The sequence below is a fragment of the Cinclus cinclus genome, chromosome 23 (assembly GCF_963662255.1).
Source record: "Cinclus cinclus chromosome 23, bCinCin1.1, whole genome shotgun sequence".
NCBI classification, from domain to species: domain Eukaryota; kingdom Metazoa; phylum Chordata; class Aves; order Passeriformes; family Cinclidae; genus Cinclus; species Cinclus cinclus.
In genome coordinates, this window is record NC_085068.1 from 5,703,212 (window position 1) to 5,991,569 (window position 288,358).

A 288,358-nucleotide genomic window follows, 5' to 3' on the forward strand; every position below is an offset into this window, starting at 1 on the left:
TGTGGGAATAATTTAAAGGCCAAGCGCCTTGGGCAGGGCTGTGCTGCAGCCTCTGGAGTGGGGATGGGATGGGATGGGATGGGATGGGATGGGATGGGATGGGATGGGATGGGATGGGATGGGATGGGAGGGGACAGGGCTGTCCCTGTCCTCTGGCAGGGTCAGCTCTTAGGCTCTACCTGCCCAGGAGCTCTGTGCAAATACATGAAGCAGCTCAGTCACACCACCTGGTGCTCTCAGAGCCTTGGGCACTTTCACAGGATGTTGTGGAAAACCAAAAAGGGGAGGGTAAATTTTATTAAGAAACACACTGGTGCTGCTAATTTACCTCTTGTTCCATCTGTACCCCTGGATGCTTTCCTCTGGGGGCACATTGAGGCTCCCCAAAATCAGCCTCAGGTGTGCTCTTGGGTGTGAAGCTGAATTGCAAAGGTGTCACACCCAGCTCTGACTGCTCTTCTCAGGGAGCTGTTTCCATTGTTTTGGCCTGCTGGAATAAGGCTTCCCATAGTGGACTGGCTTAGATCCCTTCATCTGCCCTTTTCCATGGCTTTCCTAACCATTCCATAAAGGAACGTCATCTCCAAATTGCCTGCTCCAACAGCACAAAGCCCACAGGATTTGTGGAGGCTGCTGTATATCAGTAGAGAAGATGAGGTTTTGAAGGACTGGGAATCACTCATAAAATCTCTGTGAGAAATTTTAGAGTCAGAGAGACAACAGGATTCTTATGTCTGTGCTCTGCACCCCTCAGGCTGCTGGAGCGTGGAAATGTTCATCTTTCTAGTTAAATTACATGCCAAGCAGCAGCAGCCGGTGCAGAGGGAAAACCAGGCCAAAACAAGGGTGTGAATCAGAGATCTGTGCCACAGATACCATCAGCATGGGCTGATGTCACCCTGAAACCCCCAAGAGGTGACACACAGGGAGGTGACACACGAGCAGATGTGTCTGAGCTCCTTGGTGAGGTGAGACTTGCCCAGCACACATAAGTTTCCTTATGCACAACCAGGCAAGGCTTTACCCCATGACCTCTCTGCTTGGGGAAATCCAAGCATTTCCAGGAGCTCCACCAGCCTGGCTCCATCCCAGGCACTCCCAGCCCATGCTGGGCTCACAGTACCAGGAGGGACAGGGAGCTCTCCCAGCCTCTCTCAGGGCACAGCCGACCCATCTGTGTCCATGTGACACACGTGTCACCCCAACCTCAGCACTGTTCTGGGCTGGAGAGGTCTCAGCTGGGAGCTGCACGTGGCTCGTGATGACTGCAGGCAACACGGCCTCGCCTTGCAGGAGCTTTGCACTGTGCCGGTGTTTTGCTGGGAGCAAAGGTCAGGATGGTGTTTCTGTGGGAGCGCAGAATTCCGAATTCTTCTGGGGGGTTCAGTTAAGTGGGTTGAATTTGTCTTTCCCTGGCATAACTCCAGTGGCTGGATTGCAGAATTGCACCAGGGACAGGTCACACCTGGCTCTTTTCCCTTGGTGCTTCCCCATTCAGCTGGATGGGAAGGAAATGCTGCCGTGTGGTTCCAAGCTGTCATTCCTGCTCAGGCTGTGCTGGCTCAGTGACACTGATTTGGAAGGTTGGAGGGGCCAATTTTTGATTGCACTGTTGCAATTTGTGTCTTGCTCACGCTACTCCTACAGGCTGTGAAATCCTGGGGCTGCTTCAGGGCTATCCAGTTTGGGAGAGGTTCATTCTGATAAATTAGAAAGGAGAACTCTGGAGAGATAAAAATGCAGGACGTGTAGGTCGGATGCGACAGGTTTCCTTCTCAGCCCAAAGCCCAGACGACTCCCTGAGGCCCTCTCATCCATCTTCTGCTGGCTGGGATTTTGCTGGGATGGCTGCAGCACCACCACCACCTCGCCTGGGCTCCGGCCAGTGCCTTGTGGACCTCTCAGAGGTGGTTGATGGGGTTAAAGGTCCCCGACTCTGAAGCTGCTCCTGCCATGTCCAGCCAAGCCCCCAGAGAGTTCTGGGAGGACGTGTGGAGGGGAGCGTTCTCAGACAGGGACAGCATCATTGCATAAGCCTGGGGGAGAGAGGGACGCAAGGACACGAGTGAGAACGCAGGATGGAGGAGCACTGTGTAAAACACAGCACCCCCTAACCCTGCCCACCTGGGCCAGCAGCATCCTCTGTGCTGGGCTAAACTCACATCCACGCTCTGAGGTGGCACCCACACTCAAAATACCAGATTCATCATGGCTTATAGGGACATGAGGGAAGATCATCATTCCCACCGGTTTTCACAGGACTGAACCCATCCTGCACTGCCTGAGCTCGGTCACACACCTCCACATGATCACAGGCTCTGCTCCCAGAGGAAAGCAGCTGTTACTGGGGCTTGTTCTTAAAAAAAGCCCATCCACAGACAAGGCAGTGGCTCAGCGAGGCTGGGCTGGGGCAGCAGTGCCCTGGGACTGGGAAGAGGTGAGCAGCTGCTCATCCTGACTCGACGTTGGCATGGGCCCACTGGTGCTGCCAGTGTGGATATTTAGGGATGTGTATTTCTCATTGGCATGGTTGGCATGGATCTCATTGTCAGGGTGGGTTTATTGCTGCAGTGAAGCCCTTAAAAGTGTCTGCTGAGAGAAATGCAGGAAGACTTGTTTGTCCCCTAACAAACTGCTGCTCTCCCTCCACCAGGACACAAATTTGTCTCACACACCTCTCCGTGCCCTTTCTCAGCCCACATGAGTGATGTGAGGGCTTAGGCAGATGATAACCTCATACAGCAGAGGGGAAAACCAATGTCATTGTCACCCATGGGCTGAAAAAGAGGAGGACGTGGTCCCCACCCTCCCCATCCCCCTGGCCCAGGGAAGAGGTGCAGTTTCATGGTTTTGTGGAGACACACACTGCTAAAATTTCTTAAAACTAAGTCGAAGGAGAGCTGTGCTGCTCACACAAGGGTTTTATATTACCTGCCAAAAGATGGGTCAAATTAGTAAGTTGCTTCTTGCGATTCAAGTGTAAAGCAGAGTCAAAAACCAAAAACACCTTCCCCCATCCAAGCACAGGCTGCACCAGGGTGGTACATTGGAAAAGAGCAAGCTGCTCCCAAAGAGTTAGTGCATTTGGGATGTTAGTGACAGGACACAGGGAAGAGACAGGCAAGTGGCTTGTGTTTAAATGCGTGTCACCCCAAAAAACTGCTGTGCTCTCTCTTCCAGAAGCCCCTTCACTACTGGCACCCACTATGAAGGAGGACAAAAATGTCCCAAGTTTTGGATGATGCTAATTCAAAAATCACGTTCTGCATGGTGGCTGCACTAAACTACTGCTCTGCTGGACATTTGAAATAGATTTTGGGATAAATTCTGTTGCTTGGGGATCAGAAAGGGTGTCTGAGGTGAGAGCTGTGCTCAACCCCCACCAGGGGCTGAGTCTCTCTCTCCAGCCCAGGCTGCTGAAGTAACTTCACAGAACAGTTCTTTTGTGAGAATCCTTGTAGAGGAATCAAGAAATCAATTCCATAAACCCAGACTGGGTATTTTGGCTAATTAAAAAGCAGAAAGCACACACAGGCCAGCCCCAAACCTCCAGATTTCTCTCAGAATTCCAGTAATTCTGAGATGCCATTTTGTTGGTTTCTGGTGGGTCTAAACTGGTCTGGTTCACAGGATTAGGGTTTTCCTTTTCCATTTTCTGGTTTACTTTTAGAACTCAAGGAGATAAACAAGGATACCCTCTAGACATGCTGGGTTGCAAGTCCTGGGTATATTATTGTCTTCCACACGTGTTTTAATCAAACCCAAGGGCACTTTGTTGCTGTTTCTGCAGACCAAACTTCAGTGGTTACCGACAGAAGAGCCACCCCGAAGGATAAATAAATAAGGAGTTATAAAAACATTTATACAGACAGATAAAAACACACAGATGCCTCTCTCTTTCTGTATGGCCCCATTCTCACTGCACAGGCTGAGATAAATCCATCTTGAGCTGATGCCTGCTCCCTTCCTCCTCTATTTCAATTTAGTTGCAACAAGACACATCTGTGTGTGTTAGAATTCCTGCTGGAAAGGGGGAATAACCTTCTGGAAGGGGAAAGTAACCCACTGGAAGGGGAAAATAACCTTTGGCTGGAGGAGGCCAGCAGGTCCCTAATCCTGCTGTACACACTGGTGGCAAGCTAGGAAAAGGTTCTGGATATACCCACCTGGTTTTTAGCCTGCCTGTACAGAGTCTGTTTTATTGCCTCAGAGTCTAAGGTGGAATTAAACACATCTTTAACTTCAAATGCTTCCTCGGCTGCTTTGCGGAGATCCAGCCCCTTCCCAAAATTCGGCATCTGCTCCAAATCTAACAGGCCGGCTTCGTCCTCCTCAATACACCTGTACCAATGACCAGGGGAAGGGGTGACCTGTGTTAGCTCGTCTGGCCCAGAGCCTGCATGCACCACCCACGGGGGCTCAGCAGCCACATGCGTGAAGGGATGGACAGACGGACACGGACACGACACGGGATGGGAGGAGCGAGGGAGAAGTGGAAAGCAACAAGCAGCAGGTTCTGTCTGAGGTTCTGCACCAAAACCAGTGGTGCTTTTGAGCTGGGTAAGGCATCGCTCAGCGTTGTGCGACTTGTTCTGTGAATACCCCCAGAAACTGGGGCAAACTGCAGCAAAAAGAGAGCTGAGCCTGTGCTGTGTGCAGCAGTCTTTCGTTTGGAAGGTGTTCAGACATGGCTTGACCTTGGGGGAAAAACATTTTACTCTTTATACAATAATGGAATCTGGTTTGGGTTGGGAGGGACCTTAAAGATCATTTTATTTCACTCTCTGCCATGGGCAGGGACACCTTCCACTATCCCAGGGTGCTCCAAACCCCATCCAGCCTGACCTTGGACACTGCCAGGGATCCAGGGGCAGCCACAGCTTCTCTGGGCACCCTGTGCCAGGGTCTCACCACCACACAGGGAAGGATTTTCTCTGCAGATCAAACCTATATCTCTCTTCTTTCAGTTTATATCCACTCCCCCTTGTCCTGTCACTCCAGGCTCTTGGAAAGAGTGTCCCTTCAAATTTCCTGTAGCATCCTTCAGGAAGGTCTGACTGGAAGGTCACCTTGGAGCCTTCTCTCTTTCATGCTGAACAATCCCAGCTCCCTCAGCCTTTCCTCCCAGCAGAGCTGCTCCATCCCTCTGCTCATCCTGGGGCCTCCTCTTGGCTCTCTCCAGCAGCTCCACATCCTTCCTGTGCTGTGTTCACATCACCCTGCTGAGCTGCAGGCAGCTCTGCAGGTGGGTCTCACCTGGGCAGGGCACAGGGGCAGAATCCCCTTTTTGCCAGAGCTCTTAGAACTCCACTTGAAGCCAAGAATATTTTGCTACAATTCAAGGGGCCATAGCAGCACCAAAGGCATTGCACAGATGCCTCTTCCCTTGCCCTGACCAGAGTTCTGGACAGAAAAACAACATCTGCTGAGTTGTGGTACCCTGAAAACCCTGGGTTTTGTGTCTGTTCTCCTGCTCCAGACTCCTCAAGCCTTGGATATCATTCCAGACTCCTTGCAGTCCACTTGTCTCTTGTCCCCCACCACGGTGAAATGGAATCTGGAGTGAATGTTTGAATCAAACCAGAGGCATGGCATGGCTTGGACGACAAACCCACAGCACTCACGATGCACCATGGACACGGGCAGGGGGCTGAGCCCCCTGGGAATGGCCCCCTCACCTCCGGGTGTGGTCAAAGCTCATGGTGAGAGACGTGGGCTCCTCATCCTCCTCATCCTCGAATGCTCCCCGGGGCTCTGCCGTGGGCGACGCCGTCTCGTCCTGGGACTTCCCAGTCAGGCTGTCATCATCTTCCTCTTCCAGTTCTTCGTCCTCATCGTCCACATCTTCTGTCTTCTCGTTTGCCAATCCGTGGCACTGGGAATTGCCATCAATATCCTGGATTTCTGGCCTGAAATGTTTGATTGAAGGGCAGGTAGGAGAAGGAGAAGAAGAAAGAAAAAAGAAAAAAAAGATGGCAAATGTTTAAGTCATGTATTCCCACTGGAATGCAAGACTTTGATAACGTTATACACAGATATGAACACAGAGACACATTTATATGCACATATATATTATTTAAACTGTAACAAAGTAGACAACCAATGTGCTTCAGGCATGTAAAAATCACCCTTCACTGTTCCTAAGGACCAATGAACATGCTGAGAATACACCAGCCCCAAGGCTTTTTGAACTACAAATTCGTGTAGTCTGATTTAAATGATGGTTTTTCATCTCTTAAAATTAACATCTGTGGGACAAGCAGCCTTCTTCCTTCTCTGGGCTCTGTCCTCCAACAATTTCCCTTGGAGCAATCAGCAGAAGGAGGCTTCTACCAGCCAGCCTGAATTCCCTCTTACATTACTCTGCTGTTCATGCCTGTCCTGCCAGCAGATAATTTTATTTCCTTGCCTACCTTTTATCTGCTAAAGCCGACGCTTGGTTCATCTCGCTATTTGCAATAAAATTTCTGATTTCCGAGAAGTAGGAATCCTCTTTTTCATCTAAAAGTGCATGGTTGTCTGATTCCGAGTTGGGGGAGGAGGCGCTGGTCCCGAGGTGGTTGGTGATGACTCCGGAGTGCTGGCTCACTGCAGGGCAGCAGCAAGGAGGGACAGCAGGAGAGACAACAGGACACTCCATCAGGTGCTGGCAAGGCCACTGAGAATGTTCTCAACAGCCCTCTCATTTTATATAATGATTTAATACTCTAGAGGAAAGTCATGGAGCAAAGATCCCAAAGGGAGATTGTGCTTTCCAGACCAAAATACAGGTGATATTTGGCATTTATGGACAATACACACAATTTAAGAACCATTGCAGAGCTGTTTGCCTATAACTTTTCCGTAATACAATTTTTTACCCATGCTGGGAAATCACTTACTTGGCTTCATCACAGGAATACCTTCCTTTCATTTTTTTTATGTTAAAACAAAGCCTCTTTATCTTCTTGAACTTCCAAAAATCCCTACAAACTCATCCTTAGGGGACAGTGCATTCCAGCAAGGCTTTCCAGGGGCCAGACCATGGAGTGTCCTCTTTCCAGTGATCCCCAGCAGATCCACAGAGTCTTTCCCTGTTGGAGCCCTGGTCACTGAGAATTTTAGACTTTCTGTGCTGACAGGCACTGACCCCAAGGAGAACACTGCTGTTGACCTGAGGCCACGGAGAAGGCTTCCAAAATTGAGTGTTAGAACTGGGATTATGGGTGTGTAGTTTGAATAGAAGTGTGTAATATCACTTGGATGGAAAACTTGGAATTTGGGGTTTTAGAATATAATAATGGGCATAAAGCAAGATGGAAGAATTAGGGTGGAGGTTTGCCCTTCTTCTTCCCTTTCTTCTTCATGGTCTGGGTGATTTTGTGTAATTTGAATTAAAAAGTCTGCATTGTGGGGCACGGGTGTTTGGTTAAAAGTACAAATAATTCAGGTGTCATTTCTTAAGTGGGCAGTTTGCCTTTAAAAAGCCTTGTAGAGAGAGAGATACAGCTCCATTTTTAACTTTTTACCTAGAAGTGCTCTACAACTCACTGTAATATAGATAAGAACTAATAAACATCTGAGTCCAAACAGGAAATACCATCTCACACCTTTAATCCCGACCCTGGCAAAAAGAAGATAAAACACAATATTTGCTTACCTGGAACGTTCTCGTGCTCGTGCTTCTTCAGGTGCCTGTCGAGGTTGGTCTGCTGCCCAAAGCACCTGTTGCACAGGTGACACTTGAATGGCTTCTCCTTGTTGTGGATGTTCCGCACGTGCCGCTGCAGGTTGGAGGAAATGCTGAATGACCTGTCACAGTATTTACACCTGGAAAACAACAGCAAATGCCAAAGAGTGAAGTGTGAGGGGGGGGGGGAATAAATAACCCCCAAAAAAACTAAACAGAGACATGATAATAAAAAAAACAAAACAAAAAACAACCTCCCCACCAAAAAAAAAACACAAAAAAACCCAAAAAACCCCCAAAAACCAAAAAAGGGGAAAAAAAACCCCTCAGGAAAACAAAAACAAAAAACCCAAAAAACAAAAAAAACAAGAAAACAAACAAACAAACAACAAAAAAACCCAAAAATCAAAAAAAAACCCAAAATCAAAAAAAGCCAAAAAACAAAAAACCCAAGAAAACAAATAAACAAAAAAACCCCAAAACAACCCCAAAAAACAAAAAAGAAAAAAAACAAAAACCCCAAAAAACAAAAAAAACAAAACCAAAAATAAAAAAAACCCCAAAAATAAAAAAAAATTAAAAAACCCAAAAAAGCCAAAAAAGCCAAAAAAGCCAAAAAAGCCAAAAAAGCCAAAAAGCAAACGAAAAAACCCCAAAAAACCCCACCAAAACCAACCAAAACTCAAAACCCAAAACAAAACACAAACAAAAAAAAAAACCCACAAAAAGCAAAAAGCCACCAAAAACCAACCAAAAAAATAACCAAAAAAACCCCCAACCAACCAACCAACCAACGAAAGAAAACCCCAAAACTCACCTTCCCCCCCAAAAAAACAAACAAAAAAAAAACCACCAAAAAAAGGACAAAAATCTGAGTATTAAAACCCCAAGAAATGTTGGTGTGTTTATCTTTACTCAGCTGAAGGAAGCACAAAGCATTAATCATCCCAGACAAATCTGATACTAATGTTACTCAAGGAGCACAAAGAAAAGATTAGGATTAATTAGGAAGTAAGTCGTCCAAACAAATATGAGTTTGAAGCAAAATAATTACTTTTCCATGCATGGATGTAGGAACGAGAGAGGTGGATTTATTCCTTCTACGTTTTTTTGAGGGGAATCAGGTGAAATATGGCTGTGGAGGGAGGACGAGGAAGATAGAAGAAGAAAGAAGGGAGGTGAAATGTCTAAAATAGTTATTAACTGGCAAATTCCCCCTCATGACAGCTGGATACAGAAAATTCTGTCTTTATTTGTGAAATTCCTTGTAGTACTGGACTTGCAGGGACTACAGCACGGCTTTAAAGGTAATTATAACCATTCTTATAACAAAACAGCTCCCAAGAAAGCCAGCATCCTTTCCAAGCAGGGTAAGATTTAGTCCCAGGAGTGAATATCTGGTTTGCGATGGAAAGCTGGAATGCCAAGAGCCAAGGCAGGATGCTCAGGGGAGCTGCTGAGTGAAGAAATGTTCCCTCTCCGAGCTCAGTCTCTGCAGGACCCACGGCAGAGGGGCTGGGGGCTTGCTCAAAGCCATCACACACCCCCCCCCCCCCTTTTTTTTTTTTTTTTCCTGGGTTTAGATTCCCTCTAAATAAATTTGGAATAGCTCAGGGTGATGTTGAGAGGGCTCAGCCCGCAGTGCGGGAGCCGCTGATGGACTGAAGGTGGCAGCTCCGAGCTGTGAGAGAGTTTGGGACTAAAACTCCTGAAAAAAGCCTCATTTCTGTCCGAATCCCCCTAATGCCTGTTACATCTCCCTTTAAACACGTCACTTGTACCTCACCAAAGCTGCTCCCCCGCCCCCCGGCTCTGCTTCCAGAATCTCTCTGCTGCAGAGCTCCGCTAATCCTGCACGCCTCCAAAATCCAAACTCTTCCCAAGTCCTTGGAACTCCGGGACAAATCCGCTCCAGCAGGGCTGCTCTGAGCTCCTCTAACCCACAGCAGAGTGTGCCCCACGGAGCTGAGCCACTCCTCGATGGGGATCCTGGAATTCCAGAATGGTTTTGGGACTCTCAACCCCATCCAGAGCCATTCCCCGCTGCGGGCAGGGACACCTTCACTATCCCAGGGTGCTCCAAGCCCTGTCCAACCCGGCCTTGGACACTTCCAGGGATGGGGTTAACCCGTGCCAGGGCCTTCCCAGCACTCCAAAACACAGAGGTGGAGATTTTGGGAATATCAGGAGCTCCTGATGTGCACAGATTCACTCCATGCCTGTCTCACTCAAGGATGGAGGTGGATTTCCCTGGACACAGAGGACATGGGATTCTTCCCTACAGACACAACAGGTTCAACTGCGAGTGGGAAAGGTCCCTGCTGTGAAACACACACACCCCATTTCCAGATGTGCTCCAGCTGTGATTTTTATTCGGTCTCTAAAAACAAATCGATATTATTTTTGGAAAAAGTGGGGATACATTTATGAAACACTCTCTCTTGCTGAATGCTTATGGATTCCATGTCCACCTCCGAATTTCCTACTGCTAAATCTCCAACAAGAATAAAGGTATTTCAAATAATGGGCCTTTATTAGGATTAACCAAGGGAGAGAGAGAGCAAAGTCCCTTTTTAAACCACAGCATTTCCAGACTTCTAAAATCTCTCATTTTCCCTTTTTCCCACAAAAAAACCCCCAAATTACTCTAGAAAACAAGAAGTTATTTGAACATCAGCAAGAGCAATCGCAGTTTCTATACGGAGAGTTAAACACAAATTTCCAGCACCAAGGAATTTGCTCTCAGATACCTGTTCAAGCACTCCAGCAAACTGCAATATCCAAACCTGCCAATATCCCAAAATTCCTGCTATTCCTTGGGATTTTCATGAGTGGTTTTGTCCAGCTTAGACCAGGATCCCCCTGTCTCATCCTTGCTGACACCAGGAGTTTTCTCTCCCTGCCTGTCCTCACCAGCTCCTAATTTATTTTTTTTTTCTATGTGTTCCAGTGCCTGGCACAGGGAATACGTGGCACAGGGAATACCTGGCACAGTGGGCACCAGGATAAGCCACGTTCCCAGCCTGGCTGTCCCTGCCACCACCCCCAGGAGCAGCTCCAGACATTTAAAAGCAGCTCTCACACATCCAAGGCAGGAACGACCCAGCCTCCTCCACATCCATTTATTTAGATGTTCAGGAAGCCTTTGAAAAGTTCTCTGTGACAGGTCCTCACCCTAACCATGAGCTATGTGGATCCAGGGTCGGGAATGGGGAGGGATAAAGAGCTTGTTAAAAAAAAAAAAATAGGAGCCAGAGGGGCACTGGGAAGGAGCAGGGAATGCCTGGGAGCAAAGGGATGAGGGAGATGTCTGGTGTTATTTGTGGTCCCAGAGGGGTTGGTGCTGGGAGCTCTGCTGGTTTTAATCTAAATAAATGGCCCAGGCAGAGGAACCAGTTTAAATTCAGGGAAAGGGGTGAGCAGTGAGGGAGGAGAAGAATAAAACTTAAAGGCAGGGGGTGTTTGTTTTGCTTTAAGCTTCTCCCTTATCAGCTTTAAGGGCTGAAAACATCCAAAGTGGGAGGGAGGGACAACAAGGAAGGAGCCAGGGCTGGAGCTGGGGAGCTGTGACAGGAAATCCTGGGAGCTGGAGGAGCTCTGGTACCTGGGACAACAGGGGAGAAAGCAGGGGGGAAACCCTGGGAATGTGGGGAGGAGTTCCTGAGTCCCTCTCACAAAGTTTTGCATTGATCAGTGTGAGATGGAGTGGCAGAATTGCAGGAAAAAAAACAAAAAACACACGGACAGCAACTCGCCCTCCGAGTGACTCCTGAGCCTCAAGTGCATTTATAGCAGGGGTGAGCTCAGGCTGCATTTTGAAAACCAGAAAATGAGAAATATCTTGAATATTTATTGAACTACGTGCAATTTAAATGACATGGTAGATGTCAGCTGTCACTGTGAGTTCCAGCTCAATGCAGATAACAGGACACAAGGTCTCCAAGAGACTTTTTTGTCACTGAATTCTGAACTACATAATCCTGAATTTCAGGTTTGGTGCAGAAAAATAAAGAAAGAATGAAAAGAAATGGGTTGAATTTCACTGTAGGGCACAGGGGCTCAGAGTGTTTTCAAATAATTTGATTTTTAGGAAGTGCATCACCAGGTGTTTTTTCTCACTCTTTAAAAATCATGTTGCATTTTCTCTTTATAAAAAGAATCTGCCTCCTTATTGCTCACGTGCTGTTAATTCCTACTTTATATATAATTAGATAATTAAGAAGTTTGAGTAACTTCATAGTCCCCCTCAAAAAACTCCAAAAATCCTATCACTTAAACAGTGATCAGCAATCAAACCCAAAATACCTTATTTTCTAGCCTGTTGTCTTTAAGAAGATGGTAATTAAAATTTGGGTTAATATTTAAATTATTATATGTAAAATATTTTGTATAGGGACAGGGTAAAAAAAAATTAAACAAACAAAAGCAAAGTTGCAAAGGAGACAACAGTAAAACACTGAGAAGTCAGCAACCTCCTTTTACCTGCCTTAAGTCAGCACTTAAAAAACAAGCTTTCAAAACAAGTCTGGCTGCCAAAGCTGCAAATCTCAGTTCTCTGAGAGGAAAAGCAAATCAATGATAATTAAAGCTCGTCTGTAAACGCAGCCCCAGCTCTCCGGAGTGCTGTTAGAATGCAACATTGTCCAGGAGTCAGACCTCTAAAAAACCCACACAGGCTATTTTCTGGGAGAAGACCAGATCAAATAAATCTTTATTTTCCTAACCTTTGTTAAGTTGCAAGTCTCCTTTTTTGGAAGAAAAGTGAACTAACGATCTCGGAATAATCGCGAGCGAGCGTGGCAGTGGACAGGGCACACACAGGGATATCAAATAACACAACCCCAAACATCACAGCAGGGAACGGGTCCAAAATATATGTCTGCTTGGGGGGGGGGTGGTGCATGGTGTATTTTTAATTTACCTAATGTCTACACTAAAAATGCTGGATGGAAAATCAACGTGATTCTCAGTGTAGCAGGGACTACAATGTGGGAGAGTAAATTCTTAGGTTAAACTGAGCATAAAAATGTGATGGATTTGACCACATGGCCTTTTGCTGCTCATAAATTTGTGTTTCTCTTTATTTAATAACTGCTCCATTTGCTTTGTTGTGAACTTACGGCTGCGTATGAAACGCTGCAATATCAGCTACCCAAAACGAAATGGAATTGTTACCATTGTTTGACAACCTGCAAAACACTCCCTCACATCATGGCAAACACAAGGCTTGATTTGCAGCAAGCTCTCGATTCATCATTCCTTCAGGTTTGCTCTTTTTGGACCTCATTCTAACAAAAAAAGGGCAATTTTTTCCCCCAAGTTTTTTTGAAACTGCTTGTAGAGCACTGGGAGAAATTGCTGGGGAAAAAGATTTCCATGAGAAATAGTTGTTTATACACCTAGGCACATAGATTGCATATATTTTCTTGTGAGTTTTATTCAGATTTGAAGCCCTGCCTTGGGCAGGAGCCACAGAGCCCACTGGGCTGGGACACTGTCCCTGTGCACACTAAAGCATCAAAATCACATCACCTTATCCCCAGCTAAGAGAAAATAGCTCACCCTTCTACCTTGAACACTCACAAAGGTGTGAGACTCTTTGTGACTCCCCCCTCCCAGCTGTCCTTTTAAACTCTGTGATTTAAGCTCCAAAATTCAGATTTAAGGCAGATAAATCGACAGGGTTTTTCTTGCCTTTGTTTTTTTTGATCCCCTACTCAAGGCACCTCTGATGTGCATTAAGGAAGAAAAAAAACCACCCAGCTAGCCCCAGCAGTGAAGGTCCTGGCAAGCCTTTCAAACCAGCCTGAATTTCAGAGCCATTCAGCACCTTCAGCTGTCCTTGAGATGAATGGTTAACGTGAGTGTGAAACAACACTGCAAATCAGAGCCCTCATTTGCCAGCATACATCTAAATATAAGTTAAGTGTCTATCTTCGAGCTGCCAAGCCTGATTATTTTTGGCTGGTACACATAATATACAACCCTATGAATCACTCCGTGTAATGCTCCAGGCCTGTGGTATTCTGCTGGCACAGCTTTACAGAGAGGGGGGAGGTTGGAAATACCAGAGTGGTGAGTGAGGAGTGTTTGGGAAAGGGTTTTTATGGGGGACAACATCACCTGTAAGGCTGCTCCCCAGTGTGCGTCCGCAGATGCCTCGTCAGGTTGGCTGAGCGTGGGAAGATCTTGCCACAGTACCTGGACAGGGAGAGCCAAAGGAAAAGCATCAGGAGAGCCCACGGATGGCACAGCACGTCCTGCACCCCTCATTCTGACACTGCACCCCAAAATCCCTTCGTGTGCTGAGGGGGACGATGGGGAGAACAACCCCACCCCAGGGTTACAGGGCTCACCGTGCTGAGCAGCTGAGGGAGCTGGGGGGGCTCAGCCTGCAGAAAAAGAAGCTCGGGAAGAACGTTCTCACTCCTACAAGTCCCTGAAGGAGGGTGCAGCCAGGTGGGGTCGGGCTCTGCTCCCATGGAACCGGGGACAGAACAACAGGAAACAGCCTCAAGTTGCAGCAGAGGAGGTTTAGATTGGATATTTGGAAATTTTTTTTCACAGAAAGGCTCGTCAGACGTTGGAATGGGATGCCCAGGGAGGTGGTGGAGTCACTACCCCTGCAAGTGCTCAAAGGAAGTGTGGACATGGCACTTGAAGACATGGTTTAACTACAGCATTCCTGCATCAGAGAACAGAGGGTTTAATCACTGCCCGGGCAGATGGGCACTTGAGATGTTTCTGCATCTCCTTTATAGCCCTGTTGATGTGCTCATCGTATGGAATCTGCTCTTTCATTCTTGGAATTCACAGAATTTTCTCTGGATAAAGACTGCAGCACCGTTCTATGGGCTGGGAGGCTGACAGGCTGCTTAGAGCAAGGAAATGCAGCCATAGGAAATTAATAAAGGAAGGAATTGTGTGCCCCAATAAATTCAGTTCACAGTATCATCAAAAAGGTATAAGTAAAAATCCTAATTGAGAAATAAAGACTTAAAGATGAGGGGCTGTACTTTGTGACTATGAAACCTATTGTATTGTAGGTGGAAGCTATGACACAGTTTCAGAGACCTTCAGCTGTCCTGAAGATGAACAGTTAATGTGAGTGTTCCCCAGCGATAGAAATCCAAATGTTAACTTGTGAGTGTGCATTTAAAATTTCAGTTTAGTCCCTTTTGTAAGCAGAAACCTCAAATTTCTAAATGCTCAACTGAAATCTGAGCCCGCAAAGTTGAACATAAGGGACACATCAGCCAAAGTTTGTACCCACTTTCTGCAACCAAAAAAATCCCCTCAGCAGGAACCACCAGGAGAAGCTTGAGATGAAACTGCGACAGCAGGCAGAGGTTTATTATTAAATACCCTTGATCTGCTCCAATCTGGAGCTGGATGGGTACATGAGGAGTTTTGTGGATAGAACTGTTTGAAAAAGTTGTTTCCTGCATGCCATTTTTTAAAATTCGATTATTTTTCCATAGCTGAGGTTGGACACAGCCGGGACTGGCACTGGGAACGGCGGCGCTCGCCAGAGCCTTGGCCTGGGGAGTTGGGTTTGCTTGAGAATCTCCAGATCCGCTCCCAAGGTTATTAAAAATTACAAAGCAAACAGAAGATGCTGATTTCCTACCAGACAAAACAAGCTATTTCAGAGGGAATTAGTCATCCCAGCTCTGCTCTGATTCCACCACTCCTAGTTTTCCCTCCTGGCAGTGGGGAGCTGCTCCGCTCCGTGCTGGTGCCCGGTGCGGCTGCCCAGCTGGGATGGCACATCCTGGGCTATTTGCACAGGGATGGTATTTCCATCCTGGGAGGTTCCCAGGGCCCGGGGCTCGGTGTGGATGCCGCGGGATGCCCGGCTCACCTGCAGGTGTAGCGCTCCTTGCCCTTGCGCAGGATGGGGTCGGAGAGCGTGGGCGGCGGCGATCGGAAGTTGAAGGGGTGGTGGGGAAGGGGCTGCAGGGATGAGCCAGAGTCGGCCTTCATGGCTGCAAAGCTCTCCAGTTTCTCTGTCATCGTCTCGATGGCCGACATCTGCAAGGACAAGGAGATAGCTCCTGTCAGGAAAATCCCTGTCAGGAAAATCCCACAGCCTGTCCTGTTTCCTTCATCCCTGCATTGCCAGGGACTTCCTGGGACAAGGGAGCTCTGCTGTGGCTATGGAGGGAGGTGCAAGTGCCACCAGTGCAGTGGGAACCACAATTCAACCACATCATCATCGTGTCCTTTGGGGCTCAGGAACTGCTGAGACTCAGAGGCACATAAAGTTTCTCTTTGTGGCCAACAGAAAAAACGTAACAATGACATAATTTAATAAACATCAAAATTCTTCCCTCAGCTCTGTGCAATGTCAAAGCAGTGTCTGATGCGTCCACCGTGCACAAGGGATTTCCATGCAGGGACAGTTTTTAGACAAAGATGATGCATGAAACACCAGTTTTGGTTGGGCAAAGCCTCCTGCCGGTGTTGGCTCTCTTGAAAGCTGGAGGCACAGTGGGAAATGGAGCCACTGAATCCAGCCAGGAAAGACAGGAGTAGTGTATTGGTCATGGAGAAAGCAGGAAAAGGCACAAGTGGCAAAGCCAGGCATTTAGGTCTCATTCAGAAATGAGCACTGGTTCACTTCCTGCAGTGTGCATGTGATCACTTTCAGTACTTTGGATCAAAAATAATCTCAGAATACACCCAAGACATCCATTTTTACTGGGATGACACTGAAACTAAGCACCATGGTCAGATGCCTGAGGTAGAATTCAGTACCCAAATCCAAGCCAAAATCTTGGGAAGAGGGAATCTGACATCTCCTACAGCATCGTGGGGCTTGGAGGGACAGGACAGTGAGTGGCAGGTGGGCAGGCAGGGACACAACCCCAGGAGAGGGGGAACAGGGAAGTTTTGGGCTCAAAGCAGGAGAATCCTGACCAAAGTGGAGTGGGAGGGATGTGTGATGGCTGCTCAGGGAGCTGAGAGAAGAGAGGCTGAGGCTGAAGGGGTGAAGAGGGAGTAGCTGGGAAGAGGAGGAGTTGGGATCAGGCACAGGATGGAGTAGGTCCACAGAGAGCTTGCCTGGTGAAGAGGCCAACACTTAAATTATGGGTAGGAAAGGTTCAGCAGCTCCTAAAGGTGATGGAAAGATGGGTGGGAGATGGCTGAGTTTCCTGGAGTGAAAGGGAGCTCCAGGCAAACCCCTGGATGTGAGCAGTGGCTGGGTGAGTTATGGTCAGGAGGGGCAACACCTACAAATCCCCACATGCCTTTGGGATGGGAACAGCTGGCATGCAGGCCTGGAGCTGGGACATCAAGCAGAATGTCCCTGGATGCTTTATCAGATTTTGTTTGTATGACTTGGCCACGTTCTCATGGACACAAGATTAAACACCTCAGAAACAGGGAGAAAGGGAGAGCCCAGGAGAACGGGAAAGGAGAAAAGGAAAGAATGAAGCCGGACTATGTGCAAAAAAAAAAAAAAAAAAAAAAAAAGGAAAAATATATCTGCATAAAAATCCTGCCTAAAGAACAGCACTTTTACTTTCATTACAGCACAACAGGAAATCCAAGACCAAGAGAGCAACGCAGCTCAGAGGACGATGCCGACTTCTGCGACATCCAGCTTCGTGCACTCCTGAGACCACTTTGGAGATACTAGGGGCAGAAAAGAGGGATAAAACAAACAAGGCAGCAATAAAGCTGCCTCCTGGCTGCGCTGACATCACCGGGACAGGAGGGAGCTGCGGAGGCAGCCGGGGCGGCAGCGAGGAGCGGAAGGCAGTAGGAAGCCATACATCACCCCGAGATGCTCAATTGTACAGGAAGGGCTGACCTTTTGCACGTTTACACTTTATTAAACTGGGCTTTAGAAGCGGGGGCAGAGGGGGAAGAGAGCCAAGATATTGTTTAAAAATATACAGCTATGAAAAAGAAAAGTTGTCTTAATCACCCCCGAAGACATTGTGGAGGGCTGACAAGCATTCATAAGCTGTAAAAAAGAGGAGCAGTAACCCCCATTTCCCGATAATAGATCCACAGCCCCTTAGCTGGAGGCTCCCAGCCCATGATAAATAGTAAGTAATACTTAGCACCAGCCACTTGAAAAGGTTACTTGATCATTTACAGCAACAGCTCTGCCCCAGCTGCCAGTCATGCAACAAAACCATCACGTTAAAAAGCTCTCCGGACCTTTCAGAGCCGAGCTCTCAGCCCTTCGCCGAGGTACCTGGAGCTCTCCTTTGTTATGCCCTGTTCTTTAGGCACTTAGTCAGAGATATTTGCTGGCTTGAGAGCCGTAGGCAGGTTTTAAAATTCTAAACACTGGCCATAGCCTCTCCAGTGGCAAAGGCACTTTGCTATTTAGGGAACAACTGCCTGGTTATAATAAAACAGAAAGGGGGAAGAAAAGAAACTTAATAGGTGAGGAAAGGCTTTCTATTAAGTTATCAAAAAGTTACACTGTTATTTATGTTGTCCAGAGCTTCATTTGGAATAGACAATGTAGGAAAACTCCCAGAGCACAAAGGAACTTCTGCCAACGACTGGCTAAGAAATAAGAGCTGCCTGAAATTCATTTTGGGAGAGGAAACATCTCCTGAACGCTTTTATCACATCTTCTGGCTTCATCATATCCCAGTGAGGGCACTCTGAGAGAGCTGGAGATTAGTCACAGAGTAAAAGGCTGAGACCAGACTCGTGTTTGGAGTGAGAAAAGCCTGGGCAGAGCGTGACTCTGACTGACCAGGCACAGGAACATTGGTCCTAATGAAGAAACCAGAAGTGGGAACCCTGAAAATGTGATTTCTTAGGAAAAGATCCAGGATCCAGAATTCTTAGCAATGCTGGATCTGGGGAATGGTCATGGCCCCAAGGCTGCCAGAGCTCTCAGACACCGGGTGGGATTGTTGGGGTGTCCTGTGCAGTCACAGGTTGGACTGAATGATCCATCCAGCTCAGGATATTCCATGATTCTATGATAATACTGGAAAGGGATCTGATGGTACAAATCTCCCATATTCTGGGACAAATGCCCCTTGTTCCTTTGCTGTGTCTGATTGACTCCAGCATGGGAACGGCGCCTCTCCAGATCAAGTGATCTGAGCACAGAGCCTGCCTTATTAAAAATCAGTTATCAGGAAGCTTTGGGCTGGAGTGATTGTAAATTTGAGGCTATTCTGTGTGATAAGCTGTTAGAGATAACCAGACCTTCCAGATCTTTTCACTGCCATGGGAAGAGGACGTGGTCAGGATTTGGGGAACAATGTTAACAGCCTTCCACCCAGAGCATGCTCCTGCTTGGGGTCTGAATGTTTCTCATCGTCTCCTTGGGTTGCTTTGCCACGCTGGCTCCTCCCTGCTATCAGATTCTTTACAGGCAGATATCCCCACTATTCTAACTCACACAAACACAGGATGTTCCTGGCCAGCCTGTCACCATTATCCAGCCTGGATGAAGGAAAAATCAGGGGAAGTTATTAACCAAACTCTGAGGCTGGTGTGAAACAATGCAGGAACTAAGTTTAGCTGTGAAAGCAACCAGGACCCAGATTTCACAAACCTGCGAGTTATTTATCTAAGGTGGGAAACATTGTCAGGGGAGAACAATGCTTGTGAGTATAAAGGAGAGCATAATGAGGACCACGGAGCTGGGATCCCAGCCTGGGCACAGCAGGAGGGATGGGGATAGATGGGGACTGTCACACGCCTTGGGAGCAGCACAGCTGAACCCACTGCCCAGCATTTCCACAATTCCTCATGAGGTGGGAAATTCAGGAAGGTAGAAACTGCTGCTGCCTTGGGGCTGGGCAGTCCTTCTCCACTTTGTACCACTGCAAATGACCCCCCCTAGGTGTTCCCAAAGAAAAAACCACTCAGGCATTCTGTGCTGTGGGAGCTCAGCAGAGCCTATGAGCTGCCCAGACTTCATCCCTGTTTTTCTGGTGATGCAAAGGAAACAGCAAGGCACAACTGGCATCAACTTCAGACCGTGAATTAAATGTGTCTGGAAGGAGCTGGAGGAATATAGTGGAGTTTCTAGTCAGGCCCTTGGATGAGGAGAAGCCTGACCCCAGTGATCCCAGTGTGTACCAGCTCCACCTCAGCATTCCACCAGCAGTGGAATTCCACTGACAGTGGCACTGCTTTTACCTGGGGGTGAAAAAGCAGCGGGGAGGGTCGCAGGTACTTCTCCTTGAGGGCACCCACGGGGTCTGTCACCTTCCGCTTCTCCACCCTGCTGGACAACAACACAGAGGGTTACATACCTCGCAGGGAACCCCACAGCCACACAGTGCTTAAATTACACACAGGGTTATTCTCTAACTCACACAAACATCTCCCACCCCCTTCTCCTAGACACTACAGATTCTGATGCAGAATTGCCCTGCAGAAAGCACTGGAAACAACATGAACACAAATCCCCTCCTTTGGGCAGTGGTTATTTTAGGCTTCTTGTGCTCTGCTGCAGTGGTTTATAAACCTCTGCTGTTGTGAAGTGTCACGGAAAACCCTGTGATTAGAGCAAAACTGTCTGAGCAGGAGAAGCTCTAGGGTCCACAGCAGGCAGCCCCCGCATGGAAAAAAATTGTCTTAGAGAGTTTGCATTTAGCTGAAGAGTTAACACTGGGCCAGACTCTGCAGCCCCAAGTGTGCTGAAATCATTAGGTGTTTCATATTTGTTTCCTCCCTCGCAGCTGAGACATAATTTGCATTGAGTTTCTTTGGCAAGCCCATGTAGACTACAATTTAAAAAGTGAGGGACTGGTGGGAGAATTCTGAAGTGGCTCAGAAACCCGGGTTCTTCTGATATCACCTTGGCCCATTCAAATATTTCATGTTGAAGCATCTGAGATGCAGAAATGACCCTAAAGTGAGGCCCCTATTTTTGAAAATATTGGCTTTGCTTCCACAAAACATTCTACTTGCAGGGAAACGGAGGCGTGGAATCACCAAAAAGAAAAACTGAGATGTTCTCTAAGGGAAAAAAGTGTTGAGGAAGTAACTCCAACCAACACAGCTGCATCTTTAAATGGCTGGAATTGAGTCCATCCAACTAAACCAGCAGAAATCCAAGAGTAAGAGTAATTTTAACGACATTAGTCCAGCATAAACTGAGAGCAAATTATTTTAGCTGCATTTCAGCTGATTGTTGTGCAGATCAAATTACCAAAGAGTTTAAAGAAGAGCCCTGCCGAGTGCAGTCAGCAAAGTGTGCTTAATCTGCATTTAATTCTTCTTGGGAATGAGAAGAGCTGGATTGGAAAGGCAGTCAGAATTAGGGGCTTTGGAAGGTACGTGCTTTTATGGGTCTGAGTTGCCAGAAAAACCAAAGAATGAGTAAAAAATTGCTGCCTGAGCCCCTCTGACCAGAGCAGCTTTGCTCTCCATGAGGTGCTGAAATGCCCAAGGGAACATCCCTGATCCCAGCAGAGCCGTCTGGGGAGAGCCCTGCCTGCTCCACATGCGTAAAATCTGGTGATCTGACAGCATTTCCCCAGCTCTGCCATCTCCCAGCAATGGGAATGCGAACACAATGTCCAAAAGTCTCCATCAGAGCAGAATTCCGCAGTGCCTGGAGGATTAAGCTGATGGTTTCAGCCCAGTGCCTGAGAACGTCACCCCCACGGGCTGAGCTAAAAACTGCCCCCATTTCAGACTGTCTGGCCGCATTAAATTATATCACCAGGAGAAAATGTCAAGGATTTAAGTGGCCTTTGGGAGAAAAAAATGAAGGAGCCAAATGATGTGAGAGAGTCTGATAAAGGGAAGTTTAGAAACAAAATATTTCCATATTTTTCAAGCTGGGACTTGGAAGCTGGTCTGTTTCGCTCATTACATCAGAAGTCTGATTCGCAAGCAACGCCACTGCTGACTTTCTATTTTAGCACATGACTAAAACTATGTGCATCCCATGGAATGCAACAAACGATGCCCCCATCCTTCACTTCCATCTGTCTTCTGGGCCTTTACGGTTTTCCCGAGGCCGCTGTTTTAATTGGCAGTGGCTTTCCCAAGCTGTGTTATTTCAGCATTCCTGCTGAGAATGCCCAGAGGTGGCAGAACCCTACATGGATTCTTTTGCCTTTCTATCCCATTTATTGTTTTTTTTTTTTTTTCCCTGGGAGTACTTTTTATGAACACCATGCCTGATTTCTCCAGGAGGGAATGGCCATGGTGGGTGCCAGGCAGGACATGGCACCCCCTGATCTTGGAGGTGTCCCCATCCTTTGGTGTGGGCACAGAGTGGCACGTCACCCCTGCGTTCAGCCAGCACTGAGGGCTCACTAATCCTCATCCCAGCCGACAGCTCCTTGGCCTGACCAGACACTGACATCACTTTTTCCCACAGTTATCAGCCCCGTGACAGCAGCCAGCGGTGACATCTGGGCTGTCGTGGTGCTCGCAGCCCTCTGAATGCCCATCCCACCATCACACCACAGTGGCTCTGAGGCTTTCCAGCGCCAGGGACATGGCAGATCCTGCAGGGGAACAGCCATTAACCTTCCAGCAGGCTGGGCACAGCAAGGATCACCATGCATTCAGCACAAGGAATGCAAGGACAAAGCATTCACCTCTAAGAACTGAATCCAGGAGCGCTCCAGGCCAAGCATAGTATCCAGATGGATGCTGTGGAGCATTTAGACATGGTAATGGCTGATTTAGATGTGTTAATGTCTAAATCAAACCAGTTCAGGACACGCCTTTTCACTGGACTTTGCTAAAACCAAACGTGCCTTGTCTACCTCATCCAAAGGCAATGCCCGGATGGGTAACACACAAATTTACTGTTACCCTCACCACAAAGTTATAATAGTTTTCCTCTGGGAACAGATTTTATAAAAAGCTCTCAGGCAACAAAAGGCCAAAGTCTTCCCTTTTCACTTCCTCCTGAACTGATTCCTTCTGGAAGTTTAGCTGACATTTGGATAACTTCACCCAGCCTGCTCTGCACACGCCTTCCATGTTCAGCTCATTCTGACGTAACGCATCAGGCCCTCCTCAGAACCATCTGTTCAAGTGACACCAGAAAGGCCTTGTTATCTCCCAAGAAAGATAAATCTGTGAGAAATCTATCCGGGACAGATCTGGGTAGTAACACGCTACCATGTGTTTACACAGTACTTGTTACTCCAAGAGTAACATGTTTCCGCAGGTTGGGTCTGTACCAGGAGCTCCTCCGAATGGAAAAACCCCAAGAAAAGGCATTAGAAAGGAAAAGGGAGGCAGGGAGAAAGAAAGGTGAAGTGGCTCACAAAAGGCCCTCAAGTCAGTCAGTGGGAGAGCTGCATTTCCAGGCTCCCAGGGCTCCTGACTCATTCCCAAGCCATGAGAGCCCAGGGCTCCAAGGCAATCTGAACTCTGCATTCTTATCGAATCAAACCTCTGGAATTTCTCCAGCAGAAGTGCCATCCTAGTGATGGCTCGTGGGAGAGTCCTTAAATAGGTCAAGATTCTTCTTTATCAAAACAAGAATGTGTTCTTTACACACTGATTATGAGGGCTCCTTGCAATTACTCAGCCCTTTCCATTCAGGAAATTCAATGTGTGGAGAAGTACAAACAACAACAGGAGATGTTCACTGTTCTGCCCAACCAACTTGCATCCTCCCCTGCCTCAGGGTGTGGTGTCAGTTGGAAAAGGAGCTGGTTAGGGAAAGGCTTAAGGCAGGGTATGTTAATACCTGTAGATGGGGTCCATGAAAAAGGGCGATGGCTTAGCGTAGTGCAGGGAAGGCTGCTGAGGCAGCTGGGACTGGGAAATCTTAGGTAAGACCTCACTTGCCATCAGCTTCCTCTCCCCATAAATGTGGTTTTTCCGTGGCTCTCTCCCTCCGTTCTGGCTGGCTCGGATGCGGTTGCCAATGCTCAGATCCAGTGGCTGCTCCTCCCCTGAGGACGGGGCTGGGAGGACCTTGGGGGGCGGCAGGATTGGCTTAATCTCTTTTGGCTTCGTGGTGAGATCGAAGGGGGACTCCGAGCTGGTGCCGCCGACTTTGTGGAGGTCCCTGGGTGACTTTGGTTCTGCCTTGACCAGCAAGTTGTGATTGAGGGTCCGCTCCGTGAAAGGGTAGAGGGAGTGGGGGAAATTGGGGAGGAACTGGAAAGGGAACATGGAATGATACGGGAGCGAACCCATCTTTTTCTCCTGCATCCCCATAAAGCCAGGCCCAAAATACTTCTCTGCAATGGAGGCGATAGCTTTAATAGAGTCATTGGCTGCCCCCGTGGTGGGCAGCAGGTGCTCCTCGGGGGGAGGAAAGAAGGAATGCTGAGAATAGAATAGAGGGATCTCGCTCGGGGTGTTGGTGGAACTCGCAGACACCGAGCTGCTGACGAAATCCGGCTTGGTCTCCATTTGTTTGCTCTTGTCTTTCGTTTTGTCCCTGTCACTCTCCGCGTCGCTGTCCAGGTCAGAGCCGGTGCCAGTCGTGGTGTCCAGATCTGTGCCTGTGGTTGTATTGACATCCTCAAAGTCACTGCCATCAGACATGTCACTGTTCCTGGCTTTTAGCTTCTCCAGGTAGGAGTTTTCCAGGCTGCTTTCACATTTCTCCTCTCCTGAAGGCTGCTGGTTGCTGTTGCTCACCGCGGAGATCAGCGGCAGTGCCGGGTTCCCGAGGGGGCTGGGGAGCTTCGCGTCCGGAGTGTGGTTGAGGGGACTTTTGAGCAGTTGCGTGGGCGGTAACAAGGGGGGCCTGGGGTACAGAGAAGGCGGAAAAATCCCCGGGAATCCCGGGCTGAGGGCGGGAAAGGCTGGGGGGGCCGGCGAGAAGGGGAGCCCGCCGGGGTGCGGGCGGGATGGGAAATACTCGTTAAAGCCCAGGCTGGCGTGGTTGAGGTTGGGAGAGGGTTTGGATTTGTCCATCATGGAGGTGGGCGTGAGGGGGAGGCCGGGGGCGAAGATGCCGGCGGGGCTGTAATGGTTCTTGCCCTCGCAGAAGCGTCGGTGTTTGTTGAGGGAGGAGGTAGTGCTGAACATCTGCCCGCAGTCCTTGCACTTGATCTGGGTGCGGCAGTCCGCGTGCATCCGCTTGTGGCGGCACAGGTTGGAGAACTGCGTGTAGGATTTGTGACAGACCTCACCTAAAGCGTCAACAGGAACCAACAACAAAAAAGCGATATGAAATTAACAGGAAAATAGCAGGGATTCGCCATGGGATCCACCGGCGCACCTCCCACACCGCCCCGTCCCTGTCCCTGGGATCTCCCTTCCCCGAAGGCAGAAGAGGCAGAGCAGTGAACATCACCGCCTTTCCCTTTGGGTGAAGCCCATCCATGCTTCAAGAAGCTCAATGGAAGAAGCCCATCCGAGCTCAAGAAGCAGCTCCACAGAAATCTGAGGGGATGTGCTGCTATCTCTGCTCAAAGTTGGGGGAATTTTCAGGAAAGATAACCTTGGAATCACAGAATGGTTTGGTTGGGAGGGACATAAAGCCCTTCTCATCCCACCCCCTGCCATGAGCACCTTCCACCATCCCAGGCTGTTCCAAGCCCTGTCCAGCCTGGCCTTGGGCACTTCCAGGGATTCAAGGGCAGCCACAGCTGCTCTGGGCACCCTGTGCCAGGGTCTCACCGCCCTCACAGGGAAAAGTTCTGTATATCCAACTTAAATTCCCCTTTTTTTCAGTTTGAATGCGTTCCCCCTTGTCCTGCTCTAGCTTTCCTGTAGACCTTCAGATCCTGCAAGGTGCTGTGAGATCTCCAGGCTGAACAGCCCCAAATCTCAGCTCAGATCCACAGGGAAGATGCCCCAGTCCCCTCAGAACGTCTCTGCCCTAATCACACATTTTTAATGATAACATCTATTTATCCCAGCTCATCTGCTTCCCATTAGTCCTAGCATGGCAGGAAGCACTGAGGGAGGAGATTTTTGTCTCATTTAATCAAACCTGCTCTTCCTTCATGCCCTCAGTGGTACATAACCCCTCCAGGGGGATGCTCGATAAATCCCCCTTCAGCCTGGCTTCTGCCAGGGCTGGGATCTCTTTTTTTAATCAGTTAAATCAGTCCAACAACCCTGCCCTGCTAACTGAAGCCATATCAGTGTTTTCTTTAATGACCTGCAAATACCAGGTTTTCAAAACGTGGATTTTTATGACCCTTTTTCACCTCCAGATTTTGCTGCTGTGGAAGAAACAGGGCAAAGCTAGACAGAAATCCCACCCAAACTTTTCTGCACATCAAAACACTGTGACTTCTTATTGTCTGGTGCCTCTTTCAACATGGGAATAAATGTGGTGGTGAATTAACACGCTCCTTCCCTCGGGGAACTGCTGTTATCACCCTTTTGTGAGCAGGGAAACCGAGACAAAGCAGGGGAAGGACATTGTTTGGGTTTGGACAGGCAAGGACACGAATCCAGGTTCTGACACTCCAGCTCAGGGACTGCTCCTTCCTGCCTCCCAGCATTACTGAAAGGTGCATGTGAGCATGATTTTGTCTGTATTTTCTCTTAAATATTTCCTAAATCTTTAGGATTTACTTCAGTGCTTGAATACTGTATGACTGGTGGGAGAGTATTTCACTAGCAGCTCTGAGAATATAATAATATAATAAATTCCCATTGAAATTCAAAGCAGACATGGATAAAATTTAATGAATTTGACATTTCAGATGACCACCCCAAAATCCAAAGGAGTGTCTGAAGGCTCTGGTTTCTGACTGCACTGTAAATTTAGGCTGCACTGTCTGTCCCCAGAATATTTAATTGCTGAACCCTAACACAATCCAGAGCTGCAGGGAAAACACAAACAGGACAAAAAAGTCATCACAAGAGTCTGAATGTTTGAGCCAATCCTACTTTTTTGGCAATCACACTTTAAAATCTCGGATCACATCTCCTGAACTGCTCTTAGTGCACACACAGAGTTTTAGAGCTGTTGTAAGTATTATTTCAGCTACCTTAGGCTTGCAAAGAAAGGGTTTGTTTGTTTTTCTTTTTTCCTAGATTTGAAAGTGGTTTTTTTTTACACAATGTCCAAACAGAATTCTTAAAGGAAGCATGACTGAATTTATTTTCCATGGAAATTTAGCACTACTGAATTTTATTTCCACGATAGCCTCTTAAATACAGCAATCTCTGGGGGGTTTTTTTTGTTTTGTTTTGTTTTTCCGAGGGAATCAGTAGTCACTATCATCCCTGGAATTGCTCAAAAAACCTGTGGATGTGGCACTTAGGAAGGTGGTTTAGTGGTGAACACAGCAGTTGAGGGTTGGACTTGATGATCTCAGAGGGCTTTTCCAACTGTAACCATTCTATCATTCCAGGGTTCTTCCATTTGTCACCCCAGGAATTTTTTTGTTGGGACATTAATAAATATAAATGACATATTTATAAATATAAACATAGCGACATATAGACATATAAAGACATAGACATATATAGACATATAAATACTGCACAGAATTCCCTAAAGAGAAGTGCTAGAGCCCTGAGAGCTCCCACCATCCTTCTACAGTAAGAAAAACTGGAAATAAGGAAGATTTCTGTTCAGTAATCTCCAGTTACCCAATGATTCAGTAATTCTATGTGGAACATAGAGTTCCCTCTTGCCCTCCTGCTTTCTGCAGTTATAAAGTTACAGGTCTTTTGAAAGCCAAATATATTATTGTTGTGTAAAAAATTAAACACATACACACAGAGACACTTTTCTTCCACTGAACAGGAAAAAAAGAAAAAGAAAGAGCCATCTTCCTGGTGAATCCTGCCATGTGGATTTGAAGTTGTTAATGGATTCCACACTGATGGACAAAACAACCTGACACGTGTGACCAGGCAGATCCCTCTGCAGTTGTTCCACACACTGATTTGCTCTGACAACTCCCTAATTCTGATGAGGTGAGAGTGAGGAGATTATGAGGAGAAATCCCTCACCTCCCTTTCATGTGCCCAGTGAAAGATTGCAGCAAAATGAGTGAGAGGAGCATTTCTTCTTCCTCTGCTGACACCCAGCTGATTATTTCAGAACACTGATTATCTTGGGACATTAAAGAAATGAGTCTCCCAGGATATTCCTGCATGCTGTTCCCATTATTCCAGCAGTGAAAAAAAGGCAGGGGTGGGTTCAGTGGCTTCCCTACCATAACATCAAAGCCTGGAATCAAACCCAGATCCCGGCCCGTGCCTGAGCAACATGTTCTGAAGTGTCAGGAAGTGATCCCTAAGGTTCCTGGAGCTTTGTTGTAACAGCATCCACCTCTCTACACAGTTATCCAAACCCAATGGGTGCTGTGTCAATTAAAAAAATATACAGCCCTGGGAATGACAAGGACTGAGATGGGTGGGTCTCCAGGGAAAATGCCCTTCTAGAAATATCCCACCAAAAAGAGCACTGAGGACACAGTTCATCTGCTGTTTATTTGGCTCCCAGCATTATCTAGATGAAACATGCAGTAAATAAAGAAGAAAAAACTTTCATTTTAGAAAACACCTTCTCATCTCTCTGATTATTCCAAGTTCTTTACAACGGCTCCAGGTTTTGAGGCACCCCTGTAAAACATTTCGATCAGGCTGTGCCAGCTATTTATTTATGTCACCAACATGAACGTTCAAAAGCGATTAAAGCAAAAAAAGACGAGAGAAAGAAAAGATATGAGAAAATGGCATCGCTGTGACTGCTGAGAGACTCAGCTTTTAACTTGTCAAGAAAGTCAAAAACTGCCATGAATGTTTACTGAGAAAACAGGGAGCATGCAAAAAAAAAAAAAAAAAAAAAAAAAAAGAATTCATCTTGTGCTCTGAGCTATAAAATTACAGCGGCCGGGGATGGGAGGGCTGGGGGGCCCCTGCAGGATCTCTGCAATTACAGCCAGCGCAGGGCTGGTGATGGCCGTGACAACTTACATATGAAAGGTTTGACAGTGCTGTGGATGTGCTTGTGCTGCTTGAGGCCCGAGGAGGTGGCGAAGGTCTTGCCACAGTCGGGGCAGGCGTGGGCCCGTGCCCCCACGTGCTGGGAGCGGATGTGCCGCTGCAGGTTGCTGGGGTCCGTAAACACCTGCGGGGCAAAAACACCTTCAGGAGGAGGGGGACAGCACGAGGAGAAGAGCCTATGTGTGAAAACCTTATTTTGTTAGGTTTTTTCCCAGTGCTGCTGGAGGAGCATGGTGAGAAAAGGTCATGAAAGAGCTCTGTTTGTGACCTGCCTGTCTGTGTCACCTCCTCGAGTGGGTGGTGCTCATGCTGTGACATGAGCATCTCCCTGAGTGTGTGGTGTCCATGGTTTGACAGGTGTGTGTCACCTCCCTGAGTGTGTGGTGTCCATGGTTTGACAGGTGTGTGTCACCTCCCTGACTGTGTGGTGTCCATGGTTTGACAGGTGTGTGTCACCTCCCTGAGTGTGTGGTGTCCATGGTTTGATAGGTCTGTGTCACCTCCCTGACTGTGTGGTGTCCATGGTTTGAACAGGTGTGTGTCACCTCCCTGAGTGTGTGGTGTCCATGGTTTGACAGGTCTGTGTCACCTCCCTGTGTGTGTGGTGTCCATGGTTTGACAGGTCTGTGTCACCTCCCTGTGTGTGTGGTGTCCATGGTTTGAACAGGTGTGTGTCACCTCCCTGTGTGTGTGGTGTCCATGGTTTGACAGGTCTGTGTCACCTCCCTGTGTGTGTGGTGTCCATGGTTTGACAGGTCTGTGTCACCTCCCTGACTGTGTGGTGTCCATGGTTTGAACAGGTGTGTGTCACCTCCCTGTGTGTGTGGTGTCCATGGTTTGACAGGTCTGTGTCACCTCCCTGTGTGTGTGGTGTCCATGGTTTGAACAGGTGTGTGTCACCTCCCTGTGTGTGTGGTGTCCATGGTATGAACAGGTGTGTGTCACCTCCCTGACTGTGTGGTGTCCATGGTTTGAACAGGTGTGTGTCACCTCCCTGAGTGTGTGGTGTCCATGGTTTGAACAGGTGTGTGTCACCTCCCTGTGTGTGTGGTGTCCATGGTTTGACAGGTCTGTGTCACCTCCCTGTGTGTGTGGTGTCCATGGTTTGAACAGGTGTGTGTCACCTCCCTGTGTGTGTGGTGTCCATGGTATGAACAGGTGTGTGTCACCTCCCTGAGTGTGTGGTGTCCATGGTATGAACAGGTGTGTGTCACCTCCCTGAGTGTGTGGTGTCCATGGTTTGAACAGGTGTGTGTCACCTCCCTGTGTGTGTGGTGTCCATGGTTTGACAGGTCTGTGTCACCTCCCTGTGTGTGTGGTGTCCATGGTATGAACAGGTGTGTGTCACCTCCCTGAGTGTGTGGTGTCCATGGTTTGACAGGTGTGTGTCACCTCCCTGACTGTGTGGTGTCCATGGTTTGACAGGTGTGTGTCACCTCCCTGAGTGTGTGGTGTCCATGGTTTGACAGGTCTGTGTCACCTCCCTGACTGTGTGGTGTCCATGGTTTGACAGGTGTGTGTCACCTCCCTGAGTGTGTGGTGTCCATGGTTTGAACAGGTGTGTGTCACCTCCCTGAGTGTGTGGTGTCCATGGTTTGACAGGTCTTTGCTCACCCACATCTGCCCAGCACAGCCCTCACCACCACCCTGGTACCCAGCTGGGAATGGCCAAAGGGGAGTGGGTTGGGAGAGGGGTGAGCTCCACATCCCCAGTGGAATGCCCAGGGCAGCGAGGACACTTCTTTTCACTGGGACAGGGACACTGGGGCCACCTCTCCCTGTATCACCCTGCCCTGGGCCAGCATGGGCCACCCATCCCCTGCAGCCCTTGCCCAGGTCCCATTGTCCTCTCCCAGGTAAAGCCTCCCATGGAAACTGTCCTGCATCCCTTTCCCAGCTTCCAGCACCCTCCCCCAGGTGAATCCCCCCGTGGACATTGTGCCCTGCACCCCCAAATCCCAGCACCCTCCCCCAGGTGAATCCCCCCGTGGACACTGTTTCCTCACTGTACCTTAACACAGTTTTCACATTCAAACCGTTTCCCACTGTCGTGAGACATTTGGTGACGAATCAGGTTGGATTTCCAGTTGAAAGCCTTGGGACACTGGTCACACTTGTACTCCCTCTCCTCCGTGTGGATCACCATGTGCTGCTCCAGGCTGGGAAAGAGAGATGGGCTGACCTTCAGACCACCCAAAACAGGCACTGAGGCAGGTGTGAGACCCAGAGAGGTGGCAGGGATGGTGACAGAGCCAGCTGTGGGGCCTGGGGGGGTTCCAGTTACCTGCTGCCTCAGAGCAGCAAGGGACCAGCTCATCACTTGTGAGAAGGGCAGTGACACCCAAACACCATTTGAGGTTTTTGACATTTATTCACTGATGGAAGATGCCCTGTTCTGCCAAAAAAATGATGCTGTGTTTTATGCTATTTCTTATTAATACCCAAGTTCCACCCTCAAGGGCAAAAAGAAAAGTAAACTCAGCCCTGACCCTACAGGTTCTTGAGGAGAAAAAATAGGCACTTTGTGACCAAAACTTCTGCGGCATCCCCCTGGGGAAAGAAAAGATATTTGCTGCTGCTGAGACTCTCACGTGTCCACTTTCACGGGCACCTGGCCCATGGCTTCCCAGAACACAGGGACTCACCGTTCAGAAGAAACCTGATAAGGTGCAAACATGTTTCACTTCTAAATGTCAGGCATCTTTGATTACTTCTCTCAGCAATTTCACCTTCTGCCAACTGGCAGTGTCTCCAGACTGGGGGATGATGATGGCAATCCCGAGTGGCTGCTGGCACAGGGCCACAGCAGGGATGGCACATGGTGCTCCTGTGCCATGGGAAACCTGCACCTCCCTCCCTGCCCAAGAATCCTGCACCTCTCAGACCTTAAATCCTGCATCTCTCAGGCCAAAAATCCTGCAACCTTCTGCATATCTCAGGCTGGGAATCCTGCTCCTCCCTGACTGAAATCCTGCGCCTCTCAGCTCTTAAATTCTGCATATCTGATGCCATGAATTCTGCATCTCTCAGGCCTTAAATATTGTATCTCTGAGATCAAAAATCCTGCACATCCCAGGCCAGGAATCCTGATCCTCCTAGGCTGGGAATCCTGCTCCTATCAGCCCTCAAATCCTGCACCTCTCAGCCAGAAATCCTGCATGTCTCAGTCTGGGAATCCTGCATCTCTTTGGCCAGAAATTCTGCACATCTCAGGCTGAGAAGTCTACACATCTCAGGCCAGGAATCCTGCACATCTCGAGCCAAGAATCCTGTTCCTCTCAGGCTGGGAATCCTGCACCTCTCAGCCAGAAAACCTGCACATTTCAGGCCTTAAATCCTGCATTTCTCATGCTGGGAATCCTGCACCTCTCAGGCCAGGAATGCTGCATCTCTGTGGCCAGCAATCCTGCACATGTCAGGCTAGCCCTGAGAAACAAGGGAAGGAAATGTGCATCCTTTGCTTCCTTTGGGGCAGGTTAACAGGAGTTACAAACACTACTCTTACTGTGAGTTCTAAAAAAAAAAAAAAAACAAAAACAAAAACCAGCTCACACGGAATCTGCTCCTGCCTGGATTTAATATACTACACATGGATATTAAACCATTCCTAGAGAACTGCAAAGCATGGCTGTATTTTTACAGAAACATTAAAGCTGAGGACTCCTGCAAAATCCTGCCAGTCTTCATTAAATGCCACAGGGAAGACATTCCTTGGGCATTTCCAGAGAGCTGAGGGGTTCAGGATCCCAGGAATTATGTCAGCTTTGGTCACTCAACACTTAAAACTCCTCCCTCGGAGCACCAGCCCTGATCCCAACCAAATAATTCATATTCATGGGCATGCCCCTCGTAAACTGCCAAGCCACTCGTTTGAAAGCAGCAATATTCATTTTGCTCAAGAAATGGTGCTCTTAAAACGACCAGATTTTTAACACACACAAAGTAACACAAGCCTTTCATATGCACATCCAAAAATACGCTCCTGTTAACTGTGATTTATGAGTTTATTTCGAGCAAATATGGACAAGCTAATATGCTGTTTAGAGGCAAGTACCTACTGGGATTAGCAAAACATTTATTTATTTAGTCAGCTGCTAAATGCTCAATTTCAGGTCCCCAGTGGCATCCTTGATTTCATCTGTATTAACTTTGAAAAATTCTAAGACCATCCAGGCACTCTGAGCGGGTTTATTTTGTGTTTTAGAGACTTTAAATTTGGCAGATTGATGGGGGAGAGACTGATGTGGACATTTCCTCCCCACCCCACCAATCCACCAGCATGTAAAAGGCTGAACAGGGATGCTGCTGACTCTCTTTTCCCTTGTCCAAAAAAAAAAAAAAATCAACTTTATATTACTTGTCCCAAAATATGGGTCAAAAAGGCAAAAAGCCCAAGGCCACACTGCCAGTTCAGACCCCTAGGGAGCCAGGAATACACAAAGGGTACAAATAGGATACAACAACACATTTCAAAAGGTTATTTCCTAGTTAACATAAAAGTTAGAGACCGCTGGAAGCTAAAGAGAACAGAGCTCCTGAACTGGAATTTTTACTAAAATCCATAATACTGGAAACATTTGAAGGAAGTTCTCCTTGTCTTGTCAGGTAAACAAATGAAGAAAATTGCAGCCTCTTATTTCTAACGAGAGTACCCAATGTAGAGACACGAGGTGAGGATCCCACAGAAGAATCCCAGGATCCAGCCCAGATTCTACAACTCCCAAGCACATACAGGCAATGCTCTGCAGGCTTCACCTTTCTCTGCATTTTTTGAAATAGATTTTTTCCCCCCTCACTTCCTCACCCAGATCAAAAAGCTGAAAGTATCAATGTAATTAAGTTCAGAGTGATAAATGCAGGTTTTTAATGTTGAACTGAAATGAAACAGCCCTTACACAGCTTTAAACTCGAGGTTTTTGCTCTGCTCAGGCACAGCGTGACAGGGGATTGCCAGTTCTCACAGTTTTATAACAAATCTTGTGCTGCACGGGGTTTGTTCACCCAAGAAGACAAAATAAATGAGTATGTGAGAACTTCAGCCTCTGGTAAACACAGAAAACTCTGCTTTTATACAGTTTTATAAAGGCTTTTATCAAGGCTTAGGATGCAAATAACACAATCTTAACGTGATTTAAAAAAACCCTCAACTTTTGAAGCTGGCTCCTAATATTTAACTATTTGAGTCTCACTTTGCCAAAGAATTAGAGAGCTCAAAGATGTCTGTGTTAAAACTGCATTTCATTACTACCACATTCTGCTTAAAACATTCAGATTTTCAGTTAAAACCTGAGTTAAAATATTTTCCCTTTTAAAGAGATGTTTAATTCTTGTTTAGAGTTGCTGTATAATCATAATAATAACTGAATAATTGTTGCAAATTTAAAAATGAGCAGGAGAATATCCAATCTTCCTTTTTTCCTTTTCACATTACTGTCACAAGAACGTTTGATGGACCCAAAGAAAGTTAAAATTTGATTGGAATAAAACTTTTAAATTGTTCTGCCAGATCAAATAGGAGCTTCTGGCCATATTATGAGATTTTAGGGCATTGACAGTCCTTTAAATCCACTCATCTCAAATGACCAAGAACTCAATTTAAAAGAAGCTTTAATTCACATTTTGACTGAACTAATATTGGGGTTTTTTTTCCCTTCAGAACCAGAGCACAAAAAAGCAGATGGTGGAAAGATCCCACCCAGGTCTCTCAGAAAAGAACCCTTAAACTTCCCACCAACAGCCCTTGGATGCTTCTACCAGCAGGTAGTGAAAAGCACCAGTGTACAAAATCAAGGTGGAGTAGCACACTGCTCAACAGCTACAGAGGGTCCCAAAGTGAACACTCCTAAACCTTGTAGGGAAAGGACACATTTCTATGGAAAAAGGAAAAGTTTATCCCAAAAGAACATTCCTAAAGCCTATGGAGGAAGGAAAGGTTTATCCCAAAAGGAGCATTCTGAAGTGCTATGATGGGGAAAGGAAAGGTTTCTCCCAAAAAAAGGATATTCCTAAAGCCTATGGAGGAAGGAAAGGTGTCTGTGAAGGAAGAAAAGGTTTGTCCCAAAAGGAGCATTCTGCAGGGCTATGGAGAAAGGAAAGTTTTATTCCAGAAAGAACATGCTGAAATGCTATGGAGAAAGGGAACGTGTCTACGGGGAAAGGAAAGGTTTATTCCAAAAAAGGATATTCCTAAAGCCTATGGAGGAAGGAAAGGTTTGTCCCAAAAGGAGCATTCTGAAGGGCTATGGATGAAGGAAAGGTTTCTATGGATGAAGGAAAGGTTTCTATGGATTAAGGAAAGGTTTCTGTGGATCAAGGAAAGGTTTCTGTGGATAAAGGAAAGGTTTCTATGGAAGAAGGAAAGGTTTCTATGGAATAAGGAAAGGTTTCTGTGGAAGAAGGAAAGGTTTCTGTGGATAAAGGAAAGGTTTCTATGGAAGAAGGAAAGGTTTCTGTGGAAGAAGGAAAGGTTTCTGTGGATCAAGGAAAGGTTTCTGTGGATAAAGGAAAGGTTTCTGTGGATAAAGGAAAGGTTTCTGTGGATGAAGGAAAGGTTTCTATGGAAAAAGGAAAGGTTTCTGTGGATAAAGGAAAGGTTTCTATGGAATAAGGAAAGGTTTCTGTGGAAGAAGGAAAGGTTTCTGTGGAAGAAGGAAAGGTTTCTGTGGATAAAGGAAAGGTTTCTATGGAAGAAGGAAAGGTTTCTGTGGAAGAAGGAAAGGTTTCTGTGGATCAAGGAAAGGTTTCTGTGGATAAAGGAAAGGTTTCTGTGGATAAAGGAAAGGTTTCTGTGGATGAAGGAAAGGTTTCTATGGAAAAAGGAAAGGTTTCTGTGGATAAAGGAAAGGTTTCTATGGAATAAGGAAAGGTTTCTATGGATGAAGGAAAGGTTTCTGTGGATAAAGGAAAGGTTTCTGTGGAAGAAGGAAAGGTTTCTATGGATGAAGGAAAGGTTTCTATGGATTAAGGAAAGGTTTCTGTGGATAAAGGAAAGGTTTCTGTGGATAAAGGAAAGGTTTCTGTGGAAGAAGGAAAGGTTTCTATGGAATAAGGAAAGGTTTCTGTGGAAGAAGGAAAGGTTTCTGTGGATCAAGGAAAGGTTTCTGTGGATAAAGGAAAGGTTTCTATGGATGAAGGAAAGGTTTCTGTGGAAGAAGGAAAGGTTTCTGTGGAAGAAGGAAAGGTTTCTATGGAATAAGGAAAGGTTTCTGTGGATAAAGGAAAGGTTTCTGTGGATCAAGGAAAGGTTTCTATGGAATAAGGAAAGGTTTCTGTGGAAGAAGGAAAGGTTTCTGTGGAAGAAGGAAAGGTTTCTGTGGATCAAGGAAAGGTTTCTATGGAATAAGGAAAGGTTTCTGTGGAAGAAGGAAAGGTTTCTGTGGATAAAGGAAAGGTTGACCATTTCATTCCTCCCCAGCAGCCCATCAGCCGCCTTTGCCCAGGCCAGAGCAGGGTCTGGCTCTGTGTGGGTACCTGTATTTATTGGGGAACATCCTCTCACAGTCCTTGCACTCGTAGACCTGTCCATCTCCCAGGCCCTCCTGCTTGATGTCGTCTCCGAGGCTCTCGTACAGGGCCCCCACGGCGCTGCAGCCGTACTTCTTGTGGCGCCGCAGCTCCAGCTTGGACTGGAACAGCTCATCGCAGTCCTCGCAGCGGAACGAGGGCTCCTCTGCAACACACACACCAGCCCCTGGTCAGCCCTGCCCCAGGAAACACAACCAGCCTGGGCTGCTGGACCCAGAGAGGAGGCAAAGCTCCCCGAGCCCAGCAAACAAACAAACTATGAGAGAATTTGCAAGTGCGAGGGGAGAGAACCCAAGGGAGGCTGTGCCAGCAGCTGCTTTCACTTTAAGTATTAAGAGAGAGAAAAAAAAAATTAGATCACACAACCAGAGGAGATCTTGTTTTCTTTGTGTCTTGGCCTGTGCTGAGATGGAGAGACCTACAGGGATTGGGAGACACAAAATTCTGGGCTCATCCCGGAGTGCTGCGCTTGTTTGCTAGGAGGGGGTTTGAAATTGTGAATGAGTTTTCCTCAGAAGGAGATGCCAGGGAAAAAGGAACAATCCAGACTCGTTTAAACTCTCCTCAGAAGGAGATGCCAAGGAAAAAGGAACAATCCAGACTCGTTTAAACACAGATAGTGAGAAAAGCGAACTGCCACAGCACAAACCTGGAGAAGCTTCTTTCTAAGAAACTGTCTGTCATATGTTCTCCTCTCAATTTTCCACTGCAGGAGCTCAGGGCTCCATCAGCCCGAGGAGTTCCAGCCCAGAGCACCATGGAAGGAAGAGCAGGGAGCCAAAGGCTTTGTTGCTGTGCTTTTTTTAATTTTTTTTTTTAATTTTCTTTATATATATATATTTTTAAAGTTCTAATGCACATAATAAATTACTGTAGTCAAGGTCAAACAAATTAAAAAGAGGGCAGCTATTATTAAGTTTACAAGGCAGCATCCTGACCATGGTGCCAAGTCAAACAATCAGCTCGGAGCTGTAAATTTTCCAGGAGAACAAGCTCTGTGAGGGAGTCGGGATAGCTCTGGGTTTCTCCACCCTGGAACAGAAGCTTTCCAGCCCCCTCTGAGTCACTGGAGCCGCGTTTCCCTGTCCTCCCCTACCCTCTTCCTCCACGCTCCGCTGTTCTGCCTGCTTCTCTTTTTGTGATAACTCCCCTCCCAGAAGGAACAGCCTTTGGGGAGGGCATTATCTCCGAGGGAGGAGTGGGAATGTTCTGAGAGCTGCAGCCAAAGGCGATGCTGTGCTGGAGCTGATCCATTCCCTGCTCCGGGGAGAAGGGATGCTGGCGTGGGATGTGGCCACGCTCACGCTCTCGGGGTAAAATCTTCAACCCCTAAGCAAACCTCTGCTTTAAAGTCCCCCCCTCGCACTTGTTTACGCCTAATTTTGCACAACTGCAAACGCTTAGGCTGAGCTTTTAGGCCTGGAATGGTTTTTTATATAAATCAGGGTTAATTTTGTTATGAGTGTGGCAGGAGTGGAAGCACGGGCAGTGTCACACCCAGAGACCTCCGTGCTCCCACCTGGGCACTCGCATCCCACCTCCCTTCCTCTGCTTAAACCCGAGTTTAAACTGAGCAAGGCGAGGTCCCAGAGGCTGCAGCAGCAGCAATGTGGGCAGAGGAAACCCTCTGCACACTCTGCACACCTACACGGAAAGAATTGACATGGGAAAAGTCAGACCCAGCTGAAAAAGAAAGTATCACCAAAACTCAGCCATCCCAGCAGCCAGCCCAGGGCTCACAGAGCCACCCACACCAGGCATGGATGATCCCACAGGGCTGCAGCAGCATCTCCTCAGCTGCACAACGCAGGGGTGCAAAAAGAAATAAAGTCCAGCAGGTCAACAAAGGGATTTTTACTTAAAAAAAAAAAAAAAAAACAAACCTGAGGGGGAAAAAAAAACCCCAATCTTTCTCATTTCAGCTCATTTTGAGAATTGATACACTCTGAAATTGCTGGCAGCAGCTTCACCATGAGGTGGGACAGGTCCTGCTCTGCTCCTCAGAGAAGTTCAGCATTTTGTAGAACAGGACCAATGTGTACCTCATGTATTTTGTGTCCCTGGGGAGGGAAACCTGGAAATCAGGACACCAATAACAGCAGTATGGAGGGACTCTGCATCACCTACCATTAAAATAATCAAAATTACTTTTAATGAGTGAAAAGAAGGAAAAAAAAAAAAAGTGTAGCATCAAACTCCAGAGACATGGAACTGCTCTGGTGAGGTGTTTCTCTACCTCAGAACAACATTTCCTCTCTTCGCTCTTCTGTAAGTGCAGCAGCAGCTTAACTAGGCAGGAATTTTTGGAGGAGTGACTGAAATCCTCCAGGCTGGGAAGCCCCAGGTCCCTTCACCTCTTCACAAGCTCCTTACCAAACTCCCAGTATCCTTCAAGCTCCACCTGGCAAATCCCCAGACCTGAAAACACTTGGAATGGAGGAAAGAGATTTTTTATTTTTCTCTCCTTCTTTTGACTTCAGAGAAAATGCAACAAAATCCCTTCCACAAATCCAGGTGGAATTCTTCCTGCTTCAGTCTGAGATTTACATGATTAATTTCAGGTTGTTTCACCCAAACTCTCCTCTAGGAAGCAGAAATCCTCTCTGGGTTTGGAAAAGCAGCCATGAAAAGTCAATTCCTCCACACCTGGCTGAAGCTGGGTAACCGACCCCTCCCAGAGCACACCTGACACTGCCCTGCCTGCTCCTACCAGTGACAATGACACATTTTTTGTCCTTTCTGTGAGCTTACAGAGCAGGGAAGTGGGTGAAATACATTAATAGCTTCAAGAATATTCTAGAGAAGAGATTTTGCTTCTAATTCACCCCATCCTTTGCCAGATCTCACCCAAATCACACATGATACAAGAGGACATCGAACACAGCAGCTTTTCCACAGCTGGAAAGGTGGAGGATAGGGAAAGCAATTCCTGTGCTTCAGAGTATGTGGGTTTGGACAAAGAAATTTGTATAGAAAGGAGACTTAGAGACCTGACAAAAAATATGATTATAAACCTTGTAACCATGTGTTACTCATGTTGCCACTGGTTGTAAATCCTGTTTTGATGCTCAGACAGGCTAAAGAGAAGGGAAACTGCTCAGGTGGAAGAGCAGCTGTGGCTGGCCCTGGATCCCTGGAAGTGTCCAAGGCCAGGCTGGAGGGGGATTGGAGCAGCCTGGGACAGTGGGAGGTTTCCCTGCCCAGAGCAGGGGGTGGGATAAAAATCATCCTTCAGGTGCCTTCCATCCCAAATCATTCCATGATAACTTATCCATATCCAGCCCCCATTCCTCTGGCATCCTCCGTTCTGAGCTCCAGCAGATCCCAGAGCAGACTCTCCAACAAATCCCCTGCAGGGGAAGGACCTGAGCCTGGCTTAGGACCAGACCATCCCCTACAAAACCCAAACCCAAACCAGCACGGAGGCTCAGGGCTGAACTGAGACCTGGTACTGGCTTTGTGTCTGTGGCAGACATCCACTTTGTAGACTCCAGGTTTGTTCAACTGTTCCTTTTTTTAACGCCTGTAAGTACCAAAAATAAAAAGGTCGCCTTTCAAAACAAGTTCTCATTAAAGTTTTCCCCTTTCTTTAAGCATCACAAATGAAAATACTGCCCTTCACTAAGGTAACAGCCTCGGTGTGTGACAGGGGGAAGGGGCTGCGAAGAAAAGAACGACCCCAGTTACACCGAAATTGCTGCCTGTTCTCTGTGTCGTGTTTGTCAAATCTATGGTTATGTGTGCCTATCTGAAGTTCCATCAGTAACACTCAGGACAAAGCAGGAATGTAACAGAAAAATAAATCAGTGCCTAATAGCTTTCAGAGAAACCAAGGGGAACACAATTATGTGGCATCTACATGCTAATCTACCAGACTCGAATCTCAAAGGAGTTCAAGTGCCCTACTCAAAATTCCTGCAGTGATAAGGGGTCTGCTGTGTTTGGCTGGGGTTGAGAGGAAAGATTTTTATGATAATTATCTTTGTGTGGAACAATTTTGCATTTTCTCTCCTGTTAATTCCGAAGTGAGCTGGGGGTGCGAGGCAGCAGGAAGATAGCCCTGCTGAAAGTAAAAAGTATTAAGGAGTCAAATATTTAATGTTGGCCTGGCATAATTTGACAGCAATTATGCAGCAAAAGCACTAGACGTTACCAGGAAGATCCAGATAAATGTTCCATAATGACAGAGATGGAAAACAAGGAGCACTTTTTGCTTGTTCACATAAAAGCCTGTTAGAAACTGAACAGCAGTGAGTTTTCATTCAGATTTCTCCTTGACATTAAAAAAAAAAATCAAAAGGTTCAGAAATTATTCATCTCTGTGTGTTGGTCTTGAAAAAATAATTAACTTTTCTTGAGGTGGGTGAGCAGTGAAAAAATAGTCCCAAAGTTGATATGAGTGAGGCAGCAAATACCACCACCCCCAGCCCTTCAGCAAATGAACTTCCAGCAGCACAAATCCTCAAACTATCCGATTTTCCAGAAATACTGGGAACTAATTGTGCAGAATTTAACTACAAACTTGCATCAGAAATTATACATATGTACAGGTAAAAGAAACGAAATGTAATGTGGGAGAGAGAACTCCAATTTCATAAATGAATTTTACAGAGCATTATTTCCAACTACTAGTTTAAAAACACCTGGTAAATGAGAAGGTATTTACAGAAATAAATAATTGAATAATGATGTTGGGCACATCCTTCTCAGCTTTCCTCAGAGATTACTTCCTTGCACAGGGTCTGTAGTGTCAGTCTTGGATGAACGTGAGAAAAAGCATCCTAAGAGAGGAAAATCAGTGCTGGCAGCACTTTTAGATTTCCAGAACACTCCGTGTTTGTGTCCTGCTACCTGCTCACAGCTGTTGCAGAGAAAGATGAGGTGTCTTTATTCCAGCAATAATAATTTTAATGATGACTCTTCCACCCCCTGCCTGGACCCTCCTTTTCCAGATTCCCTAAATCTCTACAGGCTGGTGTTTTCCAAGCCTTGGGAGTGTTTGGCCATTTTTATTACACCTAAAAGAACCTGATGGCCCTGGGGATGGAAAAGGCACCTCTGATCATATCTGATAAAAGCTCTGTATTGTGAACTGAGCCTCTCTCACCAGGGAAAGGGGGAAAATGAGCACAAAATCCAGACAGTGACAGAAGGGGCAGGTCCTGGCTCAGGTTTTGTCCCAGTCCTGCCTTGGCTGAGGGTCCCAGCAGTGCCAGAGAGGAGCAGAAGCTTCTGGGGAGGCCTTACCTTCCATGCTGGGTGCCATGTTCCCGAGGGAATAACCTCCTTCCTTCAGACACACCAGGAGCTCTTCTCCTGGTTCAATCTCTTTAATAACTTTATAATAGACCTGGGAATCACAAACAGAACAGACATGTTAAATATGCAAAGGCTTGTGTTTTATATTTTAACCAATAGCTCAAATTACTCCAGCTAATAGGGGAGGCTGGCCCTTGATTTGAGATAATTGCTGCTCAGAGCTCATTTTCCTGCCTTTATTTGACTCTTTGGGTGTCAGAGTTTCACAGGGTTTGGACAATAAAAAAAATATTTTGGGCAACAGCCTCTCTCCCTCAAATTACAACAAATCTTCCCATTTTTTTTTTCCTGTCCTCCTGTGAGCACAGTGTTTGTCACAGTGAAGGGAAGATTAAAATGATGGAATTGTCACATTTAAGGCTCTGATGTCTGAGCCAAAATTGGCCTCATGATTAGAGCCAAATTATCACATCTCCACAGAATTATTCTGCTGATTATTCTCCCCAACAGCCTAGACCTGGGCCCTAAACACAGCCATGAACCATTCCAGGTGAGCAGTTTTCCCACATTCTGAGCTCCTGTCTGAGCACAGACCCTGGACCTTCCAAAATATCCTGAGCACAGCTCTGTTCACCTCCTGGACCTTTGTCATTGCACCAGGAGAAAACCCCAAAACAGAAACAGGGTTCAGAAAGGACAGAGCCCATGCACCTCATCTTCACTGTTCTCCCCCCAAAGCCCCCACAAACCAGGGCAGTGGCTCCAGGGACAGCTGGGTCACACCTGAGCAGATCCATGTGGCCTCATTCTCTCCCCTGCTCCTCTGCTCCAGGAGCTCCATGTCTTTTGTCTTGAGGAGATTCAGTGTCCCCCACATGTTTTCCAAACTTTTGGAATACAATGGACCCTGTCCTGACACAATACCATGAGAATTTACCTGATAACAGTTATTAATTTCCAGGTTTTCTTAGCACTGCATTTAACAGCAATCCAAGGAATTATTTTTCAGGGTAAAAACCACATTTGACCCAGAACAATTCCCTAAATTTTCTGCCACTCCACTTCTGCCAGCTTGCGTTTATGCGGAAGGAGCACACACAACTCCCGAATTCCTGCCTGGGTTGCATTAATTGTGTCACCACGATGCATTTCTCTTCCCGGAGTCCCTTTCCCTCCCTCCCTGGCACGGAGCACGAGGCTTTGGCAGTTGGGTGGCCCCAGGCCCAGCGGGAGCAGCAGCTGCCCGGGATGCTCCCAAAATTGTCCTCCCCGTCCCGGAGCTGCGGCTGCGGGGAGATCTGATCGCAGGGAGAGGGATGCGATTCCAGGGACGGGCGGGAGCAGGGACACGGGACATCCCTCCAGGAGCTTCGGGGACATGGGACATCGCCCCCAGAGCTTCAGGGACCGGTGACATCCCTCCCAGAGCTGCAGGGACCGGTGACATCCCTCCAGAGCTGCAGGGACATGGGACATCCCTCCAGAGCTGCAGGGACATGGGACATCTTCCCCAGAGCTGCAGGGACCGGTGACATCCCTCCAGGAGCTTCGGGGACATGGGACATCGCCCCCAGAGCTTCAGGGACATGGGACATCCCTCCCAGAGCTGCAAGGACCGGTGACATCCCTCCAGAGCTTCAGGGACATGGGACATCCCTCCCAGAGCTGCAGGGACCGGTGACATCCCTCCCAGAGCATCACGCGGTGCGACGGGGACCGTGACGCGATTGCCACTCAGAACTTTCCCTCCACACCGAGGTGAGGAGAAGCTCCCGACCGATCACCTGGCGTTACACCGAGCACCAGGACAGCCCGCCATCCGCCCCAGTCACCGCACTGGTTCCCAGTCACGGCACTGGTTCCCAGTCACAGCACTGGTTCCCAGTCACCGCACTGGTTCCCAGTCACCGCACTGGTTCCCAGTCACAGCACTGGTTCCCAGTCACCGCACTGGTTCCCAGTCACCGCACTGGTTCCCAGTCACGGCACTGGTTCCCGGTCACCGCACTGGTTCCCAGTCACGGCACTGGTTCCCAGTTACCGCACTGGTTCCGCCAGGAGCGCTCGCAGGTCCACGATCGGAGCCGTTCCCCATCCCTCGGGATAATTAACGCGCTCCTCCGCCCCTGCCCGGCGCCTCCCGATCCCGCTCCGGCGGGGAAGGGCGAGAGCTCTCAGCAGCCGAACCGGGGCTCCCCCCTCTCCCCGGGACACACCGAGGAGAAGTTGCCGGTACCGGGATGGGAACCGGGGCCGGGAGCGAGGCCCTGCCCGCCCCAGCAGGTGGCAGACGCCTCCCGCCGCCGGCCCCACCGCTCCCTCGGAGCCGGTCCCGGGCAAGGCGAACGGAGCGGGCCGGAGCGGGCCGGGCCGGGCCGGGCCGGGCCGGGCTGGGCTCCCCTGACCTGCTCGCTCCTGTCCCGCGGCCGCTGCGCTGCTCCGGTGGCGGCGGCCGGGCCGGTCGGGGAGAGGGCAGGGAAGGGAAGAGGAGGGAGCGGGAGGGGAGGGGAGGGGAGGGAAGGGAAGAAGGGCAGCCGAGCTGTGTCTGTGCTGCAGCTCCAAGGCCGGGACAGACGGAGTCACAGCCGCTCCCATGAACGGGGTTGGTGCGGGGCGGCCCTTACCGGGAGCTGCGGTACCGAGTGATGTGACACGGCTCTTAGCGGGGGTACAGCCCTTACCGGGGGTACAGCCCTCACCGGGGTACAGCCCTTACCGGGGTACAGCCCTCACCGGGGTACAGCCCTCACCGGGGGTACAGCCCTCACCGGGGTACAGCCCTCACGGGGGTACAGCCCTTACCGGGGTACAGCCCTCACCGGGGTACAGCCCTCGCCGGGGTACAGCCCTCACCGGGGTACAGCCCTTACCGGGGTACAGCCCTCACCGGGGTACAGCCCTCACGGGGGTACAGCCCTTACCGGGGTACAGCCCTCACGGGGGTACAGCCCTCACCGGGGGTACAGCCCTCACCGGGGTACAGCCCTTACCGGGGTACAGCCCTCACGGGGGTACAGCCCTCACCGGGGTACAGCCCTCACCGGGGTACAGCCCTCACGGGGGTACAGCCCTTACCGGGGTACAGCCCTCACCGGGGTACAGCCCTTACCGGGGGTACAGCCCTTACCGGGGTACAGCCCTCACCGGGGGTACAGCCCTTACGGGGGTACAGCCCTCACCTGGGGTACAGCCCTCACGGGGGTACAGCCCTTACCGGGGTACAGCCCTCACGGGGGTACAGCCCTCACCGGGGTACAGCCCTCACGGGGGTACAGCCCTCACCGGGGGTACAGCCCTCACCGGGGTACAGCCCTTACCGGGGTACAGCCCTCACGGGGGTACAGCCCTTACCGGGGTACAGCCCTCACCGGGGTACAGCCCTTACCGGGGGTACAGCCCTCACCGGGGGTACAGCCCTCACCGGGGTACAGCCCTCACCGGGGTACAGCCCTCACGGGGGTACAGCCCTTACCGGGGTACAGCCCTCACCGGGGTACAGCCCTTACCGGGGGTACAGCCCTTACCGGGGTACAGCCCTTACCGGGGGTACAGCCCTCACCGGGGTACAGCCCTTACCGGGGTACAGCCCTCACGGGGGTACAGCCCTTACCGGGGGTACAGCCCTTACCGGGGGTACAGCCCTTACCGGGGTACAGCCCTCACCGGGGGTACAGCCCTTACCGGGGGTACAGCCCTCACCGGGGGTACAGCCCTTACGGGGGTACAGCCCTCACCGGGGGTACAGCCCTCACCGGGGTACAGCCCTTACCGGGGGTACAGCCCTCACCGGGGTACAGCCCTCACCGGGGGTACAGCCCTCACGGGGGTACAGCCCTCACCGGGGTACAGCCCTCACGGGGGTACAGCCCTTACCGGGGTACAGCCCTCACCGGGGTACAGCCCTTACCGGGGGTACAGCCCTTACCGGGGTACAGCCCTCACGGGGGTACAGCCCTCACCGGGGTACAGCCCTCACCGGGGTACAGCCCTTACCGCGGTACAGCCCTCACCGGGGTACAGCCCTTACCGGGGTACAGCCCTCACCGGGGGTACAGCCCTCACCTGGGGTACAGCCCTCACGGGGGTACAGCCCTTACCGGGGGTACAGCCCTCACCGGGGTACAGCCCTTACCGGGGTACAGCCCTCACGGGGGTACAGCCCTTACCGGGGGTACAGCCCTTACCGGGGGTACAGCCCTTACCGCGGTACAGCCCTCACCGGGGTACAGCCCTTACCGGGGTACAGCCCTCACGGGGGTACAGCCCTTACCGGGGGTACAGCCCTCACCGGGGTACAGCCCTCACGGGGGTACAGCCCTCACGGGGGTACAGCCCTTACCGGGGTACAGCCCTCACCGAACACCCCGTCCAGCCCTTCTCAGGAGCTCCGGTGCATCCCGGTCCTCACCGGCTGTTTGCCCTCCCTCGCTCCCTCCCGGCCTCAGCACAGCTCTCCCGTATCCTCGCTCCCAGTTCAAACATCGGTGCCTGAGCTGCGGTACCCAGCACTGCCCGGGCATCTCTCACTGGGAGTTTCACAGCAGGGCTGGTCACAAACACAGAGGTTTGGGATGTGAAATGAAATCTCGCTGCTGGCCGTTGACAAAATGTCTCAAACTGCCCAGACACCCATCCCTGTGCCTGCCAGAATCCTTGCTGTAATTCCATCACAGTTTTTCACTGGTCTGCAAACAGTTCTCCCAGTGCAGACACACCTGTTCTCATCCAGCTGAGAATCCAAAAATGGGACTGGTGCTGTGGGCAGGATCTGAGCATCTCCCTGGACCTGGACAGCTCCAGAACCTCCCATGGAAACCCTGGGCAGCACCAGGGTTACACAGGACACACCTGTACACAGGTGAGAACAGTTCTGAGAGACCCCTGCTCCACCCAACCCGGGGAGTTCTACTGCAAAATAAGAAGTCATCTAAAATTTTCCTTTTTCCCACTATCTTTTTCATTTGCACTTCAGTGCTCCTCCCTGCTTGTTCTGCAATAAAACAGCTTTTCCCAGGACCAAACCACACAGAGCTTAACAGGAAAAGTGCTTGAAAAAAACCCCAAAATGCAGCCTAGGAGTGAGCTCAGAGCTCAGGACTGACTCAGAAAAACAGAACTCAGGATGGGCCAAGATAAGAGAAAAAAAAAATTAAATTGCTATTAACAGACTTTCTCCTGCAGCTGGTAACCCAAACCAGCATTAAAGCACCAGCCTTGGTCTAAAAGGTCCATCAAGTTCAGAGAGAGAGTCACAAATTTTATAGGGGAAAAATCCTTCAGAATTCCCCTGCCAAGGGCTGACACTGCCCCGGTCTCACCCTTTAGCTCCTTTTCCTCTCCTGTTTGTTCTCAGAACAAAGTAGCTCCTTGTATTTCAAAATGTCTCCTGCAGTCCTTCCAGAAATATAGGACAGGCTCCTTTAATGATTAGGGAAATGCTGGATTCTGCTGGAGTCACATTAATTTCATCAAACATTTCATTATGGTAATTAACTTCATCTTTCAGTCGTGCTACTGATGGTCTGGGCTCATCAAAGCCTTTTTTATTTGTCGTGCACTGAAAAAGCTCAGATTTACTAATCCAGCAGAAGATTTACATTCACAAATCAATTCTGTTTGTTTATAGAAAAGTTCCACACTTGATCATTTCGTGTTTCCCATCACAGCACGGGCAGCTCTCCAAATGACCAGCTTTGTTTTACACCAAATAGTTAACAGGATAAGTAGGGTTTGGTGGTACTGAGAATACTCCTTTTCTCGATTTTTATGAGAATTATTCTGGGCACGAGATGTTGAAGAAAGAAAAAAGGGAAGCAAAAAAAAAAAAAAAAAGAGAAAACACCCCCAAACCCCCAATACGCCCAAAAACCAAACAAACAAAGAAACAAAAAAAAAAAAAAAAAAAAGTAGAAGTAACCCAGAGGAATCCTGTTCCAGCCTGGGTTGATACAGGGATCTGCTGTGGATGTGAACCCAGGGCAGCAGAAATCATGCTCTGGCAGTCTGGTTTTGCTGCTAAAACAGAACAATTTGGTACAGTCACTGAAATATCGACCCTGGAGAGCCACAACAACCACATTCTGGGGCTTGTCTCACTCAGAGCCCAGCACCACCTCATCCTTCCACTGAGAAAAAAAGTGCTGGAGCAGACACACGCTGGGAATGAGGTTTAACCACTGCCAGGGTCATGGCAAGGGATGGAGATGGAACACAGTGAGTGGGAAAAGTCCATCCCAGAATTGCCTCATTAATTAGGGTCCTTCCTAAGAGCCAGCCCCGTTTCCCTGCTGCAGGGATTTATCTGAGCTGCCACACATTTGTACTTCAGGTGGAAAAGAGGCTGCAGTGTCCACCTAAAATCAAAACCCCACCCCAAACACATCAGCTGCAGCAGAGGAGCCCAAAAACTCAAAACCAGCCTAAAAAAGGTTCTTCGTGTCCTTGTCTCACCAATAATTCACTCCACGGGCAGCCCAGTAAGATTTGTCCCTGCTGCTTGCTCAGACCTGTCTGTGTGTCCAGCCATGGAAATTTTGGCCTCCTGAATGTCCAGCCAGGACAGGGCTGCACATTTTGTTTTTGTTCCTGTGTTTTCCTCCTGTGGAATTGCCTCCCCTTTGTTTCTGCTCTGCCACACTGCTTCTGATTTCCTCTTTTTAAGGCTCTTTGTGAGGTACTTGGGAATCCTGACCAGAGTTACCAAACCTCTGTAAAATACACCCAAAATCTCTGCATTGCACACACACACACCTCACACTGGCTGATTAAACACAGGCCTGATTTTTTTTCTGTCTCCTGTTACTCATTCTTTTTTTCCCCCAATATCTGCACCCCAACTAAAAGCAGCAGCTGTCACCCTGATTATTACTCATATATAATAATGATACTAATGGCCAAGTAATGGCCATTAATAATATATTATAAATATATTATTACATGGATTCTGTTTAGTATTTCAGTCTCTTGAACTTCTCAAGTATTTTCCTTTTTAAGGCAGGAGTAACAGCAAAAAACCCCAAACATTTCCCTTTTAGTAAATGATATAATTTATCTAACATTTTTCCAGTCCTCCTTCAGAATCACAATTATCTCCAGCAATCAAGGATCTTCTTTTCAAATACCTCTCCAGCATGAATGAATATCAAAAAAACCTGGCTAATGTTATTCTACATGTGAAAATTGGCTTAATAAATGAAAATAGTGAATGAAATGTCTCAATCTCTTTCTAAACAGAGAAATAAATACATTTTGTATATATTATAATGTGTTAATGGTGGGGAGAAATAATTGAGTTGTCAAGGTTTTGCCCACTAAAATGCAGGAAAATTCTCTGTGCAGTCCTGGGATTGTTCCTGGGTCACAGGACTAAAGAACAGAAGGGGACACACACACACAGACACACTCTCAAAGACCATCCACCCCATGCAAAAAAGAAGCTGTTTTCCCCTGAAAATAAAATTATTTTGGTGAAAATCTTGTCCTGGCCCTTATCACCACAGTGCTGCTTGGTTATTTACAGGGCAATAATTTATTGCAAAAATTTTTATTTTATGACGATGCTTGCAAACAACCCCAAAGCTTTTCCTGCTGCCTAAAGGGCAAAGATCAAACTTTTGTCCTGCTTTGGGGTAGGGAAAAATGGTGAAATAAATGAAGTTGAAGCCAGCAGCACCAGGAGACAGCACGAGGTAGGAATCAGCACAGCTTGGCCACTCTGAAAATGCCTTTGGGATTTACTCTTGGGAGGGTTTGAGGTGTTTCCTGATCCCCTTTGGGGATCTCTCCCTTCTTGGATCCCTCTGCTCTGACCTGCAGGGTTGCCCCAGCACCAGCCCCCAGCAGAATCTCCCCTAAAATGAGCAGCCTGTAGGGTTTGGTGCACAGGAAACAAAGTTGGATGTCAGCACAAATTTTCTAAATTTGTCCCAGTGGGAAAATGAGGAGATTGATTTTTAAAGCCCAGGGTGGCCCTGGCCCTGGGTGTGAGAGTCCAGCTCAGGCTCAGGAGGAACCTGCAACATCCCTCTTTTATTGGCACAACCCAGTGACACCAGCTAAATCAAAACTAACAGTCTGAAAGCATTTTGTACCGTCTAACTCTTCTGACTTCAGTGTTTCTGACACTGTGTGACACTCTTGCTGTGGCATTTGGCAGTCCAGTGTTTCCAAGGACAGTTTTCCTAGGACCAGGATGAAAAACTTCAATTTGCAGCCTAGAAATTTTATTTTGAGTCTCCAAGAGTTCAAATGCTCTTCTATTCCAGGGGTTTGTATCCAAAAGGCACCTTGGCCACTTGGGAATTATGAATTCACTGGGTTTGGTGAAAGTCCAGAGCAGCTGGAAACATCCCAAAAAGCCCTTCACAGCCCCAAATCTGCATCCTGCCTGCTAAGATAATATTTCTCATTTAGGTTAGGTCTGAACAGTAACTTCTATTTGAGTTGTATTCGACTGCAGGTTTGTGAAGCTCACAATGTGAATTGCTCATCTCCAATCCATTTCTGAGGCTAAGCCTCAAGGAACTTGGCAAACATCATCAAAATCCTATTTACTCCATATAAACCTCCACCCAGGGACTGCTTTACAACCTTGCTGTATCCTGCTTAGGAGATTCCAACTTTCTCCTCAGCAGACCCCAAACCATCTCCCACTCCCATCTCCTCTTAAAAACAGATGACAATTGAATTTCCACCCCAGGATTCCCTCCCCACCCTCCCTGGCCACAATTTCCGTGGTTCCCATTTCCAGTGCTGGTTTCCCAGAGGGGTTTGGTGCCATAACCTGGGATTCACAGGATTTACTCCACCACCATCAGAGTCAGGGGCTGGATCATGGACCAGGGACTGGATCCTGGGTCAGGACTGGGTCATGAATCAGGGACAGGATCCTGAGTCAGGGACAGGATCCTGAGTCAGGGACTGGATCATGAATCAGGGACAGGATCCTGAGTCAGGGACTGGATCATGAATCAGGGACTGGATCATGAATCAGAGACAGGATCATGAATCAGGGACAGGATCATGGACCAGGGACTGGATCATGAATCAAGGACAGGATCCTGAATCAGGGATTTGATCATGAATCAGAGACAGGATCATGAATCAGGGACAGGATCATGAATCAGGGACAGGATTCTGAATCAGGGACTGGATCCTGAATCAGGGACAGGATCATGGATCAGGGACAGGATCCTGAATCAGGGATTTGATCATGAATCAGGGACAGGATCCTGAATCAGGGATTTGATCATGAATCAGGGACTGGATCATGAATCAGGGACAGGATCCTGAATCAGAGACAGGATCATGAATCAGGGACAGGATCATGGACCAGGGACTGGATCATGAATCAAGGACAGGATCCTGAATCAGGGATTTGATCATGAATCAGAGACAGGATCATGAATCAGGACAGGATCATGGACCAGGGACTGGATCATGAATCAGGGACAGGATCCTGAATCAGGGACAGGATTCTGAATCAGGGACTGGATCCTGAATCAGGGACAGGATCATGGATCAGGGACAGGATCCTGAATCAGGGATTTGATCATGAATCAGGGACAGGATCCTGAATCAGGGATTTGATCATGAATCAGGACAGGATCGTGGAGCAGGGACAGGATCCTGAATCAGGGACTGGATCATGAAGCAGGGACTGGATCCTAAATCTGGAGGTTTTAGCTTATCCCAGGGCTGATCCATCCCTTGGCCACCTCCCCTGGATGCTGCCACTGCCCAGCACCCCCTGGCCAAGCGCCGCAGCCCGTGCTGGGTGCCAGGGGAGCCCGGCAGCCCTGCAGGCAGGTTACCTGCTCGTTGATGTGGCACACAGCCAGGTTCTGCTCGTCGCAGGAGCAGGACACTCGGATGTACTTCAGCCAGTTCCCAGCCCCACCCTGGCCAGCATCACTGCAGAACTTCTCACTGCCCAGGGCATCGGGAATCTGCGGGAAAATGGAACAGGAAAGGGGTCAGCTGGGGCCAAATGGCAGCTCCAGAGGGGAGAGAGGCAGGAAAAGGGTCTGCAGGGCACAATTCCAAACAAGAAATAGAAAGGAGAAAGATCATAGATATAGTTGATAAGGAGACTTATGACAAGAATGAAATCAGTTCTCAGCCATTTTCTGAAGGTCCTGGCTGGCAGAACTCCAAGGACACACCTCAGAGTGGTCCACGAGTAAAAGGTTCAGGACTATAAATATTCTGGAAAACACACCTCTGGTAGCACAGCTCAAGTAACCAAAGTAGGGAACTCCTCTAAACTGCACTGATTTTAATGACGAGGTCCTTAAATGCTCCATCTTCACATTATCTATTTCATCTTTTCATGCAGGATAATTTTAAATTACAAACCTTTCAATAAACTCTAAAACCAGGTCACTTCCCACAGAGCTGTGAGGTTCTATTAAAAAAACTGCTTTACCCACTGCACTACTTTCATTTATCTGAGTAGAGCCTGAGAAATTCACCGGCCACATCTGTGTGGCTAAAGGTGAGATGCAGTTTGGTTGGTGTGAAAAAGAGGAATCCTTCAAAATAAAACCCCTCAGATATTTAAAGTCCAGGTGTGAGGGGATAAAGAAAAAGAGTTAATTAAGGGGTTGCAGTTCAAGAAACGTTGCTGGTTTGCCAGGAAGAGACTTGCCCTCTCTTAAGGCAGTGGAGTTTGGTGACAGAACCAGAGGAGATTCTCAGAATTCCAGAACAACTTTGGGATGATCCAACTTGTAGTTCACTCAAAAATGCACATTTTAAAAATGACACAGAACACTCTGAAAACAAGGAGAAACTCTTTGAGCTCCAGCATAGCAAGGCTCTGCTCTGCTCCTAAGTGGGCCTCCCTGCTCCAGAAACTCTTTTTTTCCCTGAGATTCAGATTTCCCTCTGCCCCGACCAGCCCCTGTGTCAGTGCAAATTACTTCAGTCATCAAAAGCTCTTAACATGCTTTTACTAGCAATTAATTCTCTCAGAATCTCGTGGGATGCGATTATATTTTCCCATCTATTTCAAGACACAGAAAAAAAGAAAAAGGTGGGAAAACAAAAGAGAGGAAAAATTAAATCTCAGCCATGACAGCAACAAGTCAAGCCTAAGGCTGGGCTGAGAAACCTCAGGGGGACTGGTCCAGTTCAGACTCCAGCACCGAGCTCTGAACTCCTGGGAGGAACCAGGACCTGCCAGAACCACCAGGACAGATCCCAGCTCCCTGCACTGGTCCCAGCAGACATTTCCTGGTCTCATCCCCACCACTACCCCTTCCTTTTCCAGCTCCCTGGCTGGAGAGGAATGAGGGGAAACCCCACCATTAGCACTGGGCTTCTTCCTTCCTAATCAGAACATGGCACTGGGAGTCACCAAAATGCTGCATTTTCTCCCAGAAGGTGTTTGGGACAGAACTGGTGTGAGAAAAAACCTGGCTGTGCTCAGTTTCTTCATCCCCTGCCTGGGAACACTCAGGGTCATTCACTCATCCCTAACTAGACCCCGGAACTTTCTAGACACCCTTGGTCATCTACTGGAAGCACCAAAGCTCTGAGGTGGGCACTGATGTCACAGGAAGCCAATTCTGTGTTGTTTGGAGGTTTAAAAAAAAAAATCAAAAAACCCAACAATAAAACCTGTTCTTAATGTGGCTGAAACACTACTGAGTTTGCTCAAGATAAAATATCAATAACTTCTCTTTTATCTCAGGGAGCTCCAGGGACACCAAGGCTGCCTAAAGCTGGTGACATAAAGAGCATCTCTTGGCTTTTTTGACCCCAAATTGAGTGGCCCAGCCAAGTCAGCCCCTTGAGTGGGGACACACCCAGACACCAAGTGACAGCAGCTTCCAGAGAAAATGTTTGGAAAAAACAAATGAGATGAATCATTGATGCTCAGCTGGTCTGAAGCCACTGGAGAGTTTGGGCAGAGTTTGCAGTGCTTTGAGGAACCAGCAGTGTTCCAAAAACAAACCTGCCAGTGCCAGCAGTCGGTGACATTCAGTGGCCCTGAGAGCACAAGATGGTAAATCCAGGACACACAAATGAATTTTTTAATTTCACAGCTGTATCTTGCAGTTGGTCTCTTTCATCTTCTAGGATGGTTTGAGGGGACACTTCAGGCCACTGAGTAGTTTAGGATGGAATTAACCTTAAGGATCATTTAGTTCCAACCCCCTAACCTGGGCAGAGTGCTGGGGGAAGCCCAGAATTCAGGTCAAATTCATTTTGCAGGGTCCTGCTCACCAGCTGTGCCTCAGGAGGAGGTTGTGCCATAGCTTGAAATCACCTGAAACTCTGTGGTTTGATCTGCGTGGGGCATTAAAACCCAAGCTGGGGGTGTGAAATCTGACAGATCAAAACGAGAGAAAAAGAGGTGCTGTGAGAGCCTGAGAACCTGAGCTGCTGCTCTCACACACACTCACTGCCCTCCACAAATAGAACCTGGCACCACGGCCCAAAGCCCAGGCACAGGGACTGCACCCAGCCACCCCTCATCCCTCTGCTGGCATCCCCCAGGAGCCTCGGAACATGGAATAAACTGGGAGATCAGCTGCTCTCAGAGTGCTGCAGGACCAGTTCCAGAGCCAGGGCAGCCCCCCGTGGCCAACACCTCTAATTAAAGATCAGGTTCACACGCTCGCACTCTTTGCTGATGGTCTCTATCAAAGTTATTTCACAGCTTAAAAGCACCGAGGAGCACAGCAGCAGTCCCCCAGCACTATCTGCAGTATCTGTTCCTCTGTCAAACGTTCACACACAGAACAATATTTTAAGTCTCTCTTCCCCACCTCCCCCACCTGAGAAAACTCCGGAAAAACAACTGAAACCTTTTACCACATCTTCTTCCAGTTCAAACCAGAAGGAAATCAGAAATTTCCTCTGGCGAAATTCTGCAAACCAACTGTTTACAAGCCTTTGTCAGTAAGTGAAAAAAAATAAAACAACCAAACAGATTCCAGTTTGAAAATGTTCCTGGGGTCCTCAGGGAGCATTGGTTTTGCTGTGCTCTTTTGAAGAACCAACCTGTGCTCTAGGACAGGTGGAGAAGAAAAATGGAGGCAACAAGTTTTGGGATGGGCAAATTAAAGATCCCAGATGGAAGCACAGATGGATTCACCCCACTCCTGGATGGCTCAGCTCCCCATAGCCACCCACTCAGGGATGCTCTTACCACAACAGGCATTTCCAGCTCTATTAAATCTGTTTGTTCACAATTAAAACCAGAACTAAGTCCCTCTCTATCCTGGACTCAGCAGCAGCTTTAATCACAAAACCATCTCTCCTGTTTTCCTGGGGAGGTAAAGACTGATATCAGATATTTAGTGCCAAGAGCAAAAAAAACCAAAGATGCCACAGGAAGAAAAAAAACATCAGAAAATTCAGTGTAATTATTATCAGGACTCTGACTTGATGGAGCTGACATGGAATTTCTGCCTGTGCTCTCTGCTCTGGCTGGCTCTGTATCAGTGGAGACATCTCTCCTGAGAGTAATTCAGCTTGGACATGTAAAGAAGTTGTCAGAGGGAAAGGAGAGGTGAAAAAAAGGTGGGAAGATACTGGAGAGGAGAAAACAAAATAAAACCAGTTTGTCATTAGTAATTGGTGCTGGTTTTGCAAGTCTAGAACCATCATGTGCCGTTATTCCAATCAGTTTTGGGGAATGCATTTCACCTCCTTGATCCCTTTGGCTCTGAGGCCCAGCATCCCTGCTCCACGGAGCTGAGCTCCCTGCAGGAACAAGATTTGTCCCTTTTTTCTTTGTCCCCGTGTTAAACCCCTGCAGCCCTGGAGATGTGCTGGAAAAGCAGACTTTCATCTGGCCTGCAGCCTGCGGACAAGCTCACAAAGTTAATTATTGTGGGAGCACTTCCTCTGGCTGCTCTTCCATTTTATCCCTCCCACCCCATCATGGATTTCTCCCCACTTCTTTTTTCATCACTGAACACGCCAAAACTTCAGTTCATGTTTTCTCATTCTGCTGCAGATGGTGAGTTCAGTCTTTATTTATTAACCCACGGCACCTCCCAGCACTTTTGTCTTCAAATGCAACAGCTCATCTAAGAATTCCCAATTCCCCTCCCCTTTGCCATGATCTTGTCTCGCGGAGTCGTTCTCTGGGTTTCACACAACTCTCCTTGCTCTGAAGTCCCCCAGCCTCCCCCTCTCCAGTCTGTCCCCTCCAAACAAATGCACCTTCATGTTCCCTGGGATTACAGGGCTTTGACTGGCTCTCTGCAGAGACACGGATTTGGGATGCAGAGCCAGAGCTCCGGCTGTGGCTGTGCTTCAGACCCATCCCCAGCCAGCCAAAAGGAAATTGTTGTCATGTTCCAGGGCTCACTTTGCAGCTTTATCTGCTGTCTGCTGAGCAGCGCTCGGGATTTGGATCCAAAGGGCTCCTTGATCTCGCGGAGGCTCCGCTCCGTAATTTATTAACATCAGAAATGCTGAGTTATGGGGCAGAAGTTATGGAAAAATCCTCTTGAACGTTTACAATTTTTTTTGCACATCATTTGAGGTTTCCTGCCCCTCTAATTTGTGGGCTCTCTGTTGGGTTGTTTCTTTCACATTTTAATGGGCAGCGTCCAAGGTTTGGCCCCGGCAGAGGTGTGCCGGGGGGCTGGAATGCCTGTGGATCTGTCGTCAGTTGGCTTAATGGATTCCTAGTGTGCATGGAGAAACGGAGCAACCAGGAGTTTGCCATCGCTGACCCAGCGTCCTGTTGCTATAACATCCCTCTCCAGAAGCCCAGAGTGTAATAAACCTTCTCATCCCATGGTCGCAGAATCTGCCTCTGACAGCTTGGCTGATGTGCGCATTTTATTTGGCAGGAGTTGGAGATTTTTTCCTTTTTTTTCCCCCCTTTTTTTGCTTTAATGACCCACGAGCTGATTTAGAGCAATAAACTGTTGCCATGAAGTTTTGTTGTGTTTCTTTTAAATAAAGGGAAGGGAGGGACTGCTGCAATTTATGACTTTCAGAAGTAACTGAAACAGAAAGTCCATTCTTGCCATGAAATGAAGAGAAAAAGACTTCATCCAGAGAAACACCTCTGTCAATGTGTAGACATGAAGCCTAGATGAACTCATAAATTCAGCACTCTGCCTGCAATTAAGCAGGCTTCCTGGTGATTCCACAAAGAGGTAATGAGAAACGTGTCAGACAAAAACAGGTCATAGCACTGGAAAGTGCTGGGAAGAGCAGCTGAGCCAAACCCAACTTGTCTGCTCAGGGCCACAGGAAAAGCTCGGAGTGTACTCAGGGAGAGCTACTTTGAGTGATGCACAGTAAACTTCTTGTGCCAATGGAAGGTCCTGGAAGGAGCTCCCAGCTCCAAAGGCACCAGATAAAGAGGGAAGAGGCTGCAGAGCTCTCCACCACCCTGCCTGAGATGGTCACACCCTCATCCTCAGCGTGGCCCCGGGACATGGGCAGCGCAGGTTCTAGGGGCTGCTATACGGCTGCAGGATCACAGAGCTCAGTTCATCTCCCTGGCTCTGTGAGCAGGATCCTGTCCCCTGGAGCGTCCTCACCACCCCTGTCCCGTCCCCTCTGCGGGCACAGCCTCGGGTTTCCAGCAGCACAGCACGGGACTCACCACCTGCAACAAAACCCCAGCACATCCAAACACTCTGACTGCTCAGAGGGGAGGAAAACAAATCTTTATGGTTCTCCTCCTGCCAAACAAGCACGTGTCTGCTTCTTCCAAACTGAGCCTAGAGCTGGGAGAGCCGTGAATGTGAGGAAACCCAGCTGGAATGCTCTGGGGGTGATGCCAGGCAGAGGCTGCTGAGCCCGATGACACTGCGGAGCCAGGTGACACTGCGGAGCCAGGTGACACTGTGGAGCCAGGTGACACTGCAGAGCCAGGTGACACTGCAGAGCCCGATGACACTGCGGAGCCAGGTGACACTGCAGAACCAGGTGACACTGCAGAGCCAGGTGACACTGCGGAGCCAGGTGACACTGCAGAGCCAGGTGACACTGCAGAGCCCGATGACACTGCGGAGCCAGGTGACACTGCAGAACCAGGTGACACTGCAGAGCCAGGTGACACTGCGGAGCCAGGTGACACTGCGGAGCCAGGTGACACTGCAGAGCCAGGTGACACTGCGGAGCCAGGTGACACTGCAGAACCAGGTGACACTGCTGAGCCAGGTGACACTGCAGAGCCCGATGACACTGCGGAGCCAGGTGACACTGCAGAGCCAGGTGACACTGCAGAGCCCGATGACACTGCGGAGCCAGGTGACACTGCGGAGCCAGGTGACACTGCAGAACCAGGTGACACTGCTGAGCCAGGTGACACTGCAGAGCCCGATGACACTGCGGAGCCAGGTGACACTGCAGAGCCAGGTGACACTGCGGAGCCCGATGACACTGTGGAGCCAGGTGACACTGCAGAGCCAGGTGACACTGCGGAGCCCGATGACACTGTGGAGCCAGGTGACACTGCAGAGCCAGGTGACACTGCGGAGCCCGATGACACTGTGGAGCCAGGTGACACTGCAGAGCCAGGTGACACTGCGGAGCCCGATGACACTGCAGAGCCAGGTGACACTGCAGAGCCCGATGACACTGTGGAGCCAGGTGACACTGCAGAGCCAGGTGACACTGCAGAGCCAGGTGACACTGCGGAGCCCGATGACTCTGTGGAGCCAGGTGACACTGCAGAGCCAGGTGACACTGCGGAGCCAGGTGACACTGCTGAACCCAGTGACACTGCTGAGCTTGGTGACACTGCAGAGCCCAGAGCCAGCTGTGGCTGATGAGAGAGAGACCAACTGAGGTTTTTGAAAGGCTGGATGTTTTTGAACTTCCACTCCCACTCAAGCCTCATGTCTGGAGTGGGAATTTTCCACTGGTGTGCACATTTCTGAGCTGTTGCTGGGCTGCTGCATCCTCTGGCTTCACGAAGGGTCTGAAAGAAAAACACCCCAGAGGAGGCTGGTCCTGGGACATATTTCTGTCACAAGAAATAACCTTCTCATTCTTTTTTCCCCGCCACATCTAAAGCGCATGAGGAATCACATGAAAAAAGGCTGTTTTCTCCCAAAAGTCCTTGTCCAGGTTCCAAGCAGAGGAGCCTGGATGGCTCACACGAGCTTGGGAAGCAAGGTTGGATTTCTGAAGAGCATTTGGATCCAGCAGAGCCCTTTGAAGGGCTGCCCACTATGAACTGCTCTTCTCTTAGACACCAGCACAGTGAGTATTTCCCAAGTGTCTGCTCTGCATCAGGATAAAAAGGGCTGGAAAAAGCTGCAGTGTCACTGCTGTGTCCTTCAAGCACCACAGATTCACTCCAGCTGAAGGAACATCAGACCTGACCCTACATGTAAAGCCTCAGGAAGAACCAACAGCAGCAAGAATCATACAGGACATAATTTACATTAAATTTACACTTTCACCATTAAACATCATCTCCAGGAAAGCACCTCCTGCTCCCCACAGCAGAGGCACCATGGATACAAGGCAGAGCAACGGGGCAAAGAGGAGAAATCAAGAAATCTTAAGAAAAATCCACTTGGCTCTGCTTTCCCCCCCCCCCCCCCCCCCCCGCCCCCCCGTACCTATAATTCCTTCTATTCCCATCTTGTAGATGCTGTTTTGCTGCCCAGGAGACACCATGAATGACACAGGGTGCCACAGAAGATGCTGCCAGTGCTGATTCCTGTTGATGCACGGAACCAATCCCACCTCCTCGTTTCTCTCCCCCACTCTCCTCCTCTCTGAGGACAATCAGCTCCCCTTGCACAGCAACATCTCATCACCACGCAGAAAAACACCGAGTAAAGATGTCAAAACAGAAGACGACTTCCAAGCTGATGGCAGGCATTTATCTCAACAAAAGCTCATTTTTCACCAGTAACGTAATTCATACCACACTGATTTAAATTAAACAGTAAACCATAAAAAAACTGTGCTCGAATCAAATCCCAGGGCTGTCTCAGATATTGTACACACGAGGCAAGGAAGGGATTTCAAGTTCTTTGTAATATACACACACAAAAACTTTGAAGCTTTCCTCCACACCGAAAGAGTTCAGGACATCCCATTTTTGTATCCTACAGCATTTTGGCTCATTCTGAAAGAATTGTAATTGAGAATTTCTAAATAGATGAGAAAAAATGGGAACTTGGGAGAAATCCTCTGATTAAAAAAAAAAAAGACAGAGGCTACCACAGGCAGGGAGGATTTGGGGTCTCAGGACATTTCACTGCACTGGGGAGAGGGAGCAGCAGCAGGAGGTGCAGCAGTGCTGAGCTCTCAGGGCTGTTCCAAGGGGTTAAAACAGACACAAATCACTTGTATCCCAGAGTTTTTGTGGTGATCCAAAACGCTTTAGGGTCTGATTCCTCTGCTGCTATTTCCAAAGGACGATGTGGGCTAAAATGGCTCCCTAATGACCGGGTGCCAATTAGCCCAGGGGGAGGAAGAGCAGGGCAGCTGTCCTGGCAGAAGGGAGTGGGCACAGAAGCTGAACAGAACTTTATTGTATGAAGATGGGAACATTTTCTGAAGGCAGTTTGTCCAAGAGCCCTCTCAGCACTGAGACACAGCTGCTTCCCTTATCCATACCTAAAAGGTACTGTAAGGAAAACACAGGGAATCTTAAAAATAAATCGTGATCAGCTTCTTGAGCTGCATCCTGGGAGTTCCACTGGATCAGGACAGACAGAGGGAGCTGCTGCTTGCTTTAAATGATTTCTTATTACTCCAGCTTGGTTTTAGTAACGTTTTGGGAACGGAGCTTGTGGAACACCACGAGCATGGAGGCTTCTCCAGGGTGATTTATGGGCAGCACTCAGTGCCAAACCCATCTGCTGCACTTCACACTCTGGCCAAAAAGGTAGCAGAGCCTTCAACTCCCCATTCCTGGTGTTGGTATCAGCTCCAAAGCATCAGCCTGGCAAAGGCCACTGGAGGTCCCAGCAGGAGAAGATGCTGTGAAATGGCATTGTCTGATGGTCTCTTCTGAGCCTCTGGAGAAGAATCCAGACTGCTGCCCAACAGCCCTGGCAAATCCACTGCCTGCCCTGCAAACGCTCTGGGATTACTCTGGATTGTTAATAACACACAAATTAAATTCCAACAACACTTATCCAGGTACCCCATGGAGAGATGAATGAACTCTGAGAGCTGAGGGGCTTGAAATAACACTCATTTTCCCTTTAATTAATAGATTGGGGGATATATGGTCCAAGTTCAAGTAAGAGTGGGACACAGATAAGGGAGCCCGTGCCCTGGGGAGTGTGTGATGGACACTTCTGAGTGCTTTGCTCCTGAAAACTAAGAGTGTAATTCTTACAGCTTGATACAGCTGGAATTACCCTGCAGCCTGGTTCTGGTGGTGGTGCCACATTTGGACACCTCAGCACAGCACAAATCAAACTTTCTTCCAGGAATGAAAATCACTGGGATACAGAAGTGAAGGGAAGCAAACTTACTGGCAGGGTAGGCTGTAAGCAGTGCAGCAAGGCCAAGGTGCTGAATGTGTGGAGAGGCTGGAAAGGATGTGGACTTTTATTCCATGTGTGACTGGTGCCATGCAATGACAACCACTGTGTTGGTCTCACTTCTGACTCCTCTCAGAGCTTCTGCACCCTGCTTCAGGTGCTGCTCAAACAAGGACTGACTGGTACCACCACACAACAGCGAGATACAGCCATGGAAAGAAGGGACTCACCATCAAAAACCTGCCAGAGGTGGGGTTCAGAGTGGCAAAGCAAGCCCCAAGATCACACTCTTCCAGCACTGATTTTAGAAGGTGAATAGAGGATGAATATCCCTCTTCACTTTTCTCATCAGCATGGATAAGAGCAATCCAGAAACACTAACCTGGACATGTGCACCTCTTCTCCTGTTGGCTTTAAAAGCTTTAAATTTATAGACCTGAAGGCTGTATATTCCCATGGTTTAACCATGACCTGACGCTTTCAGAACAGAGATTTACCAAAAAAAAAAAAAAAAAAAAAAGAGAGAGAGAGAGAAAATATGGGGAAAAAATCCCCACCAAAAAGCAGCCCAAGCAGGACTGAGCCTTCCCCAGTGAGCACAGCTGCACCCCAGCTCCCCTCACACAGGAAACCCCCCCAAAGGGCCACGCTGGGATGGGGAAGCCGAGTCCTCATAACCTTTCTTATCAGCAGCAGGACCAGCAGCTGCTCTCGTGCTCTTTAGGAGGTGTGAAACAGATGAGTTTGTGAGTTGGGCTGGCACTGAGAAAGAGAACGAAAGGATATTCGAGGTTCCCCCGCTGGCAGCGGATCAAAGCAGCCCAAGAGAGATTTTCTCTCGCATTGTGCTGCTCACCCCTCCGAGAGCTGAGATGTGTGGTCTCTTCAGAGCGGTATTTACCAAAAACATGACCCCAAGAAGGTGCTAAATGGGGCACCCAGGCCTGTCCCACTGCTGCCCTACATCCTGCACCACAGCTGCCCGCAGATTTATCTCCTAAATATCACCGAGGTGAGGCCAAGAGACCTTCCCAGCACAAAGGAAGGGCTGACCCTTCCTGTGAGGGAATTTGGGGGTGCTCAGTGTGGGCAGGGCAGGAGGGGCACGACCCAGGGGCTCAGAGCATCACCCGCCAGCTGCTGCCCTTGCCTTGGGCTGCTGGAAGGACAACAAGGACCTGGCTTGAGGGAGCTGTTCCACAGTTTAAAATTCCTCTCTGCTCTCAGTTTTTAAAGCATCCAGGCTCATCCCAACCCTTTGGCTTTGGATATTGGCTGAAGGGTGACAGAAAGGCCAGAGAAGCAGATCCTCAGGGCACTTCCAGGAAAAATCTTCTCCCAGAAAATCTGCTCCCAGAAAATCTGCTCCAGGGCTGGTTTGCTTCCCGAGGGACATGAGTATTATTCACATGACCTAAATCTTGAGCAAGAACTTCTTCAATGTGTAACCATTACACACAGCTTGTTTTCAATGTGAGCATCACTGAACTCAGAACTGGGGACACCAGGGTGGACATTTTACCTCAAGTTTGCTTCTACATGAGAAAAGAAGGTTTTGGAGTCAGTTCTCACCTAAAGACATGGAAATCTTTTACAGAAGGGGAGTCCTCTCCACACCAGCCCGACTGCTGCCTGCAGGCTTTGCACCAATCTCACTCACAGACACACAGAGAAAATGTGCAAAGTGTTCTGCCCTCAGATTGATGCAGTGAACATGGTTATTTCCCCCTCACACACACAGTGAGTCACACTTGTAAAGAAGTTCTCAGAAGAGTGCTCATTTTCCACCAAAATCTCAGAACCAATAATTTTCTGCTGGTTGGTTGATGAGACATCCATGAGGGGTTCACAAACCTTCAAGCCAAACCGTGTTCCTTCTTTCCAAATTCTGACATGGATCAAATGATTTCCCCCTGCAGCTCTGCCCCCTCTGCAGCTGAAGGCAAAGCAGTATCTTGTCTGACATCACCAAAAGAGCTGAAATCTCAGCCATAAGGAAGTACAAGGGTAAAACTGCCCAGTCCCAAGTGCTGCTGGGGTGAACTTTACCCCGAGCCAATTCACCTACTTATGAAATGATACATCCCAGGGAATTGATTCTAATGATAAATCTGCCCTTTGAATATGCTGAGAGACAACATTTCAAAACCTCCAGCTCAGATCTGCTCCCATCTCTGGGTCAAAAGACAGCTGAGCAGGGTGGTGGTGTGGAGGTAAAGGAGCCACAGGAGCGCGAGGGACGCGGTTCCTCTGCTCAGGCTGCTTTGCTGAGGCACTGCCAGCACATCTGGTTCTCTGACGGCAGGGCTCAAAACAAACCTGATCTGACTCTCCAGACAGCTCACACTGCCCCAGCAGGGGCAGGTTTGAGTTAGGGGAATGCTGATAACCTCCCTAATAACTCAGAATTCCTTTTCTTCCACGGGCACCAGCCCGAGAGACAGCGTCCAGCAGCTCCATCCTCCCCCTGCCCTCCCTGATCCGTGTCCTGACCTGGCAGGAGAGCACCTCTGCTCCTTTTAATTTGGGCTGTTTTGAAGCCAGATGGGAAGGACAAAAAATATACCAGCATCTACCTTTGGAGCTAATTTCTCACCTCTCAGAAAGCCAGACTTCCACCCAAAGGCGGAGCTGAGGATTACAAATATTTCCTTTGTATATTAAGATTCCCTGGGCAGGGAAAGGGAGCCTTCCTCCTTTCTGGGGCACTCTGATCTTTAAGGTCTCTTCCAACTCAAACCAATCTAGGATTATTTTCTCAGTCAGCTCTCAGTTACATTAAATGTGAGGATGGTTTTGTCTCTTAAAACCATTTGCACTTGGGAAAAAAGTCAGACTTGAGGTATTTAGAAGGTTCACCTGATAATGATCTCAAAGACTTCTTCATTAGCAGATGGAAACACTTTTTTTTGGTGACAGATTTCTTCTTATTTAGAAGTATAAAATCTTCAATTATACAACACAAGACTCTCTCAACCCTACTAAAAAGAATTAATTTAATGCTAAGTAGAAATTATCACATTTTTAAGCGGTGCTTCATCATCCAAACCGAACAAATGTAGTGAGGACATTATTGTGTCCATTCCCTTCCCAGACTCTCACACAAAAGTTGAAGCAACTGCTCAAGCCTTGAAATGCTGCTGAAACAGTTTCTTGTGCTCTAATCCTGCAGCTTTAAAACCAATCCATGGTATAAATGATTCCTGCCTGTATCTGGCAGCCCTGGGAGTTCTGTGAGGATGAACATAAATTCAATTATACCAAATTAAATGGGAACATACATAAGCCACATAACATTTTAATTGGGGGTGATTCTTCACTTTCTTTGGAAGAACTGTGCAATAGCTGAGTCCACAAAGATGATATGACACATCTGCTTTCTCCCCAGAGCTGCCTGGTTTTATCAATTACTGTGCAGAGATATATTTATATTGATGTAGTCAGTGTGTGAACAAAACCTCATGGACGAAAAATGGTTTAATTAAGGGAGGAAAACCTGTTTTACGGGTGCTGAGAAATCTGGTCTTTAGAGTCAGTAAAAGTTTCGTAAGTGATTAGATAAAAATAAATCCTAGGGAAATATTTGCATCAAATATGTCTTTGACATTTTATGCTGGAGAATCACATAAAAAACTCCCGACTCAATAATCCTTTGGCTGCACCTGGGGCTGGGTTCAGACCACCCCAGCTCTCTCATTCACTTTTCCTCTGCTCTGGTTAACAAATCTTCCTCTGCTGCCCCGAACTGCTCCCTCCCCGCACTCCCGTGTCAGTATTAACTTCCCAAAATTATGCGAAGGCAGGACCAAGCTGTGCCCTGTCCCACGCTGCCTCGCGATGCCCAGCACCAGCACAGTCACTGCTGGACTGGGGAGGGAGAGGACAGGAGCAGAGGAGCTCTGCCGGAGCTTTCCCCTGCCTGTTTCAAGAGCCAGAAGAGGAGCCCGCCTGTAAACGACGCAGAAATGTTGGCAAACCGCTCTGCAGAGGAACAAACATCACAGCTGGCGACGCTCAGGTGTGTACAGAACACACCTGGCCGTGCCTTGCTCCGAGTCCGACAGCAGGCACTGAACGTGGTGCTGAAGGGAAGAGTTTCACTCTGTCCCCATCCCAGGGAGGCAGAAAACAAGGCAGGAAAACCCAGAGCACCGGGAGGGCCCCCGGAGCTCCCCCGCCCCGGCACAACGCGCTCTTTGTGGCGAGCGATGCTCCTGGAGAGACGCTGCCTCAGCCCAAAGCCCGGCCAGAGATGGAGATCTTACACGCTAATAAATAAAAATAAATATCTGACCTCAAGTAAAAGATCCTTCGTTTGACACTCCTGATCATTTTTTATACTTCAAGCTCAGTTTTTACTGGACGGGATCCAGCCATCCTATGGAAATGGAACAGTCTTTTTCTTTAGGTGAACAAAAGTCCTTTTCTAGTCCTGAGGGCCGGCGAGTTTATCCAAATATTCTCAGTTTACTAGTAGCCCCTTTTGGAGCCGATACACTCCATACAAGCACACTTTGTATCTGCGGGGCAGCGCCAGGACAGGGCTGAGCCCGGCGCGGGGCCGGAGCCGCCCGGCTGGGAGGGACCACGGACTGCCCGGCGGAGCCCCTGCCCTCCTCATCCTCCCCCTTGGCATCTTCATCCTCCCCCTGCCCTCCTCATCCTCCCCCTTGGCATCTTCATCCTCCCCCTGCCCTCCTCATCCTCCCCCTTGGCATCTTCATCCTCCCCCTGCCCTCCTCATCCTCCCCCTTGGCATCTTCATCCTCCCCCTGCCCTCCTCATCCTCCCCCTTGGCATCTTCATCCTCCCCCTGCCCTCCTCATCTTCCGCCTTGGCATCTTCATCCTCCCCCTGCCCTCCTCATCCTCCCCCTTGGCATCTTCATCCTCCCCCTGCCCTCCTCATCCTCCCCCTTGGCATCTTCATCCTCCCCCTGCCCTCCTCATCCTCCCCCTTGGCACCTTCATCCTTCCCCCTGCCCTCCTCATCCTCCCCCTTGGTACCTTCATCCTCCCCCTGCCCTCCTCATCCTCCCCCTTGGCATCTTCATCCTCCCCCTGCCCTCCTCATCCTCCCCCTTGGCATCTTCATCCTCCCCCTGCCCTCCTCATCTTCCGCCTTGGCATCTTCATCCTCCCCCTGCCCTCCTCATCCTCCCCCTTGGCACCTTCATCCTTCCCCCTGCCCTCCTCATCCTCCCCCTTGGTACCTTCATCCTCCCCCTGCCCTCCTCATCCTCCCCCTTGGCATCTTCATCCTCCCTCTGCCCTCCTCATCCTCCCCCTTGGCATCTTCATCCTCCCCCTGCCCTCCTCATCCTCCCCCTTGGCATCTTCATCCTCCCCCTGCCCTCCTCATCTTCCGCCTTGGCATCTTCATCCTCCCCCTGCCCTCCTCATCCTCCCCCTTGGCACCTTCATCCTTCCCCCTGCCCTCCTCATCCTCCCCCTTGGTACCTTCATCCTCCCCCTGCCCTCCTCATCCTCCCCCTTGGCATCTTCATCCTCCCCCTGCCCTCCTCATCCTCCCCCTTGGCATCTTCATCCTCCCCCTGCCCTCCTCATCCTCCCCCTTGGCATCTTCATCCTCCCCCTGCCCTCCTCATCCTCCCCCTTGGCATCTTCATCCTCCCCCTGCCCTCCTCATCCTCCCCCTTGGCATCTTCATCCTCCCCCTGCCCTCCTCATCCTCCCCCTTATAGTCTTCATGCTCCCTTTATCCTCCTCATCCTCCCCTTTGTCATTTTCATCCTCCTCCCCCGCTGTCCTCCTCCTCCCCTTTCTCTCCTCATCTTTGCCCCTGCCCTCCTCATCCTCCTCCTGCCCTCTTCATCCTTTCCTTTTCCTCCTCATCCTCCCCTTTCTCTTCTCATCCTCCCCCTGTCCTCCTCATCCTTCCTCTTACTCTCCCCATCCACCCCCTTCCTTCCTCCTCTGTCCTCCTCATCCTCTCCTATCCTCTTCATCATCCCCCCTTTTCCTCTTCATCCTCCTCCCATCGTCCTCCTCCTCCCCGTCATCTCTGCCCACATCTGACAGGGCTGCAGAAAGAAACCACAGAGACAGCGCAGCGCCTCCTCCCCTCCTGCCATCTCCCCGACAAGGATGTTTGGAAACGCTAAGCGCTCTTTTCCATGTTTCTCCATCAGTTCTTTTTTCTCGTCCAGCCCGTGAGCGGCTGCCAAGTGCATGAAGTAATGAGAAAGCTTCGGGCTAGGGGCTGACTTCACTGCAGCAGCGCTGCAGAAATGCTCGGCGAGTCCCGGGCTGTCAGCAGGCGCTGCACGGGACCTCATTAGCGGATTTTGGACTTGCACAGACGGAGGAGACGCGTTCCTGGGGGTCACCGTCCCCCTGCCCTGACTTTCCGTGTCACACCTTCCCTGTCGCATCCTCCCCAGTCCTTCCCGCACCCTGCCCCGTGCAGCTGGGAAGGTCCCAGCAGAGTCCCCAGACGTGACCTGCGGCTGGTGACAATGACCTCAGCAGCCCCGGAGGCTGCTCGGGCTGTGAGGAGGATGAAAAGGCGGGACACAAACCTGAGAGCAGGACACCAGAGACAGGACACCTCGCCTGGGGCTCCGTGGCTGCGCTGGGACACGGCTCCAGCGCCCAGAGCACAAAGGCTGTGCTGGGTGAGGGCTCTCCTAACCTGCCCTCCGTACAGGGAAATGCTTCCCTGGCAGGATTTAAACTCCTCTGTGGAATTACATCCTGGTGGGGGACACAAAGGGACCGGAGCCCTCAGGAGAGGGAAGCACTTTCACCTGAAAAATGTTGGAACGACGCCTGATGGGGCAGCGCTCCCCAGGGAAAAGACAGAAACTGGAGATAAAGGGTCTGGAAACTGGGATAACTGGAGCTGTCACACCTTGAGGAGACTGAGGGATGGAGTGTAAAGACATTCAGTTCAAACACTGAGACATTAACAGCCAAGAGTGATGAGCAAGAGGGACAATGACCAAGAGAGATCACAGAGCTTCTGTCTGTGAACACAGGTCAAACACCCAGACAAATACCTGGAGGTCCTGCACTGGTCTGAGTGGGATTTGAACTGGAAATGGAAGGGTTTGTGTGCAGCAGAGAGCAGATGGACAATGCCAGGTTGTTACCTAGTGTCCTCTGGAAATAGCTGCAAAGTGCTCCCAGCGCTTACTCTGCAAGTGCTGCTATTTGAGGGGGAAAATATTCGATGGAAATTCCTTCTCTCACTGAATCAGCAGAGGAATACAACACAACACATCCAATCCCTTCTGCACGTGCTGCCCAGGGATACATTTTAAAAATTATATATTAGGAAGGGTGATTTTATTCGTACAAGCCTTGCCCACACAACACCAACATTTCGGCAGATAAGGGTCCATAAATCTCTTTACCTTATTAGAACGACTCCTAGTTGAGGAAAATGAGCCCAGCTTATCCCTGGAGCATGTGCTGCCTTTTGGACAAGGGCTTTGCAATAACACAAGAGAACACAGGAGCAGGGGGCTGAGCCCAGTGCTGTAATTTCCATGGGGCCGAGTGCCACAGGTGCACTAATATAGGCATTAGTGAATGATTAGGCCCCATAAAATATATGAATGCTGTTTCTTTAAGAAGCCATAAAATTTTATTGAGGAAAAAATCCATGTGCAAGGCTTTTGGTTCGTTTCATGCGGTCATTCAGAATTTCACTCATTTCTGACAGGACTATGATAATTAAAACTGCGGCCTGGGTCTGGTTTCTATAAAGTCCATCTGGCCTTCTGCGATGGAGACTTTTGGAAGGATGTAATTGCCTGGGCAGCAAATAACTATTTTGCCATCCGCAGTAGTTTAATTTTGTCCCTGCAGCAGGGGAGCGAAGTCAGAGGGGCAAAAGATCATTAAGGTCTGTGGGGGAAGAGGGGCTCCCAGAGCTGGGGCTGACCAGGATTTGTTGAAACGCTTGACACCAATGGGCCCCATTAATGCATGGGTTAGATACAATCTGTGGAAAAGGGTCTATTATAAAGGGATTATTTGGAAGTGTTCTGTAGTTGGGGGTGGGTGTGATTGAAGGACTTAAAACTGTTACATTAACCCTTAGGGCACTCCAGGCAGTAACAAACCTGGCATTAAAGCGCTGGTGTTTGTCACAATTTCTCCACTTCCCTCCTTCCCTGCCACAAGGTCAAAGAGATTAAAAACATCCATAATGCACTCTTCGGAGCTACAAAGATGAAGCTTGTTTTCTGTCCACTTTATGGCTGCTGCAGGCTCCCCCCTTCCTCACCTCCCCTGCTCCCACCCCGAACACAATCGTTAAACAACAAAACAAATGGCAAAGGACAGACAGCGGCGATTATTTTATATATACACAGAATATAGGCATGTATTTACTTACACATCAAAAGAAAGCCAGCACAGATGGAGTGGTGACAGGAGAAGCTCTAGAGCTCTGCTTTAAACACCCAAAATATGCCTTTTCACATTTTGCTTGACTTGAAAACAGAGCTGGAAATTTCAGGCTCGTGAGTCGATACCTTTCCTGGGAAGCTGCCTTGTTCTGTCACATTCCTTTGAATGTCACAGCTCAACAAAACTACTCAGGGACTTGATAGACTCTCAGATACTTTCCAGAAATCCAGCTTCATTTGCATTTCCAACATTTCAGGCATTTTGTGGGTTTTTTTCCCTGTCTTGTCAGCTGTGCACATGCGACTCCTCTGGGAGACCAAACTGGGACATTGTGGGGCTGAAGCTCATGAAAGACCAAAGATCTGCACCACCAAAAGCAGCCACTTTAACCAGCACCCAGAACTGCTCAGGTCTGCAGTGTTTACATTTACGCACATCCTTTAATTCCCCCCATGTTCCACACAGAGGGATTTCAGCCTTCTATGCAGCAAGTCCAGCAGCAAATCCAACCAAAACATGTTTCTGCTTGGCCTGAGGATGAGGTACTGCTTTGTCAATCATTTAAATAGAAGAGGAGAGTGTGAATCAGCTGAATTTGAACATTCTGAGTGTTTTGAAAACTAATTTGTGGGATAAGAGGTGGAAAGTGTCACAAAAAACAATGGAAAGATCAAGCATGAAGAAATTAAATATATATCAACATGGAAAACGCACTGCTGCTATGAAGGGTTGGAATCCTGGAACACTTGACCATCACCTTGAGATTCTCGAGTTCTCTTCCTGGCCATGGTGAGGGATGAAGGAGGAAAGACCAGAGGAGGACACGAGCTCCAGGCACTGGGCAGACCCAGCCCAGGAGGACCCAGAGCTCCATCCTCTCCCTCTGGGTGCACCTTGTCATCGTGACAAATTATTTACACAACTGTGTGCCCTAATAACCCCAAACACTGCAACCGTCAGCCATTTCCAGGGAATTTCCTCTGGAATAAGTGACTTTTGTTTTGCTTTCTTTTCCAAGGGTTCATCCATTTCATCCAATCTGGCATGATCCCCAGATCAGCCACCCGATTCACAGGCTGTTTGCAAGAATATTGAGAATGTGGGGAAAGCCCCAAGGGCCAGAGAATGTCCCATTTCCCTGGAGTTTGTGCCACACTTTTCTGCAGGAATGCTCGTGACCGGCTTTCCTTCTCTGGGCATCTCTGGGAACTCTGAGGGAAAATATGTGCATATGAAGTGTTCCCCAGTCCTCACTTGAAACAGCAACAGGGATATGGCAGTGGAGGACACACTTGGGAGACAATTACTGAAATTGTGATTCTTCCAAAAGAGTAGAAATGTCTGTTTGCTTTGGCATGTCCAGCTCTGCTCAGCACAGCAATCAGCACAGTCAGAAATGACTGATAGCTAAAAATGTCTGCTTGCAAGAGCAGAAAGGATTATTAAACCTCATAAATTAGGGGGAAAAAGGTGTTTAAAACCTTTGTATGAGCCCAACCCACAAAGTTTATCTAGACCAAGTAGTCATGAAAGCAAAACATCCAAATTAACAAACTCTTAAGAGTTGCTAATTCTGGTTGGTTTCTTCATCTGCTGCTCCAGTGCTGGGAGTTTTTTTTTGATGTGGCAAAGCTACCCCAGCAGCCCTGAGCCTGCAGGCACAGCACCAAAGGCAGGAACCAGCTGCCTCCCTTGAGCAAAACACTGAAATCAAAGCCCCAGAGCCACTCTGACCTCTAACCAAGCTGTGTTTGTGTATTTGGCAGGAAGACAACGCCTCTGAGATGATGATGCTTTGTAGGATGCACAGGCAGGAAGAACTTTCTGCAAGGGGAGCTGTCCACAAACCAACCCCAACTCAAACTTGGTCAACAGCACTGGTAAAAGGACAGAACTGCTGAACTGATACTGGTGCTGACACAGGAACAGAGGGAAGTTTAAATGGGTTAAAACTCAGCTCCTGTATTTTTGTCCTGCTCCCAAGGCTGCTGGTGCTTCCCTGGAGAGCCCTGTCTGGCACTCACCACAATGGGTGTCAAAAAAATCTCTTTATTCATGGTTTTATTGGGGTAAACCAAAGATAAGTAGAATTCCAGCCAGGCTGTGCAACCACCCTCATTCTTATCCTTTTTACTGCCTGAGCAACACCCTGTCCTGTCCCATCCAGCCCATCTGCACTGAGCCCACCAAGGCTTGTGATCTTCATCATCTTCATCTTCAAACGAAGTAAATCCAAATGAATCCATTCCAAAGTTTGTTAGAATCCCCTTTATGCAGTTACTTACAGCATGAACAGAGTTATTTATCCACATTAAAAAAAAAATCTTCTGCTGTGAGTTTGCAGACAACTCCCCCAGAGATTTTTATTTTCCTACTTTTTATTGAAATCATAACTAGCAACAGGGCTGATTTTTCTGGGAAATCACATTTAAAATATTCTGTTCTGAAGATCCTGTAGATTCATGAAACCTGCATCTTTTCTAAATCAAGGAGAGTGAAATTCTGCCAGGCAAAGTAGGAGGAAGAGTGCCAAAAACCCTGAAAAGGTCTCTCAGAAGGGGAAAAAAAAGAGAACCAGAATAAAAGAAGCTGTGAAAGTTTATGAGGATAAACACTGATGACAGGTGGAGTAGAAGCTGAAATCTGAACTCCAAAGTAACTGCAAATAAAGATTTGTTACAGATGGTTTTAATATGACCTAACACTGGGATGCCAGCATACAGCATCACTTTTTCCTGTAGGCTGGACAAAACTAATAATGGAGTTATGGAAGCAGGGCTGCAGCAGCACAGACAGCGAGGGCACAGGGCCTGCAGGACATCCCCAGTGCCCTTCAGAGGGTGGGCTACGGCCAATAAATAGGGGAGAAAAGGACTCAGAGCTGGAAACAGGAACATGTATTTCAAAGAGGGAAAAATCACAGAATCCCAAACTCACTGAGGCTGGAAAAGCCCTCCAAGGCCATGGAGTCCCAGCTGTGCCCGATCCCCACCTTGTCCCCAGCCCAGAGCCCTGAGTGCCACATCCAGGAATTCCTTGGACACCCCCAGGGATGGGCACTCCAAACCTCCCCGGGCAGTTCAAGGCCTGACCACCCTTTCCACGGGGAAAGTCCTGCTGGTGTCCACCCTGAGCCTCCCCTGGCACAGTTTGGGGCCATTCACCCTCGTCTTATCCCTGTTCCCTAGAGCAGAGCCTGACCTGGGGCTGTCCCCTCCTGCCAGGGAGTTGTGCAGAGCCACAAAGTCCCTCCTGATCCCCCTTTTCTCCAGGCTGAGCCCCTATCCCAGCTCCCTCAGCCACTCCTGGGGCTCCAGCTCCTTTCCCAGCTCCGTTCCCTTCCCTGGACACTGTCCAGCCCCTCAGTGTCCCTCTGGTCTTGAGGGCCCAGAACTGGCCACAGCCCCTGAGGTGCCCCTCAAGCACCAGGGGGACAACGCCTGCCCTGGCCCTGCTGGTGCTCACTCACATCCCAGAGCCCTGTGCTGCTGTGGTTGAGCTGGCACCTGGAGCAGCCTCCCTGGAAGGTGCTGAGAGCTGGGACAGCACAACCTGCGCAGCTCGTCCTGAGCCCCAAACCTTGATGATGCTGCTGGGACAGGGCAAAGAGCTCCCTCCCTCCCTCCTGCAGCGCCCAGCGGCACCACCCGGAGATGACGGATGAGGGGAAAGGAGCCCCTCCTCTCAATTCCCCCATAAATTCATTATTTTGGCAGCTGGGCCCTGTCAGATAAGAAAACAAAACCGGATCTTCTTCGAGAGAGCTGTGAAGTTCTTGTGTCTGAGCACTGACCTCCACCCCCATTTCTGGAATCCCTGCATCATTCCAAAAGCAAAATCCAGCTGGAACAGGCGAGGTTGCTACATCTCTGTCTAGACTTCAAGCATGTAACACACTTGGCAGGTTGGAGCTTTCTTGCTGAGATCAATGGCCACTAACCTGCTGCACCACAGTCCCAGGAGGATTTGGGGTTTGTTTTTCTTCATCGCGTGGTAAGTCTGAAATGCAAGTCAGGGTAGGAAATGCTGCACTGCTGCTGTAACTTGCAGTATCAGCTTCTTAATTAAATTGTCATTGTTGCTCCTGTCAGATTTTAGAATGCAAAAAATATGAAGGGAAGAAAAGCTTAGCAAGATTTTCAGAAGTGTCAAATGCTCTGATATTTTCAGCCGTGTTTATCAGAGACAGAACTTAATGGGGAAGAAAAGAACTTTAAACCATTACCACCCTGGAATAAATGTATGAACCATTAATGATCACAATATCCTTTTAGCCACTCAAACCAATTAACACAGCTAATGAACAGGCCCAAAATGCAAGGCATTTATTCACCTTGCACGCTGCAGAGTGTGCAGATGTCCTGTTTTACTTTTCCTGGGTTTCTGTGTTCTTCTGATGGGGCAGGATGAGTGCAGACCACATGAAGAGTGCACGAAAAACGAGTGAGAACTCTGTATGGAGAAGCTGAAACATCCTGAGCACTGAGACAGGATGAGGGACTCTTCCCCCTCATCCCTCTCTCTCAGGATTCCTGCTCACAGTGTCCCCGGGTGGATATTTAGGTAAATTAGCTCGGGAAAAATCCACGTGGAGGGAGAGGAGCCCCCAGCAATGGGAGTGTGGCTGCCTTGTCCTGCTCCTGCTGCCACTCAGGGCACACATGGAGCCCTGGCCTGGCTGCAAGAACCAGCAGCTCCTCCCATGAGCCAGTAAAACATCCCGCGTTTACCTAAGAATATGGTAATTGGGAGCTGGAGAGCTTTCCCCATAAATTCCTGGGGCACATGTGAGGGTGCCAGGTCCGTTCCCATGTGGAGGAGCCTGTGGAGCACAGGCTGGCAGGGACATCCAGTGGGCTTGGTGGGATGCCATAGCTCATAACAGCCAGTGCACTCATCAATAAACCCAACATCAGCAATCATAAAGTTTTACCACTCACCTTATGTAACTTTTATTTTACACTCGATTAACTTTTATTGCTAGCTCCAAAGAATAAAGGCATTCTTACAGGGGGGAATTAGAAACAGCTTTTTGGGGTTAAAAAAAAAAAAAATAGAAAAAAGAAGGTGTATTCTAATATAAGGGGCTGCATTCCCAGGCAGCTTAGGAAAGGGGCAAATATGGTGTAAAACATGCATGTCTAATTCCCAGCTAATGGAGATGCTTACCTTCCTACAGCCCTGGGCAGTAACCCCATGCCTTCCCAGCACGCTGTGCCCTGCACTTCCCAGGATCACATTCAAGGGACACACCGAAGCAAGAACTCCCCGGGCTGTCTGTGCAATAACTCAGTGTGACAGCAGCTGATTTAGCAATTCCTGTTTGCTAATGGCAGCCAGGGAAAATCCCAAACGTTTATTCAGATCACCAAGGTGGGAGCATCCAAGCTACACACACACAGCTACTTCCCAGGAATTTGGGGTAACAAATGCACGAGGAAGCCACACCTTTCTCATTTTCCTTTAACTCATTATGCCCATTCTGTGGCACTTTCACGAGTGTCAATCACCAGCAGCCCGTGCTGAATGCACCATTGTTTGTTACACTGGACAGTGCGTGGGCCATCATGCCTGAGAAATCAGGGGACTGTCTAATGTCTGCTTTTAATACGGGCCAAGTCCTTTTTCTCCCCCCGTTTAGTATAATTTTATACTGGGTGGACACATTTAGGGCCTGAATGGTTTGACAGTAATGATTAATACCCTGCATTAGGAGATTCCAGTGAAAGTATTCAGGAGCACGCTGTGCAGTTTGGTTCTCATCAGATGGTCAGGTCTACAGGCCTATTAAAAACAGCAGGAGAGCTGCAGACTTAATCACAGAGGCTGGGCCCGTGGAGGGAGGAAGAGTGAGACACAAAAAAAAAAAAAAAGGAGAGAATGAATAGAAGGACAGAGAAGAGGTGCAGGAGATCTCAGACTAACTCATGCTCACAGCAGCCACAAAGGCAGGTGAAGGTTTCTTTAAAAGCTCTGTCCAAAAATGTTTCAAATGTAAAAACCTCTTTTCAAGATTAAAACAGGTAAAGGTGGAAAACATTCACCAGGCAGAAACAGAGTGGAAAGTGAGAAATACTTAGGGTTTAGTAGCAAAAAATTCTAGAAGGACAAAATAAGACCCAAAGCAGAACAGGTAACACTGGTGCTCCACAGAACAGCAGGCTCTGGAAAAATGCATCAAAGTTGTTTTAAGGGTGATCTCAGAGCAAACAAACCACTCAGAGAAAGGCATCACAAGTCTCTGCTGCTGTTTTGTGCCTGGCTATGAGTTCATGGAGCTGTCTTCAGGTAACTGAAAACCCCAAACAAACACGGGTCCAAACGAGGTCCCTGGTGACCCAGCAGGAGTGGGGTGAGCTCCAGGCTCAGAGCTCTGTGTGTTCTCCTGACCCTGCACTGCAGGACAACTCCTGTCCTGTGTGAGCCAAAACCTGCAGCTGACATCCTCATCAAGGCATTGTCACCTGGGTCACGAGATATTATTGTGATTGTGTATTATATGTGAATGAGCAGGGGCAGGGACACCAAGGGACACCCCTGGGTTGGAAGAACCCCCAGTGTGCTCAGGACAGCTCACCTGGGGGAAGGTTCTCTGTGCAGAGGGTGGGGAGGAGAGGCTGCTACAGCTGTGCCTAGCTTAACTCAGACCTGCTGTTGTCCAAATGATGTTCTAAGATGTAGTTTTGCCCAAATGATGTTCTACAGAGGGTGAGGAAGCACTGAGGGCTGGCCAGCAACACTTCAGGTGGTGCTGGAGCCCATCTGAGCCCTGGTTCCACTTGCAGTTTTTTCCCTCTCACCCTTTCCTGCAGTGTTCAGAGGTTTCAAATATTAAAAATCCTCAGAACATTCCCTCAAGCCACCATTTTCCCAGCTCTGAGCAGGGAATTACAGAACTTACTCTCCACCACAGGAAAAACACCAACCCAACCCCATGGAGATGGTAAATTCACCTCACTGGGAAGTCTGGAACTTCAGCAAGGAATTTATTTATTTATTCCTTCCCCCAGCAAACAGCCCCATGGAGCACTAAGCAGCAGATTACATGCCCGTCTCATGAGAAACATAATGCTCCCAATAAAATAAAGCCATCAGCACCAACCAAAATCCCAGGACATTCCATCCAGTCTAATCCCATCCATGCCATCAGTCTCTAATTTCCACAAAGTCAATATTTTTGTGCAAGAGGTCTGCACAACACTGCATTCAATGCTGGGAGAGGTACATTTTGCTCTTTTTTCCTGATGGTCAAGCCCAGCCTTTCTGCCACCATCACCTGATCGTAGCACAAAAAAAAAAAAAAAAAGGGTGGATTTTTCACTAAAGGAAGAACACAGCCAAGATCATATAAATGTGTAATGGATTGTGCCATAAATCCACATGAAAATCCCCCAAAAGTGCTATAAGAAAATTGGATGAAGGAGCTCCATGGTGTGCTCACCAACTGACCTGAAAACCCGGCTTTTTATAATTGAAAATAACAAAAAACTTGAAGATGCAGTGACTTCAGCTGTTTTAAGCACTTGGTGGAAGTTCAGTTCCTAAAGCCCCAGCCCTGGGGGGATTTCTGGGGCTTCATGGGGACCATGGTGCTGCTCCTGAGCTTGCAATGGTTTCGTGGGTAACCCGAGGCTGCTCTGTCACTTTTCAAAATGCCTGAATTTATATTAAAGCCCAAATCATCATTAAAACCCCAACAACACACAAGTGGCCTATAACAAAGCCCCTGAGGTGTTCAAAGTCTGTAAATCCCCCTTTTTTTTTTGAACGTCTGAATAACAACAAACCCAAAACAATAATTAATTCTTCTCCAATGCACAGACCCAGTTCAGTAACAAGCACTAAAAATACATCTGAACCTTAGAAACAAAAGAGGAGGCACGGAGCACTTTGAAAGTTTGCTCCAATGATTAAATAAATTAGACCTGAGCTGCTAAGAAGGGAAGGACAGAAAGTTCACTACCAGCACGACAAGACGTTGCCAGCTCTTGACTTGTTTACCAAGAGGAAAAGGGCAAACCCCAGCATATTTCAACAGATTTCCAAATTCTGGGCATTTTTTAATATTTAAGCGACAATATGATTTTCAGCTCTGTGAGATCTCGGTTGATTTTTGACACGATGCCCACGCACAGGGCTCTGGCAGCTGCCACACCAGCACTGCTGAGGAGGGAAGGGGCTCAGCCACACATCCTCCGTGACAGTGACAATCCCAACAGAGCTCCCGTCCTCAGGTGTCCTAAAAATCTGCTTTGGTCTGCTCCTCTTTGAGCCCTCCAGGGTATCTCCTGTGCATCCACCACCTGGGGATGGTGCTCCCACACCATCACTGGGATGCACTGGAACCCCCCAGTCCAGCCCTTCCCATCCCCACAGGGGCTGCAGGGAAACTCCATCTTGTCCCCACTAAAAATACTGTTCTGGAAACCCAGCACTTTTTTGTGTGACACATGAGGAATGCTCCCTTCATATTTAGAAGCATCAGTGCCAGAGGTCATTGTCTGAGGACAACAACTGCTCCCAAAATCCCTGTAGTGACAACAAGGATTTCACTTTCCAGCTGGAGGACATTTACTCTCCACAACCTGCACACAAAGCTCCTGAAGCCCCATTTTTCCATCCTGGTCCAGAACTATTCACCCAATATAAGAATTCTTTTCTTAGACACCCAAAGAATGCAGGGCTCCCTGTGGCAGCATTTCACTAAGCCCATGAGGAAATTTCTTGGATCCCACTGGTTTCCCATAGCTTGGATCAGCTCAGGGAGCTGCAGAAGGAATGAGTGCTCCCCTTCTGGAAGCATCATCTTTTTTTTTTTTTTTTTTTTTTCCTTTCTCCCTTTGATTGGGCCCTTTCCTGTGATGGACAGCGAGAGAACACAGGGACAGGACTTCTGAACATCCCACTGCTATCTGCACATTATTTGGATTTGCAGGTTATCAGTGGGGCAGCAAGTTCGGCTATGACCTCATTAACTAATGTGGCCACATCAGCACCTCTCCACGGCCTTTATCACTCATCATGTGTCATAAAGCAGCCCGCTGACACCTCCCGGGGAATGCTGGTTGTATCTTATCTCCCGCAGGGGGAGGACCCTCGCTGGGAGACAGAGAGCACGTCTAGGAATGCGCCGAGGAGACACGGCCGCCAGCGGCAGCTGACAGGGGATGATTTCTCAAACAAACACCGAGGGGGAAATTAATGGCCTTTGGTTTGCCACTGACAATGCCGAGCAGAAATACATTAACTCCAGGCTGCTATAATTTAAGAATTATGAGCGTAATTTCAGCCCAAAGCTACTGGGACGCTTCCATCAGCATCCAGCGCGCAGCTGCTCCGAGCTCCTATCATCACCGGCGCACGAGCGAGGACCAGGATCTTTCATTTACAGCTTTATTCCTGGTGGCTGGGCGCTGGAATTCCCTTCCCACATCTGAGAAAACCAAAGCAACCTTTTCTTTTAATTTCTTCCCGTTAAAAAAAAAAAAAAAATCCTTCTTTGGCATCACCCAGGTTTGGATAGTAGGAGGAAAAGAGGCTCGCTCAGAACAGCGCCCAGCCGGGGGGGGCAGAGATTGGGGTGATGCCAGGACACCTCACCCTGTTGTACCTTGTTAAAGATGGTTTATTTAAGGTGTGTTTGCCAGGAAAATGCCACCTCTCCCGATTGCCAGCTCCTCCCGATGCTCAAGGAGCACATCCTCAGCAACCACCTTCGGGAGGGTCCCGGGGAACCTTCTTCACACCGCTCTGTTGTTACACCAAAATGTGGCGGGTTATTTTAAAGTATGCAAAACCACCTTTAAAAAAGTAAGAATGATATTTTAAATGAAAAAAAAAAAAATAGACCCAGCTGGCATAGAAGACATTCCTCGGGCTGAAAATCGAGGTAATCAGAACATAATGCACACTGTGAGTTAATTGGTCACTACTGGCTGAACTGGGAGGGGTTGGGCGACTGAAAGAGGTGATGGGCACGACTGAGCTGATGCATCCTGTGTGCCCTCCCTGGGAGCAATCCCTGTTTGGGAACGATCCCTGCATGGGAATAATCCCTGCATGGGAACAATCCCTGTTTGGGAATAATCCCTGCATGGGAACAATCCCTGCATGGGAACAATCCCTGCATGGGAACGATCCCTGCTTGGGAACAATCCCTTCTTGGGAATAATCCCTGTTTGGGAATAATCCCTGCATGGGAATAATCCCTGCATGGGAACGATCCCTGCTTGGGAACAATCCCTTCTTGGGAATAATCCCTGCTTGGGAATAATCCCTGCTTGGGAATAATCCCTGCATGGGAATAATCCCTGCATGGGAACGATCCCTGCATGGGAACAATCCCTGTTTGGGAATAATCCCTGTTTGGGAATAATCCCTGTTTGGGAATAATCCCTGCATGGGAACGATCCCTGCATGGGAACGATCCCTGTTTGGGAATAATCCCTGCTTGGGAATAATCCCTTCTTGGGAACGATCCCTGCTTGGGAATAATCCCTGTTTGGGAATGATCCCTGCATGGGAACGATCCCTGCATGGGAATAATCCCTGTTTGGGAATGATCCCTGCATGGGAACGATCCCTGCATGAGAATAATCCCTGCATGGGAACGATCCCTGCATGGGAACAATCCCTGCATGGGAATAATCCCTGCATGGGAACGATCCCTGCATGGGAACAATCCCTGCATGGGAACAATCCCTGCATGGGAACGATCCCTGCATGGGAACAATCCCTGCATGGGAATAATCCCTGTTTGGGAATAATCCCTGCTTGGGAACAATCCCTGCATGGGAACGATCCCTGCTTGGGAATAATCCCTGCATGGGAACAATCCCTGCTTGGGAACAATCCCTGCATGGGAACAATCCCTGCATGGGAACAATCCCTGCATGGGAATGATCCCTTCTTGGGAACAATCCCTTCTTGGGAATAATCCCTGCATGGGAACAATCCCTGCATGGGAACAATCCCTGCATGGGAATGATCCCTTCTTGGGAACAATCCCTTCTTGGGAATAATCCCTGCTTGGGAACAATCCCTGCATGGGAACGATCCCTGTTTGGGAATAATCCCTTCTTGGGAATAATCCCTGCATGGGAACGATCCCTGCTTGGGAATAATCCCTGTTTGGGAATGATCCCTGCATGGGAACAATCCCTGTTTGGGAATAATCCCTGCTTGGAAATAATCCCTTCATGGGAACGATCTCTGTGTTCCTCCTGTCCCAACTAGAAGCTGGCAATCCCAAAATGCCACGTTTTCCTAAATTAATGCACATGCGTCAGAATTCAAAACAAACCAACAACCAAACAAGTAAAACCACTCTCCCTGAGATCTGGAGTCTTATTGCCAAACACCCACCTGATGCTGCCCCTTCCCTGCAGGGAGCTAAAGGGAAAGCTGATCACATTGCCACTGCGTAGGGCTGCTGAGATCCACCTGGGGACCATCTCCTGCCAATGCATATCCTGCCAAAACATCATGGATCTTACCACTCTAAGATCTCTGGGGTATTCCAAAGTACTTTGCATCCCGACCTAAATGTTCTCATTTTTTCAATTGTCTTCTTTTCCTGCTTTTTAAAAGAGTGTCTTGTTCTCAGTGGCATTTTTCTTTTTGTAAGTTATCTGTTGGACTAGCTTGGAAAGATCAGCTTGCAGGACCTGAGAAACCCACAACTCTGACAGCCTGGTGCCATCAGCCAAACTCTGAAAAATCACCGTGCCTTCCGTTCTGTTTCCTCAGATCCCCAACCTGTTATTGAGTCTGGAGACTAACGCAGCCCTCACCATGAACACTGGGATAAAGACTCTTCTCTATCCCTTTTCCAGACTTAAAACCAGATCTTTTATTAAACCACATTAACCTAAACATCCTCCCTTTATTCCTCCCCTGCTGGGTAACACCGTGTCAGAGCACGAGCTGCCAGGAACGCTCCGGGTGCTGCTGGAAGCTGTAAAAGAGGCCGACGAAGCACACGGAGCAGAAAACATAAACACATCAGGCTGACGTGTTCTGCGTGGATTAAACTGACCAGGGACATCGTAATGACTTTTCTCAATTTTTATAAACAAAAGCAGAGCCCGATAAACATTTTCCATGTCCATGCACGCCAGGAAAAGTTGGTTTTGAAAGCGAAAATGAAATCGCAGTGCTCTGAGGAGGTTCCACTTGGGCAGGAACAGCTCAACTTGTCACAAAGCCCAGATTGTTTCAATCTGCACGTGCTCAATGCTCTGCTGGGCTCTAGAGGCAGCATTGGCTCATGGATGGGACACGGAGCAGGACAGGCCCCAGCTGTCCCAAGATCTCCAGCTGCTTGTGCTTTCTGGAAGTGACCACTGATCCCTGTCCCTTGGCTGTGTCACCTTTTCTGGAAGTGGCCACTGATCCCTGTCCCTTGGCTGTGTCACCTTTTCTGGAAGTGGCCACTGATCCCTGTTCCTTGGCTGTGTCACCTTTTCTGGAAGTGGCCACTGATCCCTGTCCCTTGGCTGTGTCTCCATTTCTGGAAGTGGCCACTGATCCCCGTCCCTTGGCTGTGTCACCTTTTCTGGAAGTGACCACTGATCCCCGTCCCTTGGCTGTGTCACCATTTCTGGAAGTGGCCACTGATCCCTGTCCCTTGGCTGTGTCACCTTTTCTGGAAGTGACCACTGATCCCTGTCCCTTGGCTGTGTCACCATTTCTGGAAGTGGCCACTGATCCCCGTCCCTTGGCTGTGTCATCATCAACTGCTCCTTTCTGGGAAGTTCTCTGGTCCCTCAGGTGATGACACCACACACGTGAATGTCCTGGAGAGGTCTCTGTTGTGACACTGAGGTGGCAGCACCAGGACACCTGGGTGTCACACACTTGTGACAGCTTTGGGGGTTTATCTGCCCTGCCCACCCCTGGAAGTGATTCTGCAAGGAGAAATCAGTGGGAAAGGCAACTCTCTTTTCTGGCCACATCTTCACCACGAAAATCCAAGGCCCAAATCACTTTTCACTTCAGAATAAACTCAAATTTTTGTTCCAGCTCCTTTTAATTTGAGCTTTTCTTCCCAGAAAAAGAAAAAAACAAACAAACAAACAACAGCAACAACAACAACAAAAACCCCTGAAAGACTAAAAAAAGGATTTCTGATAATTGATGGTGTGGCCCCAGAATTCCAAGTATTGTGCAGGTACTGCCTCGATGTGGAAACATTTTTCCTTTCTCTTGTTCCCTGCATTGCTACTGAAGGTGCCTGGCCCTAGAAACACTCAGGGAATTTTTTTACATCGTATTTTTCAAAACATCTCCAGAGCCTGACACTGCCTTGGTTAGACTCGAAATTTGTAATTTTCTGCGAGCCAAGCACAGGGCTGTGAGTCAGAGCCAGGGGCCAGCTCAGCAAACTCTCAGCTGGTTGTGCCACGAGGCTTTGCACTCACCCCAAATTCAAAGTGACCCACAGGACAGCTCTGACCACACCCCTTCCCTTCCCAGACATTGCCCCAGTTTCCTCTTTTTCCATACAATTATCTGGAATTTAATACCCATTCCCACTTGTTTTCATGGCTGGAGTTGTCCTCATCATTTCCTTTGTGTAGGAAGTGCAAAGGATCATTTGGTCTTTCCGAGGGCCACCCAAAAGCCCAGGTCCCCAGTGAGTGATGACATGGAGTTAATAATTTATCACAGTGCTGCCTGCTGAATTCTCTGAATCAAAACATGATCAATGAAAACATTTGGTTTATTGAGTTTCCTGTCAGTTTTATTTCCTGAAGACATGGGAGGGAGTGCAGGGGATGCCTGCTGTGCAGAGAATGCTGCTGCAAAGTTACACTGATCGATGCAAGTTTGCCCAAAATAATTATTCTCTTAGGGAATGTTCAAGACACTCTGTGGCACACCAACCTCTTACCAGCTGAAGCTTGGTGAGTTCAAGGCCTTTTGTCTGTGTCATTGTTTTCATAGAAACTCGAGAGACTTTGGAAATAAATCTGTGTTTTAAAAGCCTGCTATTAATTTTTATATAATCTGTTTAATTTTTGTATTATCTGCATGAAATGGATGTGGCTGGAAGGCAGAATACAGAAAAAAGAAGTCAGCAAGGAGACTTCTAGAGGAGGCAGAGTGCTCCAGCACCTCTCTTCCTCTGTTCCAAATAAATTCAAAGCATTTACTCCCTGCTGCATCTGCCTGCAGATAAATTCTGCAGCAAGAACAGGGCCCCTCTACACCCAGTGTCTCTCAGTGCCACACAAGGAACCCAGACTGAGTCAATGCTCCCTAGCAGGTCAAGTGTTCCAACAAAAATAAAGGGGGAAACAAGTGAAAAGGGGGGTTTAGATTGGCTGCTAGGAAGAAATTCTTTGCTATAAGGGTGGGCAGGCCCTGGCACAGGGTGCCCAGAGCAGCTGTGGCTGCCCCTGGGTCCCTGGAAGTGTCCAAGGGCAGGCTGGACACTGGGGTTTGGAGCAGCCTGGGACAGTGGAAGGTGTCCCTGCCATGGCACGGGGTGGGATGGGATGATCTTTAAGGTCCCTTCCAATCCAAACCAGCCTGGGGTTCTGGAATTCTCTGAGAGTTCAGCACACAGGGGAGCATGGCATGGCCACAGGGACTGGGAAGCAGGGTGGGTGGGATGAACGGGAAAGCAGGACAGGTATGCTGCTCATCCACCTCCCAGAGCAACGAGAGCAGCTTCTGGCAGCACAGACAGCTCCCCAGGTGACAGAGCCCTTCCCTCCCCTCAAACACAACACTGGGGTGTCCCCATGGTGCTGTTCCCATCCCATAACTGCCTCGGTGCCCAGCGGAGCAGCCTCGTTCTGTGGAGTTCTTTGGGAATCAGCAAACCCCACCCTCCAGTCCCAGCAACAAAAACTGCCCAGGAAAAGGGGAAAAGGGCCTGCAGAGGTGGGTTGGATTGTTTTCCCTCACACATTGAGAGCTGGGCTCTGAGCTGAGCACAGAAAGCCCCCAGTGTTTGCCTAAGATGGGATCTTAACTTTCTCCATCCCTTTCAAGTGCCTGGACCCTCGCAGGTGCGCGCTGCTTCGTTTTCCCTCTTTTCCTTTCTTCCTTTTTTTTTTCCTTTTTTTTTTTTTTTTTTTGGAAAGATTGATTACAGGCTAAGCAGGGCTCCTTTAGCCAGCACTCCCATCTCTAATTATTAGCACTGCCAACTTTTCCAGCACAATGCTCAGTGTCAGATAAAGGAAATCTGTTCCTGTCTGTTCTGTAACTGATATCAGCTCCATAGTGACCGTCCCTGACCTCAGGACCCCGCGCTTTGTTTGCTGCTACATCTTTACTCTGCTGAGAATGGAGTCCACACACATCAAAAAAATCACCAATATTAATTAAACCCCAGATACTGTTATCAACTTCAGTGAATAATGGGCTTTGTCAAGCTGTACTCAGTGGCCTCAGCGAGACTTTGCTACTGACAACATTCAAAATATTAGATTTCCAATACTTCTTTCATCTTGCCCACAACCTCTTTGAATTAGTGGTTGTTGCACTGCAGCAGCCAGAAATCTGTTAAAAATCTATTTGTACACAGCACAATATGATACAGACACATGGTTAGATCCTGAATCACCTTTTTCTAATGGGAAAAAAAAAACCCCAACAATTAACCATGTTATTAAATGTGTAAATACCTGCACTCTGCTGCAGAATGGATCTTCCGACAGTGTAAATATTGGGGTGATGTCCAGCAAAACAGGCTCAAAGTAACAGAATTTGGCATTTATAAGTGCATGTGATGGGAATAACAGCATCACCTGGAACTGGTGGCAATTTTTAGGGATACCTCAGCACAGCAGAAATACTCAATCCTGGCATTTACCAAAACTCTGTGACAAAAGGGATTGAGGTAAGGGATTCATACAGGTGCTGCAAGGCAGGACAGGATCCACACCAGAATCTGGGGATCCTGCTTTATTCCTGAGTGACTTCTTTAGGCATTACATCAGAATTAGGCACCTGCAAGAGCCATTTGGGGCATTCCTAAGCCACTAAAGCTAAGGGAGAACACATTTACGAGGGAATTTTTAAAAAGCCTGATGTATGAAACCTTCCTTTTAATGTTCAAACCTAGAAAATATTCAGAATGTAGACATTTTCTTTTAAAACTTCACAGCCAAGCCTGGCTGTCACAACAGTGAGCCGGCTCCCTTTCCACTGCTGACTGCAATGGGAATTATGTAATTGTGCCTAAGAGGGCTGGTCCCAGCTCCAGACACTTCTGTCAGACACAGAGAGAGGGTGGGAGATGAAACAACAGCAAATGGGTCAATAATAATAATAATAATAATAATAATAATAAACTAAACCAAAAGGATGCTGCCAAAGAAATGAGGTTCCCTTACCCACTTGAGCTCTAAAATCAAAAGCAATGAAAAGGAAATTTTTCAGCACTGCAGAATTTCTAAGGCATGACCAAAGTGTGAATGAATTCAATCCCAGTCTGACATTTCTTCAACACATCCCAAATCATGACAATCCCTGATCTGGAAGAAATTTAACCCAATTTTTCCTCGGCAGCCATGAGGGCTCGGCAGCCATGAGGGCACTCGTGGTTCATTGAGCTGTGACACCCGCCTTGCAGCACCAGCTCCTCCCATCTGGGATCCCACACTTTTCCCGAGGCAGGAATTCTCTGCTCCAGCATGGACCAGCATTCCCAGGGCTCCCTGGAACACTGACAGTTGCAGCTGCTGCAGTAGCCAAGAATTGATTTTAAAATATTCATTACAAACTCACATCTCTAATCAACACAAAAATATCTACAGGAATAATTTCAATATTCCTCCTGTTAATTATTTCATTAGCTTTATTTGTTTGATAAGTTTCTGATTTTCCAGTCCTTCGGATTTCCATATGGATTGGAGGCAAGGGCATGGCTGAGATATTTCCTGTCTGGGGAGGGATGCCTGACTGTGCTTTGGTACCATTTATTAGAGTCTAATAAATTTGATATTAAGAAGAAATTCTTCTCCATGAAGGTGATGGTGCTCAGAGTGCCCAGAGAAGCTGTAGCTGCCCCTGGATCTCTAGAAGTGTCCAAGGCCAGGTTGGATGGGGCTTGGAGCACCCTGGGATAGTGAAGGTGTCCCTGCCATGGCAGGGGTAGAACTGGATGGGATTTGAGGTCCCTTCCAACCTGAACCATCCCATAATTCTGTCATTTTCTGGTTGTTTTCATGCAGGCTGCAAAGACACCTCACAAGAAACTTGTGTTTTCTATAGAATGAATATAATCACCCTTCACGGGTGGTGAGAGAACGCATTTGATGTTAATTACTGGTAAGTAATTAAATAGATTTGTTTTTCAGCCCCCCAGTCCTTTTCCTCCTCACCACAGCTGCCCTGTTGAGTCTGGTTGTTTTCCCTGTCTCTAAAGTCCAGCTGAATGATAGATCAGCTCCAATGGCACTTTTTGACATCCTCAGTGTAGTCCTTCTTCCCTAAACTCTTTTACCCCAACTTCTTTCCATGCCAGTTCCTAAAGGCCCGTTGATTACCTGGATAATTGACCGGTGCTGCCGGTAACAGCACCACAGACTAATTGAAATGTATGAGAAACAATTACGGGTAATTGGAATCAATTAATTGACGATTTTCTGTGGAACCGCTGCTTTATGCAGGCAAATCCTAATTACGTTTCCAAAGCCTGGAAAAAAACCTGAAAAAGCTGAAATTGTGGTGTGGATTTTGAAGTGAAACTGTGCTGTTTGCATAGGGGCAAGGCAAGGCAAGGCAAGGCAAGGCAAGGCAAGGCAAGGCAAGGCAAGGCAAGGCAAGGAAAGGAAAGGAAAGGAAAGGAAAGGAAAGGAAAGGAAAGGAAAGGAAAGGAAAGGAAAGGAAAGGAAAGGAAAGGAAAGGAAAGGAAAGGAAAGGAAAGGAAAGGAAAGGAAAGGAAAGGAAAGGAAAGGAAAGGAAAGGATCCTTTGGGATGTCACCCATCTGGAGTTTCTCCTCAGCCCTCCCCAAGGCAGGATGGTTTTGACACCTAGAGCAGTATTTTAGGTGGCTCTTCCCAAGCCCCCCTGACACTCACAGGTTATTCTCAGGGATAACTAACATCCCAAAACCCTCCTCAGAATTTGTGTCAAAATGTTCTTATAGAAAGGGAAAAACGTGGCGAGAGGGAGGCTGGGAAGCGTCCTCACATGTGAGGAGGCTGGAGAGGGGGACAGGGGTTGGCATCATCCCCATCCCTGTCCCCAGACACCACCTGATGGCATCGCTGGGGTTGCCAGTGCCCCAAACAGCCCTGAGGCTGCGTGGCTGTGAGCAGAGCCTCCCGTCAGGGTTAAGTTTAGTGTCTGTTCCTTATCAGATGAGAGCAGGCTGGAGTTTCAGCATCCTGACTCCTGCCATTCTCCCGCATTCATTCCCACTTCCTGCTCGCTGAAAGTCAAGCTGCCATTCACAAAAGAGGGGCCTTATCTCCTTACCTCTTGACCCTGAATCATGGCTGCAAACACAGAGTTTTCTTTCTGCCAGCACCAAACAGGTGGCAAAGTCCTTTGGCTCTGGGTCTTGAGAGAATAAAAGAAAACATCATCCTCTGGTTCATTGTTGGGGTGTCGGCAATGGCAAATCTCAAGCTGCAAAACCCCTTTAAAATGTACCCTTTATAAAGCAATCTGCCCTTTATAAACAGATCGGAGAAATTAGGATCTTATCTGTGCTCCCATCAGAATTGCCTCAAATTATGAGGAATTTCAGCAATAAAAATTAGTGGGTTTGGGGGATGTTCTCTGAAGGCCAAAATTCAAGTGGCTCCTTCCCTGAGGATGCCCTGCACAGCAGCTCTTATCAGAGCTCCCTCTCAGCCCCAGGCTGGCTGTGGAGGAGCTTTATCACATCTCACAGCCAGAGCACTTGAGCTGAGGAGCTTCGGTGGGGAAAGGACTCGAGACAATTAAGGGAACTACAACACGAGTGCCCCTGGAAACTTCAAGTGGCAGAAAGAGATGTGTCTTGTTAAGGATTTGGGAGGAAAAACCATTTGCTGGTGAGAAAATATTTAAACTTCTTCCAATCAAAAATAACTGTCAGCCTTCAGAAAGCCAAGGAGTTTTGGGTTTGGGGTTTTGTTTCTTTTTACAAAACCATGTTTTAAAGAGTGCGTTAACCCTTTGCACTGAGGCTCTGCTCAATGTCTGGACCCCGTCCTGGTGTGTGAGATCCTCAACCTCCAGCTTCACTTCATAATTTGCAAATTAAAACCACATAAAAAATATCCAAGCCTGATAACAAAACTGCTTTTTACATCTACGGTTACTGAAATTTCTGCTACAATTTCTTCTAAGCTGTATTTTAATGTCAAAATGCTGGAACTCCTCAATGTTCCTCTGGCAGTTCCAGGGGGGAGAGGCTGATCCTGATCCTGATACCTGTGCAGCACCTGGCTGGAACCTGTGGGAGTTACCCTTAAAACCCCATCCTGCCCTCCCCAGAGCCCCTGGATAACAGGAGGAGAATATTCCTCAAGGGAATCATCCCCGAGGCTGGGATGGGGTAGTCTCCCAGGAAAACCATCCAGGATCCAACTATTTATTAAAAAGAAGCCAGTGCTACCTCTGTCCCCTTGGCTCAGGAGGGCAGGGTCAGATAAAAGTGACATGAAAGCATTTCTGCTGCCTGTGCCCCAGTGGGACGGTGCGAGGTGACAGTGCACAGTTGTCCCCAAATCGCTGGGCAAACTATGTCATGTCCCAGATAGCAGCAAGAGCCTGCCCTGAGCAACGTGTCTGGGCCCTTTGAACTCGTGATGAGCTCTGGGTGTTCTCTCCTCTTTATTTTTGTCACTGCTCCAGACCCCGGGGCAGGTGGTGAGGAAGGATCAGGAGCAGCAAACCCTCGGTGTGAGGGACAGGGGATAGGGTAGGAATGATCCATGGGGATTTTCAGCATGCACAGCAGTTTTCTTTGGTATGAAAAGAGAAATACAGAAATATCACCCCGAAAAAAATAAAAATCTCCCCTTCCCTGAGGATCCCGTACCAATCCCTAAGCATCCTCAGAGAACAGGGAAAACCTCCTTGCCCTCCTGCAAGAGCCAAGTTCCTCCTAACAAAGGAATTGAGGATTGCCAGCCCTTTTACATTAAATATTTGGGAAGAATCTTCTGAAGGAAGAGTTTGGAGGGATGTTTCTGGAGAGATCTCCCAATTTCCAGAGTGCTGCTGTAATTAAAGCGTCCTGGTTTAACCCCTGAATGTTTGACTGCATCAACAGGTGATTAGAGGAACTGTGAGCTTCACTTTCATCCCCTCTTAATTGGTTGATAACTTTTCCAAGCAGCCTGATCAAACAGGTTGATCTGGAATGAATTAATCAAGAGACCTCCCCAGCCAGGAGAAAGAAAAATGTCCTCCATTTCACAACATTGTAATTAGAGGACATAAAGGTGAGAAATTCTTCCTCAATATCCTTTCCCTGCTTTTAAACAGCCCAGCTGCAGCATCCCAGGTGTCAGCGGACAACAATCCCAATGGATTTCACATGATCAGCAGGTGAGGAAGCTGGAAGATTCCATATCAGAAAAGTGAACAGCCTGAAGGTCAAATAAATAACTTATTGTCAGCATAAACAGGATTACTGTAACAAACCCATCTAACTGTGGATGGATCTGTGGAAAATGATTCCTGGTGCACAAAAAGGTGGCTGGGGAAGGGGTCTGGGAAATGGGGGCAGCAGCTGAGTCCTTTCATGCCAGATGCATGGGTTAAAAAACTGGGTTGATCCTAGAGCAAATGTAGGAAGAGCTGGCCCGAAGTTGTCCATCAAGAGCTGCTGCTGCATTCACTGATCCTGCAGAAGGCACAGAAAGCTTTCCTTTGTGTGCTTTGTTTTGGGGTTTTTTTTCAGAACGTTTGGATATTTTGCATGCCTGAGGTGAAACGTGAAAGGCTGAGGTTGTCAGTGGGGCTGTGCACCCCATGTGTGAGAAGGGAGTCAGGGAGATGACCCTGTGCAGTGCCCAGAGCACAGGATTTATGGGACAGAAACTCCATGGAATTAAAACTTCTGAAAGCGTGTCCCTGCCTCGTTGTGTCTCTATTACCCATTAATTGTTGTGTCTCTATTACCCAATAATTCTCATTTCAGAGCAGTGCTGTGAGGGCTAAACCCCTGCTTTAGAGAGCACTGAGCCACTGGGACACTTCCTAGAATCACAGACAGTCATGGAATCTTGGAAAACACCTCCAAGATTGCCGAGCCCAACCTGTGCCCAGTCCCCACCTTGTCCCCAGCCCAGAGCCCTGAGTGCCACATCCAGGAATTCCTTGAACACCTCCAGGGATGGGGACTCCAAACCTCCCCGGGCAGTTCCAAGGCCCGACCACCCTTTCCACAGAGAAATTTCCTGTTACAATCATGTATGGCCGCGCTTTAACCAGAAAAACGTCCAGCTCCAAATACCCACCTGCCACCCCACAGCGCCCATCCCAAGGCAGCAATTCCCATTCCAATCACCTCGGAATGCACGAGATCAGCTCTGTCCCAGCCACAGCAAGGGGCAGATGGAAACACCCCGAGCCACAGGTGGGTTCTGTGCACCCACCCAGGGCACTGCCTTCCTTCGACCTCCATTGTTCCCATTGGATAAATTCCCCCAAGGATGATATTTTCTGTTTTCCTCCCCAGCACCTGCAGGGATCACGGGGGGTGGGGCAGGCGTTCAGCCTGCCCTGATAACAGCTTATCTCCATCTCAGTTATCTCCATCTCAGTTATCTCCATCATAGCTTATCTCCATCTCAGTTATCTCCATCATAGCTTATCTCCATCTCAGTTATCTCCATCTCAGTTATCTCCATCTCAGTTATCTCCATCATAGCTTATCTCCATCTCAGTTATCTCCATCACAGCCCACAGCTCGGGCCTCCCAGCAGGACAGATGCCTGGCAGTTGACTGAAAGCTGATTCCTGTCAGGAGCTATTTTCTCCCTGAGACAGAGGAGACATTGTGCCCCTTGGTGCTCGAGTGTGGCCTTGGCTACTGCCAAAAGACCACCTTTTTGTTTTTTTTCTTTCCTTCCCTGAGACAAAACAGAATCCCCCTGCTGTCAGCTCTATCTGGAGCTGCTGAAAGGGGATGTATAAGCCCAGTAATGCTGCTGGGGAGATAACTGTCAAACAGCATGAAAACCCCTGCCTGTCTGCCCACGGAGGGACTGGAGCTCCGTGGAGGCTACAACTCAATGCTCAACAGCTCCTGGCATCTGTGAGGTCTCTTTCTTAGCTGCTTTTTTAATGCTCTGGTGAAAGGAAACACTGTGGGATTCAGAACCTGCCTCTGCTCACCCAACTGGGCCACTGGGTGGTTGCTGGAGGTGTGGAAATGGGCATTGTTGCCCTTGGAAGGGGAAATGTGAGGAAAACACGGAGCTCTGCTGCACACAGCAGGGATGTGAACCAGATTTTCAACCTGCTTTACAGCTCTGGGCCAGGAAAACAGATAAAAATACTAGTAAATGTGCACCAGAGGCACGAGTACAACACTGAACTGCTCAGAGTCACCAAAGGTTTTTGCCACTGCAGTCATGCACAAAACCACACACAAAGCAGTTTGCACCCACATCAGAATAGGAACTGTGATGGAAGTATATAAAAAAGGATTAAATGTGGGACTGATGAACATAAAACCCCCCAAATGATACTGTTTGTAGTTTTACTCTAGAAACAGGGAAACTAATGTTTTCCTCTGGAAACCGCAGCGGTCAGGAGCCAATCCTCACATTATTCCACCCAAAAGCACCTTCTGGGCAGTTGGGATGAGCTCCCAAAGCTCCTTTAGGTGGTGTCAGGAGCTCAGAACCCCTCTGTGGTCCCCAGCTCTGGTTCAGAGGCTGCAGCTGTCAGTCAGGGGGTTCAGTCACCACCACATCTGACAAACCCTACAGACTTCCATTTGCAAGACACATAATCCCTTGCACAAACAAGCACATTGGGAACAGCAAGTAATGGGAAAGAAGTTTAAAAACAAAGGCAAAAGAAGTAAGATCCAATTAAAAAAATGCAATTAAAAAAACCTCCAAACCACATCAATTTCACAACGCTGAAAATATGAAGTTGATGAAGTTAATTAATACATATGGAGATGCTCCTCATTTTTACGCAGTATTTGGGAATGAAGAGAAAGCAAAATTCATCAGCATAAGGAAAATACTTTAATGTCCAGCCCTTAAACTCCTGCATACCAGAGTAAGCTGGACTAGTCCAGATTTGATGATGTTTGCCCTCCTAAAAACCTCTCTGCAAAATCAAAGTCATTAGGACAACCCAAAGTCAAGTTCAAATTTGTTGATTGGCAGCAACTCCCACAAACCATCCACATCCATCCCTGTAAATCCAGGTATTTTGTATATACGTGTGTGTATATGTACATCAACTCAATGTTCAGGCTAAGCATGCCTTAATGTCTATGGGGATCCTCCTGGAAAAAGAGAATTTCATCAGGCTGAAAGCTCTGGGGAGGGAAACATCTCCCAGCTGTTCTAACCCAGCCAGAGAGTTCTTTGGAAAAGGAAAGTGCAAATTGGAACCAGGGCCCAGCACACGATAAAATTGCTGCTGCCACTGTCCCCGTGCAGCCCTCAGTCCACCCAGTGATTCTTCAGATACCTTCTTTTTGTTTTCATAAATGATAAGTAAATCCACTTAGTTTGTGTGAGTTGTGCCTGCAGGGATTCCCTGTCCCTCACCCCTGTGCTGGGGTGGCAGCGAGCCAGCACGAGCCAAGCTGCATTTCCCAGCTTGTGTCAGCTTGTCTGTTTATTTCTTTTCTTGGGGTGGGGGGGGGCAAAAAAAAGAAAATCAGTCTAGAAGGGAATTGCTGGTTTCATTGTTTAGTTCTGCTTTTCCTGCGCTTAACCACAATATCAGCATCAAAGCATCCCCTGATAGGGAAATACAAACTGCCATCTCCAGTTCAGCCAAAAGCAGCAAGCACCACTCTCCCTGAATGAAAAGAACAATCTTCGCTCACATTTCATCCGTAAGAAAGTAGTTTAAACTGCAGATTTTTATATATTTACAGATCTAATAATGTAGAAGCCACTTTAGAGCTTATCAGCTACAATAACAAAAGCAGAACTTTGGAGATTTGGTGTGAAAATTTGGATTTGGCCACTGGAAAGCTTAGATTGGGCTGAGAAATGCCTCTTGGACACCACAGGATGTCACATTGCTGCACAGCTGGCAAAGGGCTGCAGACACACTGGGAAAAGCCCCTGATGTTTCCTCGAGGCATCTGGAGACTCCAGAACTGGTTCTTCACTGCCACTGATTAAGGCACGAGGCCCCACTCAGCTTTAGAACTCCAGTCCTTACTCCATAAGCTCCACATCCCCACATAAAAAAATAAAAAAAAATATCCTGGAGACCTGGCTGCTGACATTAGGAGAGATGAAATCCCAGTTCCTGGTCAGTTCCCAGTTCAGAGGGTAGAAGTGGCACAAAACTCCTCACCTGGGGCACTGCCACCTTCAAAAATTCACTGATCCATTGTTTCAACCCCCAGACACCGATCCCCACCCCGGAACATGAACCCAGGGTGCTGCAGCTCTCTGCGTCCCACCAGCCGTGACAAAACCCACCAAAACACAAATGCCTGCTGAATTTAAAAATCTCTTCAACTGCGAGACTGAAAGCAAAACCAACGAGCGTCACAAACGCCTCAACTTTTTTCTTAAAATACAAACCCTCAGGTCCAAGAGGCCATAAATTGTGCAATAATCAGAAGAATACACTTTTTAGCAGAGGCACCTCTTCCAGCCTGGGCGCCTTTGATGAGGAATTTTCCTGGGGAGAGGAGGGACCCAAACGTGTGAATTAATGACTTGGTGCTCCATAGCCAGGCCAGGAAGCTGCTGCTTGGCTCCAGCCTGGCCCTGTGTATGGGGAGAGTGTTATCTAAACCACTAGGACGACTATAAAATATCTTAACAGCTTCTGCTGCTTAGCTGGGAGCAGGGCTCCCAGTATCTAATATGAAACAAGTGGGCCAGGCTGTGAAAGGCAGCTCTATATTCGGAGGCCACAGCGGCTGGAAGCTATGGGGTCGTCTCAGAAGCTCTCAATTGTTTTTAAATTCTGTTTTTACAAGGAGCGTGAGATTTATAGGCTCTTGAGGGGAAGAAAATGATGTAACTTGAGTAAATCAACAGGCCATTTATTCCTGGCCCTGTTTCCTCTCTGTCACTGAGCTCTGGAACGAGCCCCCAAGCACTCCCTCTTCAAAACAAGAGCAGCCCAGGCTGCAGAGACCTTGCAGGGACATTTAAAGGCACAGTTCCTTCCTTCCCTCTCTGGCTGAGTGGGGGCCAGCCCAGGTACCCCCAGAGGGAGGGCACCCCGGGCAGGATGTGCTCCCACACCCCAAAAACACCTGGGCACCTGTAGCTGCTCCTGATAGCTGGCACGAGCAGGGGCAGGGCTGCACTGGGGACAAGGACATGGATCTGCAGCTGTGAGAGGCTGAACCCCAGTTTTGGAGTGTTTGATGAGAACATTCCCCAAAGCAGAGCGTGGGAAACAGGCTGAGCCCAGCAATGGGGAGGGAAAGGGAGGTGGATTTTTTTCCCCCTGTTTTTCCCTCTCACATTCTGGTTCGTGGCTGATGATGGATCAGGTCATTATCAGTGTTTTCAAACTGCTCCTAAACCTTCAGTGCTGCTCAGTGACCTCCAACTCATGGACTGGGATCTCCTGACCAACAACCCAGCACTGGAAGAGGGGCAGAGAGGGATGATTCTCCTTCCAGGGAATTCCTAGAGGGGATTCCCAGCCAGGGGCTTGCTGTGATCTCCTCAGGTTTCTCCCCAGATGAAAATATGACATAAAAAGTGAGAAGCCTGAGCACCCAGGAATTCCCACTGGAAGCAGTTCCAGTAGCCCCTGCTGGGCTGGGGCTGGCCCAGCTCAGTGCTGAGAGGCTCTGGGGAATCTGAGCATCCTCACTCAAGGGTGAACGGCTTCAAACTGACAGAGAGTAGGGTTAGATGGGATATTGGGAAGAAATGCTTCCCTGGGGGTGGTGAGGCCCTGGAATGGATCTCTCAGAGCAGCTGTGGCTGCCCCTGGATCCCTGGCAGTGTCCCAGGCCAGGTTGGACACTGGGGCTTGGAGCAGCCTGGGACAGTGGAAGGTGTCCCTGCCATGGCAGAGATGGCACTGGAAGTTTTTTAAGGTTCCTCTCAACCCAACCCATCCCTTGATTCTTTGATTTTAACCTTTGCACTCTGCAAATCCCAACCCTTCTTACCACCCCCTCACCTGTCCCCTTCCCCTTGAGCAGAGAGGGAAACTTTGGGTCGAAAACCTCCCATTTGTTGGATCTCTGGTGCCAACAGAGACCTTCGCTCCCCCTCCTCTCCTTTCCCAGTGCTCTGCCTATTCACAGAGCCCCAAACTTTTGTTTCCTGCTGACACCCAGCTGCCTCTGAGGCTCTGCTGCAGCAAGAGGGGCAATTTCAGCGCTCAGGTCAGGCAGCCGGGCTGACCCCTCACCTTTGACAGTGATCTTTATCTAGACTCCATCTTAATTATTTATCTCAGGAAGGTCAGAAAGAAAATGCCTCTCTCAGGACCCCCACTGCTCCAAGCCTGCAGAACTTGTTAAAATGCAAGTTCTTTGAGGACGGTAATTCAAGAAAGCAGCGCAGAAACTGCTGCATCACTTTTATACCCGTTAGGAGATGTTTAGGAAATTGCTCTCAGCTCACAATTATCATTTTCAAACCCAGCAATTGAGGAGCTTTCCTCATAAAACCCAGACTCCGAAGGGCCACAAGAGCTTTGCTAACGAGACGTGAAAGATTTTACATCGTTAATGTGGTTTTGCCTGGAAGTTTAGCAAACAAAAAAACCTCAGAGACAATAAAATTTAAAACCTCTTGGAAAACACAGGTAACGTGTATATCAAGAATTCTGCAGGATTTCAGCAGTCTTAAAGCTTCAAGCATTTTAAGAAAAGTTTTGCTAAAGTTATTAAAAATGCAACACTTTGTCCCCCCTGCAACGGTGTTTCCCAGCGTAATTTAAGAAAAGCCACACACAAAATAAAAGGAAGAAAAAGGGGGAAAAAAAGCTTGTAGTAAAAAACTGGGGTATAATTTTCTTCAATCAACTCCAGCTCATGACTGCAATTACCCCAAATCTTTCCGAACCTTGCTGTGATACACCAGGGACAGGTCTTGGAGCCTCTGTGGGTGGCAACCTTTCATCTGCCTCTCAAACTGTTCTTTATTGTAAGGTTTCAAATTAGTGCTAGCAGCAATGAGCAAATTTGATAATTCGATCTCAAATTAGTTAATGTAATGTGCCAGGAACCACTAACTAAGGCTCTGCAAAGATGAAAATCTATCTCTGCCTGCTCGGGATGCAAAGTTAACCAGCCTGACAGTTCGGATTTGAAAAGTTGCTTTTTATTTTAATTAAAACGAAATTCTGCTTTCAAACGCCGCCGCCTGCCCCCTTTTCTCTCCCATTCTGCATGGCAAACCAGGCTATAAACACACGAGGCACACATTCTGCCCTGATCCACAAACTGTGCCTGACCCAGATAGCTGTGAATTGGGTGGAAATCATTAGGATCGTGTGTTCCGATGGAGCCTTTGTAGATAACAAAGTTAACCGGGGATCTGTTTCCATGGCAGCTTTCAACGAAACGAGCCCGTGACTCACATTGCAGATCCTTATCTCCAGTTTAGCCAAACTCACTTGTTCTGGGAATCACGCTGAAATATTCAACAAAATAACCCACCCTGACATTGAGTTTTCCAGGGATTTTTGGGTTTGGAAGGTTGGGACGGTGAGGGAATTTTGCTACACATTTGTTCGTCTTTAAAATGAAGCCAAAAAGACCAAGTTTGATCTTTAAGAAATTTTGTCTTGGGGGAACTTCTTCTCTCCCACCTTTGCACCCATTTTTTTTTCCTTTCGGGGTAACTAAAGGAGTCCCAGGGCTCACACCACTCCTGGAACATTTGCCCCCTGCTTCAGTGCCCCTTTCTGATGATCCCCTTCAGATTTCCATTCCCTGGAAAAGCTGTTATCCCCCTTCACCAAATAAAAACGTCATTATTCAGACAAAGTGAGATATTAAACAAGGCAGTCGGTGGGAGCACCAGCTGGGAGTGTCTCGAAGCCACTGGGAAGGAAAAGTATGGGAGAATCATATTTTAGACCCTTACTTGAAAAGGATTTCTGACATTTTAAAATACATTTTTCATTCAGCTAAAAATATTAATTAGAATTTTGCAAATTTATGACCAGCTTCAGCCTCCTGAACAGAATTTTTTTGGCGAATAAACAGCTTTTAACAGTAAAAAAAGGGTATCACCACCTGCAGGACCATCCAGTCTGTCTGGATTGGACCAGCACAAGTGGTACAAAAAGTGTGGAAAACTTTCCAAAATCACAGACACTGTGGTTGGGCTGGCATGTGATTTGGTCCTTCCCCAGAGGTTATTCTAAATTAGAGCACGGGTCCCTGCCTGCACTGGACTGGTATTAACTGGCACATTTACTCAATTACACTTATTCTAACAGCAAAAATTACATCTGAACATCGACAGAATTTGAAATAGCACAGATGAGTGAGGGTCCACCACAGGGAACCAACTCCCCATATAAAATCTCCCTCATTTGGGGGTTTGATCAGGAGAGAAGGACCCTTGACAGAGGGAAAAAAAGCGAAGGGACTTTAAATTCCTAACCCAGGGGGGAAAAAAGCGAAGGGACTTTAAATCCCTAACCCAGGGGGGAAAAAATTGAAGGGACTTCAAATTCCTAACCCAGCAGTTCCGCAGGGCTCAGGGGTGACCCAGCCCAGCCTTCCCCAGGGAATCGGTGCCTGCAGTGGAATTACTGCAGCTTTCCTTCGCTGGGCAATTTGCTTTAAACTACAAGGAGCAAATTCTGGAGGTTCCAGTGGAATGAAGGGCTGGGAAGGGTTTGAAAAGCGTCCCTGTTGTGGCGGCCTCTGCACCTCAGTGGGAGCCGAGAGGCCTCAGCCCGGAGCCAAGTGACAGATGATTCTCCCCTGAAATGTTTTCAGACGGAACAGAAGACGTTCTTTATCTGTGTGGTCTGAGCTCATTTACTCCAGGAGAAATCTCCAGCTCCTGCCCGACTGAAAGCCAGGTCTTGTTCTCCCCTCTGATGGATGAATGGAATTCAGAAGTTTGATACTGTCCCCTGAGATGCCATTTAAATGCACAGATACATTCAGCCAGCAGGTAAAGTTAGAATGTCATTCCGCAGGCTCATCTCTCCCTCCCTGCCCCCTCCTCTCACACAAGAGCCTGTCTTCACTTTTTCTTGCTGCCATGAATCCCTGCACCTTTAAAAGGAGATGCCAGGAGCAGGGGATGGCTCCAAACTGACAGAGAGCAGGGTTACATCAGATAGGATGAAAAAATTCCTCCCAGGAATCAGGGCGGTGAGGCCCTGGCAAAGATTGCACAGAGAAGTTTGGCAGAATGGGTTGGGTTGGAAGGGACCTTAAAGATCACCTCATTCCACCCCCTGCCATGGACAGGGCCACCTTCCACAGCCCAGGCTGCTCCAAACCCCATCCAGCCTGGCCTGGGACCCTCTCAGGGATGCAGGGGCAGCCACAGCTGCTCTGGGCACCCTGTGCCAGGACCTGCCCACCCTCCCAGGGAAGGATTTCCTCCTAACATCCAACCTAATTCCCCTCTTTCAGTTTGGCAGACAAACTCACCCTCTTCCTAATAAACTTACCCATCTCCTCGAGATCCAAACACAAATCCCAAGATCCATCCCAATCTTTGGCACGGTATTTTTGGCAGCTTGATTTATTTTGCCTGTTCTGCTGCTGCAGATTCAAAACTTTGCAATCAGAAGAATGCAGTGAAGCAGCAGCAAAACAGAAGGAAGGGTTTTTTTGTTGTTTGGTTTTTTTTTTTTAAAGCAAATTACTAATTTGCTATATTGGCATCCCCATGGATTCTTCCCCAGAACAGATTGTGCTCTGGAGGAACTGCTGAACTTGATATAAAAGAAATTCTTCCCAGTACAACAACACAGAGACCATGAGGGTCTTTTGCATCTGATTACCCACCAAAAATGTGCCCATTCAGCCCAGCCCCAGCCTGCACATTTCCCTGTGTTTCTGAGGTTACCTCTGTTTATCACAAAAAGAGCTCCAAGACAGTTGGAGCTGCTACTGTTGTAATCCATCCAAGATGGATCGTGGAAAAGGCTGAAATAAAAGCCAAGTTTCCTGCCCCATGTGTCTGCCAGACTGCTGCAGAAAGGTCAGGGGCATCCTCACTGCAGACTGGTAATTGCAAAAAATGAAGGAGGTGAACCCTAACCAGGAGATCAAAGGAGGAGAGGGAAGGAGAAGGTTTTACAGGGAGCAGGCTGACTACGGAGCAAGATATTAGGGGGAAAGAAATATCTTGTACTAGGAAAAAAGGCAGTGTAATTAGCATTGCCTCCATGAATCAGCCAGATACTTAGTAAAAACCAGCAGATAACGAGACATAATGGTCACTGGGCAGCTGCTTGCTCCCAGTGAAGTAGAACATGGCCATGTTTTATTAGGTAAATATTTTCTCTGAGTGGCAAGAAACAAATGCTGGAAAACTGGAACTTGATTTGCTGGGAGAAAACAGAATTACAGCAAGATCAGGATCTTCAGAGTCCTCGGAATATTTTGGGCACAAATATTGGTGAGAACAATATTGTGTTGGGGCACTCTGGGAGATTGTGGCAGCACTGACCCCAAACCAGCCCTGCGTTATCCCAGCTCTGTGTGATCCCAGCCCTGCCTGATCCCAGCCCTGCCTGATCCCAGCCCTGTGTGATCCCAGCTCTGTGTGATCCCAGCCCTGTGTGATCCCAGCCCTGTGTGATCCCAGCTCTGTGTGATCCCAGCCCTGTGTGATCCCAGCTCTGTGTGATCCCAGCCCTGTGTGATCCCAGCCCTGTGTGATCCCAGCTCTGTGTGATCCCAGCCCTGTGTGATCCCAGCCCTGTGTGATCCCAGCTCTGTGTGATCCCAGCCCTGTGTGATCCCAGCCCTGTGTGATCCCAGCTCTGTGTGATCCCAGCTCTGTGTGATCCCAGCCCTGCCTGATCCCAGCTCTGCCTGATCCCAGCCCTGTGTGATCCCAGCTCTGTGTGATCCCAGCCCTGTGTGATCCCAGCCCTGTGTGATCCCAGCCCTGCCTGATCCCAGCCCTGTGTGATCCCAGCCCTGTGTGATCCCAGCTCTGTGTGATCCCAGCCCTGTGTGATCCCAGCCCTGTGTGATCCCAGCCCTGTGTGATCCCAGCTCTGTGTGATCCCAGCCCTGCCTGATCCCAGCCCTGTGTGATCCCAGCCCTGCCTGATCCCAGCCCTGTGTGATCCCAGCCCTGTGTGATCCCAGCTCTGTGTGATCCCAGCCCTGTGTGATCCCAGCCCTGTGTGATCCCAGCTCTGTGTGATCCCAGCCCTGTGTGATCCCAGCCCTGTGTGATCCCAGCTCTGCCTGATCCCAGCCATGCCTGATCCCAGCTCTGTGTGATCCCAGCTCTGTGTGATCCCAGCCCTGTGTGATCCCAGCTCTGTGTGATCCCAGCCCTGTGTGATCCCAGCCCTGCCTGATCCCAGCTCTGCCTGATCCCAGCCCTGTGTGATCCCAGCCCTGCCTGATCCCAGCCCTCTGTGATCCCAGCTCTGTGTGATCCCAGCCCTGTGTGATCCCAGCCCTGTGTGATCCCAGCCCTGTGTGATCCTAGCTCTACCTGAGCCCAGATTTCCCTCTCCCTCCCACCCCATCAGCCTTGTTCTCTTCTGGAGGCAGGGAAGGAATCCAGTTTCATGCACCCTGTTCCCAGAAGAATGAACCAGAATTTCACAGGAGCAGAAAGCCCCCAATGCCTGGCACTCTTCTTCCAGCCCTTCCCTGCTCCCACCTGGGTGGAGCTGGTCCCTCTGCTGCTGCTCTGGTGATGTACATGCCCAGCATCCCTCAGCCCAAACTCTTCTGCTTAAATTCCTCTTAAAAAGCTCAGAAATTCCTGCAAAGCAGAAAATTTGCTTTGCTCTCCCAAAGCAAGTCCATCAGGAACTGCAGAGACAGTGCACAATGCCTGCCTGCTCTGGCTGGGAGTTTAAGGAATTCCCTCACTTGCAGTCTGTGTATTTCATAAACTAATCCATTGATGACATTTCCTATTTAAATGAACAAGATTATGCAGCTAAACAATATTTTGCAACCAAAATGGCCAATAAATCATGGCCTTTGGAAGTGCTAATGGTGCTCACATTTATTCCTGTTAATGCTTCCTGGTTTTGAAAGCTGGGCCAATTCCAGAGATAATGTATTACAAACTTTCCTGCTGAAGGATTTGGGTTCCTCTAGGCTCCATTCCAGTTATAACTGGCAGCTAATACTTTCACACATTCACAAATCCCCAACCCCTCCCCACGAGCAGAAGGGAGAGGAGAGGTTTTGGCTTGGGTCAGCACATTTGGGAGTGCTGCAGAAATGAATGGGAAGTGATGCAGTTCTCTTTGAACACTGGGCTCTTCAAGTGCAAGTTCAGCACCTTCCCCCTTCAGCCAGACAGGCCTACACATCTGCACACCTATGGAATGTCCCCCAACATCCCAAAAAACGATGCACAGGCATGCAGCAATGCAGGTTTTCTTGCAGCCCCACAGAAGTGCCTGTGAAGGAGGGGCTGCTGTGCAAAGCAACTGGGCTGTTCCCAGCAGAGCAGCCCTGCAGGGAAGGACCTGGGGGTGATGAAAAACCCAACGTGAGCCAGCAGTGTTACCTGGCAGCCCAGAACCCCCCCTGAGTCCTGGGCTGATCCCAGTGTGGGCAGCACTGGAATACTGCAAACAGTTCTGGTGCCCTCAGCTAAGGACAGGGAGCTGGAGCAAGTCCAGAGGAGACCACGAGGTCACTAAAGGCACTGGGACATCTTCCCTATGGAGCCAGGCTGGGAGAGTTGGGAATGTTCATCCTGGAGACATCACAGCACCCTCCAGGGTCTCAAGGGGCTACAGGGAACTGGAGAGGGGCTCTGCATCAGGAGCTGGAGTGCCAGGACAAGGGGGAATGGGTTCAGGCTGAAAGAGGGGAAGTCTAGGTTGGATGTTGGGAAGGAATTCTCCCCTGGCAGGGTGGGCAGGGCTGGCACAGGGTGCCCAGAGCAGCTGTGGCTGCCCCTGGATCCCTGGAAGTGTCCAAGGGCAGGCTGGACAGGGTTTGGAGCAACCTGGGATAGTGGAAGGTGGCCCTGTCATGGCAGCAAGTGGGACTGGATGAGCTTTTAGATTCATTCCAAGCCAAAGCATTCCTTGATTCGGTGATTTTGTGATCCTAAAATTCACAACTGCCCAGCATACAGGAAATGTCTACAGCAGGCACAGGCCTGAGTGGGAAATGGGCACAGGCTGGAATTGCATTTTCCTGATCCCAAACCACCTGGTTCCAGGCAAACCCAGTCATAGCAAGGGATGCTGACACTTGGGGATGGCTGAAGGGTAATTTGGGAATTAGTTTGAAAATGGAAAGAGACAAACAGGCCCTTAGGTTGAGGACAGCAAATGATCTGTTGATTCCCAATTTTAGTCAATTAAATATCACTCAATACCTTCAATCTTCCCCCAAAATAAAGCTTTAGAAATCATTCCATGTAGGCTGCTGAGCCCATTCAGAAGAGACTTCAAACACAAAACATCAGTGAGAGATCATCAGATGCACCCAGTAATCTCTCCACAGTGAATTTATGGGATACCAGCTCTGTAGGGTGCAGGAAAGGATGTTATTTCCTAATTACTCACAAGAAATTGCTTGGAAAAGCTACTCCAGTATCCCAACCCAACTCCTTGCTTCTCAAAATCAGACTTAGCACACACTGTGCATTGTAAAACCTTCCCTGCTCTGTCTGACAACACCTATACCCCAGACCCTCAGCATCTTTCAGAAGTTATTTCTGGAAATGTTGAATCTCATAACAGCAATAAAAGGAAAACACAGTTGTAGCCAAAATAAATGTCTCTTTGGACCCTGTTTAAAAAGGACAAGGGTATTTGTGTGAGTTGAAGTGCTCGCCTTCACAGAGAACAGCTCGGCTGTTGGGAGATATCAAGGGGCAGGGTACATTTATAAAGAGCTCACAGTTGATTTGTCTGTTCAAGGGAAATGCTCCGGGAGATAAAAGTCTGAATTCTGATTCTTTCGTAGTCAAATCAGAAGCCTGTTCTCTCCTCAACCAAAGCATGAAATCCAAACCAACAGCTGAAGAAAAGCCTTAGCACAGTTTTGATCAGGTTGTTAAAGGCTGAGCTGATGCTGCTCACGAGGGCAGGCAGGGAAAGACTTCCCGTGGCACAAAGATGTGACACCCAACAAGGATGTGCAAAAATATTCACAGTTCAAGCAAAAGTGTCTGAGAAAACAGTCTTTTCCAAGGTTCTGCTGAAAATAGACTGGGTTTCCAAAAGAAATCTGTCACTTTTTGTCAATTTGAGTCTGCCTAAAGAGATCCAAAGCAGGGTTCTGGTCTGTGAAGGGCCAGTGAGATCCACACCAGAAAAATCCTAGTGTCATCCCAAATCCCACAGCCCGATTGTGCACCATAAAATAAATATTTCTCAGGTCGAGTCTCCTGTTGGGTGTGGAAGGACAGGGGTGGATGTGGCTGATAGAGGAAAACAAGGTCTGCTTACCAAAATGGAATTAATTCTCTCTCCAAGCAGCCTTTATTCCTGTCCCCCCCACCTCCATAAGAATACAAAAAGAGGGATGTAACAAACATTTAAGATTCTAACTAGTGCAATTTCAGTTATTTTGTCTGAATTAACTCCCACTCAGGGACCGACACAACTGCAAACTCCCTCCCTTTCCCTTTTGTTTGGCGGGCTCAGCATATAGACCTGGAAAAAAAAAACCAACTTATTTTTTCCTTACCCAGATTATCCCTAGTAATAGAACATAGGGGTTCGGGTATTTTATTTTTTATTTTTTTATTTTTAGGAGAAACAACACTCCCGCTCCTCTGCAGGGAGGGGGAACAGTGCCGGAACAGTGGGATGATTGTTGGAGGAGTGAATCTGGTTTTCATTAGAGGGAAGTGATGGGTCCGGTTTCTGCCCGGGACTGTTTGCTCGCATCTCTCTGTTTGTGTTCTGCCTTGGCAGTTAACCCTTTCCCGCAGGGAGCCGAGCCTGCCCCGCTGATCCCACCCACCTAGCACAGGCAGGGACAATGGGATCGCTCCAGGGATAATGGGATCGCTCCAGGGACAGTGGGATCACTCCAGGGACAGTGGGATCGCTCCAGGGACAGTGGGATCACTGCAGGGATAATGGGATCGCTCCAGGGACAGTGGGATCACTGCAGGGATAATGGGATCGCTCCAGGGACAATGGGATCACTCCAGGGACAATGGGATTGCTCCAGGGATAATGGGATTGCTCCAGGGACAATGGGATCACTGCAGGGATAATGGGATCCCTCCAGGGATAATGGGATCACTGCAGGGATAATGGGATCACTGCAGGGACAATGGGATCCCTCCAGGGACAATGGGATCACTGCAGGGACAATGGGATCACTCCAGGGACAGTGGGATCACTCCAGGGATAATGGGATCACTGCAGGGACAATGGGATCCCTCCAGGGACAATGGGATCACTCCAGGGACAGTGGGATCACTCCAGGGACAATGGGATCACTGCAGGGATAATGGGATCCCTCCAGGGACAGTGGGATCACTGCAGGGATAATGGGATCACTCCAGGGACAATGGGATCCCTCCAGGGATAATGGGATCCCTCCAGGGACAGTGGGATCACTCCAGGGACAATGGGATCACTCCAGGGGCAGAGCACTATGGAATTACTGCAGGTACTGCTGGCAGCCAAGCTGAGTGGAGAGGGAACCTTTTGTCTTCAGGCATGAAGCTGTCAGGAACTCAGAAATTGTTTATCAGGGGCTGCTTCACCACCCCCCCCAACCCACCCTCCCTCCCCCCAAAAAAAAAAAAAAACCCAAACCGAAACAACAACAAAAAAAAAACAACAAACCACCAATCCCTGTGTTGATATACCTATAAATTGGCTAAAACCTCGATATACAAATGAATACCTGCAGGACCTCCAGGGGAGTTCAGCACCTGGGGAGGCTGCCAGAGGTGACCCAGCCTGCACGGCCAGGAGGGGACACAAGGGATGTGCCCTGTGCTGCCTCCACATCCCAAAAAAACCTCACACACTCCATGGTAGGGAGACACCTACTCCAAGCCAGCAGTGAAAACTTATGCGTTGTTAACTTCTATTTTTACACACTAATTTAAATGATACATTTGCTGGTTTTATATGAACATAATACATGTATTATTTTCCTGTTTATACAGAAGTAAACTGTTATTCTGTGTTCAGTCCAAGCCTCACACTCTCCAGAAACAATAAAATCCCACACTTACACAGTGGCAGTGAACCACTGGATTCGGAGACACCTACTCCAAGCCAGCAGTGAAAACTTATGCGTTGTTAACTTCTATTTTTACACACTAATTTAAATGATACATTTGCTGGTTTTATATGAACATAATACATGTATTATTTTCCTGTTTATACAGAAGTAAACTGTTATTCTGTGTTCAGTCCAAGCCTCACACTCTCCAGAAACAATAAAATCCCACACTTACACAGTGGCAGTGAACCACTGGATTCATTTCACTATTCTATTTTTTTTTTTTATTCACAGGTGTCTGTGTATTACCTGGTAAACTTTGGAATGCGTTCACTACTCAGAGCTACTGGCTTCATTTGGGAATATTTCTGGATTTACAGATGCTTTGCTCCTGGCAATGGAAGGCCTCATTTATCCACCCCAAGGACTGCCCAAACACACTTGGATTTCCAAGGCAAAAAGGTGTTTTTAGGCATTGCAGTGCATGGAATGAAGTTTTCTGCCTTGTTCTTAATTCCTTAAAAGTCAGGGAGCCAATGGAAGCATGGCCTGGAAAATCCATCCTGAACAGGCCAAAGAAGTGCTGCACCCACTGGAGGGAGGGATAAAATCTCATTTAAAATGGTAATTGGTAACCAGCACACTTCCAGCCTCTGGATTTTTCAAACTGCATCCACCCTGCAGGAGCAGCCTAAAGGAATATGAATTTATTTGGCCACATTTCCATGTGCTCTGGGGCTTCCAGGACAATGTCAACAAGGCAGATCACCAGAGCTGGCTACAAAGCCTGTAAAATTTCCTCGTGGGAGGGTGATAAATAACATCCCACCTTTTCCCAGCCTTGTTCACACCAGGCCTCACCAGGCCAGGGCAAAATCTGTGTTTTCAAACACTAAACTGGAGGTTTAACTTCCTTCAGAGACCCTAGATCCAGTGCCAGTCACTGGGAGGTGTGGGAGCTCTGAGGACAGCAAGGAAGGGGAATCCCAGGGATGATTCCTACAGCTCCTCACTGAGCCTGGGCAGCCCTGGACACAAACCCCACTATTCTGGGCACAAATTTCAGTGTTCTGGGCACAAACCCCAGTGTTCTAGCACAAACCCCACTGTTCTAGGCACAAACCCCAGTGTTCTAGCACAAACCCCAGTGTTCTGGGCACAAACCTCACTGTTCTAGCACAAACCCCACTGTTCTGGGCACAAACCCCAGTGTTCTGGGCACAAACCCCAGTGTTCTAGCACAAACCCCACTGTTCTGGGCACAAACCTCACTGTTCTGGGCACAAACCTCACTGTTCTAGCACAAACCTCACTGTTCTGGGCACAAACCCCACTGTTCTGGGCACAAACCTCACTGTTCTAGCACAAACCTCACTGTTCTGGGCACAAACCTCACTGTTCTGGGCACAAACCTCACTGTTCTAGCACAAACCCCACTGTTCTGGGCACAAACCCCACTGTTCTGGGCACAAACCTCACTGTTCTGGGCACAAACCCCACTGTTCTGGGCACAAACCTCACTGTTCTAGCACAAACCTCACTGTTCTGGGCACAAACCTCACTGTTCTAGCACAAACCTCACTGTTCTAGCACAAACCTCACTGTTCTAGCACAAACCCCACTGTTCTGGGCACAAACCCCAGTGTTCTAGCACAAACCTCACTGTTCTGGGCACAAACCCCAGTGTTCTAGCACAAACCCCACTGTTCTGGGCACAAACCCCACTGTTCTGGGCACAAACCCCACTGTTCTAGCACAACCCCACTGTTCTGGGCACAAACCCCAGTGTTCTGGGCACAAACCTCACTGTTCTGGGCACAAACCCCACTGTTCTGGGCACAAACCCCACTGTTCTGGGCACAAACCTCACTGTTCTAGCACAAACCCCAGTGTTCTGGGCACAAACCCCACTGTTCTAGCACAACCCCACTGTTCTGGGCACAAACCTCACTGTTCTAGCACAACCCCACTGTTCTGGGCACAAACCTCACTGTTCTGGGCACAAACCCCAGTGTTCTAGCACAAACCCCAGTGTTCTGGGCACAAACCCCAGTGTTCTAGCACAAACCCCAGTGTTCTAGCACAAACCCCACTGTTCTAGCACAACCCCACTGTTCTGGGCACAAACCCCAGTGTTCTAGCACAAACCCCAGTGTTCTAGCACAAACCCCACTGTTCTAGCACAACCCCACTGTTCTGGGCACAAACCCCACTGTTCTGGGCACAAACCTCACTGTTCTGGGCACAAACCCCACTGTTCTGGGCACAAACCTCACTGTTCTAGCACAACCCCACTGTTCTGGGCACAAACCCCACTGTTCTGCGCAGTGAAAGCTGAAAGAGGGAAAGACTAGGTGGATATGGGGCAGGAATTGTTCCCTGTGAGGGTGGGCAGACCTGGCACAGGGTGCCCAGAGCAGATGCCCTGGCGGTGCCCAAGGCCAGGCTGGACACTGGGGCTTGGAGCAGCCTGGGACCGTGGGAGGTGTTCTTGGCCAGGGCAGGGGGTGGGAACTGGATGAGTTTTCAGGTCCCTCCCAACCCAAATGATCTGTGATTCTGTGATTCCATGAATAAATTAAGCAGGCAAGGTTATCAATGACAGCCTGAAGGGATGGCAAAGATTTTGGGGCCATAACATGAGAGACCCAAAAGAAAACTGCAGTGGTGTCTGGCCTGAAGAGCCAGAATTGGACACAACCTGCACATAATGCCCAGGCTTTGGTTAGGTTTGGTTCACCTCCAGAATGCCCTGAGATAAAAGGCCTGCCTGAAATGAGATTTCCTGGCTTCTTCTCATGTCTTCTGACAATCCAAATCGCCTGAACTGGGAAGGCATCATGGAACAACAACAACAACAACAACAACAACAACAACAAAACTCTCAAAGATTTTAGGTAAAAACAGACAACCTCACCCAGTTCAACACCTCCCCTAATCCCCAACCTGCTCTGAGCAGATCTGCCTCTTGCATTGCCCTTAACTCTATCCCTGACCAGGGAAAAGAGAGGAAACCCCTCCAATCCCCCACCCCTCTGACAGCACCACCAGCACACCCTCAGAGCACAGATCTTACCAAAGAGATGGAAAAATGACACTGTTAAAAAGCTTCCTGGTTAGATGAAGCCACAGATACGGTTAGTCAGCCACTAGACTGAGACATCAGAATATAAAGGACATTAAAAGAAACTGTCACCACCTATTGCTAAAATTGTTTTCCACCTCCTGTTTCAGCCAGTCTGCATGTCACTGCTTCTTCGGAGGGAATTATCTCAGAAAGAAAATCCTGCTCTTCCTTTTATTGGAGGAAAACCTCTCAGACACTCCCCCCCTTTTTTTGTGGGGCACATTCTTGCAGGCATTGGCCACAAAAGGGCACCGAGAACACAGCAGCGAAGGGGAATTTATTTGTGTGCTCGCCCTCAGCCCCATGCCCAGCTCGTGTTGAGCACAACCACACATGGCAGGGCGTGAGGAATTCCCGGTGGCACCTCCGAGGTGGCGTTTCCCCAGCTCTGCCCTGTGCCAGCACATCCCAGAGCAACGCCTGAAACGCCTTTTTCTGTTCGGATAATTCCTCCTTTCACCCCAAAGTCCTCGCGCTGCACCCTATACATTTATTATAAACTCGGTGTCTTAAGCCAAAACATTAATTGCATCTTCTAGCAAGGGAAAAGAACCACAAGCTCGTTTGGGAATGTATTCATTAAGGGTCTGATTGACACGGCCAGAACCAGGGGGTTAGATTGAAGCCGGAGCGGAGGCCGGAGCGCTGGGAGCTGCAGCAATCTCACCTCTCTGTGGTTTATCTCTGCAAGTCGGATAATTTATCCTCCTCACGGCAAGACAAAAAGGGAACTTGGCAGAGGGGGCAAGACAAAAGTAGACATTTTGTAACTGCTAAGTGCTAACGTTTCTGAAGATAATTTTTTTTGCAAAAGGTTTCTAAACAGCCCCTGTCAGCCAAGTTGTATTTTGTTATTTCAAAGTGACTGTGGGAGTCTAATCCAGTTCAAGCCCTTTGTAAATTTTAATGGAAATGCTCATACACAAAGGACAAAAAAAAATGTTTAGCTGCTGTTAGATATTCAGGAAATCTAAATCTAATTTGCCCTCCTAATCAGCGCTTCGATCTCAGCAGTGCCTGTTGTTTCTCTGTTTCCTTATTGCAATTTCAACTGCAGCATCTATTTTCTACCAAAATACAGTTCTGTATAGACAATTCAATATAGAACTTAAAATACAGCTTTAACCACAGGGGAAAAAAAAAGGGGATTTTCTTGAAAAACTCATGGCAATATTGCTTTGACTTAAAAATGTGTGTGGAAGCGTGGAATAATAATAAAAAAAGGATTATATCCACCAATAACAAAGTGGCCTTTTGTTTCTACACTTAGGGGAGATGATAAACATCTCGGGCAGATCCAGCCACAGCCTCCCTTGAAACAGCTGTGCAAAGGACCTTTTTCAGTGGAAAAGGAGGAATGAGAGCTGATGGCTTCTGCCCAGGAAGGAGAAGGACATGGGAGCTGGGCCAGAGCTCCCCTGAGAGGACATCACTGTCCCATCCACGGAACGGCAGCTAGCCAGGAGCAGAAGAAATGCCAGGAGAGAAATGTGAATGCTTCAATGGAATAAACGCTCAGTGCTACAAACTAAACACAATTCCTGTGCCAAAAGCCAGGCAGAAGGTCCTGGGCAAACAGGGGGTCAGGAACAGAAGAGTCTCACCCTACAATCCTCTGCTCCCGCTGCCTAACTTGAGGCTGAAGAAATTGTGAGCCTCACTAATTATGGATAATCCTACAAAAAATGAAGCTCATCAGGAAAAGAGACAGAGGACCTCCTTCATCGCCAGCTTGGACTGCAAGGTGTATGAGAGACACAGGGTGAGGTGTTCTGTCCATCCCCTGCTTTAATCCAGAGCTTCAGTCACCACAGTTATTTCTAAAGTTTGCCAGCAACACAGCAAACTTAAGCAGTAGCTGTAATATTATTAAAATTGCAAGTTATTAAAATAATTCCACAAAAGGAAAGCAAGCTGAGGGATGAGGCCACAGCTGAAGATATCTTTGGTTTTAATTTGGGTTAGGAGCTAAGGTTTCACAGTAAAAAGTCACAGCTCTTAAAGGAAGTAAGTGAGGAAAAAGGGTGGACAACCTACAGCCATTGGTACTCTGGATTGCCATGCACAGAGAATTCCTAAAAAACCTGTGCAACAAACTCTGGAAACAAGCCCATGATTTGGCTTGAGAGAAATTTTTCCTCCAACCAAGCACTATTCATCTACCTAAAGTGCATTCCCAAGCAATCAGCAGCCCACAGACCTTAACCTATTTCCGAGGCAATAATGGAATTAGATTTGAATCAAAGTTCAGCGCCTTTGATAAGTCTGTGCTCTCACTTTGCCCCAGGCAATATTTGCCTCTTATTAAAGCCTTGTCCTGGTTCTGAGCTGATGAATCACTGCACAGATATCAGTGGGCTTTAGCCAGACACTGTTACCAAACCCAGTGTCCACAGGCAGGTTTCATTCTAACCCCACGTGCTCCAGCTCCAGTCCTGACCCTGGAGGAGGAATAAACCCTCCAAGTGTCCCCAGGAGCACCCTGGATACGTCAGGGCTTCTGTGTTAAACCTTCTGCCAAGCTCGTGGTGGTACTGCTGGTTTTTTGATGCAGGTTTTTTGCAATTTTCTGATGAACCTTAAAAAAGAAAGTATTAAAAATGCATTTATAAAGGTCCGAAAAATTCCCTCAAAAGCTTTGCAACAGGAGAAAGAAGAAAATATCCTGAACTTGTTCACTGCATAAACACAGCCACGTGCTGGGGGTTGCTGCAATTAAACCAAAAAATGTTTAAAGGACTGAAAAAACCTTAGAAAATCTTTTGAGTGTGTCTAGAAATATCATAGAACACAGAACGGTTTGGGTTGGAAGGGACCTAAAAGCTCAACTCATTCCACCACGGCAGGGACACCTTCCACCATCCCAGGCTGCTCCCAGCCCTGTCCAGCCTGGCCTTGGACACTTCCAGGGATCCAGGGGATCTGCTCTGGGCACCCTGTGCCAGGGCCTCACAGGGAACAATTCCTTCCCAATATCCAATCCAAATTTCCCACTTTTCAGCCTTAAAAATGATGAAAGTCTTTCAAAAAATAAAAGTCTGATAAATTTAATTAATATCTTTCGGCTGCTTATGTTAAACTATTTCAGTGTACTGCTGTGTAGGATTTTTCTTACTCTGAAATTCTACACAATCCATTCACCCTCAAGAGAAAACACTTCATTTAAAAAAATTGAAAACACTTTCTTTGAAAAAAAAATATTATTTTGGGCTGTCTCGTGAAAAGACAACTCTCCCCTGCTTCAGCTGAGGGCACAGGATCAGATTATTAAATACTGGGGGTCCCAAATGGCCCTTTGGGAAGGGTCAGGGCTGCCCAGTTCCACGTCCTTGCTGGGGTGACAAAAGTCAGGGAACAGGACCCTGAAACCACCACTCCCACAGGCCACTGGCTGTGCCACAGAAGTGCTGGGCCATAAACCCAATTGTGTGACAAACAACCCCAGGACAAGTGAGGAGGGAACACTCCTTCACTTCCCCATCCCTGCTATAATGAGAAAATGTCATATAAAGTAACTCTTGTTCATGTCCTTTATCCTCAAATTTATAACTGTCTCCGCCAGTGCAGTCAAGGGTGAAGGTTATTTGTGTCATACTTGCCAAGAAAGTGCCCCTTTCAACACTTAAGGAACACAGTCAAACTACAGATAAAGGAGCAGACAAAAAAGATTCTGTCTTTCCCAAGTATTATTTATCTCCTCTATGTTCTTTGTTTCCCTAATGGTGGAGATACCCGCCAGAGTGGGATTCACAGACGTAAATCCTTGAGCCCAAGTGTGTAATTCAATTTTCTTTCATTTGGAGCAAACATGAGATGGGGATCCCGAGGGTCAAAGTCAAAGCTCACCCTTCTGAGACACTCTGGTGTTCCTTTTTTTCTAAGAAATGGGTCTCAAATTGATACTCAGAAAATAAAATAAAGATAAAATAAAATTAGGGTCAAAGTTTATTGTGAAATTCTCTATGGGAAAGTCAGCTGGACCAAATATTGTTATTATTATTGCCTCACTCAGGTAAAGTTTGTCAATAAGAAGGAGTTGTTATAACTCCCAGTGTGTTAAATACAATATTTAGACACTGACTCTGCTTCCAGGGCACTTCCCATTTCCAGCCATGGCCATTCAAAACCAGGCCCTGAAATGACTTCAGCCACCAGCACAGCCACCCAGGACCCTCTCCTGGCTGTCTCCCTTTTGTGATTCCCATGGCAGCCCTGGCGGGGTGGAGGGATGAGCAGGAGCTCTGTGGTGCTCACAGAGGAGCAGCAGGAGCTCAGAGTCACAGCTCAGCTCCTTCAGGGAATCATGGAATGGTTTGGCTTGGAAGGGACCTTAAAACCATCCAGTCCCACCCCTGCCATGGGCAGGGACTCCTTCCATAGCCCAGGTCGCTCCAAGCCCCAATGTCCAACCTGGCCTGGGACACTGCCAGGGATCCAGGGGCAGCCACAGCTGTTCTGGGCACCCTGTGCCAGGGCCTCAGCACCCTCACAGGGAACAATTATTTCCCAATATCCCATCCATCCCTGCCCTCTGGAAGTGAGAAAGCATTCCCTGTGTTCTGTCCCTCCCTCCCTTGTCCCCAGTACTTCTCCAGCTCTCCTGGAGCCCCTTCAGGTCCTGGAAGGAGCTCTGGGATCACTCCAGAGCCTTTTCTTCTCCAGATGAGCACCTCCAGCTCTCCCAGCCTCACTGTACAGCAGAGCTGCTCCGGAGGTGTTTCTCTGTGCTTCACGTTGCCTGGCACAAGAAGGCATTTACATGGAGATTAAATCACATTTTCCCTCGTGCCATGGCTGTTTCTGAAGCTATTCCTGGTGCTGGTGAGGGCCGGGATGCAGGAGCCACGGCCGTGCCCGTGCCCGTGCGGGGGCCGGGCCCTCTGCTAATAACACGGCTAAGACAGTTAATAAGGCTCCCGATGAATGATTAGGATGGATTTCTGCACTGCTAATTTCCGTAACTATCACTCTCTGAAAGACAGCTCCAGGGATTTCGGGCCCGGGGTGCCTCAGTCTCTGTGAACACAGAGCCGCTTTATCCGCCCGCGCTTCAAATTGGCGGATCCCCTTTCACTGACCTAATGTGCACTGCACTTTAAAATGATACAATATTTTGAAACATGCAACTGCTTTGCTGATACCGTCTGTGCCTAAAAGCCTCGGTGCAGTCCAACAATGCCTCGGATCTCCTGCTTTGGGAGGTAACACAAAGCCTTGGCATGCGCTCCCCGCGCTGCTTTTTTGGCCGTCGTTTTTGGGCCTTCGGGTGGGGATCTGCTTCCACTGGGAGAGCGAGGCCTTGCTTGTAGCCCAAAGACACATTTTCATAGCCCCAGTATTGCCCTGTGGCTGCCACAGCTGGGTTGTGTCCCCGTGTCACGCCGTGACGACATCAACCCCATGGTGCCACTCTGCACAATGGGCGAATGTTGGCTCTGATATGGAACAGAGGGGTCCTGAGCTGTGCTTAGCATCACCCACACACCTGAAGGAGGAGCAAAACAGGTCTGACTGTGGGACTTATCCTGCACAAAGCAGAGGGATCTGGGGTGACAGACTCCACACACATCGGCCGGGCAGGGAGCAGAGGCTGTGTCAGTGCAAAGCAGGAGAGGTCTTTGTGTTCCTTCACACACACACTCGTGCCAGGACCCCTCCTCACTAAAAAGGCTCAATTTAGGCCAAAACAGACACTTTGACACAGTCCAATTTTGTGAACAACTTGTTGGACAGGTTTGTTGCTCAATCCATTGTAATAAAAAAAAAAAAACAAAAACATTTTTCCTCATCTCCATTCAACCTACACGTGCAGACACCTTCACTCAGCCCTGATTTTAGGAGAACCTAAGCTGAACCCGTCCCATAAATTTTCCTTTTTGAAGATCCTCTCTACCTTATGGACCTCTTTGAAGCAGAATTCTCTGTAGTGGCCATCAACCTCAGAATTATTATTAGGAATTTAACCTGGCATTCTGGAGGCAAACCAAGAAAAACCACCCCAAATCCAATGACTGCATTAATTATTCCAAGTGCTACTGCTGGGTTTAAGCAGCCCTCCTGAATCCCAGGAAGAATTCAAGATTAAAACATTAAGTCTTACTTGAAGGGGTGTTTATACAAACACATGACACTTGTGCAAGCTACTGATGTATTCTATTAAACGAAGTGTATTTTCATAAATTACTTATTGTCATTGTCCTACTCTGAGTTGGGATGTGGCAGTAAAAATACCTGACAACTTGAGACAATATCCAAGTTTCTATCAGAACGGAATGTAATTAGTGCAAATTAAGCAGCATCCTGAGAAGGAGGAGGTCATGGAGAACTGGCAGGGTCGAACTGGGTCATTACAAAGCATTTTTATAGCCAGGCAAGCAGGAGGGATCCCAAGTTCCCTATTGCTGCCATGGTCTGAACTCCCCCTGCATCCCAGCCCTGCTTTTCCACACAGATCTGGAGCGGGATCCATCGATTTTAATGGCAGCAGCCAAAGAGCTGTGAATTAAATCTGTAAAAAAATCAACACAGTTCCTCTTTTCTCCTTTGAAATTTTGCATTTTAAAATTGGGAGGAACGAAGCGAGCCAATCAAAACTCCATGGGCCGTTACATTTTTGTGCTGGGTTTTGTAGCACTTGATGGCTCAGGAGGGAAAGCCTTTAAGCTTATTTATCCACAAATGGGAATGCCCAAGTAAGGCACCACAAATTTACCCCCAAATCTCCACTGTTTTTTTCCGTCTGAAGGCTTGAAAATGAGGATGCTCCTGAGAAAGCCTTGATTGGCCTTCAGAGAGTTCCAGAACTTTGCTTCAGAGATGCCATCTGAATATTTAGGCCAGAATTACTGATTTATAGACGTGCATGTGCACACACAGGTCTGTCACGTGTGTGTCTGGGGACATAGGTGTGCAGGGATGACACTGCAGGTATCAGCTGTTGGCCATCCCAGTTTTCTGGGTTAGGATTTCCAGAGGAACAGGCTCTGTCCTGCTTCTTTTCTGTTACAGGGATATTTCCCAACATACTTTACAGCCATACAATTTTTTTGGCACCCCAAAAAACCTCTTTTACAATAATCCAGTCTTTAATAGGCTACAGCCACAACATGCTGGTTTTGTAGGAACATCCTCTTGAGCATTTCCCACCATGCTGAGGTTGAAGGAAACTGCTCCAAATTTCTATCAGTGTAGTGAAACTCAGTTTGGTCTGTTCAGAAAACAGGGACCTTCTCACCTGCAGAGAAGCATCTCCCACACCCTCCCTGCAGATGAAATGGTGCTGAACATTCTGTGGAAAAACTGTCCCAGAGAAGAGGTCGACAGTGCATCAGACGTCATCAGGCATCATCAGACATCATCAGGCATCACTGACATCATCAGGCATCATCAGACATCATCAGACATTATCAACATCATCAGACATCATTGACGTCATTGACACCACTGATATCATCAGACATCATCAGACATCATTGACATCATCAGGCATCATCAGACATCATCAGACATCACTGACATCATAGACATCAACAGACACCATCAGACATTATCAACATCATCAGACATCACTGACATCATAGACATCATCAGGCATCATTAGATATCATCAGACATCACTGACATCATTGACACCACTGATATCATCAGACATCATCAGACATCATTGACATCATCAGGCATCATCAGACATCATCAGGCATCATTAGATATCATCAGACATCACTGACATCATTGACTCCACTGATATCATCAGACATCATCAAGCATCCAGCCCATGAAATCACAGAAGCATTGAGACCGGAGAAGATGTTTTCAAAAGACCATGGAATCCAACCTTGTCACCCATCCCTGAGCACTGAGTGCCACATCCAGTCTCTCCTTGAACTTCTCTAAGGATGGACACTCCAGCACCTCCCTGGGCAGCCCCTTCCAAAGCCTGACCACCTTTTCCATTAAGAAATTTCTCCTGCAAAGCTTGGACCAAAGTCAGTGGGATTTGGAGAGCATCATTGTCCCAGGCCCATGTGAACTCTGGAAGTGGAAGCTGCACTGGTGGGACTGGAAGCTGTTTTGAAGGCAACTGCAATAATTTTGGTGTGTGATGCTGGAAAGGCCCTTCATGGGGGATAATGGCCCTGCCTCTTTTCCACAGAAGGCCACAAGCACCAGGCTCTTCTCACAGGGCAACAACAGCTTCTGCAAATTATCCTTTTCTGTCTTACTGGAATTTTGCATCTCAGAAAAGTTCCAGGTGGGAGGGATGGAGATGAGGAGGAGAACTCTGAGCAACTCGTGCTTCCTGAGCCTTCCTCCCCAGCAGCTGCTCAGCCCAGGATCTCTGTGCTATAGACTTTTTCCTGCCTCTGACAAAACACTAAAAACCCCTCCAGCATGACAACAAAAATAAATATCAAAAGAACATTTGAAGAGCTCAATAAATTGATCATATTCTGCTGAACCTTCACCCTTGTAACGATAGTACCATTTAAATGCTAATGTCATTTTTAAAAAAGTCAATTACAGGAGTTTTAAAGTAATGGAGTCAGCAGTCTCGATGTAAATCTGTTATATTAATCTGCTCCCTACACTGTATCCATGGGCACTGATGCATTCACCCCCTTTTCCCTGGAGGGAATGTTCCCTCGCAGTGGTACCAGTAATTGAATCAAGTTGATACAGACACCAAAAATATTGTAAGTCTTGTAGGTAATGAAAAGCATATGTTGATAAAGCCAGTTGCTGTAATTTTGGATAGAAGAGCACTGACATTTGGGAAGTTCGAAATTAGAATTAACCCCTTGATGATGGAGTGACCTGAAATTGTCTTTATAAACTCTGCTAATTTCACAAAGAAAAACTGCTCAAAATCTGCCATGAGACAGCCGAGATCCTCTATCTCCCATTTCCCCTGCTTATCTCCAATTAAATTCACTTCCATAAGGACCTTTGCAATTTTTTTTTCAAACTGGTTCTGACAGAACATAACAGGATCAGAAAACAAACATTGCTCAGGTCCAAATTAATTTCTGCACCTTTCAGGGACTGGAATGTCACATCAAAAGAGATCTTTTGATTGTGCTGCTTGGGGAGGTCAGTGGATGCAGCAGAAATCTCCAAGTGCCAGTAGATACTCAGCAGATTTTGGGTGCAGTTCCAAACTGAACAGAATCACAGACTCATAAAATCATTTAGGTTGGAAAAGACCTTCCAAGATTATCAAGTCCAGCCTCTGATTGATCTCCAATATCTGGTGCATACAAATGGTGTTTAGAATTATCAAATAAACCCAAACCCAAGCAAATTATCATTTGAGGTGGGACTTCTAGTAGTGAGTAAAATTGGAAAAACCCCAACATTTTGTAGTTCCTCTGATCATAATGGCCCATAATCAACCACTCAAATTCTTATTGCAGTGGGGTTCACAGAGATCCACAGCCTTCCCTTCTTCCACAGTTCATGAAATGTTTCTCACATTAAACAGGATTCATTTTGGTTCAGGGAAACAGGGGAGAATGAACCCTAGGAGAGAGGCTGAATTCCCTGACTGAGGTAAAATCACAAATATCTGCAGATACCTGTGGGTTCACCCACACACAAAGAGGTGTCATCACTTATGACAGGAGATAAAACCAGCTGAGAACTTCCAGACAGTCACAGCTATGAGAAATTTAAGACAAAACAAACACATATTTCTAAGTAGTAACAATGAGGGAACTGCATTCAGCAGTGCTCTGAGGCAGAAAGAGAACTTCCAGATAAAATTGTCATGGAATCCATTCCACTTGTCACATAAACACTGAGCTGGCTTTGCTGGTATAAGGGCTGATTAATGGTTCACCAAGATTTCCCTGCTTCTGCCTTTTGTGAATTGATTCTCAAGTGTAGGTCTAGTAAAATTCCAGCCAATGTCACACACGTGCCACAGAAATATTTCCAGTGCCATTATAAATGCAAAGTTTGGAACAGGGCTCTCAAGCATTTTGTTCCTCTGCCACAGTTCAGGGGTTAAAGGGACCCACAAATATTAAAACAAGGTTGGAGATAAGCACAGAACTCAGAACATTTCTGACAGCATTTCCACATTCTCTGAGCCTGGAACTTCTCCTGAAATGCTGCAGGCTTGAGTCTCTGGAGAAATCAGTCCAGAATTGTGGAGAAGTTTTGTTACTCCCAAAGCAGCCGATATCCCTTCCCTCAGCATTCCCATTCCACATGGAGAACACGGAGAAGGGGTTTGGGATCCCCCAGCCTGGCTCCCACTGCACCAAGGTCACAGTGCCATCCCTCCTCTGGGACACTCCCAGATACAACCAGGAACATGGGATCATCCAACAAGGCAAACACTCCCTGTTAGCTGCCAAATTCCTCGAGTTGTACGAGAAAAGTGATGTTTTTTCAATAGAGTCTGGAGTAATTGAGTAAACTGACTCACAAGGCAACACTTCACTACTTCCAGACAAATCTTCCTGTTAAACCTTTAGTTTTTTGGGAAAAATTGAAAATCTCCATTCTGGCAAAAAACTGAGATATTTGAGTCCTAAAAGCATCACAGGTAATTTTTTTTTTTTTGGGGGGGGTGCTATTTTGTTTTTGAACAGATGAACTCTGAAGCTGGATTTCATTGCTACCAAATATTCCCACACAACTCCACTCACAATGCCCTGGAAGTCGTGTATCCATATATTCCATTGGAATAATAATATCCAGAAAAGTGCTGTCATTTTTGATGTAGAGCCACTGCGGGGAACGGAACCACAGCACTCGACAGAGACACAAACGTGGCTCCTTTGAAACCAAACCATCCTGGAAGCTGAGAATTTGGAAGAAAAGTGAAAGGGAGGAAATTATTCCAAGAGTGATGTGAAAGGGAATGATTCTTCCAATAAAAGATTTGCCTGGATTCAGGCTCGGCATTGCTTAATGGCAACACCTCTGACGAGAAATTAAAAATATAAGTTAAAGAATGGGATTTTCCCTATTGCAGAGGCAGGAGCAGGGATTGAGCCTTAAGGAAGTTCCGCGGCAGCGCCGAGAGGGGGAACCCTCGGCCAGGCCGAGGGCCCCGGGCAGACGGGGAATAATGGGAATAACGGGGGGAATAACGGGAATAACGGGGAAATAACGGGGGGAATAACGGGGGAATAACGGGGGAATAACGGGAATAACGGGAATAACGGGGGGAATAACGGGGGGAATAACGGGGGGAATAATGGAAATAACGGGGGGAATAATGGAAATAACGGGGGGAATAACGGGGGAATAACGGGAATAACGGGGGGAATAACGGGGGAATAACGGGGGGAATAATGGAAATAACGGGGGGAATAACGGGGGGAATAATGGAAATAAAGGGGGGAATAATGGAAATAACGGGGGGAATAACGGGAATAACGGGGAAATAATGGGGGGAATAACGGGGGAATAACGGGGAAATAATGGGGGGAATAACGGGGGGAATAAGGGGGGGAATAACGGGAATAACGGGGGAATAACGGGGGAATAACGGGGGAATAACGGGAATAACGGGAATAACGGGGGAATAACGGGGGAATAACAGGGAAATAACGGGGGGAATAACGGGGGGAATAACGGGGGAATAACGGGGGGAATAACGGGGGAATAACGGGAATAACGGGGGGAATAACGGGGGGAATAACGGGGGAATAACGGGGGAATAACGGGGGAATAACGGGGGGAATAACGGGAATAACGGGGAAATAATGGGGGGAATAACGGGAATAACGGGGAAATAATGGGGGGAATAACGGGGGGAATAACGGGGGGAATAACGGGGGGAATAATGGAAATAACGGGGGGAATAACGGGAATAACGGGGGAATAACGGGGGAATAATGGGAGGATAATGGGGGAATAACGGGGGGAATAACGGGGGGAATAACGGGAATAATGGGGGAATAACGGGAATAACGGGAATAACGGGGAAATAATGGGGGGAATAACGGGGGGAATAATGGGAATAACGGGGGGAATAATGGGAATAACGGGAATAACGGGAAAAAAATGGGGGGAATAACGGGGGGAATAATGGGAATAATGGGGGGAATAACGGGAATAACGGGGGAATAACGGGGGAATAACGGGGGGAATAATGGGAATAACGGGGGGAATAACGGGGGAATAATGGGGGGATAACGGGAGGATAACAGGGGAATAACGGGGGAATAACGGGAATAATGGGGGGAATAATGGGGGGAATAATGGGGGAATAACGGGGGGAATAACGGGGGAATAATGGGAATAATGGGGGGAATAAAGGGAATAATGGGAATAACGGGGGGATAATGGGAATAACGGGAATAACAGAGGGAATAATGGGAATAACGGGAATAATGGGGGGGGATGATGGGAATAACGGGGGGAATAATGGGAATAATGGAGGCAATAACGGGAATAACGGGGGGATAAAAGGAATAATGGGGAGGATAACAGGGATAATGGGAATAATGAGGATAACGGGAATAACGGGGGGATAACAGGGATAACGGGAGTAACGGGGGAGGGATAATGGGAATAACGGGTAGGGATAACGGGAATAATGGGGATAATGGGAATAACAGGGAGATAGCAGGGATAACAGGGGGTAACAGTGAATAATGGGAATAATCGGGGGGGGATAACGGGGGATAACAGGGGCATAATGGGGGATAACAAGGATAACGGGAATAACAACAGATGGTGGGAGTAATGGGGAATAACTGGAATAGTGGGGGACAGTGGGAATAATGGTGGGATAACGGGGGATAAAGGGAATAACAGGCATAATTGGATAGGGGGAATAACAAGAATAACAGCGGGGTATAACAGAACTAATGGGGGTTAACGGGGGAATAATGGGAATAATGGAGGGTGATGGGAGACAGTGGGGGTAATGGGAATAATGGGACATAACGGGAATAATGGGGGATAACAGGGGGACAACGGGGCTCTCCCAGCCCTTCCAGCCCCAGCCACCCTGCTGTGGTGGGCACAGGGATGGGGAGAACCAGGAGCAGGGGATGCCCCTTGGCAGCACAGCCCTGGCATGTCCATGGCTATTCCTTGGCCAGTGTTGTTCCGGGAGGAGTAATGGACACATGGGAGCGGGACAGGCGGGGTTAACATGGGAAATTATGGGGAATTAGGGAAATCGTTCCGTAGTTCATTAAGATTGGATATGATTCTATTTTGTGGGAAGATGCTCCCCGTGTCCCTCATTCACAGGAATTCCCCATGCTGGACACTGAGCTGAGACCTGCTTAGGTTGTCACAGCAGAAGGGTTTAGGAAAAGTCTTGGTTAAGCCTGGGGCGGTTCCCAGGTTAATCCTGAGTGGTTCCTCCAGGAATGCCAAAGGCCAGGCTGGCTCAGTGCCCATCAGCACTGGGAAACGGGGACATTCCCAGGGGGTGCTGTCCAGGGGCTGCTCTTCCAAGAGTTTTCCCTCTAGAGGGGCTGGGGCAGGTGGGGATAGGGCCAAGAGGTGACACAGAAATGCCCCAGGCCTGCAGGATACCTCACCCTGCCCTTGCACTGATCTCCCCTGATCTCAAACAGGCAATAAGGAAACCTCCTCCTGTAGCAGGAATCCTCCACAAGTGCAGCTCCGACCCAACAATACCAATTTCAAGCAGTGTTAAAAGAAAATGAGCTCCAAAGTATTCCTGAAGAAATGGGGTGCAGTGGGCTGGAGGGGGAAAAACCCCACAGCCTCCCACAGCCCATGGTTCCAGCAACACCCTGAGCACAAACAGCAGCCAAAGTGAGGCACCAGAAGTGAGGCACCAGCTGAGGAAAAAGTGTAAGGAAAAATCTGGAACCGGGAAAATACAAACAAACTAGGAGTGGAGACTTTCTGTTTGTTTACAATAATTTTTCCCCTCCTTTTCAATTTGGAAAGTAACAAGGAAAAGCAAATGCAGCCCGAGCCCTCCTCCAACCTGGTGTATCTCAATGGACTGGATGAGCTCGGAGGTCTTTTCCTAAATAAAAGATGCTGTGATCTTCTACTCCAGGTCTGCACATTCCCAGCTGGGAATGGTTTCCCAGCCATTCCAACTGTTTTGCCTGGCACAGCATGTTCATCTTTCAGCAGCAGAAACCAACATTAAACTGAGGGTTAAGAAATCAGGAATTCAGACCTGGGCAAAGGGGTGACAACTTAAATCTTTCTGATTCAAAAAAACCCCCAAAACTCAGAGGAGTCGCCCTGAATTCCTACCACAGCCCCAAACCAACTTAACATTTTAAAAGTAACCTTGAGTTTTAAGTTCTGCACCTTTTATTTCCTTGTTTTGCTGTGAAACTGAGAGCATTAAAATATTCCTGAAATACTTGCATAGATCAGGGTAGGGAAAAGTTGAGAAGCAGGAGAATCATCCCTAAGGCAGCCCAGCCTCTTACACAGCCACAGCCATCCCCGTGCTCACCTGAACTTGCTGATGCTCAGGGGTTCTACAGCCCTTTGCTGAGTAATTTACAACCAAACTGCAATTACTCCTCTCTCAATTAGTATTTCTTGTGGTTTTCAGTGGCTCCACATGCAAACAGCCAAAGAAACGTGGGAAGAACACCCTGTTCCGTGGTGGTTTTGTCAGCACTGTGTGTGCTTGTGCAAATGCTTCCCCTTCAGAGAGATGCTGGATCAACAATCCCAATCCCCCTGGAATCCTTGGGAAAATTCCTCCTTGCTCTGCTTGGGCTACAATTCTGCACCTGAATTTTTGGATCCAAGTGCAACAAGTCCTTCAGCTCTCTGTCCCTAATTCAGCAACATGCCTTGGTGGTTATTTAAAATTAAACTGTAGCTGTTTCTGGAGGACCAAGTGCTCTGAGTTTTCTTGCAAACGTGAAGATTTTTTTAACTCAACTCATCCAAAAATCAAACTCCTCTCATCTTCCAATTGAAACTTGGACATATTTGCTCATAGGAGCACATTTTCCAGTTAGAAAATTCTAAAAAAAAATGGTTCAGACATTTTTATAGGTATAAAAACGCGAGCCAAGTTGGTTAGTGGTTTCAGATGCTTTTTATTTGCAAATCAGAAAGGGCTTCATTTATAAATTGAAATTGTACTGGCTGCTAATCCTGAAGGCATACTCAGGTCTTTGGCTCTGCTTGGAGAAGGAGAAATAATGCATTTTAAAGACAAATTATTTCATTTGGAACAATGAGTGCTGTGGTTGGACAGGACATTTATTTTATAGCAAAACTCATAGAAGTCCTTTAGATTGAGAGTTCCACTGTTTTAAGGGGACTCTGCCCTCCACTGTGGATCTGCATAGCAGTCCTGCTCCCAGATGTGAAACTTGGGAATTTAAGGGATAATTCCTGGTCCTCAGAGGAGCACAGGCTCTTTACACAACATGCTGCACTACCACACAGCTGAGGACCCCCAGTCCACCCCATGCAGAGGCAGAATGGAGTTTTCCCTGTTTGGGAGCTGGATCTGATGAACTGAGATGATGAAGGCGCTCAAGCATCCCCACAGGTTTGTGCTGAGACACATTTGTCCCAAATCCCTCAGAGCACAGGCTGCCTCTCTCAAATTTCTACCCAAATTTCGGAAACGCTCCCCTTCCTGCAGCGTAGTAGTTACTTTTAGATCACAGAATCACAGAACATGAGAATCGCTGAGGTTGGAAAACACCCCCAATCTCCACCTTGTCAACACTCCAGAACCCTGAGTGCCACATCCAGGAGTTCCTTGGACATCTCCAGGGATGGGGACTCCAAACTTCCACTTCCAAAGCCTGACCACCCTTTCCATGGAGAAATTCCTCCTGATGTTCAACCTGAACCTCTCCTGGCACAGCTTGAGGCTGTTTCCTCTCACCCTGTCACTAATTGCTGGGAGAAGAGGATAATTAGTTAAGATGATTGTTCTTCTCATTGAGTAACACACTCAGGATCAGAGAGTTGTGTTTGAGCTGTGAGCCTGCACCATAATTTAATATTGGAGCTTGAAAATGGCCATGTTTTGGTATCCTGTTTCTGGACAAGACATACAAAGCAGAAAATATTTCTAAAAGCTGTGTTCAGGAGGCAGGGATCAATGCACCAGAGCTGGGTTATCTTCCCACACCTAAAGCAAAGCTGGACATGAGCTTCTCCATTTCTTCCTGTCCTAATTTCCCTCATCCTGCTGCACTCAGTGCAAGACGAGCCTGCAGCACTTGCTGAGCTCAGCTCAGTGTTTCTTATGCTGCAGAGAGTGTGAAGACCAGCGGCCACAAGGGCAGCTTTGCACCCAGCTGCTCACAGCCCTGAAAGGCTTCCCCAAAAACCACTGGAACCCCTTCACAGCCCCAGAACACCTTGTTTCTGTCCTCAGCTCGTCACACCTGCCTCACACAAAACAATGGGGAGAAGCTCCTCCAGCATCCTTGAGAACATTGTCAGAGCACCCAGGAAAATCCAGCATGGATTGGCACCTTGGAGGAAGTGCAAAGTAGCCAAGTGTCAAAGAAAAGAGGGCCTGTTTCAAGGAATTCATAAGTCAGGAGTGAAGCAAGACAGAAACAGGAGAGAGCATGAGGAGGTAAGAGCTGAGCCAGGTTTGCTGTTTGCTCCCCAAGCTCCTCACGTGCAGTTCCATGGTTGGGGATCACACCTGGGGGATTCCCAGGGATCAAGGCGAACTCGCAGCCCAAACAGAGATCAGAGAAAATTCCAGTGGCTGCAAGGACAAAGGTAGCACAACAACAACAGCAGTGGGAAATTACGGACAAAACTTAAATCTCCTGGAGGCACAGTTCTTTAGTTACATGAAACAGGTACAAAACAGTTTCTGATGGGTTCCCCAGCCCAGCCCAGAACGAATCCTGAAATTAATCCCATTCATTCCCTGAAATAATTCCTGGCGGTCTCCCTGGTCTGTGGCCTCTACAGTCCAATCCCACCCTCTCTGGCCTTCTGTTAAGGAAAGGAAAATCCCTGGTGCTGGGGGCTGCTGCCCCTCTGCTTCCCTGGCTGAGCTCAGGGCTCGTTATCGCACCCGGGCAGCCCCTGCGCTGTCTCCTGCAATTGTTCCTGCTCAAGCCACTTTTTTTTTTTTTTGTTTTTGGAAGGGTGGTGGTGGTGTTTTGTAATTTATAGCAAAATAAAAAAAGTGATTCCTTATAACAGAAACCATTCTGTTGTTGCAGAGTCCTTATTTAGCTGCATTTGAAGAGCTGAGGAAAAGCTGTTCCGTCGCTCGCCATCGAACCACGCAGCTTCTTCTACCTAACACCTCCCACAGGCCACATATCAACCCTGCACTTCCTACAAATGATGAGTAGCATTCATTTTGATCACTCACAGTTGTTTTGGGGGTTGGTAGGTGACAGGCTTTTGTCTCAGTCTCTTACCTCCTCCCCAAAGTGTCTGCAGCTCCCCTGTGCCAGCCCTGCCAGAGGAACCAGAGGGTTTCCTGCTGGGGGACAGCACCAACACACAGTTGGAGTGCTCCAAGCCCTCCCCACCACAGTCCCAGCCCTCAAGGATTACACACAGCCCCCTGCCCGACTCCTTGGAGATGCAGCTCAGTGTGTGGAGGCCACAGTTACACCAGGCAGGTCACCAGGTGTTGGGAGCACCCTCTGCACCAGCACTGCAGAGCCTCACATGGCTTTTTACACCACAAAAATTCATCCTGAAATTTCCTTTCCAGGTTTGCAGAGGATTCCCTTTGCCACTCCAGGCCCTCCCAGAAACAGATGAGATTTCAGCCACACTCCTCCAGCACCTGGTGCCTTCTCCCTGCTCCCTCCCAGGAGCAGGCTGATGTTTCACTTGGCTTTTCTTCTCCTTTACTGGCAAAAATCCATGCTCAGGCCTCATTTCTTTTGGACAATCCTGGGATCTGGCATCTCCCAGGAGGGGCTGATCTGGCTGTGTCAGAGCACAGAGCACCCCAGTGTTCCCTGTGGGAGTCCCAGACCTTGGGAACAAACCTGGGGAACATTCCCTGTTCCTCCCCACGTGCCCCAGCTGAACATTCCTGCTCTTCCCAAACTCTTTGATCTGACCACTGTTACCCCAAACCAGCCACTTCTGGGGGGCCCCAGCCTCAGGCTGCACCAGAATCCCAGAATTGTGCTTTATCTGCTTCCATACCCCATGAAAGTGTGGGTTTCAGTGTCCATACTCCAGGAGAAGAGCAGGAGCAGCACTACCAGTGCAGCCAACCCCACCTGTGGATCCATGGGATCCATTCCCTCTCACCCCAATCCTCTCATAAAGCTTCCCAGCAAAGGTTCCCAGCGTGGCTCATACATTTTAAGAAAAAACTTCCCAGTCCACGAGCAGGCACACTCAGTGAAAACTGTATTTTCAGGATTTAAAAGCAGCTTTCCACCTTATAACCAACCCCAAAAATGTTTTTAACATTCCAGTAAATAAGGGTCAAAAGAACTTTCGATTAAACAGAAGAAAACCTGAACTGCTTTAAATCCACAGAAACGGAATATTTTTTAAATCCTTGAAAGTGCATTAATGGGCTCAGTGGTCTGTTAATGATTTTACTTCCACGCCGTTTTCTTAGGACTGCACGTTTGTTTTCCACAGATGTCAAAGTGCCAAGGAAACCTAAAAATCTGCTCAGGAGGTACTTTGTGTTCACTTCTGACTACGAGGGACGAGCACTTGAACAAGTTTGGAGTGTTTGCAGCCTCTTCAGTGTTTCAAAACCACCTCGGAGTCCTTAGCACTGCACAGGGGGAGGTTCTTGGCCCAAAACCTGATGGGGTTTGATTTGTTTTTAAGGACATTTCAGATGTGAACGCTGCCCTGGTGGAAGCCTCTCCTGCCTGTTGCATTCAACAAAACATTTTGTGCCAAAATACAAAACCTATCCTTCCACAAATACCTGGGCAATGCTTTATCCCGAGGGCTCCTTCCCACATGTGCAGTGTTTGCTCCCTCCCAGCTGAGTGTCCTAAGCCACAGAACAACCCATGAATCTCACAGGATTCTTGTAATGGCTTTTAAACCCTGCATTGTGGGCTGTTTATGGCGCAGTTGCATTTGCTTTAGAGATTTGTTTTAATGCTGTTGGTGTTATTTGGAGAGATATTAAATTCAAACAGCTTTATGGTTGCTAATAAACATCTATTACCATTACAGACATTCTGATATAAAAGCCTCATACAGGTGCTTTCTCTCAACTATGCAGATTTGATTGATTAGGCCACAGTAGTTTATTTTACACTTCAGTGGTCACTAAATCTATCATTAAGATTAAAAATTGCAGTTTGTGCAGTCTGGGAATAACTACACATTTAAGCTGTAAAATAAAAGTCACTTCACCAAAATTCAGGGGAAAGGGGAGGAGGGTGGGGGGCAACACAAAACAGAACAGGTTAAAAGAAAAACAGTTTTGTAACACTTTATTCAGTTCTTCAGAAGATTAATTTCATGGAATCACAGGCTGGTTTGGGTTGGAAAGGACCTTAATGATAATTTTGTTCCACCCCTGCCATGGTAGGGACACCTTCCACTGTCCCAGGCTGTTCCAAACCCCAGTGTCCAGCCTGGCCTTGGGCACTTCCAGGGATCCAGGGGATCTGCTCTGGGCACCCTGTGCCAGGGCCTGCCCACCCTCACAGGGAGGATTTTTTTCCCTATTTCCATATATTCACTCTGAACTTCCCCTCTGCGAGTGTGAAGCCATTCCCCCTTGTCCTGTCACTCCAGGCCCTTGTAAAAACTCCATCTCCATCCTTCTTGTTGGCTCCTTCAGGAACTGGAAGGCCACATTTAGGTCACCCTGAACCTTCTCCTGTCCCCGCTGAGCATCCCCAGCTCCCTGAGCCCTTCCTCATGGGGAGATGCTCTCCAGCCTTCCCGCAAACACAGATTCTGTAAAGTCCTGGGCTGCAAAGCTGTGATGAAGACGATTCTGCTCCATCCATATTTTAGACAGCACCGAGCCCCATCCCCTCGGGGCACAGTAAAACCCCCCAGCATTCCCTGTGGAGCAGTCCCATGGCATTTTGCCCTGCTGCCACCTCCAAGGAGGGACTTGGCCGACTCCAGGAGTGACATTTGCACTCCCAATCGTGCCTGCAGCACGGTGTCATTTGTTACTGTCTCCTGCATGAGCTGCAGCACGGTGCCCACCAGCCCCGGGTCCATCCCCCTGCAGCTCTGTGGAAGCCCAGGCTGCCGAGCCGTGCTCCAACAGTGACCACCTGGGAGCAGCTTGATAAATGGCCAGTTTATAATGCTGTCATGCCAGCTTTGTCCTGGGGGAAATGTGTGTCTCTCTCAAAACAGCTTATTACCAACCTGTGGCTGGGGCCATGATCAATCACGCTGATCAGATATGGCAAACATGGTAACTGATATAAAGAAGATTTCTCGCTACACAGTTTGAGGTTAACATGACAAATGATGGAGTGAGAAAGAATAACTTAGAGGGAAAAGCCAACCCATTAAAGGCTGAACTTAGAAGTGGTTTTGGGAAGCACAGTTAACAACACGTCCTTGTGACATGAATTCCCTGCTCATTGAGGTAACCCTGAATACATTCCCTCGCAAATTCCTTGTATAATCCAGAAGGAATGATTTTTTTAAACATGCAGTCTGATTGTAAAGGGAAATTTAACCCCTCTACACCCATCCTCATTACTCGGATGTGATGAGTTATGGTGCAGGAAATGCAAGATTCCAGGTGAAAACCCAGGGCAGAGATACACCACATCTTGCCAAAATCCCAAAATATTTACAGGATTCTATTGTCAGCCACAGCAGAGCTATCTGAGAATGATGCTATTCCCAGAATTCAATCTATTTGCCTTCAAAATAATGGAGGAAGAGCAGTGGAACCCTGGGCATGCATAACCCACCTGTGGCAATTCCCTAAAACATGCCCTTAAACACACCCTGTAAAACAAGATCCAAGGACGTCTCCATTTGGTCCCTTTTGCACTCCCAGGATTTCTCTGAATGCTCTGAGCATCAAAACCCTTTAATTTCCCTGCTCGCACAGTTCTGAGCACAAATCTGGGAGAAGTGGGTGCCAAATCTGTCCTGTTATCCTTTTGGTCTGGAGCAGGGAGCATCCCTCCAGGATCAGCACACAGGGCTGCAGCTCTAGGACACCCTCTGGCAAACATCTGATATTATTCACTTGACTGAGTTGGTGAAAATGAAACCTTATTTACTGGCAAAATTAATGAGAAAAGAGTCTTCAATGAGACAATAATTTATGGCTTCCGCCCGACAGGGAAACTCATCCGACTCAATTCCTCACAGGAAAGGCAGATATTTTGGGGGAAAAGTGTGGATTTCTTTCCAGAAACACGGTCTGTCATTTCAAAATCGGGTTCTTAGCTGCGTATATTTTATTTTATGAAACCCTTCCAGAACTGATGAAGGTTGGAATAAATGGCCCTTTGTTCCCCTTCCTGTACCAGTGCATTTAATGACGGCGAAATAAAATTCTGCTCCGTGGCTGCCCGCCAGAGATCCGATGATACAACCAACTCACAACATATTCCAAATTTTGTGCTACACTGAAAGTCGGGACGCATTCAGATTTGGGGCTGCACACATCCAGCATCATCTCCCATCAGTGCACAGAAAAGTGAGAGCTGCAAATCTCATCCTTCTCCTCGAGACTCCCGTCTCTAATCCGGCCATAAACACCAACTCTCTGCCTTTCAAACGCAGCAAACTGCCACGAGAAAAGCCAGAAATGCATCAGACAATAAAAAGAGGGATAATGGCCACCAAACTCCACTCTTCTCCCCCCTCTTTTTTGAACAGATAGGTTTTAGACTCTATAATAATCACGCAGCTAAGATACAAGGTCTCTTGTTGGCAATAACCTACATGACATGACTTAGAAGGCAGGTGTTACTGTAATTAGCTATTGTTTGACTATCAAAAGTCAGAGCTGATTAAAGCCACTAAGTACAAGTGCACTATTTTATTTCAAAGAATATTATGAACTGCATGCTGGGACTCTTTCACTGCGGCCCTACCTTCCGGAGTCTGCTAAGAGCCCATGCCAGCAGTAATCAAAACTAAAATCTGCATAAACCTTCAGGGTTTTAATTCAAGCAGAGCCCTTTCATTAGAAATATGTTACTTTATGAAATCTGGTCGCCAGCAAGGGGAGAAAAATGTGACTTCTTAAGAAAAGTGAATGGCATCTCTTTAGTGATTAACCCAAGATTAATGGAGGCTCCTACTGCTCGGCCTAAGTCCATTTTATTGCTAATTCATTTAGGTACTATTTCAGATGTACTTGATGAAAGTCACCTGCTAAGAAGTCATGTTTTGGCAAGCAAGGATAGCCATTATGGTCAAATCCCAAATAGAATTTTTATTAAAGAAGCTTTGAAAAGTGTCTTGTATTAGTCTTTCATAGACATACCATTTAATGTGTTCAATTAGTTAAAAATTTGGGGCCCAGGTCACTAATCAAACATTCATAATGCTTTTTTTTTAAAATATTTTTTTAGTCCACATGCATCTCCTAATGTCCCAGGTAGGATGAACATTGCACTGAACAGGGACATTTATATTCAGACAAAAGCAGCAGTGCTGAGACTCACCAAGAAGTGGGTGGGATTTGGGTAAGTGCTCGGTGGGATCCCTGAAATGTTGGCTTGGCAGAGCATTTCTTTGTTCCCCGGGATGCTGCGGGGAATGGGGACTTATGCAAATCACATGTTCCTCCAACTGTACCTAATCATCCAGCTTTGGCTTGGTGCATGTTTGGAGCATGAGGTTTGATCCCTTAAACACAAATCATTTTGGTTTTTGACTTTTCTGCAGCTTGTTCTTTCAATAAATGAGAGTTTAGGGGATTTTGTGATTTGAGAGCCTGGAACCCTGGCTCTGTGTGCACCCTGAGATCTTTGCTACACAGACAAAGCACCTCCATAGCTCATCCAAAGTTCCTCCCCATTTTGGACAAGATTTAGCCTGATCCACAGGCAATTCCATGAGCATGGACATCCCTGCTCAGTGTTTCTGCCCTTCCCAAACACTGAGCACCCCACGATGCTCCATCAGAGACTCTGATGGTCTGAGCTTTGCTTCCCTGCACTGAGCAGGAGAATCTTGACAGCCAGCCCAGGAACGCTCACCCTGCAGAGTATTCACCTATTGCAGAGGTAGGTCTGGACATCACAGAGCTTTAATTGTGCCCTTCTCTTTCAAAAATGGGAAAAAATCCCCAAAGGTGGTGCTGGGGAAATGATCCCAGGTGAGGGAGATACCTGGACACTGCTGCTCTGCTGAGCCCCTCACCTGCCAGGCACCAAAACCCAACATTGGTGAATTATTGATGACATTACTGATAACCATCACTCATCACAGTGCTCACACTGGTTTTGGGTGCTCGTGTACAAAGCCAGGGCCTGAGAACCTCCCCTCACAACCTGCTCTGCTTTGTACCTGCCAAGGATGAGACAGTTTTGGTGACAGAAAGTGGTAAATCAATCAAAAAATGTCTGTTTGGGTATTCTGGCTTTTTTGGAGCTCTCTGCACACTGTGGGTGATGATTGACTTTGCAACCCAACAGTACACATGACCCAAACTCTGCTCTGAGAAGGGAAACAATCTGGTTCCTAAATTTATTTTTTAAATTTGTTAATGACCGATCCAGTTTCCAAAATACTGACTGGAGCTGTCAGGATTAGTGTGAGCCCCAAAACCAGGAGTGAATGTGCAGGGTGCCCCAAGACAGACAAACAGCTCCCTGATGGGTGTCAACATCCCTGTCAAGGGGAACAAAGTTTCCAAAACTCCCGTGGCAAAATTCAGGATTATCAGGAATGGCAACACATCCTGTGGTGGAATTCTGCTCCTGGGAGACTCCACAAAACCCAGCCTGGACTTACAGCCCTTGGCTGGGGGAATGTGGCACTAAAGGAGCCGCCTGGGTGTGATAACAAAGTTATCCTAATCTGTCCCTCTTGTGTGCTGGGGCACTCACACATGCAAATCTTGTCTTGTTCCACGGTGTTTGTTCACCTCCAGAGTCCTTCGGTGATTCAAATCTGTGTCTTACTATCCTATAATACCCTTGTCTAACAGTTCTTTTTAAATGCATGTGTTAATTATCTTGCCACCGCTGTAATTTCTCCCTGTAGTCCATTAATTAAGAGGTCACAATCTAAGAGCATGTTTACCCAATAAGCTTTCTTTTTTAATTATCCTAATTGCTTGGATACTGACAAAGACTCCATCCCTCCCCTTCCTCTGAGTGGATTAGAAAACGACATTTCAAAGCCCCACACAATGATGGGTCTGTAAAACACACATATATTTATATCTGTTTTTATAACTCTGTGATGTTCAAACATCAAAGGTCAACGAGACACAAGGCGCTGCATTTGCGTGGCTGTATAAAATGTAGAGACAAACTGTCCTCCATTAATTGATCCATTAGCCTGGAATGTTCTATTGGTCAGGAAAAATATAAGCAAAATCTTCAGAATAGGAACGAGATGGTTGCTCACAGCTTGGTGTGTCCTGGAGACCACCAGAGCCTCCTATCTGCGTCTGCTCCTGCAGGGATGGCTTTGGATAAAAGCAGGCAGAAATAGAAATAAATAAGGGGAAAAGCACTCAGATTCCACTGCAGCAAAGATCAGTTTTATTCTCCCTGTTCCAAATATTCCCTTCCCGTGGGTCACATCTCGGCAAGCTGGTCCCAACATCTTTTTTACTGACTTTGCAGAACTCGACAGACAATTAAAAAAATTTAAACCCTTCATTTTATCAAGTTTTTAAAAGGGAAAAGCAACTATTTGAATTCCAGTTGGGATTTTAACACAACAATTAGCAGAAACCATGTCCAGAAAAATTACTAGTGTGACAGAATGTGAAACAACCTTTGATATGTCAAGTAAAGTGATTTTTTTTTGTTTTGTTTTGTTTTAATAAAGCTAATGTCTCATTCAGACCAGTCATCTCAGGAACTATATAACAGAAGTATAATTACTTAGAAATTGCTTAGGTAAGCGTGATTGATGCATGGTAAATAGATGTTTCCAGCACTTATTGTTTCTTCCTGATGGATTAGGAAGAGTTGTTTAACAGTTCATTTGACCAGTCTCTCCTGGTGTTTCTGGAGTCTGGCTGTGCCAGTCAGCACCAGCAGTTCCTGGTAGTTTAAGTCTCTTTAATAAAGATTAAGATGTCAGAGGTCCTGCATTGCACAAAATCCCGATTTTATTAACTTCTCATTATCAGCTGAAATATGAAGTGCATTTCTTTTCATCTGGAGAGCAGCACTTTCTCAAGGGAAAGGACAGATACATCAGACACGTTTAGGGTGGTTTCGAGCGGGTTTGCCCCAACCTTGGCTGATACTGGGGAGCATTTTCTCACCCAAGGCATCCCATACATGGATGTTTCTCCCCAGAAAATGTTTGGATACCACGGCTGTGGACAGGGGCTGAGCAGGCAGTGGAGCTGAGCACTCACACTTCAGCACTTCAGTCAACACAGCTTCCATGAAAGAGCAGAAAAAGCGCTGGGCAGGAAGAGCGAAACCTCAAAAGTCAGGGCTCAGCCAACATTTCCCTCCTCACACCCAGCAGATCTCGAGGAGTAACAGCAGCAAGACCACACAAAACTCATTGAAAGAAATCCCAGAGGTGTCCGAAGTGCACCCTGACCAGCGGGCAGATAAATTCTGATGCCATGGAAGTGAACTTAGATCAGCTCTCGATAAAGTGGAACTGCAGCAGCCCCGTGCAGCTCCCGAATGTGTCGCTTGGGAAAGGCTCCTGTTCAATTCCGTGTGGTTTATCACCACTCTCACCCCAAAACCCTGCAGGTCACTGCTACGCGAACAGATGGTGCAGCAGGATCACCCTCCCAGCCACGCTCTCAAGGGATTTCTGAAAGCTGACAAATTGATGTATTTTGCATATTTTAAAAGCGAGTCTTTGTCGAACTTCTCCTTTTGCAGGCTGCTGATTGCAGGGAGGGCAGAGCTGGCTCTGTGTGTGTTTGAACAGGCTGGCTCTTGCTGGGCAGCTCTCCACGGAAAGAGTTAAGAGGGAAAAACAGTTGTGGTGTAACCCCGGCCCCGCAGCACGGGATCCCAGCCCCAGCAGCCTCCCGGGAGGGTTAAGCTCTATTACTTCTGGTCCCTGACACTGCTAATGGCACTCTCTAACTAATTGCATTTCTATACCTCCACATACGGCCGGGCAACAAATAAGCCCTTTAATCAAACAGCTTCATCTACTTCTAATTAATTCCATTTCTATGCCTTTTTGAGAGCACCGGAACATACAAAGATAGAGATGATGGAGCGCGTTCCGTGCCCGGCTGCTCTGCTAAAGATGCGTCCCCACCTCACACCTTCCGTGTCCCACCTGCCTGGAGCAGGTTTTTGACTTTTCTGCAGTTTGTTCTTTCGATAAGTGAGAGTTTAGGGGATTTTGTGATTCGAGAGCCCGGAACCCTGGCCCTGCGTGCACCCTGAGATATTTTCTATCCCCACAAAGCACCTCCAAAGCCCACAAGTGGCTGCGTGGAACGATCTGTGATTCCCTCAGTGAGTCGCTTTCGCGTTTGCCATCGGGTTTAATCACTTTTTGTTCCATCAGAACCGGCGCTGGCCTTGCCCTGCCGGCGCTGAGGGACGACTGCGGCATCAGCTGAGCAAACAGAGAGGGGTGTTTGCACACCCAGACCCAACGCAAACCTTCAATTCGAGGGCCACCAGCTTTGAAGGAAATGCTGATTCCTCCCCGACATTTACTTCTTTGATAAAACAGGTCGATGCAGCAGGAAAAACAACCAAAAAAAAACCAAAAACATAAAAATCCTCCCCTCTAGGTATTTAGGAAAGAGAACCACATCTGCCGGGAGCTGCCTGTTGCAAAGGTATGTATGTACAAAAGGCACGATAAGTGGGTGCTGAGCAGCGAGGAGTGGCAATTATCAGTTGCACATATCATTAGAGTCTCAGCTTTTCAATGGCACGGAGCTCCCGACGCCGTGTTTGCTGGGCCAGGTAAAAGGGGACTCTTAATACTGTGCAAATATGACTTACCAAAGGACTTTGCTTTCTCACCTATTCTCGGGCTTTTCAAATCAACATTATTAATTGGTGGCTTATCGGTAAGTGCTGTCTGGCAGTTAAAGGATGTTTCCACCCAGAGCAACGATACATAGAAACTCAGCAATGTCAGCCACAAGGACAAAGAACTGCCATGTTGAAACACAAAAATGCTTTGACACCTTAAATCTTCATTATAAAAGCACTGAGCATTCCAGCATTCACTTGCAGCTGTTAGTCCATATTCCACCATCTTGTTGTAACTTAATATATTAATTTAAACTCTGATTTACACTTGCAACTATTAGAACGTCTACCCTTTCTTTTTCTTTCTTTCTTTCTTTCTTTCTTTCTTTCTTTCTTTCTTTCTTTCTTTCTTTCTTTCTTTCTTTCTTTCTTTCTTTCTTTCTTTCTTTCTTTCCCTTCCTTCCTTCTTTCCTTTCCTTCTTTTTCCTTTTCCTTTTTCCTTTCCTTTCCTTTCCTTTCCTTTCCTTTCCTTTCCTTTCCTTTCCTTTCCTTTCCTTTCCTTTCCTTTCCTTTCCTTTCCTTTCCTTTCCTTTCCTTTCCTTTCCTTTCCTTTCCTTTCCTTTCCTTTCCTTTCCTTTCCTTTCCTTTCCTTTCCTTTCCTTCTTTTTTTCCTTTCCTTCCTTTTTTTCCTTTCCTTCCTTTTCCTCTCTGCTCTGTTACCCAGGTGCGTATAACCACACATTTTAGAACCAGGATTGACTGGTTTCCATGCTGGATAACTCAGCTACGTGGGACTTCAGGACTTTCAGCCACTCAGATCACCTTGCTCTCCACCTGCCAGCTCTCCTGAGCACCAAACCCACTTGAAAACGGAGAAAAAATGTTCGGCTGATAAGGAAAACTGAACACAAAGAGCACGACACTTCCCAAGCACCATTAAAGGCAGGCAAAAAAGAGCCTAAAACGAGAAGAAAAGCTTTCAGTGCCCCCAGCTCGCATTTTCCCGGTGTGCTCGGGGCCGCACGTGCGGAATGAAAGGACACTCGGGCTCCTGCCTCCCTGGCCGCCTTTCACACCGATTAACAAGATAAACCCAGGATAAACCCGTGGAAACCCGTGCGGCTGGGAGGGAGCTGGCCAAGCCACCCCGGCTCCCCCTCATTCTCATGCAGGATTGTGGAGATCCAGGCCGGCCGGGCAGGTATTTGTCTGAACCTCTCAGAGCCTGCAGGGGCAGGTATTTTATCTCGTCCCCAGAGAGCCCGCTCAGGTACTCAGCTATTCCAGGGGCTCGTTTTCCTCAGCATCCAACCCAAACCTTTCTTTCTGCAGGGCTGCCTCCTCCTGGTCCTGTTCTGACGGGTGCGTGACACAGATGAACGACCCTTAATGCAGAATATGAATTCCAGCTGCTTCTTTTACAGCACTTTATCTGCTTATCTTAGAGTACAAGCACAAAATCAAATCGAATTCATTTATTTCAGGGATTTCTGTGCCTCTGAAAAAGGGTTTCCCTCTGCCACCACGCTGGCTTTGTGGTTTTACAACAGCAGACCTGTGAACTGAGATGCTTGGCAGCTTTCTTCTTTTTCATCATCATCATCATCATCATCATCATCATCTTCTTCTTCTTCTTCTTCTTCTTCTTCTTCTTCTTCTTCTTCTTCTTCTTCTTCTTCTTCTTCTTCTTCTTCTCCTCCTCCTCCTCCTCCTTTTTCTTCATCATCTTCTTCTTCTCCTCCTTTTCCTTCATCATCTTCTTCTTCTTCTCCTTTTTCTTAATCATATTATTATTATTATTTTAATAGGAAGTGGTTACTCATTGATATTTAAATAAAAAGCTAACAAATATTTGATGCGCTGTGTTAGCATGAAAGGGGGGAGCCCTGTGCAAGCACAGAAATCACAGGTGAGCTATTTTATGGGAGTGAAAACAGCCTGGGGGGGAATGGGGCTACTACAAAGGTAAATCCTGGCTGTGTAAATACAGAGAGAGAGGTTTGGTTATCCTCAAATGGGAGAGAGAGGCACCAAACACATGGCTTTATAATTCAGCTTGACATCTTTAAACATCACAGAAAAAGAGCACAAAAAGCACAAGACTGAGGGAGGTCAGTGAGATCAGCAAAGTTTCTGTCCTACCCAAAGAGAGTCCAGCAGGTTTTCTGACTGACACTAAATATTAATTTAACCACAGAGCTGAGAAATGCAGCTGGGAAATCCCCTCTCCCTCTTTAAAGCCTAAAATCTGCTCCTTATGCCAATCAATTTGTGGCTGTGCTTTGTGGAGACCCAGTCCATGTAGATACATTTTTTAAAAAGTCCTTTTTCTTGAATTCTACTCTCTGCAAGAAGCAAAACACACTCAAAGCCTTGTCCAGCCCTAAAGGGTTTCTGAACTTTCAGAGAAAAAGCAAAACTTCATTACTTTCTTTTCTCATCATTTATGTGCAGAAGTTTCCAACACTTTTCCAGGTTTTACCTGGCATTACAAACAGAACAGAGAAAATGCAACAAGAAAATCTATTCCTTGGGTATTTCCAGCCCAGTTAGTTGGAGGATTTAGAAGAAATCTGGGAAAGAAAAAAAAAACAATCAAGCAATGTGCAAGGTTTTCATGGATGTTTTTCAGACCAAAGGGGTTCTGATGGATTTCAGAGATGCATCCAAACTTCAGAGTGAGTTTCCAAACCAAACATGGCTGCAAACCCTGACATCCATCAGCTGCTCGTTTGCCAACCCTCCCTATAATGGAGCAAAAAGGACCATTTAAAATCATCTCAGAGTATTCTGCTTTCATGAGTATTTTGCTCTCTAACACTTTGAAGTCACCAGAACACAAATACTCATGTTGCAGATGGTTAAAGTCTTGCTCTGGGTCCAGCAGTAATGTGGACCAGGATTAAAGAATAAATCTCATTTTTTCTGACTGTTACTCTGAGAAAATCGTGCTATCAGGATAATAATAATTGAAATGTTCACAACTGACCATTATGGCTTGCTTTATTGGAGTTAAATACTTTAAATAGCAAAATGGATCGTTCGGCTGTGTGGACAGCAGCTGGACATGAAGTGTTTTGCCTAAAGCCAGGCCAGCTCCTGGATGAGAATGGGATTTGCTGGATGCCTGAACATCTCTGATACAGCAATGCCTTGGAAAAACGAGTGTGATTTAAATCCCACATTTCCTACTCCAGGAGTGTCCAGTTTGTAGCTGTTTTCAGCAGGGGATGCTCTGGGGTCTGCAGGAAAGGCCATCAGAGCAAAGAGCAAAGGAGCATATGGTGAGCAGCAGACCTGGAATGGAGGGTGGGACACTATTCCAACCCAGAGCTTTTATTGGCAAAAGGACTGGCAAATGCAAACTGCCAGGAATAAATTGCTGCTGGAACTCAGAGGACACGCTCGAGTCATCAGCAGACACAAAGCCTGAGAGGAAGGATCTTACTCAGGGACAGCACAACCTCCTTAGGAAAAACTGCACATCCTTCCTGCTTGGCATTGCAGGAAACCAGGGGAATAACCTTCCAGGATTCCTCTGCTCCCAGTAGGAATTTAGGGGGAAAAGAGACACGCAGCCAGAAAAAAGGCATGAGGTCAATGTAAGGGGCATCCCAAACCCAGGCAGAGCTGAGGGGGTTTTCCTGTGGATGGATTTATATGGCAACCCCGGCCCCAACACAGAAGTTCTCCAGGATTCACCTTTTTTAAGACTCCTGTGACAAGGAAAGTGATTAATCTCCATTTCATGGTAGCAGGAGCTGAGCAAGAGACTGCTTAGATTTGCCAAGATAACCAGGAGAAAAATCCAGCTTATTTCTGGGCAGCACTACAGAAAAAACTGAACCAGGTATTGAGGGAAGAGATGAACAATGAAAGTCAAGACTTTCCAGGTTTTACATATAAATATAAGCAATTGGAAGGGCAAACATTGAAAAAAAAAAAAAAGAAAATTCCTCCTGACTCATTTTAAAATTGAATTATTTCAGGAAAGAAGAATTTAACACTGTCCTAAAAACTACCTTGAGGCAGCAGCACTGATACAAATTTCCAGAGTTTCCCCAGACTTTCTGTGAGGAAGAACCATCATTCTGGGGCATGCTGAAGCTTAAGACTGAAATTCCAGTGGAAACTCAGAGAAGCAGTTCCTTTAGGACTTGCAATTTATTCTTCTGGAACAGAAGGAATTATTGCACCAAGCAGGGGCTGAGATGTCCTGACAGCAGCAGTGCAGAACTATCTCTGCAGCAGTTATTAATGAGCTGGAAAAATGCTGGGTAGCAAATTCACCTCCCCAAGGCCAGAATTCATGGCAACAAATCCCTAAAATAATCAGCTAACTCCGGAACATTAGGAGAGGGAATGCCTCCAGATGACAGAAGATTTCTTAATTTCAGTTACTTATAACATTAAGCAGGAGGAAAACTTCCTCTGAAGTTTATAAATTAGTTTCTAATCTATTCCACAGCTTTTGGTATTTCTGGTCTATATTCTGTGTTACAGTCTAAAATAAGGAAGGGAAAAAAGCAATAAAAAAAATGAATTGCTTGGGTTAGCCAAGAAAGGATTTAAGCACTTAATTTGGACTCCTCCTGCTGCTACTATTATTACTATATCTATATTTTTATATGTATTTATATACATGCTTACAGGGCATTGCTGAAATTTCCAGAGGGAAGGCACCACTGAACATCACAGAGGAGCTGACTTCTGGTGATTACTTTTTTTTATTTTTCTCCCCAAACTGTCCTGTGAAAAATAAATTTGCTTGGGTTTTTGCTTTGTTTCCCCAGACTATGTATTTTATAATCTCATAGAAATCCTGTAGATTCTAAAATCCAAATACTTTAAAATATATCCTGCAACAGTCCCACCTTCACTGCTCTGCATCACGATGATTTATTCCTAGAAGAAAAATATGGGGAAAAAAAACCCCAAACCAAAAAGCATTTTTTATTTTTTTATGCTATGCATATTTATATTTAATTATTGTTGTCTGGCACCCAGTTCTCTGTGTTCTGACTTTCATTTTTTCAGCAGCACCATCGGGTCTGGATCCAGTTTCAAGAGTTGGGTAACAATTCTGGTGGTTCCTCATCCCCACACTCCCCTTTCCTCCCTCCCCAGCTGCTGTCCAGGTTTTCCTGTTTATCCAGGCAGCTCCAGGAGGCTCCTACCTGATCCAAATTCTCCTTCCAATGGGATTAACCCAACCCTACACACCCCTCAGGTGCCCAGGTGATATTCATGGAACCATCAGGCTTCTCTGAGGTATGGAACCACACAATAAAACCCAGTTCCAGATTCCCCACTGGAACAGGAGCCCGGCCTGGGACTGAGCCCTCCTCCCACACTGAGGAATATTCCCTGTTCCATGTAAAAATCTGTATCTGGTGCAGGGCAGGTCCCTCCTCTGCTGCTGTATCAGCTCCCATCCCAGCCCAGAGGTGGTTCTGAATCCACGCTTGATTCCAGAACCTGATTCCAGCAAAACCCTCATGGCACACTCAGCTCAGCATCCGAGGAGGAATTGCAGAGCAGAGGGAGGGGAGGGGGCTGTGTGTGCGTTACCTTCCAAGTTACCACACAGCCCCCAAATCCCACAGGCTATCATTCCAAAATTTGTGATGTTTTGTCTACTCTGGTGATTTAAGGTTTGTCAGAAAATGTCAGAAAGGCCACGGGGCCAAGGGCTTCCTGATGACTGAGGATTTTCTTTCACATGACCTTCCTGAAGTTGATTTTGGGCTCCAGACAGTGCTGCCTTCAGCTCTGACAGGGGCCGGCTGGCAGCAGATTCATGGGGATCTCTGGGGCATTCTGGCATTTTCAAACTGAGCTGGGGCTGTAATGCCTCCTAATCATCCAGAATATTGTTTCACTGGCGGGATGGAAATGCCAGCCCCTCACTTTGGTTAGCAGAGCCTGTGCTCCTGATGCAAACAATTAAAAACACATCTGATGGGAGCAGACAAACACCAATGTGGAGTATTGGCATTTCATGTATGATTAGTGCACGTGCCTCTTAACAGGGGAGCACTGAAACAAATTTTATAGACACAGAAAAAGGAGGATTGGGAGAGAAGCGTTAAAACCGTTGATTTGTGTTCAAATTCTTAATTTGTTCTGAAACTGTTAATTTTTGTTGAAACTCTTGTGCTGAAACTGTTAAATGTGTGCTTGTGGGCATCCCCACAAGCCCCAAGCAAAGGGAGCAGGGACCAGCACATGAGGGCTTCACATTATTTAGGAAACTCTTGGTTATAAAACAGTTTATGAATCTTGAATTTGCACGTGTTATTAGCATAACTGATTACTCAACCAAAATGTCTTAATGAGTCTCCTTTGCCCCCTGACAGACACAGAACCATGGAATGCTCTGGGCAGCCCGTGCCAGGGTCCCCCCACCCTCACAGGGAGGATTCTAAATCGTTTATTTTGCCAAGGGAGCAGCCACCTGCCTTCTCACCTCCACAGAAATGCATTTTCTAACCCAAACCCAGCCCTGTGTGCCTGTGCTTGAGATGCATCACGACAACAAGGTGACTTCTAAATCTGCCTGGAGTTCAGGGACACTTTTATCTGAGGGGATGCTGCTCACTGCAGCCGTGTGTCACCTGAGCCATGTGTGTGAGCAGCTTGGCAGCACATTTTGGACACCTCCTCAGCCCCAGCAATGCAGGGAAATCAGACACAGGTTATAAATCAGTGCTGGAGAACAGCTCGACATCACAGCTCTGGGGTGTGCACCAGAGAGAGAGGAAGAAGAAGAAGAAGAACCAACTTAACACACAAAATGATCTTATTTAGAACTGCGTGAGGTGTTCACACTGTACCCAAAATCCACATTATTTGCCACACAGAAACGGGAAATTGGCATTAACCACTTCATAGCCTGCAGCTGTGGGAGCCTTGGGAGAGCCACTGTTCCACCTTGTGCTGTGCGTGTGCCTGGGGCTGCCTCAGCACTCTGCAGATATGGAGAGAGCAAACTGAACCACTGCAAGTCCTCTTAACTTGGCCTGATTTATGGGCTCAAAACCCCCCGAGATCTCTTCATGCAGTCATTTCTCATACCCACACTCACTAAACAACCCAGCCCAAACATCTGTATCACAGAAATTCAACTTACGATGTTATTCCTGCAAAATAATTTAACCATCACTTTCTTTGCCGACTTTTCCATGCCAGCCTTACACCTTTTTTTTACTTTACATGCTTCATTTCAACAAAATCAAGGATGCAAACTTCTTAGAAGTACTTAGTTTCCATGGAAACCTAAGCTGACCGCAACATTATTGTTCTCAAGAGGGAACTGACTTTACTATATGTTCATTCACTGAATTAATGGACTCCTGGTTCTTTTATTAGCAGCTCTCTAACAATAGAAAGAGAGAAATGTTATAAAAAAGACTCTCAGACAACTGTCCACTCTTTTGTCCAGGGCTTTATTGGAATGACGCAAGTCTATTCAGGAAAAGATTATAAAAATCAACTCAAAGCTGCCTGTGTTTGTGGCCGCTAAATATACCTTTATTTCATAAAGATACAACCTATAAAACAAGCAAATTAAAGCTCTTTTTGAAATAGCAACTGTGAAGCAGCAGCCCTGGAGAATGAGGTTTTAGCTCCCAAATCTTGGATTGTTCCCCCATCCCTCAGGGTTGTGGAGCATCTTTAACCCCCAGTTCTGTGTAAATTCTCAGCCAGGATGAGGATTGTGCACAGACTGGAGGGGAGTGATTCTTCAATATGCAGAAAGGTGAAGAAAATTCCCCCAAACCTGTGGGCTTAAATATTCCCTGAGAGTTTTAGAACCTCTTCCACGAGCTGGGGATAATCTATCCCTGCTAAGTGCAGGAATGCGTGTGCAGTTTGTGCTGCAAAGCCAAACTTGGAGCACACAGATTCAAATCTGCAAATTGTAAGTGCAGAAATGTGCGTGCAGTTTGTGCTGCAAAGGGAACACCTTGGAGCAGGCCGGGTTCAAATCTGCAATTTGCTAAGTGCAGAAATTCGAGTGCAGTTTGTGCTGCAAAGCCAAACTTGGAGCAGGCTGGGTTAAAATCTGCAATTTGCTAAGTGCAGAAATACTCATGCAGTTTGTGGGTTCAAATCTGCAATTTTTTTAGTTCAGAAATGCTCATGCAGTTTGTGCTGAAAAGGCAGAACCTCGGAGCAGGCTGGGCTCAAATCTGCAATTTCTAAGTGCAGAAATGTGCATGCAGTTTGTGGGTTCAGATCTGCAATTTGTAATGCAGAAACGCTCATGCAGTTTGTGGGTTCAAATCTCCAATTTTTAAGCTCAGAAATGCTCGTGCAGTTTGTGGGTTCAAATCTCCAGTTTTTAAGCTCAGAAATGCTCGTGCAGTTTGTGGGTTCAAATCTCCAGTTTTTAAGCTCAGAAATGCTCGTGCAGTTTGTGGGTTCAAATCTCCAATTTGTAAATGCAGAAATGCTCGTGCAGTTTGTGGGTTCAAATCTCCAATTTGTAAATGCAGAAATGCTCGTGCAGTTTGTGGGTTCAAATCTCCAATTTTGTCCCGGCGCTGCCAGGCCCCGCTCAGGCCTGCGGGCTCGGCCTGCCCGGTAATTGCTGCACAAAAGACAGCGAGCAGTTCCTTGCTCTTCCCTAACCACCTTCCTGGCTGCTTATTGAAGTCTGATTTCTTACTCCTCTGGGTCATCATTCATCAGCCCCGCAGTTCCCACCGGGAGAGCCCGGCCGGACCTCTCCAATCCCTCCTTGCCAGAGGCCATTCCTGACGGTCCCGTGATATGGAAAATGTCTTCACAGCGACCCGGCGGGACAGGCCGCGGCCATAATACCCAAATAATCATTTTGCAAATTATCATAATTATCAATCAATCATCCCCGCGTGAACAATGTGCTCCTGAAGTATCAGATGGTTCCTGTGACCTGTAGCATTTTGGATATAATAATAAACCCGGGGAGATTTATGGCCCCATCCCGCTTCGCATCTGCAGCAGCAAAACACTCGTCAGGGTTTTGCTTTTGCTTTAGAGCTGAAAGCTTTCCTCGTACCTGGGTTTCTTGTTTGCTACTTGATGCTTTTTTAAAAGGCCAAAATTTCCAATCACACCCAGTTTTCTAAAATTCACTTTATTTTTAAAAATAAATCTGTGTGATTTGTGAGCACAGAATAAGCTTGCTGCTTAAATTGCCTTTACCACACAGCCTCATCAGCGTTATATTTACAGCTTCTAATATTTGGCAATGTAAGAATGAGGCCAGCCAGAGGAGGGGGGAAAATTGGTTTTGTCTTCAGTTTTTGTTGTGTTTTGCACAATACCAAATTGAATCCAACCCTTTTGAAGCCGATAGCATCTCCCGCTCCCTGTGCAGCACATTCTTGTTAATGGATAAATTCAAGCTCTCCAGAAAGTCAAAGAATAAATTTAAAGCCTTTTGCCAAATGCCTATCCTATTGGATTTTGATAAGACGGCTATTGAGCTTTAATAATGTCTTCTATCCTTTTTCAGCTGGCCCTTAACATGTCTCTTTATTTGTCCCTAAAGCCTCTTCAGCGATGCCTTTTTATTACAAGTCTCTCAGCTTGCTCTCAGGGGAGACAGGGTCGACAAGAGTGATAGATAGATAACTCTATAGATTATCTCCCACAGATGTTTTCTCTCCAGTAGCCCCTCAGGCTATACCCTCTAAGTAAACAGAAACTAAATAGAGAGTCTACTGAAGAGAGAAGTCCCTGAGGTCCCTTGTCACCACGGTCAGAAAAATAGCCTGGCCTGGGGAGCTTGGCTGGGAGCTCTGCACACACAGAGAATCCTTCCCCAGCATTCTGGAGCCCTCATCCAAAGTGACCCTTGGAGGGGAGAGAAATGCATCTATTTGGGAAATTTAAAAAAAAAAAAAAAGGTGGTGTGTAATGGGCACAGGCCCTGCTTCCTGCTGGAGGAAGTGGAAATCTTTCAGCTCAAAGTTAAAGCAAAATGACAACGGGGACGGTGACAATGACAACAAGGTGTTTGTTCAATTTATTAAATGCAGTGGAGAAGCTTGGAAAATTCAGGGGGAGAGGACACTGAGGTGCTCTCTAAGCAAAATAAACAGAGTGCAGGAACATGGGCTGGGGAAAAGACATTTGGGAACGGAACACAATAAACCCACAGTATTACTCATCTTTTTATCTCTGACTGTCCACATTCAGTTCACTAAAATCACTAAAGTAAGTGACTTTCCTGTTTTAATATTGTTTCCACTACTGATGATTCAAAATTAAACAAACAGGATGAGGAGCTCGTGTGTATTTGTCCAAGTTAAACTAAATATCAACAAGCAAAGGTGATACAAGAAAAGCGTATTAGGTATACACCATATTTCAATCCATGGAGCAGCACAGATACAGAAAATGATCCTGGATATGAGTCCTTTAATGACATTGAATTTTTCCTGTCAGACAACCACTAACAAAGAAATCAGCTTTGTGGTGTTAGTGGTTCCAGCAGAAAGAACAGTAACACGAACCAAAAAATACTGGATGTGCTGGGAAATACTCTTTGTGCTCCAAGTCAAAAAACAGCCTGTTTTATTCTACTACAAAGCAGGCTCTGCTGTGCTGCATCTTCAGACTTCTCCCTGCCTTTCAGTTCATTAAAGTTATGTAAAAGAGTGTTTTTTTCCCCGAGAGCTTAAGAACAGAGATAGTTCTGAGGTCAGTTTTAAACAGAGGTTGCTTCCTGCATATCCCCCTACACCTCTCACTGCCATCACCTTCCCTTCCCTGCTTTTTCCTGGTTTTACAGATTTTTCTCTGCATTCCAGACTTTTTTTTTTCTCTTTCTAGCTCTTGTTAATGCCCAATTCTGAACCTGTGGTGCAGCAGTCAAAGGAGGCACTGAAATTATGGTCTCTGCAGCTTCGATTTCCCCCCCTCCCAGTTTAAATCTGGCCACCCACTCCAGTTACATTTGTCTTCAGTCACCTTCTCGCCACCAACTCATCTCTGAAGGAATAGGAATAAATTGAAGTCAAATCTCAACCATTGTGTCTTCAGGGATATGACAACTGAATGATTTAGAGAGGCTGGAAAAGGAAATCTACTCCCGAGAGGGTTTTGTGCCACTGGAGCCAAATGCCAGAGTGCTACTTCCAAACAATTGAGAGATCCTACAAAAATTGTCCGGAGTGATTTCTCATTCTTTAGTTTTCATTTTCTCCTGACTGAAAAGCTGTCTCGCAGTAGTCTTTTCACAAGCCATAAAGTTTAGACTTGAACTCTTTACCTTACTGCTCTGACCTCCTTTACCCCAGCTGTAAAACCCTACTGCCCATCCTTCAATAAATTTATCACCTCATAAACTCCCACTAGTGCTTCTCTACAATGCATTTAAAAGACACAAGTGGAAGGCCAGGCCTTCCCCCCTTGTCAAATATCACAATTGTCCAGTTTTATACCTGCTGCACAGGGATGGCATTTTTCAAAGACCTACAGTTTTTGTAAAAGTCTCCCTTGGAATAAAAGCACAAAGTTTAAATATAAACCCATGGATTGAACATATAAAAGTGCTAGTTTTGTGTTTCCCTGTTTCACACAACTCCTGCTCTCTTTGGGGTAATGCAAATCCTGAGGTGGGGATGGAGAGTTCATCTGTGATATCGTAATTAAAGACTGAATAAGAAATAGCTGAGCCATGGAGAATTCCCTCCATCCTTGTGGGAAGTGCGTGGGGATAATGAGAACCTGCCACCTTGTCACCACGTCTGTCCAGACAAAAGGACCCCACAGAGGCAGGGACAGACACCCCATGAGTTATGGGGGTGCCCAAGGTAAAAAGTTCAGCCCTGTTGCCACAGATCTCTGGCGAGGTCACGGCACACTCAGAGGATGCTGAACCTGATTTTTTATTTTTTAACATGGCAGGAATAGAACAGGCCATACTGGACATGTGTCTAAACCCCTTTTCCCAGCCTGACTCTGGAGCCTGCCAAGGACTGCATTTCACTCTGTTTGGCAGAGTGAAGCAAGGGATTCCTTTTAGTTTCAAGAGTGGAGAAGCAGCATCACCTGAAGGATGAGCAGCAATGGCAGCTGGGGCAAGGTTTTGAGATTCCCCACTCTCAAAAACTTCATGAACAGGACTGTGAACATCCTTTATAAGACAATTAAAACACATGAAAGGAGTCACAACCAGCTCCTTATTTCAGTGAGGACACACAAGCTACAGCCATTGAGAGGCTCTAATCAAACCCGACTGGTAACACTTGAATCAGCAAAGCTGTTAACCAACAGATCCACATGGAACAAAATCTCATTTTAGTGCTTCTGAGGGTAACCCCAACCCAAACAGCAGCCTGCCTGCCCAAGTACATCATGCTGAGGCTGCCTTCCAGCTCCAGTGGAGACATCTGTGCAGCTGGGCTGAGTGTGGAACACATTTTCTCTGGTCACTGCTACAGTTCGAGTCCCATGATGTGATGAAAAGTACCACTAATACATCACATGGGATGAATTTTATCCTTTCACAGACCTATTCCTTCTGCCTTGGACTTTACATAAGCCACATTTACATGCTGAAGTGACCTCCAAAAATTTAGCACTTTTAACAAAGGACCAACATTTTCTTTTACTGGAAAAGAGGTAAATGAGGTTTTTTGCTTTGGCCTGGCAGCTGTTTGTGTTGTAGCTGAATCAAGGAACACCTCAAACTATTATTTTCTCTTTCATAATGACTGGAATCACAAAAAGACAGAAAAATATGCCAACAGAACCACAAGACTTAATCCAAAAAAGCAACAGCAAACACCGGAAAACTTTTACGACGTTATTGCCATCAACACTTTGGTTCAAAAGTGAGGGAAAAGTGGCCAGGTGTATTTCCAAGCCAGGGAATAAAACAACTCCCAGAAGATTGAGCCATGTCCTACCTTTTTTATATTGCCCTCCTGGGAGGTCACCTCGGGATCAGTCAGTATTTGCTAAGGAAAAAACAGAATAGAAACAAAACTTGAGTTGATTTGGAACTAAGAATGTTATAAAAGAATAGAGATTAATATTGCTGTCATTATGATCATGAGGAGGAGAATGAATAAATATTGTATTATTGATAATAATGGCCAAAACTCTCAACTGCACCAGGATGTTTTGGAAATTCTATGGGGGGTTTTCACCACAACTGATATTTATATTTTAAGGTTTTCTGTTGCTTCTGTGAATAATTCCCTTAAGTTTGGCAGACAAGGACAGGTTTCTATCCCACAAGGCAGGTGTGGACAACACGGGCACCAAGGGAGCAGGCACCCACAGGCTTTCCAGGGACAGATCCCGGGATGCTCTGGCCCCCCAGCGCTCCCGGCAGCTGTGCTGGGAACTCTTTAATTCCCCCTCCAGCCGAGGTGTGGTGGAACAAGTCATTAAATCGCTGCCGTGCTCCACCTCAGATTAGCTCCAGGTCAGCAGGCATTCGGGGAGGTCAAGTACCTCAACTTTGCATCACCCTGGATACCCCACCAGGGTAAACACACCGGGAACAGACCTGATCGAGCGGCCCTGGCCGCGAATTCCAGCGGCTCCCAGCGCTCTGCAGGATCTGGGATGGCTGAGGTCAAACAGACACCCAAGGGCAGGGTGGGACAGGGCTCCCCCGACCCGGGAGAGGGGATTTGGCTGCCAAAGAGCAGGAAAAACCTCCAAGGAACAGAGATGAATGTGCAAGGAAATGCAGCTTACAATGGGGAGGGGAGGGGAGGGGAGGGGAGGGGAAGGGAAGGGAAGGGAAGGGAAGGGAAGGGAAGGGAAGGGAAGGGAAGGGAAGGGAAGGGAAGGGAAGGGAAGGGAAGGGAAGGGAAGGGAAGGGAAGGGAAGGGAAGGGAAGGGAAGGGAAGGGAAGGGAAGGGAAGGGAAGGGAAGGGAAGGGAAGGGAAGGGAAGGGAAGGGAAGGGAAGGGAAGGGAAGGGAAGGGAAGGGAAGGGAAGGGAAGACTCTATTGCATTTTAGCAGCTGAGGGTTTGGCACGAAGCTCTGGGCTTCCTTTGGCCATGCCCAGGTGAGATCGTCTGATTTACAAATTTCCAGCCTGCTGCCAAATCTCCAGCTCAGCTGCACTAACAAGGGGCTGTGTTTCCATGGGAAGAACCCCAAACCATTCCATGCTTTACACCAGCTCTAATGGACGTTGAAACTGTGGTTTCCAAAGTAGCTGAGAGCAAAGAGGATCAAGAGGCAAATCCCAGAGCCATAAAATTCTGTGTTCCTAGCCTGGAGCACCCTGACATCCCCATGAATGACTGCAGTCAAACATCCATCCTGCCTGCCCTGGATGTCACCGAGCTTCCAGGGAATGCCGACTGCTCCCAGTGCACTCACCAGGAAGCAGCAAACCCGAAAAGCTTTGGAGAATTAGGCCATGGAACTTTCAGAGCTGAAGCAGAAATGCAAAACTACTCCAAAACATCCACGGGACACAGCTGCCTCCGAATGAAGGCGCTGCCCTGTAATTATTACATGCAAAAAGTCTTTGGATACAATTGGAGAAGTGTGTGCAGTCAGAGTGGGTAATCCACCCGTCCAGCAGCACCATAAACGTGGAGGGGAAAGAAAACTCCAATGAAGTGCAAATTGGGCTGTGGTGGAGCCCTGTATAAACAGGCTTAAGAGTCAGGAATTCCTGAGTCAGAATCGAGATGCCAACACAAGCTTCCTTTTGTTGGTTTGGACAGAGCTGTGCTCAAGGGGCAAGTTCCTTCTCTCAAACCCTTCCCCCCCCCCCCTTTTTTTCAATTCATAGCAGATCCTGAATATCAAAGTTCTTAGAGAACAGAATTTCTGTGAAAATATTTCATCCATATTCAAAAATGTTGAATTTGCAGAAAATCCTCTGTAGGATCTTGCTGCTTGTTCAGAAGTATTTAAAAATGGCTGAGTTTTGATATTTGGTGAAATCTTTTTTGAGTTCCCACCTATTACAGAACTTCTGGAGGGAAAACTCCTCAATATCACATAGAATTGTAATTTCAATGGAACCATCTCCACACAAACTATCAGAACAAGAACAATTAGTGGTGAACATGGTGGTGGTGCTGTGCTGACCAGATGATCTTAAAGGTCTTTTCCAACTTTAACAATTCTGTGATTCCACTTGTGAAAAGGTGTTTTAGCAGTAGTGGGACAGTAGGAAGTGGTTTCGGTTAAATATTTCATCCTTTCTTTAAACCTGATTTTAAAAAGCCATGTCTAAGATGTTATTGTGGGCCGAGCTCTACCACAGACTTGCATTGGCTTGGACACATCCCACAGCCCAATGTCCTGAATGTCCCATTTTCCCACTCCAGCTGAGCAGGTTGGCAGCTTGGGATGGTGTTGGCACTGGTGGCGTGTCTGTGGAGGAGCAGAGGCCAGAATTCCAAACCTCCCCTTGTCCAGCCAGGGCTCCGAATGAGCCTTCAGAAACCTTCCTGGGAGCTGGAGGGAACCTCAGAACTGTCCTGCTGCATTCCCAGTGTGAAATAAAAAACTGTCTGACCACACCTGTGTCACCAGACAGCAAGCCAACAGCCACACCAGGTGCCCTGGAGCAGAGCCCATCCCAGGATTCCACTCTCCACAGCACATGGGAAGGGGGTGATGCAACACCGGGATATCCATGGCAGATCCTGGTTAGAGGGGAGAGGCAGGACTGGGCAAAGCAAGCCCCAGATGTGATGTTTATTAAGAAGAATAACAGAAGATACTTTGAAAATCTGCTCATTGGATAATTTTAGCTCAGGCTGGGCTTCATCTCATGTGAATGCCATGAGACTAAATATAGAGCTCGACGTGTGCAGTGGGCTGCACTCCTGCCCTTAGCACAGATGTTCCTAAATGTGCTCAAAATTTACGCCACATGCTTTTTCTATCAACTGATCTGTTGATTTTAGCCAGGGGAAAGACAACATGTCAGCAGCAGCCACGTCAGGAGAGTCTGTGCCTTGGCCCTGGGCTGGAGGTGGATCTGCCCAGCCAGAGAGGGATTTCACTGCCTTTCCTTCCCTGGGCTCAGGGATTTGGTGGCACCAGGATCCTGCCTCAGTTACACCAGTTTGGGATGTGCTAGAATTTTTGCAGAGCCCCCTGAATGTATACTAAACATGTCAAGGAACACCATGTGATTCTTTTTGAAAAACAGTTTACAAGCTGGCATTCTCCAGCTGCAGTTAACCCTAATTTGATTACATTACTGAGACAGATCACAATGAGCTTATGTAAATAGTAACGTTATCCATTCATTCCCCCAGCTCAGATAAACTGTCATTTAGGGGGAAAAAAACTTCAATAGGCATGGCCTGATGCATTCAGCAAACTCTGAGGGTGAAGATGACAGACTGGAACCTGCCCCTGCTGGATTTTAATCTCTGAATCTGGATTTTAAAGAGGTATTTCCACATCTGGTCTGAGCTGGAAGGAGAAGAGAATGTCCAGTAATTGCACAGAAGTCAGGAGGCAGATAACAGCAGTGCTTTCAAGAACTTGGTCTTTATTATCATCTGATTTTTCGGTAGGAGCTCAGTGCACCACTGATGACATCAGTGATGCTCACAGCTAAGTGAGCACTTCAGGGTTTCACCCACTGCCTGGGCACCTGCCCTTGTCACTGGCCCTTCCCAAGCCCTCCTTGGGTCAGGACATCACTTCCAGCTCTGGAACCCGGGCTGTGCCACCTGCACCATCTCAAATCTGCCTCACCACACAGCTGGTTCAGAAAAAGAACTAGAATACACTTCTTTTGCCTTAAATTAGCCAAGTGCCTGCGACATTTACTTGCAGAGAAATTCACATGAATACTTCAGATGAAAGCAGAGGCTCTGGCCCTGCTGTGCCCAATTTGTGCTGTTCAGAGCTGGGTTAATGGCAGAGTTGCTCTGCTTGTCTGGGAGGTGATGGCCCCGTTGTCTGCATGGATACAGCAACAGCACGACCTGCAGAGCAAACAGCTCCTTCCAGCCAGCCTCTTGTGGCCTCAAAAAATGCCTCAGGTCAGAAAGTCACAGAAGATCCTGAGCTAGAAGGACCCACAAGGGTCATCCAAGCCCAGCTTGTTGCCCTGCCCAGGACACCCCAACAATCCCAGCCTGTGCCTGGAGCTCTGGCACTCACACACAGCTGAGTTACTGAGCAGCATCCAGAGCAGCACAGCACTCCTATAACCTGGCAGAGTTCATTCCAGCCCCAGGCAGTACCCAGCACCTCCAGGATCTGCTTTCTGAGCAGGTTAAATCCTTTGGGCAGCACTGTAAGCTCTCCTGTCCAGCAGCTCGAGTGCTCACACACCTCCCTGTGCCTCTGTTCCACCCCAGCTCAGGAGACAATGCTGTTATTAAGCTACAAATCTTGCTTTTCTTAATTTCCATTAATTATTCCCTTAAAAGTTTTATCCTGCCAACTCCTGAGGGGGCTGACCCTGGCCCAGTCAGGTATTTAGGCAAGAAGTATCACTGAGATGAGCAGAACCAGGAATGTCACCATACATAAGTGCTTTTCTGGCCATAGGCCAGGAGCACAAAGCACCTTGTGGGATCCAGCCCAGGCACAGAGCACCAAAACCCATGGGAGGTATTCCACAGGGAAGAGATTCTTTATAATTTTATATCTATTATCATACAGTCCCAGACTGGTTTGTGTTGGAATGGGCCTCAAAGATAATTTTGTTCCACCCCTGCCATGGCAGGGACACCTTCCACTATCCCAGCTTGCTCCAAGCCCCATCCAACCTGACCTTGGACACTTCCAGGAATCCAGGGACAGCCACAGCTTCTCTGTGACAGGGCCTGCAGGAAGAATTCCTTCCCAATATCCCACTTAAACTTCTCCTCTTGCAGTTTGAAACCATTCCCCCTTGTCCTGTCCCTCCAGGCCCCTGCAAAAAGCTTCTCTCCATCTTTCCTGTGGGATCCCTTCAGGTACTGGAAGACCCCAATTAGGTCACCCCAAAGCTTCTCTTCTCCAGGATCTTCATATATATATATATATATATATATATATATATATTCAAATACAGCAGCAAACAACCCAGAGAGCCACACCACAGCACTGATGTGCATCCATAGGAAAACCAGACATGGAAGAAACCCACAGAAAACCATTTCACCACTTAAACATTTAGTCTTTAATCCCTATTGTTAACATACAGGGATTTTATAGCATTTTCTTTCCAACTATTTACCAGAATCTTCCAGTTTTCTGTAGTAAGCAAATCTGTGAGCCTGATTAACTCGAGGAAATTTTCAGTATACTGCCTTGGGAATTTGAAGTGAATGTGCCTGGAATTAAGAGGGAAGGGAGGAAAGCTCTTCTCTGAGGGGAAGAATTTCCTCTTCTTGCTAGTGAGGGAAGGAGGATGAAGAGCACAGCTCTGACTGGCAAGGAACAAACCATGGGTTGAAAAGAGTAGAAAGAATAAACCAACCATTCACTGCTAAGGGCAACCCCAGCACAATTGGGAACACTGGGGAGCAGCCAAGCTGTGGTTTGTGGCCCAGGAACAGCCTGCAAAGCTGTGCCACTCCACAGACCATTTATTTTTCAGCTGGAAGCCTGGGCAAAAAGGTGGAATGTTGCTGTGGGAAAAATGTGTGGAATTAGGAAGGATCCATGGCCCAAAATTTCTGGAAATCTGCTGCAGGGAGCACCTCTGCACTTACTCATGTCCTCTGTGGCTTTACAGAGGAATCCTCCCTGTTCTCTAAATCCCAGGAGAACAAAATGCAGTTTGCAGAGGTGATTCAGGACAGGTCATTCCAAAGGGTGTTCTAAAGAAAGAAACATCCTAAATAGTCCTTTAGTATGAAATAAAGTGTTTGTACCCACAGACAAAACTTCAGGGAAATGTCAGGGGGAGATAATGTGAAGAAAAATGGATGTTTAAGAACAAAGACATTGAGAAAGAACACAAACCTGTGATTTCCGTACACAGTATCACAGCTTTTATCACTGATTTTTAAAGACATAACTTCTCTGTGCCATTGGGATCGAGTTAACTGCAGCTACCAGGAAGTCAAACAGGATCTAATGGAGAGAATTTGCAGTGACTTCAATGAGCTGAGGACTCGAGACTTCCAGCCAAGACAAATATGAGAGGGGACTGATTAGGAAATGTCACCATTTCTCCTGCCAAGCACTCAGGGCCTGGTGATAGGAGAGAATTAAATATAATCTCACAGTCTTCAGGGGCTCTTTGATTTTATATTGCATTCTTATCAGGTTCTTAAAGTCCAGTGTTAATGAGCATGAGAAACTCACTTGATAGTTTGGCAGTTTTGCTGAAATCAAAAGGAGTTCATGGAGTCCTGGCCTGTGGATCCAGCTGGAGATGCCTTTCCCTTTCCTAGGGCTCCACATGGAACCTCTGGCTGTTCTTTTTCTCCATCCCAGCAATCCAACATCACTTTTAGAACCAGCTCTTCATGACCACCATGAATAAAAAATAGGTTCTACCAGTCATCAGAGTTACCCCATCCCTGGAAGTGTTGAAGGATGAACAGATTGCTCAGAGGTAGTGGGAGGTGCCCCTGCCCATGGTGGGAGTGGAAAAAGAGCAGATTTAAGGTTCCTCCCAACCCAGACCATCCTGGGATTCTATGAATGAGGTTTTAAAGGACCCAGAAGCAGAGATGAAACATTTACACTGTAAACACTCCCCCATTGCACCCCTTTTGGCAGCAGACAGCGACCCCTGAAAGCAGAGCAAGTCCCAGTTAACAGCACAAACCTCTAAGTCTGGTATTTTGCTCACTTTCTCTCAGAAAAGAAATGTGCAGCAGTACACATGAGGAAAAAAATTTAATTAATTATGGTTTTCTTTTTAAAATCCCCTTGCAAGTATTACCTCCAAGTGCCTTTCTCCTAAAGAGAAATTCCATTATATAACTGATTTCTGGAAAGATGAAAGAGACACTACTCACACTGAGTAGTGTGTGCAGTCTGAGGATTAAAACAGAGGTTGCAAGGATTAAATGGCATCTGATTTACTCAGTTTGTTCATCTCCAACCTGAAACCTGACACAGACTGTTGTGCTAAATAAATTAAATAAAACATGAAATTTTTGGACACAAGGTGCTTTTAAACTGCAAAGCAGCCACATCTTCACTGTAAGCACAGAGAAAACAGCAGTGGAGTGGAAGTTTAAGGTCATCAGCTCTAAATTCTGTCTGCCACGGGGCCCACATTGCACAATCACTTAATGTAGCCAGAGCTATTTATTATCCCAGCAAAAAATCATCTTGAGGAGTGAAATGCAATGTTTCAGTTAACAGATAAAGCCAGGCTGTTTGTGGGGATGTAAATGGATTGGATGGTTAAATTCATCCACGAGCCATCCATCTTTTGTCCTCGACCCTTTTTAGTTATAAAAATGACCTTGGTATTGACAGAATAATACAAAGGAACTTCCCCTGTAGTCCATCTATCGATCCCTCGTTTGCTCAGCTGATCAGTAATAATCATAAGCAAATAAAGAGGGGCTGTGCATCATCCCACCATGGCAGCAGTGACACATGCCAGGGCTGATGGATGGGCACCTCTGCGCTTGGCCCAGGAGCTCAGAGATGACCTGAACTGCAGCTTTTCCACCCAGGACGGGCAGTGACAGATAAATCCCTGGAAGGGCAGCTCCATGCACTCGGACCTGGGCGTCCAGCCCCACCTGGTGTGACCAGGTGTGTCAGGGAACACCTCCAAGGGAAGTGCCGGGATGGATTCAGCACAGGCGATCCAGTCCTTGGGATTATTCCTGATTTGACCCCCAGCCACTGATGCCTCCATTTGGGTGATGTTCTGCTCATCACAGAATCACTTTGGTTGGAAAAGACCTCCAAGATCACTCAAGCTCTCATTCTTGGTGTCTCTGTGGTGACTCTCAGTTCTGTTGGAATGTCCTTTCCAGAAACTCCCTTCTCCCTTCAGAGAGCCAGAGGTTCAGTACCTTCAACCCTTTATGGCATCATCAACACTATTTATTTTTTCTTACAAAGTTCTCTTCATCACAGAAAAGGTCTTGCCACTGATGCATTGATTGGCACCAATATGAGGGAAGGAGGAAAACCTCAACACTTCCATCCCTCCTGGCAAACAGGTGCCAAGGAGAAGGACTAGAATGAGATGTTCCAAGGGAAAATATTTTGTTCTTCAGGTCTCAAGACACAGAGCAGCTGCCTCTGGCTTCTCCCACCAGCCTGTGCTGAACAACAGCCTCCAACCCTACTTAAACGCAATCATTAGGCAGCTAAAAATTTGAGAAAGAACAGAGAAAAATGACCTAATTTCATTCTGTTCCTACAGCCTGCAAAGACAGATAAGAATTATGAATTGTTTTACCACATCCAAAGGGTCAATAAGGAGTATCTTGGTTCAGAAGCCAAGTCCAGTCTCTGCCCTGGCATTGCACAACTTCTCTGAGCTCACTCAGAGTGTTCCAGTGCCCCACATGTCAAATCACAAACACAAACATAAAAAACCGAGTTGCAATTCACTGAATTTCCACACAGATTTGACTATCCCCAGTAAACAGCAACTCTAGAGCTGCTCCCCAGTTCCATCCTGTTGGATCCCAGAAATCTGGGTTTATTTGAGCTTTCTGTGCTTTCTGGCACTGACCCTGTAGGGAACACTGCTTTTAACCTGAGGCCGTGGAGAAGGCTTCTAAGTTTAAGTGATGGGGTTAAAGTCATGGGTGTGTAATTAAATAAAAGTGTGATTTCACATGGTGAAGGGTTTTAAATTTGAGATTTTATAATACAGTAATAGGTATGGGACAAGATGGAGGATTTTGGGTGGTGTCTCTTTCAGTGTTCATCTTCCTCCTCCTTCATGATTTCAGGTAGTAGTTTCTGGTTGGACAGTTAGTGCTGCATGGAGGGTCACAGGAGTTTGGTTATTGGGTCAAAAGTATAAATAATATAGGTGTTAATTCTCTATTGGGCCGTTTAGCTTTAAGAGACCTTGTAGCAGCTGGATCTTCCTCCATTTTGCTTTCTTCTAGCTGGTACCTAGAAGTGTTGCAGAACTCTCTGTACTTTAGATAAGATTTAATAAACAACCAAGCCCGAACACGAGAAAATCCCATTTCCTTCGTGTATTTTTTAATCCTGGCTCTGAAGAAGGCAGGAAGGCAGTGAAGGCAGAAGAAAACGAGACAAACCACTAATGAAGTGGTGCAAATCTCCCACTGCTGTTACACCACCCCAGCACCAGCCCCTGGTGCAGCCCCAGCCGAGCAGCGAGCGCGCCGGGACACGGCGGGTGCAGTCATTAATCACACTTGGAGGGAAATCACCCAACGTGCAGCATTCCCAGCAATTCCCCCAGTCTGGAGTGGGAAATTCGCTGTCTCGTTTGGCAGCTTGGCTTCCCTGCCCGAGCTGGGAGAGGCAGGAGTGAAAGGGCCTGGCTGGGAATGCATCCCTGCCTGGCACTCCGACAGAAAGGATGGGAAATGTCAGCTTGATACCCATCAGCAGGATAACCTCACTGTCACTTTAACATGACAAGGTCATCAGCAGGCAGGGTGAGGCAGGAAGAAAAATGGCCCATTAGAGCCAGGAACTGGAAGAGAAACATGAGTCTGCCTTGGAGGTGCTGGAGCGCCGTTTGTTTAGAGGGAAGGTGCAGATAATCCTTCACGGACGAGCTTTCCTGAAAGGAAAAGAAGACAGCAACCTGTGCAGCCTCCATAGGAGCCTTGAGGGAACTTTGCATCACTTAACTCTCATTTCATTTAGCAAAAAACCTAAAAACCTGCAGATCTGAAGAGCCTGGGCTCTGAGCAGGAGGGGAATTCCCCGTGCTGGGGTGTTTCTTTTCCATTTTCTTTTCTTCTTAACCATAAGGAACAGCTTTGCTGTTGTGTGTGCCACTCTCTGCCCCTTGTCCTGAAGCTGCTCAGAGATGGAGGAAGGACTTTCTCTGAGGTGGGAAGTGAACTTGGAGAGGAACTCCCTGTAATACTACTCTGTGCAAGCAAAGAGAACAAGAGAGGGACAGAACAGCACTTTGCCTCCCTTTATTCAGAAGTGATATTGAGAAAATGATGGTCTCTAGAAAAAAAAATAAATATATTAATCAGGAATTATTCCGTGGCCCAGCTTCAGACACCAGCACAATCAGCTTTTTATTGGGAAAGCACACAGAGCTGTTTTATCTGAATTGATAGGGCTGCCAGGTGAGCTCCCTTTTAAGAGCTGTAGAAACAATCTCAGACAGGACTGGATAATATTATGCTCGGAATGATAATATTGTGTTTGGAAAAGGTCAATATTTTATTTAATCAGACAGAGAGTGGATGGCAATTTCAAGGTATTTTCTTGAGACTGCAATTCAGGGATTCCAAATGGAAATAAGATTTTGCTTTTTTTCCCCCCTGGGTTTCCGGGTGACTGGAACCCCCTGATTAAAAGTGAAGGATATGCTGAGCCTCTTGAGAACTCCTGAGATGAGGGAATGTGGAGGTTGTAGCTCATTATGATCCCTTACACAGCAGATGCCACGGGCACTTCTTCCACCCCTTTCCAGGCAGTCTATTCCTGACAAATGAGGTGGGAGACATCCACCTCAGAAAATCAAACCTGCTGCTTTCCTCTTCCAAAACAACACCAGGAAAACCCTAAACAAGGATGAATCTTCCTCAGCTGTCCCCAGGGGCACCTCAGCAGCTCCTCTGTGTCACCCACTGTCCTGGAGATAAATCAGTTCTGGTCTTGAAATCTCTGCACAAGGCTTTCCTGAAGTGTGCCAAAATAGCCAAGAGATTTTTTTTAAAAAATCCATATTTACCCTTAATAACTCCAGCTATTTGCTGTTGGAGTTAAACTGGGTTCTACATTTGGAGCTTCTTCAGAACAGCTCCAGGAAAAAAAAAAAAAAAAGCCTTTTTGATTTTTCATTAAAGGTTTTGAAGAGCACACACAGCCTGTATTGTTACCCAACACTCCAAGTAAGTTCTGAGGAAAATCTTGGGAGATCCAGCCCTGAGCATTGATTATAAGGAGTTTTTAATCTCGTGCCAAGAGGAACATTGAGGTTGTAAGATGGCTCCACAACCATCTTGCCAAATAGCACAAATGTTTACATCTTCCAAACTTCCACCAATAGATCATAGACAAAGAAATGTCCATAATGTACCCAGCTGCTGGAAACAGAATGTATTTAAGCCACTGAAGAGGGTTTAATGAAGTAAAGCATTTTTGTAACTGCCAGCTCAAAGTAAATAATCACTGATGTGAGTGGAGTTAAGAGATCCTGACTCGCCAAATAATCTCATTGTGCCATCGAGGAAGCTGCTGCTTTGTGGGAATAACATAACAGCACTTGAACATTCTCATAAACTTGGGTCTTGTCTTCCTCAACACCCTGCACCTCCTGGGGCTGGGGAAGTGCAAAGAGAACTTTACAGCATGTGCAGAATCCACTGCGTGGTGAAAGTATAAAGGTTTAATTCACTCTGAAAGGCCCAGCTGCTTTAACCTCAAAAACAACCAAATATAAAAGGTGAAATACCTGCTTTGACTGATGCATAATAAGCACCTGATTCAAACCAAAACAGACAATTTCATTGGGTTATTTTTTATTTTTTTTTGAAGAATTTGTCCCCTAACTCTCCACTTTGATACTTTGGGGTTTTCACATGCCTGGAAGCCTTGCAGGGATGGGTGAGCACAGCCAGGGGCTCCCCCCCACCCCCCCCAGCACACACCTCCACTGCTTTGTTTTATCCATTTGTTTTTTGGTTTTGCCCTGGACATTGTCCTGCAGGTATGCAAACCTTTCTGCAGGAGAAAAGGAACATTCCCATCTCTTTTCCTCTTGTCCAGACAATCTGTGTAACTTCCACACTGTTTTCCACCTTTGAGGATGCTCAGTGACCTGACCAGGTGAGCACCAACCATAAGGTACAGCCAAAGAAGGAATAACCCAACCTCACTTTTGGTGTTTACTTGTGCATATGTGAAAAAACCCCTGGTATTCTGTATATTCTGTAAGGGAGATCTGGCCTTGTAGATTTTCTGTCCTGAATCACGTAAAAAGAACCCACCAAGCAGCATTTGCAACATTTTCACACGAGCTGTAACAGCAGAATTCAGGTTCCAGGGATGAGAGTTACCTGCACTTATTTCTCACAGATTTCCTGCAGTCTGCTTGAATATGAATTTGACTACTTTGCTTTTTTTTTGCAGAATATAAAACCCCTTTTCCTTGCACCACATAATTGTGTTCCATGGCAGAACTGGCATCCATCATTGCCCCCGCTGTCCCCTGCCTAGAAGATAAAACATCCACAGGGTAATAAATGTCAAACTATGATTATTGATGCTTTCAATTAAATTGATTATCTATTTGAGGTGCAGAGCAGGGTGATTTATTGCTGTCTCTTTACGTTGTGCACTTGGCACAACGGCTTTCCTGCAAGGTGGGTGAACCTTTGGATTTTTTCCATGGATTTTCTATTAAATGTGATTTTCCAGAAGTGGCTCACGACCACTACAGTGATGGGTGAACTGAAATGGCACTGGATCCAGGTGGGAATATCTTGAGTTTTGTTATCTCCTGGAGCTTGGGAAGCAAGAGGGGGAAATAGGAAATGAAAACTTTGAAGTGTGGAAGGACGGGATTTTTTTGATTTACACCCCTCATTCCCAAACTTGCATTTACAGAGCGCATCAGACAAAACCTGTGCATAATCTGGAGCTCTGCAGAGCACTCCCCACCTCAGCAGAGATGAGATGAGATGACCTTCGGCTCGTCACTGCATTGTGTTTTTATTAGTTTCAGATAACAGGAGCTATAAAATTCAAAGCCATTTACTCCCCAATGATAATCAGCAGCTGCTTCACAAACAAGGCTCTTTTTGTGGTGCCACGGGGTGACCTTTATCTGATCATTCCCTTAGAGAAATGCCTTTTGTGGCTGGACAAGCCAGGAGCACCTTCCACTGGTTCTCCAAAGCACAGCACACTTCGGCTCAGTCTGCTCCAAAAAAAGCAAATTTGGCTCAAACCCAAGCACAGCCCCAGCAAACAACCCTTGTTTTGGGAAGTGCTAGAAATTAGCATGAGAAAATGATAATTCTCTTAATGTGCTGCTCTTCCAGCAGGTAGATTTAGAGAAGGAAAGGAAAAGGGAAAGGAAAAGGGAAAGGAAAAGGGAAAGGAAAAGGGAAAGGGAAAGGGAAAGGGAAAGGAAAAGGAAAAGGAAAAGGAAAAGGAAAAGGAAAAGGGAAAGGGAAAGGGAAAGGGAAAGGGAAAGGGAAAGGGAAAGGGAAAGGGAAAGGGAAAGGGAAAGGGAAAGGGAAAGGGAAAGGGAAAGGAAAAGGAAAAGGGAAAGGGAAAGGAAAAGGAAAAGGGAAAGGAAAGGAAAGGAAAGGAAAGGGAAAGGAAAGGAAAGGAAAGGGAGGAAGGAAAAGGAAAAGGAAAGGAAGGAAAGGAAAGGAAAAAGGAAAGGAAAAGGAAAGGAAAGGGAAAGGAAAGGAAAGGAAAGGAAAGGAAAGGAAAGGAAAGGAAAGAAAGGAAAGGAAAGGAAAGGAAAGGAAAGGAAAGGAAAGGAAAGGAAAGGAAAAGGAAAGGAAAGGAAGGAAAGGAAAGGAAAGGAAAGGAAGAAAGGAAAGGAAGGAAAGGAAAGGAAAGGAAAGGAAAGGAAAGGAAAGGAAAGGAAAAGGAAAATCAGCACTGATAATCCACTAGCTTTGAATTTGAGACACTCCAAATTTCCTCATTATTGCCCATATCTGACATTTCCAAGTCCTAGGGAAGCTTTGTGGCAGAAAACCTTGTGGTTGAACTTCCCAGGCAATGCCTCACCAAGTTTCCCCACCATTTTTTATCAGGAGCACCAGGACAAAAGCCCAGCTGAGACATAAAACAGGGAGATGATTCTGCCTGAGACACCTTGTGAAATAGGTGAATGCAAGAGATGAACAGTCAGCATGGAAAAAAAAAGGATTTCTATCCCAATTTTACAGACCAGACAGAGATGAGAAAGGGAGGTGCCCAAATCACCCAGGCTCTGGCATTTAGAAATTAAGTTTCAAGCTTCTTAGACCTAATTTTAACCACAAGGCTGTCAGTCCTACTCAGATGCAAACACCTTTGACCCTGGTAAGCTCAGAATTACACTCACATCCACTCAGACTTTGAAGCCTGCCTTATCTCACAGCAGTGTAACTGTCCCCTCCACCAGAACAGGGCTAAAAACAATCAAGGGAGGAAAAAAAAGCTAAGCAAAACTACTGCAGCTCTGGCCAGAACTCACTATTTCACATTTCATAAAATCATAGAATTCCCTGGGTTGGGATGGACCCAGAGGGATCAGTGGGGTCCAGCTCCTGGCCCTACATTTGGCATTTCTACCTCCATCCCAGTTTCTGAATGTGGGAGGAATCTGGGAAACACTGAAATGTGCCCAACTTCAGAGAGAAATCCCAGCAAGTGTCCAACAGCCCGGAGCAGGAGTGGTAAGGGCAGATATTAAAGCAATATTTCTGTTTGATAGGGTTGGCTGCACCTGAGGATGCAGAGTGCAACGGGCCAGGCTCAAACCTGGACAAGCAGATTGGAGTTTTAAAAGTCTACTCTAAAGCAGATTGGGGTTATGAGAACATCATTTTGGGCCATCAGCTCAGGAAAAAAATGTGACAAAACCCCTGCAAGCCCTTCCTTTTTTTATTAAATATTCCCTTTGATAGTGTCAGAGCCTGGCTGAGCAGGTGAGGACAATGCTCCTCCCAGGGACAGCACCTGCACTGCCTGCCAGAGGTGAGGCTTTGAAGGAGCTTGGACATTCCTGCTGCTGGAACATGTGGATCCCCACAAAGTGACACCTCAGGGTAACCAGAGCTGGTTTATTAAACTGGGAATCTCCTTGAGGGGGGAAAGAAATAAAAAAAGAAAACAACTATGAGAAAAAACCACAAGCAACAGGTAAGTAGGACAAATTCTTCTTAAAACTACAGATCAAAGGCAATCTTCTTTGGTGTTTCTGGACATCAGAAACACAGGGTTTTCCTGTAAAAAGAGATTTTTATTTCCATGAAAAGATACATCTATGTACTGTACAATTTCTGTGGCCAGCCACTAGCCCCGCAGAAGTTAGAAAATGGCACATCTGGTTTCTGAAGGATCCCTGCATGGCCACACACAGCTGTAATTATGGCAGTGATTTGGGGAGAACCTGAATTTATTTTTTTGGCTTGGAGGAAAAAAGAAGAAAAAGAAAAAAAAAAAAAAAAAGGAAAGCAGGAAACTTCATAGTGTGGAAGGCACTGACTTCCATCCCTAGCCCACATCCTGGGCTTCCAGATGCAGGAAACAAATTCCAAGTGACCCTCTGTGGTGGAGGTTGTGGCACTGGGGACCGGCTGCCAGAATGTGCCTGTTGTGGAGGGAGCAGCAGCTCCAGGTGGAGGTGTTTGCTTATGGAAAGTGCCTGGCCAGCTTCCAGCCCCACAGATGCCCGGGAGAAGCAGAGGGATGCAGGAGGAGCACGGTGCTCAGGCTCCTGCCTGGCCCTGCCATGGGCTGTGTGTCCATGTCTGCACCCCCACATCGCCCTGGGCTCCTCCTGGAGCCCGACCGTGGAACCAGAAATGACCAAGTGACCCAAAGCAACACGGGTTTTATTTCAGTGGCTTGAGAAATAAGGAAATTCCTTCATCCTGAACAACTCCTGAGCCATGAGTCCCCCTCCCTTCAGCACAAACTCTCTCCACCAAAGCCCTGCACACACGAGGCTGAGCTCAGCCCACACCTCACTCCTGGTCCCTTGGACAGCAGCACAACGGTTAAAAAAAAAAAAAAAAAGAAAAAAGGGAGAAATATTTATTGCTGTCCCCATCCAAGTTTCTGCATAAAACTCTTTTTCAAAATGCACAGGGCAAAGTTGTGTCCTGGAACAGGCAAAGAAAAGGGAAACCGAACTGGAGGCAGCTGTGGTCACTTACTCATTCAAACACCATGGCTCACAGATCATGCCACCCAGCCCCAACAAAAACTTCCTAAATCATCCCCAAAGCTTGAATCACTCTCTCCCTTCCTTTTCTTCCTGTAGTAGAGACTCAAATGTGGCTCTTCAAAGGAAACTCACTCCTGGATTCACTGGCAGGCTGGAGTTCCCTGCCCTGGCAGTAGCACCGTGACAGGCCTGTCTCAGAAAGGAAACACATATTTGGCTTTCCATCCTACAACATTCAAACCTGGAGCCCAAAATAAACTGATTTTTTTCTCTCTCCTTTCCTTGACATACGCTAAGCAGCACTGTTTCCATATCAGACCATGAATCTCTGCCTGCTGAGGTTTTCACACGAATGAAGAAGCCAGGAGCTGATTCCTTAGAACAGCATCTTCACTCTTGACAAAAACAAACCATCCCACTCGCACCTCGGAGTTATCTGGCTCAAGACAAGCTCCTTTCCCCCGTTTTTAATAAGGCCACGTTGGAAATGTCACTGTGTTATCAGGGCAGCTGCTCAGCTATCAGCAGTGGCCATGGCTGTGCCAAGGAGGAGCCCAGCAGGGATCTGCTCTGTTTAACGCTCAGGAAGCGTAGGGCAGGTTTTAAGAAGGATGCAGAGGATGTAATGGAGCCTCTAATGTGTTTGGCTTTCTCCAGTGGAATCCAGTTTTATCGGGAAACAAAGGTCCTGGTGGGATTATCAGCAGAAAGAAACCCAGGACCTGTCTGGTTGGGAGGGGGGTGTGGGGGTTGTTGTGCCAAGGTGCTTCCTCCCAGCAAAACCAGCAGCACTGGGCTCCTCCAACAAATCATGTGGAATTCTGCGAGATTTTCAGCACCAGGAAGTGCTTGCCTGATGCCGATTCCTTGGAGAAAGGAAAGAGAAGCCACAGGCACACTGAAATACAGGAAGAATCAGCAAAATTTAAATGTTATTGGCAAGTGGCTCATTAAGAAGCCAACAAAGCTCATCCCTGTTCCCAGGCTGAGTGCTGCCACACCCTGCTCATCCCAAGGCATCAGAGTGTCCAAAGCTTTCACGGGCACTTCCCATCTTCAATATCCCTGCTCCATCTCCAGCTCATCACTCCTCACAACTCACACACAATGAGAGCAAGAGGAGCTAAAAGTGTCAGAAACTTTGTCACAGGCAGATAAGAAGATTGTAATTAAGAAAACGGTAATTATTTGTGAGCTTGATCCTTATCTTGTTGGTTTGGGTTTTCTAAATCCCTGATTAATAAAACAATTATAATAGTTACTTAAATTAATATACCAGCCTGTTTGTCAATCCAGACATCCTGGTTAAGGTATTTCAATCCACTCAAAACAGTGCTTGGGTTCAAGGGCTCTTGATGACGTCAAACATAACCCAAATGTCACAAACAGGGAGCAACAATGCTGAAAACCACAGATATTTTTTCCTTTGCCTTCCAGATCATTGTCATCCTCCAGATCTCAGGGTTACAACTTTGGGGTGCTCAGAGGTGTCACACGAACCTGGGTGCCACTGCTGCTCCTGGGGGTGACACCGTGGTGCCCCCAGCATGTGGAGGGGCTGATGGAGATGGGAGATGGAGAGGGATTATTGACAGGGCCTGGAGTGCCAGGACTGGGGGAATGGCTTCAAACTGGCAGAGAGTAGGGTTACATGGGGTATTAGGAAGGAATTCTTCTCTGTGAAGGTGATGAGGGGCTGGGATGGAAGAGATTTCTTGGATCCAGGAGGCCCCTGGATCCCTGGAAGCGTCCAAGGCCAGGATAGATGGAGCTTGGAGCAACCTGGGATAGTGGAAGGTGTCCCTGCCATAGCAGGGGGTGGCACTGGATGTTTTTTAAGGACCCTTCCAACCCAAGCCATTCTGGGATCCTGATTCATCCTCATCCTGAGCCTTTATTCCCAGCACAAGTTCCTCACACCTGTGTGGTACAGTGGGGGCTGGGGGGGTTCAGGGGTTCCCCAGATGATCACAGAGGGATCACAGAGGGGTTCACCCCCCCGTGCAGCTCTCAGGGCTCTGTGTGTTCCAAGGGAAGCAGAGGACGAGCCCAGGTCCCTCCTGAGCGCTGCCCTCCTCCTTTTTCCTCTTCCGTGCCCCCCTCCCACCGTCCCTGCCACCCCCTCACCTCCTCCCCAAGCACCAACTAAAAAAGGGAAAGAATGAGAAAGTGAGTACTGCGGGGCTGGCACTGCAGACAATGTCTGTCTTGTGTGAGTAATTTAGCACTATGGCCAGTCAATCTGGTTTCTGGGCCCGATGCCCTGACCCTCTTTAGAGCCGCTCTCTCTCTCCAGCACAGTGTGAAACGTTTCCTTTCACAGCACTGACACTTTGCAGATTGAGACGTCAGGCCTGTCCAACTGCAGCAAATTAGCAATTTTTCTTTTACTAATTGGAAATAAAAATGTTTGCTAAGGGAATAATTTGTAGGAATGCAGTGTTAGGTTTCCGGCTTTTTATAAGGATGCTTTAAACTTTATCCATGTGCACTTTCCTTCTGTTTTGATGCCTTGCACTGTAAATTTTAATAGCTTACTTGACTGTTAACTTTACAGTCTCAGCCTTCCAAAGGATTAAATGAAGTTTCTAATTTATCTTCCTCTCTAAGGCAGCAGGATCTTCTTAAAGCCGTGCCCAGCACTGCTCACCCACTTCTCAGTGAGAAGAGAAAGGGGACACAACTTCAAAGGGTTAAAACCCTACACGGGGATGTGGCATCTGGATGAACCTCGGGCAGGCGATTTGTTTGCAGAGCCTTCAGCTCACAGCTCCCAAAGTTCCCTCGGAGAGTGGTGCAGAGAGATGGGCAGCAGATTCAGGAAAGCTTTCCAGCTTTAAATCTGCCAGGAACGGGCAATTCTGTAATTGTGAGTCTGTGCTTTAGGGATGTGCTGGGCTCAGGCAGGGAGTGGCTTCCCTTCTGTCCCTTCAGCTTTGCACTAATTCAGCTTTGGCCATTCCATGAGGAAATATCAATAATTTGGGGCAGGGTTTGGTGGCGACAGTGTCGTGATTTTTTAACTTTCACATGCCAAAAAAAAAAAAAAAAAAAAAAAAAAATTTCTGGGAGCAGCTTGACCTATTGGATCCTAAAATCCCTGCGGTTCGCTAGGCATGCAAAGAACAACCAGGAAAGATTCTTCACGTGCAAAAACCCCAAAGGTTCTTCAAGGGAACAGGATCAGGAAAGAGCCTCCAGGAATCTAGAAAACCCAGATAAGAAACCAGAAGTGAAAACAAATGCCCTTTTGCTGAAATCCAATATTTTAGCCTAATGCCCCTGCAATTCCTGAGGCATGTAATGTCTTCCTGCACGGCACTCCAGTGGTACATTAGCTCCTGTAACAATGCCAGCACATAAAGAGTTACTGTTCTTTCCCCCCTGCACCCCCCACCCCCCCATAAAGCATTTGACAGCCATGCCTAATAATTCTTTCTGGTGTGGTTTTTCTTTTTCTTGATGTCTTTATGTGAATATGAAGCCGGAGTGAAAGGCTTTGGGTGACCCCTGTGAGAGAGAAAAAGTATGAACTACAGAGCAAAAGAGTGAGATATAGACTCCCTGCCGAGCCCTCGGCATCTTCTCTGGCAGCTCACAACTTGGCTTCAGAGGGCCTTTGTGAGGGAAAAAGGACTCTTCTTCACTCAGGCTGTGACAATAGGTGTTTTGTCAGCGAGGGACAGGATAAAAAGCAGGGGGTGGGAGGCGAGATCATCATCGGCCAGGGGCTCGCCTTTGGGGCCTGCAGATGTTGGAAGGAGGATGATTTATTGCTCCAGTGTCCTCAGTGGCATTTGGCCACCTTCCCAGAGCCCAGGCTTGGTGGCAGGGAGGGTGGGAGGGAGGGAGAACAGCACAACGAGCCATCTCCAAACCTTCTATGGGCAAAGTGTGCTGGGGGCTGTGGGAGGGGGCACGGCCGGGCTGGGAGAGCCATGGAGGGAATGAGTGATGGAGCAGCCATTCCCAAAGCTATGTATTCAAAATTTATTCTATATATATTAAAATAGGCCTATTTTAAATTTCCCCACTCTAGAAAGCCCAGCCAAGAGCGGTGCAGAGGTTACCTGGGCATGGACAATGAAATCCCAGGATGAACTTTTGTGCTGGGAAGAACCCGACCCAAATTCACCGTCGTCATCCCAAACCTCAAACTGAGAAGTTTCGGGGTGTGGGCGTGCAAGAATGACCCTTCCACAGCTCCCAAGAGGGGTCACTGTATTTCTGCATGGCTGTGCCTTCGTTCATTCCCTAATGAAGGAATGAGCAGAGCCAAGGTGCAAAAATTCCTGCCTGGGCTCTGCCCCTGGCTGGCTGATCCCAAAGCCAATCTGGTTTGTGAGTGAATGGGAGGGAAGGAGGGATCTGCTGCCTCCTGCTCGCCCAGGAACTCCAGAAAGGCTTGGAAGCAGTGAAGGAGGATTTATGCAAATCAGCTGAGAAAGGGAACCACTATTCTGGATGTCTCTCCATACCTTAAAAAAAAAAAAAAAATCCCAGACCCGTTTGAAGTCTGCCCACTGCTCCATATATCCAGTATATTGAAATGTATCCCAGATCACTGAGCCAGGAAATCCTGGATAATTTCCAAGAAGAAGGAATCACAGCCTAGCAAGAAATACACACCAAGACAGTGTATTGCCAGCAGCTTGATTTAGGACTTTTGCTCCAGCTCCTTCCTTCTTTTAATACACAGTTTTCCACCACACTTTCTATATAAATACTCTATCCTATGGCTGACAGCCTCTCATAGTAGATTTATCCATTAGTGGATTTACTAAAAATATTTCCTACTGAAACAAGGACAAATACTTCACCTCAGCAAAGGACAAATCCAGAGGCAGCATTAAAATCAAGCCCAGTAAATCCTAGACAAGATAGATGCAACGAAAAGCTTCGAGAGTCACCGTGGACACAAATTCCAGGCAGAAAAATTATTTTAAAATTAACAAACAAATTCTAAAAGTGGAAGAGCGACTGAAAAAGGGCATGAGAGAAAATGCATCAAACCCCTAAAATGAGGCACAAAGATGCTTAACAAACCCCTCTGTGAAGAGCCCTGTTTGTCTCAGCTGCCAGGACCCACCAGCACCTCTTAGCATGAAATCTCCAAACGCTTCCCCAAGTTCCAGACACACTTTCCTGCATGTGCTCAAAACTGTTATAGCCATTTACAGAAGGAAGTGAAGCATTCAGAGGATAAGTGACACGTCCAAGGTCACACACAGAGTCAACTGCAGAGTCAACAGAAGAGCAAGGAGAGCTTTGCCGAAAATCCCTTGGCTTTGACTGCCAGACAATGGCTCCCCCTCCCACGTAATCAACCAGTTATGGAAAGGCATAAATGCATATTTGCAGGGCTAAATATGTTCACTTGAGAATAAAAATGTTTGGATGATTATCTATAAATTATCTGACATTCTCCAGACCGCTCCGGTTTGGAAGTTGGATTGAAATTTGATGAATTACAAGCACGAAACAAATGTTAGAGGAGAAGCTTTGCTTTGACTGTGTCTCTGGGCCTCTGCAAAAAAAAAAAAAAAACCAAAAAACAAAAAAACAACAAAAAAAACCAACAAAAAACCCCAAAAAATAACAAAAAAAACCCACTGGAAGAATGGCAGGGATACACCAAAAAATACAATCCCCATGGAGCTAAGTTTCCAAAATCTCCCAAATTATTATTTCGCTGATTTCAGATTGTTTATCACTATTGGCATTTAATATTCCACTACTGATCTTGCCACAAAGTGATTTTTTTCTTTTTTAATTAAAAGCAATAACTACAAAGTATGAGCAAAGAAAAAAAAAGTCCATCTTGGAGAGAGAATAAATTTCCTCTGGACTTTCACAGGCTGTCAGGTCCCAAATATCTCCCATTTCCTGATGACATTATTAATGCTGGTCTAGGAACTCTTCCATAGTTTGGGAGCCGTAATTAAAATAACTGAGCTGCTTTTTTCATTTCCGTTTTTTCAGGCTGTGTTTGTCCATGTTCTTGCACACCCAGATTCTCCTTATTTGTGGCAGCAAAGCCTTTACTCTCCATGGTGTTGAGCTCTTCAGCTCCTGAGGGATGTCATGGGACTGGAAGTAGAATTTATGTCAAACTCCCCTGCAAGGGAATGCACTGCTAAAAGCTGGCTTTGTCTCGTTTGTATTTTTTTTTTTTTACAAAGCAGTGTTTGGGCTATAGACATGGATAATTCTGCATCTTGAATGCTTTGCACCAAATTGCCACATCAGCACTAAATACCTCCACTTAATTTTTCATTTGGACCCGATGAAACATTTTTTCCCATGGAAGGAAAAGTCTGGTCTTTGTGATCGTGGCACTGCCAGCCCAAGTTACAGTAAAGGTTAATCACAAACAAGAGACAAGTAAAGTAGACAAAGAGCATCATACACTTCACTTTTCAATGGATGTTTTCATAAATGTATGAATAATTTAAATTATCATTGCCGAGTATTTATTCGAGTGTTTCAGGGGAAAAAAATGCCTCCTCTTTTTTTTTTTTTTTTTTTTTCTTTCCCCTCCTTGATTCTTTTCATTTCTGTCTCATCTCTTTTATGTGCTGCATCGGCTGTTTTCTTGCCATCTGAATCAGTTTTTTGGAACAATGGGATGTATGAGGGCTGAGGGGGCAGTGGAAGAATACAGCCCTTGTTGTACACTCTGTGACTTGACATTGATTAATGAGGGTGCGGACATGGGCAGAATTTGATAGAGAGAGAAGGGGAAATTGGAGGACCTGAGGGCACCAGAAGGAGGAGGGCAAGGAGATGACAGAGAGGACCAGAAGGATGCCAGTGACTGCACAGCGAGTGGTGGAAGTCACCCCATCCTGGGCCAGAGACCTGGAATGGGGCAGAGACACTTCCACGACAGGAGAGTCTCCCCTCACAGTCACAGGGGCAGTTCAGGGAGCATCTCACTCCTCTCCAGGTTTATCCTGCACAGCAAGACCTGCTGTGCCAACATAACCCTTTGTCATGTGAACATTTGCCCCAAAAATGTCCTCAGAAACTCCTTCCCCTCTTCTTCCCCTCATTCCTCAGTCTCCACCCTGTCGGTTTAACTCCAAAACCTGAACATACAGAGGTTACAACTTCCCTGCAGGAGCCTAAAACCCTGTGCTGAAACTACCCTGAGATCCAGACCTTGTGGATGCAGGGGAGGAACAGATTGGTAGCACTTTGGAGAGAGAGAAGTCTCCTAAATCCTATTCTTGCAGTTGTATTTGTGTCTCTTGTTTTGTAATGTGAATAAGATGCCGGTCAGAAAAGAGTTTGCACACTGATAAACTAGAGAAGTTTCAGGAAAGTTGAAAGTTTGGTGTGGTTTTTAAATGACTTTTTTTAAAAACCCACCTTGTCCCTTCATAAGTAGAGGTCCAAAATGAGCTTAACCATTTGGTGAAGTTGTAGAACGACAAGGTGTTCCTTGCTGGGTGGTTCAGGTTTAATGAAGCCACCAGGTTCTCTTTACTTGTATTAAACCAAAAAAAAACCAGTTTGCTGTAAAATAGAAAAACTCAGAAAGAAGAACAATAACAAGTGACTGCAATCCTTTAGGATCCAGTTCCTGAAGTAACCCAGAAAAAGATGGAGAGAAACACCTTACAAGACCATGTAGTGACAGGACATGAGGGGATGGCTTCAAACAGAGAGAGAGAGTGAGTTTGGATTAGGGATGAGGATGAAAATCTTCCCTGTGAGGGTGGTGGGGTGCTGGAACAGGGAGGTGGTGGTTGCCCCATCCCTGGAAGTGTCCAAAGCCAGGCTGGACAGGGCTTGGAGCAACCTGGGATAGTGGAAGGTGGCCCTGCCCATGGCAGGGGTGGAAGGAGATGAGTTTTAAGGTCCCTTCCAACCATTCTGGGTCTTTCCCACCTTGCTCCAGGACTGGCTGTGAGTTTTCCCTGCTGCTGGTTTGCTGAGCTGGGAACTGCAGGGGTAAAGCTCTGGGACACAAGGTGAGCCACATTTCCCTTTCCAGCATGTGGGCCACAGGTTGTGGGTTTGCTGCTGCTGGTCCTTCAAGGTGCACCTGAATAATTCTGAATCAGGACTTAGGTCTGGCTGGCAAGACCTGCCCTCTGCAGAGAAAGATCAAACCTGCTGGCTCAGACAGGTCCCCAAAGTGCTCAGAAGCCACCTGAAAGCTTCACACTTCCCTGTGTGACATGTCAGGAGCAGGAGAACCACCACAGCTGCTCTGGCAGGGAATTACAGCACGTTTGGTACCCCTGTAAAGGCAGGACCTAGGATACAGTTTGTAACTACTGCTATTAAAAACATCTCTGTAATCCTCCTGGTCAGAAATCTTTACAAGCCCAACTTCTGATGGAGCCTGGAAACGAAGCTGCACTTTCAGAAATTTCAACCACAAGGAGAGAGAGAGAGAGAGAGAGAATCCATCTAAACTAGCCTGTTCTCAGACTCAAATTCAAATTGTTTCGCCTCTCTGCAGCGCCCCAGATAAATTCCATATCTGGCAGCCCATGGACTGTTCATGTGCTAATCCCACTCAGACCCTCATTCAGGGCTGGTCTCTTTTGCATAAAACATTAAATGTTGGTTTGAGGGGACAGTTGTCCCTGCCCACTGTGTGGGATCTCTCCCCACCAGCCTCTGGCCACTCCAACCCTGTGTCATTTTCCCAGAGTGAAAGATCCTGGGTCTGCTGTGTGTGAATATAAAAGGAACACAGAAAAGTCTCACTGATGAGCACAGAATCTGCTCCCTGTCTCCCCTCTGCCCTGACCACCACCACCAGCTTTAATTCCTCACCCAAAGAGCACCACGAAAATCCTGCTCCTGGCTTAGGTTCACGCAACCCGTTTGGGATTTCTGGGTGCAGAGGCAAAAGCAACGACCTGTCCCCTAACATCTGGCTGAGAACGAGGTCTCAGACTTTTTCTCTGAGCAGACTCTTCCAGCCTTCCCCTTCCTCCCTCCTCTTTGCATCCAAGACAAGTGGCCCAGTGATCACCTGCAATGGCAGCCCCAGAGGGTGACCTGAGCCCTAGAGCTACTGCTGGAACAAATGAGAGAGCTTAACTAGAGCAAGACTGGCATAAAAAGGAAAGGGGAAAAAAGAGAGGAACAAAGATTCCGTCCAATTTGCTCTTTTGGGCATTGTAAAAACTGGCCTGTTTCCCAGTATATCACTCTGCCATTGAATAAGGTCAATTGCAGAGCAGTTCTTCAGTCATCCTGATGGGTTTTCATGAGAAAGTGAATGGAGTGCAAATTAGCCAAAGTCGTCACAAGCTTTTTTACTGTCACTCCAAGCCTGACAGTCCAAAGGAAAATGAGGATTAATAAATCTAACGAACTTTCTCCATTATCCAAGCCAGGTTAGGAAACTATTTATTGTCTCTCTTTTTCTGTGTTTCATCCATTTCGCCTACTGTGGTGAAGCATTTGGAGAAGAAAGGAACAACAGCCGCACGCACACACACGCTCACACACAGCCCCAGAGCTCAGCCCCTCCAGAGCCCAGCACAGCCATGGCCACAGCACAAAATAAAGGCACTGCCAGCAAGAAAACCAAGTTTTAAAAATAACTCTGCCTCGTACACACCGCGCACCGTTTTAGACGAATCCTCGTAATAGCTCATTCCTGTTAATTAATATGTGCTCAGAGTGTTGAACGTAAATATTTTATGGGAGAAAGAAGTGCTGCTAGTAAAGCTTTAAAATTGCCCTTTTTTGAGGGCAGAAAATAAGTTTCAAGTGAAAGGATTAGTTTCAAGTGAAAGGAAAAGGTTTTTTTTTTGACAATTATATCCACGTGCGAAGTGGATTTTAGTGCAGCTTCAGTAATTTTTTTTTTTCAGTAGTTACTGAATAGACACAAATCTTTCCTAATTCATAAAAAATAATTTGTACTTGAGTAGCTTCTAAAACTTGCTTAACTTAGAGAACTGCCTGAAGCATTCCCAGAGAACAGGAGGTCACACAGAAGGCATGCAAAGGCCCCTAGGAACCATTTAGGCATTTTGGGTTGGAAGTTTGGATCTGTGTGTATGTTTATGCAGATATTTATGGATTTAAATCAGGATAATGAAAATCTGTCCAAGTTCACAGCTGGGCAACACGTTACCCACGTAACTCCTATACACTTCAACTTCTACGTACTTTTCCTTCAACATTCCCAAAGTCCTTAAAAACTTCCCTGAACGAGGCCTTGTGCTGCCCGAAAATAGATGTTTGAGCTGTCAGAATTCTTGTTTTCAGCACCAATTAAAGGCATTTCCCATTTGCAGCAAACCAGGTGGAGAAAAGGAGACAAAGGGATCAGTCCCTTGCTCCTGTCCTTTGCAATAAATGCCTGAGAGGAGACAAAATTGCAGGTTTCTACTGTAATTTCAGCTAAAAGTGATCAACCCCCCCTGTTTCTGAGGATTTGGAATACAGTAATGGTGGGAACAAGCAAAATGTACAATACACAAAATTTGGTACCTGGATCCTCATTAAAATCCCCCTGATATTGTGAACAAGGACAAAGATGATGAGGGAACATTGAACTGCTCACACGAAACCGGCCAATGGCTTTTTAAAAATAAAATGCTGGACTTCAACACTGGCTACAGCCAAAAATTATCCCATTTCCCCTCTTTCTTCCAGTAACCATGAAAACTTATTTCAAATCGTGCTTCATGTTGGTGCTGACAATGAGTTATTCCTCTCCCAGCAAAATCTCCTAAACGTTCTTCATTAATAACCAGGAAGAAGTTCAATAGACAAAACATAAGGTTTAATTGTGGAAGCTACTCAAAAAAAAAAAAAAAAAAAAAAAGCTTTGATTTCTTCCATCTTTCTTTTACACAATAGAAAAAATCATAGCCAAAGAAAAATCATTAAATACCTGTTTGGTATTTAATCCTCGTGGATGCAGTGGGTGATAAACCAGGGGAAAGCCAACTCCAGGAGTTTGTTTCAACACTTTGTTTTCAGCTTTTCTGTGGAGACACCCACCAGAATAAATTCCACCTGAGGAAGCTCATGCTCCTGTCTGAGCAACCGAAGAAAAATTGTTGAGCATTCAGAGCAATCTGGGCTTTGTTGAGATTTCCCTTCTCCTACTTTTACAGTCACATGTCATTCCGTTTAATACGAGAGAAAACTTTCCTGACCAGCTAAATTATGCCATTCGAGACGTTAAGGAAAACACACGTACCCTGAAGTAAAGGTAAAATTATGCTGCAATCATCAAATCAGCCTTCTCTTCTTTATCCCATCTGTATATTCTCCTTGGGAAAGCTGGAGCAGGGGCTCCACGAGCAGCACAGCCCTACCTGCCTGCCACTGCAATTGCTGGTATTTTAATCTCATCAAAGAATCGGAGTTTTTCTTCCTGCTGTTTTGACTTTGCTGTCTCTTAGCCCTGTCACATTCACTAGTTTTGAATAAGTGCAGAACTTGCATTTACAGAATTTGCAATCTGCGAGATTGTTTAAGTGATTTATCAAATACTTTGATTGAACACTTATTGCTGCTCCAGTTCTGAATCTCATTTACATTGACTGGGCTTGACATAAGCCTTTGGAGTGAACACAGAAACGAATCCAGGCTCTGGCAGGTACAGCACGAGGGGGAAAAAGTTCCACTTCCAGCCCCAGCACTTCTGGAATTACACCCTGATAAAATCAGTGCTCTCCATTCCTTATTAAGCATTTTGTGTCAGAGAAAACCACAGTCAGATGGATTTTATCTTATTGGCGATGCAGCACAACAGCTCTGAAAGTTGGTTCAGAAAACACAGAGCATCCCCCAGGCTTCTAAACCAGAAAATGTGACTTTTCTCTCAGTGAAGATGAAGGGCCCAGACCTTTGGCAGGCTCTGCTTAGCCACAACCATCACTTAAATCACTTTGCACTCACAGACAACGCTCAGACCAGAGGAAGGCTGTAAGTTCTGAAATACCTAAAATATTGGAAAAATGGTGATTTTTTATTTTTTTGGTCATCAGATAGGTGATGCACCTTTGAGGGATTCTAAGCAAGTTTGGAGCAAATGGATTTGAAGGTCTACAGAGACAACACCCAAAGGGATTCAGCAAAACTCTTCTAAATTAGAACTCATTGCACCCCAGACAAACAGTGGAAGGCTCAAGGCTTCTGCTCCATGGAGGCATTTCAATTTAACTGCTTGTGTTTTAAATTCATGCAATTCCCTCTTTTTTCCTAGGTTTGTGTGGAACAAACAGAACCTCCAAGACCACGTGCTGCCTGCCACATCCCTTCCCATGGGAGAACCACTTAGAAACAAAAACTTAGCCACGATTAAAAGCACAGGAATGCTGCAATAAATCACAAATTACACCAAGAGCCAGGGTGGATTCCAGGCACCTGGGATTCCGAGGGGATCAGGTACAGTGTTCACTGTGAGTAACAAGCAGGCAGAGGTAGAAGGAATGAAGAGGATTTCAGAGAAATCAGAGATTAAATGAAACGGTCCTGAGGCTTTTTGGCTAAATCTGTTGTCTTTCAGTCTCATGGCATTTTCAATGCTTCCTCCAAACTCATGTGGGATAATGCACTCCCAAAAAGTAGCTCTAGGTATGCACATTCTTAAAATCAACCACTCAACACGCATCCAAATAAAAGTGAGCTTTCCTCCCCATTTTCCCCAAGAAAGGAAGCTCAGAGCCCTTTTATGCATTGTGAATGGCCCACCTAATTTAGACTGAATTATACCCTAACCTTCATTTCCCCTTTACTTCTTTGCTCCATTCAGCAGTTTCTGACTTCAGTAATTCACTAACAATCCCAGCTGGTCCTTCCCAGCTCCCAGTTCTTTAGCACATTGTCCAAGGAAACTATGTGCTCCCATCTACACTGGTATTCCACTCTCCAATTAACCTACTGCTGAGAGGCTTTACCCCTTTCCACCATCCATTCCTCTGCACAGACATTTATTATTATTTTTTTAACCTTTTACTTCTTGAATTAAAGTGCAGGAGATCCCTTCCAGGTGAGAAGGTGTTAAATTTATTTGCTGAAGGTTACTCAGGAAGACACAACCCAGGATGAGAGTGAGAGCCCTGAAAGAAAAACCTGCTTGATCTCCAGCTCTTTTCAAAGCTGAGTGTTAAGGCACAGATGTTTAAGGTAGAAGTAAACAAATAACAAAAGAATTTCCACACTTGCTCTGTGACAGGCGTGTTCTTGTTCTGAGCACTGAACCCTGGCAGAGGAGCCAGCTCAGCCAGAGGCGTGGCTGGGCTTTGATGCACACACAGATTGCACTGCTGGAGACAGGGGCATGCATTTGTGTTCTCGTTCTTTCAACGTAATCAATCGGGGCTTTTTTTTAATCACACAGGTTTTTTATCACTATCACACAGTTGATTTTTTTTATAAAATTTTTTTTTATCAATTTTTTTGCCTCGCTTTGGTGGCAGCACAGGAAGGTCTGCAGGCCTGGAGGGTTCCTCTGTGAGAGTTTTGCCATGACTGCAAGAGAGAAGCCTTGATCCATGTTACAGACCTGTTTCACTGATTACCTGACACATAAATACACATCTGTAGGTATAAAACTTTAGTTTCATCTGATCTGGAACAGAGATGAGCCCAGTCATTTGGGTGCCTGATCACGTTACATTTGCACAGATAGAACAAACCAGCTAGAAAATGTTCTGCCCTTTTGGGATAAAGCCAAGGCTTCAACATCTTGGAGTCCCCCTACCCAACAACATTTTACACCCAGAGCTGCCACAGTAAATGTTAATAAATCTCTCTGCATTCAGACTAGAGCCTTGTCTCTCTTATAATGAGGGCGTGCACATCACCCCCGCTGATAAAAAGTGTCCCACCCTTCACCTAAACTCTTACGGTTATCCTAAAAACTCCTTCCTTTTCTAGATTAAGACCACATTTTAGATGACCTGAACTTCCATGTTCACTTCCTGAAACCCATTTAACATTTCCCTCTCTCCCACCGTGCCAAGTGCCTTCTTTCTGGGTACATGGGCCGGATCTCATCGTTGAAAAGATCCCAGATAAACCAAAGATTGGGAAAAATGTAATTACTGGCTATTAAACACCCACCTCCCCCAATTTCTCCCTTTCTTGTACATTTGCTTAGAAGCAAGTGAGCATAACAACATCTCCGTGCTCAGAAAGTGGGGCTGGGAATCAGGCAGTGAGAAAGTCAATATGGAGCAGTGTGTCCATTTGTTTTGATTTATCTCACTAACTTCAATTGACAGTTAATTCATCAGAGAAGGAAAATGCCAGTCTAGTGAAAACACAACTCGTGAAGGAGAGAGAACCGAGTGGAAAACACAGAGTGTGGATAATACAGGTAATAAATTAAAGGATACAGTATCAGTATTTTATCATTCCCATTCTGGATTTGCTATATCCCTACTCTTGCCAATTACAATTTATAGTGAGCAGTAAATTTACACTGATTTATTTCACACACACACATACACTCACACACATGCCCTTTACAAAATGAGGTGACTTTGGAAAACAGGAAAAGACAGAGAAAGGAGTCGCTTTAGCTCAAATTCCTAAATCTGAAATTTCCAGCAGGAGCTACAAACCCCTGTAACAAATCACAGGCAAGATGAGAATTTACACTGAGAACGTTGGCTTGCATCTAAAATCCACAAAAATATGGAAGGGTTGAAAGTGGGATTTGCACCAGTGACACCAGTGCAGGGGGTGGGGATGCACTGGGAGCCTCACATCTCCCTGTGGGCTGATCCATGGTCTGCCAGCCTCACAGGGCTGGTATCCCCCCTTACCCAGGGAAATGCTCCAGGTATTCCCTGGTTTAGCCCCCTGACCCCAGAACTCCTCTCTTGGAGTCATTTGTAATCACCCAGCAACATTTCATTTCTTCCTGCTGGGGGGATTTTTGCCTCCAATGCCCCTCTCTCCCAAAGGATGTTTTTCAGGTTGCCTGACCTTTGGACAACAACAGTGATAATAAAAGATGGAGATGGGATTTGGGGAGGCCGAGAGAGCCTGGCCCAGTTCCACAGTGCTCACCTCACACCCCCTCCGTGCCCAGAGCCATCAGGTAAGAGATATCAGACAGAATATCCCTGCTGGCATGGATGTATGAGTTTGTTTAACTCACGTCATCCCCATCCTCTCCTAACCTCCTGATCTCCTGTGTTCTGGAATTCACCTCTCACTACAAAAAGCAGAACATGCTTGTATTTAATTTAAACACTTTTCCCACTAGGTTCATCAAACGCAAAAGGATCCTGTTCGTTCTTAGACAACAATCCCAGCTTGGAGATTGGACACAACTTGGACTATTCTTCCCTGCATATTCCAAATTAAATTACCTGGTGTTTATTTGACTAGAAGTTAACCTGTGATATTTTTGCCCCATTCACTGAGTTTTCCAGGACTGCTGAACATTTTGGGCACCATTCCTGATGCTGAGCTTCCATCTGAGAAGTGCTCCTCCTCCACTCAGCAGCAAACCCCAATTTCTGCTCCAAAGAGCACAGACAGCTCAACCAGGAGCTAAACTTCCTGCCTTCTTCTTTTTTTCCTTAAATCACCTTCTATGCTTATTAAACCCCAAGCACAGCTGCAGGGGACTAGAAGAAATTAAGCTTTTCTGTCCATTTCCCACAAAACTGGACAATAGCCAGAAATAATCTGTCCTGGCTGAAGCATTTGCATTTTGCCTCCACAACTCTTCAGAAAGGCACCACCTCCATCTCCCTGCCATGCTGCTGAAATTCATTTTGGAGATGATAAAAACACTTAGGAATACCAAAAGATCTTTCACTTCTGAGGGTGGGAGTGTCCATAAACTGAGGTTTGGGACAATGGTTCAGTTGGTGTTTAAGAGATGAACTGACCTCACTTTTAGTTTCAACATGAGTAAACTTGGTGCACGTTATCAACAGTGCAGCACTTTTGAATTGTTAAGCTAAAAACGGGATTAAGCACAATCATCAAAATAAAAAAAAAAAAGTTTTATCAACTCTGAAAATCCTACACCTTTCATGTTACTGGCTAAAGCCTGCAAAGGCACAAATATGGGGCAGGACACAGGAAAGAGAAAGAAATCACAGGCTGAACTTTCACCCAAATGCCTAAATTAAATCATAAGTCTTGCAAAGGTTTAAAGAAGTCTGGATACTTCTGGATAATTCACTGCACTGGGGGGGGGGGTTATTGCTCATAAAGGGAAATACCAGTTATTGCAGTAGGATTTATTGGTATGTGTGGTCCCATAGGCCCAGATGCCAGGCTGTCCAGTGAATGGGGCGACCTCCTTAAAATACCTAAAGAATTATGTATACTGTTCTATTATGAAGGTACACTATTTTGTAATATCCAGGTATAACTCCTTAAAATACCTTAAACCCCTCAAATCATTGCAAAATGTTGATCTTTTATCTGCAGCCTTTTCTGAACACCCTGTGGTTGATGTTCAGCATCACCTGGCAGCGCTACACCCATTTCACAAGCTGGTCCCACTGCACATTTTCACTCAGTGCTGCCACGCCCCCACCTGCAGCTCCACCTTCCTTGCTTTCCAGCAAAACCTGAAACATTCAAAATGTCCTGATACGCCAAAAGTCCAAATAAAATGCTAGAGATGCAAGTTTTAGATGGAGGTGTTTCTGCTCCCTGGCTGGAACCAGCAGTTCCATCAGGATTCCCTGGTGGAACCTGGGTGGTTCCCACCCTGCCAGAGGACACAAGGCACCACCACAGCCCCAGCAACAAAACAACCCAAATCCCTGGGGCTGCACTGAATCCTCCCCCTGAAAAAAGTTTTTAGTCACTCCAAGGAGTGAAACACAATGGCCCAAGTTTCATGGATAAGGATTTCCCCCACTGAGCTGAGCAGGATGTGATTTAGCAGTAAAGTCTCCAAGTTGTCAAATAACCTTTTCCTTCATCGCGTGAAAGACGAGGGAAGCTAAAAGGTGTAAGCAGGAAAACAGAATCTGATGGTTTATGGTGTTTAGGAGTGGAATTATCCAGTTTCACTAAAGCTGCCTGTGTGGCACCGACAGGAAATTCACCCCAGCTACAGCTGACAACTCTCCCCTCCTTCAAGAGACAAATATTTATTCCCCTCCTCACAGCAATTCCTTTAGACTATGGCTGTTATCAGCTACAGGAGAATCATGGGTTTCCTGTTGGGATCTTTGACACCTGCCAAGTTCAATTCAAAAAATTTCCCCTCTTGCAGCCTTAAAATCACACAAGAAAAGTTCTGCCTCTCTGCTGCACCAAAACTCTTTGGATGTAACCCAGTCTTTAAAACTTGCTTTGAATCAATACATTTGGTTTAAATTTGCCTTGTTAACAGCTCTGAAGGATCTGAGCTGTCCCCCTCCCTGCCTGAGGACAGACACAGAGCCCTTGGAAAGGACTGGGGACATTGCTCCACTGTCTGCCTCCGAGGCAGGAGGTTTAGCCAGCTCCTCACATCACTCTTCTTTTCCAAACATTTAGCTGTGGTGGCTCCCCCTCCTCCCCTTCCCTTCCCCTTGCTCCAAGTTTAAGGCAGTTCACCACTTACGGTCATTTACAGCTTACATCCCAGCAAATCCAGAAGGTGTCTGATGAAAAAGAGGGACTAGCCAAGCATCTTAATCCCCCTGTTCATTCATGCTCTCTGTAATGTTCTTTCAGGCCTCTGCTGAGAGACTAGGCTGAAATGAAGGCTGATAAATTAGTCTGGAGGGAAACAAGGCAGATTCTGCTTGTAAAAGGTCATTCCAACTTTGTTCTGGGTGAGGGTTTATCTTGACTGCAGCTGCGACAGACAATGGCCGGGGCCTAAACGGCAGAAATCCAAGCTCTGCTCACAAAATTACTGTGCTGATAAGGGAGAATGGGCTTCAGGGAGATCTAAATGGGAAAAGGGAGGTGGGGGACGAGGGTGAGATGTAGGTATTTTTGAACAGGACTGAGCAGGGATGGCACAATGAGGTGTACGATTCAAGCAGGGCGCTCTCCGAAGGGAAAGGAGCACACGGCTGCCTGGTCAGAGCCAAAGGAGGAAAGAACCTCTCGTGTGTGCTGAGGGAAAGCTCTCGGCTGAACCTGGCCCAGACAGGCTGTAAAATACACCTAACACACAGGTGGATCTGGAAGGTCAGGGCTGCGCCGCTCAGGCATCGCTTCCAGGACAGGCAGGGATTTATTTCCTCAGCAAAATGTGGCCAAGAGCAGACAAAATAAAACCCAGCCAGAACAGGAGAAGGACACTGGGTGAGAACACTCCTCAGTGGAAAACTCTCTGCTTTCTTTGATAGCTTTTTGTGCCTTCCTGGGCAAACAGAGTAAACGATGGCGAGTTGTGACGAGCCACCCCCCAGTCTGCAATTGTGATGGAGTCCCCTGAGAGACGCCCGTCCTTGTGGAACCTGCACGTCCCCAGCAGTGCAGACACAACAAAGGGTCACAGCCCACTGGCACCTCTCTGGAACCCAATGCAGCTCAGACCTGGAGCTGAGACCCCCCCCTGCCTCCAGCACAGGATGGACACGGAGCTGCTGCAGAGAATCCACAGGAGGCTCCAGGACGAGCAGAAGGATGGAGCAGCTCTGCTGGGAGAGAGCTGGGATTGTCCAGCCTGGAGAACAGAAAGTGGCCTAATTGTGGCATTCCAGCACCCTGGAGGGAGCCAACAAAAAAGATGGAGAAGAATTATTTACAAGGGTCTGAAATACCAGTACAAGGGGGGACGGCTTCAAACTGAAAGACAGCAGGGTTAGATGAGAGATTAGGAAGAAAATCCTCCCTGTGAGGGTGGGCAGGCCCTGGCACAGGGTGCCCAGAGCAGCTGTGGCTGTCCCTGGATCCCTGGAAGTGCCCAAGGCCAGGCTGGACAGGGCTTGGAGCACCCTGGGATAGTGGAAGGTGTCCCTGCCATGGCAGGGGATGGAATAAGATGATCTTTAAGGTCCCTTCCAACCCTTCCTAGGATTCCATGATTTTCTTGTCTGTTTGCTTTGAGGACAGAAAGGACCAGGAAACCAGGAGAGCTGCACAACCCAGCCAAGGTGGAGTTTTCACAGGAATGCCTCACAAAGCAGCTGGGCCTTGGTGACAACTGGAGAAAGAGAGCCCATGACTGGGAATAACCCTTCCAAAGACACCCCCATGCCCTGGAAATGCTCCTCCCACCCCAATTGCCCACCTTGCCTGACCCGAGGCCCTCTTCCTGCAGCCCTGGTTCTTCCATTCATGTTTGTAAAAATGACTCAAACTCAGCTTCACACCTTTCCTGGACAAGCAGCCTTTGTTTTGCAAAGATGAGCTCTCTCAGACCTGGGCGGGCCCCGTTTTGCACAGGTCCCAGCACTTTGCTGGGATGGAACGCATGGGAAAAAAAATAATGAACACACAGAAAGAGGAATAATGAACACACAGAAAGAGGAATAATGAACACACAGAAAGAGGAAAGGGTGAATAATTAAGAGCTGTGATAGCAAGTGAAGAACCAAGTCCTCCCATGTCCCACTCCAGAAAAAGCAATAGACACGACCCTTCATTTCCATCCCTAATACAACAAAACTCCCTGGCATTTCCAGAGCCAGACAAGAAGCAGCTGAAGTGCCAAAATGTGTGAAGTCCTAAACCCCAAACAGAGTTAGTCTTGCTACATTTACCAGCTCTCCAGGTCTGTGGTGCTGCTCTGTATTTGCCATAGGAAGAAGAGGACGGTGCCAAATTATGCGGAGAATGTGATTTTCCCACTCTTTAAAAGTAATTAACACAACGTTTTACTTGGGAAAATTCACTGTTGGTACTTCTTTCATGGCCCAGATTGAGGTAAAGAGATTGGATTTAGAACTTTCAGACTTCAGGATCGACCAGGAGCTCAGATGGGGTTTACTGCAGGGTTTGATGACCCTGAGCTCAACCCTGGAGCCCTCAGTGCCCCAGTCCCACATGAACATCTCTGAGCAGTGAGGAGCATGAGGCTGATTCCCAAAAAAACCCAGCAGCCCCCTGAGTGCCTCACACCAGCAGCCTGAAAACCCCAAAATGAGTTCTTTTGCTCTCTCCCACCTTCCCAAACTGCCTGCTTCAGAGCCCATGTATATTTATGGTTTCCCTTATTGATCATTTTACAAAAGCCCTCCGTGTTCCAGGCTCCAGCAGACAGGATTTGCTGGGAGAGGACAAAACCCAGGTTGGGTTTCTCTGCAGGTTAAAATTCCAGAGCAAGAAGCAGTTCACTGACTTCTGCAGGGTTTTGACAATGAAAAAAAAGCTATTTTTCAAACCACTGTGGTCACCACTGAGCTGTTCATGGGATTTTTCTTCTTCTTTCTCCTTTTTGAACGTGTGGCTGATAAAATATTGCTTCAGGAGCTGGTATTCACGGATGGCTCTCAAAGACGAAAGGAAAATATTTATTTCCTTTTTCTGCTTGTGAATCAGAATGTTCTATTTAAAGAAAGTGCCCTCTGCCGGATTGCTCATGAGTTATTACCCCTTATGGAAATAAAGGAGAAATATCAGGAGGTATTCTTAGTCATTCCCTTCCCCTGTCTCTTCTTTTTTTCCCTTAATTCCTTATATACCCATGTTTTAGCCAATGCCTAAGATAGAGCAACTTATCTTGACATTCTTGGGCCAAAAAAAGGCTTTACTTTCTTAACCCTGGTACTGAAGCATTTGGGGAAATGTCCAAAAAAAAAAAAGGGACAAATTTCAGTAATTTCACTTGGATGCCATAAAGGTGCATTTTTCACTTTTATCCAGGGCCGAATTTATTAAATTAACCTCCCCAAAAGGTGGAGCTGCAGACAATGGGGTTTCTCCTGTGATTCCATCAGCTTGTTCCTCTCAATCCCAGGCCAGTCCTTGTAGTTCCTGACATGGTTTTAATTCCAGCCATAGGAAACAGCCCAACAATTGCCAGCACCTGGATCTGACCCTTCCCCTTCCTTGTGGTGGTCCCCTGACACCAGAACAAAGCCCAGATCCTGTAGGGAAAATAAAAATGTTGATGCTGTCCCAGAGCTGCTCCCTGGGAAGGGGGTGGAACTGAGCATGTACAACACTGAGGAACCTCCTCAGCCTAAAAATCTCATTTGAAAATTTAAATATTTAAAGTAATTAAAATTAATTAAACAAAAATTAAATTCTCTAAAATATTTAGAGACCAGGAACTTATTTCTCTTCCTTGAGATTAATTTTTCTTCACTTAAGCGCTGAGTCCAAAGCTTCACTTTGCTTTTGGTCCAAAGCAAAAGGAGTTTTACATCCATGTGCATAAAAATTCCATCTGGGGATGCTCTTAACAATTATTCAGAGTGCTCTGAAATTCTGTTTTCTTCATGAACCCACAGATTCTTTCATTTTCAGAGTGATTCCAGCCTGGCATGTGTGGGAAATTGGGAAGGAGCTTTGCATGGGGGACGTTTATTGTGCAGGTAACACAGAATTTGTGTCCCTGTGCAGGTAGCACACCCAGAATCCCTCAGCCATTTCCCTACAAGAGCAGAGGTGAGGGTTGGAAAACAAAAACAGCAATTCAGGAACTTCTTTTCCCTGAGGGAGAGAAGCTGCTGCAGGAACATCATTCTCCAGGCAAAGGGAAGGGCAGAGAAGAGGAAAATGAATGAATGAGGGAAGGAAAAGGAGCAGGAAATGTCATCACATCCTCACAGAGCCCAGCTGAGAGCCCAGCAAGAGACCTGAGGAGCTTGGGGGATTTCTTTACATTTAAAGGACTCTCACTCCTTTCAGCATCTCTGGCTAGGACAGGACAGACAGCTTCAGCTGGATCAGCTTTTAAAGGGAAATGAAGGAATTCCTCTATGGTCTGAGCTGGGAAACATGACAAAACCATCACGTTCAAGCCGTGCTTACAGGCTCCTTCCTATTTTTATGTTTTTAAAGATAATTTAAAAATACAATTTAATTTCGAAGATATTTTTAATATTTAAATATTTTTAATATTTATCGCATTCAAGGAAATGCAGTATAATTATCCTCCCAGCATTTAAGGCGAGTCATGTAAAGTAAATTTCCCTTGGTACTTTGGAGTATTTCTGAAAAGCAGAGAAAATAAAAAATATTATTTTTCCTGCTAAAAATTTAAATTTTGCAGGAATAGGGAGGTTGGACCTCTGTGAGTCAGTGACATTTTAAACTGTGTTCAGATCCCAGCAGTTTTCCCTGGCCCAGATGTGGAGCCAGGACTCTGTTGCATCCTCAGCTGCTGGCTCCTATTTTTTCCCCAGTTATTTGTCTTCCATGGGATAGGCTCTACCTTCTCCCCCAGGTAGGAAATGAAAGCACTTATTTATTTTTCCTATGTAAAGGAGCAGCCTGGCTCTGACACTTCAGCTGAGAGAAGTCTTTGCGCTTCAGCAAATAACCTCTCTTAAAATATAAATTAAAATATAAATTAAAACAAGCTGCATTTGTCAGTGGTGTTTACCCTGTGAAGCAAACTGAGCTAAAATCATGACTGCCTCCAGATCTCCTACAACCCAGGTGCTAAATTTCCCCCCGGGATGAGATTCTCATTCTTCTCTCAATTAGGAAAATTAACAGCGCCGTGATAAATACCATTATTTATCCAAAGCGATCGAAATCATTATGTAATTATTTTATTTTCATTTTCCTCGGGTCCCAGTGGCCATAAAGCACAAACACATTGTGATTTATTCGGGGTGCTGGCGGTGCTGTGCTCTGTCAGAGGGCAGGGGGGAATGGGAGCAGGAGAAATGCAATCAGGTCACACTCAATAATCACAGGGCTGGTAGGTGGGGGGGTGTCTTTCAAGGCACACACACACACACACAAAAAAAATAAAATAAAAAGGTGAAATGGCACCATCAGCACAGCAGTGTCAGGGAATGAGGGAAAGCACCCAACAGGTCCTGCACAGGAGCCACTGCATCATCCCTGGGAGGGGCAGGGGGCCAGGATTGACACATCTGATTTATTTCTATGAGATGAGCGTGAATCACTCGCTGCCATCCCATGTACAAAAAGCCCTTGGCCGATAGGTGTGGTTTAATTTAAAGAATATTTTTTCAAATATATCCCACAAAGCAAAGCAGGAGGCCAGATAGGAGGCTGTGCTGCAGATAAGGCAGGACACGTGCTCAAACCATCAGCACCCAGCCCTCCTCTCTGCCTGAAAGGAAAACCACCTACAATAAAGATAATTACGTGTCTTTTTTTCAAGGTAGAGCAGCTAAAACACAGCATTCTGCACCCCCGTGGATGTTCTGGGCTACGAATGAGTGAATCTGAAAGTTTCAGTAGCACCGGTCACTGGTGTTACTGGTGTTACACTGGAGCAAGGAGTTCAGATGGAAACAGGGCTGGGCCCGCCTCCAAACACAAACTGAATTTCCTGAGGACTTCAAGGTACAATTCACTGCTCTGTTTCATTTTCATTTTCACAAATCTGCCCTTACTGGACTTTGAAAAGAGAAAGCTCTTTGCTTTCTGCACTGGTAATCCTTGTGCAGAAGAGAAAGATCCATTCTCACATCACAGCCCTCAACAGCACATTTTCCAACCCCCAAAATATCATTTGATTATTTTTTTTTAATGAAAAATCAGAAAGAACTGACATTAATTATGGAGCACGTCCCATATGACAACAAAATCAGTGTTTTGTAGCAAAACTGAGATGTTGCTGAGGAATGGTCACTCTGCAGCCAATTCCACTCCCAGTGAACTCCCATTTTAGTCAAAGCCTGACAATAAATTTCCTGTGATAAAGGGCAGGAACTTCTTGTGCCAAAGGCAGAAGCACTGTTCAAATTAAGGAACTGATGATCCCTAAAAACAACCAAACACAAAGACCAGGTTTTCAGAGTTTGGGGAGTGAGGTGTGAAAAAAAGTGGGATTATCAAGATTATAAACTACAGGAACTAAACTGAGAAATATGAATGGAGAAGCGGGTGAGTGTGAAGAACAGATATCATTCCTGAAGTAAATTCCTAATATGAGAGGCAACTGGAATTTAATAAATTTTACTTGGCTGTAACAAGGAGTTGTGTGGAAGTCTTCCACCAGCATTCAACCCTCAAGCCACTGCATGACAAAACCACAAATTCCAGAGAAATACTGACCAAAAAACCAATGTTAAACTGCAGAAGGAACATTCCTTGTGATCCTACAAATCTCTGATTTGTTGAACTTGAAAGAAACATCTGATCACCACTGAAAAGAAACAGCACATGGAAGCAGAAGCCAATAAGTTACCGGGTGACAAAAATTGCCTCCCCTTTCCCTTTTTTTCACTCATTGCCCATTTCCTGCCTGCTCAATTTTATGAGCAGAGGATCCAAACACATCCCAAGTTACCATTTCCTAATTTGCCATTGGGTAGAGCTGCCTAGAACATCTCAGGGCTTTTCCAACCTTCCACCCCAAGGGAAGGGCTCAGACACAACACCCAGCAGACAGAGCTTATTCCATGAATTCCTGTCCAGCACATGAAGGGATTCATGGATGTTGCTCCCCAATAAAATTCTGAAGGCACTGAATGGAAACAGATCCCTGAAATGTCCTTAAACTCTGTGGGAAATGGGAAAATTCAAGAGGTGCCTGCAAGGACGAGCAGGGAGTGTTGGGGTGGATTTGAGGACACCTGAGGGAGGACAAAGCCTTTCCTTGGAGGTGTGAAATGTCCCTGCCACAACAGGGGACAAAGCAACACTGCTGGAATGGGAGAAGTGCCCTGGAAAGGGGAAGTTTGCTCAGTTACACTACAAAAACAAGGAGTATCACAAAGTCAACGGGATTTGATAAACACAGCTCCTATCAGAGCACACAGAGCAGTGGGGATGTGAGGAACTTTTCTCAAAATCATAAATGTAAATACCAACTTTTATCACAATTATGAAACGCAAGGACGTTTTGCCAAGGTCACAGAAGAAAAGGTTTGCACCGTTCAACTTCTGCCAGCCAATGAGGATTGCACTTTGTTCCTAAAAATCAGCCTTAAAACAAAATAATCAACAAAAATATGCATTGAAACAACAAATGCCACCTATCAATAATTGGGTCGGAAAAAGAGGATTAATCTTTCACACTGCAGCCTACAAATAATTAATATGGCATATTCCTGGAGGAAAATTATCCTTATTTTCAGAGCCACCTGGAAGTGATCAATACCTTCCTCAGGAATCTCGAGCTCCACACACCTAGAGCCCCCCTGAACCAGACCATCTATTGCCAGTAAAATAAAAGGGATTTTTTTCCCCCCCAACCCCCTCCCTTTTGGATGCTCATACAGCAATACCTATCAAATATTCTGCAATGATATCCACAATAGAAGCCAACACCAACAGGAATTCCTGAGGAATGTCATTGGAGGGGAGAGAGGGGATCAAAACTCAGCTGAATTCCCCTCTTTTCCCTGCACTAGGATAGAAGGAAAAGGAAACTCCACTCATTGGTTCAACCAAACTCTGATTTTAGTTCTTCACACACTTCCTGCTGCAGAGCAGCAAAACACAATTGAGTTTCATTCTTAAAGCAGGAGATTTTTGCTGTTTCCTGAACTTCAGATGCATTGAAAAGGTAAACAAAACAAAAACATCTGGGCCCGTTTCTCTGGGCTTCACTGGATCTCACTGCTCACTGATTTCTGACTTCACAATCAAGAGTGCAAATATAATCAGAGACAATTTAAACTGTTAGTGCTTCAGCCTGGCCTTTCTGACCTCTGTTTCTAAGAAAACAAGGTTCTGTCACTGCACTGGTGCTTTTTCCTGGGAAAACCTTACAGGTCCAGCCCTCAGCTGCTTCCCACCCCGTAAATCCTCCAGGATTTTGTGAACCAGTTCACCCCAGTAGTGGCTGATGGAGAAAATGGGAAAAGTCACTGCTTCACCCAGGGAAAAATGAGGGAAAATTCAGCTCCCACTTTTTGGGATAGGCTTCACCTATCCTACAGCAAAATCCTGCCAGGAAACCTCTCTGCCCCCACTGCCCCAGACACAGCCTCATCCTCAGGACAAGATCCAGCAGCTCCCATGGCAGCAGGGGATGGAATGTTGGGGTGGGCACTGGGGCTAGAGGGAAGGAATTATCTATTGGATAATGGACATTGGGATATGGCTGCGACCTCGGAGCAGAAATCCCAGGAGACGCTTCACTGTTAATTAATATTTCAGGATAATTATGGATCTAGGTATTTTCTAATCAAGAATATAGGAGCATAAGAGGCTAAGATGATTTCTGGGACAAGCCCAGAAAAGCAGGGAGAAAGATAACATGGGAGCTGTAGGACAGAGTTTTTTCCTGCTGAAGGCAGGGTTTTGCTCAGCTCTTGGGGAAAAATGACTTTCACATTTCTCCATCTTCACTGCAGCACAAGAACTCGAGAACATCGGGGCTGTTAATGGGTACATGCTATTTTCCCCTGCCCAGTTAATAATGCCTGCACTGCTGACACAGGCTGGGAGTCAAAGGTAACACCCCCAACCACCAAACATGATGCGATTAATCCCATTCCCTCCACGCGACAACTCCCGAACACAATTTGGAAATGACAAGCACTTGATGAAGTGACCTGACATCATTCAAAAACAGACTCCAGAACGGTGCTCGAGCAGTTTTTGTGGGCCAGGAAGTGAACTTAAAAGGGATTTCTGCTGATTTTTTAAATCCTTCAGGTAATGGGGGTGGAAAGTTGCTCAGGGAAACACGGCATCAGCAAAGTCACCACCTCTGTCCCCAGGCCACCAGGGACTCCACTCAGTCCAGGTCCACAAACACTTGGCAGAGAAGACAAAGGAATGTGGTGCCCACATTCCACGTGCTTACCTCCCATCCAAAGTTTGTTTCCTTTAATGTGCTCCTCTGCACTGCCAAATAGGGTCCAAATCTTTCCCCAACTTCAATCTTCTTTTTGGCCCAAATCCCTAGCCCTGCCCCTGGGATCGAAGATTCTCTGAGTTCAAAATCTGGTGGGATTGGAATGTCATCAGGAATGTAGACGGGAGCTTCATAGGGTGAGCCCTCCTTGGGAGTGAAGTCCTCACTGGTGGGGAAGGGTGACGGAGGTCCCACAGGGATGGGGGACATTATACTGTCCTCAGTTTCCTCCTCTGCGCTTTCTCCAGCAAGGAGATCGGGGTCGGTCTCGTACATATTATTTACAATCTCGCTGTCACCTAAAAGGGGAAACAGCAGAACAAAACACACTGAGATACTCACGTGAACATTGGTTAATCTCTCCCTGGGACAAAGTTTTTCTAAGCCAAGCTCGTGCTTTTCTAAAGGATGAAAACCTCGCTCGAGGAACTGAGGTAAGGACACTGCAGAAGTGTGGGGGGCAGGCTCATTGCAGCCTGCTGTGTTCTATGGGATCAGGGATCCTCTGCTGTTTGCACTTCAGTTTTGGAAAGAGGGAAGAAAACACAGAAGAGGTGGTTGAGGTTCTCTTTAGCCACGTCTTGCTTTAACTGGCTCAGTGTATATTTTGTAAAAGAAAAAAAAAAAAAAAAAAAAAAGACCAGAAATAAATTTGGGTAAAATCTAAGTTTGGCAAGACGTGTTTGCCTGGTGTTCGGGGTTCCTGCTCAGTGTGTCCCACAGCAGCAGCTGTGGCTCTGAGCTCCCAGCTCCACCTCAGCCACGCACCCCTGCAGGTTTAACAGAGCATCTCTGCTCTGTAGTCATGGAATCCTGGAGTGGTTTGGCTTGGAAGGGACCTTAAAACCATCCAGTGGCACCCCCTGCCATGGCAGGGCCACCTTCCACTATCCCAGGTTGCTCCCAGCCCCATCCAGCCTAGCCTTTGGACACTTCCAGGGATCCAGGGGCTGTGACAGCTGCTCTGGGCACCCTGTGCCAGGGCCTGCCCACCCTGCCAGGGAACAATTCCTTGCTAATCTCTAATCCAGCCCTACTCCCTGTCAGTTTGAAGCCAATTCCTCCTTGTCCTCGAGTGAAAACCCTGGACACACAGAGGGCAATAGAGTTTGGGGATTTTTTTCCAAGGGAAATCAATTTCTAAGCAAGGCCATTCATGCAATGAAAATGGAACCTTCTCATCCAAACAGCAAAAAAGGGGTGGTGGTGGGCGAACAAAACATGAAAGGGGAAAAGAAAAACACAATTTGTCACCCAGCAGAAGTAGCTGGAGTATTTTGGGAGCAGATTTGCCCTGTCTCCACGAGCCATGAGGCAGCACGGGCGTGCTCAGCAGCTCCCACCACGATAACAAACCCAACAACCGCGGCTTTGTGGGCGCTCCCGGGGGCACAGTTAATGCCTGACCCCTGATGTCACCAGGGGGGAGCAGCACCCCACCAAAATTACTCTTTTCACTGGCTCCCAGCTAGAAACCATCAGGGAAGAATAGCTGGAAAAGCACGGCTCGACTTGAGGTATTTATAATTCATCTCTTCGCTAACCTCAGAATGCACCTTCTGTCTGCAAGACACATCTCCCCCTCTATTTCATTTTTTTTTTTTTTTTATGCCTAATAAAGATTTTCCTGAGTTCATGCCGATGAAACCTGGTGGCAGACTCTACTAAAGAGGAGGATTTTGATTCTTCTGCCAACATTTTTTTCGCTCCAGCTTTTGGAGAACAGGGAGCTGCCTGCTGCAGTTGACATGGGTTTCCTCTGCTAGAAAGTGCAGCCCTCCCTACTCAAACATGTCACCAGAACCAAGCTTTCATGAACATGAGATACTCCATCATCCTGAAAATATTTGTGGTTGCAGTAAATGTTTTCTCACCCGGTATTAGCAAGTCAAATTATTTTCTGCTCTATGATTAGCCTCTTTGGCACTTAAGGAACAGGAATTCCAACTGAGTTGAAGAGCAAAACTGGGTATATTGGAGCACGACCTGTGAAAATTTCCAGGGGATACAAGTAAAGCATAAAGATACCTTACTACAGAACTCTGCTAATTTAATTTCTTCTATGGGACAACCAGAGCAGTTCTGATTAAATTTTAATTAACAGTGATCCTTCATCTCACTGACCTTGTATTTCAAGAGGAATCATCAAAAGATAGATAAATGTGTCTTTTCAGCTGTTAAATGACCAAAGAATGTCAACAGGCAAGAAATGACAGTGAAACAACAATTTCAGGTCACGATAGGTGTGATACCAGAGATGCCAGGTGGCATCTGCAGGAGGAGAATCCCATCCGGGCAGATGAGGGAATGCTGAGTTCCTCAGCACAACCCAGTGCTGAGATCAACAGATTGTACCCAGCACTGATTAACAGCCAGGGCTGCCAGGGAAAATCCGAGCTGTGTCCAAACCTGGGCCTTTTTTTTTGTGCACTGCCAGGTGGATTTCACAGAATCCCAGAATCACTGAGGTTGGAAAAGACCTCCAGGATCATCAAATCCAAGCTGTGACTGGTCCCCACCTTGTCACCAGCCCAGAGCACTGAGTGCCACCTCCAGCCCTTCCTTGGACACCTCCAGGGATGGGCACTCCAAACCTCCCTGGGCAATTCCAATCCCTGATCACCCTTTCCATGGGGAAATTCCTGCTGATGTCCACCCTGAGCCTCCCCTGGCCCAGCCTGAGGCTGTTCCTTCTCCTCCTGTCCCTGTTCCCTGGGAGCAGAGCCCGACCCCACCTGGCTGCACCCTCCTGTCAGGGAACTGTGGAGGCTGAGCCCCACGGGTGAGAGAGCTGATCTTCTCCAGAGGTTGTGTTTATTCCAGAGATTTGGGCCAAATCCAACAGCTGGGGTTCAGTTTTGATTATTCCATAAAATGTTTTAGATTGTCCCCACTGAACCTCTCCTCACCTGCAGGACTCTTCTCAGCTTTCCCCTAGATACTCCACAACTGGTTAAGTTAAAAAAATACATTAAGAAAAAAAAAAAAAAAAAGGCAGAGAACATCTCATTTTCCAGGAACAATCCCCAGTTCTCCTGAGCTCCATCCCAACTCAGCTGGCTGCCACAGAGAGCCAGACGTGGCCACTCCGTGGTGACAACGGTGACAACCACGCTGTCCCACATCTGCCCCTCTGGAATGTCTGCCTGGGTGAAAAGCGGCACAGAAATACAACTTGACCTTATTGTTATTGTCATGAAACTGAAATTAGTCCCTCAAAGCCCCCTGGTGAAATGACTCGATAAAAAGGCTCATTGAAAGGTTGCTTCCACAGATAATCAGATATGGGCAGACGCTGAAAATCTGTGTGACACCAATGAGGGGCTGGCAACAATGAGAGGGATGGTTTAGTTGGTGGTAAGAGACCTCATGAATAATCTATTTAGCAGCTGTAATAAAAGCAAAAGCAAGGCTGATGTTAAAGGAAATGGTGGTAGGCGATTTTGGGGTGGGTTTGTTGCATTTGGCTTTTATTATGTTTATTATTATTTTTGTGTCGTTATTGTCATTATTCCAGTTTTAATTGTTGTTGTTGTTGTTGTTGTTGTTAGATACCTAATTCTGCTGTGGAAATACCCAAATATCTGAAATGGCCAAGCATGTTTTACGCTCACAGATTGCAAAGAGCTGCTTTGACTTCTTCTCTGGGAGCATTGAAAGAACATCCCAAGAATTCATTTCTATTGGGCAGGCAGTGCCTGATTATCAGCACAATCTTGAGTTTCACTGACCTCGATAATTCAACATTTGTGTGAAACCCAGGTATTTTTATTTTCTAAGCAAGGAGGAGAATGACAGGCACCCAATGAACTCACACTTTGCCTCAGAACCTGGAGCCTCAGGCCCAAAGGCAATATCCAAGCAGAAGAGTAGAAAATACAAATATTCACAGAGGACTTTGACTTTGTGGCTAAGAATGGAACCGCACAGGCACAGACCAACAGGTGCTTTTTCCTTAGGGATTAACTGGGTGTTGGAAGGGTTTTTTCCATCATTATCCAAATATTGTGGCTCATTCATAGCTCTGAGTTAAAAAAAAAAAAATCACTGAGTATTTTAAATATTACTGTGAGTATTAAAACCTCAGTGCCGTCTAGAACTGCTTGTTAATTATAATATAGAATAAAATATAAATTAATATCAGGAAAATATTCATTAGGCCAGGACTTCCCTGGGATTTGTTTCCATTTCCTGGCTCTACAGGAAGAGCAGTGGGGTGACCTCAAACATCTTTTCCAGCCCAAAGAGGGACATCACCACCACCTTTACACTCCGTGGATATCCTGAGGTTCCTGTACTGGGTGATTTTCCTACAGAAACATTCACCAGGGAAGAAGACGAACCAGTGAAACCAAACCAAACAATTCCTGATATAATGGCTGCTGAGGAAGAAGGCAGGTAATATTTGAGCTTTTTGAGTAATATCTTGAGGGGCATTGAGCAACCTGGTCTAGTGGGAGCTGCTCATGGCAGTGGGGTTGGAATTGGGTAATTTTTAAGGTTACTCCAACCCAAGGCATTCTCTGATTCCATGACTCTTTATTTCACACCTCCAGTAAACAAAATCACTTACATTTCTAACTCTGGGGTGGCAGGATTCTGTCTCCATTTCTGTGGACTCAGACCAAAAATAAAGTCATTTTTTCGACCCCTTTGTAGGCCAGAGGAGCTGGACCAGATCATCAAAACACACCCAAGAAGGAAATATTCCCATTAAGGATGTACTTAACTACTGCTGCCAGGTTTCATCACCTCGGGGTGTCGTGCTGCTCATCTCACCTTAATTCAGGTGAATTCTGAGGAATACCTGCCCTCCATCCTGCCTTAATCCATCGGGAATTCTGCAGGAGCCTCGCTGCCCTTCCCCCTGCACCCTGCCCAGGGCAGGAGCGCACAGCAGGCACAGCCCAGAGCTTGGCAGACACGACCCTAAATCACAAAGGACCTGGGAAAGCCCAGGGATCACCCACCCCAAAGTGCCTCCAGCACAGAATGATCCCAGTGGTCAGATTGCCACCTGATGGCCACAGCTGAAATACAATAGGAAATCCCAAATCCAGGTCCTGCTCTGCTGCATCTGCCTGCCAGGACCAGCCCAAAAATCCAGCTGTCCTTCAAGGTGGTGGGAACTGTTGGTGTCAGTCAGCTCAGGATCCAGTTCAGGCGTTCCTGAGCACTGTGAGTCCCTCTAAATCCCACATGAAATGAGAAGAAATGAGAATTCTCCCTAAACTTTCACCCTCCTCATGGATGCACAACTTCCTTCCCAGACTTTTCTCCCTGCTGGATGCAAACCTGAACCTGCAGACAGGGAAATGCCTGGATTCCCAGGGGGATCTCACTTCTGGGTGCTACAAACACCAGCCACGCTTTTCCTCAGTTTTATGTGATGAGGGAAATGTGCCTTTGTGGGTTGCATTGTGCAACATCCTCTCTGGAAGTTTGTGTGAAATACTTCTGCCAGAAAAGATGCAAATTAGTGACAAAATGTCATGAGAGGAATTATTTCTCTTCCATTAAGGATGGGGCTGAAGCATCAAATGTTTTGAGGTCATACAAAAATGTCTTTTTCCCCATACATGGACAGTATTTATGAAAATGCTGTAAGGAAAGGACAATAAACAATCATTTTTTTCAAGATTTTCAAGCCCATCACCCAATTTCTTCATCCCATTAATTGCAAGAACCTTTCTCCTCCACCTCCATCCAAGCTGTACTGGGATCTATAACATTTGCTGGTGGATACTGATCTGAAGTCAGCACATCCAGCACCCAAACCAGAGCCTGGCCATGAGGAACCCCCTGGGACCAGGTCCTCAGAGGATGCTCTGACAGCTTTCCCCATCACCTCTGACTGCTGCCAGAGCGAGAGGAAATTCTGCTTTAAATGACCATTGGGAAATGTCTTTTAAAATCTTTTGTTCCTTCACAAAACCCCTTCATTTTCACAAATTTAACAGTTGAAAAAAAAAAAAAAAGTTTGGGCAATAAATATCCAGGCAGGGAAGTGGCCACGAGTGGGAAGTGGTTTTGCCCCCATGCCACGGTGCCAAAGGAAAGTCACAGGGGCTGTTTTTACCTTTGAGAAATGGTGCTGCTCACACAAACTTTAATTTTCCACTTCATTGGGCCCCTCTGCTGCAACTTGCTGTGGTTTTTCCAACTTTTCTGAACATATCTAGAGATACCCAGCTTGGAATTCTAGTATTCTTCCCTTTGGATTCCTCTTGAATCTTGGGCCTGTAACTCCACATGACACTGACACACCAAGCACCTCAGATCATTTCTCAGTGGAATAATCCTTTTTCTTCCTTAGATCATATCCAGAGTTTCTCACAGCTCCCTGAGAACACCCAGTAAAAGGAGTAAAAGGAATCAGGGACAATCAAAATGGCTGTGGGTGAGATCTGGTCTTCCTTATTCCCTGTTCAAGCTGGAATGGTGGCACAGTTGTGATAGGACGAGTCACAGGTCACTGGCTTTGTCCAGCTGACAAGTTAAATTCCACTAAACGTGTGTGCGTGGAAAATTCAGACCCTGCCAACCTCAAATTGTGGGATACTCAATCAGATCTGAGCTGATCCCACAACAAACCCACCAGCCCAGCTCCAGCAGATACCCAAACTCCACTCTCAGCACATTTCCCTTAAAACACTAATTCTATTTCTCTTCCACTCTACAAAGCACAGAATTTTGGGAATTCTCAAGAAGCAGGAAGATGCTGATGGGGTAAACGTGATTCGGGAGGTGAGTGGTCAGAAACACATCCCTGAGGGACCCAGCTGCTCCAAACTCTGCTGGCCAAACTCTCTGTACCCCAGTGACAGTCCCAAAAACGTTTGCCAGGTCACACATGGAAATTTTTATTTACAGCTGCCATTGAAATGAAATCTGAAGGAACCACAAGTTTTAGCACATCCCTGTGTAAGATTCCAGACAGGAACAAGCTCTGAGCATTCCCAGCCCAGGAACCTGACTCAGATACTGCTGAGTCTGGCCCTTCTGCCCAAATCTTTGCAGCTGGAATTTAAGGACGAAATACACAGAACTTCCCTGGGTCTGGCTGATGCAGAATTGCTGCAGAACACATTAAAACCCCAATTTACTGCTGAAGAATACTCAGAACTGCAGAGACAGTGAGGGATGAGGCAGGAGGAGGAGGCAGGGTGAGTGGAAAGGAAGAACTCCCACAAAAATGAAACCCTTGCAAACGCAGCCCCTTTCCCGTGTTTACTTTGTATATTCATTTTTCAAGTTTCACATTTATGCCCTGCTTTGTCTTAGCTGGAACTACACCTCTCGAAGCAGCTTCAAGTCCTTTTATTAAAAAGAAACAGAAAGCAGATCCGAAAGGAGCCGTGAGAGCAGATGAGGACTGAGCAGAGTTAATCGGGTGCATTTTTCAATAAACATTCTAAAAGCAGTTGCTGCAGAACTTGGCTGTGAGTAGAACAGGTATTAAGGATTTCAAGTGCCTTTGGTTTTAAGCAAAAAAAAAAAAAAAATTAAGTGTTTTCTTTTATTAAGGGATTTCTGCTGGCAGAAATGAAGAATAAAGCTTGAAACAGTATTTCAGTGTGTTCCTTAATACCCATTTTCCTCTAGTAAAACCAGCAGGGAAAGTGTCCAAATTACTCTGCTCTAAATGCCAGTATTATATTTCCAGTAAAAGTCTGGTTCAACCAGGCATCAAAAATATTTCCACATAAGATCCTTTTAGAATCAAACTCTGCAGAGAATGTTGTTGTTTTTTGTTGTCTGTAACTTCGCTTCACCTGATCTCCCCAAATCCACAAATTTGTTTCCTATTTGAATTCAAGCTGACATTTTCAAAATTTGTGCTATGTCCATATATTGATTTGATCCATATTTGGATGCAGTAGATAAAGTTGAATCTTTTAAGAAAAAAACAAACAAAAAAACAAAAACAAAACCAAAAAAACCCTCTTCTATCTTATTATTAAAGGCACTGGAAAAAATATTAGCCTTTGAGATTTCTGTCTCTGAACTATTTACAAGACCAAAGCTCCAGTGAAGTGTCACAAGATACGTGCAGTGGATTACCAGAGCGGTAACAAATATTTGGGGAGAATCTATAGAAATAACACAACAGCAAAAAAATTCAGGGAAGGAAGAGAAGGAAAGCCTGGAAGAAAGCTCCACTCGGTGCAGAGAAATCGTCATTGCTTTGCGGTGCTTTGCTTATTTTTGCTCCAAAATCCCTCCCCTTCAAAAATCTATAGAAACGCTCGAGCCCCGCCGAAAACGCAGCAAAGTGGAACTTTGGAAACGACCGCGAGAGAAAATTCTCTGCTGGGAGAAACGCTACCTAGTTAGAATAAATAAAGAAATACTCTGGGGCCGGCTCTCCGAAAACGAACAGCCCGTGCTGGAGATTTCTCTCGGTGCTGGATGTCAGACCATGGAGCGAGAATAAAGCGTTTGTGAGCCTCCAAAAGGAGCCCTCGCGATTGGAATTCACGTCCCTGCCAAGCGGAGCCTTTGGGGCTGTTGTCACTGTCTCATTGTCATTCTGCTCACTGTGCCTTCCCCAGGGTCCCGAGCAGGAGTCCTGGCATTATTAACACAGCAGATTAATAGCAGCAGGGAGAGGCATTTTCACAAACACGCCAAATATTAATATTAATCGATAACAATTTCCAGTTCCTGATGGGAGGCGCGCAAACGTTGCGGGAAGAGAGGAGGGAGGGCAGAGAGGGGATGGGGATGGTGCCCATGGAGTGGGGAATGAAAGGGGAGCAGTGAATCAATGCAGGACACAGGACGGAGCCGTGAGGTGGGTGTCAAAAGCAGGGCTCTATTTTCACAGGCACACATTTTAATGCCACCAGATAAGTTGGAATTTGCCTTGCCACGGCCAAAAAAAAAAAAAAAAAAGAAAAAAAAAAAGATTGTGGGGAAGCTCGCTGGTTTTATATTGGGAAAGAAACAGCAGAGCTCTGCAAAAACAGGGGGGAAACTTCCTACATGCTACTTTTGCCCTCCCAAGTAAGGCTGTACTCTGCAAACTGTGTTTTCCTCAACACTCAGAACACCAGGCAGATATTTTTTAAATTCAGGTCTGTCCACATTTACCAGATTTCTATGTTTGCATTTCAATCTCTTTCCTACTACCACCCCTCCATTTTAAAGCCAAAAAAATCTGTAAAACTTTTTTCCATCTTTCCTAATGGATCAGGCCTATTTTTTAAAATTCAGTCTTTGGAAGTCTTTCTCATTATTTCACACACTCTTTAATTACAAACAGCACAAGTAGAATGCACAGGGATGTTGCCAAAGAGTTTCCCAAATGTTCCAACTCACGATATCAGTGAAACCAAATCCAACCATTCCAGCTCAAGACCTTTTAGCACAGACCCCACTAAGCTGAGCCCTCCCCAAGCTTTGGACAAACAAATGAGTTTTTCACTCAAATACACATTTTTGCAGCACCCTCGAGGTTCAGTTGGGCCCAGGAATGTTTCTCCCAGACCTGGAAGTGAAGATCTGGGTGAAAACCCCTCCTGGCACAGAAGGGCTGCCTGAGCTCTGCCCCACACAAAGGGCTCTCAGACACTTGCTGCAGCTTTGATCTTTGGGCTGGGCTGGTTTCCTCCCAGAGAGGTGTGACCCACAAGGACAAAGCTCCTCGGACTAAATCTGGGCTGGAAGCAAAGGATTGTGCTCAAAACTCAGCTGGAAATGGCTTTCCCACTCTTTATGGGTTCACTGCCACAGCCCCTGGGATGCTGTGGGGTTTTACAGCCAGCCCCTGACTCATTTTGGGTTTCATTTTATGCTCCCACACATCCCAACCTGTCTAAGGCCCACCAAACCCCAAAATATTTGTGTTTTTTCAGTATCCTGGGCACGTCATTGACCACATTGTCACAGCCACTCCAAGCAGGATTTACCAGCTGCTTTTTCCTACCAGGAATGGCCCAGAAACTGATGTTGCTGCTTTGAGAAAGGCAAAACATCGTGACAAGCAGGGACAACGTCAGCAACTGAACCTCAAATGTGCATCTGAACTTGGTGTCCCAGGCACATTTCTGACTGCACCCATCCAGCTGTGTCCATCCAGCCAATCCACACTTCACCTGTCACATTTGGAGCATGTAAATAAGGAAAATTCAGAGGTCTACCAAGTATTTCCCCCCACTGGGCTAAGGAGTCAGGTTCCTGATATTCTGGAACCTGAACTGAACTCTTTTCCTTGGCCAAACTGTTTTTACTGTTTTCCTCTGGCTACCAGTGCCCTGATGATTGCAGAAATGTTTAATTACTATGAAAAATGGAATTTCAACAGGGCAAATGATGACAGTAAGAAACAACTAGTGGTGTTAATGCTGTTCTCTGCAGAGATCTCTCCATTTCTCCTGTCCTCATCCCAGTTTCAGTAAATATTTGCACTGGGAGCACCTCCACAGAGCTGCTGTTTGGGGCACTTTTCTCCTGGCCACTCAAGTGCTCTTTTCTCTCTAAGAACAAGAACCTGACAAAGAACTGAGCGTGTGTTTAATCCTCCTGCTTTCCCCACTGCAGTCTATTTACAGCTCACTTCTGACAGAGAAAGTGCTCCCAGATTTCATCTGCAAAATGTAGGACAGGAGAGGTCCAACAAATGGCAGTGGGATGTGACACTCCATAAAATCCTTCCCCAGCACTGTGAGCAAGCACTGTTACAGGTGGGATTCCTGGGATAATCCCATCCTAACTTTGCCCAATTCCAGAGGACTCCATAGTTGTTTTAGACCTACTCCTTTCACAGCCACACCACAACATCCTCCTGGCTTAGTCTGACAGATCCATTCACATCCATTTTAATCTGATTCCACCAGATTCTGGTTCAGTCAGAACCTGGGAGGCTGTGGAGGATTTGAGGCTCTCCCAGGGCACTCCCCATATCCAGGCAGAGCTTCCCTACCCCGCTTCCCTCTCCTCCTTCCAAAGCAATCCTGGGTGTTGCACCCACCACCTGGCCCTATTTAAAGCCACTACATTATTCTAAAAAGGATTATTTATACTAAAAACACTCCCGGGACTACTGTATTTGTATTTCAGGGCTGCTGCATCCCTTATTTCCTCACTGCTCTAATATGGCCCGAGGCAGAGCGGCTGAAATGACTTGCGATGCCACTGTAATTTTTATCAAGGCTTGTTCCTGGTAAAAAGCCTCTTTGTTTCAAAGAAATGTGATTTGGCCTTTTTCCTCCTCTGCTCTATTCCTTGGTTAATATACCACTTCCACTCGCCCCGGGGCTAAGAAAGGTATTCCATGGAATTGGTCAAATCTCACTGTTTTTCTTCTAAATCACAACTGGCTTTTTTTCCTCGACCCTTGCTAAGCACTATCTAAGCTGACAGTCTGAACTTGAGGTTTTATTTGTGCCTTAACTCTTCAGCTCCTGGGTTTGGAGCAGTCACATGGGCACGTTAAAGAGATGCACCAAGGCTGCTCAAGCTGCTCTGCAAAGGAGGGATTAAGGGCAAAGCATGAGGAGCAGCTCTGGCTTGTGTTCTTTATTACACAAGGTAAATTTGTCCATCTCTATAAAAGTATTTTCAGCCAGGTGTTCATTAATTATAAATCTGAACACACCAGGGACTTATATGAAAGTCCACAGAGTTGAAAATTGGAGTTTTCAAAGCCTTTTTCAAAAATAAAAAAGGCTCTTCATTTCTTATCTCCCACAAAGAATTTGGTTTTAAACACAGTTACACTTAACCCAGATTTGGGATTGCCTAATCAAGTTTTAATTTAGTCTGTCTCGTTGACAAATAGGGTGGATTTTCCTATGAAATACATGCCAAGTGTTCAAGCACACTCATAAAATATCCCTCGAAAGCAGAAGCTGCAGCAAGAGCTGTTTGTTGACCTGCATTTATAAAACGCCCACAGCCTCTAATAAAGTGAGTAATTATAAATGAGGAAATCCAGTATTTTTATATACATCTCTAAGTTGGTCCTGTTTGTGTCCCTACCACACAGAGCTGAGAGCATCAGGGAAGAACACTTCACCTCAGCAGAAAAAAATACACTGATATCCAAAATACTGTTACAGGAAACAGGAGTTAACACCCTAATGGAATCTTCAACAATTAATAAAAATCAACACCTTGCCTTAGTGTTTAGTCAGAGATTATCACCCTTCCAATTAGCTGACAATGAATAATCCTTTATGCAGGAAGTTTTCACTGCTGTTCAGAGATTTAAACACATTTCTAAACTTTGCTAGCCATAAAATTATACCCAGAAAAAGTGGATTAAAATCACCAAGATGACATCTTGCTTTATGGATCATAGGCAAATATATTCAATTGAAATTAAATGCAGACAGGAAAATTAGTTCATTGAAGGAAACACAACCCAAAAATATGAAAGTTTTTATCTCCCAAGACAGCACCTACACCCAGCTGTGAAAAGTGAGGCATTTTTAAGTGACACAAGTATTTCTCCTTGTGTTCACCAAGACAGTCTCTGTCAGAGCAGCTCTGCAGAATTCCGGCATTCCCAAAAAATAAAGATGCAGAATTTCTCTGTGCCCTGGCTGCAACAGGAACCTGGGCACTTCAACATTCCCTCCAGGGGTGCACTGAGGGGTTTTGTTTGCTTGTTTGTCTAAAACTTCCCTGTGTTTTCCTTCTCTAATTCCTGTTTTTCTGCTCCCTCCACAGCCAGATCCATGGAGACTCAGAGAACCTTAAAGGTCCCTTGCAGGTCAAGTGTTATTTTTCTTCATATACCTGACTTTAACTGGTGGAATTGCTTGAAGATTTCCCTCACGAGTTTGATACTGTTTTATCAAAACAAGGCCTCAGAGCAGGGTTGTTTAACTCTTGTTTTCGACTCAATACCAGAATTTTCATCAGTCAGCCTGGCAAGAGTATGAAAACTACACCTAAGGCAAGCCAGGAGCTGATCCAAGCTCCCTGAGAGTTCATCCATCTGCCGTGGTCCCAAAACGCAGCCCCAAAGGACTCGAGCAGTGTTCCCACCATTGTCCCTGGAATTCTGAGGTGCTGGTGGTCTGCACCCCAATCCTGTGAGTGAGTCACCTCAAAAATCACCTCACTCACAGCACCCGGCGCTTCTCATCAGCACAAAAATCCTCGGAAAGCCAACCCAAACTCTTCTGTGATTACCTGTGAGCCAGAGCATAAAATAATAAAGTACTAGTTTGGGGTGGAGAACCCCAAAATTCTGCTGACTTCTTCAGGGGTGCTGCCTCTGCCATGCTGATCCTTCCTCTCCACCCATCCTCCCACCAGGCACCAGACCAACCTCTCCCACAGGACCAGTCCCTGCCTGGGCTTGGTGTTGACAATTTTCTGAATCCTGCTGGAACTGCAGGCTGGGCTGTGCAGGGAACTGATGGAAAGGCTGAACCAGCCAGCACTGGGCAAGCTCAGAGTTGGCTTTGCCAAAGCTCTGCACCCGAGAGCAGCCAGGGCACTCCTTGAAAGAATTAAGGCAGGGATCCACCGTCTCCTAATATTAAATATTCATCTTTTCTCCACCAGACTAAACCTCTTTGTTTTCTGTCTCCTCTCCCTCCTGAGGCAAACACAGCCCCAAACTTTCAGAAAGCCTCGGTGCATCCAAGCAAACCCCTCTGGAGCACAAACAGAAGCCCCACCACTCCTTGCCACATCCCATCACTCCCGTAATAAAGATGTTCATACTTTTAACCACCGAATAAAGCGCTCTAATTCCGCTGAGCTTGTCCCCTCCACTCCACTCCCTTCACTCCACGGCTTCATTTAGCAGGCCGGCGGTAAAAAAAAATTCATTAATTTTTATTAACAGGGAGAGCCATTTGTTCCCTGTGACAATATTTGACTTGTCGAAATGATTTTCACCTCTGCCATGAGGTGCGCGCTCCCCACATACATCACCCGATTACTCCGGGAGCGGCCAGAGTTGCAGTCATTAGCCAGTGAATTAACGACAATCCACAGCGCTATTAATCACGCTGACAAAAGCGTGAGCTCGCTGCTGACCCGAGCACGGCTCTGGGACACGAGCACAGGCAAGGGGAGCACAGCCACGGGGCTGGGGAAGAAAGGAAATTTTTGTTGTGTTGTGGGGTTTTTTTTGGTTTTTTTTTTTTTTTTTTTTTTTGTGTATTTTTTTTGTTTTTGTCTCGCGCTCTCTCGTTAAGCTGCTGAGGCAGGGAGAAAAGGAGAGGGGAGAGAAATGAGGGAGGGATGTTTGAGTAGAAGGTAAAGGCAGCTGTGGTGTGCAAAGGGAGGGTCCTGACATCCTTCCTGCAAGTTCCAAGCAGGAGACACTGCAGGAATTCAGTCTTGAACCCACAGTGCTTCGCCAGGGACAATTTGGGAAATTCTTGGAAGCATGGTTGGTTTGATCAAAGCTTGCTCCTCAAGGCCTCTCCTCTCTCTCCCTGCAAATTTCAAGTATCCCAGAATCACTGAGATTGGAAAAGACCTCCAAGGCCATCGAGTCCCAGCTGTGCCCAATCCCCACCTTGTCCCCAGCCCAGAGCCCTGAGTGCCACATCCAGCCCTTCCTTGGACACCTCCAGGGATGGGATTCCAAATCTCCCTGGGCAGCCCCTGCCAAGGCCTGACCACCCTGTTCCATGAAGAAATCCCCCCTGATGTCCAAGCTGAGCCTCCCCTGGCACAGCCCAAGACCATTTCCTCTCATCCTGAGGGTAACCACATTTCACAGAGAACTGAATGGATCCTCCCATCCTACCTCCAAAATATTGATCCCTGAGAGCTGCTGGCTTCCAAATCCCAGAGCTCTGGCCATTCGTACCTGGGAGCACTTGAAAAGAAACGAGCAGAGAACATGGCAAGGAGCCCTCATTGTTTTCCTGGAACATGGCTTCTAATTTCAAGTTTCCGAACACTGCACAGTGTTTAGAGAAGAACAACCCAAACCCAAACACTGCAATGCTTGGAAAACAGATTTTTTTCCCAGTGGCACAGGTTTCGTGTTCTTCAAGACAGTGCTGCAGCAATCCAGGCCAATATATGGATATAAGAGCAAGTTTTAAATTCAGAAGTCATCAGAAACAGCTGAAAAGGGGAACGTGGAGGAATGTGATCCCATACAAACGCATGAGGAAGGGGAATCACACGAGCTCTGGAAGAACAGGACAAAGAATGAATCTTTGCAATGGTTTGAATGTTCCTGCTGTACTGGACAATCCGTGGCAGGGAAAGCACATTCCTGCAGCCTTGCCCTGTCCCATCAGTCCCCAACTCCCACCACAACAGTTCCAACAGTGAGACCATTCAGCGTTGGGAAGATGATAAAACCATGGTGAGAATTCCAAAAATCTCCTTCGAAACCTTTAACTGTTGTCTTGTTTTTGTTCTTATGTGGTTTTTTTTTTTCCATTCATGACCTAATAAGGGATTTGAGGGCAAATTTTCAGAAGTCCTCAGTGGATTCATCCCCCCAGTTCTGCAAACACACAGTGCCAAGTGCTGTGAAAGATGCTCATTCTCTCTGCAAAGCCAGATATGTTTTCTCCAAGAAAAATCTCTTAAAAATCAAATCAGTGATAAAGAACCCAACACAGATTTAAGGAAATTAATTTTCAAAAAGAGAACTTTCTGGAACAACTTCCAATAACTCAGGACTGTTGTGACACAGCCCTTGTTTTTGGGATGTTTTTGGTGTATTCTCGTCTCTAACAGATTTTATGCCTTCATTGCAACCCAGCATCTCCTGATCAATTCTCTGCACTCTTCATTCCCTCAGTCACTTTCTCTTCTCCAAACCCCTTAACTAAAAGAGCTGCTACTCCCCAGGTTGATGCTGTTCCACTCTTACCACACAGAATCATTCCAGAACCTGTTTCTTGTTACTCACTTTCACCAGTTTAATTCTCCTTTTGCAGCGAGGAATGTCGTAAGGAAAGCCGGGCTCGGAAATCCATGATTTCCTGCCAGTTAATTCATTTCAGCAAAACAGGAGGCAAGGTGATATTGCTGTTTAATGTTGCAGCCCCTCTGCAGCACTCCCCGGGGGCTCTAAGGGATCCCATGTGCTCCCTGTCCCTGCACCACTGCCAGCACCGAGTACCACCTTGGGCCAATTTAGGCTCTTCCACCCCCAAGCCATTTGGTCCCATTTGCAACTTTTGTGAATTTAAACATCAAAGCAGGAACAAGAACCAGTGGAGGTGCAAACCACGGGTCCCGCAGCCCTGGCAGGGGTTCCTGTGGCCTCACGCATGACACAAGTGACTCCCTTTCATTTGACAGCTCGGGGTTGGGAGCAAAAGTAGATTTAATGTTAAAAAGCAGAGTTCTGATTAAAATTTGGAGGCACAGAATGGTTTGGGTTGGGTGGGGATCCTCGTTCCACCTCCAAGGTGGAAGCTCCAAGCTCTGTCCAACCTGACCTGGAACACTTCCAGAAATGGGACAGCTCTTTGGATGAGCCGTGCCCGTGTGTGTCACCCAACCCAGGCAGCTTTGGGGGGAACTGCAAAGTCAGGGCAGCCTCAGCATCCCTGTGGCTCAGACAGGACCTTTTCCTCCCTCCCAGTCCCATTCCCCGACACACAGAGAGCACAGCTGCTGCCGAAGAGAAAGGGGAAGTTTTATTCAGAGAAGAGATGGGGAAAGAGCCCTCAGCCTTACTACAGACCTACCCCATGAGTATCCCCAACTTCCTCAGGGATTCCACACTGGGCTTCCTGATCTCCTCGCTCGCAGAAGGGAGATTATTGATTAGAACAATGAAATAAAGGGAATTTTCCCATTTAACAACTGGTGGTTCCCACTCCATTCCGGCCCGTTTTCACCCACAGCTCCACTCTCCACTGATAATTATGAACATTTTCATTGCAATTTGATAGCCAAATCCAGAAGGATTCGATGCAAAATCCCTACAACTGCTTCATTCCTGGTGGGATCTCCACACACAGATCTACAACATCTCCTCCTCCTGTGTTACTACTCCTTCTAGAAATACTTTTGTTGGGTCGTACACCAGAGCAAAATAATCCACATTCCAGCCGGGCCAGTAACACACCGAAATCCAAGGTTTTCTGTTCCCCCCAGCTCAGCCTTGCCAGGCCACAGCACGCAGCAGTCAGCTGCAGTCCAACCAGCCATTTCTCTGCCTTTGAAGCTATTATTAAGAAAAATATTTAAGATAAAAATATTTTTACATTTTGCTTCTGCTGGCCAGCGATTGTCCCGCAGTCTGAAATATTAACTGCTGGCGAGTGGCACTTCAAGGTTTCTTTTAGAGAGGGAAAATTCTCATGCTGTCAACCAGGTGTCTGAAGGACTGCTGCTTTTCACTGCTGATTTTTTAGGAAATAATGCAGATGCACTGAAAGGGCAGCACTCAAAATTATAAATTTATTTTGATTTAAAGTTAAATTCTGCTCCTTTCAACTGCTACCCAGGGAAGCTGTGGCTGCCCCGTCCCTGTCCAAGTGGAACAACCTGGTCTATTCTCTTTTTGAGGTAATGCTTTAAAAATTATTTTCCTTAAATCAGGGATGGGTTCTTTATCTCTGTTTTGATTTTTAGGAGCTTTTGCTTTGAGAACACAAATATCTGCCTTTCAAAAGGAGAATGAGCATCTTTTACTTGCCTGGGGCAAGGGCCACATCCAGAATCTGAAGCTTCACTGCTCCTTATATCCAGCAGGAAAATAAAAAGCTGAATTACTTTTAAAATAAATGAAAACAAAAACAAGACAAACCTCCCCCCACACCAAAGAAACAAAAAAAACTGCTCACAACTTTTCCAACCCAGTTCCTGGATATGATTCTTGTTATTGTGGAACATGATTTTTTAAAGGAAAAAAAATTAAAGAGCACAGTGCATGTTAAATGACAGGTTTTGTTCAACATTTTTGATTAACTGAAAATAATTTTTTTTTAATTAGATCATTCAATTCACAGTGGGATTTGTTTTGCTACATCTGGGACATCTTAGTCCTTTTGTGCTTACTCTTTTCTGGTATTAAAACCAGGTCAGTTCAGGTCACAGCTCAGTTTTTCAGCTTTTCTGAAATAAAATACTACAAAAAATATTCAAGTCTGGCCATTCTCACAATTTTCCATTTTCTGATGGAAGCTGCTTCCCAAATCCTACCTCCAGTGGTTTTTTCTTCTTTTAGAAATCAATTATCTGTTAAAAAAATCACCCAGCTCTAGTTCAACTTAGACAGAGCTACCAATTTACCACTAATATAATCTTTTTTTTTTTTTTTTTTAATTTTAAGATGCCCAAAAGCATTTATAAAAATATGGACAACCAAGAGGACAAATCTGAGCTGGACATCCCAATTTTCCACAGCAACCAGGGCTGCCCTGCCTTGGTGGACACAAATTGAGGACCCAGAGCTGAGGAAACAAAAAGGAAGATCTGGCACTGAGGGTTTTTTCCGTGCCACTTTCTGGCTGCTTTATTCCTTCTTGTGAAATGCCTGCTGAACAAAAACATCCCATGGCTCACACACTTTTCAACTTAGGGTCTTCAGCCCCACATATTTTTCATATTACTCATATTCCCCTGCTTGAGTTAAACTCAAACAGGCCTGGAACAACTTCATTAACATAAAACCACATGATAATGGGAAACAGAGCCTTTTAATGGTTTATTTTCTTATTATCTTGTGATATATTTCATCTTCTCCCCCTTCTCACAGTGCTACTACATTCTGGTTTCACTCTGCTGCCTGGGCCTGGCAGGGACTGAGCACCCAACACTGGATTCTGGAAATTCAGGAATTTTTAAACTCACAGGATCACTTTGGTACCGGGGCAATCATAAAAGCTCCAATAACAGTTAAAAAAAAAAAAAGGCCTTATTTATTTTAAATTAATATATTAGATACTCTGTTCTACCCTGAATACCCCTGTAGCCTGTCACACTTCATCTGAGGGGGAAAAAATGGTTTTACCCTCAAAATTTGGTAAGAATTCCTAGGCTGGGACGCTCAGGGAAAATGGCAAGGGAAGCTCTTTTGCAATACCACATTTTCTTTTTGTCACAAGACCATAATTTCAAAATTTAGGAGTTGCAACATTTTTTAGGAAGGTTAAATAAATCAGAAATTGCATCTGGTTCAGGGTGACTCTTCTAAACTATTTTAGACATTCTTGTAATAATGAATAAATACATCTTTACAGGATTTCTACTTTAAAATAGTTGCTTTATTTCCCTGCCTTTTTAGCCATGTCTTTAAATTCTTTCCCAGCAGTTTAAATGCTAAAGAATTGCCACAACTTCCTCATTATTTTGTCCACATTAGTTTAAACCCCAAATAACCAAAAACTTCCAGGTAAGTGTATTATGTCTGACTATAAAGTTCATTAACTTGATATTTACCCTGTATTTACTCTGTTGCTTGAGAGGCTCAGGAGCAGCCTTAGACTGGTCCCTAAAAAAGGAATGGCAGTTCCTGGGATTCACATTTTATCATAGCTCAAAGTGGAATAAATGGGAGATGGAAATCAGTGAGATATATTAGCACCACCCCGTATTTTTCATTCCACTCTGTCTCTGCCTCCTGAAGAATATCGGTGATGAATTTGCAAATGGCTCTGGCTGATGACAGAGTTTTTTTAGCCTTCATTATTTATTCCCCCCCACTGCACACCTCCATCGGGGATTACAGTGACAAATGCAGGAATGGAAGGCAAAGACAATATTGCAGCGGCGCGGTGTAAATCTCCCTTTACGCATTATTAATTTAAAGAAATCCATTATCCCATCGGGCTCGGAGGGAGGACAAGGTTGCATAAGAGCTGGTAGAGGCAGCTGGGGGTCACCTGGAGACAGAGCCCCGCTGCCACCACCCCAGTTTCCTTGAAAATGGGATTTTCTTGCACGTTCTTCCTATCAACTCCTCTCTTGGCTTTGGTTTGGAGGTTGCTGAGTCCTGCCCGCCTCAGAGCGGGCACAGAGGTGTCACCAGAGTGTCTCAGTGTGGGTTATTCATGGAACAACCACACATCAAGGCTGGGAGAAGAATGAACCCTCTGCCAGCCCAGCACGTTCGAGCTCTCGCTGGAGTTGTGAAGAGAAGGGTGTGTGGGGATGGGAGAGGAAAGAGGGAGGAATTAGCACTGCTTGGAGAAGGTTTTTCTCTCTTGTTGGCCCCTAATTCACCATGACCTGGACAAGAGCCCAAACTTGTGTCGTGTGGGCCACCCACAAGCTCTTAGGTAGCACAACTCCTGATCCTGCCTTCCGTGCGTCCTTTCTCCAAAGCCTTTGGATAAATGAACAAAAAACTGCTCCTTCTCCCCTCTTTCCCTCTTCTCTTTGCCCAGAGACAGGGATTAAATCCTGGGCAATGTCCTCTAGCACAGATCTAAGGCAGGCTCAGCTCAGGCTCCCTCTCCACCCCTCCACGGCGTCAGAGGGGAGGAAATGCTGCTCCTATCGAGAGGAAGGAAAGAGGAAAACAGATGGAAAGTCCTCAGAACTGGAACAAGTGCCTCCCAAACAATACAACAGGTCCCTTCCACTCCAGAATAACAGAGCCCTTCTGTGGAAATCTAAATACAATCAGGGCATCGACAACAAAGATAACGGGGAAATAATTCTGTGAACCTGGACCTGGGGCTCGTTTGGTGAGAGCCGCCAAGTGCAGGCCCCATCCAGCCCCCTCCAGGCAAAGCCAGGCTTTGATTTCACTTGATTTATTTATTGTTTAAACCTTGCAACAAAAGCCTTGGGACTAAAACACCCCCAGATTGCACCCACCAGCCACCCACGGGCAGGGATTTGTCACCAGCTCGCTCCTCGTGCTGTGATTCCCTGGATTATTTCATCTGCTCAGCAAATCTACTCCAGCTTTGTGCTTTTTCACTGACAGCTTTCTGAGGAAATCTGTGATGCTCTGATGAAGCTCAGTCCTAAAATGTCACTGGGGTTCTGTCTCTGTGTGCTTAAAGGGTAAGGTGAGACTAAGGATGGTCTATAAAATATAAATGCACACACGATGTATATAAAAATAAAAGCATCCCATCTGCGTATATAACAGTTCTGCTTCTGACGATGCAGCTCAATTGAATCCAAATAAACACATAAAAGGAGGATGAAGATAAAATATTAAATTTCTCAAGACCTTAATGATGGCAAAATTCTCATTTGATCACCTTGTACACTCACGACTGTTGGTAACTTCCCCCAGTCATCAATGTTTGAAAGAACTTTTAGGAAAATAGTTAATTTAGATAGTTTTTTACATTCTGAAGTACAGCAAATTCCACCTCTTCATAGCTGGAAATAAATTATTATCAAAGATACTGTTTTAAGCTTTTAATTCTAATTTAGGTGTCTCAGTGTTTGCTTCCGAATGGAAACACCAGAAAGGAAACGTCTGTGTGGAATATGTACACTTGCAGCTTTCTGAAAAATTTGGTTTCTTTAAGATGTCCAGTATTGGAAGCTTAAGCTCTACAGTTCTCTTTCAAAATGCAGACTATGGTTCATTGATTTCTTCCCTTCTGAACTGAGGGACTCAGTCGAGGGGCTTGAAAATAAGATACTTAATAGTAATTTTAAACCCTCTAATTTTTTTGCCCTCCCTCATGCTCCCTATAACTTCACAATAAATCCTTTGAAAAACTGGAAATGCTTTAGTGAAAAGACTGATGGGAAACGTTAAAAAATATCAGGCAAGCAAAATCGAGTTATCTCTGTTATTGTAGGCCAAACGTGTTTCCTGCTTTTTTCCCCTTCAGCCTCCCTCCAGTGGAGCCTGGGCCGTGTCCCATCCACAGCAGCTCCCTCATGTTGGGGTTCCCTGGGGAAAAAAAATTCCTCCTCCTGCAGCAGCACCTCCACCTGTGCAGAGCCCAGGAGCCACGGGCAGGTCCCAGCCCAGCTTGGGAAGAGTTTATCCTGGCAAAACCCAAACCCAGCTGCACATTCCATGGCTCCCATGGAAGGAACCCCGTGATTTCTCAGCTCTGGGATGGAGGACACCTTGCATGAAGACTTTTCCTCTCTAGGGACTTTGGTTTTAAAGCATTTATATTTCATAAAACGCAACACCTGAAAGCCCATTGTGCCACCAGCATCTGAAAAAACTGTCATGGGAACTACTGCAAGACGCTGAAATTTATAGTAAAGGAATAAAAATATTTCTGTAGCCCCTCACTGCAATCAAGGAAAAGGGTCATTATTGCACCTCAGTGTTGCTGCCCTAATAAAACAGAAATTAGTGTGTTTAATAACAGTGCAGAAGGAAGGCTGTGGAATACAGCAGTGGATAATTTGTCAGTGATTAGAAGGTCAATGGGTCAACTCAGGAACAACCCAGTGGCCTCACCTGGGGGGAGCCCTGTCTGTAACAGGAGAAAGCCCCTCCTTTGTCCCAGCTATGTCACCATGGAGCCTTATCAAAATAGAGCTGGGACTTATCAGTCACGAGGGAGGCAGGGCCAGGTGACTTCAGAGTCCCTCTACAGGGTCTGCAATTTCCACACTGGGCTTGAAATCCTTTTAAAATCAAGAGTTAATTTTTTCCCCCAAGGTAAACATCTCCCCCTTTAAAAAAAAAAAAAAAAGATTCTGATTGCACTTTCCTCACAAACTTTTATGGGATTACATCACTTCTGCAGGGGTATTTTTTAATTTCAGTCATCTCAAGTGGGAAATTCTGCAGGCATAATAATGGTTTTGCTCATTCCAGTTTGTAGTCCCAGCAACATTCACTGCTGACCCAATCCTAGATAACTCCAGGTCTGTTAAACACTGAATAAATCTCTGCCAAAAAGATGCTTTTTGATAACTCAGAAAGGTGACTTGGTACCTGCCGACCCGCAAACTCAAAACCCTGTGTTTTTCTCCACACCTTTGTGGGTGTCCCTGACAAGGGGCAGCCGCACTCCCCACACTCTGCTGGGTTTTGGTGACAGCAGCTGCAACCAGGGAGGAAAATCCAGAGCTGTGAACTGCAGGCTTGTGGAATTTCTGGGCATTTTCACATATTTGTACATCCCTTGTAGGGTCCAGGTTTTGTGTGCACCCAGCCAATTCCAGCTATCCCTGCGTGTGTGTGCAGTAATGTCATTTACAGAGGCCACAACTCAGAGCAAGCCCCTCTTGTACCAGGTGCCAGAGAGACAAAAACTGCACAGAATCCCAGGGAACTTTAGACCTGAACAGACAGAAAAAGACAGATGAGAAGCAAAACCCTAAAACCCAAACCCTAGAGATGTGGTTTGGCCAAGGTGATAGAACGAGAGCCATGGATCTGTCTGGGCTTTTGCTAAATCCCGTTTTAAAAGTTTTGGATGTAAAGCCTCTCAGTTTTCCACTGCTGGGGTTCCCAGGAGCTGAGCCCAGTGCCAGGGATGCTGTGGTGGGCACTCAGGGCTTGTCCTGACCCTTCTCAGGAATTCCACAGGGCAGGAATGATCCTGCAAAGTGTTGAGCACATTTCCTGGGAGCATCCCATCCTGCCAGTGACTCCCACAGAGCTTCCCCTGCACTGAGCTCAGAGTTCCACAAAGATCACAGGTGTCACCTTGGCAAAGGTTTTCCTAACAATGTGTTTAAGGTATCATGTGACCTGATACACCTTTCAAAATTGAATTCACAAGTAGGCAGCAAAGACCAGTTCTGGCCTTTGAAAAGGCTGAAAGTTCACTTATGCAAATAATATTTATTATTTAAACATAAGATAATAATTTTAAAAGATAGTGTAAGCCTATTCCATTTGTATTTAGCACAAATTAAAGAAGGTTGAACATATTAACAACAATTTTCAGTGCACACGAGCACACAGAGCAGCAGGTAAAGCAGCTCTGTTTCACGAGATCAGGTTCCATCCAGAGTGAAGGGACAGAAAAGCTGAATTTGAATTGATAATAACACTGTGACTTGAGCTCCAAGGAATTCCCTCCCCCCCCCCCCCCCATACCCCCGACTTTCTTTTTCTTTTTGCTTAAAATAATTAAATTGGATGAGGCCAGACACCTGAGCAGTGAACTTTTCCATTCCTCCATTTCCAAAGAAATAAAATCTAGCAACAACTCTATGCAAAACCTTGTGCTCTATGCCAGTGGGTCAGTGGCCAATTTAACCATAACAAATAATAGTCTAGTCTTTCAAAGTTTCAACTATTTTTTTTTTTTTCTTAGGGGAAAGAAGAATCTGAGTGCTGGAAGACAGTTTGGATTTCCTCAGCATCCTCCCCCTGCCAAGTCGCGTTTTCCCTCTGGCTGGCGACCACATCTCCCTGTGAGCATCTGCAAACTGCAGCTCCAGACAGCCCCAGTGCAGCAGCTCTGGCAGCAACTGGGGGCAGCTCTGCTCTGGAATGATGTCATTCCCTACGTTCACTAGATTCAGGGAATATCCACATTTAGTGCCCCTTCCCCTCCTTTGCTGTTTCTACTACTCTGGTTGTGAAGGAGTTAAAATATTTCAGTTCTGAGTTAAGGAACAGTAAAAGTTCTAGTCCTGAGATGCTTTTTTCCTCATTTCTGATAGTGATTGGCTTCCCATGCACCTCTTTTGTTTTGAGAATTTTGGAGTATGCAGACTTGTGTAATGCAGAGATTGCTTCCAATTTAATTTAGTTGTTTTGTCTTTTATCATAATGGAAACGAGCACGGGATCCTTCCCAGGCTTTCTGCCATGAAAGGGGAGGCAGATTTCACCACTGTGACTCCCCAGAACAATGGGGGAAGGAGAGCAGGGGGAGAAGGATTAAATCAAATGCTCATGGAGGATCAGGAGAAGGATTAAAGATGCTCATGGAGGGTCAGACAGCAACTTCTGCATGGTCAGCAAGCGCCAAAACTCTGCTCTTGCACTCTGTGAATTAACATTTGCCCAAGTACTGCATTGCATCTGCTGGGCATCATCCCCTAAGAGTCTAAAAAGTCCTCGAGGCCTTTCTGCTTTTGTTTGCTTTGGGTTGATTGGTTGTGCTTTTTTAGGAAGGAATTCTTTACTTCAGGAAGGGCCCTGGCACAGGGTACCCAGAGCAGCTGTGGCTACCCCAAACCTGAAGTGGCCCAGGCCAGGTTGGTCAGGGCTTGGAGCAACCTGGGATAGAGGAAGGTGTCCCAGCCCACAGCAGGGCTTGGAATGGGATGAGTTTAAGGTCCCTTCCAACCCAACCCATGCTGTGATTCTCTTGTTCCTGGAGAAGAACATGATAATGAGGGACCTGACGAGTACATCCTCTGCTTTTGGATCCAGAATTCAATGTGGATTCAGATAAAGACACCACCGACTTTGCCTCTATTGCCAACAGGCTGGGTTTGCTCTGAACATGTTTGATTTTTCAGGTCTGTGAGGAATGGTTGGGTCAATCACACTCAGTGCTTTGGGTTCTCAAACAGTTCATTTCAGCTGTTGAGGTTCCTTCCTGCAGGTTCATGGCAAAAACCAAAATACAGAGCTACACCTTCCAAAATTCCCTGCAGGAACCTGGGCTTGGTCACTGCAAACATCCCCACAAAACACTGCCTGGACCTTTTGAAACAGGAAGATAAGCAGTGGCTGATGGCTTCACACAGAATCAGTATTTGATCTAAAAATCTTCATCCAGGAGAAACATGAAAAGCTTTCAGATTTACACATTTTTCTCACTTAACAGATCTTCCTATGAAGCACAAAATCAAACTACAAATGCAAAGACAACCCTTGGAGGTTTCACTTCAGGTACACCCCAAACCTAAGCATTTTTTTGACAGCTTGGATTCCAGGACAGCTGGAGGTCACAAATCTCTGTGGGACATCAGACAGTAGGACACCTGATTTTGGTGGCAGTGGCAGTTCTGCCTGGGGGAGAAAATGCATTTGATCACATTCCCACCATCCATTCATCCACATGGAAAGTGCCAAGAAATATCACCCTGAAAGGATGACACAAATCTTGAGGACCAGAAGATGTTTGATTATTTGTGACTCTGCTTCTACTCTTAAACACACCAGGAAAATTCAAGATTTCTGTCACCGACTGCAAGGGATTATGAATCCAACAGGAAGGTTTTATCCCACTGGCCAAAATGTGTGTCAGGATCAAATCACCTAAGCCTGCTCTTTATATGTGAATAAACATCTCTGTCATTGTTGGAGGAGTGGTTTCCACTGCTGTGCTTTGTCTTGCTTTCAATTCTTCACAATTTACAGTACAGGAAATGAAATTTCTCTTGGAAAAGAGGAATAGGTACAGGAACTTTGAGACACAAAATGCATTGGGGAATAAAACTGAATTATTAACAGGACCCTTATACTAAAAACAATCAAAGAAAACCAGGCAGAGAATTCATCCCCTGGGAATTCTGGCCACGATGATGACAGGACACCAAATCCAGCCTGCAATCCCACGGGCATTCCCTCCTCCACTATGCACACTGGGTGTAAATCACCCCAAAGCTTGCACAGCCCTGCATCAGCCAGGAGCCCCGGGGGGACCCAGGTATGGATGCACCAGGTCATCAGGGCATTATAATCACTCCTGAACAAAACACACAAGGATTTGGAGATACCCAACACGAAATCAGCACATTCAGAAACTTCTCCAGAGGCATTTCCCAACAGGCTGCTTCAGCCACGTGATCTGATAATCCCTGTCAAAAGGAGAGAGCAGATTACACGAAATCACAGCGTTGCACTGAATTATGACACTCTCCAAACATGGCAGGGTAGCCTCACTCGTTGATGTGTGGGATAAATCCAAATACCTGCTCCTTGTTGCCTTGGCCAGCTGGTGAGCCAGAGCTCCCTGTGATTTGCTGGAAGCTCCTGCAGAGCGCCAAGTTCCTGATTGCACTGCTAAACTCTTCTCCAAACATGATTCAGCAAGACACAGCCTGCAGCCCTGCAAGTGCAAGAGCTCCTCTGCTCAAGGGATAAAGGGGTGGAGAGGAGAGAGGAAGAAACCCACACACAACACAAACAGAGCCAAACCCTGCTGAGGTATTTGTCCACCTGCTTGGACTGCACAGGACTGGAGCAAAGCAAACAATCCCTGAGCTATCAGCAGATAGCACAGTTCATGGTTAACTTCAAGTAGCACAGAACACACCTCTTGAGAAACAGCAGCAGCTCAAACAACTGCAGAACACAACTGAAAACACACACACCCACCCACCCAGCACCTTCGGAAGGGTGGATGGCCCTGGCTCCCAAAACTCAGAACTGAAAGCACACGAGGTCACTGCTGCTGTACTTGCACAGCAACGTGAGGACAGGGAAAGACTGAAGTGTTCTGCAATCCCTACTCAGCAGTGGTTTTCAGGTGCCTCATTTTCACCACATTAAGCCCCAAAATATGCTTTCTGTACTCTAGATCTCCACGCAGAACACAAATCTCTGAGCTGTTGCTATCTCTGATAAGAGTTTACAGCGTGTCTAACACAGCGTTCGTGGGTGGGTCTTGCAGAGGCTGGGCCTCAGAAATTCTCCAGGATGAACAATCCCAATTCTTTTCCCCACAGCAGAGGTGCTCCATCCCTCTTGGTCTCCTCTGGATCCATTCCAGCAGCTTCCTGTGCTGGGGCAGCTCTGCAGGTGGGGTCTCACCTGAGAGGGGCAGAGGGGCACAGCCCCCCCTTTCCTGCTGCCCAGGACTCAGGGCTGGGGCATTTCCAGCACCCCAAGTCCTCCTCCCCAGGGTGGTCCTGGATTGATCCCAGGGGTTTTCCTGATCCAGAGTGAAGCTGGCAGCAGAGCTAATCTCAGGTAAAACACTATTCCCACACACAGCACCCATTAGAGCCTGTAATATCAAGATTACAGGTATTAATAACTCCTCCAGTGGATATTAATAGCATAGGTTTGACCCTTTGCTGAGGAACACCCACCCTGACAAATCCCTCTCCTCGCAAACCAATTTTTTTTTTTTTTGCAAGCCATCCTAAACAGAAATATATATACATATATATAAAAAAATATGTATTGAAGTTTGGTCTGGGATTAGCAATAGCTCCGTTCCTCTCCATCCAGCACGCACATTCCCTCCCCCTCGTGAGGAAGGAAGGCAGAGGGAGGTGATGGCTCTTTCACCCCCTGATTTATAACTGTCCCTGGCTATAGGTCAAAGGAATGAGCAGCACCTGGGGAGCACTGCCGGAGCATGGCCCAGGCAGGAGAGCAACCCCAGAGTGCAGGGGAGATAACTACCCCGGCTGGGCAGACAAATTAGATAATTAAATGGAAACAGGCGAGATAAATTGCACTTTCTTAATTGGGTTATCAAGAAACAATAGTGACTATGAATGACCTCACTGTCTGTGTAGTCTAACACTTCTCTCTGTAGGAACTAGGAGGGAGTTATTCGTCTAGGCCAGGGTTATTGTTGGCCTAGAAAATGAATGTTTAAGAACAACTGGGTTTTTCCTCTCACCAGAAGCCATTTCAGATAAAAATCTTAGGTCTGCTGATTGGGGAGTGTGTGCAGGATGGAAGGAGGAGGATTGCACGAACCTGAGAATAGATATCTCACCAAAGTGAGCTGAAGTGCAGGTCATTGGTGATGAATCTGGGCTTGCTCCCACTCACCTGAATGGTTCAGGGAAAATGGCCGTGGGTTCTGTGTGTGTGTGCAGAGAGACAAAGAGCACTGCAGAGCTCCTGAGATGCTCCAGAGAGCACAATGGGCAGAGGGCAGGAGACTGGGAATGAGTCAACCCCCAGCCAGGCCAAAAAAGGACCCCTCACTGGCATTTTATGGCTCAGTTTTATTCCCTCCACCACAAAGTCACAAGTGTGGCTCTTTGTGGAAGTCAGCACTGAGAGGGGAAGATGGAGAAGAGTGGGAAGGTTCCCAACTTCTCCTTGACCATGAGTGGTGGAGGTGAAAGGAATGGACAGACTCAGGACCACGGGATCCAAACTGACCTGTGCTGGAAAATCAGGATATTCTGCCCCGGACTCCTGATGCAAGGCCAGGATCAGACCCTTTATCACACTCACCTCAGCCCTCCTCACTCCCTGCTTGCCCTTAAGGCCATGGAAGAACTTGGCTCCTGGCTGAGCCTGGCTAAAAGACTGTCAGAAGCTCTAATGCCAAAGAAACCTTTCTATCCTTTTTTTCCAGGGCCCTGGACTACATGAGTTTGGTATTTAGCAAATAAATTGTCATAGGAATCAATAATTCACAAGAAGGGCTTCACATTCACCTGTATTGCCAGGCAAGGCAAGAGGGCCACTCATTTCATATTTTTACAGCCCTGGTGAGAACAGACCTAGGAAAACATTGCTCCAAAAATGAGCCTGTGTAGACTGAGCCAAGCAAACATTGAGCCACGTCACATCTTCAGCAAAAATTGAATTACACCCACTTCTTACTATGCTGCTACACAACAGAGCCTAAAGCCATCCAAATCCACTATTTTAAAACATTTCGAATAATGTCAGGATCTTGATACTATCTGTGGAGCTATCACTCCATCAAGCTCAGATCCTGTTTGGAAAAAAAATTAAAAAGAAAAAAAAAAAATCATATCCAGAAGTCATTCGGAGCAAACCATACCAAACAACTCCCATGCTCTCAGGACACGGGGAGCAGGGGTGGGAAGCTGAACATGGACTTTCAAAGAACATTTGGAAGAAAGAACAAGCATATGGCTTATGTTTAAAAACCTCTCTTGATTCAACGACCCCGAGGCTACGGGGCTGCCTTGAAGCCCCTCGGTCTGGGCTGTCTGTGTGCTGTGTTTTGTTAAAAGAGCCCCTTCTACCCTTCACTGAGTTAGTGAACATTGTGATCTTGCTTGTGCTCAGTTATTAACATGCTGAAATGGATTCTAATTCCACTTCCATGTACCTCTGGTCCCCATTTAGGATGCTGAAAGTTGCTGCACCCGCCCAACTTCACAGCAGAAAATGCACTGCAGGATGTTTGCAGCTTGTTAAGCTTGAACCTGAAGCACTTCCTCGAAGGCACTGCTACCTAAAGCTACTCTTACTCCAGGTTCCTATTAAGAACCACATTCTCCCTCCTTGTTTTTATTCAGAATGACAGGAAACCAAAAACATCAAGTGTGGACCTTCTCTTTAAGCCTCTAAGAAATGTAATGAAAAACATAACTAAGGGCTGCATCCAAGAACATGTTTAAATATTCCAGCTCTGGAAAAGCCACTGACATCCTTCAGCTGGTTCCCAGAATGGGACACCTTTGGGCACTTTGAGACCCAAACAGTATCAAGGAAAGGAAAAGGAAGGCTCTTCCATTCCTTCTGCACCTCGAGGTCAGAGATCTCGAGCACTTGGGCAATGTCCACATCCTCACTGCACCAGGAAAAGAGTGACATCCTCATTTTTAGCAGTAAACAGCCTGAGGCATGGAGAAAAACAGATCCTATGGCTCCTAGACGATGCATAATCGGGGAAAAAATTAATATGAACAAAAAAATCATGGCGTGGTTGACCAGTCACATGCTCTGTGCACAGCCTGGGTCCCTTCCTGTGTCCCAAGCCATGAAATATTTACAGGCTGGCTGCAAACTGAGTGCTTTCTGAAAGGAAACATGACAGGACTTTCCACCTTGAGAAATATCAGGAATTTACTCCATCAGACTCCAGTTCCCTCCCAGGCCCTGAGGATATTGGCTGCCAGGTTGGATCTGCTGCAGAGAACAGGGACTGAGAACATCCCAGTTCCCCTCTTCTCACTCTCCCAGGCAGGGGAACTCTCTCCTCTTTTTATTTTTCAGGGAATTCTGAAATGAGAAATTGTCCCCAGCATTTTTATGTGAATGGGTTTTTCTCTATCAGTGGATGGGACTCTGTCCCCTCAAAGATTCCCAAAATATCTGAAAAAAACTCTGTTAAATCAAGCATCTCCATAGGCTGAGGTTTAACAAGGCAACTCCACAAGAATGAATATTAACATGGCAATGTCTTCTACTTTTATCTTGTTAACATCAGACATGCAAATAAATCTTTCATTATTTACGACTTTGGATTTTCTGTGACTGACCATTTGCAAGCTGAGTAATAATTACATTTAATTTCAGCTAAAGTCAGGTCATTTTACTCCTAAATTTTTCAAAATAAATTAATTAAATCATCCCCATAGCTGCTGCCAGACAACTAAAATTTGCTTTTGAAGCCATTCAACCTCTTCTTAAAGGAACAAAGCTGTGAATGTTCCCTCAAAAGCAGTATCCTTGATGGATAATTTCCCTTTATGTATGAGATCAATGGATATGGGTTCAACATAAAAATTGCAGTTCCCATTTGGGAGATTTACATGAACCCTCTGCAGTCCTACTTTATAGTCAAGCAGGGGAGAGTTAATTATTTCTCCAGAATTTATCTTCTAAATGGATATTCAGTGGCTCTGTCATTCACCCTATTTTGCAATGAACTCTGCACTTCCCTACTTTCCTCCCAGGAAGAGGCAATCGAAGACAAAAGCCTGCAAATGATAGACAAGGGCAGAGGCCATGTCCAACTTTGATATCTTGTTGATAACGTATTGTACAATTAGATCAATTTGACAATTTCCATTATGGCTGATAAAATATTTATCGAGCCTTGGAGATGATGTCTGATCCCTGTGCCATTTGTTTCACTAATGGGGGAGATATTTACCAAATCAGGGGAAAGCATTCAAATTTCACATCCTCATAGCCTCCCCAACATTAGATTTGCAAATTACTGGCTGAAGCCATAAATTACAGCAGAGCACAGCCAAGCTGATGCCAGGCTGACAGGGTAGGTGGATGGCTGGCGATGACATTGTTTCACAGGAGCATTAATCATAGCAGCAAAGAAAATACTCTCAAATTGGTCCATAAGTCTAAATATTAAGGAATGAGAAGCGGGTTGCCGGGAGATAGCTTTAGCTGCAGCTGGAAAATTAGGAAATGAAAAACCCTTTCTATTATTTAACAAATCATCTTAATAATGTTTTATGCCGTAGTGCCAGCAAGCAAAGGAAATTCCTATTCTTGCCCATTTGCTCTTTATCCTCATTGCTCTTTAATAGGAATATTAATAATCTGAGGATTGGTGCAGATGTAGCCTGAGCTGTATTTTTCTTCTGCCGTAGCTTAACAAAAACCAGGATAAATACTGAAGGAAAATAAAATTTTGATTTGTCAGCAACACCAACGGGGACTGGAGCTCCTCTTCTGTTCTGCTCAAGGTCAAGCACATGTTTACTTCTGCACAGGCCAAACTTATTAAAATCCCAAAAATCAGATAAACAGCAGAATCCATCTTACCAGGGATGAGACAGAGGCCTGTAATCTCAGGGGACAAAAAAAATTACAGGTATCATTGTTGTTTCAATACAAGCTGGGCTGATTAATTGAAGAGCAAAGCACCACCTTTACAGGGGTGATTAGACATGGAACAGCTTCAAGTGCTCCATGCTCAGGGCACTGTCAGCCCTGAGCCTCCCAGCACCCTGGCCCAGGGCTGCTCAAACACCACTAAAATAAGTTGAAGGTGACACATTTGTCTGGCAGACGTAATTAAAGGTATAATGTTGGTGCTGGAGGTCAGAGTTGTGGAGTCCTAAGGCAAAAGCACTTGGAAGGAAAGAGCTCGGAAATAAGGGAATGAAGAATGAGGCTGCTCAAGCACCTGGCACCTCTCAGTGAGTCAGGGGAGGGGATTCTCTCTGCTCTGCTCTTGTGAGATCCCACCTGGAATGTTGCAAATACTCCTGGTGCCCCCAGGAAAAAGAGATGGAACTGTTGGAGAAAGTCCAGACAAGACCAGGAAGTTCCCAAGGGAACCAGGCTGGAGAGTTGGGAATGTTCATCCTGGGGAGGAGAAGGTTGTGTGGAGACCTCACAGCACCCTCCAGGGTCTGAAGGGGACACAGAGAAGGAAGAAGGACTTCAGACCAGGAGCTGGAGTGGCAGGATTAGGGGGAATGGGTTCAAATTGCAAGAGGGGAAGTTTAGGAGGGATATCAGGAAGAAATTCCTCCCTGTGAGGGTGGGCAGGCCCTGGCACAGGGTGCCCAGAGAAGCTGTGACTGTTCCTGAAATCCCTGGAAGTGTCCAAGGCCAGGCTGGATGGGGCTGGGAGCAGCCTGGGATGGTGGAAGGTGTCCCTGCCCGTGGCAGGAGGTTGGAAAGAGATGATCCTTAAGGTCTCTTCCAACCCAAACTTTCTGTGATTCCAACTAAACTTGGGAAGTTTTGTCTCTCAAGCCTGATGTTCAGTTTTTCCCACCTTTCACCAGTAAAACACAGCATTCAGAATTCCCAACAGGATCCCAGCTGCTCAAGGGCTGGATTTCCAACAAACTCCACACCCAGGGCATGCCCACATCTTCAGGAAACTCCAGCTGTTTATTCAGTGCCTAAATGGCATCTGGGCATCACATTTCGGGTTTTTGGACACACCACTGGTGTTAGGCATATATTATATATTCTCCCTTTAAAAATCCATTGGAAATTTAGTTCATAAAGTTCATAAAGGACCTTGAGACTGAGCAGGAAAGTATTTGCACAGTCACAGAGTCAAATAAAATGCTAAAGAATGGGTTTGCCTTGAGCTTTGCCTCTGTCAAAGCCTTCAGCACTATCTCTGTCTGCTGGACTTGTGGGTTCCATCAAAAGGAGCAGCTCAAGGTGACCATAATGGTCTTCTGTTGTGTAGCTCCTCCTCCCCTTCCCAAGGGAAGATGTAATTTCCTTTTTTCACTGGGGAAAAAATGTCTTAATCACCAGGGCCTGCAGACTGTCAACCTTTCCTGCTGAAGCAGCTCCTCCTGCACAAAGTGAGACAGCAGGAGATTGTCCCCATCACCTGAGCTATTGCCTAAAGGTTTAAAGATGCTCTTCCTGTTAATGGACTGTGAACAAGTAAAATCATAAATAATAGCTGTATTTCCTCAGCAGACTTTCTGAAATCCAAAGAACCTTTATTCAGTGTCACCAAAACAAACGAGATGATGAAAAAAGAACAGGACATGCTTCATCCCTCAGGTCAGCACCTAATGTGGAGGGGTTTTGTGTAGAGGAGTTACACAGGCAGCGCATCCCAGAACAGGGCCACCTTTTGGGGACACTCTGAGGATCCCTGCACACCTGGAGCTCTGAGCTGGATGATGATTTTTAACCTCCCCAGCTCCCAGTGTCACCTATTTCCTCTGCTCCACGCCTGCTGAACAGCTCTTACTGGTTTACACTTCCCTAGGCCTGCAAAATGTATTTTGCTTAGGCCTGTAAGATTAGTTTTCCTTAGGCCTGAAAGATGCATTTATGTATTTCTCCTAGGCCTGTAGGATATACTTCTTTCAGGCCCATAAGGTGTGTTTCTCTCAGGTCTGTAAGATGTGTTCTTAGACCCATAAGATGTATTTCATTTTGGGCTGTAAGATGTGTTTCTCTTAGGCCCATAAGATGTTTCTTTTAGGCCTGTTAAGATTTAATTTCTTAGCACAGGACACCTCTCACATAACCTCTCCTTTATGAGAGGTCACATTTCAGCACAGGAGAAAATTCACCTCGAGCTCTCTGCCAAGCCCTTGTCACCCTTGTAGATTTGTTGCATAAAACAAGATCTGGTGGAAGCTTCTCCCAGGACATTCTGGGGATCACGAAGAAAGTTTAATTCCTTCTTGTTCCTGATGTCTTAAAACCTGGCACAGCTTCCCAAAGACACCTTCATGATCATGCATTTTTCCAGCCCACCACAGACCCGAAGCAGCAATAAATCCCTGTTCTCCCCCCCCCCCCAAACCATTCCCAGGGGCAGGGGAGAAGTTGCTACACCTTTAAGAGGGAAATATTTGGGCAGCTCTGCCTGTTGGGTTTGAGATAGCAAAGTTATTGTCCTTTGGGCTGTCTGGCAGCCCCTTGTGTCCCTTGGATTTATCTCACACACATGATGCAGCTTTGTGGAAGGGATCGGGAGGGACTTTGCATTCCTCTGGTGGGATGATATGAGTTTGTATCTAAAGCTGTTCCATATGACCCACCTCACATGGTCGGTGTCTCGCCGATTCACTTGGAAAGGTCAAGAAGGGTTTCAGCTGAGGCTTCAAAGTCAAGGGGTTTGTTAATAAAAAAGAAAAAAACTACTGATAGAATTGGGACTTCGTAAAGGTGAACGCTCCTTTTGCAGTGATAAATTTTGGGGACAGAACAAGCACAGGTGAGACTTCACCTGTGGGACTGCGGTGCTGAGGGTCTCACAACCTTCCCGCATTAGAAGACAGAGCCTTAAAACAGTCTGGGATAAATAAATCCTTCCAAACCCCACAAAATCTGCTACGTCAAGAGGGTTTCTCACCAGGTTTCGAACAGCTAACAACACTTTCTGAACTAACTGAGACACTCTTGCTTTGCTCTTGGCACAACAGAGCGCAGAGCTGTGCAGAAAAGCAACCCAAAACCTACACAAAGCAGCAATAACAAATTCAAATCCGTTCCTAAAATCTTCCCGGGTCACTTGTGCCAGTAATGAGCTGCTGGGAACCAGTGACAGCGACTGGGGCCAGCACCGACCCCAGGTTTGTTGAGCAGGGTGCCCTCCCCATGCCATAACCTTGACGTTCAAATCAACACCTCCCAACAACAAATTTATCTCTTTTTTATTTATCTCTGGCAGAGCAGTTCTCCTTTCTCTGGACAGCACAGCCTCACACCGAGTGCCTTCACTTCACTCCCATATATATTTTTGGGATATGATGGCAGACATCATACCCCAGACTACCAGATCAGTAAAGCAGAAAACAGCCAATATTTTTGCAAGGAGAGAATTTGAAGGAGGGGTGTAAAGTACACCTAAGATTTTTTTATTGTATGCAATGATTTCTACAATTTTAATCTCTCCAGAGGGTTGACTTTACAAATCATGAAAAAAAAGGCAGAGAAAGGAATGAGCAGAGAACTAAGTTTTAGCCAGGGTTACTACATTTTCTGATTGCCAGGGTCTGAAGATCATCAACAGGGACAGAGTAAGGAGAGGTAAAATGCTTAGAGATATTTCTTTGATTTCAGGGAAAAGAAAATCAAGCTTATTTTTAACCAGTTGGTAAAAGGAAGGTTCAGGTAGCTGGTTTCTATCTTTTTGTTTCTCCTGAAGTTTGAACAATAGCTGTGCTGCAGTTCTGTGCTTCACCTCTTTGGGGCAATTGTAGGTAACATGGAAATACCTGGTTCTCATCAGGCAATAGAACCCCTCAAATTACCAGTGATGCTGTTTAATGACAACCCTCAAAACACAAATCAACCAAAATAAATCTATGAAAATCACCATACTTTAAAAAAAAAAAATCCATATTGGCATTGGCTGGGATGGTTTGAGGTTTTCATGTCTGAACACAGACAGGCAATAGAAGAATTTGTTCAGATACACTGTTAGAAAATCTGATTATTTCTACCAGTTTGGATGGGAAAATCTATCCAACCTCTCCAAATCAGGTTTGACATGTCCTGCTTCCTTCCTGGTCTACAGGACCCACATAGACCCAGGAACAAGAGGAACACTTTTAGGATGATGCCATGGACTACAATCATCATTTGAAGTCCCCACAGTGTTGTGTATTCATGAGTAGCTTTTGTCACCTCAAATGGAATACTAATAATTAACACCTGATCATCTCCAAACTCAGCACCTTCACTTCCTTCCTGACACAGACATTTAAAAATTTCCCTTTTCCACGTGCCTGTCATGAAGAATCACAGCAGGTTCGGGTTGGAAGGGGCCTTAAAGTTCACCCAGTGCCATCCCCTGCCATGGCAGGGACGCTTTCCACTGTCCCAGGTTGCTCCAAGCCCCGTCCAGCCTGGCCTTGGACACTTCCAGGGATCCAGGGGATCTGCTCTGGGCACCCTGTGCCAGGGCCTGCCCACCCTCACAGGGAGCAATTCCTGCCCAATATCCAACCTGAGCTCCCCCTCTTTCAGTCTGAACCGTGCCCCCAAATCCTGTCACTCTCTGCCCATATAAAAAGCCCCTCTCCTTCCTTTTTAAGCCATTCCAGGTGCTGGAAGGCTGCAATAAATTCTCCCAGAACTTTTCTCCTCCGTGCTGAACTTGGCACTCTCAGCCCGTCTGAAGCTCTCAGAACCACCAAAGGTGAGATTGAGGAGCTCGAATTCATTTCAGAGGCCACATGAACACACAGAATCCAAAGTGGCCTCTGTCACCACCCCGTAGAGCAGGTCAGTGGTGGCACAGCAAACCCAGGGCTCCTTCACACCAGCGCTGAGGACGTCACCCCGTTTCCCCCTGGTTTAGAGAAAGCTTTCACAAACTCCTGTCTCCAGCAGGCCCGGTGGGTGGCCAGTGATTTCCCTGCTGTTCTGGCAACTCCGACTCCTAATCCCCCTGCTAATTCCCGGGGCTGATTCGCTTTGCTGGCCATGGATAAGTCGTGTCCCTGGGTCCCACACACGGTGACCGGACACCACCTCTCCCCGCGAGCGAGCGAGCTCCAGGCCCCAACAAAAGGCAGCCTGTTTGGTCACCCTTCCTTCAGAGAGGCTTAAGGACATTTTTGTCATTTTTGAACAGCTAATATCTTGCGGAGGGGGGCAAAAAAAAAAAAAAAGAAATAATAAGTTGCCTAATCTCTTTAAATTTAATCTTTACTTCTTGAAAAATCAGAGCGTAGATGCTTAGTGCTCAACTATGTTCCATTAGACTAATTAGGTCAAGATTACCTACAACGGTATGACTCCACCAACTCAATTTAAATTTCCTCCCTCCCGTCCCTAAACTTGCACTGTTGGGAATTTTGCTCCCTTTTTCTCTTTCCTCCCCCAGAAAGCACAAAGTGTGCGGACAACTGTCAAAAAAAGAACCAATAAAGAAATAAAACGCCTGAGTGAATGAAAACCAGAGGGAATCACAGAATCCTGCAATGGTTTGGCTTGGAAGGGACCTGAAAACCCATCCAATTCCATTGTCTGCCATGGCAGGAACACCTTCCACTGTCCCAAGTTGCTCCAAGCCTCATCCAGCCTGGCCTTGGACACTGCCAGGGATCCAGGGGCAGCCACAGCTTCTCCTTCTCTCACCATCCTTCTCTCTTCCTCACAGGGAAGAATTTCTTCCCAATATCCCCTCTAACCCTGCCCTGTGGCAGGGGGAAGCCATTCCCTGTGTGCTGTCCTTGTAAACAATCTCTTTCCATCTTTTCTATTGGCTCCTTCAGGCACTGGCAGACAATTCAACTGCCCTGAAGCTTCTCCCCTCCATGCTGAACAACCCCAGTTCTCTTGGCCTTTCCTCCCAGCAGAGCTGCTCCTTCCCTCTGCTCATCCTGGGGCCTCCTCTGGGCTCTCCCCAGCAGCTCCACATCCTTCCTGTGCTCCTGAACCTGAGCTTTAACCCCACTGTCTGTCCATTCCCTCTCCAGATGGCCCCAGGAGCTGATTTCACTGGTTCTGTGACATTACCCCTACAGAAATCACAACTCAGCTACAAGGACTCACTCTGCTGTGACCTCGCAGGTCCTGAAGGTGCAGAGATGAGGGGAGCAGCCAAAGGGGGGTTCAGAGGCTCAGCCCCACCTGGCAGGAACAAGGACAGGTGAGGTCTGGCTGGGCAGGCACACCAGCACAGCTGGGACAGTTCTGCTGGCCAGGTGACAGGAGCACAGGAGGTGACAGGAGCACAGGAGGTGACAGGAGCACAGGAGGTGACAGGAGCACAGGAGGTGACAGGGACACTGCCCTGAGTCCCTGCAGCAGCCCTGAGGTGCCGTGTGCCACCTCCTGCCATGCACAGCAAAACATTTCAAAGAAAAGCAGAAGTTGCCGTTGTCTGCTTTAAACATTTCACAGCAGATCTACGGGATCCCAGAATATCATGAGCCGGGAGGGACCCTCAGGGATCATCCAGTCCAGACACCCCAAAATCCCCCCTGTGCCCAGGAGCACTGTCCACGCTGTCCTGGAGCTCTGTGGCAGCTCCTGCTCCCCTTTGGAGGGGACAATGCCACGGGCTGACCTCAGAGAGGCAACACAACCCCGAGGCAAGCGCTGAGGTTGTAGTTTATTCCTGCTCGATATTCCAGCGCTGCAAAGTGAGGCAGGATCAGGTGAACTATACTCAGACGTTGATATTTTCAAGTTTTCTTTCCTCAAAATGTGAATTTTAATGTTAGGAACATTTTTCACGCTGTTAAAACGCCTGGGAAAATCTGGAATAATTCCATGATAAACAACCAGGAGAGGGAAAGGTGTGAAGTGCCTGGTGTGGCTCAGGTATCACTGGGCTGGGTGTTTGCTTCTCCCTCTCACAACCAACTCCCAGTGACCAGAAACAACCCTCAGGAAAACTTTTATCTGAAATTCTGGCTGTCTTCAGGATAAAGGCTTTGAGAAAGTCAAAGGTTTCCCGGGATTTAAGCAAGAGCAAACCCGGAGCAGTTCATTTTTCATCCCACAAATGTTTAAACACGAGCATAACTTTGCACACTCGTTCACCCAGCGATGCGTATCAAATGTGGGCTTGTCATTTCCTTTCCTTAAAAATATGTTTCATCCGACTTAATGTGGAATTTATTTAAGACACAAGATCAGTTATTAATATGTTCTTTCAATTTTGGGAAGATATGAATATCTCCTTTGGCTGCACAGCTTAATAGTCCATTTATCAGCGAGGGAAGCCTCTGGAGGGATGAGATTTTTTATTTCAAATACACTTTAGCAGTTATTGGAAAAGATTCAGCGTTTTTCTAGGAGAAATATGTCATGAAAGTAGAAAGATGAGGGAAATGCTTGTATGCAACACGGGCTTTTCTCTGATAGCAGCCTGGTGCCCGTCTGGACAGATCCCTGAAGACACAAGAAATCCCAATTAAATCATGAGTGCAGAGCTCTGCCTACATGGAGCTGATGTCTGGATCAAGACCTTGGAATGTCAGCTTCGAAATTTCCCTGGCAATTGCATCACACGGCCTCCTGATATGAAAAACTCGAGTGCAGGCAGGCATTTCCCTCCTCTTTCTATTTTAGGGACTTGTACCTCTAAGGGAAAAAAATGAAAATATAAAAATATAAAAATAAAAATAAAAATAAAAATAAAAATAAAAATAAAAATAAAAATAAAAATAAAAATAAAAATAAAAAATAAAAATAAAAATATAAAAATAAAAAGAATAAAAAATAAAAATAAAAATAAAATAAAAATAAAAATAATAAAAATAATAAAAATAAAAATAAAAATAAAAATAAAAATAAAAATTAAAAACTAAAAATAAAAAATAAAAGTAAAAAATAAAAGTAAAAAAAATAAAAAATAAAAATAAAAATAAAAATAAAAATAAAAATAAAAATAAAAATAAAAATAAAAATAAAAATAAAAATAAAAATAAAAATAAAAATATGACAACACAAACCACCCAACTTCAAAAAAAAAAAATAAAGCAAACAAACAAAAAAACTTCTGCATTCAGCAGGAAAAGTGTGAAAGGAGGGAATCTGAGGGGTCAGTGAGCCAAGGAGTAGCTGATTACCTTCAGTCTGATAATATCCGCCAATATTTCAGTCAAATCTGTGGCATGAAATACAATGTGAAATACAGCACATATTTGATCTCTCTCACACTAACTCAGAGCAAGGCAATAAATATTTCCCTACAGAATAATTTCCCTGTAAGCAGAGATTTACTGTAACCCAAATCACAATTTACTCATTTCAGAGCATTAAAAGCTCTTCAGCCCCTCACTGGAACTTGGATCACTGGAAGAGGATCCCACTGCACAACTCCCAGACGGTATCCATAAGAAAAATAAAAACTGCTATACATGTTTTATCCACTAAGTTGGGGGCATGGAGCTGATTTTAGATCTCTTTGTAGCCATCTAGAAGACAGGAAAAAATAAGATTATTAAAAGGAAAACAATAAACAATGGTGGCCTTTTAGTGACTGGGTGGTTATGTTTAGAACTAACATTTCCAAAATCAAATTGACAGGAACTAAACACAATCAGGCTTGGGTCAAACAAAACTGCAAGTAAAACAATGAAAACTGTACTGGCTCCAGCAGAATTCCCTGCCTTGGAAAGGTTAATTCTCTGTCCTCACTCTCACAAATTCATAAAAAATCACAGGCTTGCTGCACCAAGAAGTGGGGAAATAATATCTTCCCGATAAGCCGAAAATTATGTGCAGCAAAGAGAGTATAAAAGTGTGCAAAAAAGAATTCAGGGAAGGTGGAATTCTGGCAAGTCCAAACACAGGCGTTAATGGATTTTTTAATAACTCAGTGCCACACAGCAATAGGGAAGCACCTGCCAAAAGCACAGCAAGGTCAGGCAGGTGTCACATCCCCGTTACAGCCCGAGAAATTCTGTGAGCATTGGCTCTGACCCTCCCCAGCACCACCCCCGAAATGCTCTCAGAGCAGCACGGAAGGTTTACAACTTGCTTTTTTTTTTTCTTTTTTTTTTTTTTTCCTTCTGGTCCGTTTTCTTTTTCTTTAGACGAGTTTGTTTCGTTGCACACAAATAAATAAACACCGTCCAAAATAAACACAAGCGCTTTGGGAGCTTTGGGATGCCCGCGTTCCCCCCTTCCCCACCTTCCCTGCCACCCCACAATTATTTGAGGAGGGAGAATGTCGGAGCACACCTGGAGGGACCCAAACCTCTGGGCAGGCAGAGCAAGCAGCGCAGTGGGAGCGTGTTGGTGTAAAAAAAAAAACATAAATGCATCCCTGGGGGGCTCCTGTGTAAAAATCCATAAATGCATCCCTGGGGGGCTCCTGTGTAAAAATCCATAAATCCACCCCTGGGGGCTCCTGTGGCAGCCGAGCAAGGAGCGTGGCCGGGCACCCCTGGGGCTCCATCCCCACCCTCCCCAGCTCAGTCCTGGGAGGAACTGGCTTTGAGCGATCCCTTCTCATCCCAAAAGAGCCCCTTGTCCTGCCAGGGGGGTCCCGGCCGTGCGCAGATCCCCGGAGCTCTGGCACACACGGGTGAGGGATGGCAGCGGTGACAGTGACACCCAGGCTGGCCACACGCCGTGGGCCGGGCACGTGGAAATAAGGAATGTCCTGAGTGGGAAGGGACCCACAGGATGGTTATTCCGGATCCTGGCCCTGCCCAGGACAGCCCAAAATCCCACCCCGAGCATCCCCGGGAGCGCTGTCCTGGAGCTCTTGTGGTCGTGCCCATTCCCTGGGGAGCCTGGGCAGCGCCCAGCACCCTCCGGGGAAAGAACCTTTCCCAAAATCCAACCTAAACCCCTCTGGCGCAGCCCCTAGGTCCTGTCCCTGTCACAGGGAGCTGAGATCGGTGCTACCCTTTGTGGGGAAGCTGCAGCCCCCCTGAACTCTGCCTTCAGCATCCTCTCCTCCATCCTCATCCTCTCCACCAAGTGCCCTCAGCCGCTCCTCGTGTGGCCCCTACAGAGCCTTCCCCATTTTTGCAGCTCTTTTTTTTTTTTGACACTTTTCTGGCTCTTCTGGCTGCCGTGGCCAAGCCCCGGTCCTCAGAGCCCCGTGTGCTGACCCTCAGTCCCAGCCCCCTGCCCAGCCTGGGACCCCCGGCCGCCCTCCCCAGCCCCCCGAGCGCTGCTCCCCTCCAGCTCCCGGGGCAGGTCAGAATATTTAAACAGTTGTATATTCACAGCCCACAATGGAGGGACGAGAATTACCCAAGGACAGGGTTAGCCGTGCGATCAATGCATAATCAGATAACTGCTCCAGCTTTTTTACAAGTCTTTAAGCAAAGATCAGCCACTCAAATTCTAATTCCTTTTGCTAATTAAGCAGCCTGTTAATTGCTCTCGGGGTCTCTAATGCCATGTCATTATGCTTTTTAACAGCCTGCTTGACATCAATAGGGCTGCGAGCTCCACACAAACAAAGCGGGCACCCAGCACTTACTGAATTAGGCGGCCGCGGGCGCTGGCGCTGCGCCTCCCGCGGGCGGCACTTCGGTACCGCGGGACAGCACCGAGTTAGCCCCGTCCCACCCTTCCCAACCGGGCTGGACCCGCGGGCCGAGCCGCAGCATCCCCCAGTCCCACCGCAGCATCCCTCGGTCCCATCCCCGATCCCACCGCAGCATCCCCCGGTCCCATCCCCGATCCCACCGCAGCATCCCCCAGTCCCACCGCAGCATTCCCTGGTCCCATCCCCCGATCCCACCGCAGCATCCCTCGGTCCCATCCCCGATCCCACTGCAGCATCCCCCGGTCCCATCCCCCAGTCCCACCGCAGCATCCCCCGGTCCCATCCCCGATCCCACCGCAGCATCCCCCAGTCCCACCGCAGCATTCCCTGGTCCCATCCCCCGGTCCCACCGCAGCATCCCCCAGTCCCACCGCAGCATTCCCTGGTCCCATCCCCCGGTCCCACCCCTCCTCAACTCCCGCTCGCCTTCCCCGGGGCAGCCCCCGCAGGGACGCGCTTGATTCCATCCCAATCCTCATCCTCATCCTCATCCTCATCCTCGTCCTCGTCCTCGTCCCCCGTCCCCGTCCCCAGCCCCATCCCCAACCCCATTACCATTCCCGTTTCCATCCCATCCCATCCCATCCCATCCCATCCCATCCCATCCCATCCCATCCCATCCCACCTCGTCCCATCCTCATCCCTGTCCCTGTCCCCATCCCCATCCCCGTGGCCGTCCCCACCCCCGGCCCCGGGACGCTCTCTGCGCACCATGTGGCTGCAGCTGAGCGACTCCAGTTTCCGCAGCCCATTATCCCGGAGGAATTCCCCGTGAGCCGCTGAGTGAGAGGCCGTGGCTGTCCCGCACAGAGCAGGGGCAGGGAGGGGATGGGTGTGAGGGGCGAGGGGTGCTCACATCACCCAGGGTGACACTGATTCCACAGGGACACGCGCCCAAGGACACGGAGCCACTTCTCAATCCCACTCCAGGATGGGAAAACTGGAGTGAAAGGCACGGGGCCCCTTCCCAGCAGCAGGAAGAGGCGAGTGAGGAATTTCTGTGCCCGGAGAAGCTGGGGATGCCCCTGGATCCCTGCAAGTGTCCGAGGCCAGGCTGGATGTGGCTTGGAGCAGCCTGGGACGGTGGAAAGTGTCCCTGCCCGTGGAATTGGGTGAGCTTTAGAGTCCCTTGCAGCCCAAAGGATTCCCTGATTCTGTGAATTGATCTCGGGAACCCCCCAGGCTCCCCACCTGCCCATGCCAAGCTGGGGGGCTGCAGACCCTGAGGGTCCCAAAATGCTGCCTTGGGCACAAGGCCACCACCGGAGGTGGCTCCTGTCCCCTCGGGATGAGGGCAGAGGAGGATTGAGGAGGGAGCAGTCGTGGATCCAGCGCCACCAGAGAATTGTGACAGAGCAAACCCTGCACCCCTGCCCTGGCACCGGGACATCTGATCCCAGCCTCAGCCCTCGGGCAGTGCCAAACAGAGCCCTGGGTCGTCAAACATTCATCTCCACCTCAGCTCAAGTCTTCTCATGGCTGCTTTTATCCCTGTTTGTGATGTGGACAAACTGAATTCATCCTTTTTTAGTGTCCCCACCTTATCTTGCAGCCAAAGGCCAGAGCTGCCCTGCTCAGGTGCGGGTTCCAGGCAGCAGGATCAGTCTGTTTAGCCCTGAGAGCAAAAGTGACCATCAGTTATGAAAGGTCAAGTTAAAACTCTGCCCTACGAGCGCTCCCAGAGCCTGAGAACTGCCTGAGGAATTTCAAATTGATGTGAGATCACCCCAAACCACAGAGATCTTCCCTGGGACTGAGCAGCCATCGTTCATGTCACAAACAAGAAAGGAAGGAAAGCAAGAGAACAGCCTTGATTTCCCTGCCTCTCAGGAATAATGTTACAGACATTTTGGCATCCTGAACACGCCGAGCTCTGCATGACCCAGGCTGCAGCTGAAGAGTCGCTGTTATAGCGTGTGGAAAATATTTTCAGTTCTACTCAGAATGCATAAACTCTCTTATGTTGCAAACCAGGGCAAATCTGGGTAAAATATAAAACCATGAACAAGTCGCTAGAACAGACAGACCTGCACTGGAGCAGAGTGAAAGCAAAGTAACCAAACCAAGTGTGAGTTGTACTGGATCTGCCCAAACTCATCTGTTATTTCAGTCTTTGTTTTTACATCATTTAAAGAAACCATCAGTGAGCTGAGGGAAGAATCCTGCATACATAGATGGATCAAAAAATCCAGGAACACAAACAAACAAACAAACAAAAAATCCTAGGAAAAAAATGAGTGTAGGTACAAACCGTCTCTTACAAGCATTTGTTTCTTAAGAAAACTGAGGACATGATCTTGAAAATGCTTACTCATATTCCTGATTTTTTACCAGTGTGGAGCCGAAAACATATTCATTTAAGAGGATTTAATGGCCTCATGTGAACAAAGCTAAACAGTCTTAAACCACAGGTACAGCACCTCAAAGTAAAAAGATTAAGAAATAAGAGTTTTTCTAAATAAATTATTAAAGCATAGTCTTGTATTTTGCAGCACAAAACTGAAAATGCTTCAGCAATTGGCCAAGTATTCATTTCTAAGTAGCAGATTTTATAAAATGTTGAGCACGAATTACAGAAAAAAAAAAAAAGAAATAACTATTCTTAGAAGCTGAATTTTCTCTTGAAAACCAGATGTTTGCTTCCCACTATCAGGTTGTTACTGGCCCTTGGTGCAGAAATTTGGTGTTTGGGCAAAACAAATTCTTGCTGGGAGCTGATACTGCTGTTCTTGGGATCTCGGGGCCCAGGGCTGTGACAGAAGGGATCTTTCAGCACAGGGAAAGCAGCACTTCGGGAGATCTCACAGCTGATGGGAGGGTGAGAGGCTCAGGCTTGGAGATCTGAGCCCGGGATTGCTGAGGGAGTGACCCCGGTCCTCTCACTGCTGCTCGTCTCCTCCTCCTCCTCCTCTTCCTCCTCTTCCTCCTCCTCCTCCTCCTCCTCCTCCCTACCAGGACCCACAACTGAGCTGACCCAGGGGCTGCTGCCTGTGTCCACTCATTATTTTTAAGCTCCAAGCAGACAAGGTCTCAGGTACGCCTGGCAGGAAGTTTTGGCCAAGTTTTCTCAGTTTTTCTCCAAAAAGTTTCACCACAAAGCAGCTAAAAATGTGGTGGCGAGGGAAGTGGGGCTGGTGAGAATGGCAAATGTAACCAAGGTCCCTCTCACCGCAGGTAAATCCTGCCAGGATGGGAAAAACCTTCCCCTGCTCTTCTTCCAGCAGGGAACTGGGGTTTGATGCCCCAGGGCCACTGCTCCTGCCTAGGTGGGGTTGTTTTCAGGTGGGTCACAGGCTGAGGAAGGCCCAGGTTTAAATAGGGTTAAAAAAAAAATAAAACCCAGGTTTTATTTGCCCTATTCATCTGGTATTTTAGAGATCAATTCTGTCTGGATTTTGGTGTAAACGCTGCAAGTTGTCCACTTTGTCCGCGGGCAAATTTAAACCAAATCCTTCTCTTTCTTCAGGCACAGTGATCTGCTCCCCACTGTGCAGCTACCTCAGCTGCACTCACACACCCCTTCCCCACTCCTTTTTCATTCTCTCCCCTTCTCTCCAGTGCAATCCATCTTGCACTCGCCTCTTCCCCCTCTCTTTTCCCCCAGCTCTTCCCCTGCCCGTTTTCCAGCAGCAGCAGCAATGCCCTCACTGCACTGACAGTTTCCATCTGGCTGCTCTCTCCCTCTGCTGCCTGGGCTCTGGGAAACTCTCCGTGCTGTCCCCTTCCCCTCTGCGTTTCCTCTGCATTCTGGGATGCCTCGTGCTCCTCCAAAATCCGGGATGAGCCCAGAGCTCAGCACCCACAGCCTGTTTCTGTCCCGCTGCCACCAGCACAATTGCAGGCTGCTTCCCTTCACCCTCTGCCTTGTTTTATTGCTCAAATCAACCTCTGCAGCTCATATCCAACATGCTCAGTTATTACTTAAAAATCAGAGACTCATTTCAGTTTCATTTCCATTTGGTTTTTGAGGAAATTTTGGTGCATCAGGATGAGAGAAATATTTCATGTGTGACCTTTGGCACTAAGGAACAGCAACTCCTTATATCACCCTTTGTCTCTGACTTAAAATCTGATTTTAAAATGAGACAAATCAGCCAAAAAACCACACATCTGCCATCTCAAATATGGTGCTGTCCCTAAGTGGAATTAATCTGAGGTCCCTGTGAACACCCATTAGTGCACGGATATTTATGTGACAGGTAAAAATGCACACACACACACACACACAACAATTTTCAGTGTCTCCCATGTCTGCTGCAGGATGGCAGCACAATTAAGTCACCATGACGGAGACAATTATCCCCAGAGCCAGTAAAATGAGATGTCCACAGTGAGCTGCAGAGTTCTGAAACATGTGGGAATAGAGTACAGAAACTCTGTAGAGTCATGCAGCTAATGAGCAATAAATACACACTGGCACACCCTCATCAATTTTAAAGTCTCGGTATGAAAAGAATGTAATTAATTAAGATATGTTGATTTATAAGAGGTGGCATAACAAGATGGATAGTGAAATCTTTTCCCTCCAATCTGTCATGGTTTCTTTCTAGAAGACAGCCCAGCGCGTGATGGTCAGAAATCCTGAGTTTGGGTTTAGCTCCCCCCCAACACCCTAAAGAACTCCAACTTCCTTTTCAACACTCATTTGCATTTGGCACAACTGTATTTAAAGCAAAACCATTTTAAAGACAGAAAAGGGGGGGGGGGGGGGGGGAAGGAAAAAAAAAAAAAGCTGAGAAGAATTATATTTAGAAAAATCCTTTCCACTTTCCCCTGTCTTACATTTCTGCACATGGAAACACAACCCCATTTCCCTTTCTCCCCTCCCAAGTCAGATGACTTTTTTGTAACTTGGCACACAGACAGTCTGGTATAACACAGGGCTGGAGCATTTGTTGAGTCAAGATGTTTAATTTTTTTTTTCCCTTCACATAATGATCCTTTTTTCCCTCCAGCCACTTGAGTTTTGTTTATGTTGCTTGAGCCCTAAACTAATACATGAATTCTCCTCCCTGCCAAGATGACAGCAACGGCACCGGTGGGATGAGCCAGAGGAATACTCTTGTTTTTGAGGAAAGAAAGTATTTTAAAAGACTTTTTCTCCCATTGTGACAAATTAAATGCATTAAAGGAAGCAACTGCTGTTGCTACCGGGCTCCAAGGAGGAACTTTATTTTGTTTGCAAGCCCTTGACTTTTGTGAGGGGGCACTTTTCTCCTGTGCCAACTGTGGCTCATATTTTATTATTCTTAGGACAAAAGGTTGCAGCAATTAGAATTGGGGAAGTTGTGCTCAAAGAGACGGAGCCATCAGATAAATTTGATACCATGGAGTGGTTATGAAATGTGGAATTTTTAAAAGCAAGAAGAACTGCTTCAATATATTGGGTTTATCCTGTCAGGAGAAGATGAATGAGAAGTCCAGCTACTTTCACTCAGGCCAGACATGTAAACCTTGTACTTAATGACTGATGAGCAAAATTTTTTCTCTTCCAAGTGCAGATGGGCAAATCCCTCACAATTAAAAAAACACAAGAAAATCTAATTTTACCAGGGGAAAGCAGCACTGTCCAAATATTTCCCAAGCAAGAGCTTTAGGTGCTTGCTGAAGGCAAAAAAAAAAAAAAAAAAAAAAAAAAAAAAAGCAGCCAAACAACATTTCTTCTAATGTGATCCATATTCTACCACATGCACATTTAATATAAAAGTTATGTTTGATATATGCCGCTGTAGCAGTTTTCTATTTTAACTGAAAGCCTTTTGTTCTGTCAAGATTATGGGAGGATTTTCTTTCATTTTTCATGATGTTTCACTCAATACATCACCAACATTAGCAGGGCTTAATAAGCACCCACCTTCTCCTTCCCCCCGCCCTGCCCTGGCCCTTTTGATGCCCATTCCCCAAAAAACCCTCAGCTGTTCCCCACACTTTGGGACCTGGCCTCTCCTTACCCTCACTGAGGAGAGGATGGGGATGGGGAATGGGAATGGGAATGGGATGGGATGGGATGGGGATGGGATGGGATGGGATGGGATGGGATGGGATGGGATGGGATGGGGATGGGGATGGGGATGGGGATGGGGATGGGGATTTGGGATGGGATGGGATGGGATGGGATGGGATGGGATGGGATGGGGATGGGATGGGGATTGGATGGGATGGGATGGGATGGGATGGGATGGGATGGGATGGGATGGGATGGGATGGGATGGGGATTTGGGATGGGGATGGGGATGGGATGGGATGGGATGGGGATGGGATGGGATGGGATGGGATGGGATGGGATGGGATGGGATGGGGATGGGGATGGGGATGGGGATGGGGATGGGGATTTGGGATGGGATGGGATGGGATGGGATGGGATGGGATGGGATGGGATGGGATGGGATGGGGATGGGGATTAGGGATGGGGATGGGGATGGGGATTTGGGATGGGATGGGATGGGATGGGATGGGATGGGATGGGATGGGGATGGGGATTAGGGATGGGGATTAGGGATGGGGATGACAAGCCCGCCAAGACCCCAAGGGTGGTGACAGAAGCAGAGTGACAAAATGCTTTGCAGATTTAAGCCCTGCCCGTGCTCTGGTGGCCGTGCTGGGCTCCCCTGGCTCCTTCTCCCTGCTGCAGATTCACATCTGTTTCTGTGCAGTTTGAAACTGTGTTCATTTTTCACTGCTGCCCTTTGTCCCACACTCGCTCGCTCCCACCAAGGGCTTCATTTCACTTATTCAATAAGTGAGAGGCACTGCAGGCTGGGGAGAGCTTTAAGACAAAGCTTAAACTTCTATTAGGCCTCAACAAAAATGTTTTTGTTCCCGACCAAGGCACTTTCCCCCCATTGCTTGTTTTGTTTTTCAGGAATATTTGCAGCCTGCGATGGCCCGAGCAGCGCAGGGTTTCACAGCTTTAGGACAAATAAAGAAATAGATGCAGCAAAACCTGTGCCATCATTAGCAGGAACACTTTGTAGTAGGAAATCCCATTTGTCCCTTTTCCCTCTGCAGGCTGTGGCTGGGAATATCCACAAACCCCACTGCAGTTGCTGTGCTGAGGGCCTGGTTTCTCACACGTGTGTGAGCTGCAAACGCACCTTGGGATGTTTTCCTGGCTTTCTACACTTTACAGTGGGGATGAGGGGAGAATTCCCCACTACCAGGCCATCCCAGCTGCTCCTGATTGTTCCCCCAGCCCATCCTGCCCTCTCAGCACTGAGCACTGCTCACACCAAACCGAAGAGACCACGGGGCTTTTTCCCAACAAGAGATTTTTAACACGCTAACACGTTTTTGTATTTCCTGTTGCTGATTTAAATAGCGAAGAGCTTTTCTTTGGAAAGGGAACAGCAAGGATGACACTTCCAACACTCACAGCTTCATGTCCGCACATGAAATGATCAAACTCTTGTGGCTGAGCTGGTTTTGCCACAAGCCCATGAGACAAACGCAGGGATTTTCATACCAAATCACCCTCCCACTATGGTGCCAGGGTTATAAACCCTCTTGTAAAACTGTGAGGTTCAGGAAGTATTTCCAAGTGTGCGTCCCTCAGCCTCCTGTCAGTCCCATTTTTCCCTTTGCTGTATTTCCTTAAAAGCACTCAGCCTCCCCCTGACTGAAGCTCATCTGATGCTACAACCCAGAGTTACCTGCATGTGTCTCCTCGGGAATCACATCCTATTTTACAGCTTGAGGCTTTAAAAAGCACAGAATATGAAAATCAGCAACAAATGGGCTTTTATAATTGCAATATTTGAAGAGAAAGTAACAAATTGCAACAAGTTGTCCCTGTTTGTTGGTTCAGTGCCTCTCCCTAATTTTCACCTAAATGTTCTTTGGGCCAGGAGGAATTTCACCTTAATTCCCATATTTCATCTCAATTTCTGAGTTCTACCCGAATTCCTGTATTTCACACAAATTCCTGTATTTCACCCGAATCCCTGTATTTAACCTGAATTCCCATATTTCACTGAATTCCTGTATTTCACCTGAATTCCCATATTTCACTGAATTCATGTATTTCACCCGAATTCCTGTATTTCACCCGAATTCCTGAATTTCACCCGAATTCCTGTATTTAACCTGAATTCCCATATTTCACTGAATTCCTGTATTTCACCCGAATTCCTGAATTTCACCTGAATTCCCGTACTTCACCGAATTCCTGAATTTCACCCAAATTCCTGAATTTCATCCGAATTCCCATATTTCACCTATTCCTTTTCCATGTTATTGCAGCTGGTCTGGTCACACTGTTCAGTCTGGGCTTTGCCAGGTTTAGAGGGAGTTATCTCAATATCCAACCCACTTTGCAGCCTCCTGACTGTCCCAGCTCTTGTTTACCACTAAAGTTTGGAGTGTGGATGGGCTTCACAATGATATTTGCACTTGTTCCAGGCTCTGGGAATGGCATAAGTGAAATTAAGCAACTGGTGAGAGTAATGAGGCTTCAGAGGAATGAAATTGGTGGCAACTTGCATCCCATGGGACGGGTGTTGATGATGGAAAAGGGAAACTTAATATTTGTGAAACTAAATAATGCTGAATAAACAAAAGGTCCAAACCAGACTGCATCCATCTTTTTAATTATTTTGGGTTTGGTGTGTTGGATTTTTTTTTCAACTAGAACCTGACCCTTAAAAGTATTTCTATTTTCCCCAAGCTCCTCTGGGACACAGAAGCCTGATATTAAAAGCCTGAACATTGCTCTTAGAGGCCCAGGAGGGGTTTGGTTGCACAAAGCACCTTTAGAGAGATGAATTAATGCCTTGGTCTTCATACAGCACCTCCACAAACCTGCCAAGTTTCCATCCCAGGGGGATTTAGCATCTGTTGGAGAGGAGACCAAGGGCTACCATGGGTCAATACTGGGAAGGGACCACCTGGGTTCATGGGTAAATTGGGAGAGAGGGAAAAGGCTTGAACAGAATTTGGGAGAAAAAAGATGCAGCCCCACTCAGTTATCTCCACTTGGTCACCAAAAATGGAAGATTTCCCAAAACATCATCCAAGGCCTTAAGGAGTGACATATCAGCTTCCTTAATACAATACCAAATATTTGGCTCTATACTGGAAAACTGGGAGAAAAGAGAAGGGGGTAGGGCAAAAAGGGGAAACAGAGCAGCTGATTTTTGATTACAGAAATGTTTTTATCATCTGACAGCTTTCCCTAACAGATCTTCACAGCTCTTCACTTGTTGAATCTGGTCGAATAGCTGCACTTCACTTTATGCTGCATTAAAAATAGTTAAAAGGAAGGAAGGAAGGAAAAAAACTAACCATAAAACGTGCCTTTGAGAAGAGGTGGCTTTCAGTTCTCTTTCCACCCCATCCAAGGTCTTAATATTTACACTTCAAATGGTCAGATTCTTCCCACTTCTTCCCATCCCTGGCTGCTCAGCATCCCAACCAACCAGCACATGAATATTAACAAAGAATTCGGATTGAAATATCATTCCGAGCTGGAATATGTGAAAGATAATTAAGAAAGCTTGCACAGGGACAAGCCCATGCCCGGCTCTCCCGTCTGGCAGCACAATGGGCCACCACTGTGGGAGCTGGCCCAGTGGCACTTCATTCATTCATTCATTCATTCATTCATTTATTCATTCATTCATTCATTCATTCATTCGTTCACTCATTCATTCATTCATGTCCAGTCTGTCCCCAGGCCTGGGGAAGGGACAAGCGGCGCTGACAGAGCCGGGCTGGGCTGCTCGGGAAGAGGCAGCAGGCAGAGCAGGGCTGGTCCCGCTGGCACAGCATGGGATCCAACAGGGATCCAGTGGGGATCCAGCGGGGATCCAATGAGGATCCAGCAGGGATCCAGCGGGGGATCCAGTGGGGGATCCAGCGGGGATCCAACAGGGATCCAACAAGGAACCAGCAGGGATCCAGCAGGAATCCAACAGGGATCCAGCGGGGATCCAGCGGGGATCCAGCGGGGATCCAAAAGGGATCCGGGGGGATCCATGGGGGATCCAGGGGGGATCCAGGGGGGACCCAGGGGGCATCCAGGGGGCATCCAGCGGGGATGCTGTGCAGCATCTAGTGGGGATCCAGCGGTGATTCAGCAGGGATCCAACAGGGATCCAGCGGGGATCCAGCGGGGATCCAGCAGGGATCCAACAGGGATCCAGGGGGGATCCAGCGGGGATCCAGCAGGGATCCAGCGGGGATCCAGGGGGGATCCAGCGGGGATCCAGCGGGGATGCTGTGCGACATCCCCGCGCTGGCCAGCTCGGATAGCGACAGCATCCTGCGCTCTGCTCCCCTCCCAGGGCATCCCTGCCAAAAACAATCCGAGTTCTCCCATCCCGTGCCCTCCACTAGCGCGTGTTCTCGTTCTAACTGGGGACACAAGGAGGACAAACGTTCGAGGCGTTTTGACTTGTCCAGCGCCACGCACAAACTTCCCCGGCTGCGGGAACTCGCTGCCGCTGCCTGACACCGCCGATGTTCATCCTGCCTGTTCCCAGAGCTCCTGCTTGAGACAAAAGCCTCCTGAAAATGCCACATTTCGTGCCGCACACACACACACACACACACACACACACACACACAAAAGCAGAGGTGCAGATCCGCTGCGCAGGTGAGGAATCCTTTGGTCGCAGCCAGATCTGTGATTTCTCGTTTTCCCAAAGAAAATGAAATCAGCAGATTCGTCTGAGCCGCCTGAGCGGGGAGTTAGCTCGAATTTATTTTATACATCAACCCGGCTTCAATTAATGCCTCCGTGAAGCAATCCATTTGTTGGTGAGGAGAAGGGGGAAAGGGATGGGAGTATTTTTCGGGTCTCTCTGAGCTTGCTCTCACTCCCCACCCATATGAGGAGAAATTTGTCTGGCCCAAGCAACCCCGTTACAAGGGAAGGGAAGCCAAAATAAATGTGAAACTTTCTTTTCCCTCCAGTTTCCTCCAGGACACGTTATGAATAAGTTACAGAGAGGGGGGAAGAGAAAAGTGAGTAAGAGAGAGGTTTCTGTTTATTGTTTGGGTTAAACTGCTGGTGTTCAAGAAAATCCAGGAAAACAGAGGCAACATTTGAAGTATTTGTGAAAAGGCTTTGCTTTCTCATTCTCAGCAAATCATCTCTGTGATTTTAGTCCAGTCTGACAACCAGAAGCAGTGAGATCATGGCAGTAACCAAGCCAGCCAGACAATACCGAGACTAAACTTCTCTGCCTGCTCCCCCTCCCACAACTCACCTCCAAAACCTGATTTTAAGCCGGGTCAGCCCCCTCAGAGCAGAGATCCTCAGCTGGAAACTCTCTCCTCCAACCTCCCTGCATTCAGCAATAAAGGCAAGGTAGATGAGCTTTCCCTCTTCTCCAACACTCTTGGAAAGAGGGGAGAGGATGTCACTCAAAAAAATATTTAAACAGAAAATTCCAGCTCCATGATGATTCCCAAACCTGAGCAATTCCCTTTCTGCTTCCTCATTGCCCTGGGAATGTGTTATTGGTACGAAAGTCTGGGGGCACCAGCGAGGCAGGCAGGGATGGGGAGGCTGCTTTGTGCAGGCTCTTCCCTTATGGGATGGCACAGGTAGGAATGGAATTCCAGCCTTCCCAACTCTCCATTTATCCCCCTGCATTGCGCAAGGCAGCTCAGGAATCATCCTCTCTGTGAGAGCCAGCCTTTCCAAAATGAATTTATTTTCAAATAATTTTATTTTACAAATCGTCCAAATTGTTACAATCGTCCAATTTTACAAGTCGTTACAACTTATTTACATTTTAGCACCTCTGTGCCAGCTGAGAGTACTTGATTTTAATTAAATCCTACACCATGAAAAATATTTATGTTTTTCATAGCTAAATTTCTCCATGACTTATTTCTATATATTTTGCTTGGAATTTAATTTGCTTTTTTTTTATTATATGGCCTTCACATAAACTCCACCTTTCCATAGCATAGTTACATATATATAATTTCTGAAATAGCAGCTTGTTAGGCTTTAATAAAAAATACTCGCTGGGCCTTCCAAGAAGTTCCTTCAGATTAGATAATGCCTATTTATCTAAAATATCAAATGGGTAAAGAGAAACATCAACAGAGAAAGTGATAGGCACACCAGAGGCTTCCTTTCCTTCTCCCTCTGAAGAGACTTTAAAGCTGAATAAACACCTTGGAAAAGCACAAGCAATAGAGGGATCTCCTGGGTTCTGAACCTGACCTCTCCAAGTTAAAAATACACATTTTCCAGGCTGATCCTACAAACCCTCCCCGCCAGGAGCCTTCCCGAGCCGATTCCACACCAGCCCTTCCATGGGATCCATAGGATGGGATCTCTCAGGCCACACTGGGGTTTGTTGATTCTTCTGTTTTCTGGAGCAGGCAAAAGCATTCCCTCCATGCCTCCTCAGCATTAATTCCCTGCTCCTGGTGATTAGCATATAAATCTAAAAGCATGCGTTGGGATTTTTTTTTTCCCCATATTCAGTACGACATTAATCTTATTAGCTCAGGTAAACAACTAACAGCTATTAAAGAGAGTGCAATTTATCAGGAAGCAGTTAACCCTTGGGAGCACACGGCAGGAGTGGGGATTTCACAAAATCCCGGAATTGCAGAGGTTGGAAAAGATCATCAGGTCCAGCTTGTGACCCATCCCCACCTTGTCACCCAGTTCCTCCAGGGATGGGGACTCCACCTCCTCCCTGGGCAGCTCATTCCCAATCCCTGACCACCCTTTCCTGTCTCAACACACAAATTCCCATCGGGAAACTTTGATGACACCTCCTTGCTGCTGAGGCAAGGAGTAAAGCAGCACATTTAGGGTTCTTTTAGGGTTCCTGTCCCTCTCCATGCAGTGCAGCCCCAGCCAAGCCCCCTTCACGCCCTGGGGCGGCTCAGGCTCCCTGTCAGGTACAGGGAAGGGGCTGTGCAGTGCCTGGGAAGGAGAGGAGAGGAGGGAGAGGAAGGAGAGGAAGGAGAGGAAGGAAGGAAGGAAGGAAGGAAGGAAGGAGGGAAGGAAGGAAGGAAGGAAGGAAGGAAGGAAGGAAGGAAGGAAGGAAGGAAGGAAGGAAGGAAGGAAGGAAGGAAGGAAGGAAGGAAGGAAGGAAGGAAGGAAGGAAGGAAGGAAGGAAGGAAGGAAGGAAGGAAGGAAGGAAGGAAGGAAGGAAGGAAGGAAGGAAGGAAGGAAGGAAGGAAGGAAGGAAGGAAGGAAGGAAGGAAGGAAGGAAGGAAGGAAGGAGAAGAGGGGTGCAGCCAGGCTGGGAAGAGCAGGACTCTGAACTCTCTAATCATGGGGAGGAGTCTCCAGAACCCCACTGGGAACGAAGCAGGTGAACCAGTCTGGTCCCTGGCATAGCTGGGGCAGCTGGGGCTGGCTCTGAGGGTCGTGCACCAGCACTTGTCCAGGTGCCCTGCTCCTGGGAGAGCAGTCTGGGCTTTCCCCTGGGCTCTGGGGAGATGGAGACCTGCACACCCTGCTGGGGACAGGGGGTGGCTCTCACATCCCTCGCTCCCCTCCTGCCCTCGCAGTGACACTGCAGTGACACAACCGTGCACACGCTGTCACCTCTCCTCCTTCACTGCCAAAGAAAGCCCTAAACTGCTTCTCACCTCATCTCCTCTCCATCTGTGAGGATCATTCCCATCTAGAGAGCCCAAGGACCATGTCCTCCCTCGTCCCCTGCCCTCAGCACTTGCACTTCACAGAATTTTTAGGTCCTCAGTGCAGCCAGGGGCTGAAAAGAACAAGCTGGGCAACCCAAATCCTTATCCCTACGCCTCTGGTGGCTCCTGATAATGGAAATGTGGCCTTGGGTGAAACGGGAGCCAGCCCAGCTGGAAGGAATCCCACCAGAACAGGGAGATAGTGCTTGTGGGACAGTCTGAGCATTCCTTGGACATCCCATTTGGCTGAGGCTGGCATTGCCCCCACAGCCTGGAATCCAACATCCAGCCAGGATCCGCCTGTCCCAGACCACTGCCAGCTATTTTTTCCCCATGTTTATGTAAACACCTATTTTTGCTGAAGAAGTGCCACATTTCTGCACCAGCTGCTAGATGGCAGAGAAATCTCCCATCCCATTCTGAGCCCCAGGAAGTGACAGTTCACATAGACTGAGCCCAGGTGATACCAACTGGAAGTTTGGGGAACAGAAGTGAGCAAAGACAGGACAAAAAATGCATTATTTTTATGTGCACAACCTCCCTCAAAATCCTAGAAATAAACCTCTCTTTTCTGTCTCCATAACTCCTCAATTCCCCCAGGGAAGACTTTAAGGAGTCACGTATCAGCTTCCTTAATGCAGTATAAAATATTAGGATCTATACTGGAAAACAGGGAGAAAATAACAGGGGGCAGGGGCAAAAAGGGGGAAATGGAGGAGCTGAGAAAAAAAAAAATGAAAGAGGGGGGAAAATATCTGTAAAAGAAAAAGGAAAGAGAAGGTTTGGAGGAGAGGAGCAACACGAGCCCAGCTCTTTGCAGCGCCCAAACTCCACAAAGACCCAAACTCTGCTCATGGCCATTTCCAGCAGCGAGGGAAGGGTGAGAAATGTAAATGCCAGTGCCCAGAAGTGCCCTTGCAGGCTGAGGCTGGGCTTGCAGCAGCGCTATCAGCACATCTCCCTGCCTGGCCCTGCCGTTCACAGGGGCTGCAGCTCTCTGGCCTGATGGAGTATCGATCTCCCGGAGTGCAAAGTCCAGCATGCCATTAGTCCAATCTGTTTTCAAGCTGACACAATCCCGTCATTTGTCATCTTCTCCTGTCCTGCTGTGTTTGTTTAGGAGCAGGATATTTGCTTTATCTGTCACTTCCCAATCCTCACTGTATTCTTTGCCTGACACGGGGTTTATTGGGTCCGCAGTTTTCTCAGAGTCATTAACAAGGGAGGTCTGGACACGACGATGAAATCGTTGGAAAATTAAGATGCTGGCAGTCTGGAAAATGTTTGTGAATTAAAATATGTCTGGAGTTTATGTTTGAAACTAGATTTCAGGGGAGAAATTCCTAAAACATTTCACTTTCTACAGCAAACACATGAAAAAAAGCCAGCAGAAGCCTGGCAGGTGAATTCATCAATGAGAACACCTGAGAGAGGCAGCCAGCTCAGAAACTGTGCCCTAAAATTCCCTTAAAATCAAATTCAAAATCAAAATCAGAAATTCCTGAAATTGTCAGTGATTAAAGCAGAGATTGCAGGAAATGCTCAGAGACACAAACCCCATGTTATGAGTTTGTTGAATTGCAAACTTAAGGTTTTATTTTTTAGCTTTCCTGTTTAAGAGCCGTTTGTATCTCAGAGCAAAAATCTCTCAAACAAATCTGCTGAAAGTTCTATTTCATCATTTTCAACTATTTTACTGCTCATTAGTAACTCTAGAAATGGGAGCTAGCACAGAAATGTTTATCATATCCACTGGTATTTTTACACTAACAGATATGGAAAGCACCATTAGAGCAGCATCTGTTTATTGCCAACATTTATAGCCATTTAAAAATTATTTTGTGATGCAGATAAACCTTCATTGCAGCAGCAGAGGCTCTCGTGGCTCAAGTGCCTGTGACACAATAATGGGAGTAGTGCCTGACCAATTCACCAGGGCAAATGTTCCTGCTATTAAAGCACTAAACCCCAAACTTTGGCTCAATTTGGTGAATTCTCATTTAGAAACCTGCATCACCTCTCAGAGAATCCACGAACAGAAAGTGCAGAACTTCATTTCCCCCTACAAAATCCATGTTTTCGTGGAGGGGAATATACACTTTTTAAATTTGCAGATGCCGTTGGTAATTCCCAAGTTTTGCTACTGCAAGGATCTTAAAAATCAATGCAAGCAGGGCAGGTTCCCCCAGGAGTGTTTAATTACAAAGTGAGAGGCAGCCCTGGGAGCTGGGGCTGCCAGCAAGGCACCTTCAAGCCAGCATTCCCAGGAAAACCAGGCCAGCTCTTGTAAAACCTCCCAGTACTGGTTATCCTTTTCCTTTCCCCAGTTTCAGGGTGTCTCAGTGGGAGAGGATTGGGTCCTCTGCATCCCACACTGCAGCTGGGGAGGTTTGAGGCTGTATTTATTTAGTGAGCTGAGATCCACACTGAGCTCTGCACACTCAGGATATTCACCTGCATTGAAGACCAGCTTCAGCTGAGCCTGGAAATGTCTCATTTTCAGCAGGACTGTCCCCAGATCTCCCTCCACGCTGCAGCACTTTGCAACTGCAGGTTCTGCTTTTGTCCTTCAGCGCTGTCTAATAATTGACTCAGTATCAGAGCCTTTCTGAAAGGCAAATGCTGTCGCTGCTCACACTTCTTGCCTTTTCCAGTTTGTTTTTTAGAGCAGCAGAAAATCTGGGATGCAAAGGGGTTAAAGCCACACTGATCTCCTTTTCTATCTCCCAAATTCTCCCAGCTGGATTTGCTCCACTCTGCGTAACCACCCAGTGCCCCTGGCTCTCTGCACATCCCTTCTCTGTGTGCCCTTAGCTGGGCCTTTCCATCATGTTTTTTCTAAAGCAAATTACCCAGTTTTCATATTGAAATATGTTCTGTGTGGTGGGCAAAGTAGTAAAAGGACACGGAGGAAGTAAATGAGAAGCCTGGGTAATTTAGGAGGTGGCATTTCCAGGGCTCTGGAAACCTCTCTGAGCCCAGCATCCCTCTGAGATTGGGATTAGGGAGGTTACAGATCACAGGATACACTCTTCCATAAAATTTTAACCATTCTCATTAGCTGGCAGAAGTCCCCACACATCTGTCCAGCTGTTGGAGTTGTCTGTGCTCCCTCTGAGCTGGAAAAGCAGCGCTGGCAGCACTTCCAAGGGAGGGGGGAGGCTCCCTTCTCTCCAGGACAGGGAATTCATGCCAGGCTCTGGATCCCTGTCACTCAGCCCCACAGATGTTCACAGAGTTTACTGCTCCTTGCTTGCAGGTTGCTGCATTAATTGGTTGAAAAGGGGAAAAAAAACCCAGCAAACTACTGCTAATAATATAATAAAAGTGAATTCTGGGCAGCACTATAAAAATGGGAGGCAGTTTATGTTTTCTGGGTGAGTAGTTTGTGAGTTTATGGACAAGCAGGCCTCTGCCTTCTCTCCCTTACACATACTGGGGATAAGGTTACATTTTATTTGTAGGGAATTTTATGGCAGCAAAGGCCATTCATTAAAGAAAGCAAAAGAGCAGAGAAAAAACAGATGATTGTTGCCCAGAAATCCTCATCAGCTCCCCCCGAGTTGTTTATTCTTTAAATTTTTAAAGGAATTTTTAGACAAAGATGCTTTCTTCCCCCTTGGAAGAGAAAAAGGAGTGGGGGCAAGACATACAGTTTCACCCAGGCTCCTTTCAGAGCTCTCTGGGCAGCGCCCTGAAAACAACTTTCCCTTTAATGAAGACCTTTCTGGAGCTCTCTTCAATATTCACCAAAAAAAAAAAAAATAAAAAATTAAAACTTCACAAGTTCATAAGGACGGATCCCTGGGTAGGACTTTTATTAAGTCTTTTCTATTTACTTCCTACCTAGATAAGATCTTAATCACAGCCCCCAAATTATCCGCAATGACATTTATCAACTCCAGTCATCTTTTCTTTAGCATGCTCCGCCTGACCAGTCGGCTTTTCTTCCACCCCTTCCTTTCAATGGAAGTTAATTTCGAGTACATGATTTATCTTGCTGGGCTAACAGCACTGAGGCAGCCCACCTTTTCAAAGGGCTGGCCAGGGAGTGAATTATAGCCGAGTTGTCCGGTGATTGCGTTCCGTGGGGAAGGAGAATAGGCAGCCAGTGTGTTGCCCCGATGTGGCGCTGGGACCTTTTCAGCAAGGGAAGAAAAAAAGATTGGGCCTCTGACCGTGGGGCTGACAGGCAGGCGTTATATCAGCAGACAAAGGCTCGAATACCTGAAAGGATCAGAACTCCATGTACTCCGAGATGTGATGTTGTTTACAACACCATACGCTGACCCTATCCCGAATTTACATGATATCGGTGCAGCGCTCCTTTAACCTCTCCTCATTCTTCTTCCTGCATCCTCACACGGCCATTAGCATAGGGAGAATTAGCCAGGGCCACATTAAATCCAGCAGCACTTTGAAATCCTTCACATGCATTCTGCGGCGAGCGCCGCTGCGATGTGTAATTTCCCTGCACGCCCTGGGTATATCCAGGGGCTCTGTTTGGTTTGGCAGTGGGTTTCATTCAGTATCTATTAACATTCAACTTCTATTTGTAAAGGGCATGTACAACCCACTCAAGTACATATTTGGCACAAGCCACAGTCATTTAGTGTTGGTCCAGGAGTACAGCTGGTGCCATCTGGGGCAGGATAATGGGAATCTTTCACAGAGCTGTGTTTTCATACTCCTTGTTCCTTCTCTGCCTCACACAAACGGGGGCGGTTAGGAATATGTTGCATTTCAGAGTTAGGGGCTTGTCCAGAGCCACAGACTCCAACTGCACGAGGAGGAGAATCTCTCCTGCAGCCTGGGAGGTGCCATTCCAAAAAGGCACCCTAAATCTGCTACCAAGGGCAGAACAGCATGAAAACCCCTCGGATTTGCAAGCACGAGGAAGATTTCCAGCACTTTCTGGTTTAATTCCAGAAAACAAGGCATTTCCTTGCTGATAATTCCACTTTCCCTACCAACAAGGCTGGGGAATTGAGAAGCTGGGGCTTGCCTGAGCAAGAGGAGAGGATTTCTCCAACATAACAGAAGATTCTGAGGGATTTTAGTGCCAAAGTCTCAGCTGGTTCTTAACACACATCACTGCCCGAGTCGGTGGTGAAAGGAAATTTTGTACACACAGAAATCACTTGACACTGTTGAAAAACCTGGGGCCAGAGGACTGGCAGAGTTCTGCATCCACTGGGCTGTTTATTTTCCTGTTCAGGGAGTTATTCGAGAGGGGACCCTGTGCGACTCCAGCGCCGAGTTGGAAGAAATAAAAGCCCTCCACATTCCAGCTGGTTCATCCACTCCCACCCTCCCTGGAACAGCAGCCTGCAGAGCCTGTTCCAAACCTGCCTGGGACCCTCAGCTTGGTGTCCCAACCCCCGGAGCCAGGTTCTGTTCCTGAACTGGACCAGCACACGATGGGGATGAACCTCCACGGCAACTCCGAAAGGCAGAGGAGCAACTGCAGCCACAAGAAATCCACAATTCTACTGGGGAAACTGTGCTTAGCATCAAATTCTATTTGATACAAATATACAGGGGTGGGATACTAAGAAATAATTACATTTCTGGGTAGTGCCAGAGAAGGGATCCTTTCTTGAAAGAGATTTTAATTCCATATCCCAACTGTTTTTAATAAATGCCTGTATATCCCTGTAACCACTGTCCCCCCAAAAAACAAGAGAACAGGAGCCATCCTCCACCACGACCACCTAGTCAAGCCAAGCACCTGCTTTGCCCCTCTCTTTTAACCAGGTAGAATTTGTTTTCTCAATGGATTCTCCATGGAAAGAGGCATATTTCAGTTTGGGGTTTTGGGGACGGGTGGTACCACTTTGAGGAGACCAGTGACATTTTGGAAGGTCCATGGCGGATTTGCCACGAAGGCAACACTCAGAATTTACCACACAAACCCAGCATTGCCCTGCTCCTCACCAATGCCAAACACGGGCAGTTGCCTCCCAAAGGTTTCCATTTCCCAGCAGGATTTTTTAAAGGCTTCTCCCCACTGCCCACGTTGTTGCAGCCTTTGTTGTGCTCCCGTGGAAAGCAGGGAATTCAGCAGCTGCATTCCTCCCACTGCCACCACCACGCCCCAGCTCGTGGAGACTCTTTGCGAAGCGGGGACCTTCGCTCATTTCTGATTCTCATCAAATGCCTGAAATCACATTCAATGGATAAAAACATTCTGGTTTTCTTTTTTTTTGCCTTAATCATGATTTCGCCCCCGTCTGTCCCACATCGCGAGGCTGCAGCTGTTAGAGGTGACCAAGAGCTGTAATAATTCTCCATCTGAGCTGGCCTGCGAGCTGTGGGGCATTTTTGGGGGTTCTTTCACTCTCAATTTGCAGCAGGAGAGCAGCTTCCCAAGGAGAGCTGAAACGTGAGCTCCATTATTCTGCACGGTGCCGTATCTGTCCCGCAACTGGAGAGCACACAGAAGATGAACACAAATTCTTGGGGATGGTTTTATGTGCAAATAGAAAACTAAGTTCTGTTGCAGCAGGCACAAAATTCCCAAATGCTGCTCCGCCCGCCAGGAGAGTTGTTAACATGGAAAAACAAGGCTAAACAGGCAGAATGCAAAATATTTGTGAAAATTATCAGTACTAAAGATAGACTGATAGTACAATTAAGTGTTCCACTAGAGAAAAATTGGTTGATAACCAAAATAAACATTCATCCCTTAGTCAGCCTTTGTTGGGTGTGGATATTTGGGTTCACCAGTAGCCATTGATAAGGGAATGATGAAATCTCTGAGCTCCTACTGGGCTGTTAAAAGATATCCAGCTTCTTGAAACTTTGCAAATCCCAAATTAACAACTGAAGAAGTCATCACATGTGGACAAAGGAATATTTCCAGGTTTTGCTGATGCAAATTTGTCAACATTTTATGATGAGGAAGACAGTTGGCAATAAAACTGCATTTCTATTCTGCAGGTAAACAGAATCCCAGAATCTCTGAGTTTGGAAAAGCCCTCCAAGGCCATGGAGTCCCAGCTGTGCCCAATCCCCACCTTGTCCCCAGCCCAGAGCCCTGAGTGCCACATCCAGCCCTTCCTCGGACACCTCCAGGGGTGGGCACTCCAAACCTCCCTGGGCACTTCCAATCCCTGACCAGCCTTTCCATGGGGAAATCCCTCCTGAATGAAAGGTGTGGAAAATCACTGCTGCTAATAAGGTAAACAGTTATTTTAAAAAGTTAAAACTGTGTGTATCCAACACTTGAGTGTAAAATTTGCTCTTATTTAAATGAAGACCATCTCATGACAAACTCATGACACAAATCATAAATACAGCTCCTATTTTTACTGAAAACTCCAAGGACCATGACTGGTCCTCTCAAAGCACATCCAAGAAGAAAACTGTGTTCTGTTGGAGCCAGAGTGCTCTGCTCCCTCTCATTATTCATACCCTTGGATTTCAACAATGCAAGAATAAACTGCAGAGGTGAAGAGGGGGGAAAATAATTAAGAGTGCAACAAAATGCATGAGCACATTAAGGTGTTAAAAGGGTTGGAGGTGTGAAACCCAAAAATAAACATTCTGCTTAATATCTCAAGGTAATGTTTTGATGTGTGCTAAGCAAATCAATATTTGAAATCGTGGTAGGAGCTTGCATTTCCAGCTGGTGCAAAGGCATAAAAACCAGAACAGATTGTATTTAGGGCAAACCCTACCACTGCAGGCTCTGCAACAGCACAAGTTTGCATTTAGCGGCACATAAATGGTGTTATTCTCTGTTGACATTAGGATTAACTCTGTGGATTGACACTAAAGAACTGTAAAAAGAGTTTTAAAACCTCCTCACTTTTGTGATCTCTCCTTAACCACAGCAGCTACTGTAAGCTACCCCGGCTGCCCATAAAGACAACTGGATTTTGAGGGGGTTTTAAACAGGATCCTCCCAGGCACGCTCCAGTTTGGAAAATGCCATTGCAAGGGCTGCTGGAATGGACCTGCTGGGACTTTCCCTCAACTCAACTATAAGAATTAGAACACTTCCAAATAATCCCCTAAAAACCTACCACATGCCTTTCCAAGAGCAATGAACGTGATGTTCTCCTGGTTCTCCCTGGATTGGAAGTCACCACGAGGACCAGCAGCAAATGAAACATTTTGTGAGGGGAAAAACAAACGAAAGTAAACCAAACAAACAGCTGATGGAATCCTCCAGTGAGTTTCAGTTTAGCTTGTCTCTCACCAGATTTGCAATCCTAATGGACAGAGCATCCCAGCAGCCAACCCTGCCTAAATCTGGTGCCATCCCCAACTGTAGAAAAGCCCTCCATCCTCAAAGAAGAAACACCACAACTCCAGATTGGAATGGCTGGGTGGTGTAATGCTGTCAAGAGTAAAAAATGCCATCCAGGGAAAGACCCTGAACGTGTTGTCCCAGAAAAAATCCAAGAGACTTTATAAAACCATGGGACAGGTGGAGGGCAGTGCCCAGTGGGACAAGCATCCTTGATTTTGGGTTCGTTTCAGGAATGCAGGAAGCTCAATTTCCTTTATGCCCAGGCATAATTTATTCATTCATCCAACTTCCAAAGAGCTAAAGGGAGCTGAACCAAGCCAGACCTGCTTTCATCTGAAACAGCAAAACTTCTATGATTAACTCAGTTTAAATGGTGCCTCAGTAAAAAACAAAACAAACAAACAAAAAAAAAAACCCAAAAAACCCGAAACCAACTTTGATTAGACTAGTTAGGGCAAATTCCTCTTCCCTGTGAGGGTGGAGAGGCCCTGGCACAGGTTGCCCAGAGCTGTGGCTGCTCCATCCCTGGAAGTGCCCAAGGCCAAGGTAGATGGAGCTGGGAGCAACCTGGGACAGTGGAAGATGTCCCTGCCCAGGGCAGGGGTGGAATGAGATGGTCTTTAAGGTCCTTTCCCCACCCAAACCATTCCAGGACTCTGTGATTCCAATGAGAGGAGAGGGGGACAGAGCTCAGGGAGAGGGGGACAGAGCTCAGCCAAGCCACCAAGGTCCAGCCACGCTCGGGATGGGAGGACCCAGCCCACTCTGAACAAAGCCTCTGCTCAAGCAAAACTGGGACAGCCCCCAGTGACACTTGGAGCTCACCATCAGGACCAGCAGACGCCAACCTAAGGCTCAGGCATCCCAGGGAGACAAATTCCAAGGCAGCTGAGGGTTTGTGGCTCTGCCAGCGGGCCGGTCCCCACACAGGGCCAGCAGTGGAGGAGGTCCATCTTCATGGCAAATCTGACAAATGCCTTATGATTACTATTATTTTTTTTTTAAGTGGGCCTGTTCTCTCTGGGTCACTTTGCTCCAGCCTGCCCAACCCTGGCAATAATGAGCTGAGGCTGGTTAAGCAGCTAATTAGCATGCCGTTTGTTAGACGAGTTAAGAACGTAATTATTGTGAGTAGGCAGAGCCTGCCGATGGAATGCATTTTGAAGGTTACCATAGGAATCCTTCCTTGCTCTATTCATTCCCAGTGTAATACTAATCACTATCATAAGGAAAGGATTGCTTGGATATAGACTGTAGGTTAACATCTGATTAGATTGCCAGGGAACAAAGCCATCCAGGCACTTTGTTTGTTAACCCTTTTGGGGCCTGCCCAAGTGTCCTGACCTGCTGGAAGAGTTCCCTGCTGCTGACTCCCCTTCCCTGCCCTGTTTGGAGTCCCAGCTGCGGGGTTCAGGGCTGGGATGGAGGAAGGCAGGCTGAGTGCTGCTTCCAAATGGGCTGGAATTCAGGAAGGCTTCACCCCAAGTGGCACAAAGAGCCATCCTTCCCTGCTTTTGTCACCTGTAGGTCCCCAGTTGGCACAAAGAGCCATCCTTCCCTGCTTTTGTCACCTGTAGATCCCCAGTTGGCACAAAGAGCCATCCTTCCCTGCTTTTGTCACCTGTAGATCCCCAGCTGGCACAAAGAGCCATCCTTCCCTGCTTTTGTCACTTTTAGGTCCCCAGCTGGCACAAAGAGCCATCCTTCCCTGCTTTTGTCACCTGTAGGTCCCCAGCTGGCACAAAGAGCCATCCTTCCCTGCTTTTGTCACTTGTGGGTCTGTCAGGGGTAAGTTGAACTGGGTAATTCCAAGACCTGTTTAAAACAGTAACTGGGGAAAACTAAAGAGCAGAGTTGCAGTGTTTTTATTTCTGTGAAAGCCACGGTTCCTTAAACTTTCAGTGTGGGATCCTGAAAAAAATACCCTGGGCATGGACTCATCTGAGTGTTGTCACAGCTCAGCACTTGCAGGGGGCTCAGAGTGAGAACCAACCAGCACCAGCTTCCATCCCAGCACCTGGGAAAGCATCAGCATGCACCCACATCCCAAATTATGCCAGGGGATCCATGGGCAAGCTTGTGCAGACACCACTGCCCCAAGGGACACTGGTGGGACTGATCTCAGTGCTGGGGGTCAGGAGCTCTCAGGAATTTCCACGTTCCTTCAATCCCATCTGCAGGAGAATCCCAAGATGCTCCAAGCTCAAACTTCTCTCCCAAAGCCCCAGGGAGGGCAGAGCCTGCCCAGTGCCATTCCTGGTGGGAGAGGATCACCAAAGGCTGGGAACGTGCTCCCTTTTGTCAGGCAGGAAACCCAGGAGAGTTTGTCCTTTGTTCCCCTGCCCCCGAAAGTCGCAGCCAGAGCTCGCAGCTCCTCTCTAAAGAGCCCTGGATGTTCATTAAATCGCCTCTGCATATTTCACTCCCTTTTTTTCCTCTTTAACTTTTTTTTTTTAATATATCTCCCCCCTCGAGGCTGCCTACCAAAATCTCCCCGTGGTGTTCCTTAGCTCTTATCCTAAAAGTGCTGCAAGAATGAAGTGGTGAATGCCCCAATCTGAGAGCATTCTGTGGCCAGCCCCACGCTGTTCACAGAGGCTCGGTGGGAATTTCCAATTCATCGGCGACCAAACTCTTTGAATGTTATCAACACATCTTTCCCCTGGCACACGAGAGTGTGACTTATGAGGAGAGGAGCAATTTGTTTCATGAATTTCATCCTTTGTTATTGAAAGCTGCTGGATTTGGCTGTATAAAGACCTGCGCCATTAAGCCGCGGGGCAGAAGCATCCCATGGGCTGACAAGTTTGTTTGCTTGTTATTATTATTTTTAAATACAAATTACTTTGAAAGTAGCATTATGGAGGGCTCGGAAGGTGCTTTAAGGGAAGCTTGTGCTGTTTTCCAAAAGATTGGGGAATATGGAGGAAAATGCACGGAGCAGCCCATCACCTCGGTTCAATAAGGAAATATCAGCTGGATTTTATCCAAATTAATGAATATTATTCAGTGGTTTTACATTGCCCAGTCCAGCATACCTCTAAACAACTCTATTTAATAGAAAATATAGATTAAAAATATAGGAAATAGGAATCTATATTAAAAATATAGGAAAATATAGGAATCTGACTGGTGTCTTTAAAATTTAAAATGGCGAAGGAGCATCAGTGTGAAAAGGCAGTTTGGCATTGATTTAACAGCTCCTTTTTTTGCTTGAAAACGCTGTCTGCTCAAATGAGAGGCTTGATTATTAAGTAAAAGTCTTCAAAGTAATGGGGAAATTGTAATGAATGTTTAAGGTTATTGAAATTATGAAATAATTCATGCTCAAACCCAATCCAGAATGTTTGGAGCAGGGGGACTCTGAGGGAGACAGAGCAGGTTCAGGCTCTGAGTTCTGCCCCAAAGCTCCAATTCCCTTGGCCAATGTTGGCCAGCCCTGCACAGGGGAGCAGCAGGTAAAAACCTGCACCAAGTCACTGATTCCAGCTCCAGAAATGTCCTCCCAAACCTTTTTGCATGCATGAATTAACAGAAGTTTTGTGGAAGAACAACTCTGGGTTTTCCTTGACAACTTCTAGGCAGCAAATAAATTCTATTACCTGAGATAGCAAGGAGCTAGATCAGTTTTTTCATGGGAAATTTGGAAAAAGTTTTCTTTGCATTGTTCCAAATATAGAAAGAAAACCCTCAAAACATTATTCTGACCATTTATTTTCTCGGGTTTCCCTACTGGAACAAGAAGCCAAGAAGCTCAGAGAAATAATATCTCAACCCAGCTTCCCCAGATTACCAGAACCAACAAGAAATGGGGGGGGGGGGGGAATGTTCTTTGAGAACTATTGTTCTCCAGGCAGTTCTTTCACTCCATTTTTGGCTAATTAAATTAATCTGGTAAGCAGGTGTAAACCCACTTGTTTGGGTGGCTAAAAGGAGAGATTGGAGGTATTTGCACAGTGAGAGATTTGTACAGGGGAGCATTAAAGCCTATCAACAAGAGGAAACTCCACTCAGGATGCAGAAAATCCTGTTTAGCACTTCCCAAATCGCACCAAGGCCGTCTCTAATCCAGCAGCCCAGCACCGAGGTGAGGTTTAACCATGCGCTGGGGAGGCTGCAAAGCTGTGGTGGGCATGTTTCACTTGATTAATGTTTTATGTGGTAAATAGAAACAGAAACACTGCTGGCCTCTGGCATTTGCATTGTGAATGCCCAGCCAGCAGCACCCTCACCTTTGATTCAGTTCAAGACCAACCTTTTATTGCAATAAGGAGTTTCTTCCATGTGCATTTATTCTGCAGAAATAGAAACCAGCCAGGCTACAAATACACAGCATCACACGGACCAGGCATCACCAGAGGTATAGAAATAGTTAATAAAAAAAGAATATATTTCAGAAAGGGGAAAAAAATAGAAATAGTAGCAGTGAAGAGGCAGAATTCAGCTTCGTGGTCATGATGGTATCACCCCCAATCTGCAGATATTAAAGACTTTTAACAGTGGTTTGGTGCAATTGTTCTGATTTGCCACTTAGAAATAGCAGCTAACGAGAAAAAGAAGGGTTTTTTTGCCCTTGCCCTGGGTTAAAACCATGCTGGAGAAGAACGAGCCCATCAGAGGAGTGCAAAGGGAGCTGGACCCAACCTGCAGCCCTCGGGACCCCACAGACAGCAGAACACGCAGCATCCCGAGCTCCTGGTGTGCCACCAACCAGCCATGCCAGTCCCTGCGTGCTGCAGCTCTAAAGTTCTGCTGCTTTGAACCCCCAAAAAGAGTGGGACAACGTTCATTGCCTCAACGATGATGGCAGAGCCAGCCGGGAATGCTGTGAGGGTGAGCTCCAGGAGAGGAGGAGGAGGAGGAGGAGGAGGAGGGGACCCCAGTGACACAAATGTGACCGTGTGTCCCCTGTCCCCGCAGTGCTGGGACCCTGCCAACCCCCAGGAGAAGGGTTTGGGGTGGCAGCAGTGGTGGCACTGCCTGAGGGCTCCTGGAGCCTTTACACCCGCTCACAACATCCCTGTTCTCCCTTCTCCCTCCGCAGCTCGGCCCCTGGGGACAGCTGAGCCAAAATGTCACCAAACCCTCCCAAAACCCCCTCCCCAGACCACCCGGGTGGTGCCAGCACCCCAAGCTCCATCCCTAGCATCACCCAGAGGCTGCTTCCACGCCTGGGGACCCTAAAGAGTGTCGCTGTCCCACTGGGGCTCCCCGGGTTGTCCAAGGACATCGCTTTGCCAGCCCCACCCCGGCACCGAGGGATGCTCAGAGCCGCTCCTCGCTTCTCCTGTCGCGACAGGAGGAAGCCCCGCGGAGCAGCCGCTCCATCCTTCGGCAATAACGACCTGCGACAACAATTACCATCCCTCCTCTCTTCCCCCTGCCCAAAGCTCTCCTGCTCGTCCCCCCTGCCGCCAGCCCCTTCCAGATTTGCTCCTGTTTTTCGTCTATTTGTGAAGGTGCCCAAGACAGGAGCTCACTTAATACGTTCCCTTACGCTTGTGGCGCAACAGCCTATTCAGGACAGATAAGCCCCTTTAGAAATGAAGGGGAATTTAATTCAGTGCTTGAGTGACAGCAGGAAGATTTATCCCCTCAGTAGACAATACGGCTTTTGGGGCTTTAATCTTGCCCAGACAATGGGCTGTTTCTCGGCCCTCATCTTGTGCTTTTCCCACGATGTTCGGTGATTAACCGGGGCTCCATTGGATGGAAGCCACTATCTCTCATTTAAGAGTGTTTGCGCCTCTGTCAAGGACCAGGGAAGGGAGGGAGGGAGGGAGGGAGGTGGGAAGAAGAGAAAGGAAGGGGAGGGGGAGAAAAGTTGAACTCATCTGGCAGAAATGCAGGGAGGCTGCGGGTGGATGCCAGAGCTGTCTGCAGTGGGCAGGGCGGGGTGACAGCAGAGGGACACTGGCATTGTCACCTCTGAGAGATGGGCAGGGTGACAGCAGAGGGACACTGGCATTGTCACCTCTGAGAGATGGGCAGGGTGAGAGCAGAGGGACACTGGCATTGTCACCTCTGAGAGATGGGCAGGGTGACAGCAGAGGGACACTGGCATTGTCACCTCTGAGAGATGGGCAGGGTGACAGCAGAGGGACACTGGCATTGTCACCTCTGAGAGATGGGCAGGGTGACAGCAGAGGGACACTGGCATTGTCACCTCTGAGAGATGGGCAGGGTGACAGCAGAGGGACACTGGCATTGTCACCTCTGAGAGATGGGCAGGGTGACAGCAGAGGGACACTGGCATTGTCACCTCTGAGAGATGGGCAGGGTGACAGCAGAGGGACACTGGCATTGTCACCTCTGAGAGATGGGCAGGGTGACAGCAGAGGGACACTGGCATTGTCACCTCTGAGAGATGGGCAGGGTGACAGCAGAGGGACACTGGCATTGTCACCTCTGAGAGATGGGCAGGGTGAGAGCAGAGGGACACTGGCATTGTCACCTCTGAGAGATGGGCAGGGTGAGAGCAGAGGGACACTGGCATTGTCACCTCTGAGAGATGGGCGGGGTGACAGCAGAGGGACACTGGCATTGTCACCTCTGAGAGATGGGCGGGGTGAGAGCAGAGGGACACTGGCATTGTCACCTCTGAGAGATGGGCAGGGTGACAGCAGAGGGACACTGGCATTGTCACCTCTGAGAGATGGGCAGGTCACTCCCCGTTTATTTCAGCCTGGTCACTCACAAATCCACTGGTCCTTAGGTATGTGCTGCCTAAATTAATTTCTGAAAATTAATGAATAAAAGCAGCTCAAAGCATGAAATGTGGGGTAAAAAGCTGGTGCTCTGTGCTTGCCCAGCAAAGATAACTGCGATGCCACGGCAGAGGACAATGAGAGCTGGCACAGCACAAACATCTGCCAGAGGCAGCAGGTGCCCCAACACCTTCTCAGAGTGGCTTTTACTGCCACACCTGCACTGCACAAAATGCTGTGGATTGATTGCTCCGCTTTATTGAGGAAGAACACTTCTTCCTAAAAATGTAAAATATGTCTCAAATGATGTAATCCTTCCCTGGAAGGGTGGGGAGGCCCTGGCACAGAGAAGCTGTGACTTCCCCATCCCTGGAAGTGTCCAAGGCCAGGCTGGCCAGGGTTTGGAGTGACCTGGGACAGTGCAAGGTGTCCCTGCCCATGGCAGAGGGTGGAACAACATGATCTTTAAGGTCCCTTCCAAACCAAACCATGCCAGGATTTTGAGATCATCAGAAAGTTCACCGCCAGTGAGTTTCTCATCCCTAGGGAAAGGCAACCATTACCTTTACTCTCATCTACAAATTAGTTCTTGTGGCAAAAAAAACCCAAAAAAATAGTGGTTTATATCCTTCCTGTAAGAAAACACTGTGGATACCAATGCTGCAATTTTGGTAAAGAGTGGAAACACAGATTTAGCCTCAAAGTAATGTCCCAGTGTTCTGAGGGGATGTTTGTTGCAGTAACCCTGACAGTTCAGTCCTAATGGGCCCTTCCAAGCCAGGACATTCAATGATTTTATATTCAGGTATTGCAAGGTCAGGATCCTAATTTAGTGTCCACCCTCAACCACTGAACACAGCAGCAAGAGAAACAGAACCACTGCACCCAAATGGCTGTAAAATGGGGGGGGAAAAAACCCCACATAAATAACGAGTTTAGTTTTTGAAATCTCTAAATTTCTGAATTTTCAGGTTTCTGTTATCAACAGCAAAAATTAAGAAGCTGACAAGATTTATTAGGCAGAAATTGAACAGAGTGAGAGGTGTGAGAGCACCACAAGTGACTGCAGAGTGCACGTGAATTACCCACGATGGCACTTCTCACAATTAAATCTGCCCACATTTAATTGGCAGATTCACTTTCTTACAACTTTGGTTTTTGTTCCTGAAATTTCAGAAAATCGACATGGAAAACAACCAGAGCCTCAGAGCCTTCAAGCCTCAGCACACACCAGTATGAGGACACGGAAGGGAATAGTTCAAGATTTCCTCAACATCATATCTGGGACTTTTCAGCTCCTTCAACTACAAGTTCAAGTCCCTGAGGAGTCACTTAAGTTCTTCAGTCCCTTTAATGAGATCAGCTGGGTGAATGGGGGGTTTCTGAGTGCCCTGTAAATGCAAATGGCTTGAAAAGGAGTGAAAAGAAAAGGTTTTATGGAGCATTTTAAGGTTTTCAGTTGGGCTTTTTAGCTGGCTGGGGTTTTTTTGCTGTTGTTTTGTTGGGGTTTTTTGGTGGTTTTTTTGTTGTTGTTTGTTTGTTTGTTTGTGGAGGGTGAGGGGGAGAGGTTTTTTGGGTTTCTTCAATTATTTGTTGCAATTTTCCCAATCAAGCAACATTTTGGAACAGATTGGGAACTTCCAGCCCAGCACTGCTAACCTGCCAGCAAATTCCTGTGAGCAAACCTCCAGGAACCTTCAGGGCAGGAATCCCCAGTATGGGGGGAAAAAAAAAAAAAAACAAAAAACAAGTCTCTAAAGCAAATGAATTTGAACAGCAGATCCAGCTCACCCCAGGAACTCCCTTGTGCACTCTCTGCCCTCTTGATTTTGTCCTTGACTCTTCTGAACCCATCTCAGCCTCCTCTGAGATTCCTGGGAGCCTTTTCAACACCTCCTTGAGCTGGAGCAGTGTTTGACACTCCCAGCACCTCTGGGCATCCCCACAAGGGCTTGGCTTGGCTTTGCCTTGCTCTGCTGCCCCTCTGCTTACAGGATAAAATCCCTGCTTTCCCCACAGCTCCATGTCACTCAGACCAGTGCCTCCCAGGAACCAACTGGAGCTGCCCAGAGCTGGGCAAGGCTGGCCCCTTCCCTTCCCCACAAGGCACCAGTAACCCCCAGACCCCTGCAAAGGAAGAACTCCTGGAAGATTTTCTCCATTTTGCCTTCCCAGTTGCTACAAACAGCGTTTTTCTGTTCTATTTTAGCTGGTGAGCACAGGGAGGAGGGAGGGAAGAACAGCAGAGGAATGAAAATAAGATTAAAATAAAAGGCCATATAGGGATCCTGCAGAAAAACAAATGTCACAACCCAATTCCCACATTGGCCCAACCACTGTGAGCCCAGAGCTGCCCCATTTCACCTGGGGAGATCAAACTGTGCCTTATAAATTTACAGCACCTTTGTCTGGCCCAGTATTTACAGGAAGTGGGGAAAGTAGAAGGAAAATTATTCAGTACAGGCCTCCTGAAAACTGGGAGGGACTTTCATGGTAGGAGCAGCAGGGCAGGACAAAATGCACCATAAAAATCAAATTATTTATTAAATCAAATTTATTAAATCAAATTTATTTCGTATCCCTTCTGACCATGCTGGTGCCTACATCCAAGCCAGCACCTGTGACCTGAAGGGAAAATACACCCTGAACTGGGACCTGGGGCTTGGATTGCTGATTAAGGGGTGCACTGCAGGTTTACACAAGCTGTTCCACCCAGCTGAGGTTTCCTTGACTCATCTGGGGTGATTTTGTGCTGTAGGGATTCCCAGAGACCTCAAATGGGTGCCAGAAAGGATAGAATTTGTGAATAATAGGGTTCTTTCCCCATAGAACCAACAAATCCTTTCATTGCTGGTGAATTTTACATTGCAGAGCAAAGAGAAGACGTGACCACGCCAGGGGCATCCTGCAGGGTGGTGGCAGAGGCAGAAATCCAACCTTCCTGAACCCAAACCCAACCTTCCTGAACCCAAATCCAACCTTCCTGAACCCAAACCCTCCTTTCCTCAATCCAAATATTGAACTTGTGCCTTCCCAAATCTTAGCCCTGCCTCCCCAAACCACACCCAGCTGCCCTGAGCAGGACCAAAAAGGTGTTAAATAACCCCAAAGACAACCTCAGCACATCCTTCAGCATGGGGCACTTTTAAAACCCAGCTGGTTGGGCTGTGTGCTGGCTGCCCAGGAGCTCAGCAGCACAAAGCACTCGGACAAGAAGCACAAACCCCTCTGCCCTTCAGCAGTCTTTGCCCAGAGCTAGGAGTGACACAGCAGTGATTAGACACCGAGGCTCAGCTTGTTTCTCTAATGGGTTTTCGTTCCAGGCACCCAGAACTTCCCCAGCCCCAGGTCAGGCTAACATAAAAGTACAAGCATCCAGGAGGTTCCTTTGCTTTCAAACCATTGCATCCTGGCAGCAGCACTAACTCTTCACAGAACTACTCCTTTTCCTCTAATAATCCACTTTAAAAATATCGAGTGAACTTGTCTGTCTAAGCTGCAAGAGCACAGCTACTGGGAGCAGTGGCAGGGTTTCTATTTATAGGACTTGCAGGTGTGTCTTTGCTCCCAAATTCCTGCAGAGTGTCTATAAATTGTGTTTATTTCCCACCATCAGCTGCTGGACAATCCAGGTGAACGCGGTTAGGGTTAAACACCAGAAATCCCTTTTTCCCCAGAGGCTTTCCCACCCCCAAATAAATCCCTCCAGGCACAGCCCTGCCCAGCCCACTCTGGCTGTTCCAGATGCAAAACTTAAGGGGCAGCAGAATCCCTTTGTTGAGGGAAATATCCTGAGACTTTTGTCCTTGCCCAGCACACGAGGCACAACTGACAGGCCAAGGGATCAAAGTCTCCCCTTTATCACCATGCACTTGGCAGAAATGTAAACTTCCCCATATATGGCCCAGAAATGTGTTTGAACTCACTCAGAGAGAGGCCAAAGGCATCTCAAGGAGTGAAAACTCCCTGACCCTTCCTGAATGAGAAAGGCAGCCCAGGTATATTGTGCTGGGAAAGGGAAATTTTTCTTCCATCTGCTGTTTTGGAGCTTTCAGGGAAGAACTGTGTTAAGATTGGTGTATTTGGTATCTTTCACTTACAACAGAGAGGCAAAAATACAAGTATCAAAGGATATTTTTTCATATAAACATAACTGGTTTGATGGTGAAATGATTACAGGAATAATCAGCTGGTGTGCAATTCCTAAGGAAAAGTTTGTGCACATAAAATTCCCATCCCATCCCATCCCATCCCATCCCATCCCATCCCATCCCATCCCATCCCATCCCATCCCATCCCATCCCATCCCATCCCATCCCAGCTGCAATGAGTGAGTGAGGGAAGAGGAGAGAAGCCAGGCAAGAAAGAAATTTAGAATAGAAAGTAATTAAGAACAAACTTATCAGGAGAAATAATTTACAGCAAGACAGAGAACCAGCAGTGCTGAACGTTCCCAAGTGGAGATCACTTGAGCTAACCAGACTCTGGAGAGTGAAACTCCTGGTCTCACACAGCTCTGCAACCCTGCAGCACTTCAAGAGGAGAATTACTCCAAAAGTTTGATTTAAATGTTCCCTTGTGCCATTAAAAAGAAAATGTTGGTGAAAGAAAATGTATTTTTTTTTAAATATCCAGTGGAATATATTGAATATTCTTTTCTTCCCCATTTCTGCAGCCATCCCTGGTGGGACACTGCTGGGGACACCACTCAGGACAGAAGTACTGAGGGAGCTGGAAGTGTTGAGTGGGTGACAGTGACCACTGGGAAAGGGGTGACCAAACTCCTGGGCTGGGCTTCAATCCAGAGGATCCCATCCAAAACCTGAGTGGGTGTCCCAGGCTGAGGCTCTGACAGAGCCTAAAGACAAAGTGAGGAGTTGCCAGTGGCCGTAAAAACTCAGAGCCAACAACAACATTTTAGGTGTGCGCTTAGATTTCATACCTGCAGAGAAGCGGGTTTTGTTTGGCAGCAGAAAGAGCCTTTAATATCCTCCTGCTGCAGGTCTGGGGCAGGCACACTCAGACACAAACACCCAGCACCACTCACAGCTGGAAATGAGAGGAAACTGTGAGGAATCCTGAAGACGTGGCTGATAGCATCACAGGGGTAGAACTGGGGGGAAGTTTAGGATTAATTCAAGCAGACTCCGGCAAAAACAACTCTTTTTCTCTAATAAAGGGACTTTCAAAGCAAAGCCATCAGTAAATAGAAGCACCTACCCGAAATCAGCCAGCAGCCAGCCTGATCCAGTGCTCCCCGTGTTCTAGATGGGAATCTTGTGTGGATGGCTCTGCTGAGAAGCCTGAGCTGCTGCTCAGAACTGAGATCCACAGCCCCCAGGTAAAGCAAATACCCGGAGCCTTTTCCTTTCCTAAGGGACTGATGAAATGGCTTTACCTGAGCAGCTTCAAAGAGCAGGAATTTGAGATGTGGGTTTTGTCTGTAAAAAAAAAGGCAAGACAGCAGCCAGAGCCAGAATGGGGAAGGAAAGAGGGGAAGAACCAAGAAGGAAGTGCCAGCTCTTTGACACCTTTGTGATGGAGTTTGATTTGTAAAGCAGAACAGAGCCACTTCCTTTTCTCTGGCCTGCCCTCTCTAATCTGATTTTAGGAGAACTCTCTGAAATGAATCATCCCTGCCTGCCCCAGAAGTTCTACCTCAGAGAGGTTCTGCAGGTCACCTCTGCCCTGCCCTCTCCGTGCACCCCCAGCACCCACAGGCTGCAGCAGGAGCCTCTGGGACCCCAGACCTTGGCCAAACCTGGCCTGGGGGTGCCCAAAGTGCCACCACGAGGGGGGACATCCAGGGCAGCTGCTCCTCAGCTGGGATGGTCCTTGGAGAGCAGTGATTCCAGAGCGGGCCAGAATGCAGGGCTGAGCTCTCCTCTGATGGGGTTGGAAATGCTTCAGGTCAGATTTGGCTTTCCCCGCTCCTTGCAGTTAGCCAGCAGATTTATCTGATGTTCTGAGCCTGGTTTCTCTCCTTGATCCCCCCAAAACACTCAGGGGTGTTGTTTTTACTAGGTGCTGAGCAGCCACAGCCCCTGTTGTCCATGCTGAGGCTGGAGGAGCAGGAGGGAAGGATGCTCAGCTCAGCACCCCTGAGAGCAGAGCCCAGGGAGGGACATCCCTGAGGAATGCTCAGACTGGAGACCCAGAGCAGGAAACCCCTGGGTCTGTGCCTTTGGGCTCTCACCTGGCTCTCTGCCATGAGAGAGGGAAGGGACGAGCTCTGCAGAGGTTTTTCCTGGCCTGGAGCTCTCCCCATATTTTGTATGAGCAGAGGAGTGCCCTGCTCTGAGCTCCTCGTGGCCACGGCATTTAATCCTGGGGCTGGAGACACTCTCCAGTGCAATTCCAGCAGTTGTGCTCAGCAAAATCTCCCCTACCTGCTCTGGCAGCACAGAATTCATCCAGTTCCTGTGTTTCCCTGCATTTGAAATCCCAAATCTCTCCTTTTTCCTTGGATTTTGCCCACTCTATGCTCTCCAGGACACTGCAGAGCAGGAGTCACTCGGTGCCCAGGACACCCAGCCCTTGCTGAACATGATTTACACCTTCCAAAGGCTCAGAATCCAAGGGGAATGCTTTTATGGGTGCCTCGGGGGGGGGAGGGGGGGGGGTTAAATCGTGTCAAATCGATTTTTGATGCCCGTAAGTTTGTGAGACCCAGCTACAACTGAGAGAGGAGCTGTGGCTGTGCCAGGTCACACAGCCTGGGCAGGACAGAGGGATGAGGAGAAGTCACCAGGGACACACAGGGGGTTCAGAACAACACCAGGAACAGATCCCATCTGTCCCAAATCCCAAATCAGGTGTGAGAGGCTTCATTTCCTTCCTTGGTACCCCCTGAACAGATTTCAGGGGGCACAGCCGCGGCACTGCCCCTCTCCAGGTGCCAGTCTGAGGTTCCTGAGGAGGTTCCTGAGGAAGCAGGAAACATTTCCATGCCCAAAGGACCAGGGAAGGATTCCCCAGCTGAACCTGACAAGTCCCTGCTGGCTGGGCTGCGTTCCCTGGATGGATGGAGGTGTAACAATTCCATGGACAGCACAGTGCAAGGGGTTGGAATAAAATCATCTCTTCCCAAACCAGATCCCATAACCCAACATTTTCCAACACTGTCCTGATCTGATGAATTAAATAAAAATTAAATTAAATTAAGCCACTCATATTATATTTGAACAGTGTCCTGAGCTGAAATTAAATCATGTTAAAAAATTAAATAAGCCAATTATATTTGGCCTTTACATTCAACCATCAGTGAATAAAGACTGCAGGCTGCTCTCCACTGCCATGAGATGTTCTCTGCACTGATATTTGATCACTTCTCCTCACTCTCAGTTTGCTCAGCTCCCTGAGCAGGTCATGCACAGAGGGAGGAGTGAGATTGAGTGAGCAGAGCACAGACACTGTCGAGTTCTCAGAGCCACAGACCTGTGTGTGACCACAGCCAAGTTCCTTCTCTCTCCACCACTGTTCCTTTTTTTCACCTCTTTCTCCTTAGGTTAAGCTCATGACAGGATTTGTGACCTCCTGGTTTGACAGATCTCACCCATCTAAGGTCTTTTCAAAGCACTGCTTATTTCCCTGAGCATCTCCACGGCACCTGCCTGTCAGGGCAGTGATTTCAGCTGACACAAACTCCAAAATATACATTTTTACTCCATCTAATTAAGAAATCTCCTTCAAATAATTTTTTCCCTTCATTTCTGTGACATCACTAGAAAAGCAATACAGTAAACTGATTTAAAATTTTGATTACGAAATCAAACCAGAAGTGTGCAGCAACTCCAGAAAGAAAAAAAATTCTTCCTTGCCAAAATTTATATTAAAAAATAAAAAGGTGTTTGCCCTGGTAAGGTGGCAACTTTTCCCTCTGGACTTTGTAAAACTTCATCCCCAAGTGGGTTGACTTCTACATTATCTGACATTTCCTCATTAGCTTCTTTCCTTTCTCCCTTTTCCCTGCAAAAAGGCCCTTGAGCCTGACGATGTCAGAAGCCTCTGAAATTTGACAGATCTTACATTTCCAGCTCATTTTCTAATGAGTTTGTACATCAGGACTGATTAGTGTAATAAAGAATTCATGAAGCAAATAAATGTAACATGAAGACACCTTGAAGAGAGGAGAGAAAGAGCAAGTCAAATATGTTGAGAAAAGGTCTGGCCTTTTTAACCTTCATTTAATCGTTCTGACAAAGACACTTCATCAAAGAGCCTTGGCAGGTATTTGGACTTTGTGAACAGCAAAAAACGGGCTTTGAACTTCTCCTGCCCCGCATTAGCCAGGAGAACCCATCATTAGCTTAATTTGAGCAACTCCTCATCAAGGCAGGGCTTTGCTGAGCATCCCTGAGCATCCCTGAGCTGGGCAGGGGGAGAGGAGCCCTGGGCAGGTCCCGACCCCTCCTCACCCTCCGGGATCACATTTCCCAGCCAGAGCCACCGGCGCCTTCCCTGTGTTTGCAAATCCACAAAAAACTTCCTCCCGTTTTCCTGTGGCAGCCCCCTCCCCTCCTAAAACCCTCGGGTACTTTTGGGGTGCTCTGGCTGGGGGAGAGCTCCAGGCTGCCGAGCTGAGGTTTTTCCACCGCTTCCCTAAACATGAAAATAAACGTAAGGAAAAGAAGTGCAGCATGTTCATTCCTGGGATCCCATTCCTGGATTCACCCACGTTTTATTTGCACTGTATTCACTCTCGCTCTGTCACCTTTTCCTCAGCTTCCCACAGAGCTTCACCCCCATCCCCAGAGCCAAATCACTTTTGTGCCCCTTCTGCACAAGAAGTTTTTCAGGGGAGAACTGGCAAAGCACAGCCAGCCAGATGTCCAGATCCTATGGGAAGGAAATGCCAGCGTGTTGCATTTTTATTTATTTTTATCCACAGCATTAAAAATAGTCTTTGTTTAAAATAGGAGCAGACTTAATATCTTTGCTGAGGAAACTATACATTTGAGATGTTTTTGTGGAAAACGTGCCAGAGGGCTTCTGACCAGCTTTAACTTGGGATCTTTCCCACTCTGGACATGACTTCTGGCATCAGGGGCCTCAGGCTGAGTGGGAATTGCACATTCTCTGACGATAGAAAGCACAACAACAATGAATATTAAGGAAGAATAATTCTATTACACATGTGCAGCTGAATGAACACGATGAGAATTTCAGTGTTCAGATCTGTTTCACCACTGGGCACGGAACAGAACAGAGCAATCCTGCATTTCCCTCAGGAATGCCTCAGTGTGCTCTGCCCAGTTGTAATCCTGTTCTCCCCATGTCTTTCCCCAAATGGAACATTGTCAGGGCTCCTCAGGAAGCTGCAAGAAGATTCTTTTGAATAGGGACAGTATGGAAAATAGTTCAAAAGAGTCCTTGTCCCACACAGGCCAGATCTGCATGGGAAGTTACTTTTTTGTTCTTCAGAAGAAAGCAAAAACCCACAAGGAGAAAAAAAAAAAAAAAAAAAAAAAAAAAGGAGAAAAAGAAAGGAACCAAAGAAACCTCAAAGAGTTCAAAGAGTGTTTCAGCAGCAGCTCAGGCCTTGAGAGCAAGGCTCCCTTTGTCATCTTCGGGTGAGTGACTTCTCCCCTCAAATGGATGTGCAGGGAGCATCTGATGGGTGGTTACAGCCAGACCCCTGTCCTGGCCACTCTGGGGTCCCTGAGCCACTCTGGGGGGTCCATGAGCCACTCTGGGGTCCCTGAGCCACTCTGGGGGTCCCTGGGCCACTCTGGGGGTCCCTGGACCACTCTGGGGTCCCTGAGCCACTCTGGGGGTCCCTGGGCCACTCTGGGGGTCCCTGGACCACTCTGGGGTCCCTGAGCCACTCTGGGATCCCTGGGCCACTCTGGGGTCCCTGGGCCACTCTGGGATCCCTGAGCCACTCTGGGGTCCCTGAGCCACTCTGGGGTCCCTGAGCCACTCTGGGGGTCCCTGGACCACTCTGAGGGTTCCTGGACCACTCTGGGGGTCCATGAGCCACTCTGGGGGTCCCTGAGCCACTCTGGGGGTCCCTGGGCAACTCTGGGGTCCCTGGGCCACTCTGGGGGTCCCTGAGCCACTCTGGGGGTCCCTGGGCCACTCTGGGGTCCCTGAGCCACTCTGGGGTCCCTGGGCCACTCTGGGGGTCCCTGGACCACTCTGGGGTCCCTGGGCCACTCTGGGATCCCTGGGCCACTCTGGGGGTCCCTGGACCACTCTGGGGTCCCTGGGCAACTCTTGGGGTCCCTGGACCACTCTGGGGTCCCTGAGCCACTCTGAGGGTTCCTGGACCACTCTGGGGGTCCCTGAGCCACTCTGGGGTCCCTGGGCCACTCTGGGATCCCTGAGCCACTCTGGGGGTCCCCTGCCCTTGGCAAACCCCCCAGCTCCTTCCTGCCCCCCTGAGCTGTGGGTGCAGCAGGATTGATGCTCAGAGCCCCTTTTGACTGAGCATCCTCTGCTTCTGCAATGACTGGAGTCTTCTATTCAAGTTTTCAAGGGGAAGTATCACTAAATTAAAAAAAGAAAAAGAAATCAGTCTAAACTGCTTTGTCCTGAAAATGATGAAATTTTTATCAGTTCCGAGGTTTTTTTCTGCTAATATTTTAAACTGATGTCTGTCTTTATCTCATAAAAACTGCAGCATGGAAACTCTCCCACCTCTGCTCCACTTCTTAATTTCTGTGCCCTTTTGAACCTTTTTGTCCCAGCTACCTTTTTCCCTTATTCTCCTTTTGCATCTGATCTCACTCTGCATCCTCTTTATTCTTATCTCCCATCACTCCAGCTCTTCTCCCTCCCAGTTCTGCAAATCCTAAACCCCCTCCTTTGCTTCCATCCACCTCTTCACTGAACACCACAGCAGAAAATCCCTTTTTTCCTTCGTGGTGCAGCTGCTCTTTGCGAGATTTCCAGGCACAGAAAACCTCGTGTGACTCCTGGAAGGGCAAACACCTCCTGCAGGTCCATGCAGGCACAGAAGGATGCACTGCAGAGTGTGTTGGCATCATGGTGCACTTTAATCACCTTTTTTCCTTCTTTCTTACCCATTTTTAGGGAATTTGCCTGAGAAGCATTGCTATAGCACAAGGTCACAACCAAGATTCTTTCTTTTTTTTTTTTTTTTTCCCAGAAACTGGAAAACTCGACAAAAAAATGAGAAGATGGTCAGAAACCTAAACTGGGAACGGGATACTGGGAGAGAAGCTGAGTCCAGACGTTTTGGCACAAGAAATCGTTTGTAACAGAGATGATAAAAACAAGATACAATATAATTAGCACAGCCTTGGCAAAGCTCCAGAGTGCTGAGCTAAAGAAATGATTCTGTATTTGTTTTAAAGCATCCAGAGCTATTTATACTGTCAGCCCAGCGCCGGAGGGATCGCTCTTTCCTGGAGTCACTCTCCTCACCACACTGCTGCAATATTGGCCTTCTGTTCCTCACTCAGCTTTCCAAACTGAGCCTCGAATCCTGCCCCGTCCCTGCTTTTCCACCTCTCGCTTGTGCAAAGTCACGGAAATCCTCCCCAAAAATGCCCAGGTAAGCTGGAATCTCCTGTCCCAGCTCCCACAGATTTAGGGCTCAACCTGGCAGAGCTGGACAGAGGCTTCCAGCAAGGGCTTTTCTGGGAAAAGCCACTTCCCAGTTCTCTTTGTGACCCAAATTGGCCAGGGGAAAAAAAAAAAAAAAAATTGAAGCTTTTTCCATCTTTCCCCCTCCCCACCTCTCCAGTAGCCAAGTGGAAAAGGGAAACTCCGCAGCGTTCATTGAAACAAAAGTTTCCATAAGTTTTCCTGAAAAGTGTCCAACTCCTCACCCGCCTCAAAGACAGAAAAACTTCTTTTCAATACCTAATTTCTTAACCTTCAAAACTGCTCGTTTCTGAGCGGGGGGGAAGACCTAATTGCAAGCACCCCCTGGATTTCCATGACCCACCCTGGCCCCGAGGTTGTTCGTGCCTCTCTCTGGCTCTGGCAGCTCCCGCAGGTCCCCAGCTGTGTGACACCAGCCCAGGAAAGATTCCAGGTAACCCCACCACCTCACCACTTCTGCTAACAGACTTCTTGATTCGGACTGACTGCATGAAACAGCCTCACCACAGCAGCAGAAACTCTCCTTATCACCCAGGAGAGGGGCTGGGGACACCTTTTTCCCATGGAGGGGAGAGTTGGTGAGGCAGAGCTGGCTGTGGAATCACCCAAAAGCTGTCAGGGGCAAAACCCACAAAGACTGGAGCCTCATCATCCTCACAGGCTGGCTGTGACCTCCACGTGCTCATCGATCCCGTTTAAATCCCAGCAGGACCAGGGCTGCCAGGTGGGTTTAAATCCAGGGTTTGGAACAGTCAGGGGTGAAACAAAGCCAGGGTTTTTCATAAAAAGCGCTGCAGTGAGCTGGAAAATAGAAATACCTTCACTGCCCTGTGCTTTAATTAGCTCTAATTTCAGCAGGGGCAAAAGGACACTGGTACCTTCCATAATGTAAAATATTTATAAAAACTGGTCCAAACTTGAAGTCCAAGGTAATAGTGCCAGTGGCCTCACCAAGGGCAAGGTCAAGAGGGACCGTGCTGGGGTTCTCTGGGGTGACCTCCTGCTCAGCAACACTTTCCCAAATGAATTTTCCTGTCTGGTGCATGCAGAGCTGTCAGGAGCTCGAATTCTCAGCCATGGACTTGGAGTGTCCGCAGAGTTCCCCGAGCAGGGAAATGTTGTAGTTTTGAAGAACACGCTCCTGGCAGACCCAGCAAGGTGAAGTTTCCCTTGCTGGTGTTTATGGCATTTGGGAGCTGCTCTTCCAACCCCTTTTCCCTCAATTCCTACTTCTTTCTTTTTTTAAAATAAAGGTGTTGCCGCACCTTTACCCCATTGACTCCAATTTTGCTGTAGGTAAGTGCTTCAAGGTGGCATTTCTGTCACCTTTCCACTTTCTCCTCATTAAACTAAGCAGATTAAGCTTCTGGGATAACAAGAAAGCTGTTTATTTTGAGATTTATAGATGCATTTTTTCATTAGAAATTATTCATGAAGGTACCCAAACACATTTTGTGTCGTTCTTCTTTTAAAACCCCATTTCACAATGAAATACAAGGGAGAATCACAAACCAAAATGTATTTTAATCCTTTTTTTTTTTTAATGGTATAATGAAATTAAATTTGGAGATACTACAGTAGGGCCTTCCCCACTGCTCCCAGCTGAAAGAGGGAAGGAATTAACTGACTTTAAAATGAAACAGGTTTCTCCTCTGTCTGACTGAAAGTTACAGGATGTTGGTAGTGAACCAATTAAAACACATCTTAAAACGATAAATACAAACCAAATGTACATTATCAGCATGTTCAGCCTTTTGTTTCTTGGTTCTATTTTGTATCAGCTTATTGCAATCAGATGTGTCGGGAAGGAGGGGGAAAATCAAATCATTTTAGGAAATAATAAATAAAGAATTCAGCGGAGGAAACAAAGGAGGGCTGCGTTTGTTCAAACATAAAATAAACCACGTTTCAGGGAGAACACTAACGGAGAAGCCACAACATTCATGGATCAGTGGAGCTCAGGAACATCTAGAGAATGTAAAAAATATTTAAAAGTCCATCTCAGCCGAAGACAGGGATGAGGCTGTGCAGGATCAGGATGCTCCTATTTTACTTCATCCCAAAACATCGATTTCATCTGACACCTCTTGTCCATCTCTGCTATTTTGTCACCTGAAATACCTTGTGACCCACACAGTGTCCCTGTTCAAGCCAGGATTCAGCCTCTACTGCACCAAGAATCCTGGAATCACTGGGGGTGGAAAATCCATCCGAGACCATCCAGTCCAAGCTGTCCCCAATCCCCACCTTGTCCCCAGCTCAGGGCACAGAGTTCCACCTCAGATCCTTCCTTGGGGACTCCCTGTCCAATTCCTCTCAGCCCTTTTCATGAAGAAATTCTTCCTGAATTTATTCTCTCTTTTATTTTCACTCACAAGCACTTACAGATGAAGCTGGATGAAAATTGTCGCTTCCCTCGAGCAGCAGACTTTTCTGCAGTTGCAGTGAGTGGAATTAAGTCTCCGTGTATAAACGTATATAAAAATACACCCACTACAGGCCTTCACTCTTTTCACATTAAAATAAATGTCAACTTTAAAAGTAAAAATATTTCACTTTTACAAGCCCCAGAAAAACTGATTTTTTTTCTTCCCCTTACATTCCCACCCCCCTCCCTTCCCCAGCTTTTGCTTTCCCAAGACAGGACTTTTTCCTCTGTTGATCTGTTCCCAACCCCACACATCGAGTGGATTCTTCTTAATGAAAGACTGCAGCAAGTTTGCACAATTTTGCCATTCTTTGGGGCTGCAGGTAAGTAGCTGTGCTTAGGGGAAGGAAGTATTGAAAATCTCCTTTGCTATTCCTCATTTCACGCTTTATAACGTGATACTTACAAATACTTTGGTAGCAGATTAAGCTCCAGAGAAATGAAAACATTTCAGAAAAAGCACAAAGCCTGCAAGTGTCCAAATGAGGGAGCAGAAACTCGGCTTTGAGCTGCAGGAGGGGGTTTATGGGATGTAGTGCCATGTGCCATACAATACAAGATAAACATCTGTTGTTATTTCAGCAAACCTAAATCAGATGTTCAGCTTTTTCTTCGGGGGGAGAGTGGCACAAAGAGAGATTTTATGATTTTATTTTTTTTTCCCCTCTCTCTTCACCAAGGTGGCTGTTCCTGTGCCAGGAAGAGCAGGAGAAGATTCTGGAGGGGACTTAAACACCCTCAAATTAATCCAGTGGTGATAAGGGGACCTTTTGTCACCTCCATTGTGCCAGAGACCTTCAACCTTGGATCCCTGCCCAGGAAGATATTTATTAATGAGACCAATATTGCCAGGAAGGAGTTGTTCCCTCCACACACCGGGGAGCAAACACAAAACTGGGTGAATCCAAGTTCTCAGGCTGAGAACCTTGGGATTGTTCATCCTGGAGAAGAGGAGGTTGTGTGGAGAGCTCACAGCACCTTCCAGGACCTGAAGGGGCCACAGGGAACTGGAGAGGAGCTCTGCACCAGGAACTGGAGAGACAGGACAGGGGGAAATGGGTTCAATCTGGAAGAGAGGAGGTTTAGGTGGATATTGGGCAGGAATTGTTCCCTGTGAGGGTGGGCAGGCCCTGGCACAGGGTGCCCAGAGCAGATCCCCTGGATCCCTGGAAGTGTCCAAGGCCAGGCTGGACGGGGCTTGGAACAAACTGGGACAGTGGAAAGCGTCCCTGCCGTGGCAGGGGAGTTTGAATGAGATGAGCTTTAACATCCCTTCCATCCCAATCCAGCCTGTGATTCCACGATTCCATCAATCTAATGGAAAGACCTTCACAGTTCCTGACAGGCTTTGGATTAAACCTTCCAAAGATGGCCAGAGCTGCTCAGGAACCCTGAGTGGACGAAGGGAAATACTCTGAACCCTGTGGTCACCTGAAAACATAATGAATTTCCTGCTCAAGGAGCAGCTTCTGCTTCAATCCCAGCCCCAGCCTGTTCCCATCCTGATTCTCCATGAGAAATCATCCTCCCAGTTTCCAACTGGAAGATGCCCAGTTCCTAAACTGGGTGGCACCAGGCTGTGCCCTGTTCTGGGAGAGGTTTTGGGGTTCAGTGCTGGGAATTGCCAGAGGCATTCCAGGCCTGTGCTCCTTCCCAGAGGGGAACACCTGAGATGTGGGCACCACCTGAAGCCCTGGAGGGGACAGTCCCACTGTCCCAGGGCCACCTGAAGGGCTCCAGGAGCCTAAGGGAGGTCACACTCTAAATTCAAAACCCTCTTTTGCTGATTTGCTGCAGTGGTTCCCTCTCAGCACCGCCCTTGGATGAGACAACACCAAACAACCCAGGTTTAAATGTGATATTCCACATTTTAAACTGCACAGGATCGGCCTGAATCGCCTGAGAGCTCATCCCCTTCCCTCATCACACATGGAGGCAGAGCCCAGTTAATGTTCCAGGCTGGCTCTGCTTTGGAGTGGTTAAAAGTGCCTGGAAATCCCAGGCAGCAGCAGCTGGAGCCCAGCTCCAGCCTTGGGCTAAAGCTGCCAGGGCTGGTGCTGGCCACAGGAGAGGCTGGAAAAGGGGGGGTTGTGAGGTGAGGTTCCAGGGGATCTCCTCTCACAGCAATTCCTGGCAAATAAAGCACGGACCCAACGCAGAACTTGGAATTTTGTGCCCCACTCCAGATGTTTTTCTGTTCAGCTTTTAATTTGGAAATTTTGGGGCACACAGAAGTTTAACAATGCACTTTTAATGACCTAACATGCATACACATATATATATATGTATATACACCTTTTGCTTCATTTTTATTTACCTTAGCAGCACACCCAGACCTGCTGCAGGTTTTTACATTATATTTTAATTAGTGTTTTTATAGATGAAAGACAAAGACAGCACTCAGCACAAACACACACATCTACTGTGCTGCATTTCCCAAGGCAGAGTTTAATGCCCAGAACACCAAGGCTCTCTCCATCAAAATTAATATTCCCTTGCTGGGTGCTGAGTCCATCTGGTAGCTGGGTTTGGGAGCTGTGTGAGGAGGGAACAATGTTTGTTGTTCTTGTCGAAGTAGTTAATGTTTTATAAACTCATGAAACTCCACAGAATTAGGATCACTGGGAAAGGATCCCAGGGCAAGCAGATGTGCCCCTCAATTAATTCATTTTAGGTGGGGTGGGGATTTTTTTGTTGTTTTCTTTCTTTTTAATAGTCTCGTGTTCAACAGGGAAAATGTGAGAGAAAAGACCAGGACTTTTCCCAAAACGAGCAGGGGGTTCAGCCCTCCTCAACATTGTGTGTTGCTTATTCACCTGCACCTGGGAATTTTCCTATGGATTTTGGGGATGGAAACCTTTCCATCACCAGAGGGACGATCCCTGACTCTGAGTGAGGGTGACAAAGGTGCCACATCCCAAACCCTGAGGCTGAAGGTGTTCAGAACCATTTTAGGAGTGCAGTACCTGGAAAAGCTGCGGGGATTCAACATGGCAATAACCAAGGCTAAATCCCCACATCCATTAAAAATATCCCATTAATGCTTCACTGCCCAGCACCCCTGAGAGGTCTTTGCTTCCCCATCCCCCCACAGCATCACCCCACACCCCATTTGGGCTGGGAAAGCCTGGGAGAAGGAAGGAGAAGGAAAGAGAAGGAAAGAGAAAGAAAGAGAAGGAAAGAGAAGGAAAGAGAAGGAAGGAAGAAAGGAAAAGGAAAGAGTAGGAAGGAAAAGGAAGGAAGAAAGGGAAAGGAAAGAGTAGGAAGGAAAAGGAAGGAAGAAAGGAAAAGGAAGGAGAAGGAAGGAAAAGGAAGGAAGAAAGGGAAAGGAAGGAGTAGGAATGAAAAGGAAGGAAGGAAGGAAAAGGAAGGAGAAGGAAGGAAGGGGAGGGAAGCACAGACACTTCTCAAAGGCAAACTGTGGTTGGTGCTTCCTCCAGGCTCTGAGTCTCCATCCTCTAATCCCGTGAAACATTTATGGAACATTCCTTCCCTTCTCCTCTGGAGCAAGTGCAAATAAGAGTTTGGCAAAGAGGAACTGCCCGCAAGGATGGAGCTCCTCAGAGCAGTTGCACCAGAACCTGAGCTAAGACATAACATCACACGTCTGAATAATGCTGTGAAAAATACATAAAACCCGTTATGGCATTAAAAGTTTAAACCCCATAAATCTTCAGTGTGCTATTTACTGGGCTGCGAAGGTGACAGAAACAACATTCTGAAGTGGAATAGAAGGGAAAAAAAAAAAAAAGTAGCATAGGGAGCAGGGGAAGCCCCCAGGACATGGCCAAAACCACTGGAACAGGAAGGGCTGGGGCTGGCAGGGTGACCCTGAGCTCTGTGCACACACCCCACACTGCAAACTGCTTCATTAGTGCTCTGGAAAAAGAGATTTACCAAAATAGATAGGAATTTAGAAGGGAAAAAAAAAAAAAAAAAAAAAAAGTCAGGTCAGGATTAGCAGGGAAGGAAACAGGGAAAAAGTAAAATTCCCTTCTTGGAAGGTGCCATTGAGAGCCCTCATTCATTTCATCCTCCTGATGTTCCCACTGGCTGGGAGGGAATGATTCCACAGAAAACAGGGATTAAACTTGCCAGCTACAAGGTTGCTCCAGCATTTGCCAAATTTCAGTACAAACTGGAAGTTCAAGTTGAAATAAACCCCCACATTTTGTCACTTTTCAAGCTGGAGCTTTGCTGCAGCATCAGTCTGGTCTGAGCTGCTTCCCACAGACACAAGCCCTGAGTTGTGGCTCTCAGCTCTGTGTTGCAGCACAAAAAATAGAATATTTCAGTAGTTTACTGCGACAAAGATTTAAACAACCCACTGCAAATTCTGCAACCTGTCAGCCCAAACCGTGGGGAAGTTATCTGGGGGTTCCAGCTGGAGCCTATCCCTCATTCAAACCAACTTTCTTTCACTTATAATTGAGAACAAATTCCATTTTCATCTGTGACTGAACTTTTAGAGCCTTTGTAGCTTCAAGTCAGCTCATTAACATTACTTAGACATCGGTTTTATAGTTGAATTATACCATGTTTATACTGTGGAATTCCATTACTTAATTGCTTCACTACTGGAAATTTCAGTGGGGTTCTCATTTTTCGCATAAATCTCGAGAATAAACATGTTTCTGTATTTCTCTCACTTAATTAAGCGCATGTTTCATAAAAAAAAAAAAAATAAATAGCCAACATAGACGAATTAGGCAAAGAATCATTTGTTTAATCAAAGAGGAAACTCGCGCCGCAAGTGAAGGGGGAAACTCCCGAAGCTTTGGCTCTTGCTTCTGGTGAGGGCTGAGGGCTCAGGCTCCTCCAAATTATCCAAATGCGTTCATCCTACAGCAAATCTGTGCTGGGAATCGCTCCCGCAGTGCTCTTGCAGTCAAAGAAAGAGAAATTGGGAAGCAGGTCCCTGTGGAATGACGAGGTTGGGCTGAAGCGAGGGTGGCTCCAGGGATGGAGGGAAAGGAGCTGTGGCAGCCCCTCCACCCCACACCGAGGACAATTAAATCATGGCATCATCAAGGCTGGAAAAGCCCTCCAAGGTCATAAAGCCCAACCTGTGAGCAGACAGCAGCCTGACCACCAAACCATGGCACATCCCACCCAAGCATCCCGGAAAACAGCCGTGCTTCCTCTCCCCTCTCCCAGGAAATCTGCCCTGGCTTCGCCTGCCTTTGGTTTTCCTGGGGTTTTTATCCAGGTAAAGTGCACAGGATCCCTTTGGGTCCCTGTAATGGTGGATTTTAGGGGAGGTTGTTGTTTTTTTTTTCCCCTGTAGCCAAGGTTTTGTAAAAATCCCTCAGCAGCACTTCCAGCTCCTTCCCTCTCCCAGTGTGGGAGCACCAAAGTTGTTCCTGCTCCTTCTTTGTAGGAGAGAAACAGAAACAAAAGCAAGAAATACCAGGAATAAGTGTCTGAATTTTAGGTCCTTAGCAGGACCATTTTGTCTTTTCACAAATTTTCTTCCCCCCCCCTCAGTTTGCACAACTGAATAGGTTTGGAGTTTAGCAAGGGATAAAATAATGCCTCAAAATCAATGATGGCTGGAATTAAAGTAATTAATATTTTAACAGCTATTTCCTATGATATGTTCTAAGGAAAAGAAGGATACACTTAAAAAAAAAAAAAAGATGGATTTGTTGCTAGAAAAGTGTGAAAGATTTAATTTTAGCCACTCATTAATTTTAATTATGATTTCTATTATTATGGATCTTTATGGTGTTTAGGTCAAGGTACAGGGATAGAACCTGGGCTTTTCCTGCAACTGCAAAACGACTCTCAGAGTTCATTTCCCTTATGAAGAGTTTTCCCTTTTACAGCTGGAAGCTCCCACCACCCCACCTGTCCTCTCCTCCAAGGCCAGACACTTGCTGTTTATTCCATGGTGCAAAATTCCAGCACTTGGCTCCCAACAACTCCTTTTGCCAGAAGTTGCTCCTACAATAATTGTGGAGATAAAATTCATTCAGAAAAAAAAAAAAGACAGATTTTAGATATTCTTTCCTGTTGCCCTTTAGAGATGGCATCATCTTTCCCCTCTGCCCTCCCAGGAGTTTGCCCTGGCACACAGCTCTTTAAGAGCCAAAAATACTGAAAGATCCTATTTGGGACAACCTCTTACTCAAATATTTCAGGAATAATCACCTGACAGCAGCAGCAAACATCCACGGGAGGATCAGGACTCTGTGTCAGCACCTCACTGCTGAAACACAGCCAGGGCTGAACTTCCCAAATGAAATCTGCCACATCCCTCCATTCCACAGCCACATCCCTCCCATCCCACAGCAATCAGGGCATTTACAGCCACCACTCCATCACATCTGAAGGCTGGGCTAAATAATAATCAATTATTTAACAATATTTTAATATGGCGTTATGATTTTCCTCGTGTTGAGACGTCTGGGGTGTTCTAAATGATGTCCCTGTGACACAAGGGGAAGGTTTGTCCACAGGAGTGACCTCTGGCAGAGCCATCTGTGCCACCTGCCCCTCAGGAGCAGCAGGAAAACAGCGCTGCAAAAGCTGCAGTGAGGGAAATGTTTCCACTGGGCAGCTCCAGGCATAGGGGGAAATTAAAGGTATCGTTTTGAACCAAAAGAGAGGAAATTTATGTTAGATATATAGAAGGAATTATTGCCTCTGAGGCTGGTGGCACAGGGTGCCCAGAGCAGCTGTGGCTGCCCCTGGATCCCTGGAAGTGTCCAAGGATGGAGCTTGGAGTGCTCTGGGATAGTAGAAAGTGTCCCTGCCCTTGTCAAAGATTCAGAACTAGAAGATCTTTAAGGTCCTTTCCAGGCCAAACCATTCTGGTTTTATGATTTTTGAGTTTCATTTCAATCTGAGTGCCCCAACTCACATTTCAAAGAGCAAGTTTGGGGTTTAGATGTGTAGATGCTTCCAAATTTAGCTCACACATTCCCAGTGGTCTCTACAACACCAAAGCATCTCTTACATCCCAAACCAAGTGGGATCCCACAGTGCAGGGGAGTTCTCCGCAGCTGGAAGGGTTTTAGGGCAGGTCACCTAAAAGATAAAGGGCATCCCTTGGTTTGGAGTGGCTCTTCCCTGCAGCACCTGGAGCAGCCCTTGAGCCACCTGCGCCCAAAGGACAGCCCCGGAGCCCTGGAAGAGATCCTGGCACGAAGGAAGGGTTGGGCTTCCAGAGCTGGGCTCTCCTGCCCATCCCTGCAGCACAGGGGGGCTTCCCCAAGCTGCTGCCTTTGGTTCTTCTGGCAAGGCCCAAAATCTTTCAGGTGTGGGCACAGAAGGCTTTTTAATCTCATTTCACGTGGCAAGTCCTCTCCCCTGGCAGCCAGCTCTGCCCCAGACCGGAGCCCTCAGGGCGTGAAGCCGCCGGTGGCTTTGGGAGCAAACCCGGCGGCATTATTCCATTTTCCGCCGAACAAAAGTATTGAGGTCTCTTTGTCAGGGAAAAGCCGGGCTGGATTCCTTTATCCCCCCTGGCCTTCGAGCTCACAATGCCAGACTGTGTCTGGTGGGCTGAGGAGGGGAGCCTCCTGAGAGATCCCACCAGGATTCAGTCCTCTGGTAATGGACCCTGGCCCTGAGTGGGACCAGCAGCCTCCTCCACGCTTCTCTTTGAACGAGGCTAGTCTGTCAGGGCTGGGGAGCAATTTAAAACCGCGGGGAAAGGGAGAGCTTACGTGGAGAAGAACGATTTCTTATCAGAGCTGCCAATAGAGGAGACCCAGGTGGTCGGGCTGAGGGGGATCCCAAAGCCTGCAATGAGCAGATGAGGTTCAGGAACAAACTGGGACTTTTAGCAGCTCAGCCCAGGCTCAGGAGGGGACAATCAACACCTCTGGCAGGGACAGGGCAGGGAGGCAGGAGCCTGGTGTCCTCCTGGGGAGTGGCAATGCTGACATTTCCTCCTAGGAAGCACCAGACCCACAGGTAGGAGCAGCATTCCAGAGAGGGGGTTGGGATCAGAAATTCCATAAAATACTTCATACACATCTGCACGTGAGAGAGGTGGGCAATGGGAAGGCACAAGAACACGCTTGGACACGATGGTGAGCAGAGCTCTCTAAACCTGCTGGGGCTGATTTTGGGATGCAGACGAAAAACACGGAAGATTTTGCAGCGATTTGGGCAATTTTTCAGTTCTGGGCCCTGTCATTTCCACCCTCCCAGACTTGTCCCGTTCTGCTCCGTTCCTCATCTCCAGTGAAACAGAATTCTCATTTCTCTCTGTTTTCTGGGAAGAATAAAAGCAGTTTGTGTAAGAAAGAAGCCAAGTTGCAGGAATATAAAGTTGTTCTTAGGCGAGGAAACTCAGCAACTGCTGTCACCCAACAATTGGGCTTAAAAACATTTATAAACCTGTTTCAAGGCACTGTCTGTGCACAGGAAACATCCCAGACTTCAGTGAAGACATTGAGAACCCTTCTAATACCTTGAAGCGTGTGGGGGGAAGCGTAATCTGTTTTGATAACTCCTGACATTAAACAGTGATAAATAATTAAATCTGTTTAACTGTTTCATTATCTAAAGATAGATGGAGAGAGCTCCACAGATAGAATATAGATCAAAAAGATTGAGGCTGGCTCTAAATTCCCCTGATGTTTTATGACACCATTTGTATTCTGTCACTCACTAGCTTTATGTATAGTCCAAGCTGTGAACTGAATACCCCATTCAGAAAGCCACTCACTCTGCATGTTATTGCAATTTAATATTTTCACACACAGACACATCATTATCTTGGAACCCGACACTGCAAGGAGAATTCAGTAATTTTTCAAGAGTGCTGGTTGTTGGGGTTTTTTTTTTTGTTCTAATGTGAGCACCGAGGCACAAGGATCTAAATGGCCACTCTGCCAATATTTAACCTCTACATAGATACATCATCAGGTTGGTGCTGGGCTGTTTTGGGAGCTTTTTCTCATTTTAAATGTGCCATGTTGTTGAAAAAATTAAAAAGGAAAATTTAAGAAAATTAAAATTAAAGACAATTAAGAATTAGGAGTTTAATAAAACTCCTTGCAGAGTTATAACTAGAAATAGAGTTATAAAATAGATATATTGACATGGAAGTCGTCCAGACTCTCTCTCCAGTCTTCAATTTCCAAAACATTGTCTTGAGATGGGATCAGCACCTATCCTGGAATTCTGAGGGGGCAGAAGTTCACATTGCTCTGGGATATTTGAGGACAACCAGACACAGAACTCTACAAATTGCAGATATATAAAAAATAAAACAAAATAAAACAAAAAACCCCAAACCAAGAAGCACGTTTACAAATAATTAAAAGCCAAATCACACCAGAAGAACTTTAGAAGCAGACACAAAGGCAGGGCTGATTTTTTTCCATGGAGATAAATCCATCTTACCCCAACCCCTTGGTGGTTAATCATTAACCAGAGCTACACAGGGGCTCAGGGAGAAGGAAAAACTCTTTGTATGGAAACACCAGGGATGTCCCAAAGATTCCAGGGCCTCCAGGACCTGCTCCAAAGTCCATGGGAAGACCACCAGGATCCACCAAGGCTCTCAGCAGGTTTGGGGCTCCCAGCAGTGAGATTTTGATGCTGCCCAGAGTGAGCTCAGCCTTGGGGAAGGTTCCCTCAAAGCCCTGAAGACCTGCACGGGGGGAAAGGCGAAATTCCATCCTGGAATTCCCAGTTCCTGCTGTTGAGTTGGACACGAGCCTCAGTTTGCCCTGTTGTCCCCTGGGGATTTTTATGGGGAGAGAAAAGAGGGCTCAAAGCAAAGCAGGGCTCCAGGAATCCCACACACTTTCACTTTCCCCCCACCTCATCTACCAAAGCTCTGGATTCTGCAGTAAATAACCAGGAATTCTCATGCAGGGAGGATGGGGAGGGCCATTTCTCTGAGCTTCTTCTCCAGGTGTGGGATTGGGGCTGAGCCACTGACCCACCAGAACCTCAGCTCCCCCAGCCCAGCCTGCAGGTCCTTATTCCTGGCCTGAAAAACTAAATTCCCCAATATAACAAAAATCTAACACAAATATAACACAAATGTAACACAAATCCCCTGGATATCACAGCCACAGGAACACCAAGGAGGTGCTGAGTGGAATTAATTCTGCAGCAGGGCTTTCTCTGGTTCATGACTTCAGACTTATTTCCCAAACTGCTAAACCACGATAAATAATAATAATAGTAATAGTAATAGTAATAGTAATAGTAATAGTAATAGTAATAGTAATAGTAATAGTAATAGTAATAGTAATAATAATAATAATAATAATAATAATAATAACAGTAATAGTAAACTGTTTGGTTTCTGTCCATTGGGTAAAAATAAATTCATAGATGGGTTTTAAACTCAGGTTCCTTCCCCTGATCTACTGCAACAGATACTGCTGTTCCAAAAATCAATATTTAGCTGGGAATTGACTCCAGGCCATGGGAGAAACCCTCTGGCTGTGGCTGGAAGTGATGTTGGTGACACCAGCCTTGGGGACACCAACCTTGGGGACACCCATACTCCTTCCAGAGCCACCCAAAAGTGGCTTCTTTATCTGAAATGGGACTTGAAAAGCCAAGAGTGAGTTAAGAGGGGAGATGACAAACACGCTTGGGAACATGGAACACCTGCATCATCCACCTGCTGCTCGGAGCAGCTGTGAGTCCAGCAGGGATTCCCTGGGGATACCTCACAGCTTGGTGTCTCTTTGCTTCACAGGTCCAACCATTTCTTATATAAATAATCATAAACCCCAGACAAGAAATTATTTCAGGAAGCACTAGAATCACCTAAAAGGTCTCAACTGCCCAAATATTGTATCTATGTGGAAAACCAGGAATGCCTGGATGTTTCAGGGAGCATCAGTAGCTCCTCAGGCATTTCCTTGAGGACACCAGTGAAGATAACTTGGATTTCCTGCAGGTTCACCTGAGAAAATCCCTCCCTAATAAACACTATCAGGAACAGAGGACAAAGGACCAAATTCTATCCTGAACTTTCCCTGGATAAAGAGTTGCAGGGAATTCTAGCAGGAAATGTTTAAGAACTCCCAAAGTAACCAAGATCTGTTTTTATTCTCCTATATGGGATACATGAGCAGAACTGTTGCTGAGTAAAGGGCTTTTCAAAGTTCTCCACGAGGTATCAACTCCTTTTAAATCTGCCTATTGTGCCATGTAGGGATTGAAATTTATTTTATCCCTACGTGATAATTCTGAAATAAAATATATGATCACTCGCAAGTTGTGCAGGTTCTTTATTTCACATTGAGGCAATAAAATATAAAATGAAACCAGTCCTTTTCTATAAACAGAAAAAATAAATGGTGGAGTGATTTTATACTACATGAACTCACAGCGCAGCCATTTGAAAATTCATTTACATGATTGAGCCCAAAAGGTCCATTTGCCATGAAATAAAAACCACTAAACACTGTCCTGAAAGCAAAGAAAATGCCAGACTACAAGTAAACAAAAGATTTTTTTATTAGTGTCTGAG

At 46.9% G+C, this 288,358-nt stretch overlaps 1 protein-coding gene across 1 annotated transcript; it reads right to left on the reverse strand.

The window, feature by feature from the left end:
• Window positions 1–1,901: 1,901 nt before the first annotated feature.
• On the reverse strand, window positions 1,902–192,522 carry PRDM16 (PR/SET domain 16). Its single transcript, XM_062507508.1, has 16 exons — window positions 191,435–192,522; window positions 148,613–148,663; window positions 51,124–51,258; window positions 41,300–41,402; window positions 35,999–36,197; window positions 30,540–30,687; window positions 28,499–28,652; window positions 23,337–24,738; window positions 19,805–19,892; window positions 15,534–15,703; window positions 13,793–13,870; window positions 7,640–7,809; window positions 6,414–6,588; window positions 5,679–5,909; window positions 4,167–4,341; window positions 1,902–2,036 (listed from the first exon to the last, which is right to left on the reverse strand). The coding sequence occupies exons 1-16, from the start codon at window positions 191,759–191,761 to the stop codon at window positions 1,902–1,904; spliced, it is 3,741 nt and encodes a 1,246-aa protein (XP_062363492.1). The 5' UTR covers window positions 191,762–192,522.
• Between the last annotated feature and the right edge of the window lie 95,836 nt (window positions 192,523–288,358).

Coding starts and splice junctions, on each gene's coding strand:
- PRDM16 (XM_062507508.1), bottom strand. CDS start 191,761: ATGTACGAGACCGACCCCGATCTCCTTGCTGGAGAAAGCGCAGAGGAG. Junction 30,688..35,998: donor ATGTTCCCCAATAAATACAG/GTACCCACACAG, acceptor TCTCTTTCCCAG/CCTGGAGCAGCACATGGTGA. Junction 6,589..7,639: donor CGAGCACGAGAACGTTCCAG/GTAAGCAAATAT, acceptor GCTGCCCTGCAG/TGAGCCAGCACTCCGGAGTC.